General features: G+C 39.4%; 4 protein-coding genes across 4 annotated transcripts; 2 read left to right on the forward strand and 2 right to left on the reverse strand.

Annotated features, from left to right (window-relative positions):
- Positions 1-22,054: 22,054 nt before the first annotated feature.
- Positions 22,055-93,140, reverse strand: LOC124789316. Its single transcript, XM_047256630.1, has 6 exons — positions 92,519-93,140; positions 53,065-53,222; positions 52,798-52,979; positions 46,445-46,574; positions 46,221-46,350; positions 22,055-22,352 (listed from the first exon to the last, which is right to left on the reverse strand). The coding sequence occupies exons 1-6, from the start codon at positions 92,982-92,984 to the stop codon at positions 22,264-22,266; spliced, it is 1,155 nt and encodes a 384-aa protein (XP_047112586.1). The 5' UTR covers positions 92,985-93,140; the 3' UTR covers positions 22,055-22,263.
- On the forward strand, positions 71,089-73,439 carry LOC124789314. Its single transcript, XM_047256628.1, has 2 exons — positions 71,089-73,146; positions 73,379-73,439. Exon 1 carries the CDS (start codon positions 71,378-71,380, stop codon positions 73,130-73,132), a length of 1,755 nt encoding a protein of 584 aa, XP_047112584.1. The 5' UTR covers positions 71,089-71,377; the 3' UTR covers positions 73,133-73,146; positions 73,379-73,439.
- LOC124789315 (zinc finger protein sdz-12-like) lies at positions 92,999-166,440 on the forward strand. Its single transcript, XM_047256629.1, has 5 exons — positions 92,999-93,238; positions 93,696-94,384; positions 119,773-120,013; positions 141,231-141,539; positions 165,988-166,440. The coding sequence occupies exons 2-5, from the start codon at positions 93,717-93,719 to the stop codon at positions 166,438-166,440; spliced, it is 1,671 nt and encodes a 556-aa protein (XP_047112585.1). The 5' UTR covers positions 92,999-93,238; positions 93,696-93,716.
- Positions 166,441-267,935: 101,495 nt separating this feature from the next.
- LOC124788527 lies at positions 267,936-268,619 on the reverse strand. The gene is made up of 2 exons (XM_047255798.1): positions 268,595-268,619; positions 267,936-268,471 (listed from the first exon to the last, which is right to left on the reverse strand). The coding sequence occupies exons 1-2, from the start codon at positions 268,617-268,619 to the stop codon at positions 267,936-267,938; spliced, it is 561 nt and encodes a 186-aa protein (XP_047111754.1).
- Positions 268,620-283,040: the final 14,421 nt, after the last annotated feature.

The raw sequence follows: 283,040 nt of genomic DNA on the forward strand, positions 1-283,040 counted from the left end.
TGTGCCTTTGGCTGCTGAGCTTGTACCTCCATGGATGTCTCTTCAGTCACAGTGTCATGAACAGCAACGCCTGTCTTTCCCCTTGCAAGGAAGGAGTAGTTCAGTACCCACTTTTTACTACATCTACTGTCCACAAATGGATGTAAGTCAGGCCACTACAACGAGCATAGTGCAAACTGACAATGTAATGGGATGCCTGCAGCTAACCGAGGCAACAGCCCAGTCTCCAAGTCCATTATGCATGCACAGCACTACACCAGTAACACATGACATGGATAGCATCTTTACAGCTCCCTAGTTGTTAAATTTGTTTGAGGCATGTAAGCTACTTTCATTGTATTCTTGTAGATGCCACTTCATAACCCAATTAATTGTATCTCTTCTATGGCTGTGTATTTTCTTGTGTTCCTAGTTAGAACATTTACAACACAGAGTGTGTCTGAACAAGTGAGCTCAGCACTAAACTGGAGAGATTTTTCCAAGGAATCTTTGCAAGAAAACGATGTTTTGAACCAAAGAGTTGTGTTACATGCAGATGTAGTAATAAGTGGATGACACAAAGCGGTGTTCAGTCCCACAATTTAGTTACACACTCTTTACAATCACAAGAAAATTACAGGAGAATGATATATAGCTCACACAAGATACCATGGCTGATGCACAATGACCAGTTTTCACCCAAAGCGCTGCATGAGTTCATTTGTTTGTTCGGAAGTGGAAGCCGGTAAGTGTTTCTCATCTTCTGGCTGGTCAGCGATGACAACCAAGATGCACTCCCTGCAACCTTTCTCAGATGAGTTTACAGAAACTATTTGGTAAAATATTTCATTTTTGCTGTGCTTATAGCTTTATATGTCAGCTTCATGATGATGTGCCCACTATTTCGTTAATGGTCATAGTTATTGTTATATTTACATGAAAGTATGACTGTGCAAGATTCAGAGAAGTGTCCAATTAAAAATAGAGGTTGCTTTGATTTTGTGTTTGGTGCATGTTACATAATATGTTGTTGCACATGAAATTTAGCTAACACACTGAATTTTTCTTTAGACTTGGGTGGAGGTGTACCTGTCACCAATCTCAAGAAAATTGATCTGACGTAGCACACTCACTTGCAATTGTGCTGCACCAGCGCTAAAGCCAGAATGAAATATCTACAACATTTTTCATGTTTCATAAACAGTTTCAGATATCCAAATGAGATTTTGGCAAATGGTAGCACACAAAGTATTTTACCATATCATTAATATGTAAAACTTCATTATCAACTGTGTTATTCCAATAAATACAGATTTTTTGGTGAAAGGATTTAATTTTGAAGGCCACTGATAGCTGGTGAAAAGAGAAATGCTATGGGTTTTGGAACAACATAAGTGAAGATATTACACTTTCTTGTACTGAGGATGTGCTTTTCCATAAGCTACTGACTTTACTTTTCCTCATTTCTTCACTTAATGAACTTAATAAACCACTGTTTCAGAATTCTCTCGCAATTGTGTCTGCACAACATGTTAGTGAGGTGAGACAGTGTAAACTCCTCTGTGTTTTGGCAAAAGAAGCAAATTTTGACATGGCAACCAGAGAAATGTGTAGTTTTTACTCAAAATTCACCACTCATGATACTTCTGCGAAAGTTACAAATGGTTAACAAGCCAGGCAAAAATAAATCCATTTTTGGCAGAATTCCTTTTAGATACTAACGAGGTGACATTTTCAGTGGTCAGCATGCAGGTGTGGGCGTGGAGGAGCCCTGGTTAATATTTGCAAAAAATAGCATAGGCTTCAGTTTAGACGGCACTTCCACTCCAGCACTGAGCATTTCCCCTACAGTGCTCTGAGCAATACCCCACCACTGCTGCTCTCCCCACACCCCACACTTCCCCAGCCAACTGTGCATCTAGCAGCCATGGCATTTTGTGTGCACAATTCTTACGTCTTCTTACCTATGATGCTTGCAACAAGAAAAATGAAATATGTGTATGGCATTGGTGCCACATTGGTGATTTGTACGCCGATGATCATGAGTACAGCGCAACACCCATATTGAGCACAGAAAATCTTTGAACTGGTCATGAATCTAGCCCGGGGCCCCGTAGTTGAGAGTCAATGAGACCACAAGCCTCTGACATTTGCAGCAAGAGTAATTTATATAGTAAGAAAATAACAATGTAAAATATTATGTTTAATATAGATATTCAGATACTCTGTGTAGGTTTTATTTGTGGGTTGACATGCACCTTGTAACGGTACAAACCCCCATTACTAGATGAATATTTCCAGTATACAAGGATTGCTTTGTGGAGAGCGAGCACGCTACATGGTGTGCGAAGCGCGGGGCGCGCCCGCACGAGATTTGCAACGGTTGGTGGGATGGTGTCCAGCAGCCACGTGGCCCGCTGTTTGGGTCATTGTTTGGTTTTTCGTGCATTACACGAAAACTGTGTAACTTACGGTGAAGAGTGGTGCGGCACTGAATTGTGGTCAGCAATATGCGCCTTCTGAAAGATCAATCTTTATTTCAAGTCACGAGATGCAAAAGTTATAGTAACCACAAAATCGGTTAATATCACGAATACTGAAAGATTAATAAAAATAGTAAATAACAACTTGCAGGGATGAGCGAGCACTCATTAAAAACGTTTCATCATAACGGATCGAGTGCCATAATCATATGTTAAGATTCATATATAACTAAGCCCATAAAGAGCAATATACAAAGTTTGAGGGAAAATCATTTATAAAATTCAATAGAAAATTCATGACGTAAAGAATGGCACTATATAATATTTTGGGTGGCATCACATGTATTTTAAATTAGTGAAGTTATACTATACACTTAACTTGCAATAGTTTTCATTGTTTGCAAATTATTATTAACATTTATTGCCCTTAATTAATTAATTATTATAGATATGAAGATTTTGAGCAGCGCAATGTGTAGATCGCTATAGATTACGTCTAAAAATGGTGCTATATGCAGTTCTATGTCAAAACTTTGCAGTACAGATGTAAACAAACAAATTTGCACTAAGTGGCTGTACTTATTTCTGTTGAGGGATGTATGTATCAAAATTTGTAGCCTTAACTGGTGAGATTCGTACTTGCATAACAGGGTGGGTGGCCGATGTGGTCGTTTGAGAATTCTTTTTCACGCCGATTTCTTTCGACAAAGAGTACTGTTTAGTAGCGCAAGTGTGCAAGCATATATTTGGTGAACTGGAAGTGCTACGATTATTTGTGTGAGTGCAATTTACGAGGTATACATCGTCGTAAGTGAACATGTGGCGAACTGTGATTTCGCGCCAAAACTGTTAGAACAAAGAGGACAGTGGGACTTATGGTTCTGTTCCAATTGATTGAGTAATTTTCGTTTATAACAGCCTACATTACTGCTATTGGGGGCTCAAGGTCAAATTATTATTAAAGTAAAAGTGTAAACCATCTCACCAGTGCTAATTTCATTGTGTGAAAGAAAAGGACAACACCAATAAATAGTAATTGAACTGTGTCATGAAAAACTGATTTTGCTATAATAATCGCCTAATTTTTGTTCCCTAGCATAAACTGTACTCATGTCTGAGTGAATAATTAATTTAAAAACTATAACAAATGCGCGGGTGTGGAACAGTGTAAAAATGCACCAAGTGTGGAAATCATCCCCTGAGACTTACGCAAGAGTAAAAATTTGCAATAACATTTTTAACCAACATTTGTATATACACATACATTCATGTGAACACTGCAACCGCACTTCTCATTATTTACTGCCTCATCACAACCCTCAGTAGGCGAAGATCGTTGCAGCGACTATGCAACAGGAAATACCTGCTCGGATATGACAATAAGTGTTCCGTGGCTCATCATCCTGCGCACAAGATGTGTTGACTTCCCAAGAACTGTTACAACAATAAATTTGTTGTAAAAGAAGCTAAATGAACTTTCAAGAAAGAGAATGATCTCGTAATCTGAAGCATTAACACACAAAAATTAAGAGTTGTCAATGTATTGAAGGATAGGAAAATATATCAAACGTTAATTTACAACTTATGTGTAATGTTAATTCCAGAAATGTGCTATAGAAGAAAAGGCATTTTTTTTTAAATTTAAAGTACTAAATACAGCTATGGTTACAGAAGTCCAGAAGATCAGTGTGGGAAGCACGTAGTCAAACTACTGTTACACATAACAACCCACATTTGAAGCAACAGCTATGTGTTGCTTCACGCAGTGGAGGATGGCAAAACAGAGGCAGCCGGCGATTGAGGCATTGCGACGTAAGCGCAGCACCGATAGCCTTGTTCACAGTTGCAGTCTACCAACAAGCTGACGCAAGGACGCACACAATTCGTGCAATATAAATAGTGGAGCGCAGGCAGCAACGGACAGAAGCCATTAGGAAGCAGTTCAGATCTGAGGATGGATGTGGTCCGTGTCTGAATGTTCAATCTTCGTAGGTGACGATTCCGGAAGTCTGTTCCAGCCTGCAGGAGTCATCCATTCACCACCAGATGTCAACTTCAGCTCTGGAGGTCGGCCTGTGTTTGGTCGGCACCATGGCTGACTAACTACAGCGAGAACTTCCAGCAGGATCGGCCGCAGCGTGGTCTTGGTCACAGGCGCCGCCGGGGACTGATGCCCGGACTTCATGGCAACCTGGCCCCACGGCGCGTGGTCCGTCCATGACGTGCCCCAGCTGCCAGTGCAGCAGGCGTCGGCAGCTGACCTCACGGCGATGCGGCTGCCGAGTGACAATGAGTTCATCTCAACCACAGGGCATCCTGACTTCAGCAGAGCAGTGGTAGCCTGAGGCTACCGAGAGTGATCAGTGACACACGTTGCACGCATTGTTGGAGAATCTACACAGCAGCAGCCAGGCGGAGGGATCCGCAGGGCTGGGCAGCGACGACGAGGGAGAAATTGTAAATAAATTTCAATAAATAATTTTAAAACTCCACGCCGTCTCAGCCTTTGGTGCAGCCACTGTGTCTGCTGCTAACAAGTAGGTGCAGAGGTGCAGAAGTGATAACAAGTGGCCATCTGTTGTAACATGGTCATTAAAATTGCTACACCAAGAAGAAATGCAGATGATAAACGGGTATTCATTGGACAAATATATTATACTATAACTGACATGTGATTACATTTTCACGCAATTTGGGTGCATAGATCCTGAGAAATCAGTACCCAGAACAACCACCTCTGACCATAATAACGGCCTTGATACGCCTGGGCATTGAGTCAAACAGAGCTTGGATGGCGTGTACAGGTACAGCTGCCCATGCAGCTTCAACACGATACCACAGTTGATCAAGTGTAGTGACTGGCGCGTGTGTGTGTGTGTGTGTGTGTGTGTGTGTGTGTGTGTGTGTGTGTGTGTGTTTTAGAGATGGGCAGTCTACCCCTGAATTGATTCAAACATCCAGATCCTTCTAAGGAGTGGGTAATGGGTGATTCAGAAAAAATGAATGGTAGCTCATATGATTTGAAAATGTGTTTCTGGTGGCTGTAATAAGCAGAATGAAAATTCTGGGGTTGACTGCTGCAATGGCTCCCAGAGACACTTCCTTAAGAAAACTTTTCCCAAGCTACAAAAAATGTGTTATACTGTGCACATGTGGTTTTGCTACCTTGTTAATATGTAAAGCTTTTCTCATCCATGAAAACAACAGAAAATAAAGAAAGCTCCATCCTTTTTTGTCCAATTTATTAGCTGTCAGGCTGTACTCCTTCAGCTTCCTCAATAGTAATCCTAATCATGATGGTATGAAAATAAGCGGAAACCCAGTAACTGAGTGGGAAAAAAAACTTTGACCTGGCTAAGAAACCCAGCTCCCTTCACTTGGCAAGCTGCCACATTGACCACGCAGCTACCGAAGCTTATGTTTAACTGCCACTTTATAATTATACATTAACGGTGAAAACACTTCCAGCATCATGTTTCCAAGCTTCATTTGCAAAGAAAACCTCAAATTTCAGAAGCTCAGTGAGTGTTTACATATCGTTGAGTGAGTTGTTATTTCTTCTCTTTTGCCCTAGCATAACACTCAGAATATGTTGTCAGCAATCATATAAGCTTCAGTCTTCAGCCACCGTGCAGTAGGAGCATATTGCAAGGCAAGCCAGGCTTCACTCCCTTCCAAATAGCTCGGTACTCCTACCACTCTCAGCAGTTGGACTGTAGGCTGTCCACTGCTCCCCACCACTCTCTGGGATTGGGTCATAAGATAGCTCACTAGCTCACTGCTCCCCACCATTCTCAGGGATTGGATCACAACGTAGGTCACTAGCTCACATCTACCCTCTACTTCTACAGATTGGATTGCAAGATAGCTCGCTGCTCACCACCACTCTCACAGATGAGATTGCACAGTGCAGATCACACGGCGACTTGAGGCATTACTTTGTTCTCTGCACTCTTGGCACAATGATACAGGTTGCAACACACTTTCCTGAATGAACACCTCTTCATCCATGTTCAGCTTTTTCTAAAAATAATTATATGTGTAACATATAATTATTTTAACATATATGATAGTCCATGTATACAGGTTGTTTCAGAAGGAATGGTCAACATTCAGAGAAGAATTATCATTTGAAGCAAAAAACTAAATATGGACATATGCCCAATTCCAAAGTGTTTCTGACATGGAACACATTTAAATCGAACAATGGAAAATCCAGAATGGAATGTAACAATATTATGAAAAGGAAAGTTTCCACTCACCATATAGTGGAGATGACAACACACACACACACACACACACACACACACACACACGTGCAAATGCATCTCATACACATGACTGTAGTCTCAGGCAACTGTAGCCACACCACAGTTAAGTACTGGTTTATTTCTGTGGCTGGGACAAAGGGATCAGCTGCAGCTTCTACTTTGCCTCTACTTATCTAGATCACACAAGCTTTTCCATAGAGCATCTGGTCTTTATGATTTAATGTATTGGCATGCCTTAGTTATTGTTTCTATCAGATTGATCCACTCTGTTTGCTTTTTGCTTGTAATTAACTTTGCTTTCAATGGTAGGAGGTCTTTTGTAAGGTCCAATGTGCAGTGTCTTCGAGATTCGTGAACTACTTTTGCTCTTCCGCTAGCCAAATTTCTCTCTTCAGGTTTCTGGTCTTGGGGGGAGCATATTTATTGTGTAATTAAATTAGTTTGGTAACAAATCCATGGAGTTTGTCTTTTAAGTCCAGAAATGGAATGGAAGTTGTCTCCCAAATTATCTCTTGCACCTCCATTGCAAGTTCAGGTACACTGATACACTAAAAGTCTCTGTATGTTATCAGCTACAGTTTATTCCTTGAATATTTTAGAGATTAAATCATGTATATGATGTTGTGAGCTGATTCCAAGCATGAATTTCTTTGCTTGAGGTTTTTGTGGCTAATGTATGTATGAGAGTGTGACTACAGGCTGCATTATGGGTAGGTCCAAGCTGAAATACTGTTACATTTGAAGAAGAAACTACACATGAGAATATCAAAGCAAAGGGGCAGAATATTTGGTGTGTTACTAACATTATTCGTATGCTCCTACACCGAATAGAATTTTGAAATGTCAGTTTTGAAACAGGCTATCCTGTCTACCTTCGCAGGTCTGCAGAGGACATAGATCAGGCAAATTTTGTTACGGGATTTGATATTTATGAACATATATTCGACTTCTTTTTCTTCATTACTATTGTATGTGAGTAGCATGGGCAGTAATAAGTTAAAATGTTTGTATGCCGCTACTCATCTGTTACTTCTGTGGTGTCTTAGGACAATGGAGTCTATATTTACAGAACTGGACAGCATGCTTAGCTGACCCAAGTGTCCACGTTCATTAGAAGAAAGACATAGATTTCAACATTCTGCAATATATGGTGGAAGTCACTGACATGAGTTGAAATTGATGGACAGCTATGTTCTAAAATAACGATACAGACACACTGGTAGAACCTGTGGCTGCATAGTAGATAAGGTCGTAGCTCATAAGGCACAACATGCTTTATAGCTCATTTGCACAGCTTTCTTCCAGCCTTTATCCATACAATTAAGCTGCCATCTCTTATTCACATGCTATGTAGCCCAAGTTTGGATATAACATTATTCAAAATTTATCCTCACATATTGTCAGACTGTCTTCGTGAGTTCCTTAATCATTATTACTGTTTCAGACCTTTTCGTATATGATACAAACTTCACAATTGTAGGTCTAGGTTTTGTACACCATTATGTACTACATCTGACTCTATAACTTTTGATTATAGAATGTGCTGCACGTATATTTGGTTTCACTTTAAGCTAATACAATTTAAAATGTCTATGTTAATACTAAATATTTTAATTTTTCCAGCATACTTTTCACTGCCGCACGGCAATATGTCAACCACACTGCCTACGATTAGAAGAATGAAAATGCTGCTACTGTCAGGAGATAATTTCCATGGCTTCTGGCTCAATATCAAACTTGAAGGGACACCTAAAACTGAAGCATCCTACAATACCTCTGGAACAATGTGGGCCAGGAAGCTGATCAAGATCGCCATCAATCAATGCAGAAATTTGAGAAATAAATTCTCCTGAACTATTCTCACTGATGTCTGCTTCCACCTTGGGTGAAGGTATCCTCTCAGACAGGCAAATTAAAGGCTGTATTCAGGCCATAAGTGTTATCAGGTTCTGGACCAAGTCCTGATTTATTTCCTTTTGTGATGCCCTTATCTCAGCTGCTTTTAATTTGCAACAACCAATACGTAAATATTTTAATACTATATTGCCACTCACATTTAATAAAAGTATGGCATTGGATGTACAGCTTTTAAAAATGACTTGCAGAGAATACAATCCTTCTATATGCCCAAGTCTTGATTTACCAAGTCGAAAAATGTTGTTAAACACTCTAATTCCTATTTCCTTCTCATCCCATACAGTAAGTCTCTCCTGACACGCAGTTCTGGGTGACTTTCCCAAAACCTACCCCTTTCCTAGACCTCTCCAGTCCTTTTCCTTCACCCTTCTTCCTTCCCCTTCAACCCTTCTGCCTGACGAAGGAGCCATTGGCTCTGAAAGCTTGCCAATTACAACAGTATTTTAGGTGTGTGTTCTGCCGCCGCTTGGTGAGTAGATTTTTTATCTATCCAGTTAACTAATTCCAAGTTTGTATCATGAGTTATTCGATAAAATTAAAAATGATTAGGCCACCTCAAAGGCATTTCACGTTATGGTTGATGCTTTGATGAGTGTATTAATAACATTAATTCCTATGCTCTCCCCGCACATTTCGTAGATGAGAAGACTGAACTGAAGTTATAACTTTTACAATGCTCACAAATGGCTCTGAGCACTATGGGACTTAACTTCTGAGGTCATCAGTACCCTAGAACTTAGAACTACTTAAACCTAACTAACCTAAGGACATCACACACATCCATGCCCGAGGCAGGATTCGAACCTGTGACCGTAGCGGTCGCGTACAGTGCTCACAATTTGAAGACATGCACACTGCAGAAAACATCTCAAACTGGGTAAAGTCTGTTATTGCCAAATACAATATCAATTTTAAAATCATTTCCATAATAACAGACAATGTCTCAAATATTAAATTAACTGCCATGCTTCTCAAACTTCCACATAACTCATGCTTTGTGCATTCTATAAACCTCACTCTGCAACAAGAATTTCAGAAATCCATACGTAAAACAAATGACGAGGTGAAAAGAGTTATATTTTTTAGGGGAGGCCATTTGTTTTAAGCAAACTTACTTATATTCAGAAAAATTTAAAAAATGACCTACTGAAACTGAAACAAGATGTCCTAACCACATGAAACACTACTTATGAAATGTTGCAAAGATTTACTTTAAATAAGGATCCCATAACTTCTTGTTTTGTTATTTTAGGTGGAAAATCGATCACCTTAAATGTAAAAGACACAGATTGGGATGTAATACAACAGGCTTTACAGATTTTGTAAGTTTTCGATGAGGTAACGAAACAGGAGTCATCAGAGAAAACAGTCTCACATTCAGAAATGAAAATCTTGCCTAAATTAATGGAACACCAGCTGAAATCTGTTAAAGACAAAACTAAAAACTATGCTCAAGAAATAGTCATTGCTTTGTAACTTCCATAAATATTTATCAGAGCGCTTTCAGGTTACCTCCAGGAATGAATTGATTGGTCAGGCAGTGTTACTGGCTCCCCAATTTAAAAGGCAAGGATTCTCAGCAGACAAAACATTTCAGGATTGCTATATGAAGGCTGCTGCTGAAATTAAAGCATTTGTTGTTATACAAGAAAACACACAGCTCATTTCTCAACCAGTTACCACTGTAATGCACAAGACTTCTTCAACCTGAGAGGAGTTTGATGGATCTATTGGTTAGCTTCAAGCAAGTCACGACCCAGAAAGAGCGTCAGTTGTCGACATGGACAAACATTTAGTGGAGGGATATTTGCTAAAAAGCATTGATCACTTAAACTGGTGGGAAACGAGAAAATTGCTGTGGCCAATGCTCGATCAATTGGTTCTAAAAGTGTTACATATCACAGCAACATCAGTGCCTTATGAATGAATATTTTCAAAAACAAGACAAATAAGCAGTGAGAAGAGAAACAGACTCACAATGACTAAAATGGACCACATTTTATTTATAAATGACAATGCTGATTAATTTTTCCTTTCTGGGTTCATATATGGTAATACTGACTGTAAATGACGACTGCAGAAACACTTTAATGACTGTTATGTTACAATTCTCATATTGTACTTTTTCCGATGAAAATATCAAAATATAAAAGGAATCAGTTTCTGTCTTAAAATTTTTCCACTAGATAAAAATATTTATGGTTTTGTTGTGCTATTTGTAATTTTGTATTTAAAACTTTTATATCTCAAAATTAGTAGGGACATGACACAAATTTATTACCCCTCTTTATATGTTCTTTCAGTATAGGACCAAATCAGTTAAAAATACAGGTTTAGTGACCTGAATTAAAAAGGCAATGTTCCTTCCCTTTACTTATTTTCTGAGTGAGTGGAGAGTCATGAAATAGAATCATTTCATTCCAGTGAGTGACCAGTTTTTATCCAATCTCTCAAAAGAACAGTTTTGCCCATCTCTAGTGTGTGTGTGTGTGTGTGTGTGTGTGTGTGTGTGTGTGTGTGTGTGCGTGTGTGGGTGTGCGCGCACGCATGCGCACATATGTGCATGTTTTCAGAATTCATGGGAGTTCAATGGCAAGGTTACAAGCATCCTTACAAATATTTAAAAATACGAATGTGGATAAAATGGCTGAAGATGTTATCACACAGTGAGGAGTAAAGCTACAAAACGACACTCACTCCAGTCTCAACCACCAAACTCATATTGTCCCACACAATCACACTCACATGCTGTAAGACAATGGTGAAAGGGTCAAATGTGCAATACATCTAATTAAAACATAAGTAAAACAATACTGATGGAAAATGAATGAGAAAATATTTTACAAAGCATTGTTAACACAAGTTTTTATGTCAAGGTATTAGGTTATCATACCACACCCAACAAATATTGTCATTGAAACATGGAACAAATTTTCAAGAATGAAACAAATTTTAAGCACTTATATCTTGTGCTTCAAACTGATTGTGAAAATACCTCTCTTCGCAAGTTTCAGAGATTTTATTTTGGCAACAATGTCTTCCCATTTATAGAACAAAATATCTTTTGATGTTGGCCATTTCCAGGTTTTATTGGTACGCTCCATGTATTTGATTAGAGCACCATCATCTACTATTTGGAAGCTTTGGAAGACATGTTATGGGTAAATGTTGTCATTTCTTTTTACACACAGGTTCCTACAGCTAGTCTCGCATAGTGTAGATGGTTGTCTTTTTAGTTGATGTGGCTTTTATATGGCTGATGAAGTCTTTTTGCTATGGATTTTTATTTCTGGTACATTTTCAAGAAATAGTGATACTCTCCATGGCTGTTACATTCTTTATCAGGATTGTATTGGGTGAGTAGCTAAGCACCCACTGCTTTCACTTGTGTAGACTGCAAGGCCAGCATAGATTTTTTTTATTTAAATGAATTTTTATGTTTTTCACAAAGTGCAGCACCTTCTAAACTTTTCATGCTAATTAAGGCCATAGGAGCATTCTCCTTTCCAAATTTACTTCTCACCAAAAAGCAATTCTTGTAGCTGGAGTCCAAGGCTTCTGTTAATCATATTTTGATAGAAACTTTCATCCCCTAACATATATTTGTTTATATCTAACAGAGGAGTGAAATACCAATTTTCATATATTTAGCTTCTTTTAATATAGTGAAATATCTTCTTAAAAATTTCGATCCCCTATTTCACCCTCTTGAGTGTTAAATTTCCAGAAACAGTGAAAATTTTCTTTTTCTTTTTTTTTTTTAAATTTCTAACAGAGAAGCCAAATACAAATTTTTACAAATTTACCTTTGACAATGCTTTCATAATGAAAATATTTCATAAAACTTTTCATCCCCTATTTCCCCCCTTTAGGAGTGGAATTTCAAACAATGCCTTCTTAAGCGATGCATCCACTACGAGATCAACATCGTCTCCAAATTTTTTAAGTTTCTATCCTTAGTATTTTGGATGGGTGATGATGGCCCTATTTTATCCCCTTCAGGGTTGAATTTCTAAAAACAGTGAAATGCATATTTTTTTTTTTTACTTCTAACCTGGAAACCAATACTAATTTTCATAGATTTAGCTTAAAAATGCTTGCGTAATGAAATATTTCCATAAAATCTTTCATCCCCTTTGGGGTTGAATTTCCAAAACCAGTGAAATACCTTTTTTTAATTTTAACTGAGAATCCAAATACAGATTTTGACAGATATAGGTTTAAAAATGCTTTCATAATAAGTATTTTCATAAAACATTTCACCCACTTTTTTATGCCCTTAAGGCTTGAATTTCCAAAAAACAGTGAAATGCATATTTTTTTGTTATTTCTAACTAAGAAATCAAATTCAAATTTTAATAAAATTAGCTTTAACAATGCTTTCATAATGAAATATTTCATAAAACATTTCATACCTTATTTCACTCACTTACAGGTTGAATTTTCCAAAAATATAGAACTACTTTTTTTTTAATGGAACTAAGAAGTCAAATACCAATTTCATACATGTAGCTTTAAAAATACCTTAGTAGTTCTTTATTTTCAAAAAGAAATTTCACACACTATTTCACCACATAGGAGTTAAATTCCAAAAATGTTGAAACACTTATTTCTTTATTTTTGGCCAAGAAACCAAATATCAATTTTCATAGATCTAGCCTCAAAATTACCTTAATAGTGACATATTTTTTAAAAAATCTTTCATCCCCTATGTCGCCCCCTTAGGGATGTAATTTCAGTAAATCCCTTCTTAAACAATGCTTATAGTATAACATCAACATCATCTGCAAATTACAGGTTTCTACCTTTAGTGGCTTGGGCTGGGTGATGACGAGTCAGCGACTAAGTCAATCAGTTGTTTTATGTACAGAGATAGCATTATTTGCATCCTAGTTCAGCCTTTCCATCTGGCTTTTGAACTTCAGAACATTTATTTTGGTTCTCATTTTCAGATCTTGATGGCTTAGGCCCAGGGCAATAGTCAGAAGAATCTTCAGTATTACTCTCAGACCTTGTAGATTTGCCACACAAATACTCTTCCCAGCAGGAACTTGCAATTTTTTGCTTCTGGTGGAGTGAGACTTGACAAACTCAATGTAATTTTTCCAAGAAAGCTTCTGCTATTGTGTCTAAGTTCAAATGTGTATCTTATTTAGTTAACCTCTTGAGAATTTCAATTGTGTCAACAGGGCATATGCATGCTTTTTTGAAACCTGATTTCAAAGTCTAGCAATATTTGGATCCATTCCTTCTAAAACAATGTTTAACATGATCAGGAACTGATTTTTGGATAGCAAAATTGGTCGTTTGTCTTCATTACACTCTTTCCATCCACTAATAACATCTCACCATTTCATTTTTATATAACTGAAGTAAGTGACATCGGACTGGGTCAAGTGGAACGAGCTTGGAACCAAGCAGACAAAATTTTGTTACACTGAGATATAAATGAGCACCGAGATTATGAATCAAAAACTTCTTCTCATCTCTTTTTATTGTGAAAAGTAGCAGTTGACACATAAACCACTCCTCAAAAACAACTAGGCTAACCCACTCATAATTGTATTTTGCTCCACTTTCTGTCCAGGTGTTACTGATGTTCCCAGCAAGAAACCAAATATCAATTTTCATATATCTAGCCTCAAAATTACCTTAATAGTGACATATTTTTTGAAAAATATTTCATCCCCTATGTCACACCCTTTAGGGATGGAATTTCAGTAAATCCCTTCTTAAACAATGCTTATAGTATAACATCAACATTCTCTGCAAATTTTAAGTTTCTACCTTTGGTGGCTTGGGCTATGACAAGTCAGTGACTAAGTCAATCAGTTGGAGTACTGCCTTTTATGTACAGAGATAGCATTATTTCCATCTAGCTTTTGAACTTCAGAACATTTATTTTGGTTCTTATTTTCAGATCTTGATGGCTTAGGCCCAGGGCAAGAGTCAGAATAAATCTTCAGTATAACTCTCAGACCTTGTAGATTTGCCACACAAATACTCTTCGCAGTAGGAACTTGCAATTTTTTGCTTCTGGAGTGAGACTCGACAAACTCACTGTAATTTCTCCATGAAAGCTTCTGGTATTGTGTCTAAGTTCAAATGTCTATTTTATTTAGTTAACCTCTTGAGAATTTCAGTTGTGTCAACAGGGCATATGCATGCTTTATTGAAACCAGATTTCAAAGTCTAGCAATTTTTGGATCCATTCCTTCTAAAACAATGTTTAACATGATCAGGGACTGATTTTTGGGTAGCAAAATTTGACGTTTGTCTTCATCACACTCTTTTCGTCCAGTAATAACATCTCATCATTTCATTTTTATGTATCTGAAGTAAGTGGCGTTGGGCTGGGTCAAGTGGATCAGGCTTGGAACTAAGCAGCCAAAATTTTGTTACACTGAGGTATAAATGAGCACCCAGATTATGAATCAAAAACTTCTTCTCATCTCTTTTTATTGTGAAAAGTAGCAGTTGACACGTAAACCACTTCTCAAAAAGAACTAGGCTAACCCACTCATAATTGTATTTTGCTCCACTTTCTATCCAGGTGTTACAGATGTTTCCAGTCTTATAAATAGTATATGAGGAAGTGCAGTTCTGGCTGTATTTAAGCAAAACATGATACTTATGCTACATTTTGTGAAATTTATGACCCTTTCTGGATATTTACAGCCTCTCTCCATGTGATTGTTTCCTTCCCAGGGTCATTACACAGATTCATTTCATTGTAATTAAAGATGTTTTGTGCAGAATGTCTTTAAGTACATTTCAAGGTTTTTGGTAGAGACAATTATGAGTTTTTAATCTACAGCAGTACGATAACCCACTGGGCTACCACCACAACATAGAGAACCAGCCGACTTTTCTGAGGTCAGCCGTTGGTGCACAACTGGCACACATGATGAGACAGTCACTCCACATCCACTATTGCAAAGCATGGTCACCAGGGATAAGAAACTGCAGCCAAGCAACTGTGCACAATGGCTGCACAGGGGCTTCCCAGTGCCAACTGTGACACACCATCTACATGCATGATTACCGCCCGCCGACTGTTCTTAGTCTGCTCTCACTCTTATGTTGTTAGCTGCAACATAATCGGTGACAATGGTGGGAATTTTTCATGTTTGTTACTTATCCATGGACTTTGTGCAACAGACTGCTTTATCAGGTGTGTCGATGGAAGTTGTGCTACAGCAATTTCTGCAGCAGCAGTTAGAGGGACATAAACATCAAGAAGCCTCATTGTACGCATCATTCTCCTGGCCGTCAGCTGCAAATGTGCCATCATTCCCACATTATAACTAGATGGTGGAATAGTGGAAAGCATACGAGAAGCACCTCTAACTGCACTTTGCCGCATTCCATGTAGCGGGTGCAGTAGCGGTAAAATCACTGTTCCTGTTGCAGAGCTCACCCAGTAGGCACCAACTTTTATGCTAACTTAGCCCCTTCATGGAACTGGTACACCTGTCCTTTGACAAAATTAACTACCTAGTTCTATCAACACTGCCATGTCATTTCATCCCATGTGGAATTTTATCAGTGTTGCATACAGCCAAATCAGTCACATGGCTGAACTGCAGGGACACAGCAGAAAATCTCATTTTGTGACTCTAGTAAAGATGGTATTGTATACAGGGGTGATGATTAGGATGCAATCATTTGGATGGCTCTGGATAAGGTGCATTAGAAAGCTCTACAATTCAAGGACCCTGCTTTGGAGGGCATTTTAAAATGGATCAAATCCTCTGAAGTTTCCCAGGCTGTCGGCCATCAATTAGAATTTGAGGGCAAGGTTGTAGCCTTTGTGTGAGACCTGAGAGACACAGCAAATGTGGCAACAGTAAAGCACAAACACCACCACACTCTGGCTCCGTCTTGCAAACAGGGTGAGACGTCTTGAAGCCCCACCCCTCTTCCCTCTCCCCAACAGGAGCTTGTTTCCATCATATCTTGACTGTTTTTGAACATGTCAGAGAAGGCTATCCCAACAGGTGGCCACAGTGCAATTCACACCAGAAAGAAGGATACCTTGTGTGCTCTGAACAAAAGAAAAAGACTTGCCTTGACAGGAACTAACGGATATTAATGTAATTTCATTGGAGTCTCACTCCACAGTGGTGTCACCTAAGAAACTGTTCACCATGCTCACTTTGCACAATAAACAAATTGAGTTACAAGTTGACACCAGTGCCTCTGCAGCTCTGTTAAACTCTCAAATGCATCTCCAGCTGGGAGTACCAGCCCTTCAATCACTTGCCGCTTGGTTATATACAAACAAACAACACATTCCACTCAGAGGACAACACACAAAAAGTTGTCAATCACCTCACCTTCCTTGTGGTTCACAGCATGGATACAAAGACTCTATTTAGCCTTGATGTTTTTTCCACTTTTGGATTTGTGATTCATGACTCAGTCCACCTGGTCTCAGAAGAAATACTGTTTAAGGATTTGGAAATCCTTATGAGTACCTTGACATTTTCTCTAGGCTTCAGGACAAGCAGTTACATTAAAGAAATCAGTGCACCCTCACTTCTTCTATGCAAGAGCTGTGTCGCTCGCACTGTGGGATGCCATGAAGAATGAGCTAGATAGACAGCCTGGGACATCATTGAACCTGTGCCTGCAAGTGAGTGGGCAACACCTTTGATTACTGTGAAAAAACCATCAGGGAAACTGCCCTTTATGGAGACTTTAAGATTATGGTCAATTACCAGTAAGAAATCAATACATATGCCATTCAAAACCAGATGAGCTTTTCTCTGCACTCATGGGAGGCCAGTATTTTTCGAAGGCCAATTTCTCTGAAGCTTGCTTACAACAACCCCTGGATAAGGAATGTCCTGGTAGTAGACTCACTGCATGGATTATATAATTTCAAATGCTTAGTTTTTGGGGTGGCCAGTGTCCCAGTGATCTTTCAAAGGTTTCTCAAACAGCTACTGCATGATGTTATGGGCTGATGACAGTGCCAAAGTTAAAGAACACCAAGGAAACTTGTGGCAGCTATTCCATACCCTCCAGTCTCCAGACATCAAATACAATGTCAAAAAACATCTCTATTTTTCAACTGTTGGTGGAGTATCTAAGACATATCATCTCTCGCAAAGGTATTAAGCCGACGCAGAAGCTGGTTGAAGGTGTCATCATGCTTCCTCGCCCCACATATTTAAAGGAGCTCCAGTCCTTCTTGGCAAACATAAAGTATTATGGAATATTTATTCATAACCTGGTACTGATTGCGCACATGTTCAACAACCTGCAGAACAAAGGTGTTCCTTTTGTACTGTTGAAAGCACACAAACTGGCATTCAACACCCTGAAGCAGGCCGTCCTATTGCCACCAAGTCTCACCACATATCCACTGCGCAAAACCTAGTGGTGGAATCAAATGCCTCTAAACTGGGCCTTGGTGTCATCTTGGCACACAGAGATACAGAGGGCTCTGAATATCCAATTGCATTTGTTCAATGCCACACAGAACAGGTATCCGCGAATAAAAAGGAGAGGCCACATGCTGAAGAAATTCTATGTATGTATTCTTATATAGGACAAAGTTTCACCATATTATGGATCAAAAGCTATTGATCTCCCTCTTCAGTTCTGCAGTAAAGCTACGTGATAGGACTGGTCACTGACTCCAGCAAAGCGTACTCTTTCTCAGCAGGTACAAGTATGAAATCACTTTCACAATACCATTCCACATACCAACATGGGTCATCCTGTCCTGTTGCCTGATGGGCCACGACCCCGAGTTTGACAAGACGAGATCTTGTGTTTCCAGGTGGACAAAGAATCTAAACAGACATGGACATTTTGCCATCATGTGGGTCCATGTAGTTGTGGCCATGGACAAGGACACCATCTTACAACAGGTACAGTGGTACATACAACAGGGCTGGCAGGATTGCATTTGCGATCAGGACTCCAACCCATTGTGACATTAATTCAACCTCTGCCACTGGATAATCCTGGTGGACACGGTTATCCTAGCTACAGATCAATGGTCCCTCCAGTTAGTACCACCAGAACTTCTGCACCCAACAATCTTATGACTTTTGCCCCGAGATCAATGAAGTGTCTCACAAACTAAACTGCTCACTGTGTACTGGCTGGGCATAGACCAGCAGGTCAGACATATTGTCCACAGCTTTAATAAATGTCAACAACAGCAAGAATCCCACCCTGGCCAATGCCCTCACTCCCGGGCCTCTTTGTGGGAACTACTTGGCTGATTATCCTCGATGCATATGCCAATTTTCCGTACATGATCAACTGTTGGCCCATGAGTGTGAAGGATATGGCTGCAGCGCTCAGCAGAATTATATTTGTGAAGGAGTTCCTCTCACGCTGGTGTTGGACAATGGACCATAATTTTGTTCCAGGTTTCCAGTGAATTCTCCCACAGAAACGGCATTCAACACATGCTGTCTCTGCCTTTCTACCCTCAATCAAACGGTGAGGCTGAAAGACTCATCTGTAGTTTCAAAACACAAATGAAGAAATATGTGGCTGATGCTCCTACAGATGCGATGCCAACAACCTTTTTTTTTTTTTTTTTTTTTTTAATTCCTTCAGGTCGATGTCAGTACGGGAGAAGAATCCAGCGGCTCTCTTCCATGGCAGCCAGCCTTGTTTTCTCTTCCACCTTATGCATCCAGCACCTGTGAAGTCATCTGCAGGACTATTTCCAGGCATCTGGCCATGCACCCACATGTAGATGCCGAGTTCCATATGCCAGGACAAGGGGTTTGCAGTGGTCAGCCGATAGCAGTGGGGTGCTGTGAGTTCACTCTGACCGTAGGGGACCAGATGATTTCTTGCCAATTAAATCAGGTTCATCTGTGGTGGGAGGCTCAGCCACCATTGCCTCTGGGCTCTCCAGTGGACTCACATTGCAGCAACACCACCTTTTGTTTCTCTTCTGCCAGACCTCCCAATATCTCCCCTCCTGAGCTGTTCTTGCCCTTTGGTTCTCAGCACTGTTCGACAATCCTGGTCATGTCCTCATCTCCCTTTGATTATAGGCTGCCTGAGATAGAAGAAGATGAGGCTGCAGTACCCATCCCCACCCCCAACTTCTATGTCAGAACCCAATGGGGACATTGACATTGGGGGAGGGGAGGGGGGGTGAGGGAGTGGGGGGAGACCTCCGCTACCAGTGGTGGGGGCACCAATACTCTGACAGTGCCACTTGGTAGGGACATTCTGGTCATATGCTCCTGTCCATGCCAACTGGGAGCTGGTAAAACCGGAGTGCCACATGATGCCTCTGATATCAGCCTGGTTCAAAGCAGTGTCCAGGTGCCCAGCCAAGTTGGGGTCATCTCACCAAGATGCAGTTTGCCACTCCCCTTGGAAGAAGGGGTGTGATAGCCCACTGAGTTACCACCTAGATATCAAGCACCAGCCAATGTTTCCATCATCAGCTGTTGCATGACTAGCACACATGATATGACAGTCACTCCATGTCCATAACTGCAAAGCATGGCCACCAGGGGGAGACACCATGGCCGAGTGGGTGCTCATGATGTCTGTGCAGACATCTCCCAACATCACCTTGACACATTGTCAACATGTGCGATCACTGCACGGCCATCGTCCTTAGTCTTCTCTCACTCATTGTGCTATCTACTATGCTAGATGGAACTGTACTGTATCAGTCTTGCCATGAGGTTATGCCATACATTGTGTCTGTACTTATTCTGGAAGTGCTATCTTATGTTTTTCTTATATTGTGAATTACAACAAGTAGCTGTTTTCATATTGCTTGATAGGCTAACAGACAACTGTGGATATCTTTTCAAAAAAGATTTCATCAAATTTCTTCCTGGCAGATTGTTTTTGAAACACTTCACAGTTCTTCCTTGCCTTCCTAAATAAGATTTTATTATGAACCCTAAGTCCAGTTCACTACATGGAAACCCACGATCATATATTTTTATAAGATGACTTTCAAAACATGGTTCTTCTTCCAATGAAAAGCACTTTTTACCCTTCATCTTTTACTTCTTATGCTATCTTTTGATTGTACCTCATCTAATCTTGTAATGAATCTTAGCTTGTTCTTGGATCATTGGCTCATCTGTTTAGTTTTTACACTGACAAATTTGCAATTTTTCAGCAGAGCAGTTAGCATACTTCCTGCTGCCAGGTAGTCTTTTGTAATTGGTAGGCACCTTCTTTTCATATCCGAAGAAAACACACATATACTTTGTTGTAATTAATATAGAAGCCTTTAATAAACTATATTTTGCAGATAGCAATGTAGTTTTGCATTGAGCCCAACTTATATGAGAAAAACAATGGGCTCAAGTAGCCCACTTTTACAGATTATGTTGACAAATTTTTAAATCAGCCTGCTTATATGGTTTACTTTATAAAGGAACATTAAATTTGCTATGGATAAAGTTTTCAAGGGTATGAAATTTGGAAAAAATACCTACCAGGAACCTGTATCCTGTGTACAGGTGATAGCTTAAGAAGTAAATGAAAGTTTTTTTCCTATGATAAACGAGCCAAGACAGAGCCTCTGGTGGCCAGTATATGAATTAACAAATCTGTGCCACACGGGGTAGCTGTGCAGTCTAGGGCACCTTGTCACGGTCTGTGCAGTAAAAATGATTTTTCGTCTGACACTTCACTATCCATATGGTGATATAATCACATAAAGAAAAATTCTCAAGTCAATACTTTGCTTATTTTGTGTCAGTATGTTGTCTCGTCATTTAGTTAGACACTGGAAGTGGAACCAAAACTTCCAGTAAAACTTTCAAGAATTTTAATTAGAGAAGACTTTTGGCAAGCAGTAATATAAAAATTAAAAAAATCATGCATGTAAACAGAGCAGAACAGCAGCAAAACTGAACTTGCAGTTAGTGTTAGCTGTGACCTCCAAACAAAAATGATCCAACATCGTACAATATCAGTAAACTAAAACAACAATTTTATAGCTTACCCTGATCTATTAGGGCACTGTGATGGCATGCATCACAACTTCGCTTCACAGAGTTTCTCACTCTGAACCAACACACAACTATACCACGTCATGTGCAGAACTTGTACGGTGCTGTAGCTCTCGACAAACTATTTGGTGATGCTGTGTTCAGTTTCCCCTCTGTATCTCAATAGCATTTACCTTATGTTCTATTTCAAATACATTGTCTTTTGTTTGTCATATTACATTCAACATCAAAAAGTATTTATCACAATAGCATCTTTATTGCCTATCAGATGGTAAGTGGGTAAAAACTGAAACTTGAGTATTCCCCATATAGCACTCAGTTTTTAATTGTTTACTGAGTTCTTGTTTTGTGCAGCTGAATTTATTGCAAATCAAACTGACTGATACAAATAATAATAAAATATATTGTATATAAATAATTACAATTTATTTTTTAAATCCTGTTTTTTTATTTGTAACACAATGAAATCAGTCATAGTTATTATAAAAAGTTAAAAAATGACAAAAATCATATAAATATTCCTTACTTGAACAAACTATTAGCTGCTATAAAAATAGTTTCTTTGGTATTCGTTGGTGCAGATCCATCATACAAAACATGACATTTTCCTTTATGCTAAGTAAAGTTCATCACATAATATTAGTAGGAACCAACATACGTTATACTAATGCTAGAGGTGTTGGTGACCGGCATGCTCTTGGCTCTGTAAAACCAACTGTTGTAATACACTGTAAAAAGAAGCACATATAAAAATCAGATGAAAGTTTTGTGTTTCAGACACACACTAATATAAAGAAAACTTGCATCCATTACTATTAACAGATTATTAGCACTCAATCACTTTTTACAATTTTTGTAAGTGGGAATTGGTACAAGAAGCATGCTGCTCTGATATGAAATACTATAATGAGAGAACAGAATACAGTCAGAACACAGTACACCTCACAAAGGTCTACTATGATGAAAGCACACTACTGTTATTTCTGTTTCCTTGAAACTTCCTCTCTGTTATCTCCAGTTACTGTTCTCTTTTTATATATAGACTGATCTTATCAAAATGGCTGTACAAACAATATGCATCAGTTGGAAGATGTTAGAAATGGATAACAAATTTAGAAAATTCAGCATGTAATGTAACAATACCAGAGAAGGAAAGTTACTACTCACCATATAGTGGAGATGCTGAATCATGATAGTCACAATAAAAAGATTCACACAATTAAAGCTTTCAGCCATTAAGGCCTTTGTCAGCAGTAGACACACACACACACACACACACACACACACACACACACACACAAACGCAAATTGCACACACGTCTGCAGTCTCAGAGAGCTGAGACTGAGTGTGGTTGTGTGTGTGTGTGTGTGTGTGTGTGTGTGTGTGTGTGTCTGCTGACAAAGGCCTTAATGGCCAAAAGCTTTAATTGTGTGAATCTTTTTATTGTGCCTATCGCGACTCAGCATCTCCGCTATATGGTGAGTAGCAACTTTCCTTCTCTGGTATTATAACAAATTTAGAAGTCATTGAAAACTTCAATTCTGCCGAACACATTTACACTCTGAACATCTTGCCTCTAAAAAAATTGTAAAAGTTTCTGCCTTTCACAAAAGATGATAGCAGCTACCTTGCTCACCATGTTCAAACCTATTTTGCTCCCAACAATTCTGCACAAATGTCTTTAACATACATTCTGCTAAGTGATTTATTTGAATCATGCCACCTGACTGAACTGACAAATATAAAAGACTGAATTATTAGACAAATATTAAAGCATTAATACTCGGTCAAATTTAGATTCAACGGTCAAATTTCGATTCAACGTCAGGTTTCGATCAGTTTCCAGTTGCACCTGAGTCCAGTAAATACACTGCTTTTCTTTAAGGAAGTAGGCATTATTAATATTGTGTGGTACCATCTGGTTTGAACTCATCAATAGCAGAATTTATTAGAGCATTAGATCATGTTCTTGGACAGGAACTCATATCTGAATGACAGTGTACATAAATGATATTCTGATTAACAGACAAATTTGGGAAGAACATATTGAACTTTTGACACAGGTGTGTGGAAAACAAGGTAGAATTACACTGAAGCTGGAGAAGTGGAAAATGCAGCAACTGTACAAAAATTTTATGGCATTTAATTACTAAAAAAAGAAGGAATTTTGGTGGATTCAGAAAGAATAAAATCTACTAAAGAGTTTACAGCCCCCAGAAATGGAAAGCAGTTAAAATCTTTCTTTGGATTATGCGTTCCTCAAAGAAATTTTATAAATGGACAAAGTTTAGATGCACCATGCCTCAGTAATATTAAAAAAGAACACTGTTTTGCTACAGAATAAGGTGTGTCAAGAAGCTTTTGAAAAAAAAGAAAGAAAAGAAAAGAAAAGCAAGAACGAATTAAATGACCAGAATTTATGGACTTGATTTTACTTTACCATTTTGTTTACACAGTGACCACAGTAATTTTGGGGTGGGATCAGGAAAAGCAAGTAGATGGAAAAATTATACTTTGTACAACTACATTTGCAGGCAAGATGCTTTTAAAACATGAAAAATCTTACACAGTTACTGAAAAAGAATTGTTGGTGAAGCATTCATCCAACTCAAAAACTAAATCGTTAGATACAAGGTAATAGTCTACTCAGACCATAAGGCTTTAAGTTATCTTCAAGTTCAGTTATCATAAAAGATTAACTAGATGGATGAAGTACTTGCAATGGTTTGAATATGAAATCAAATATATTAAGGGATCTGACAACATTGTTGCAAATGCTTATCTGGGCTACTATGAGGAGGAATTCTTGAAACTTTCAACAAAGATCAAGAAAAGGGACTTAAAATGGGGTATATTAAAATGTACAAAATGAAATAAATTTTTGATGTATGTGCAACAAAATTAGGAGTAGCTCAAATCATTATTCACACTGAAAGATTACAACTGGAAAGTTTATTGCCAGAGGATGGAGGAGAAATATTGATTAAATATGTACATGAGAGTTCACTCAGTGTGATGTTTACAATGACATATTAAAGTTATAAGAAAACATCAATTTTTATAATGTCGCTAACAAAATAAAGAAAGAGTTACCAACCCGCAACAAGTATCAGAGGGTTAAAGTAAATAATATGACATGCGAATGACAAATACAAAACATTATTCTTTATAAACCATTAGATTCAGTTGCCACTGTTTTCTATGGAACATTTCTAAAAAGCAAAGGACGCCAGTGTTATATTTTTGCTACAGTAGATGTATTCTCTAAATTTATTAATTTATATCATTAGAAAAGCTATGAGCAAAAATGTACTCTCAGAAACTGAAGAGGATTCCTTTATGTACTCTCAGAAACTGAAGAGGATTCCTTTAAACATGCCTACAAGCTAAAAGTTATCTTAACAGACAATCAGTCACACTTTTTGTCTAAGAATTGGAAATCTCTTGTAGAAAAGTCAGGTATTAGAAATTTTCTAATTTCTAATACTCATTATCCAATCCAGCAGAGGCGTATATGTGTGAGATTGGTCACTAGTGTCATACTTACTATAACAATGAGCATCCCATATGGTATGAGGCATACCCACAAAGTAAGGATCATTTTGGAAAAAGCCCATATAAACATTTTTTCAAACCAAAATTTTATTATACAAGAAAGAGCATTTCTTAAACAATTTTTCTACAAGTGTTCCGACATTTGTCATAGAGGGAAACCAACTTTTCTATGCTCTCTTCATAGAAATCTCAAGCAAAACAGTTTTTTAAATTTGCGGAAACTCATCACAAACCATTCTTATTGTGAGCCATATGTTTTCATGAATTTTATCATCACTTTCTCAACCGAACCATTATTGACAATTGAACGTGTGAAAGATTCCAAAAACATTACGAATAGTCTACAGCATACTTCTATCAGACTTTCACCTGCTGAAATTGTTGAACTGAAGGTTATGGACATACACTCCTGGAAATGGAAAAAAGAACACATTGACACCGGTGTGTCAGACCCACCATACTTGCTCCGGACACTGGGAGAGGGCTGTACAAGCAATGATCACACGCACGGCACAGCGGACACACCAGGAACCGCGGTGTTGGCCGTCGAATGGCGCTAGCTGCGCAGCATTTGTGCACCGCCGCCGTCAGTGTCAGCCAGTTTGCCATGGCATACGGAGCTCCATCGCAGTCTTTAACACTGGTAGCATGCCGCGACAGTGTGGACGTGAACCGTATGTGCAGTTGACGGACTTTGAGCGATGGCGTATAGTGGGCATGTGGGAGGCCGGGTGGACGTACCGCCGAATTGCTCAACACGTGGGGCGTGAGGTCTCCACAGTACATCGATGTTGTCGCCAGTGATCGGCGGAAGGTGCACGTGCCCGTCGACGTGGGACCGGACCGCAGCGACGCACGGATGCACGCCAAGACCGTAGGATCCTACGCAGTGCCGTAGGGGACCGCACCGCCACTTCCCAGCAAATTAGGGACACTGTTGCTCCTGGGGTATCGGCGAGGACCATTCGCAACCGTCTCCATGAAGCTGGGCTACGGTCCCGCACACCGTTAGGCCGTCTTCCGCTCACGCCCCAACATCGTGCAGCCTGCCTCCAGTGGTTTCGCGACAGGGGTGAATGGAGGGACGAATGGAGACGTGTCGTCTTCAGCGATGAGAGTCGCTTCTGCCTTGGTGCCAATGATGGTCGTATGCGTGTTTGGCGCTGTGCAGGTGAGTGCCACAATCAGGACTGCATACGACCGAGGCACACAGGGCCAACACCCGGCATCATGGTGTGGGGAGCGATCTCCTACACTGGCCGTACACCACTGGTGATCGTCGAGGGGACACTGAATAGTGCACGGTACATCCAAACCGTCATCGAACCCATCATTCTACCATTCCTAGACCGGCAAGGGAACTTGCTGTTCCAACAGGACAATGCACGTCCGCATGTATCCCGTGCCACCCAACGTGCTCTAGAAGGTGTAAGTCAACTACCCTGGCCAGCAAGATCTCCGGATCTGTCCCCCATTGAGCATGTTTGGGACTGGATGAAGCGTCGTCTCACGCGGTCTGCACGTCCAGCACGAACGCTGGTCCAACTGAGGCGCCAGGTGGAAATGGCATGGCAAGCCGTTCCACAGGACTACATCCAGCATCTCTACGATCGTCTCCATGGGAGTACAGCAGCCTGCATTGCTGCGAAAGGTGGATATACACTGTACTAGTGCCGACATTGTGCATGCTCTGTTGCCTGTGTCTATGTGCCTGTGGTTCTGTCAGTGTGATCATGTGATGTATCTGACCCCAGGAATGTGTCAATAAAGTTTCCCCTTCCTGGGACAATGAATTCACGGTGTTCTTATTTCAATTTCCAGGAGTGTATGTGTTGGTCGTTTTGAAATTCTATAAAATCCACATCCCAATGCATACTGGATAATTTATCCAAAATTCAGAAAACTTTTTGGGCTTGTAAATATCACTTCATACAAGCAGAAAAATAAAAATAATTCATAAAGCCCTGAGTCAAGGAAAAAGTTCTTTACTGGAAAATGTTAGCTATTCACAAAATAATAAAAAACAGAAAAATGTAAATCCTATTGCAACTACAACTACGTGACTACTCTGCAATTCACATCTAAGTGCCTGGCAGTGTGTTCATTTAACCACTTTCACACTATTTCTCTACCATTCCACACTCTAGCAGTGCACAGGAAAAGTGACTACTTAAATCTTTTTGTGTAAGATCTTATTTCTCTCTCTCTCTCTCTCTCTCTCTCTCTCTCTCTCTCTCTCTCTTTTTTACAATGATCATTTCTCCATATGTACGTGGGTGTCAAAAAAATATTTTTGCATTTGGAGAAGAATATCGGAGATTGAAATTTTTTGAAAAGTTCTTGCTGCAACAAAAAAAGCCTTTGTTTTAATGATTGCCACCCCAACTCATATATTGTATCCATGATACACTCTTCCCTATTTTGTGATAATACATAATGAGCTGCTGTTCTTTGTACTTTTCTGCTGTCCTCCATCAATCCAATCTGGTAAGAATCCATATTGGACAATAATACTCTAGCAGAGGATGGACAAGCATAGTGCAAGTAGTCTCTTTAATAGTAGACCTGTTGCATCTTTTAAGTGTTCTGCCATTAAAATGCAGTCTTTGGTTTGCCTTCCCCACAACATTATCTACATGACTGTTATAGTTTAAGTTGTTCATAATTGTGATTCCGAGGTACTTAGTTGAATTTACAGCCTTTAAATATATGTGACTTATTACATAACCGAAATCTAAATAATTCCTTTTAGTATTCATACGGATGACCTCACACTTTTCGATATTTAGAGTCAATTGCGACTTTTTGCACCATACAGATATCTTGTCTAAATCATTTGAATTGGGTTTGCTCTTCTGATGACTTTACTAGACAGTGCATAACAGCACCATCTGCAAACCAATCTAAGAAGCCTACTCAGATTGACTCCTAAATCATTTACATATATTAGAAACAGCAGAGAGTCTATAATACTTCCTTGGCAAATGCTAGATATTATTACTGTTTTACTGGATGAGTTTCCATCAATTACTACGAACTGTAGTCTTTCCAACAGGAAATCACATATGCATTAAGATGAGTTGGCTTTATCACTGAAATGTAGCAGTGTTTTGTCTGGAATATAGTAAATGTTAACAAATATAGTAAATGTTACCCAAGTTGGGTAGTTCTATTTTCCTTTTCTGAGCAGCCAATTTTCTATTATCTACCCTATCCATCTGTTACAATTATCTTATTCTACTAATGCCATCCTTCTTTTCATCTTATTATTTGAGTGAAATGGTGTTACATTATCATCCACAGAACAAAACTGTCACTATAGCCAGTCAAAGTTAATTACTATTTCATTTGCATATTACTATATTCTGCAACTCAAAGTTTATGTTACAATATACACGTTTTTATGCCACTACAGAGGAGAAAATTCTCATTATACAAATTTACACATATATGTCACGCTGTGCAAAATATTTAATAGTAGTTGTTTGTAAAGATGTGGATCTCTGCATCTCACTTACTATAGAATGCAGTTGTTACCATTTTTGATTCTTCATTGTTAATATTAGTTAAAATCTTTATTAATGTCAAGCATATCATTGAATTGTACTGTACTTTAAACATGAATATTGTGTTTTGTTCCCTATGAATCACCGTATCTCGATTTTTACATCTACTGCTTGGTTTGAGTTTTCATCAGGATCTTTACGTATGAATACTTCTCTTACAAATATATACCAATATGTTTGTATGAGAATATATGTACAAATACAATCAACTTGTTTTCTATGGGGAATATCTGGAAACTAAGGTTATGAACCCTGCAGCTATGCCAGGGAATTGAGTTTTTCACAGTTGGTACCACTGTTGTGTATTTTAGCAAAACAAATGAATGAGTTGTAATGGTCATCAGTAGCATCCTGACTCTTGATGTGGAAACGGTTGAAGATGAGTGTTCTCATTCCATCTCCTGCCAAGTGCGAAGTGTGCACTGTGATATGCTACCTAAATGGCAAGAACATGAGTGGCATCGCAATTCATTGCAAAATCGTGTCAGTGTATGGGAAGGAAATTATGTCATAACAATGTGTGACAGAATTAGTACAGAATTTCACTTGTGTAAGAAATTTGTGATGAAGAGATAAGTGGCTGCCCTTCCATGGTTACTGATGAACCAGTGCAAAAACTAAAAGAGTATATTTGCTCTGATTGCTGTATGATCATTGATGAGCTGCACAAACTGAGTCCTAAAATTTCTCAAAACATTGTTCATGAAACTGTGAGTGATCAACTAGGATGAAGTAGCAAGTTGTGTACATGACAGGTTCCAAAGATGCTTACTGCAGAACACAAACTCAACAGGGTCAAGGTTGCACAATAGTTTCTTGATCATTTTGTGAGTGACAGAGAGACTTCCCTTGACTCCACTGTGACAGGGGATGATGTGGGTTTACCACCATACCTCAAAGAACGAGTGACAATAAATGCAGTGACACCACACTCATTCCCCTTCAACAACAAAATTCAAAACTCAGAAATCAGCTCAAAAAGTCGATGCAATCATTTTATGGGACACAAAAGGGGTTCTGCTTGTCAAATTCATGCCAAGAAAGGAAACACTCTTCTCTGCACAATACTGTTAGAACTGCAAGAAGCTGTGCAGAGCCATACAGAAAGAACACCCTGGAATGCTGAAGAAGGGAGTCTGCATTCTGGGCCACACTTAACTTGAGCAACACAAGTGTTGTTAACCTTATTCGTTGGAATCTTTTATCACTCTTCTCACAGTCTCAATCTTGTGCCTATCAAGCATCACTTATTTCCTACATGGAAGGAATATGTGGGTGGAATACCCTTTTCTGGTCACAAGGAGGTGAAAATCAAAGTGGAGATGTGGTTACAGAGTTGACAGGAGACATATACGACACAGTTATTAGAAAACTCATCCCACAGTTGACAAAACACATTGCAGTAAATACTCATTATGTGGAAAAATGATGTAATACCTATGCTACTGTTCCTGTATGCTTCACTGAAAGCTATGTATTTGTGCTCATGTAAAAAATCTTGTAAACCTACTTTCTGGATATCACTCGTATGTGTTCACAAAATGGACATTAGTGGTCTTTGCAGTCTATTATAGTGAGCTTGGTTCTTCATGCTATGATAGCTGTGTGGGACAGTCTCTCAAAATTCTGGTGCTTACTCCATTGGTCGACTATGAAACAATACACTAGTTTATTTTTGTTTGGGGGTCTTTCATTTTACTCAATCATCCAGTTTCCTTGGTTCTCCTTTATTTCTCTCTTTGGCCAGTGTACCAGTTCTGCGTTTCCACTTGTTCATATTCTTATGAAGTACTGCACTTTCTTTTTCATTCAGGTGAAATGGACTGTCATTCTTGGCAAACTTTTTTGTTACCATAATGTACCAACTGTTTTTATACTAAGCCACAACAATAACAAATAGACAAATTATTTAATTAAAAGAATTTGACTGATGTGTATTTTACAAATAAATATTAATGAGATATTTACGTGATGAATACAAGGTCCTATTTTTACATTTTTTGTCAGCTTGTATCTGATATTACCTAGGTTTGTGTATCATTAGATGTGGTTAGATACAAGTTTAATTCATTTTAAGTCTGATACTAAGGTTTACGTTTCTACCATGGCAAGTTGCATCACTGATGAATTATGTTTCTTATTATTATTATTTGTATTTAATGCTGTTACTGATTGCACATTATGATTTGTCTGACATTTGATTATGCTTGGTCCACTTTGGAAACCCATGGACAAGAATTACTTCATGTACTTAAAAACAATTACAACAGTATCAGGGATTTATGGACTATTTGTTTTATCTAGGAGTAACAAGTGAATTTTTCTTGAAAATGTTAACAAACTGCCTCAAGAGGGCATATGGTGGTTGTTTGCTCTTACATTATTGATTACAGTATAAACTCTCACATAAATGTGGGTATGTTGATTTTAAGATGTGTAATGTAGCTGGCTTTAAAAACAGTTGTGCTTGTAAAGCACAATAGTACAGCTGAAAAAACCTGAAAATATATACATTATATGTACTCGTCGTAACACGTAATGATGTAGTCAGCAAACAGAATGACCTCCTCTATGCTAATCAGCACGGATCCCAAAAGCATTGATCATGTGAAACCCAGCCTGCATTTTCCTTACATGACATCCTGAAAGCTGTTGATCAAAAAAATCTGATGGATGTAGTATTTCTTGACTTTCAAGAAGCATTTGACTCAGTACTGTACCAACAATTATTAATAAAAGTATGATTGTATGGCGTACAAAACAAAATTTGTGACTGGAATGAGGATTTTATCTTGGCTGAAGAGTCACCAATAGAATTAGAAGTAACTTCAGGTGTGCTCCAGGGAAGTATGTTGGGAGCCTTATTGTTCTTATTGTACACTAAGGTGACAAAAGTCATAGGAGGGTGACGTGCACATATGCACTGATCAGTCAGAACATTATGACCACCTATCTAATAGCCACTGTGTTTGCCTTTGGCACAGATAACAGTGGCAACGCATCATGACATGAAAGCAATGGGCCTTTGTAGGATGCTGGTCAGAGTTGGCACCACATCTGCACAGACAAGGCACCTAAATCCCATAAATTCTGGGGAGGGGTTGACGAGCTCTGATGCCACAGTCAATCACATCCCATATCTGTTCAATCGCGTTCAGATATGGAGTGTTGGAGGGAGTGGGAGAAGGGAGGGGGGGGGGGGGGGGGGGAGGCAGCACATCAATAGGAACTTGCCACAGTGTTTCTCAAACCACTCCATCACACTCCTGGCCTTGTGACATGGTGCATTACCTTGTTGAAAAATGCCACTGCAGTCAGGAAACATGATCATTATGAAAGGGTGTAAATGGTCTGAAACCAGTGTACAATACTCCTCGGCCATCATGGTGCCTTGCATGAGCACCAATGGACCAAAGGACACCCACGTAAATGTTCCACAGAACATAATGGAGCTGCAGCCAGCTTGTCTTCATCCCACAGTACAGGTGTCAAGGAGCTGTTCCCCTGTAAGACAATGATTCATGCCCTCCCACTGGCATGATGAAGAAGGTATCAGGATTCATTAGACCATGCAACGCTCTGCCACTATGCCACCATCCGGTGCCATTGATCATGTGCTCGATTCAGTCATTGTTGCCAATGTCATGGCGTTAACATTGGCACATGCGTGAGTTGTTGGCTGCGGAGGCCCAACATTAGGAGTGTTTCGTGTGCACTGTGTATTCAAATACACTTGTACTCTGTCCAGCATTAACGTCTGATGTTAGTTCCACAACAGTTCACCATCTGTTCTGTTTTACCATTCTGCCCAGCCTACAGTGTCTGACATCTGTAATGAGGGGTAGCTGCCCAACCCCATGGCGTCTGGAGGTGATTTTACCTTGGTTTTGCCACTTACTGAAGACACCACAGCACTCCTCAAACACCCAAAAAGTCGTGCAGTTTCGGGAATGCTGATGCCAAACCTCTGGGTCATCACAATCTGCCCTCGGTCAAACTCAGATAGATCGGGCACCTTCGCCATTCTACACACGGACAGCATGCTTGCTGATACTACATGCACCATGTGTGTGTCTGACTAGCAGTCATTCCTTGCCAGATGACACTGCAATCACCTGAATGGGTTTATATCGACAGCAAGCAGTGGTTAAATATTCTGGCTGATCAGTGTACAGATGACAGTAATGTTGTGTGCCCAAGATATGAAAAGGGCAGTGAATTTGTAATGGTGCTTCCCTGCTTTGTTTAACTTCACTTGTTGTCCTTGGTGTTGACGTACTGCGTTACTATGCTGGCTGAAAAATGTGGTTTGTAATTCCGACACTGAATACTGTAAATAATGTAGCCAGCAGGTGAACAGTTGCGTTTCACAGTACTTTAATTTCACTGTTTACACCACCCCATATACACATTTAATATGGCCAGCGCACTATTGTTTAACTTTCGATAAGCCTCATTAATAGTTTGCAAGTGAAAATCCACATACTGCTACAATAGTTTCCTGTTGAACATCTACGAGCAGTAAAAACCTAACCACAAAGTTCACAGTTCTTGAAGAATAGAAAGGTATGTATGGAGCGGACACCGCCATTGTTGCAACACACGGCCTATTTGTGTAACACTTATTTCACAGTTAAGTTGAAGCATTGTTATTGTTCTAACTGACACAGGTTTCTCGTCTGAAAATCGGCCGTGGACTGACTGTCTCAGGACCAAAAATCAGGCCCTTACATACCCTCACAATAATAGGTAAGAGGGCTAAGGTGAATTATTTGTTTAAATTGTGAAATTAACAAATACTGTTATGTAAACAATACTTTTGATAAAACTGTTAATTACTTTGGAATTAATTAAATGCTGGCTTTGCTAACATGTTTTCGAATAGAGGCAAATAAATATTTTAAGATTACTAGTAGTTGTTCCTCCAAATGTCTCTAATTAGTACAGAATTTATATTTGTTTATACATCAACAATAGAATTTAAGTTATGAAACAATTACTAATTTCACCCTATAATGAAAGATACTAAATAGTAGTAGTCAAAATAAATTACAGAATCAATTACATACATAACTAAGCACAAAATTAGATCTGGTGTTATATTCTTTAAAACTAAGGGCCAACCTTTCTCTTTTATGAAAATACAGATTCTATAAATGTAAGTTAATGGTAATTAGTTAAAAATGAAAAAATGGATTTTAAGGAAGCAGATGGCAAAACAAGGGGGAGGGTAAAAGTTATCCCAGCTTGCTTCATCACAAATTGGTGAAGCTGTCATTTGTAATCAGGTGATTTATGTGAAAAGGTTTCCGGTGTGATTATGGCCGCACGAGGGGAATTAACAGACTCTGAATGTGGAATGGTAGTTGGAGATAGACACAAAGGGGATTCCTCTTCAGAAATCATTATGGGATTCAATATTCTGCAATCACAGTGTCAAGAGTATGCCGAGACTACCACATTTCAGGCATTACCTCTCACCATAGACAATGCAGTGGTCAATGGACTTCACTTAATGACTGAGAACAACGGCATTTGCATAGGGTTGTCAGTGGTAAAAGACAATGAACACTGCATGAAATAACCATAGAAATCAATGTGGAACGTGTGACGAACATGTCCATTAGGACAGTTTGACATTAATGGACTATGGCAGCAGATGATTGACGTGAGTGACTTTGCTAACACCATGTCATTGTCTGCAGCACTTCTCCTGTGCTCGTGATCACATCGATTACACCCTAGATGACTGGAAAATGCTGGCCTGGCCAGATGACTCTCGATTTCTGTTGGTAAGAGCTGATGGTAGGGTTCGAGTGTGGCACAGACCTCATGAAGCGATGTATCCAAGTTGTCAGTGAGGCATTGTGCAAGCTGGTGGTGGCTCCATAATGGTGTGCGCTGTGTTTACATGGAATGGGCTGGGTTCTCTGAATGTTCAGCTACTTAGAGATCATTTGCCGCCATTCATGGACTTCATGTTCCCAAACAACAATGGAATTTTTGTGGCTGACATTGCACCATATCACTGGGCTACAATTATTGGTTTGAAGAACATTCTGAACAGTTCGAGCAAAAGATTTGGCCACCCAGGTTGCCCGACATGAATCCCATATAACATTTATGTGACATAATCAAGAGGTCAGTTCACTGCACAAAATCCTGTCTTGGTAACGCTTTCAAAATTATGGACAGCTATAGAGGCTGCAGTGCTCAATATTTCTGCAGGCACTTCCAACGACTCGTTGAGTCCACACCACATTGAGTTGTTGTACTATGCCTGGCAAAAGGAGGTCTGACATGATATTAGGAGGTGTCCCATGACTTTTATCATGCCAGTTATATTAATGACCTATGAAGACAATATTAATGGTAATCTCATACTTTTTGCAGATAAATATCCAATCAGATCTTATTAAGATTTCAAAGTGGCAACTCATTTTAAATGTTTAGAAATGTAAAATTGTGTATTTCACAAAATGCAGAATAGAAATATCCTTGACTGTAACATCAGTGAACCACAACCGGACCGAGCGAGGTGGCGCAGTGGTTAGCACACTGGACTCGCATTCGAGAGGACGACGGTTCAATCCCGTCTCCGGCCATCCTGATTTAGGTTTTCCGTGATTTCCCTAAATCGCTTCAGGCAAATGCCGGGATGGTTCCTTTGAAAGGGCACGGCCGATTTCCTTCCCCATCCTTCCCTCACCCGAGCTTGCGCTCCGTCTCTAATGACCTCGTTGTCGACGGGACGTTAAACACTAATATCCTCCTCCTCCTCCTCCACAACCGGAATCAGTTGATTCATACAAATGCCTGTATGTAATAATTTGCATGCTCAGTTGTTGGTAAAAGCAGATGGCTGTTTGGTTCGCTTGCAGGATACTGGAAAAGTGTAATCAGTCTACAAAAGAGACTGCTAAAAAAAAAACTTGTGCAGTCCATGTTAGAACATCATTCAAATGTGTGGGACACATGCCAAATCTGACTAACAGTTGACATTGAACTTATACAAAGAAGGGTGACACAAATGGTGAGAGATTTATTTGACTCACAAGAGAGTGTAATGGCAATCTTGATACACCTGAATTGGCAGATGCTTGAAGATAGATGCCAATTATGCCATGAAAGCCAACTTAAAAATTTTTGAGGCCAGTATTAAGTGTAGTACCTAGAGAAAGTCTTCATTCCCCTATGTATCTCTCCTGCATGGACCGTGAATACAAAATTAGTCTAATTACAACATGCGCAGAGGCATTTAAGCAGTCGACCTGCCTGCACTTCATACATATTTGGAATAGTAAGAAACCCTAACATGTGGTACCATGCTTAGTACACTCTACCATACACTTCACAGTGGTTTGCAGGGTATGTGCATAGGTATACATGTAGATGTAGAACCATTTCAAAGAGCTCATTTTTTCTACAAGGATTGGTAATTTGTTTCATGAGGATGCTGGGGGTAGTCTTTAAACGACAAAGAATAATGCCTACCAAAGTGCTTTCAAGAGTTCGAGATTTAAGTCATTGTATGGATGGAAAATAAACTTGTGTTCTCCACAGGGGATGTGCCACTGCTAGGTTTTGAAGCTTGACATCCCCATCACCAAGGAGCCATACCTGATGGTCAAATAAGTGGAGATATGTGTGGGTCACTTTGTTCTAATTCCCAAACCTGCAACAAGTGTCTTAACTGCAAATCCCAAGCCTATGGTTAATATCCCCCCCCATGAACCATGGACCTTGCCGTTGGTGGGGAGGCTTGCGTGCCTCAGCGATACAGATAGCCGTACCGTAGGTGCAACCACAACGGAGGGGTATCTGTTGAGAGGCCAGACAAACGTGTGGTTCCTGAAGAGGGGCAGCAGCCTTTTCAGTAGTTACAAGGGCAACAGTCTGGATGATTGACTGATCTGGCCTTGTAACAATAACCAAAACGGCCTTGCTGTGCTGGTACTGCGAACGGCTGAAAGCAAGGGGAAACTACAGCCGTAATTTTTCCCGAGGGCATGCAGCTTTACTGTATGATTACATGATGATGGCGTCCTCTTGGGTAAAATATTCCGGAGGTAAAATAGTCCCCCATTCGGATCTCCGGGCGGGGACTACTCAAGAGGATGTCGTTATCAGGAGAAAGAAAACTGGCGTTCTACGGATCGGAGCGTGGAATGTCAGATCCCTTAATCGGGCAGGTAGGTTAGAGAATTTAAAAAGGGAAATGGATAGGTTGAAGTTAGATATAGTGGGAATTAGTGAAGTTCGGTGGCAGGAGGAACAAGACTTCTGGTCAGGTGACCACAGGGTTATAAACACAAAATCAAATAGGGGTAATGCAGGAGTAGGTTTAATAATGAATAGGAAAATAGGAATGCGGGTAAGCTACTACAAACAGCATAGTGAACGCATTATTGTGGCCAAGATAGATACGAAGCCCACACCTACTACAGTAGTACAAGTTTATATGCCAACTAGTTCTGCAGATGACGAAGAAATTGAAGAAATGTATGATGAAATAAAAGAAATTATTCAGTTTGTGAAGGGAGACGAAAATTTAATAGTCATGGGTGACTGGAATTCGAGTGTAGGAAAAGGGAGAGAAGGAAACATAGTAGGTGAATATGGATTGGGGGACAGAAATGAAAGAGGAAGCCGCCTGGTAGAATTTTGCACAGAGCACAACATAATCATAACTAACACTTGGTTTAAGAATCATGAAAGAAGGTTGTATACATGGAAGAACCCTGGAGATACTAAAAGGTATCAGATAGATTATATAATGGTAAGACAGAGATTTAGGAACCAGGTTTTAAATTGTAAGACATTTCCAGGGGCAGATGTGGACTCTGACCACAATCTATTGGTTATGACCTGTAGATTAAAACTGAAGAAACTGCAAAAAGGTGGGAATTTAAGGAGATGGGACCTGGATAACCTAAAAGAACCGGAGGTTGTACAGAGATTCAGGGAGAGCATAAGGGAGCAATTGACAGGAATGGGGGAAATAAATACAGTAGAAGAAGAATGGGTAGCTTTGAGGGATGAAGTAGTGAAGGCAGCAGAGGATCAAGTAGGTAAAAAGACGAGGGCTAGTAGAAATCCTTGGGTAACAGAAGAAATATTGAATTTAATTGATGAAAGGAGAAAATATAAAAATGCAGTAAGTGAAACAGGCAAAAAGGAATACAAACATCTCAAAAATGAGATCGACAGGAAGTGCAAAATGGCTAAGCAGGGATGGCTAGAGGACAAATGTAAGGATGTAGAGGCCTATCTCACTAGGGGTAAGATAGATACCGCCTACAGGAAAATTAAAGAGACCTTTGGAGATAAGAGAATGACTTGTATGAATATCAAGAGCTCAGATGGAAACCCAGTTCTAAGCAAAGAAGGGAAAGCAGAAAGGTGGAAGGAGTATATAGAGGGTCTATACAAGGCGATGTACTTGAGGACAATATTATGGAAATGGAAGACGATGTAGATGAAGATGAAATGGGAGATATGATACTGCGTGAAGAGTTTGACAGAGCACTGAAAGACCTGAGTCGAAACAAGGCCCCCGGAGTAGACAATATTCCATTGGAACTACTGACGGCCGTGGGAGAGCCAGTCCTGACAAAACTCTACCATCTGGTGAGCAAGATGTATGAAACAGGCGAAATACCCTCAGACTTCAAGAAGAATATAATAATTCCAATCCCAAAGAAAGCAGGTGTTGACAGGTGTGAAAGTTACCGAACTATCAGCTTAATAAGTCACAGCTGCAAAATACTAACACGAATTCTTTACAGACGAATGGAAAAACTAGTAGAAGCCAACCTCGGGGAAGATCAGTTTGGATTCCGTAGAAACACTGGAACACGTGAGGAAATACTGACCTTACGACTTATCTTAGAAGAAAGATTAAGGAAAGGCAAACCTACGTTTCTAGCATTTGTAGACTTAGAGAAAGCTTTTGACAATGTTGACTGGAATACTCTCTTTCAAATTCTAAAGGTGGCAGGGGTAAAATACAGGGAGCGAAAGGCTATTTACAATTTGTACAGAAACCAGATGGCAGTTATAAGAGTTGAGGGGCATGAAAGGGAAGCAGTGGTTGGGAAGGGAGTGAGACAGGGTTGTAGCCTCTCTCCGATGTTATTCAATCTGTATATTGAGCAAGCAGTAAAGGAAACAAAAGAAAAATTCGGAGTAGGTATTAAAATTCATGGAGAAGAAATAAAAACTTTGAGGTTCGCCGATGACATTGTAATTCTGTCAGAGACAGCCAAGGACTTGGAAGAGCAGTTGAATGGAATGGACAGTGTCTTGAAAGGAGGATATAAGATGAACATCAACAAAAGCAAAACAATGATAATGGAATGTAGTCTAATTAAGTCGGGTGATGCTGAGGGAATTAGATTAGGAAATGAGGCACTTAAAGTAGTAAAGGAGTTTTGCTATTTGGGGAGCAAAATAACTGATGATGGTCGAAGTAGAGAGGATATAAAATGTAGGCTGGCAATGGCAAGGAAAGCGTTTCTGAAGAAGAGAAATTTGTTAACATCCAGTATTGATTTAAGTGTCAGGAAGTCATTTCTGAAAGTATTCGTATGGAGTGTAGCCATGTATGGAAGTGAAACATGGACGATAAATAGTTTGGACAAGAAGAGAATAGAAGCTTTCGAAATGTGGTGCTACAGAAGAATGCTGAAGATGAGATGGGTAGATCACATAACTAATGAGGAAGTATTGAATAGGATTGGGGAGAAGAGAAGTTTGTGGCACAACTTGACCAGAAGAAGGGATCGGTTGGTAGGACATGTTCTGAGGCATCAAGGGATCACCAATTTAGTATTGGAGGGCAGCGTGGAGGGTAAAAATCGTAGAGGGAGACCAAGAGATGAATACCATAAGCAGATTCAGAAGGATGTAGGTTGCAGTAGGTACTGGGAGATGAAAAAGCTTGCACAGGATAGAGTAGCATGGAGAGCTGCATCAAACCAGTCTCAGGACTGAAGACCACAACAACAACAACATGGTTAATATTTTATTGATTCCATAGCCTTCCCAACTACAATATAAAAAGCAACTGTGTAGTGCAGATTACTGTGCTAGGTGCAGTACAGCATTGCCTTGTGTGTTCAAATTGGGCATGGAATTAAAAGGGGAAGGGGGCGAATCTCAGAAATGGCACATAACACTCTTCTCCACCAAGAGCACCAAAGAAGAGTTATGGTGGGGTGAGGTGGGGGCACTTAGCTTAACATTTCAGTCTACTTGTCAGAACAGCATCAACGATGTCAAATGCCTTCAATCCAGCCACTTCAGAGAGGTTCGCAAATTAAACCTAGACATTCAAAATTTGCTGAGTAATTAAAAACTTTACATCACCACCTCCCTTGCCCCTTCTTGGCCAAAGACTAGTGATGAAAATTTATTTCATTACTAGGATTCTAACTGGCTACCTCTGGTCTGAGTGCCTGTATGTTGCCCCTGGTTACAAAGGTGAGTGTAGTTGCTTCTATTACCACAATCAAGTTTTGAATATAACTGAGTGGTCATGTACTTGCCTATTCACAGCTAGCATGTACCTGTGTTACAATCATAATAGAATGTTTATAACAGACAACTATAATTACAGTAACACATTCTGTATTATAATGTTTCTTGTGCATGTAATTTATGAAACATCTAATTAGCTATATTGTTGCCACCCTCCACTTCTTGGGTTTTCGCACTAGACCACAGTTTCAAATACTGTGTGCACAGCTTCAGAAATAAATGAATATTAGTGTATAAAATCTCACTGACAATGAAATCACTGGATGGCACTGAAGCTAGAATAGGAAAGGATGGGGAAGAAAATAAGATGTGTCCTTTCTGAAGGATCTATTCCAGCATTTATCTTCATTAAGTGAGAGAAAACTAAACCTAGATGACCAGAAGATGGGTATTTGAACCAAACTACAGAAAAAGATTGAGAGAGAGAGAGAGAGAGAGAGAGAGAGAGAGAGAAGCCTCTGCTATTTGGATGTGCATGTGCTGGCTTTTCCTTTGCATAACTGCTAAGTATCCATGCCACCCCATTAAACTGACTTCCCATTCTGAAAATTATTTCTTGTTCCCTAAGAACAAAGAAAATACTTTTCTGTGGCTTCTTTTGTCAAATGAAAGGGTTGCTACATCCCACTTCAGTGTGTTGAGCAGCATTCTTCAAGAACAGTAGGCTAATTCCATTTCCTGCCAATTATTACCATTTTGAAACTAATGTATTCTAACAAATACGTCTGAAAGGTCACACGCAAGCGGGAGGGGGGGGGCGTAGTGCATTTTTGTATTTGAGCTAGGAACATGAGGTAAAAAGTATCTGGTTTAGTCTCAACCAGTGGCCATTTGTATATCCATTCTAGTCATTAGGTACCTTTCACTGCTCAAACAATATACGATAAATTACTTCTAGAAGAGGAGCAAGTTCTTTCACATAACCTTTATAGAATCATATAGGTATTTCATCTGGTCCTGACGCCTTTCCACTACTAAGTAATTGTAGCTGCTTTTAACTTCTGTGATCAGTTATCTCAATATCTGCCATTTCAACATTCGTACAATGATTGAAAGGAGGGACAGTGTTACGATCTTCCACCTTGAAACAACATTGGAAGACCAAATTCAGTATTTCGGCCTTCTCTCAGTTACCTTCCATTTCAGTGCCGGTGTGGTCACTGAGAGAATGAATAGATGATTTTGACCCACTTGCTGATTTTACATATGACTAAAATCTCTTAGGGTTTTTACTCAGGTCAGTTGACAACATCTTACTTTCAAAATCATTGAACGCTGCTCTCATTGCCCTCCTTATGCTCATTTTTGCTTCGTTCAGCTTTTGTTTGTCAATTAGGTTTTTATTTCTCTAGAATCTGAGATGAAGTGCTCTTTGTTTACATAGAGCTTTTTAACACAGCTATTAAACCATGGTGGATTGTTCCCAACCCTTAAGATATTACTTGGAACATACTTGTCTAGGGCACATTGACTGATGCCTTTGAATTTTTTCCATTTGTTTTCCACATCTTCGTCCTCATCACTGAATATCTTAATGCTGATTGCTGAGACATTCTGAAATTTGTATCCTGTCACCCTTACAGAACCCGTCATCACAGAAGCTGTCACAGTCTTATGATCACTGATACCTTCCTCTACATTAATTGATTTGATAAGTTCAGGTCTGTTTGTTGTCAGGATGTCTAAGAATTTACCCTCATGAGTTGGTTGTCTACCTATCTGCACAAGGTAATTTTCGGACAAGACATCCAGAACAACGTCACACGAATCCCTATATCTGGCACCAGTTTTGATGGTGTAACACTCCCAATGTATACCTGGTAAGTAGAAGTCGCCCCTATTACAATGCCATGATCAGGAGAATTATTGATGATATTCTGCAAGTTCAGTATGAAGCGCTCTACAACTACTGATACTGACCCAGGTGGCCTATAAAAGCATCCGATCACCATTTTTGATCGTTCTTTGATACTCAATTTCACCCAGATTAATTCACATTCAGAATCCATGATAACCTCGCTAGATTTTATTGACTTTTTTACTGCAATAAACATGCTGCCACCATTGGCGACTAACCTATCCTTACGATAAACATTCCAATCTGAACTTAGGATTTCATTGTCATTGACATCTGGTTTCAACCAGCTTTCTGTTCCCAATACTATCTGTGCATTATAACCTTCAGCAAGCAATACTAATTCTGGGACCATCTAAAACCATATTAATCTTTGCTATCTCTGATTGGTGAAGACCAAGTTTCCCTGAGATCACTGTGGCTGATTTGACAGGCAAATTTTCTTTGATCCCAAGGGACGGGTTCTCTATCCTACAAAAGCCCCATGTGCATGCCACACGTACTCCACTACCCTAGTAGCTGCTGCTTCCTCCATGTAGTGCACACCTGACCTATTAAGGGGAACACTGCAATTCTGCACCTGATAGCAGAGGTCAAGAAATTCGCATCCGATATCGTCGCAGAGTTGTCTGAGCTTCTGGTTTAGATCTTCCACTCTGCTCCAAACCAGTGGACTGCTATCAACCCTGGGTTATGATGCTACAACTAGACAGCTTAGCCTGCGCCCCACATGCATTCTAGTTGCCTTCACCAAATCAGCCAGCCCCCAAAAGGAGCTGAGGGTGGTCTCAGAACCCAAGCAGTAGGCACCATTTGTGCCGACATGTGCCACTACAAGCAGCTAGTTGCATTTAGTGTGCTTGATAGTCACTGGCAGGGCCTCCTCCACTTCATGGATGAAACCTCCCAGCAAACAAACTGACTGCACACTGGAATTCTCTCCCACCTTGCCTGTTATCTCCTTGAGGGGCTCCATCACCCGCCTAACAATGGAGCTCCCAATGACAAGCATGCCCACCCTCTGAACTTGTCTGGACTGGGCAGGAAAATTGACCACTGGCCTAACAGGAGAGGCATCCCATGCTGGCTATGAGTTATCATCAACACTGAGTAGCCTCTTTTACCTGTTGCTAAGACATAGGGAGCCAGCTGCACAGCCTGCTCCCTCTTTCGCCTTCCTCCCAGTGACACGTGAACCCACCACTGTTTGACACCTACTCTGGAGTGAGGGTGGACTGGCCAGATGTTGCATATCTTCTGATATGCAACATCTGACCAGTCCATCCTCACTCCAGAGTAGGTGTAAAACAGCTTGCAGAGTCTAAGTCCATTATCAGCGGCGTTACGTAACCAAGGTCGTTCTCTCTCTATATAAGCGGGCAGTGCATGCCAGCGGAATCATTTCACTGTGAGCTCTATCTGCAACAGACGTATGTATCGTCAACACCGCCACTGCATGCCTGTCTACAAACTCGTGACTGTTTGAGGGGACTCCAGTGGCACCAAAGGTGTCCTAGGTCTTATCACTGGTGCCCCGATGTCACAGCAACTTTGAGCACTAGCTACAAGCTTGTCGACGGTAGCCAATGCAGCTTCCAGCTGTTCACGTACAGCAGCCAACTCTCCTTGTGTCTGCTCACAACAAGCACAGTCCCTAGCAATATTGTACTGTGTATAAAATAGATATAAGGTTTCAAATGGTGCTACTGAATTTGAAATATATACAGAATATACCCAAGGAGAATAAAGTAACATTAAAAGGAGAATAAAGTAACACTTGGAGTTTCTGTGCAGATTTCTCACTGTACTCTGAGACCGCAAGCTATTAAACAGAAACGAATTTCTCTACTGGAGCTGATGTATTTACAGATACCTATTTTTGGAAATCCTGTTTACTTAAAAGTTACTTCACAAGATAAATATTCAAATTGAAATGCACTGATCTAAACTATATGCTGTCTACTAGCATAAAATTATGACTTTGTGGCGTGACGGAGTTTCTGGCGATGGGAAAATTTACACTAGGAAGCCACCCTACACCAGGATATTCACAAGACTTCTACAAAAACAAAAACTACGATCAATTTTCTAACCTCTTGTCTTACACACATATAGTTTACTTCTTTGCAGAAGCACATGAAAAAAAAAGACTAATTTAATTTACTGCTTATCAGACAAGTGCTGCTGCTGGTGCGCTTCCTCTCGACTCGGCTGCTGCCACTACTTCGAACATCTATCTTACAGTAGCCATTTTACAGTACATTAACCAAGATTTAAATGACAAACCAGAGCTACGCTCAAAAAAATGTGCAAATTGATTAATTTCCTTTGCAAAAGATTTTAATTGGACTGAAATTAAAGCTCAGCTAATGGCACCATCTATATGTGCACCATTTGGATGTTATGTGCAAAAAGTCATCCTCACATAGCTCTGGACTGGAATGAGACTGATGGTTCAACTTTGGTCCACGAGTGTATCGGACCTTGGTCTAAGATAATTTTCAACCATTAGAAAAAACCTTGCTTCATTTGGAGTTTACGTGTAAAAAAACACCATGCTCTTCTGGGTAGTTTATGAAACCTGTATTTCTATACTTTAAACTTTACAACTCAGTTCAAACTTTGCACAAAGGTAGATAAATGGAGAGAGTTAACATGAATCTTATTTTTATATGATAATCTTTATCTATTGCTGAGATACAGTGGTTTAAACTCAAGTTAAATGTTATATGTAAAAGTCATTCTTAGGTCAAATGAATGGATGTAAAGAGTCCAATCAAATAAATAAAAAAACACACTTTCAAAAATTTAGACTCATTCAGAATTTACAAGCAAAAAACATAGCTTTTGTGGCTTTTTTCAATGCAAGCCACTTCTTTTTTCAAAATTGTGTGAATCGGTTCAAATTTTTTGAGAAGGTGAACAAATGCAAGTAATTAATGGTCATATTGTTTTGTGAAAACTTCATCTGTTGCCACAATAGAAACAATGTAGTTCAAAAGACAACAGTCATCTAATGTCAAAATTATGATACAATAAAAGTGGAAACCAGAGTGAAAAATGCTCATATTGTAGCAGAAAAAAGACAAATGTGTCCTGAATAGAGTTAGGGACATACAATAAGGGAACTTGCTTTTTGACTTATGTGGCAGCTTCAGAGACATTTAAGCTAAAACATCTTGACAATTTCGCTCTTTTTTATGAGTTAACCCCACTTTCCCAGCACCAAGAGCTCTCTTGGATCCACCCACTTTTACATGTATGGTGAGACGTATAAGAACGTATAGACACAAATTTATGTGCTTCTAGAGAGTTGGATGTGTCTACAATAGAATGTATCCCAGAGTGGGGATGCAAGCATCCTGAACTTAAATGACACACTGTATCACATTGCATGACATGACAAATGCCATCTTAGGTGACATGATGCCACATGTCATGTTACATGTCATGTTATATGACATGACATCATGTATCATATTACTTTACCTGACACGACGTATTTTATTATATGACATGGGTACTAATAGTAACAAGTAAAAAATTGTGAACATGTCAAAAAGCTAGTTTCATTCTTTATATCCCTAACTCTGCTCAGAACAGATTTGCCCTTTTTTTGTGCATTTTTCATTCTGGTTATATTATAATGAACTTTACTAATTAATGCAGTGATGTGTTCCATGCTCATGTAAAAATGTTACAGAGAATAAAAAAATTTACAGTTTAGTAGCTAGTATGTTGCAAAAAATATGATGTACCTAACTGTTGAATAGATTCATAATAATTAATTGGGATCGAAATTTTTGGCATCACTCTTGTACTTGGATTTTATATAACCAAATAAGAAATACCAATAGTAACTTTCTACAACAAACAATTTCTCTATACTTTTTTTTTTTTTTTTTTGGGGGGGGGGGGGGGGGATAAGTTCTGAAAGTCCAAGAGCTGGCCAGTACACTAACAACAGTATTTTAAAAATGCTATGACACAAAATAAAATAATGGTTTTCCAAAAAGAATTGCAATGTAAACATGAATCAGTAAGAATGCCCTACAAATAAATTCATGAAAGTACTTACAAATGTCAGATGATTGCAGTAAGACTGAGACACGAGAACAGTTGTTGTTGCAGCCTGGAACTGGCTCCAGAATGATTAATCTTTCTCCACAGGTTTGCATCAGAAACACTCTGTAACCTTCGGGCAGTGGCTAAATGTGCAGAGAATAACTTGAATGATAGTATTTCAAACCTATGTGTTAATGAACCAAAAACATGTTTTGGCTTAAAATATTTTTATTGTACCTGATAATATGGTGGAGAATTAGCTTCATCAATCAGAATGAACCTTTCAACATTAACAGTATTTGGAAAGAAATATGGTCTCTGGAACAGGCTTCTAACTATTCTGGCAGGTTCAAGACGGTTAATTCTCCTGAAATGATTTTTTGAAAAGTTATGTAAAATAAATTACAACCATCAGTTTTGATATACCAGCCTGGAACATTAAACCAAACTTTTAAGTAAAGTATAAGTTTTGAAGTGGTTAAAATGAAGCAGTGGATTGGCATTCCAACAATCTACAGAAACTGAGAATGCACAAACATTATTCATTTGACAGTGCTCCGAGCAGAGAGTGGTATGTGTATATTTCAGCGACTAATTAAGAATAAAGTAAAAGACACCTACCAAATGGATATGTCACTGTCACACAGCACAAGTAATGACAATACATTGACCAATCCAAAGTACCCAGATAATGTGGAATTGAGCACTAGGTGTCACCAGATGCAGACCTGGCAATGCAAAAGAAGCTGCAGAGTATTGTGTTGACAGTAGAAAACCAGTATCAACAAAATGGGTTGGTTAGGAGAACATAATTATTTTGAAAATGGACTAGTCATTGGATGTCACCTGAATAAGTCCATCAAGAACATTTCAACCCTTCTAAAGCTGCCTAAGTCAACTGTTGGCGATCTGAACGTGAAGTGGAAATGCGAAGGAACAATCAGAGCTGAACCGCGACTAGGCAGACCTCATTCACTGAGAGACAGGGACAGTAGAACATTGTGGTGAGTAGTTCTAAAAAAATTTCATGAAATCAGGAAAAAGGGAATCACTACCGTGTTCCAAAATGCTGTCAGCAATGCAGACAGCTACAATGGTCAAGCAGTTCCTCATATGCCCTTGCATTTCCATAGACAATGCAAAGTAATACTTGAGGTGATGTAAAGAGTGACACGACAGGACAGTGGATGACTGGAAAGAAGTGAGAGTAGCGGGTCACGCTATACCCATTGGTGACCCAATTTAAGGGTTTGGGTGATGTGGATGCCTGGAAAATGTTACCTGCCATCATGTGTAGGTTCAAATGGCTCTGAGCACTATGGGACTTAACTTCTGAGGTCATCAGTCATCATGTGTAGGGTTGACAGTGAAGTACGGATGAGGTTGTGTTACGGCATGGGAGTGCTTTTGTGGTTAGGGTGTGGCCCACTTAAGAAAATGCTAAATACAGAAGGATGTGAACACATTTTGTAACACTGTGTACAGCATACCGTAGAGGACAGTTCAGAGATAATGATTGTATCAGTATGGCAATGCAACCTGTCATAAAGCAGCATATGTGAGGCAATACTTTGTGGACAATAGCATTCCTGAAATGTTTGTTAAAGGACATCTTGTAAACACCAGAGCAGCATTTAAAGTGTCTAGTAGCAAAACCGGTATTTAATGTAGAACCCCCCGACAGTGGCATCCGATACAGAGGACAACAAACAATTGTATGCATATCAATGTCTAAACCAAACAACTCCACACATAATGGTAAAAAACATTAGTTTACTTACATATTAATAACTATGTGTATGTCAATATGCTAGTTTAAGAAATCTGTCCTACCTTACAGTATGTAGGTTATAGTGTATGTTACTGCTATCAAATCTTAACAGTTACATTTCTTGGACACAACTGTTATATAAACTGTTATGTAAACATGGAACTGACACACAGGCCAAAGAGTTAAAATCACACGCCTCCCACTTTTCTGTCAAAATCTTTTAAAGAGGGGCATATTCTTTTTTTGTGCTCCTACAGGAGCATTTTTCAACTGGTATTAAAAAGTTTCACCATGGGCATGATACTAAGGACACCCTATATCAAAGGTTGTGGAAATTCGTGATGCCATTGTTTCAAGTGTGCACTGTAAATATATTGCAGTGGGGAAACTGCCAGCACCAGAGTCAACTGCCATGGCTCACAATATGTTGATGACAGCAGCCAGTCAACAGATACCAGGGCCACAGTACAACAAATCAGTCAACAATTCAATGCTGGATGACAACACTTGGGTACTGACTATACCATCTGAACTATCTCCTTGCTATGAGGTATACAAGCTTGTAGCCCACATGGGTAGCTCTGTTCATTGCATGTAAAGGGGCACAGAGTTAGCATGAGAGCAGGACACAGCCATTGGATGTTTTAGTATGGAGAAAGGACATCTGGACTAATGAGTTATGGCACACATAGGTCCACACCAACAGAAGGCAGAAGTATGTGAAATATCAATTGAGTAAATGCAACTTGCTTGGAAACTGACACCTTTAAGGCAGATGGTGGAAGCATTTTGTTTAGAGGATATTTTCGTTCGATGAAACATGCATCCTGATATTTCTCCTGTCATCTGTAACTGGCAAACAGTAGAGAAACCTACTGAACAATCACGTATGTGGCAGTTCCAACAAGCAAGTAATGTTTCAGAAACAAAACACACAAAAACATTTTTTTTTTACACCAATATTTATTTTTACAAGAAAGAGCATTTCTTAAACTATTTTTCTACATAGTTGCCACCAATGTTGAGATATTTGTCATAGCAGGAAACCAGCTTTTCTATGCCCTCTTCATGCAAAGATGCTGCTAGTGAAGACAGCCATTGCTGAACACTGTTTCTTGTGCCATCATCACTGCCAACGCACCTTCCTCCAAAATCACACTTCAAGTTCAAGAACAAATGGTTGTCACATGGTGCAAGATCAGCGCTGTATCGATGGGAAATCAAACTGCTCCCAAATGAGTTGCTGAATAAGGTTTTGAATAACACCACAGGATGGGGATGTGTGTTGTCATGAAACAACACAAAGCCTTCACTGAGCATTTCACACCTTTTGTTTTGAATTGCACCCCAAAGTGTTCTCAATATTTCAGAGTATCATACTGCACTGACAGTTTCACCTCTGGAAAGGACCTCAACAAGCGGAATCTCCTGGCTGTCCAAGAATCAGTGCACATCACTTTTTGTGCTGTGAACATTGTTTTGAATTTTTGTTTCTTGGGGCATCATGAGTGCCATCACTCCATCGACAGTCGTTTTGGTGGAGTGATGTGACGAATCCAAGTTTCATCACTGGTCACAATTCTGTTTAAGAATTCATCCCTGTCATCATTGTATAGGGTAATAAATGTCAAAGCACTGCCAAGTCATTTCATTTTGTGGACATCTGAAACCATTTTCGGAACCCAACGGGAACACAATTTGTGAAAATTTAAGTGATTTGTGACAATCTCATGCAAAACAATTTTTGACATTGGCAAAAACTCATCACAAAGCATTATTATTGTGAACCATATGTTTTCACCAATTTTCTCATTCACTTACTCAATAAACGATCATTGGCAACAGAAGGCTGCCCACTCCATGCTTAATCATGACCATTGGTCCATCCAGCACTGAACTTTCTCACCTACTTTTTTGCCATTTTCACCATAAATCTCCATAAGTTGATGATGACTTTCAGCTGGCTTGATTTTCTTTGTGTTCAGAAACTGTTTTACAGAATGCTATTCACAGTAGGGAGGCTCAGAGATTGTCTTCAACATTTTGAATGATCACTAACAAATGTAAATACACTACAATCTGGCTTTAATGGCATCAGTGAAAAGACAATGAAACAGAGCCAAATGTGAATGTGCAGAACTGCGACACTAGTGCTCCAGTGGCAGTAGAACGAAATGGTACTTACTTTCCAAACATGTCTTGGAGATCCATCTGTTTGCCTCCAGCAGCCCACATGCTACCTGTTGCTATAGCAAGACAATGCATCAGCCTTTCATTCCTTAGTCATGTTACCTGTTGCTATAGCAAGACAATGCATCAGCCTTTCATTCCTTAGTAGAGTTGGAATGGTTTGAGGAACATTCCACATACGTGATGGTGTGTCTGTTGTCTCCCAAGTCGTCTAACATCAATCCAAATGAGCACATCTAGGATACCATCATGATATGCACACTTTGGGGCATTGGTTGAGAAATTATTAATCAGGGTAGCTTTCCAATTCTAAGTCTCATAGAGTCTATTCCATAAAGTGTCTGGTACCGCGTGCCACGGAATTTGAATCTGCACCAGACGTCGAAGACCCATAGAGGTCTCCTGCACCATCACGCTATAATCTGTGGCAGCGTGTGCCTCCTGACGCGCTTTTAGTGTGAGGGCACAACAGTGGAACACGGGGTCCCAGCGGTCAATAGCGGCGCCCCCGATAGCATACTTAAGCGCCTGCCTCGTGCTCAGCCAGCAGTCTGACATCGCGTTGCATCTCAGGACATATCGTCTCAGACAGCATATTGACTTCGGGTTTCTATTCCAGTGGACATGGTTGTCTTGTTTGGTTCATTATTCTGTTGTCTGTTCTTGTTGTGTTGTAAGGTCCTACATTGGTCGTGTCCGTCCTCTCCCGTTGTGTTGTTGTTCACGCGCCGCTCCGCGGGTCCCGCCGTGTTTCCGTCACTACTACCCCGCGACCATTCTGGTCGCCGTTACAACAAAAATGTTGGTGCAGAATGCTAAGGAAAGGAGAAGAGCACATCTGAAAGGAAATCAGGAATAGGGTAACTGTCATAAATTAAGACCAGGCGTGTGGGGGTATCTGGTTGGCCCGTGTTCCTGCCATTACATCCGACAACATGATCTGCAACATAATACTGGTTACTTCCAGCATATAAAGTCATTCTGGGGCCATTCTTTCTGACTGACTAACTGACACACCTAAAAATAAAACTTATAGCACAACATATATGCTCAGGGAGATCATATATGTGGTTACAGCTTGCCCTACCATTGATAATGGATTATTTGCCAGTACTGATGTTGGGATAGGAATTTCTAGCAGAGTGTATATAGGCTAGCTGTGAAAAATGCTCACTTACATGAATAAAATCCGGGGAAAGGAAAAAAAGGGATGGAAGGATTCAAGGTGACACAGTTATGGGTGTCACAGGTTGCATGGGTGAAAAGGGTGTGAAAAGTTACAGGGAGGATTTTAGTGTTGATCTCATTTTGGGGAATGATTTAAGGAAGTATCAATGAATTTACGTAATTTAATCATACTCATAACACACGAAGCTCCAGCATGGCAGATGTTAATAGACTGTCTGATCTTGGAAGATATTTCATGACAGGTAGGCATTATGTGATTCACCAGTGTGAACCACAACAAGTCAAGAGATATGCTTATACACAAGATCATAGGTGTAGCCCTGAGATGCACAATCATTTATAAGACCAAGGACTATAATTACTGAAACGGTGTGTGTCAGAACAGACTGATGGTAAAGGAAGTCAAAGGATAATGTTGATTTTGAAGTGAAGGTATTGTTGCTTATTTGGTGCAGTTAATTTAAACAGAAGTGTATACGTCACCAGCATGTAGATGAATGTGATGGTCAAGAAAAACAGCAGATATTTTGGAAAAACACTAAATTAATTTTTAAAAGTTTAGCTACTTTGAAAAATTAACAAATTACACTTGATGTAGCTCTAAAATGCAAACATCATATACTGTCAGTCTACAAACATTCAAAAATTATGTGCTAATTTTTTTATATCTATTTGTATGAAGAAATGGAGAACTAATAAACCATCATCTTTACAATTAAGATGCCTATTTGTCACTTGAATCTATCTTAAACATGACTAGTAATTGGTCCTTTCAAAACACACACACACACACACACACACACACACACACACACACACACTAGTGTGAAACACATCTCTTCTACTGAACAAGTGTTCACAGCTCTTAACCCTTTAACTGCTCTGGACGTGTTAACACGCGTGCCTTTGTACCTGTCCCTGTGTGGTCTGAACGTGTTTACGCATACCACCAGTCTTCTACCTGGTGCTCTGAACGTGTCTACGCATAGACATGTTCTGAGTACCAGGTAGAAGGACTGGTGGCACGCGTAAACACGTTCAGACCACACACGGACAGGTACAAAGGCGCGCGCTTTAACACATCCAGAGCAGTTAAAGGGTTAAGATATGTATTTAAGAGCCAGTAATTACCAGACTTTTTTCTTGTTTTGGTCCGTACTACCTCCTTCCAAAATATGAAAAGCAAAGAGCTTGCAGTAGAAGAGATGTGTTTCATAGTATCAAAGACAAACAAGTTCTCATATCTTTTAAGGCATGCACTTTAGAGCTCTTGTTTACTATACATACTAGACTTTTTTTTCTTTTTTTGGTGTAAATAATCTGTCCCTATGCTCTTTATATATTTTGTTAGGAACTTTCAATCCTCAAAACAAAACTGTTTGGATAATTGGAATGATAATGAATTAGAGAACCACTCACTAAAATAATCTAGTGCTGTTACCATTTAATATGTCCATCTCTTAAATATGTTGGATTTCCTGAGAGATTGTGATGTACTAGTTCTTCTATTGTATTCCATGACTTGTCACTGCTTATAACCCTTGAAGCGTCTCTATCAAAAATATGCTTGTTGAAAAAATACATTATCTGGACATCTGAAAGGGTTACGTTTGGTGACTTTCCCTGTGAAGAAATATGGTGAACCTGCATTACACATTTAAAATCATTGCTCATTTCAAACATATACCTAACATAATGTGTTTAATACCTTAACAATAAATGGGAATCCTGCATGTGGAAGTTGTTTCACTGGCTCAGCTGTTTCTGAAAGATCCAGAACACTTCTAACTTCTTCACATGGCCAACAGTACATGTCTGATGCTTGGAAATATGGATTTTCAATCAAGCAAATTTCATCATACCAAGCTGAAAAGAAGTGTTGAATGGTGTAAATTATTAATATGTTGGTAGTAGGCAATTAATAGCTCATAACTCCACCTATCTGTGAAAACTAAAACTTGTAATTCCAGTAACCAGTAATGCTATGATCAAAGAAATCTTTGAAAGTGCATGGATAAAAGATTTGAAACTGCACGGATTTCTCTAATCTATCAATAATTACACTTCTGTTATACAGTTACACATGTAGCAACTTCCTGTATCACGTTATATTACTTTTTAAGAAACCATTTTTGCTTCAATTGCAAAATTAAACAAAATGGAGTTACGAGGTTTTCATTGCTTACTATCAAAATGTATATATACACTTTTTTCCTTGAGAAAAATGCAGTCTTTGACAAATAAACTTAATGATCTCAAACTGGTAGTAATCTGAACAAAAGTTTTATGAGGACTACAGATTCAATTTTATTTTCAAAAGAACATGAAACTAATTTGCTGTAGTTATGGAATAATAGAATGTACGAACACATTCTTTTCTGCTTGCACAGAAAGCGAAGAAAGAGCAGGAACATCATAATTTACTGTTTCTACATCTACATTACATCTATACTCTGCAAACTATAATGAAGTGCATGGAAGACAGTATGTCCCATTGTACCAGTTATTAGGGTTTTTCCCTGTTCCATTCACATATGGTGCGTGGGAAGAATGACTGTTTGAATGGCTCTGCGCATACTGTAATTATTCTAAATTTATGCTCACGATCCCTATGTCAGCGACACATAGGGGGTTGCAGGATATTCCTAGAGTCCTAATTTAAAGCCAGTTCTTGAAACTTCGTTAGTAGACTATCTCAAGATGGTTTACATTTATCTTCGAGAATCTGCCCATTCAATTTCTTCAGTATCTCTGTGACACTCTTCCATGGATCACACAAACTGGTCACCATTTGTACTGCCCTTCTCTGTATACATTCAGTATCTCCTGTTACTCATATTTGGTACAGGTCCCACACACTTGAGCAATATTCTAGAACTGAACACACGAGTAATTTGTAAGCAATCTCCTTTGTAAACTGATTGCATTTCCCCAGTATTCCACCAATAAACCAAAGTCTACCACCTGCTTAACTCACAACTGAGCCTATGTGATCATTCCATTTCATATCCCTACACAGTACCATGTATTTGTATGAGTTGGCCGATTCCAACAATGACTCATGGATATTACAGTTGTAGGATACTCTATTTTTTCATTTTGTGAAATGCACACTTTTACATTTTTGAACATTTAAAACAAACTGCCAATCTTTGCACCACTTTGAAGTCTTATCAAAATCTGAATATTTATGCAGCTCCTTTCAGACAGTACTTCATTACAGATAACTGCATCATCTGCAAAAGTCTGAGGTTGCTGTTAATATTGCCTGCAATGTCATTAATATACAACATGAACAGCAAGGGTCCCAACACACTTCCCTCAGGCACACCCAAAGTTACTTCCACATCTGGTGATGACTCCCCATCTGAGGTAACATGCTGTGTCCTCCCTATCAAAAAGTTCTCAGTCCAGTCACAAATTTTGTTTGGTACCCCATATGATCATACTTTTGACAATAAGCATAGGTGTGGTACTGAGTCAAATGCTTTTTGCAAATCAAGAAATACTCATCTACCTGACGGCCTTGATCAAAAACTTTCAATACATCATGTGAGAAAAGTGCGAGTTGGGTTTCACATGATTGATGTTTTTAGGATATATGCTGATTGGCATGAATGAGTTCATTGTATTTCAGGTAACTCATTATGTTTGAGCTAAGAATATGTTCTAAGATTCTACAACAAATAAATGTCATGGATATTGAACAGTACTTTTGTGGGTCACTTCTATTACCCTCCCTGTAGACGGGTGTGACTTGGGCTTTTCTCCAAGAACAGGGCACAGTTATCTACAACAGATTATAGTTAGTAGAAGTGCTAACTCCGTCGCAAATTCAGTATAGAATCTGATAGGAACTCCATCGGGCCCTGGAGCTTTGTTCAATTTTAACAATTTTGACTGTTTCTCAATATCTCTGACGCTAATACTTATTTCACTCATCTTTTCAGTGGTACGAGGATTAAAATTTGTCACTTCTCTTGGGTTTTCCTTTGTAAAGGAACATTTGAAAATGGAGTTAAGCATTTCACTTTTTGCTTCTCTACCCTCAATTTCAGTTCTTGTCTCATTCACTAGGTACTGGACACTACTTTGGCACCATTAACAGCCTTCACATATGACCAGAATTTCTTTGGTTTTTGTGAAAAATCATTTGACAGTAGTCTGCTATGGTATCACTGAAGGCTTCACACATTGTTCTCTTGATAGCCAAACATGTTATTTTCAGCATTTCTCTATCTAATAGCCATATGACTTGTTTTACACCTATGATGCAGTAATCTCTGTTTCTTTAGAAGTTTATTTACAATGACTGTATACCATGGAGGGTCCCTCCCATTATGAACTATTCTACTGGGTGCATATCTATCCAGTGATGATCAATTATTCTCGTCCCTCATTTAATGATTTTCTTCATGAGGACAGATAACAATTTAAATAAAAAGCTTTTTACTAGAACACATTTTGAAAAGTGACTCAAAAGTATAAAATAATTTTTCCTAGCCTCATGCAGATTCCTAACACATACAGATAGTCCTTAAAATTTGTGTTTGTGAATTTTTAATAGCTATGACAATACTTGTAAAATTTAAAATGAAAAACATGGGATAAATATGATAGATATTGATTAGATGAAAAGTTCGTAGGTCACCTAAGGTACTAATTTTTTTTCTCAATGACAGCTATTCTCTATACTCTTTACTGTTATCTACTGCATGCACTTTACATTTCCCATTTTAAATTTTACAATATTCACAAGCACAAATTTTCAGGACTACATATATGGAGTTAGGAATCTGTATGGGGGCTAGGAAAAATTATGTTATACATTTTAGTCTGCTTGAAAAATATTATAGTAAAAAGTTTTTATTTAAATAATTATTTCCTACTTTTTCGTTTTGTGTATGTGATATTTTTCAATCAATTTCAAAAATTTTAATGAGATTAGAACAAAGACATGTGGTAAATTTCAGGTTTATTTCAGTTTCTCTTCATCTGAGTCAACCAATTTATTGCTTCCTCCTATGTATAAAGGGCATTCAAAAAGAAACGAGCCAGAGGCATAATTACAAAAACCAGTACCAGTATGTTAGAAGTATTGACCCTGGCTGTTGACACACTTGTCCCACTGTGACACAAGGCAGTGAATGGCTGTCTCGTAAAATTCCCAGGCTGCGATGTTAACCAGTTCCGCACGTATAGCTGGACGTCGTCTGAGGTGAATTGTTTGCCCCTCAGAGCCTTTTTAAGGGGATCAAAAATGGCGTAATCACAGGTGAGGTCCAGACTGTATGGAGGGTGGCTGAGAACCTCCCATTTGAATTTCTGCAGGAGTGCCGTGACAATGTTGCTCATATGAGGCTTTGCATTGTCGTGGAGCAGAATGACCCCACAGGTGAGATTGCCTAGTCGCTTGGAAAAGGGTGGTCAAGGTTTGTGAGTAATGCTGGGCATTCACTGTTGTCCCGTGCTGCAGGAAGTAAATCAGAAGGGGGCCACCTTGGCCAAAGAAGAATGCCAGCATAGGGGCAAACAATTCACCTCAGACAACGACATCCAGCTGTACATGCAGAACTGGTTAACATCGCAGCCCCAGGAATTTTATGAGACAGCCACCTTGTGTCACAGTGGGACAAGGGTCTTAACAACCAGGGTCAATACAGGTACTGGTTTCTGTAATTTTGACTCCGGCTCGTTTCTTTTTGAACGTCCCTTATATATTTCACAAAAAGACCTTGAAAGTAAAAGTCAGAGAGATTTAATCTTACACGGAGGCTTACCAGCAATTTTTCTTACTATGGAACATTCATGAATGGAACAGGAAAAGGGGGAAACAGCAGTGGTACAAGAAGTACTCTGCACAACACATCAGGCAATAAAGCAAGTTAATATACCATTGCCATCCAGTTCCGTAGCTCATGAGGAAGTTAGTGTGAAATCAATTGCAAAATCTGTACCAGACAGACAGAAAAATAGTGTACCCTCTGCCACACATCAGTCAACAAAGCGAGTTAACATTGCATTGTCAACCACTTCTGAGTTTCAAGTCTCTAGCTCATCAAGAAGTGATTTTAAACTCAGTTCCAAATTTTGTACCAAACGAACAAACAGACAGACAGACAGAAAAACGAAGTACGCTCTGCTACATATCAGACACAAAAGCAAGTTAATATTGCATTGTCATCCAGTTCTGACATATGTTAAAAGTTTCAAGTTTATAGCTCATCAGAAAATTAGTTTTAAAATCAATCGCAAAATTTGTTCTGAACAGACAAGAAAGCAACCTAATAAAAACATTTTTAAAAGAAAGATATCCAGTCTGTAAGAATACAGAACAAAAGGAAGCTATGAGGTATTCTAGCTGAAACAGCCACTGAAGTTCTAGACACTTTGAAAGGACAAGGCTGGAACATTGTGCCTAAAACAGTCACTTCAAGAATGAGAATGAAAAATGCCAGCACTTCCGAATCAAGTGACGACAATGAGGAGTTCTCACAGCAAGATTCTGATTCAATACTAATTGTGAGTGATTCTCCTATTGCTGACTTTAATATACAAACTAAGTGAGAAGAAATTCCTGTTGTGCCAAAGGAAACAAAAGTGCAAACAAATGATCTTAAGTCTTGTGACTGTGTTATGGTTCACACTTACCTTTGATGAAAAGACAGAAGTATCAAAAATGTAATAGGCTATTGCAATAACATAAATAAACCTTAGGAAGACAGTATAGGCATGAATTTTTTTGTGGAAAAGCACCAAATCATTGGAAAACAATTGTGTGTTCCCAATTGTGGATACTGAGATGGATGTCCACATCTCAAATATTATAAACGTTGTGCAGTCTATAAAAAGTTCATACGGGGTGTTATACATTCCCTTCTGCACTTAAAGAATGAACTTTGAAAAGCCAACATTGCAATGAAAGTCTTGCGACTTCTTTATAATAAACCTGATATGAAAAGTATAAAACTGTAATTGTTTTAAATTTTTTACCGTAATGTGTATTTCAAGCAATTGGTATGTCTAATTTAGCATAGTGCATGGACTTTGTCACCATAATCCCAACTAACTTGGATTGAAGATTGATTTCTAACTAATGGCCTTTGTTACCCCACATCACAAGGTAACTATAGCTGTCATGTTTTCGTTTACAGTTTCTGATGAACATGTTTCAGAACATTTTTATTACATGTAAATACAGAGTAATAGATCCAAATTTTGACTCAATCAGTTGCTCTCTAAAGTAAATACTTTTTGTTTAAAAGTTGAAAAGTAGCTCAAGTAGCCACATTTTATGGTACTGCCGATAAAAGTATAGAAATACACAACACTATCCTAGCTTCTGGAAGTATTACCCCCTTCCTCGGGGAAGCAAGAGGGATAGGTTGCAGAAGGGTAAACAGAAAGCGCAGGTCACTCAGCCTCCAGAATAAGTGTTGTGACAGTGTCACGACATTTAAGAGTGCCGCCACGTCAGTACGCGCAAACGGCAATAGAGGCGCTCCGTAACTCGGCTGAGCGCGGGAGCGCCACCTAGCTACGAACGGCGCCGGCCGCATGTCACGGCATGGCAGTCGAATGACCCATACGGAATTGGTAGCATGTAACCAGCTATTCTTTCTATGTTTATATATCCACGCAATTTATTAGTGATTAAAGGTTATAACACTTTTTGGCGACGAGGTCGAATATTTTTGTTCCTGCGTTGTGGATTTGTGTGTTTGTGTTGGGGCAGACATGGAACAGCTTATGCAAGCGCTCATTGAACAGCAAACACAGCTGACAGCTGCTATTCAGGCGTTGTCGACGTCGCTTACTCATCGTCTGTCTTCCTCTTCTCCGCCTCCGTTCCCTCCTTACGACAAGGCCGCTGAAGACTGGGAGAATTATGAGAAGCGTTTGCGGCAACACTTCTTGGCTTTCGGCGTTGTCGACGCTCCTATGTGTAAATCGTTATTTCTATCTTGGATTTCCCCACGGATCTATCAGCTGCTATCTCAGTTAGCCCTGCTGCGGGAACCTGCCTCTCTGTCCTTCCAAGAAATGTGTGACTTATTGTCTAACTATTACCAAAAAAATACCCACGTCGTTGCCGCCCGCGTGGCATTCTACTGGTGTCGTAAACAGCCTCATCAATCTTACCGGGCTTGGGCGGCGGAACTACACGGTCTGAGTAGGAAATGTCAGTTTGTCACGGACACTCGTCATGAGTCTTATGCTGATTCAATGGTTAGGGATGCTATTCTACGGCTTGCTCCTGATGAAGAAGTTCAGCAACGTGTCTTACAACTGCCAAACCCGTCGTTGTCGGAAGTTCTAAGCATCGCTCAATCTTTTGAAGTGTCTCACGCTGCTGGTGTGCAAATAGACGCGTGGTGTGATGTAGGCGCTATACAGACCACTTTCGACACGGCAATTTGCCTGTTTCCCAGGGGACCGACAATGTGGCGGCGGTTCACTCGCGTCAACAACGTCGCGTTGGGCTGCCACACTCGCAGCGAAAACAGCAACCACAGAAGCAGGTTCGTTCCGCACTTCCTTCTTGTCCACGTTGTTTCGTACAGCATGACAGGGCCGTGTGTCCAAAACGTTGGGCCATGTGTAATTCATGTAGGAAAAAAGGCCACATTGCTTCTGTGTGTCAGTCCCCTAAAGTTCCTGTCAACGAGGACGAGGCATCGGACATAGATGTTAACTGTGTGCTTTCTCAAACAAATAAGTTGTTTGTTACTGTTCGTGTTCTGGATAAAGACATTCACATGCAAGTGGACACTGGCTCTGCAGTAACTCTCATTAATTCTCGCACGTATTTGGAGTTGGGCTCCCCTCCCTTGTCTCCAGTTACGCGAAATCTGAGAACTTATAATAAACAGAAAATTCCTATCGTTGGCCAGTTTGATGCTTCCACTGCCTACAAGTCTGTTGTTCGGCCCCTCACGTTTTATGTGGTGGATCATGCGGGCACTGAAAACCTGTTCGGTTATGATGCTTTCCAGTTGTTCGGGTTCTCCATTGATGATGATGTGCACCTCATATCTGAGGATATTCCGTATCAACAGCTGTATGGATTGTGTTCTGAATTCTTGTCCATGTTCTCTGCTGGTCTGGGTCGTGCCAAGGATTTTGAAGCCCACATTACTCTTAAACCTACAGCTCGCTCTAAGTTTATCCGGGCATGCCCTATTCCGGTGGCGTTGCGTGCACCTGTCAAGGCTGGGATAGACAGGTTAACAGCTTCAGGGATTCTCCTTCCTGTTACCTCCAGCGAATGGGCATCGCCAATCGTGGTGGTTTCTAAACCAAACGGGAGTCTGCGAATGTGTGGTGATTTTAAAGCCACTGTCAACGCTCAGAGCCTCATTGACACTTGTCCTCTTTCCCGTCCTGAGGAGTTATTTGCCAAGCTCGCTGGGGGCCAGTTCTTTTCCAAACTTGACTTATCGGAGGCATACCATCAGTTGCCATTGGATGCATCTTCCAAGGAATTTCTCGTCATCAACACTCCTTGTGGGTTGTATCAGTACCAGCGGTTACCGTTTGGCGTCGCTAGCGCGCCGATCATTTTTCAGCAGTTTTTGGAACAGCTCACGGCTTCTGTTCCTGGCTGCATAAACTATCTGGATGACACTGTTGTCACGGGGCCCTCCACTGAGGAGCACCTTTGCAATTTGCGTTCACTGTTTCGGGTTCTGCATTTGGCTGGGTTGAAGTCCAATCTGGACAAGTCACAGTTCTTCCAACCCTCCATCGTGTATCTTGGTTTCCACTTGTCCCGTGAGGGTATATGTCCTCTACGTCAGCATGTTGCGGCCATTACCGCTCTACCCCGGCCGTCTACGGTAAAAGAACTTCAGGCGTTTCTAGGCAAGATTGCTTATTATCACAAATTCATTCCATCCGCGGCGGTGGTAGCTCATCCTCTGCATCAGCTGTTACGCAAAAACGTTCCTTTCTGTTGGTCCGACGAGTGAGAGCAGGCTTTTGTCTGCCTGAAGGCTCATTTGCAGTCGGCGCCTTGTCTTGCCACATTCCGTCCGGGTCAGCACTTGGCTCTGGCGACTGACGCGTCCCAGTATGACCTAGGGGCTGTTCTCACCCATCGGTATGAGGATGGGTCGGAACGACCCATCGCCTATGCTTCCAAGACCCTCAACAATGCGCAACGGCATTATTCTCAAATCGAAAAGGAGGCGCTCGCTATCATTTATGCTCTAAAAAAGTTCAGCATTTTTTGGTATGGTTCTAAGTTTCACCTCATCACCGACCACAAGCCGCTGGTCTCTTTGTTCAGCCCATCGGCGTCGCTTCCGGATAAGGCAGCTCACCGCCTGCAACGTTGGGCCTTATACTTGTCTCGTTTTCATTATGAGATTCACTATCGCCCCACGGCCCAGCACGCCAACGCTGATGCATTGTCGCATTTGCTGTTGGCCCCGACCCGGTTTTCGATCGAGATGAACTACTCTGTTTCCACATTGATGAGGCGGAACGTCGTGCGGTCGAGGGTTTTCCGCTTACAGGTTCGCAGGTCATGTCGGCTACTGCGCGGGACCCGGTCCTGCGTCAGGTGATCGGTTTTATTCAACGGGGTTGGCCAGACAGGACCAAGGGCCAGGCATCGGATCCCCTTCGCAACTACCATGCCTTGCACCTTCGTCTGTCTGTTTGTGATGGTGTTGTTCTTCTGGCCACGGATGGCGGATATCTCCACGGGTCGTGGTGCCAGCCTCTCTTTGCAAAGATGTTCTCAAACTGTTGCATGAGGGCCATTGGGGGATTTCTCGGACTAAGTCCCTGGCCCGCAGGCACGTTTATTGGCCCGGTATTGATTCGGACATCGCCCACATGGTCGCTGCGTGTGGTCAGTGTGCTCAACAACTGGCTGCACCCCGTACAATGCCCTCTCCGTGGCCTGACCCGGTGCAGCCATGGGAACAGGTGCACGCTGACTTTGCCGGTCTCTTCCTCGGCACTTATTGGCTGCTACTGATTGACGCCTTCTCGAAGTTTCCATTTGTTGTTCGATGTCCGTTGCCCACCACTGCGGCGACGACGCTGGCTTTGTCCAAAATCTTTGCGCTAGAAGGTCTTCCATCCACGATCGTCACGGACAATGGCCCTCAGTTCTCTTCACAGGCCTTCCGTGACTTTTGTACTGGACACGGGATTCATCATGTTACAGCACCGCCCTTCCATCTGCAATCGAATGGGGAGGTCGAGCGCCTTGTCCGCACTTTCAAAAGCCAGATGAAAAACTTCCTTAGTGATTTTTCCACAGATGACGCTCTGTTGCATTTTCTGAGTTCTTATTGCTTCACGCCTCTGGGTGATCGCAGCCCTGCTGAACTCTTGCATGGCCGCCAACCGCGCACTCTACTGCACCTGCTTCACCCTGTCAGGCCTTGTACTGTGTCCCCTCGTGCGGGAAAATACTCGGTGGGTGCCGACGTGTGGGCACGAGGGTATGGATCTCGCCCTAAATGGATTCCAGGGGTGGTCAAGGCTCTTCGCGGCCGCCGGCTTTGTGAAATACGTACGGACGACGGCATGGTTGTTCGCCATTACGACCAGATGCGCCCACGAGTGGTGGCCACGCCGGTGCCACCGCCCCTTCCTTCGCCTCCACCAGCCTGAGAAGCCAGTCCTGTCGCTGCTGCCGATCTCTTGTGCGTGTTGCTGCAGCCGACGTCGCTACCGCTTCTGAGTCCGCCGGAACCGGCCCAGTCGCGACGCTGCCTTCTCCGGGACCCATCTCGCTGGAGCACACCCCCAGGTCCACGACACCTATGGATGCTGCTCCGGAGTTTTCACCCATCATCTTGTCCAGGAGGCACGTTCCACGCACGGGCTTCCGTCTTGGACATTTTCGACCGTATTCTCGTGTTTCTCTGCGTGATCTTCTCTGGGCCTCCCAAGAGGCCATGGATGTCTCCACGCTGTCCGTATCTCCCAGGAAGTGAGTGTTTTTTTTTCAAGGGGGGAAAAGTGTTGTGACAGTGCTACGACATGTAAGAGTGCTGCCACGTCAGTACGCGCAAACAGCGATAGAGGCGCTCCACAACTCGGCTGAGCGCGGGAGCGCCACCTAGCTACGAACGGCGCCGGCCGCATGTCACGGCACGGCAGTCGAATGACCGATACGGAATTGGTAGCATGTAACCAGCTATTGTTTCTACGTTTGTATATCCACACAATTTATTAGTGATTAAAGGTTATAACAATAAGAGGGGCCCATTTTTTGTGAGGTTAACATATTATAGATAGATTGTCATAAGTTATGGTAACAGGCACAATACAAACACAAATTATGCACATAGAAAAGACCAGACTTAAATGGAAACATTAACAGAGCTTTGAAAATAGTGTTTCACTGAGTAAGAGCTGAAGACAAGATGGAAAAATATATGCAGACAAATAGACAAAATGAGAAGGTATTATAGTCAATAATACAAGTTAATGTCAGACAGCAAAAGAAAATTACAGCATATAGGCCTACATGTGGAGATCTATTAATTCTTGAATAAAAAACAGAGTGCTAAAATTTTCAAATTAGTTTAAGTCTTCAGTTATCTTTCTGCTTTACTCCATATGAATACCACAATAGTTCTTCATATAACGTATTGACCAACTACTTTCTCAATGTGGCTCTTGATAATTTTTCCATCGTTACTGCCTCCGAATCCCTGTCGGCCAGCCAACTGACTGGAAGTAATTGACACAACATACTGTTTTGATCATTTTCGAGCAATACAATGGAAGAAGTAAAAAACAGAAACACAGTCTGCCTATTTGAAACAATGATTAATCAAATTATTTATTTCAATCATATATTGTGTGCCTTCCCATAGTACTTCAAATGTATAATTAACAGTGTCACATCCTGTATCTATTAGCCCCAGCCTCTGACAGTTGAAGAGAAAAATGAACTGGAATGAGGTAAAGGCCACAAAATGTGCATTTGGGTATCTGTGTGGTTGCATTTGGGTCTGAGTGTTTGTGTTTTTGCTAAAAATAGAGCTGGTACTCAAAAGCTAGTGTGAATGCTGTTATCTGTTATGTGTTTCTGTGCTCAGAGCATTGATTCACTATGTGTGAGTGGGTCGCTTTCCCTTATTCTATGTATTAACTCAGCGTTTACAATTCGTGGGTATACAACAATCTGCCACTGCAATAAACCTGTACGACATGCACAAATTACAGCTCTGAGCCATTTACTAGCTAAGCTTCATCTCCCTTCCGTGACACATCACTATCATGGTGGTGTCTCACTTCTCTGAGTTGGGACATTGTTTCACTGAATAACTGCCCAACAGGTGCTGCAAACAAGTTGCATAACTGCCATTGTCCCACCTTGGGAAAAGATGTGGCGTTCATCAGGGGCCATGTACGTGCACAAATGACACAACTTCCAAACAGTTTACAATTCTAAACAAATTAACTAGTAAGAAAACCCTTCACTGATGCGATCATAAGACGATGGGTAACACATCACTTTACCAAAGTTATATGTTACATCACATATCATGTTGCAGTGTACTTATACCAAGCATAATAAACAACTGCTGTCACAGAAGAATGAGTCACAACTGTATTTTTTTTTTTATGTATTGCTCAAATATTGCAGGCACTGGAGTCTGGCACTGCTACTAAGGACAATGTCTCACCATCTTTGGACAAAGATGGGGAAAATATAGTCTTTGGATTTATGTTACTATCCAAGCATTAACACAAATAATTTAATGAAACCATGCAAAAGCCTATATTTGTATGACCAGACATGGATCTGAACCCAGCTTCTATCTTATACAGGATCATCACATATACAAGAAGACACTGAAAGATCACATGGGGATGCTGAGTAGTAACTGACCCACTATCATGGTAATTTCATTAAAAGGGACAGCTTGTGGAGTTGGCTTGTCCAAGAATTATAGTACAGATGACAATTACTGTCAACCTGTAGTAAATGAATTTAAGATGTTAAGTCTAGATCTGCTATTAGTTTTCAGTTTGCATTCATTAGTAGTCAGATAGCAGACTACTTGAGGTGAAATTCCAGTTTCTTTTGCGAAAATACCTGTACCTACTTGGTTTTATGTATTTTGCTGTATATAATCCCTCATAAATATCTGATAACCTGTAGTTCCTTTTAGTTCTTAGTACTCAATAGAGTATGAAGATACAGATAGATTAGCTTATACTCTTTTTCTTACTTTCCTAAACGTTACTGAATCAGTCTTACACAAGCTCCTAATGATTCTCTTTCACACTTAGTGGGTCTTCTTTAAATTAGATGCATAAGATAGAAAATGTTATAATTTTACCACAATACCATTCAAAACTACAAAAGATGTGACACTGGTCATATTGTTATGAACTCTTGTCATCAGTTTCAAAAATTGCTGACATTTTGCTAATGTACAAATAAATTTAAGATGAACTGTAAATTACACAATTATACAAGGGGCATTGCTTATAAATGGCAACAAGGCCCACATAGTACTAGGGGCAGAAAGCTGGCTCAAATCATAAATGAACAGCAACGAAAATCTAAATTCTGACTGGAATGTACCTTGCAAAGAAAGGTTGAACGTTGTTGGTGGACGCGTTTCTACAGCCATAAGAAATACAATAATATCTAGTAAGATTAGTACAGATTCCGAATGTAAAATAATATGGGTGAAGACAAGTGTTAAAGGTGGACCAAACATGTTCACTGAATGCTTTTATATACCCCCTGCATCAGCAGCAGTAGCGGTGAAACAGTTGAGGGGGAACTTGGAGAATATTTTGCATAAATTTACTGGTCCTGTTATAGTTTTAGGCAGAGATTTTAACTTACCAGCAATAGCCTGGGAGACTCAACTGATTAAAATGGGTAGTAGGAATAGGGAAGCATGTAAAATTGTTCTAAGTATTTTATATTCAGTAATTAATCAAAGACCCAACTCATGAAGATAACATCTGAGACCCGCTGGAGACAAGCAAACATAAACTATTCAACTCTGCATAGAACAGAGAATCATTGATCATAAGGTTGTTACAGCATCACTGAATACGGCTGTGAATAAGAATACAAAGAAATGCAGGAAGATCTTTCTGCTTAGCAAAAGTGACAAGAAACAAATTTCAGATTACGTGAGCAGTCAGCATGAAAATAACATTTCCACTACTAACAATGTTGAGTATCAATGAACAAAGTGCAAGAGCAATGTACAATACACTTTAGACAGGTATGTGTGGGGAAAAGGTGTGAGTGATGGAAAAGACCAGCTGTGTTAGAAAACTGCTACGAAAGCAAAGAGTGCTTCATTGCAAATTTAAATTAGCCGAAGCCTTACAGAGAAACAAAAATCAAACAAAGCCAAAATTAGCCATGTGTGTAGTGCTCAATGTATTTAAAAGTTTTGTTCTTTCTACAAACTTGACAGAAAATCCTAAGAAATTTTCATTTTATGTTAAATCCACAAACAGATCAAAGCTGTCTTGCCAGACACTCTGTGAACTGTGATGGCACTGAAATGGAGATTGACACAGAAAAGGCCAAAAATACTAAATGCATTTTCCAAAACTGTTTCACAGAGGAAGATCACATTGTAGTGACTCCTTTAAATCATAACAAACAAAAAGGCCAATATGGAAATAAGTGACCACGAGACAGAAAAGCAACTGAAATCACTCAACAGAGGGCCATTGAATCTGACAAGATACAGTATGATTCTGCATAGAGTATGTGAAAGAACTTGCCCCTCTTCTACCAGCAGTGTACCGTAGATCTCTGGAGGAGCCAAGTGTTCCTGATGATTGGAAAAAAGCAAAGGTCATTCCCGTTTTCAAGAAGGATCATCAAACAGACCAACAAAGCTATAGGCTTATATCTCTGATGTCGGTCAGTTGCAGAATTTTGAAACATGCTTTATGCTCATATATTATGATGCTTCTGGAGGCCAAAAATCTCCCCTGTAGGAAACAACATGGGTTCCAAAAACAAGTCATGTGAAACCCAGCCCGCTCTGTTTGTCCACAAGGTCCAGAAAGCTGGTAGATGCTGCATTCCATAACTTTCAGAAGACATTTAGTACTGTTCCATACTGCTGCCTAATGAACAAAATATGAGTGTTCAGAATATCAGATCAACTGTGTGATTGGGTTGAAGAGTTTCTAGCAAACAGAACATAGCATGCCATTCTGTATGGAGAGAAGTATTCATGCATAAAAATAACTTTGGGTGTGCCGCAGGGGAGTGTTATAGGATTATTAATTTTCACAATATATATAAATGGGCTAGCATATAACATCAGAAGTTCAATGAGTCTTTTCGCGGATGGTGCTGTCATATACAGAGAAGCTGCAATGTTAGAAAATTTTAGAGAAATGCAGAAAGACTTGCAACGGACTCACACATGGTGCAGGGAGTGACAATTGACAAACAACATAAACAAATCTAATGTATTGTGAATACTCAGACAGAAGGACCCTTTATTGCATGATTACACACTTGCAGAAAAATAACTGGAAGCAGTTACTTCCACAATATATCTAGGACTACGCATAAGGGGCGATTTGAAGTGTAGCAACCACATAAAATTAATTGTGAGTAAGGCAGATATCAGACTGAGATTCACTGGAAGAAACCTCAAAAAATGTAGTTCATCAACAAAGGAAGTAGATTAAAAAAAAAACTCATTTGAGGAATACTTGAATATTGCTTGTCAGTATGGGAGCTGTACCAAATAGGAATGATGGAGGAAATAGAGAAGATCAAAAGATGAGCAGCATGTTTTGTTATAGGTTCATTTAGTAAGCATAAAAAGAGTCACAAGATGATCAACCAAATTCACTGATAGGTGCTGCAAGAAATGTGTCCTGGATCACAGTGTGCTTTACTGTTAACATTTCAGAGAGTGTATGTTCCTAGAAAAGTCAGTAAATATAATGCTTCCTTCTACACACACCTTCTGAAAAGACCATAAAGATAAAATTACAGAGATTTGATCCCATATGGAGGCTTCCTGGCAATTGTTCTTCCTGCAAATTCTTTGTCACCAGAACAGGAAAGGGGGAAAGTAACAGTAGCACATAACACACTCTCTGCCATACACAGCAAGGTGGCTTGCACAGTATACATGTAGATGTAGGTGTGATACAGCAAAATAATTATATGTGTATTTTGCTTCCATTTTTAATGTCAGAGTGGGGTTTTGCATTCAGATACAAAGATATTTATTCATTCGTCATAATTCCACCAACAAGTAGAGCCTATAAGTGGCACAGCTAAAGAATGGTTCCTGTCGTACCTAGAAAAGAGGTAAACACAAGCCACGCTTCAGCCACCAGTGAGCTTGTTAGGGCTACAGATGGGAAGATGTGTGAAACACACAATGGTGTGGAGTGGATTGGGTGAGGCAAATAGACCAGAGAAAGAGGAAGAGGAGGATTTGAGAGAAGAGGGTATGGGTGCAGGATGAGTTAAATTAGAGTCATGAGGCTGGGATGGAGATAGGGGTAGGGCAGGGGTTGGCTGGAACTAAGGCCAAGAGGATTTCACGAGCTAAGGATGTGTTGCAAGGACAACTCCCACCTATATAATTCAGAGAAGCTGGTGTTATTGGGAAGCATCCATATGGCATTGAAGTTAAGTATATTAGGCTCAGCAGCACGTTCTGATATGGGATGGGCTTCTATGTTCTTGTCCACACTGTGGCAATGGCCATTCATTTGAGTGTATAGCTGATTGGTGGTCATCCCCACTAAAATGCTATGCATAAATTAGAACTCAGCTGGTATATGACATGATTCATTTCACAAGTAGCCCTTTCTCTGATGGGATAGGATAAGCCTGTGATGGGACTGGAGTATGTTGTACTGGTGCGTGAATTGGACAGGTCTTGCACCTAGATCTTCTACAAGCATATCATCCATGTGCCAAGGGGTTGATTGTAGATGTGTGATAAAGACTGACTAATATAAAGCATCCTTTATCTACTCTTAACCCAACGCACACCGTTAACACCTCATTCCCTACTCACCATTGTTGACACCACCTCCCTGGACATCAACATATCCCATGTGCATGGTCTCATCAAACACTACCCCTCCCACTGCCCTTCTGATCCCAAACCCACCACTTCAGTTACTATATTCTGAACCAACTACATCCTCATACATAATTACTTCTCCTTTGAGGAAAAGAAATACAAACAAATCCTTTTCATGACGCTGTGCACCAGCACTGTACCCTCCTATGCCTACTTGTTTATAGGCCACTCAGAGGACACTTTTATAGCCATTCAAAACATCAAAACCCTTGTCTGGTCCAGGTTCATGATATCCTCATAACCTGGACCCAGGGACAAGATGTTCTTATCCACATACTACCGCATCCTCAATGCCTTCTTTGCCCATTCGCTCCACTTGGTCTTCCTTACCCCAGCATGTCACCTTTCCAAACTTTGTCCTCCATCTCTCTGATGGCTGCATTATCCATCACATGTACCTGAATTTTGATAGCTGCCACCCATTCGCACACAAAGTTACTCTCATACAGTCTGGTCACCTGCGGATGAGAAATCTCCAGTAATGAGCAAACCATTTCCCAGCAAGCTGAAAGTCTCACTAAGCCCTCTGCAGACAAGCATTATCCCTGCACACCTAATGTGCAAACAGATTTCTGGTGCTATAAATATCTACATATATCCTCAATTGTCTGTTGTCTATTCACCCCCAGGAACCAACTGCAAAGGAGTCTACCACTCATCACCCAGTATCATCCTGGACTGGAACAAATTAACCATCTCCTTTATCAGGAGTTCGACTACTTATCATTGTCTCCAGAGATGAGTAACATTCTATCCACAATCCTTCCCACTCCTCCCAAAGTGGCATTCTGCTGGCCACTAAATCTACATAATATCCTAGTCCACCCTTATGCTGTAACTACTCCCAACCCTTTCTCGTATGAATCATTCCCATGTGGAGGGCCCAGGTGCAAAATCTGTCTATTACATTTAGCCAGAACATCCTACTCAAGTCCATTCACAGGCTCACCCAATCCCATAAGAGGCAGAGGAGTGGTCCCTGCAACATAGACTGGAGTTTCTCATCTCACCTTTGTCTCCAAGAGCCCCTTCTCCAAACCCAATTCATCTGCCAGATGACCAGCAACCATACCATCATCTCCACGGTCTCTTTTCTTCATCTCTTCTGTCAGTCTCTTCAATCATTTCATCCGTATCACTGGAAACTGCACACAACTCCATCTGTCTGTCACTAGAATGAACTCACATGTGCCACAGTCACAGTCCTATCATATGCACCTGCTGCCCCTCTTCCCAGCCGTCGGTCACTCTTCTCCAACCCTTCAACCTGCTCCCCACATCCTTTCTCCTGTCACCCACTCCACCACCCAATACAATGCCCCATCTGAGAGTTAAGCTGCAATGTAATCAGCTGCAACAACATAGCTGGACAGGTGTTTATTTTTTTGTGTGTGTGTGTGTGTGTGTGTGTGTGTGTGTGTGTGTGTGTGTGTGTGTGTGTACAGTATTTTCTCACCTTTACCACTTAAATTATTTAGACCAGAGACATTAACAGAGGCTTGAGGAAATATATTAGGAACAATTCTGCTCTTAAGGGGGGACGTACATGAAAATGACCAAATTTGTGAAAAAAATTTTATTGGCTCTTCATTTACTACATGGTATTGAAATTTCAATTACCAAATATTACGTTCCAATTCCGCTTCTAAGGGGGAAAAAAATAATAATTTGTAATAGCTTGCACAGGGCGACGCCCCCCCATCTTGGTCTTCATCCTCTCGTATATCTATTTATACTGCGTTTTTTTCCAGTTTTGTGCAGTCACAATGCAGGGAACGTTTGTGTACTACATCAAGAAGGCTGTGGAATAATATCTCTGCCGCTGGTTTTATATTCTTTGATTTATAGCGTTTGTTTACGAGTGTTTGTTTGGAATACATTTTTACGAAAGTTGTAAGTAGACTTGTTATTATATTTTGCAGCATGCCGCGTTCTAGTAAGGTGTTTAAAAAGGTTAGAAAGTGTCAAGCTTCTCGATGTAGTAAAGACAACTTGAAAACCAGCCCCATAATAACAAATGGAAACGATACTTCAACCAAGAAAGCGAGTGCTTCGAGAAGGAAAATTGACAGCTGTCAATCACTTGATGATTGTGGCTCAGACACTCAAGCTACTAGTGGTTTTAGGCTTATTGATTTGAAAATACTATCTGATATTATATCATCTGCTTGTGTATGTGCTGACTGTGGTGCAAAAAGTTTGAGATTATATGACGAAGAAAACAGAATTGGAATAGTGTGTATGTTGCATCTTACTTGTGAAAGCTGTCATTCAGACACTGCTTTTAGAACTTCGGCATCAAGTAACCGGATATATGAAGCAAATATGCGTTTAATATATGGCATGAGATGTTTGGGCATAGGCAGGGAAGGTACCAGACTGTTTTGTGGGATCATGAACATGCCACAACCAAGTGCTAGGTACACCACTGGAAATAAAACACTGCTAAGTGCTCTTCAAGAGGAAGTGGAAGAAAACTTGAAGTCCTCTGCAAAGGAAGCTGTGAAGATGAATAGTGAACTAAAGACAGAAGCAGATAACACGCCAGACACCGATTTGTGTGTGTCATGTGATGGAACGTGGATGAAGCGTGGACATACATCACTGTATGGAGTATCATCTGTCATTAGTGTTGATACTGGAAAAATTCTTGACGTTCAGGTAATGAGCAAATATTGCTATAGCTGTGTACTCGGAAAGAGAGCTGGTGAAGTGGAAGAAAATAAGTGGCAGGTTGAACACAAGAAAGTGTGCTGTAGAAATTATTCTGGTTCTAGTGGTGGAATGGAACCTGCAGCTATGAAACTTATGTTCCATCGAAGTGTGGAAAAGTACGGTGTTAGATACACAAAATACCTTGGTGATGGTGACTCCAGCTCCTTCAAAACTGTTTTGGAAAGTGAACCTTATGGTCCCCATTGTGCTATAGAAAAGTTGGAATGTGTTGGACATGTGCAAAAACGAATGGGAGGCAGACTTTTAAAATTGAAACGTGAATTGAAGGGCAGGAAACTTGAGGATGGAAAACTTTTAGGTGGTCCCAACAGACTCACAGACAAAGAAATTCATTCTTTACAAGTGTACTATGGCAAGGCAATAAGGGACAACAGTGGAAATTTGAATAACATGCAGAAGGCTGTGTGGTCTATTTATTTTCATAAACTATCCACAGATGACAAACCTGTACATAATTTGTGTGACATATCGTGGTGCAAATTCAAGCAGGCTGAGCGTGATGGCATGAACTATTCACACAAGCACAGTTTACCTGTGGCTGTTTTAAGTGCTATAAAACCAACATTTAGGTGTTTAGCAGAGCCAGACCTCCTACGAAAGTGTGTGCATGGAAAGACACAAAACCCTAATGAAAGTTACAACTCACTGATTTGGAAACGTTGCCCAAAAACAACATTTGTTTCAACAATTATTGTTGAAATTGCTGCATATGATGCTTGTTTAGTTTTTAACAATGGTAATCTTGGAAGAATAAAAACTCTACAGAGGCTAGGATTTCATCCAGGAGCTTTCACCTATTCAATATTGAAGGACATCGATGACAAAAGAGTTGCTGCGGCTGATATTACAGCCAATAAAATTGAACAGCAGGTTAACCAAAGAAGACAAGCAAAGAAGAGACTGCTTGCAGATGAAGAGGAGTATGCATATGGCTTGCACTAGTTCACACAGAGACGGTAAGACCTAATACAAACACTATCAAATCATTGATTCAGTTTTCCCGTAACTTACATTTTTATAACTTTATGTACCTTTTTCTCAAAAACCACAAAAGGTAGAGAAGTGAAATTTGGTATATGACTAGTCAGTACTATAGTGAAAAATTCTGTGGAAGGAATTTTCATTTAATAAAATAGTAAGGTATTTATGGTAGAAAATATTCCTTAAATTTGATATATTATTTTTCAGGGAAATTGGGAGACCCGTAAAAACTGAACAAAAGAAGATATAAAAATTCTGCTCCACAGAGTTTTGTAATTATTTGGTATGAAAGTGTGTACAAAAATTCATTAACATTGCTCTCACAGTTTTCTCAAAAAAGGAACATTTGTAATTACATTGTTGAAAAAAAATTAATTGTTAATAATTAAAGATGTAAAAGGTCAATAAAAATGAAAATTTAGGTTCATATGCGCATAACATTTCTTAATAACTGTACCAAATTTGGATTGATTATCTTAAAAAATTAGAGTTTTATAAAATACTTTTAAAATTACTGCAGTTTCGTGTACGTCCCCCCTTAACATAATATATAAATGATTTTCCACACACTACAATATGTGGAGAAAAAATTCTCTTCACTGATGACTGCAACATTATATTCACTGATAAAACAACAGAGCTCTTAGCTGAGAAGGTAAATGAAGCCCTGAAATATGAGTGCAGTTCAGCAGCATGCAAGAAGTTACCATTGAATATAAAGAAAACAAATACCATAGCATGAAATTCGGCTTAAAGAGGAAGAATAATGCTTCACTGTACACATAAAATAAATACAGAAACTGTGTGCCAAACACAAAAGTTTTAGAAATTAACATCGATTTTCAACTGACATATAATGAACACACAAAAACACTGGGAAACAGAATCTTATCAGCATGTTATATACTTTTGTTCTATCATCGTGTGCAACAGCCAGTAACTTGCGGTGACATATTATTCCTATATATGCTCAGTTCTTAGATATGGGAGTCTTTTCTGAGAACCAAATGCACAATGCATAGGCATGATTTTCAAAATGCAGGAAATGATCATAATAATAATAATAATAATAATAATAATAATAATAACAATAATTAAAAGTAGCAGTCCGGCTCACTGTAAGGAAATATTTAAAAAAAAACTGGACACTAATGATTTGGCAAGAGAGTTCAGCTGCCAGTCTATTTACATATCAGGAAGAACATTAGCAAGTATATCACAAATAATTATATACAGTATCATGAAACAAGAGTTAGTTGGACTTACATTTACCAAGGAAAAACATGTGAAAAACTTGTAAAAGCATTTTCTATCAGGCAATAAAGTTATGCAATAACTCGCACAAGGAGTTGAAAGAGATAACCAAAATACATTCACTTCAAAAGGCAGTCAAGGCTTACATCTTGGCTAATGCATTCCACAGAGTATTACTTAGGAAACGCAGAGTAGGATGACAAGTAAAATGCTTCTGTCATATTATGAAATGCATCCACAGTGTAATGTTTTTACATGTACTGATGCTTCATTATGTTTCTGTGCTCAATATTTGAGTCACCATAGGGGGATGCTGATTCAGTATTTCAGATAAGCAAACAAGAAAAGACAAAGATGTAAAATAGCCATGTAAACATCATTGTGGGCATAAAACCACTTGCACAGATGTATACTGATGAATTCTTCTTGGGTTATAAGCCGAGTGGTGGCGTTGTCTTGTCACAACGTTTCAATGAGTTTCGTACCCACCATCTTCTGGCGAGATGAACACAGCATCCCGACACTTCGCTAGAAGATGATGGGTATGAAACTCATTGAAACGTTGCGATAAGGCAACGCCACCACTCGGCTGATAACCCATGAAGAATTCATCAGTGGAATATGCCGAGAAAGACTGCAAGCACACAGATGTAAACTGTGTACAGTGATAAGTGTCAGAGACTAAATGAACAGTGTATCGTTATTGTTCATGTTATTAACCTAACTTGATTCAAGTATGTACAAACATAAGAGCATTGCACATTGGGAATAACCAAATGGAGTAGTGCACTTGTTAAGGTACTTGATTAAGGAGGATGGAGGTTTATGCTCTTGTCCACCCATTCTGATTTGGGTTTACTCTGGATTTCCTAATCCACTTTGGGCCAATTCTAGAATGGGCTCTTCACCAAGGGCATAGCTCGTGATCTGTCCTATCCTCATATCGTTAATAACATGGGTGTAGTACATTCACACACACGTCGGCTATTCAGGTGAATCACATTTTTGCTATACTAAGTTGATGGTTGTCTCCACAAACATCATCACCGAGATGAATGCTGGCTCAAAACAGGCAGTGTGCCATGGACACAGGCTGGTGGGAGAAGTATTGTGCTGTGGGAGACATTCTCCTGCACTTGCATGGGGCCTGTGGTAGCAGTCGAAGACACGCTGATTGCTGCGAACGACTTGCATCCCTTCATGCTTGATGTCTTCCCCGATGGCAATGTCATCTTTCAGCGGAATAATTGTCTGATTCTCTGAGCCACAACCATGCTACAGTGGTTTGAAGAGCATTATAGTGTACTCATGGTGATGTCTCAGAGACCAAATTTGCCTGATGTACATCCTATGAAACCCATCTGGGTTGCTATCAGGCGCCATAACCACGTGCGCTAATCAGTAGCCCATTACAGTATAACCCTGATTTTGCATGACCTCATTTTAGTGTAAACCCGCATTTAATGGAAGAAATTTCAGGTCTCGAAAATTATTCCGTAACTGCAGTGCAATTGTATATTCGATTTAACGTAACTCACATTACAACAAAACCTGCATTTAGCATTAGGAATATTAAATATTGAAAACAATACAATAGTGGCTTTTGTAGCCCGAAAGCAAGCCACACTTTTTTTCTGGTTTTTGGAATCCAAAAAATCGCCTGCAGTTTCAGGTGCAAAGCCTAAGAAGTTCCAAAAAATGCTGCTAGTTGCCACCATAAGTGCTTGCAGCCTTTATTGCTACTTTCTGCCACTAGAAGTCGCCACAGAAGCCGTTGTGTTATTCGAGTAATGAATGTTAAGGTATTTTTTATCATAGGCGAATTTAGCAATTTTTCAAATATTCATAGCAATTAAAAAAACTCTTTACATATACACCATCAAAATGGACGTTTTGAAGAAACTTGACAAGCATGGCTTTACATTTTGACAACGCCAGCTAAGGAGAGCAGTGCTTGCAAAAACATTTGTTTCAGTCTGCTTTTGAACTTCAGTAAGACATGGAGACAGCAAAAGTAACAACTTTCAGCTTAATCCAGCAACAGAAAAGCATTTTCTGGACCAAAATGTGGCCGCCACTATGAGCTGGAAGTCATAGAGAATGATTTTGTGGGGAAGCAGCGACAGTGCTAACCTGTAACTGCAGAAATAATTCAAGTAAAAGCACGTCAGAAAATCCAAGATTTTAAAGGGAGCCACAATTGGGCCTGAAAAATACGGGGAAAAACTTGTCGCATTCAGTGCTACATCATCAAGCTGCGCACCGGAAATTCATGCTGGCTTGTACAGCCAATGGCCATAAACTGACACCATTCATTTCACATGGAAGACTTAACCAAATTCCGAAGTGTTTCGTAAAGATTTTATTGTACGTGCTAACGAAATTGGCTGGTTCACGGAGGACATGGTTTTAGAGTGGATCAGACCTGTCTGGCAATGTCGTCCTGGTACCTTGCTAGGTTTGACACGTATGCTTGTGTTAGATTCGTACGCAGGTTACTGTACACCAGCTGTGAAAAAAAATTAGAGAGGGTAAAACGGACTTAGTTGTAATTCCAGAATGGATGATGTCCATTCTGCATCCATTAGATGTTTGTTTAAACAAACCTTTTATGGACAAGCAAAAAAATATGTATGCACAGTGCCTAACGAACGAAGATAGGCAATTAACGCCTACAGGACATGTTAAGTGTGCAAGCTTGTCTCAAGTGTGCGTGTGCATTAGTCAATCTTGGAAATGTCTCCCAAGTGAAACTGTTTGTCACGCATTTAAAAAAATACTGTATTTCTAATGTGTTTGATGGCACAGAGAATGATGCTTTGAACGAAAGTAGCGACAAGGAGTCGCTAGTGTTAATAATGAAACATGAAAAATCACAACTGTGTCCGGTATGTAGTGCAGTGAGCTCGCCTGCAACGTCACTGCTCACGTGCATGTAGATCCGGAATACTGTATTTCGATAGATATCGTGAATTTTCACTGTTGTCAGTGATTTGCAATGGTGAGCCATATCTTTCACTTTCAAGTGTGGCTTGAAATCGAGGTAAAATTTGTGATTCTTCAGTTTCTCCCGGCGTATTTGTTGCTCGAACAGTCCACGTGTATACTGCCGGTTCATAGTGTCCAACGGGCACAATATTTCGGCAATCAGACATGTCGCCATCGTCAGGTGCGCTGATGAACTGAGCTACTGAGGGCGGACGGCGCCGGTGCGCGGGCGCAGACGGTGAAGACAGCGGCCCGCGGGGGGAGGGGATTTAATTTGGCTGCCCACCCTCAGGAGCTCAGTTCGTCAGTGCACCTGACGATGGCAACAAGTCTGATCGCCAAAATATTTTGCCCGTTGGACACTATGAACCGGCAGTATACCTGTGAACTATTCAAGCGAGGTAAAATTTATTTATTTATTTTTTTCCGAGTCTCATTTCCTGGGTGCGGCTTGCATTCGAGGTCAGTTTGCAATTGGGTAAATACAATAACTACAGTACTTGCGGCAGCTTCTAGCAGGATTTTTCAGAACTTCCATAGGGTTTGCCTCCAAATGCAAGCATCGTGTAATACGGGCTTTAAGAACCTATGAAGTCCAGCATTTATATTGGATACAATCAATCATCTTCCATATCGATTCCTCGCCACATGCATGAGCAAGCTCGAACTTAGCCGACCGCGGCTGAAGACTAACAATGTACAGCGTGCTAACACACACATCACTTTGCACGCTTGCACGCAGCCGAACTCTGTCCGAGTCCGTACGTTCGTAGTAGCATTAGAGTATAGCGTCAGTTTACACAAGTTTGCATCAGTTCATGTATTGTTGTGTGTTGCGTGGAGAATCCAGCTGTATATCAGTTTGCTCACCCACATTCATTGTTGTAGTGAAGTTGACTACGGCAGCAAGAAGAAAAACTCTATTTGTTGCGGAGGAAGTGAACTTGATTCGGGAAGTGGAGAGAAACGCAAATGTGCCCGTAAGTGAAATGGCTCGATGCCTGGGACTTAACCAGTTTTCATTGTCAGGAATATATAAGAATAAGGAGAAGCTTCTGGATCAAGAAACAGTGCAGTTCAAACGCAAAGCAGGGAAAAAATGTTAAAAAGTGGCCATTAGAAGAAAGGGAATTGGAGCTAATGGAGTGGTTCAATGCAGCACATGCTGAAAATTTACCAATCGATGGGGTATTGACAAAAATGAAAGCATCTATGATATCTGGGAAACTTGGGCTAACAGAATTCAAAGCTTCAAATGGTTGGCTGGATAGGTTCAAAAAACACTATGGGGTAACTTGCAGGGTAGTATGTGGAGAGAGTGCTGCAGTTAGTGTTGAACACTGGAAAGAAGAGGTGCTGCCAGCCCTCTTGGAAGGTTTCGAATCACGGGATGTGTACAATGTGGATGAAACAGGCCTGTTTTACCAACTCATGCTCTCTAAAGCCTTAAGTGTTACGGGAAAATCATGTCATGGAGGAAGAATGAGCAAGCAGAGAATTACTATTCTCTTATGCAGCATCGCAGATGGCAGCGACATGCTGGATCCCATAGTGATTGGAAAGTTCCATAAACCACGTTGCTTTAAGAACAGTGCTACACTGCCATGTGAGTATTATAGCAACAAAAGTGCTAGGATGACTGCGGACTTGTTCAAAAAGTTCTTGCAAGCTTTTGATGCACGAATGGATGCTAGAAACAGGAAGGTTGTTCTGTTTATGGACAAGTGCCCTGATCATCCAACAGACTTAGGATTTCTGTGGAATGTGAAAGTGCATTTCTTTCCTGCAAATTGCACTAGCATACTCCAGCCCATGGATCTAGGGATTATTCATAGCCTGAAAAGCAAGTATCGGAAAGCTCTTGTCCTTAAGGCACTTGCCTTTATTGATAGGAATGAAGTGCTTAAATTGAACATCCTGCAAGCAATGCATATGCTCACAGGAGCGTGGAAAATGGTAACTAAGGAAACTATCTCAAATTGCTTTCATAAGGCTGGATTTAACGAAATGAGCACTCACGACAAAGATGGTGTCGAAGCAGTAGTGGACATGCATGATTGGGTGCAGGTATCTAAAGAGTTACCCATAACATTTGATGAATTTGTAGCTTGTGATGATGATGCCATCACTACATGCATCCGAGATGTTGAGTAAATCTGCAAAAATGAAGTAAAGCAGAATGATGAAGATATCAAAGAAGATGATGATGTTAGGGATGAAGAAATGCAAACACCATCATTCAGTGAAGCTATTGCCAGCATAGACATTGTCCAGAGATTTGTCACAGCATTTAAAGTGGACAACCCTGTTATAGACAAATCAATTGTAGATGGACATTACGAACTTAAAATCCAACAGCGCTAAAAAACAGAGTACCATTTTTGATTACAAGTAGGCACAGTGAAAGTCGTGTAAATATGTGTTGTATATAGGGAAAGTCAGACTACCATTTTTGATTACAAGTAGGCGCAGTGAGAGTTGTGTAAATATGTGTTGTATATAGGAAAAGTAACTTGATTTATTGTATTACTGTAATTGTGTACGTATTTTGTGGATGTTTTAATTTTGTAGTGTGCTGGGAAACTACCATCTTTGACTACTGTATTAGTGTTACAAAAAAAGTTGTAATTACAGTATACTGTGTAGGGTAGGTATCTCCTTGTTTTATTGTTGTTATTGAGTAAATTATGTGTGTTGTTACAATTCGTGTCAATACAAGCAAAGAGTTCTGGAAAATGTTTGCTTTCTATCAAAACCTCGATTTAAGGTAAACCCCCATTTAAGGTTAAAAAATTCTGGTCCCTAGAAAAACGTTAAATAGGGGTTCTACTGTATTTACATGAATTACATTACCTTTGTGTTCCCTGATTTGCAGAATGAGTCATGTATTTCATTCCAAAGCTGGACAAACAGGTTATTATGTACATCTGCAAAAGTGCGCCATGAAAGAGCAATGCTTGAGTGCCTATTTAAACCCTGCTGCACTTTGCTTGTGCTCAGCTATCATGTTATTACTGCTTGCATACATTTGCCCTAACTTATTGTGTGTCAGTGTATGTTATGGTGGTTGGCATATATGCCACAGTCTAACAAAGTTGTACTAACATTCTTGGTTGTGTTGTGTGTCCATATTACAACACAAGTGACAACGAGTGTGGAATTGTTCTCCACATGGTTCTCAGTCTCTGGTTTGTCCTCCATTGTGTCTACAATGTCTGATGGTGCTACCAGTGAGCTTTTACATCATCAGCTGGTTAATCAACAAGGGGTTCTTATGGTGGCGCTGCAGCATCTCAGTCAACAGCAGGAAGCATTTGCCACAGCGCAACACAATCAAACACAAGTATTGCAAATGCTTGCCTCAGTTTTGGCTTTTCAAGTCCATCTCAATCTACATCGCCTGCTATGTCACCCCTAGTACCTCCTGTTTTGTCTGTCGCTACCTCTGTCATTTACCCCAGCCATTTCCAGCTTACGATGAGTCTGTTGGAGAATGGGAAACCTACAAAAAACAGTTGCAGCAGCATTTTCATGTGTTTGGATTGACTGACATTACCGTATGCTGTGTTTTCTTTTTGTCTTCGTTATCACCTCACATGCATCAACTTCTTTGCCAACTGGCCCTCCCTAAAGCATCCATCTTCACTCTCTTTTGATACCATGTGCAACCTTCTTTCAAAATACCACTTTAAATGGACACACATCATTGCCACTCGAGTTGAGTTCTATTGGTGCTGCAAGAAACCAGAACATTTCTATAGACTTAGGCAGCAGAGCTTCACGGGTTAAGCTGTCATTGTCACTTTGTCAATTATGTACATAAGGAGTTGTATGCTGGTCAAATGGTTTGTGGTGCAATCATTTGGTTGGCCCCAAATGTAAGGTCCGTGAGCAGGCTCTTCAATGTGAACCCCCCCTCTTCAATGTTCTGACTATATGACTATAGCCCAATCGTTTCAGGTTTTGAGGGCTGCGGGTACTCTAACTGAATCATGGCATGAGGTTGCAGAAGTTCAACACGCTTTCCCCCGCTGTTTGGCGGATGGTTCACAGGGGGATGATACGGTGGTGGCAGTCCATGCATGAGGTAAACTTCACGACATCTGGCCCACCTCACTGAGGAAGTCACAGTTGCAGCAGCAGCACAGCTAGCCTGGTAATGAAAGACAACATAAGTGCTCCACGTTTCCCACTAATCTGTCGTGTTTTGTCACTCATGATAGGATGGATCGTCCTATTTCCAACAGCCTATTGCAGATGCTGACATGGATATCAATTGTGTATCAGCAATCTCTGTTGCACCCAATAAGCTTTTTGTTGGTGTCAAGGTTTATCAGAAGGTTTTGCACATGCAAGTTGACACTTGTGCTGCCGTGTAATTATTCAACTTGCAAACGTACGCGGACTTGAGTTCTCCCCCTTAAGCACCAGTGTCACGTACATTAGTCACCTACAACAAACAAAGCATTCTGATATTAGGTAACTTCTCAGCCTCAGTCACATATAAATCTGTGGTTCATCTGCTGACTTTTCTGGTGGTGAACAAAGCACCCACTGAAAATTTGTTTGGTTTGGATACCTTTAACCTTTTCGGGTTTACTATTTCCGATGAAGTTAATCTTGTCTCTGATCAAGTGCCTTATCCACAACTCGACTCTTTATGCTCTGAATTTTCTGCCCTGTTTTCTGCAGATTTGGGTTGTGCTTATAATTTCCAAGCCAACATCACCATGAAACCTTCAGCAAGACCTCCTTTCTTTTGGGCTTGTCCAGTACCTATGGCACTCTGTGAACAAGTTAAGGCGGAGCTCAACCGCCTCATGGCCTCCAGGTTTGTCCAACCAATCGTATCCAGTGAACGGGCTACCCCCTAAGTCATTGTCAAGAAGCCATTCGGTCTAACTTTTGCGGTGATTTCAAAGTTTCTGTCAAAGCTCAGTCTATCATTGACACATATCCCTTGCCATGCCCGGGTGAACGTTTTGTTAAACTTACTGGTGGTCAGTATTTTTACAAGAATGACCTTTCCCGTGCATATTTGCAGCTTGCTGTTGATTCTGACTCTCAATGATTCTTGGTCGTTAACATGCCTTTTGGCTTGCATCAATACCATTTGGCGTGGCTAGTGCCCTGGCGGTTTTTCAATGGTTTCTCGAACAACTCACGAAGTCTGTAACTGGCTGTGCCACCTATCCTGATGATATTGTGGCCTCTACCTCCTCCACTGCTGAACATCTCAACAACTTTCATATGCTCTTTTCATTGTTACAGTTCGCTGGGTTAAAATGCAATTTGGAAAAGTGCTTCTTCTTTCAGCCTATTATTGTTTATCTTGGTTTCAAGATCTCTAGTGCTGGTATCAAACCCCTTCATCAGACTGTCTCTGCCATTGTGGCTTTTCCATGTTCTAAGTCAGTCAAGGAACTGCAGGTTCTTTTTATGTAAGATTGCTTATTATCATGTTTTTTCCGGGAGCGGCATCAGTTGCACAACCATTACATGCCTTGCTGCATAAGGGGACATCTTTCCACTGGTCACAGGGATGTGAAATGGTGTTCTCTCAACTGAAATTCAGCTAGCTAGACCCCATTTCTTTTGAGCCTGCCTGGTACCTATGGCACTTTGTGAACAAGTTAAGGTGGAGCATGACCGCCTCACAGCTTCCGGGTTTGTCCAACCAATTGTATCCAGTGAATGGCTTACTCCCTTAGTTATTGTCAACAAGTCATCAGAACAGTTACGCTTTTGTGGAGATTTGAAAGTTTCTGTCAATGCTCAAACTACACCTTGCCTCATAACATACCGACAGGGTCACCATTTAGTGTTAGCAACAGATGCATCCAGCATGGGCTGGGGGCGGTGTTAGCTCACAAATATTCTTATGGCTCTGAACGGCATACTGCATGTGCATCAAAAACACTTAATTTGGTTCAGCCTAGATATTCACAAATACAGAAAGAAGCCCTCGCTACTGTTTATGCCATAAAGAAGTTACATGTTTTTCTTTATCATGTAAAATTACTTCTCCTCACAAATCACAAGCCGTTAGTTTCACTGTTTAACCCCTCAGTGTCATTTCCAGACATAGAAACACATCACCTTCAAAGTTGGGCACTATTCCTCTCTTGATACAACTATGAGATTCACTTCCACCCCATGGCTAAACATGTGAATGCTGAAGCGCTCTCCCATCTTCCAGTCAGTATGGACCCAGTTTTTTATCAGGAGCAGTTACTCCATTTCCATGTTAATGAATGCGTTCAACAAACTGTCGATGGTTTTCCAATCACTAGTGCTTGGATCGTGCAGGCTTGTGCTATCAATATGATTTTACAGAAAGTGATACACTGCGTACAACATGGCTGGCCTGAGGCACCTCCATCACAGGCATTCAACCCCTCCATAAATACACTCCTGGAAATTGAAATAAGAACACCGTGAATTCATTGTCCCAGGAAGGGGAAACTTTATTGACACATTCCTGGGGTCAGATACATCACATGATCACACTGACAGAACCACAGGCACATAGACACAGGCAACAGAGCATGCACAATGTCGGCACTAGTACAGTGTATATCCACCTTTCGCAGCAATGCAGGCTGCTATTCTCCCATGGAAACGATCGTAGAGATGCTGGATGTAGTCCTGTGGAACGGCTTGTCATGCCATTTCCACCTGGCGCCTCAGTTGGACCAGCGTTCGTGCTGGACGTGCAGACCGCGTGAGACGACGCTTCATCCAGTCCCAAACATGCTCAATGGGGGACAGATCCGGAGATCTTGCTGGCCAGGGTAGTTGACTTACACCTTCTAGAGCACGTTGGGTGGCACGGGATACATGCGGACGTGCATTGTCCTGTTGGAACAGCAAGTTCCCTTGCCGGTCTAGGAATGGTAGAACGATGGGTTCGATGACGGTTTGGATGTACCGTGCACTATTCAGTGTCCCCTCGACGATCACCAGTGGTGTACGGCCAGTGTAGGAGATCGCTCCCCACACCATGATGCCGGGTGTTGGCCCTGTGTGCCCCGGTCGTATGCAGTCCTGATTGTGGCCCTCACCTGCACGGCGCCAAACACGCATACGACCTTCATTGGCACCAAGGCAGAAGCGACTCGCATCGCTGAAGACGACACGTCTCCATTCGTCCCTCCATTCACGCCTGTCGCGACACCACTGGAGGCGGGCTGCACGATGTTGGGGCGTGAGCGGAAAACGGCCTAACGGTGTGCGGGACCGTAGCCCAGCTTCATGGAGACGGTTGCGAATGGTCCTCGCCGATACCCCAGGAGCAACAGTGTCCCTAATTTGCTGGGAAGTGGCGGTGCGGTCCCCTACGGCACTGCGTAGGCTCCTACGGTCTTGGCGTGCATCCGTGCGTCGCTGCGGTCCGGTCCCAGGTCGACGGGCACGTGCACCTTCCGCCGACCACTGGCGACAACATCGATGTACTGTGGAGACCTCACGCCCCACGTGTTGAGCAATTCGGCGGTACGTCCACCCGGCCTCCCGCATACCCACTATACGCCCTCGCTCAAAGTCCGTCAACTGCACATACGGTTCACGTCCACGCTGTCGCGGCATGCTACCAGTGTTATAGACTGCGATGGAGCTCCGTATGCCACGGCAAACTGGCTGACACTGACGGCGGCGGTGCACAAATAATGCGCAGCTAGCGCCATTCGACGGCCAACACCGCGGTTCCTGGTGTGTCCGCTGTGCCGTGCGTGTGATCATTGCTTGTACAGCCCTCTCGCAGTGTCCGGAGCAAGTATGGTGGGTCTGACACACCGGTGTCAATGTGTTCTTTTTTCCATTTCCAGGAGTGTATGTTTCAGCATTGTTTCTCTGTCATTGATGGTATTCTACTCTTTGACATGGACTATTCAGCTCCTAGGTAGTGGTTTCCTTGGCTCTCCATTTGGAGATCTTGTCATTACGAACAGTTACACCTGTGTGTGGATGACCAGACAACCCCGGCTGAGACACTGACATTACCACGCCCATCTGTGTCACTTGACAGATCACCTGATGCGGCTTTGTTCCTGCCACGACTTATGAGGAGTCCCCATCACCTGTGGATGAACTTGGTGCAGCTTCTCCAATAATGGTACCAATACCGATGCAGCTGCCATTCACACCAGAGCTGTCTCCTCCACCTCACCCACCAATTGCAGGGGCACCACCACCACCTCCACCACCACCACCATCAGGCCCTGGACCTGATGTGGACATGGAGCTCACACTGACGTCACCCATCCTACCATATGGGTTGACACGAGAAGATAGGCTACGACGCGGCCCATGCCCCAAGCACTTCCGCCCATATGCTCCAGTATCAGCACGTCATCTCAGTCACAGCCTCATGGAGGAAGATGCCATGGACATCTCACGAATCTAAGCTGTTCCGCAAGGAAAGAGGAATGAAGTAATGTGCACAGACTTGAAAGCTATGTGCATTAGCAGTGTGTTGTCATCTGCAAGAGTGCACTGCGAAAGAGCAGTACTGTCAATATCCGATATTGCCCGCCATGGACGAGTGCCTATTTAAACCCTGCTGCAGTACACTCGCACTCAGTTGTCATGTTATTACTGCTTGTGTATATTTGCGTTATTTTATTGTGTTCAGTGTATGTTACGGTGATTGGTGTGCATGCCACAGTCTAATACAGTTGAACTAACATTCTTGGTTGGGTTGTGTGTCCAAGTTACAACATACATTTACTTGTATTAAGTTGATAAACCCTGTAGCATTGCAAAATGACCCTTGGGCAAATAAATAACTACAACTACCCTCACTAGGGATGCTGAACGAGTCACAGTATACATTTTTAAAAAAAATAAGAAACTTGTAAGAATTTAATCGGTACACTGCATCAACTATAAACAATCACTAGACTTCTTAATACTATTTGTCCTTATGGCAGCAAAATGTAACCTAGTAAATTACGAAAACTGCCACTACTTTGAAAAACACTGCTGCTTCCTCTGTTACATTAAATAGTTTCTGTTTATCTTCTATTGGCAGCTTAGTATTTACTTCATTACGCTGGAAGTATACCAAGAAAATAGTTGCCTATCCCTTTAACAGCAAAGGTCCATTTATGATACACTACATCATATTATGTACCTTTACAAAGAACACTGTTACTTGCCCCATAGCTAACAGGAATTTTCAAACCCTGAATCTAGATAATCAGATAATTTGCAGATGATATGGGTGTGAGGTATTTATTTTTAATTTTCTTTTGGAATGGCTGGGAGTCCCAGTTTCTTGCTTTACATAAGAGGAGAGCTTTTGTGTGTATGTTTGCAGCAAAGTACATAACTCCTATGAGAAAACTAAAGAAGAGCACACATGAAAATTATTTAGGAGGCCTTTATTGTGATTGTTCAAATCACAGAATAATTGAAACATGATGTGTTCTATCAGCAACAGAAATCATTAAGGAGTAAGCAACCTACCTTTAAAATAAAAGGCACAAAACTGAGAACTCCAACAAATTAAAGAAGCTTAAAAGCATGTATAAGGATTACTCCTCCTACAAATTTTCTGATTACCCTCATCGGAGAATTTAAAATGCATATGGATGGAAATCAACTGTGCCCCTTCAAAAGGGGCCATTTGCCTTAAGCTATGTAGGAAAATCACAGGGATTAATGCCTTGTTGATAATATGACTGACTAAACTAGTGTCTGATGTGTTAATTTACACTGTGACCCATTCCAAAATCCTGAAGGTTCTTTTTCAGTAATGGAATGTACAAATACAATGTAAATATGAATGAATCAATAAGTCATTAATGCATTTTTACATTAGTTTGAAGGAAAAATGATTTAGCCTACAGCTTTCAAATAATTTTCAAATGTCATGTTTCGGCACAAAAGATTTATGCCACTTCTTCCTGGAAACACTATCAACAACAGACAGCTCTCAGGAATTAAGAACGACATTAATTAGGATAATGAGGAATATTCAATAATATTTACCAGTTTACACCTGTGACATAGGAAACATGTGGCAAATATTGTTAACAACATGACGACTACACTGTCATATCTGTGGCAACTTTTTTCGAATGGGTTAAGCTACAAGTTTTTGCTTTCACATTTGTAGGCTTTGCAAACTCACAACCAAAGAGTCATCCCATACACTAACACAGACCTTGAGCTAAGGTGCAGGTATGTCTAACACCACATCCAGTTGTCCCCCCCCCCCCCCCCCCCCTTCAAATTCATGGGCATTGCCAACTCACAACCAAATTGCCACCTTCTAACCTAACCTAGACCCTGCACTAAGCACAGATCAATCACTCACAACAGACATTTTTATTACTTTTACATTAGTTGGCTTCGCCAGCTAACCACCAAACTGAAAATATGCACCAAAAGGCAATGTCACAGCAACCATTGACATTACATCACTGGTCAAAGCTGACAGTTAGTACAGAATATTCTTCTTGAACCATCAATTACAGGTTATGGATCCCAATTTGATCATTTGCATCAAATTCACTGTTACTGCTATATCAAAATTTGAAAAAGCAGGAAAACAACAGACAACAATATGGAAATGACAGATTGCTACTCCCCGCACAGAGGAGGGAGTCGAGTCGCAGACAGCCACAATAAAAAAGAATGCTACAATATTTCAGTTTTCAAACAAAATCCTTTTTCTGAAGCAGAAAACTTACATACATTCACACAAAAACAACTCGCACAACCATGGATACAGTCTCCGTGTGCTAAGGACTGACTGCGACTGTGTCTGATGTGAGATGCAATCTGGCTGAGTTGGGTAGCCGGGATACAGAAGAGGCATAGAGCATGGAGGGGGAAGGGGATAGCCCGGTACAAGTGAGGGAAGATGCTGTGTTGCCTGTAGGAGCATCCAAGTGGCACATGATGGGGTCATGGAAGGGCTGCAAAGTGCAGCATCTGAAGGCAGTGGTGTAGGTGGGGGTAGTGGTGGGAGGGATAGGAGAGAAGTAGAGAAGGGTAAAGGATTATGTGGGTAGACTGGAAGGATAGAAGGCACGTGTAGTATTGGAGTGGGATCATGGAAGTGGACAGACAGGTGGAGGTCAGGGACTAGTGAAAAGTTTGAGGAGAGGGCAGGAGAGGGAGGTGGGGTCACAGGAATAATGGATACTTTGCAAGGAGAGTTCTAACTTGTGCAGTTCAGAACAGCTGGTGTCAGGGGGAAGAAATCAGATGCCTCAGGCTGTGAAGCAATCATTAAAGTGATGGCATGTTCAGCAAGTGGATTGTCCACTTATGCGTACAGACAACTTACTAGTTGTCATGCCCCCATAGAGTTTGGCACAAAGTTTGCAGCTAAGTTGGTAGATCATATGGCTGCTTTCACAGGAGGCCCTGTCTTTAACAGCATACGAAATGCCATTGACAGGTCTGGAGTAGATGGTAGTGGGACAATGTATAGGGCAGGTCTTACATCTGGGTCTATTGTAGGCATATGAGCCACGAGGCAATGGGTTGGGAGAAGGGATGGAGTAGGGATGGGCAAGGACGTTGCATAGTGTGGGTGGACAGGAACAAATGGCCTTGCCACGGTGAATCCACCTGTTCTCTTCAACTGACTGAAGTTAAGCACCATCGGATGTGATTAGCACTTCAATGGGTGACCATCTGGGTCTGCCATGCTCCGTTGGCAAGTGGAATGCACTAGCCCTTGTGATGCCAACTGAGGAACTACTTGATTAAGAAGTAGTGGCTCCAGGTCCTGGAAACTGATAACGGCCACGACAGCAGTATGCTAACCTCATGCCCCGCCAAACCAGCATCTGATGACACCTTTTGGGCAAAGGATGACAATATGGTAGTTGATATCACTAGGCCTTCTGAGGCCTGTTTGGGAGAAGTTTTGGGTGAGCGATGAAATACCACTGTAGGAGGGGTGGGGAGGATATTTCTCATTTCAGGGCAGGATGAGAGGGAGCTGAAGCCTTTGCAGAGCATGTGATTCAGTTGCTCCAGCCCTAGGTGGTACTGAATTATGAGAAGAGTGCTTCTTTGCAGTCGGGCAGGGCATGGTAAGTGACTGGTAAACAAGGTGAAAGGTATGATTCTGGACAATGCTAATTTCGGTCTATGAAGGCCTCAGTAAGATGCTTGGCATATTTTGAGAGGGGCTCCTCATCACTACTGATGCAATGACCAAGGGTGTACGGCTCTATGGAAGAAGCTTCTTGGTGTGGAATCTGTGGTAGCTGTCGAAGTGGAGGTACTGTTGGTGATTGATAGGTTTGATGTGAATGGAGGTACTGGTATAGCAATCCTTGAGGTGATGCTCGACATTGTTGAAGGTGGCTTGTTGGGCTGAAAAGGACCAGGTGGAATGAATGGGGGAGAAGATATTGAGGTTCTGGAGCAATGTGGATAGGGCATCCTCACCCTCAGACCAAGTAATGAAGATACCGACAATGAATCTGAAGTAGGTGAGGGGTTTGGGATTCTGGTTGACTGGAAGGGTTCCTCTAAATGGCCCATCAATAGGTTAGCAGAGGATGATGACTTGTGATGCCCATTGATCTACCATGGATTGGTTTGTAGGTGATACCTTCAAACAAGAAGTAATTATAGGTGAGCATATAGTTGATCATGGTGACCAGGAAGGAGGTCACAAGTGTGAAATCTGTTGGGTGTTCAATAGTGGCAAGGCAATGGGCATTGGGGATGTTAATGTAGAGACAAGGGGCAGCAGCAGTGATGTATAGGCCACTGAGTGGCACAGGAACAGAAATAGTGGAGAGCTGGTGGAAGATATGGTTTATTTCTTTTTTGACTGGAACAATCCTTTGAAGCAAAAAAACTGTAATGTGGGCATATGCCCTATTTCAAACAGTTTCCGAGAAAGAACACGTTTACTGTACATTCTTATTTATTTCCTGTATTATTTAATACACAAAAAACATTTTTGAAGTGGAATTTTACTTGCCCATTTGAAAGAGTAGTCCCACATTAGTGTAGTGTGACATTTGTTTTATCAGTATGTATTAGCAGGGACAGTAAAACATAAAGAATAACCAGTACTCCAGCAGCAGCAGTAACACCCTGCCCTGTGCTGACTACTACTACTACTACTGCTACTACTGTGCAGCAGATGGTTATTCTCTGTGTTTTACTGTCCCAACATATAGATAAAAAATATTGCATTACACTCATTTGGGATTTCTCTATGAAATGGGCATGTAAAATTACGCTTTAAAATCATTTCTCTGTATTGAATAATACAGAAAATAAATAACAATGTGCATTAAATGTGTTCTACCTCAAAAACCAGTCAGAATAGGGAAAAATGAAGTATTTTGCTTCAGATGATTGTTGCTGGCATATTCCTGAATATTGACCATTGCACCTGAGACACCCTGTATAGGAGATTATGTCATGAGTAATAGCCTGAAGGTGTTGGTTCACAAGGGCGGAGGTTCTCTCTGTGAGGAGCACAATCACCATCCACAATGGGCATCTTGGGTGGTTGGGTTTATAAACTTTAGGAAGCATATAAAAGGTAGGGGTGCAGAGAGTGATGAGGGAGAGGGAGATGGAGAGGGTAGGGGTGGGGAGGAGGGGGGAGAGGGGGGGGGGGGGAAGGGAAAGAGAGAGAGAGAGAGAGAGAGAGAGAAAGAGAGAGAGAGAGAGAGGTTCTGGGATGGGCCTAAGAATTTGAAGAGGAACTGGAGATCCTGCTGTGTTTGTAGAATGGATCACTAGGCAGGGCTTGTATGTGAACTTTTCTAACATCTGGCAGAGTCTTTCCACCAGGCAGTCCCTGTGGGTCATAACCACAGTTGTGGAGCCTTTGTTGGCAGGTAGGATTATAAGATTGGCATTAACTTTCAGGAGGTGGATTGTGGTTCTTCCTATAGGTGTGAGGTTGGCTCCCATATTGATGGATTTGGGGAATGGTGGTGAGGTGCCTCACCTTGGAAACACGTTGCCTCATGAATAACTCTGTTGTTTTGCTACATTTTATAATTCAGATACAGCATGTGGATAATCGTGATTTCAAAGCAAATTATCATTTTAGACACATAGACATGTGGCCTGTGATTAATGTCATTCTTAATGCCTGGGAACGATCTGTTGTTTGACCAAAACATATAACTTAATTATTCATTACAGAAGTAGTGTACAGTTATTACGCCAAATTATGACTTATGAAAAAAATTATATAATACCCTTTCATCACAAAATTGTTGAGCTAAAGTCAAAATAATTATACTCAGTTTTTAATGAATAAAAATAATAAAAATAATAAAGCACTAATTTCTAAGCAAAGTCCCAACTGTCTCAGATGAGAGATGAATTTAAATGGGCACCGACGTCTACTTCGTGCTGTGATGCAGAATTCAGACGATAGGGAGTGAGTGTTCCATTGCAACCTCTGAAGCGGAATGGCTATACATCACTCCAAAACTAGGTTTCATTTAGACCAGTGGTAGTCAACCTCATCCCTACCACCCACTAGTGGGTATTCCAGTTTGCATGGTGGGTGGAACAGGTTTTAAAAACATTTTCATTAGATTTTCATAAAATTTTTACTTAAAGCATTTGGTAAGTAATTATTATTATATGCTTAACCTGCTGTAATCTGCTTCATACATTTTATAATTTTATGTTACTTCCCTATTTTATAAATCATCATTACTGTGGAACTGGTGGGCGATTAGAAAATTTTACTAGTAACAGTGATACAAAAGTGGGCAGTAGGTAAAAAGAGGTTGACTCCCCCTGATACACACCACTGAGGCAGGAAATCAGACATGAAGTTTTTGAACAATGCAACCTGGCATTCCATTTAAATTATTATAAAGTAGATCGCAGAAAATTCTACATTAAGATGTCAGAGGACTCCACAAAACGGAAAACGATTTGGGAAGCAAATTCGTAATGTATCACAATAGAGATATAGTCAATTTCTGGATGAATAATTGCACGAAAAACCCTCAAAATGGCTAATGCAAGGAGAAGTCTAGAGAAGACTGCCAAAAATAGGTGTCAAAAACCAGAAGATGGTTGTAATAACACCCAGTGCTTAAGCGTCGAATAAAGTAACAGTTTTCATTCTAATGTTCTTACCGGATATTGATGGGAAGTTTGTCACCAAAGGAAGGCTTACGAAACGAAGAACTTTCATTGCAGGATATATAAGCTCTTGAACATTTCGGATAATGAAATTGACAGCAGATTTTTGATAAAGCTGGGCGATAAATACACCAGTTACTATAAACACTAGTACAAATAAAAGTTTTAATAATGACAGAAGAGCAGAATACTTTCTAATAAAAGTATTTAACAAGGACTGTTTTTCACTACAATCGACGTTCTTGTAAACATAACCATGTAGTGATTTATGGACGATTTTATTTATGTTCCCGTCATCTAATCCGCGGTCTCTTGCAAACACTCGTAGCTTTTCCGATTCTTCCTCATAATAAGTTAGCAGTTCGGAATTCGACAAATTATTTCTCATTTTACCGCACCTCACGCGATGCGTGCCTAACCTGTCACGCATGAAATTCTTATCCTGACGTTCAACTGTCATTTTAAGATGAGACTATGACCGAAATTAGTAACTTCGCCACTTCGTGCAAAATGATGTTGTTTGCAAACATTGGAAGTGAACAGCATCATTAGAAACACAGTAACTTAAAATGTGGAGCGGAAATGCACGACCAATAACTCTTCCTAATTCCGGTAGGTCAATGTATTTATTTGGACAGCAAAGCTGCTGGATTCTAAGGAGACATACGTCGAAATAAATGACTGGGCTGAAGACTTCCAATCTTGAGCGGATATGTAAGTATTACAATTCAACACGGATTGCTAAATGTCGTTTCGAGTGGCATTGCATAACCTTGTTGTGAGTACATTGACTTGTAGTTGAGGCAACCAATTCCCCACCTGTTTGTAATCTGGAAGGGGAATCCGTACCTTATGTGACCTTATTTCTCCGAAAAGAACGAATTCAGAATTGAAATCTCGCGAAATTCGTATTTGACATGCTGTAACTAACAATTCAGATTGTGAAAATAGCCCTTGAGTCAAATGACAATTGAACTAGATGTGCTATATATTTTAAAGTGCACAGTGATGAAATTAGGTTATTATTCAGGTACAGTTCTGTTTAGATTACTCTTATGATTAAGAACATGTAACATTTTCGAATATTTTTTGTCATATGTGGTTTCCTGTTTTTTTATATTAGTGAAAATTTGTTGTCATAGGTAACTAATTGTAGAAATTCAATTCACAGGGTGCGGTGAGGAGTTGGAGGATGGCAGAGCCAGATCGCAGCTCAACCGATGGCACTCCTGAAAATGAAGTAGATTCAGGTACACAGCCTGAAAGTGCACATAGCAATGAAGATGGATGTGATCAAGAGAATGAAGCAGATCAGTCTGGAGGTCAAGGAAGCCCTGTAGCATCAGGTGGCAATGAAGGAGCCCTTAACACCAACTATGACTCTAGTGATGGAGCCATTCCAATACACAGGTGTGACCGTTGTGATAACTATGAAACACTTAGTCGCTCTGCATTTTTAACTCATTTGTCCAGCTGCTCTGTAAATGAGGGTGAGTCATCAGCAGCAGACAGGAGTCATGACCGAAAATTGTTTCAGTGTGATGTGTGCAATATGAAGTTTTCTAATGGTGCAAACATGAGACGGCATAAAATGCGACACACAGGAGTAAAGCCTTATGAATGTCGTGTCTGCCAAAAGAGATTTTTCCGCAAGGACCACCTGGCAGAGCATTTTACAACCCATACAAAAACATTACCTTATCATTGCCCCATTTGCAACAGAGGTTTCCAGCGTCAGATTGCAATGCGAGCACATTTTCAAAATGAACATGTTGGACAGCATGACATGATCAAGTCCTGTCCACTCTGCAGTTATCGAGCTGGCTCAATGAAGAGTTTACGTGTTCATTTCTTCAACAGGTAGTGATTTTACTGTCAATTATTATTTTGCTTCCAGTGTGTCAGGTTTATTATAAATGCAACAATAGCTCACTTTTTTTTACATGGTGCTACTAATGAGTAAGAAGATTATATATTGACCTTAGATATTAGTTTGATGATAAGAAGCCATGAATGGGAGATAGAGAAAAAGTGTGGAGATGAACCATAACTCACTATGAAATGGAAGCATTAAATGGTTTTTTTTTTTTTTTTTTTCTTTCATTTTTGACTGGTTATGTTTTGTTGACAATGTTCCACTGAAATCTTGGTTGTGCTGACAGGTTGACCTGTATTGATCTGTAATTTAGCCCACAGTCTCATAAGTTGGATTTAAAAGTGACAACCTGGATTTGAGTAGGTAAATCCAATGCAAGTGAATGCAAAATAAATGATGTAGTAACATATCGATCTGTAGCATAGCGTAAGGTCTATTTTGTGCCAAATTTAACACTCTTTCCAAAATTTAATGTGCTTTTCATTATAAATAATAAAAGTGTGGTAAATTCAAAAACCTACCTTAAATACATAACAGAGGCTATATGTCTTCAATGAGTATTTTGGTATATGTTATGTTAGTGGAAATATATGTGTGTCTTAGATCTTAATAATGGTTACAATTTAAGTGGTCTCAGTTACAGATAAATATACTCATTCATTTTTATTAAAAAGGCTTACTGAAGGTGCAATGATATTTTAAACAGCTGGCATTCGTTAGTCAATACAATACATGTAATTCTTCGTGGTTGTAACTGTAGCTTCATAGTTCAATTCTCGGTAAAAGTTATCTATTGGACTCCCCTTGCATTTTTCATTATGGCATGGATGTAAACATTAGTTTTGCTCTCAGTCAATTTTTTTATCACAATCAGATTTTCTGCTTTGACATTTGTTGACTTCGCCAACTCGCAACCAAATTGTCACCTTCCTACCCAATCTAGACCTCACCTTCCTACCCAATCTAGACCTCAGGCTGTACTATAGATCAATCTGTCACTCTGTTACAACAACCAAGCTTTCGGGTCGTGTCGTGGATGAGGGGGGGGGGGGGGGGGTGAGGGGGTTAAACATAATTTTAGCCCTGTCCTCAACTTAGAATTAATTTCTGTTTTGCTTGTGTCAAATGAGAGTATTTTAAGCTAGTATACTGTACTGATGTGTGAAAAATGATGCAGCTGTTTTAGACTTTGGTCACCACAGTTTACATTTTTGAAATTTTTCTACATAAGTGTCATAAAATGTCCTAGAACTTTGTTACTTGCTTCCTTGATAGCAAATTAAATTGCAGGTGTAATATTCCTCCAGAAACATTAACAACTACTTTACATATACCAGTACAAATGAAATATGGAAACATTCAATAGTGGCCTTTGTGTTTGACTTGTGACATTACCAATTGGCACATACAAACATCTTATTTACATGCAGTATGGCGATCATTATGTCATTCAAACAACCATAAGAGAAGCATAATAGAAAATATATTCAAAATAATCTTAAAACAAATATCCAACTAACAGGATACTCATGGGAAACTGGGGGTTTTGCGTAGGGACATACCATACAAATGTTGCCACTCCCCTCACACAGGAACTGAAGTCAAAAACCAAACAAAATTCCATGATCGTCTCAATACAGAAAGATCAAAAAATTGGTATGATCGTCTTCACTTAATGTCTATAGGTAAACTGAATTTCGCGATACCAGCTAATGATGAAACAGCAACATAACTGTTGGTACTAATAAATTCACTTGACCTATATAGCTAAAACAAACTCCATGCTACTTACCTGTGAGAATCACAGTGATATTTGCAGAGAGAACACTGCAAATGCTAGTACCAATAATTTCACTTAACCTATACAGCTAACAGATCTCTGACAGCAAAACAAAAAAGTAAGTATATAATACTTGTGGTATCAGTCAGTTTGCTTGACCTACATAGCTGAAATGAAGTCTGCCATAACGACCAAAGACACATGATTGATGCCTGAGAAGTAACAATTTGTTTACAAAATAGGGCAGATATAATTAGCTACACATTACCTACACTGATAAAATCGACTCCACAGTGCCAAATAACTAGGAATAGACAGTATTCACAAACAAACCAAATAATATAATTTTATTTATGTTGTCTTGTATCATTAATTTCAGTCAACCTAAACAACAAAAATAAAACTACAATTCCATTAAACATATGTCACTATGATCATAATTAAAAAAAAAAGTGTTTTAACAACGTACTTACGAAAAAAATGCCAAATAAAAAGATTTAAAAAAAGAAAACATCATTAAACAATCCAAATAACACAAAAAGAACACAGCCAAATAAGGAAATCCACCCTATTTGTTTTCCCTGATACAGTCATCTTCACCATCTGCTAGACTTTGCCTCCCCCCATTTCTCCACACTAAACACCAATAAAACAAAAATCAAATGATGAATCAATTTTAGCAAACACCTCAGCTCTTTCTATCAGCCTGCATGATGGAGCAGCTTTCAGAATTTTCATTCCCTTCTCGCAATGCTGCCAGTTAATGTAGCCTGCCAAAACATCATATTTTTGCAGAAGAATGGCCATACTTGGAACACCAACAATCACCTGACTATGGCCTTCTAAAGTCAGAACTGTAGTATCTTATCCTACAGAACAACATAAACTAACAAATATACTATTTTCCTGATATTGAAGTTCAGCACTAAAGAGCACCACCACAACCTACACACCTGCTACAGAATGCCCCCTTCTCACATGTCAAACTTCAAATAATACCCCCCCCCCCCCCCCCCACACACACACACACCACAAAATCATTATGTCATGGATCAAAGCAGATGCCTGGTGCGAAACATTTCACACATACTTCTTGCAGAAGACACAAATGGATCAGAATTTCACAAGCATTCAGAAATTGCACTTTTTGGCTTGAGAACTTTAGAATAGGAGGTACTAAGGAGTTCTATTCACACAAGGACCACAGAAATAGTAATTAAAGGTGTGCTTCATAATGTACAATCATTTCTTTATGATCTTACTCTGTGTGAAGAGAAAAGAAATACTCTGCTGTACTCATTTTTTAACTCTTAGTAATGCAGGATTCTTAAGTTCATTTGTTGGTTAGGCTTTTGTAAAGGCAGACTTTTCATTTGATGTGTGTATGATGTGCCTGTTCTGTAACATGCTGCATGAACTGCTGTGATGCGTACATGCGTTTTTATGGTTGTGTGTGAAATGAAACATGTTTCATTGTTGTGTACTATGTGCTAACTCTGTAACATGCTACATGGATGGCCGTGATGAGTACTTATGTTTTTGTGGTTGTGTGTGAAATGAAACATGTTGCGTTGTCTCCTAGCTTACTGTGCTTGAAAAGTGTCAAGGAGTTTGCTTAAATTAATGCAATATGTAGTTTAAAATCTGAAATATCTTATGCATTTTTACAGGAACCACTGTATAGCTTTTCATAAGGCACTTACGGGAAGCTTACTATTTGACTCACAATGGTGCCATACAGTCAAGTGATTGATAACTCAATACTTTCTCCCCTTATTGGCAAAATTTTGGCGACAAAAATATCGTCCATCACCAGGATTAGAACAAGCAACTACAGCATTTGGCAGTACTGCATTATGATTTAATGATGTTTTCTTGGGGGGGGGGGGGGGGGGGATGACTGCAACAGACTTAGGTTCATTGCCAAGATAGTGGGAAAATTCTGTTGGTGTAAAAAGGAGACAGCTTACAAATCACTTGTATGTGTCATCTTAGGATATTGCTCAAGTGTGTGAGACCTGTACCAAACAGGACTAGAGGATGATGAATGTATACAAAGAAAGACATCACAAATAGTCACAGGAGAGTGTCACAGAAATGCTGGAAAAGTTTCAAGAACCCATATTATGTGAAGAACCTAGGAATATAATATAGCTCAAAACAAATAACTCTCTTGGGTGCTGCAAAGATGAGATTAGACTAATTACAGTATGCAAGGAGACATGTAAGTACTAATTCTTCCTGGATTCCATATGCAAATCGAAGAGGAAGAGGCCGTAATATGTGATTCCGGAGGAAGTACTCTCGTGCACACCCTTCACAGTGGTTTACAAAGTATGTCTATCAATACAGGATATGAAATGGAAATTCTGTGGTTAAATATAAGCATGCCTTGTGCTTCCACCACTGACTATCGTGCCTGGGAATGAGGAACGTCCTCCCTATAATCATTCTCACCCTACCAGCAGGTATCTTGCCTTCCACCCATCTGCACAAAATCCTAGTCCATCCATATGTCACACATACTCCCAACCCATTGCCACAAGGGTTATAGACCTGCGGAAACACAGGTGCAAGACCTGTTCGATCACCCAACCAGCACATCATACTGCAGCACCTCCACAGGCTTCCCTATCCTATTGGAGACAGGCAGTTGTATTACATACCAGCTATGCTGTATTTCTGCACAAAATTGTATGTGAGCATGACCACCAACCAGCTGTCCACTTAAATGTATGGCCACTACTGAACTTTGGCCAAGAGCAGAGTTAGCAGCTTAACATGCTGCTGAGCATAACTTGCTTGATTTCAATGGCTGCTTCAAAACCTGTTTCATCTGGATCCTTCTTCCCAAAACCAGCTTATCTTATTTACACGAGAGCTGTCCTTGTAATGCATTCTTCAGTCCCATAGTTTCCCTGACCTCAGTCTCCACTAGCCCCTGAACCGACACATCCCCCACACTCCTGAGCTCCTTCCCCGTAGCACTAACTTCTCTCTCCCTGCACTCATATCTCTTCCCCACCATGTCTCTCTGTCTCTGTTCTATCTCCCCCTCTTAATCCACCCCTCTACATCATTGTGTACTGGGCACAGCTTCCCCTGCCTGTGATAAGAATGTGATTCCAGGTGTCACATTCCTATCCTGTGCATCTGCTGCCTCTCCTTTATAACCGTCAGCCACCCTTTCCCAACCAAACTTATTAATTCTCCTCATCCACACCAACCGAGCACAACCCATCAACCCAATCAAACTGCAGTGGCAGTCCAGTGCAGTCAGCCAGGGCAATGTAGCTGAACAGGTGTACATGTGCACGCGTATGTGTACTCTTTAGCTCCAAAAGAGAGTTCATCTTAAAGCTAGCGGTGTTCTCAGTATTGTTTATGTGCCTATTGACAACTCGTTATCTCAACTATCCAGTGAGTTGTTATGTTTACTCTTTTTAAATTCTTTAGATATAGCATATAAGTGTAGAAAATGCCCCAGCTATTAATTACAATTTTGTTGTTCACCATTCTCAAAACTTTCTGGAAGACTAAATTTGTGTGCCAAACCAGGACCAAGACCCTAACATTTCATCAGCAATGCATTTTCCAGCTGAGCCCAATGCACAGTTCAACTCTGTCAGTGTGCTTCGGTACAGAATATGCTCTGCTGTAGAATGAGACATTTATTGTGAGGACATTCCACTGGTTGTGATAAACAGTTGTCCATCATATATATTATCTTAAAGTACTTATCCTACAAGACAGGAGGGAGGTATTGACATATTGTAGCTTTCATGTGTATGTAGATAGCTAAGTTAGTAAGAGAGTTATTCTTTAATGCCTGGGTTTGGATTTGATCTGCAGTCAGACATACAGTTTTAGTCTCTCAGAAATTTTCTATATAGTGAACTCTGTACTGCAAAGTGGACATTCATTTTAGACATCAGGTAGTGTTAAGGTGATATGATATTGAAGTTTTTCATGGCAGAATCCATGTATAAAATTTTCGCAGTGTTCAGACCCCATCATATTTAAGTTAAAACATGACCTTCTGAAGGTAATCACCATCTTGTACATCAGGAGATGACTGACTGCCAGCAGTAAGTCTGCCTCCTTTTTATGGGTGTTCAAGCTTGATGTTGGTCACTTGACATCATTAGGTGTTTTGACTACTATTGATGGAGGCATGTCACCTGGAGGACGGGATTCACATGCACAAATGAGGTAACTCAGCAGTGAGGCAGTAATGGACCCTTTCTCCAACTGGTTTGTGACAGAGGGGTGGAAGGGGAATGGAAATCATCCCCAGCATCACCTATATCCATAAGAATTAATTTTTTTGGCTTTATTTCTTTGAAGAGATTCTGTCTCAAGTGTTCATTTCCAGGCACCACTCAGATTGCAACCTCTGCTTGTTTTAAAATTATTGGTGCACACGTGAATTTCTACCTCTTCTGTGTTACAGAGTCTCTGTAAGTCAAAGCATGGAAGAGAATTGTCTGTAAGGCTGTCTTCCATTATCACTGATTTTTCAAAATTTGTGTATTTGGTGTTCTGTCTGTGATTCGTGCAGATTAATCTGACCACATGAATTCCACACATTCAAAAATTAGGTTTACTATGGAGATGTAAATGAAAAGCAAGTGCTTGGTCATGTTTGTTCAGTGGAAATTGGGTGGACAATTAGGTCAGTCCCTGTACAGAAATTTGACATATACAGATATTTATTTAAATAAGCAGACTTTTCATCATCCAGCTCAAAAATTCTGTTCTGAGCGTCTTATTACACAGACCACAGCTATTTCCAGATCATGATCACCCGGGATCTGAATTAAAACATCATAAGAGTTTTATGATCTTAAGAATGTGTTCAGGAAAACCTATAAAAAGCACATCAAACTATTGGTGCATTCCCTGGTAAATGTTGGTGCAAACACATTCAGAAGACAAACCTGTAATACTCATTCCATTCTGTGGAGTGAGCTCTAGCAAGACTGGGTGCATGGTAGGTAAATATGGTATTAGACCATTATTCCAATCTACTTGGGAAATTTATAGTCTTGTTGTACCCAGTGAAAGACAGCCCGATCTGAGATTATTTGGTGTCTACAATAAGCTATGTGAATGTGGGGCAGGCAGTGTGTATCATTGCTCTGCATTGCACTGAACATAGATGGTACATCAAGTATAGAAATCCTGAAAAATCAGCAATAATGAAACACAGCCTTATGGAAGTGTGTAAGGTTAACTTGGAGAATATGAAGATCCTCTCTCATGCATAGACATATTAGGATGTTAAATTAAAGAAGTGGTAGAAATTAATCATTGCTTGGTGGCACTTAACTGCCTCATTGGCGATTCCCATATTTGCGCATGCAAATCTCGCCATCCAGGTGACATCACTTTGCCAACAGAAGTTAGAAAAGCAAGCGGATGTCAACCAACCAATGGCAGTCTTGAACACCAGTATAAAAGAGTCAGTCAGTCTTCTTCTGGTGTAAAAGTTGAGTCTTATCTCAGGTTTGTCCCGGTTTGAACAATGAAAAAAATATATATACAGTTAAGGTGTTATGCTTTGCATGTGGCATGTAATTTTTGGATATGTTGATCTAATGCACTCTGGCTCAACTTATATGGTCACATTGTTTTGAATAAAGTTTTATTCCTACTCTGGAGTATTTGAGTGATAGAATATAGATTCTTATCACAGTTAACTGTGTTATATTGTCATTTAAATGAAATAAAACCATTTGCCTTTAATGTCGAGTCTTTAATCTTAAATGTGAGCTATAATCTGTCTGCCCAGTCTGAATTTATATTCGCCTTAGGTTTTGTAATAATGTTGTATATATTATGTAGTAATTCCCCCCTCCCCACCCCCCCCCCCCCCTCCCCCCCAGTACAAACATATTCTAGAAACTGTACTCTAATAAATATTAGGTTGCTGCATAAGTTTGTAGTATTTTTCCATAAGTTTAATAAACACAACAGATACACATAACAGAGAATTTACTCATCAATAGTGTAGTCTCCTTCACTACTCACAACAGTCTGCCGACACTGGGGTAACTTTTCGATTCCGAAACTGTAGAAATCATTTAGTTTTGAGGTAAAGAACTCATGTTCGGAGTGCATTTTCATCTGGAGTGGAAATTCCTTGAAGGTTGTTCAATAGAGAGCAGAAAAGTTGAAAATCTGAGGGTGCAAGATCAGGTGAATAAGGAGGGTGCAGAATGACTTCCCATCCCAACTGTTTGGTGTTTTTTGTCAGTCTAGCTGAATGCAGGCGAGCGTTTTTGTGGAGTAGCATCACTTCATGCTGTCTTCCTGGTCTTTGTTCTTGGATTGCAGCTGCAAGACTTCTCAGTTGTTGACAGTAAATGTCAGCAGTGATGGTTACCCATTGGGAAGCAAGTGATGGTTGCACATTGGGAAGCAATTTGTAGTACTACACCATACAATTTCTGTCCCACCAGATACATAATGTTGTCTTTTGTGGATGCATTAGGTCTTCCACCAGATACATAACATTATCTATTGTGGATGTGCAGTGGTCTTTATATGGGGAGTTGCTGCTTTGTTTGAGCTTAACTGTTCCTTTTTTTGCCTTACATTAGCATAAAGACACTGTTTTTCATCACCACTAAAAATACAGGATGGAAATGGTCGATGCTGTTCATGAGCCAATTAATGACAAGCAAGCACAGATGCATATAGCCTATATGGTCATCCGCTGATTTTTGTGATTTTGTCATGTAGCGTGTTGTATCCATGCACCCTATGGTGGAATGATCATAGTTCATCACATTTGCCAATTCAAGTACACTGATGTGGAGCATTGTGAATTAATGTGTTTAAACCATCTTTATCAAACCCCAAAGGTCTTTCTGAATGTGGAGAGTCACGAAGGTCAAAAAGGTCCTCCGTAAAACAGAAAACCATTTTCTTGCTGTGCTCTATCCATTGGCATTATCATCATACTTGGCACAAATGTTTCTGACTGCCTCCATTGCTGTCACCCCTCTATTGAACTGAAACAGAAGAATATGTCGGAAATGTTCTGATATCTCCACTTGGCACTTCATTTTCTAGTTTCCACAACTCCATTCACTTACCTCCAAATGACAAAATGACAATATGTAAAGTGAAACAGCAACAGTAAACTAGAAATAAAAAAATTACAATCGATAAATAAATTCATAGTAATAGGAATACCAACATGTTGAACAAAAACACAATGAACTTATGCACCAACCTAATATGTCAGATGATTTGGAAAGTTTCTTTTGGAGAAAGATGTATTGAACATGAAAATAAAATTTGAAATATGATCAGTCTCCTCAGCAGCATGTTTATTGTACTTTGTGTGGAATGCAGAGGGATAATCAGCTAATTCCCCTTTATTCCATTTCTGGACATATCTTCCACATTATAGCGCTAATAAAACTGTAAAAATCAATTTATGTGTTCCCAGAGCTTAGTATAAAAAGAAACTGCATAATCTAAAAGCAAGTGCAAGCATCAATTTGTATGACCCCACCTGATTTACTTAATGCTATATATAATATTTAAGCACTCATTTTTTCTATTTAGTTTTCCATTTTCTATGTCTTCATTGACAGCAGGCTGCAACCAGCAGATTTTATAGTAGTTTGGTCCCCAAAGTTACAGAACATCATAACAGCAAAATGTAGTGTTGTAGTGCCATTTTGACAATATTTGGCAGGGCAGCATATCTCCTGGTATCAAAAGTTGCAACATAGTCGTGGAGTAGACACAGTGATCTAGGAATATAAATCATATTGTCTTTTTATTTGCAGTTACTCATAAAAAAGGCAATTTCTTTGGTCCATAATGACCATCCAAACCTAAAATAATATAGAGAGACATAATAGAAAAGAACACAATCTTTTATATTGTGCATCAAATGGCGAAATAAGAAACTTAACATTGGCAGAAAAACTCAAATGATAGCTGAACATGCATATAATTGGTCCACAGCTAATAGTTTAAGTCTTATTCTCACAAAGACTTGTACTGTGCATCTTCAGACCCGCACTAATTTTTTGACAGAGTAGCCATTAATGATAATACATTAACCCTGCAGTGGTCATGCTCTAAAAAGAAACATCAGTGATCACATGGGCTACGTGAGTATGCCACTTTCTCATCTAAAACATTACATAATCACTTTTTGAAAAAGTTTTTCTCTGAGTCACATTTTTGAAAAATCAGCAAAATTATTATAGTTCTAATTTTAACTAAACTCACACCTTTTTCTGTGACTGAGATAAAAAGAAAGATAGTGTGAAATATATTAATCTAATCATGATTCCCTGTACAAGACATATGGAGGAATTTAAAATATTGGGGCAAATGGTTTTCTGACACGAATTGCACATCTTTCAAGTACTTCTATGCGTGCTGTTTCACAGACATAGCAACATTCCACAGAGATCTTCTGTCTCATTCTAGAGGTCAATGGCTGGCTTCCTACCAGAGAAATGGAAAGAAAATCTTATTTTTGACAACAGTAAGTGTTTTGTCCCCAAAGATAAAAGATAAATCTTGCCAACATTTTATATTCCAATCTTCCATGGGCAAGTGTTTTCACCCCACCAGAGACAGGTCGATAAGCTGGCCTCGGCATTCAACAGCAATGTAGTTTTTGTTCACTGTTTTCAGATGCCACCCTGGGACTTCTTTTTATTGTTCAGACTCGCAATGATGGTTCTGATCTTCAAGAACATCCTCTTCATCTTTAGAACTTGGAGCAGTTTCCTCCAGTCATGCTAGGATTGGAACTTGTTCTCTTACATCCTCATATTTTTTGAAAATTTTAAGAAATGATATGATTATTTTACATTTATATACATTCTAGAACAATAATAAGTCAATATCATATATACATATATTTCTACCAAAGATAGTGTAATAAGGCACACAGAAGAAATGCTGTGTGTCAGAAATACATAAAAGGTTATGTGGGTTATAGTGGTAGATCATTGACTTCACTGAACTCACACGACACAATCACATGAAGGGTGCTTGTACTAATCTGAGGGCATTCGCCAGCTACTCATCTTAAACTGCACTAAGGCTCAAAACATCAGCATCACCTGATTTTCATTGTATTAAATCTATATAAGTGGATTAGATATGTTGTGACTCACCGATCTTTCAAAGTGCCGCCGCGCAGTTACGCGCGTCCTCTACGTGGGGTGCTGTCTGCCAGCCATGCAGCAGCTGCACCACCTAAGCGGCCAGCCAGCCAGCGGAAGCTAGACTTGGACTCGGTTATGATTTGACTTTTAAAGTGTACACACGTCTTACTCTGTTTACTTGATCTGTGACTTTCATGTATTGCGTCTTCCTTGAAATATATTTGTTCAACTTGAAGTTATCACAAGACATGTAATTCTTGTGATTACTGTAGGGTAAAGTGAAATACAATGTGCAAAAGCTTAGCATCCAGTTAGATAACAAGTTACAATGGAGTCAACACGTATATAAACTAATCAAGAAGCTGTTTTCAGAGTATTGTATTCTCAGAAGCATCTCTAATTGTGTTGATGTAAAGACAAGAGTGTTGCTTATTTTGCATCTTTTCACTTTCTGTTGTAGCACTGAATTATCTTCTCAGGCAATACACCTAAAGCAAGTGAAGTGTTTATTCAGAAGAAGCAAGCACTATTAATATTGTGTACAATAGATAAATGTATTCTCTTGCAGAAGCCTTTTACACTCACTTCCAAATTTTTTTCCCCCTTGATGATAAAAATCAGTCTAACTTGAACTGTGATTTACGCATTCACAATACAGGACACAAAAATAATTTTGATGTAGACTTTGCCTCATTGTCCAAGATTCAGAGTGGAGTTATGTACTCTGTTGGAGAAATATTCAACAAGCTCCCATCTAACACAAAGCAAGAAATTAGGAGTTCTTACCAATTAAAAACAAGGTTAAAAACATACCTTATTAGCTGATCTTTCTACGAGTTATCTGAATATATAGATCAGGGATTGGAAAGTTCTGTTAGCTGCATGGCAAGTAGTTATGTTTGTTATAAAGCTGCATGACAAGCAGTAATGTTCTGTAAATAGCACTCACTATATGTAGATGTGGAAAAACATTTTCTTTGAAAAATACCATTGTAATCTGTATGTATAAAAGGCAGTGTTCCGACCGACTGACTGACTGATTCGCTATTAAGGCAGTTTTGAAGCTAGAACTACGAAAATTGGTGTTTGCTTTCTCAGTCAGAAATTTTTTAAAAAAAATGTGTTTCAGCATTTTTGGAAATTCTATCCCTAAAGGGTATAAGATTTTTTTGAAAATAAATCATTAATAAAGAACTACCAAAGCATTTTTAAAGCTACTTCTATGGAAATTAGTATTTGACTTCTCAGTTAGAAATTGGAAAAATACTTTTTTCAATGTTTTTGGGAATTCAACACCTAAGGGAGTTAAATAGGGGATTAAAATTTTATGAACTTACTAGCTGTCATCTGCTGCTTTGTTCCCTTATCACTAGCTTTGTTATAATGAGTGATGATGAGAAAGTAAGCTAGTCATTTTACAAGATGTCTGTGTATATAGTGGTTTGGAGACATATTTTTTAAAAAAATGTATGCAGTGCTGGTGTGTAGATTCATACTGAGTGTGTTTCTATTATTTTGCCGCGTGGTGGATCTGAAAGCATGCATTATATTTTCTAATTATATTTTAAAAATCCCTTTATTTATTACGTCTGTGCAGAAGTAAAGCTTTTAGGGGTTTCTCTGGCTCGCCTTGTAGTAGATGTGAGAGTTCGCCACCAGAGCAACACATACCAACCTTATCTCCCTTCCATTTTAATGCATTATGGTGCCTACATCTTTTATCCACCCACTACGATGACTTATGTATGATTAATATAGTCAGTTAATAAATCATAATCATGTGCTGCCTCAACAAAAGCCTCCCACGTACCACATGTAAAGGTACGACTCTCTGTTTGTCGTACAAACTTTAAATGATCCATCATGTGAGTCTTTGAGCATCTTGGAACCTTAAGAGACCGATGATGTTCAGCATCTAAAATGCAGTGGGCTTGTAAGTGTTGTAATATCTCTGTAGCACTTAAGGTCATCTGACGCTCTGCATTGAAGTTCCGGTGGACATGAGAATGCTTTGAGGTTTGTTGGATTTGAGTAACTTTCGCAGCTTGCACTCTCTTAAAACTATGTACTAAATCCGACTTACATTTACAATGCTTGTAGTAATAGTTTTAAATATGGTTCCTGGGCTTACCATCTGACTTTATTGTCATATCTCCACCAAAATTCTCAACCTATGCCAGGTGGTGTAGAAAGTCAGTACCATAAACCACGTGCACAATAACATTGGATTTGCACTGTCATGGAATAAGCTATAGACACAAAGAGTCGTCGTCCATTGCGTCAGCATCATTTGCATGCCATTCTCCTACGCCACATTGAAAAATATTAATAATACTGAAAAAGATACAACCTCTAAAGTAGCCTGTGCTCTTCCTCAGGGTTTAGGCTATCTCCATACCAAATACCATCAGACTCGGTTCAGCAGTAGTGTCATGAAATGAGTTACTTTCACAATTAATAACACTGGTATTAGTTTCCAAGTATGGATTAAACATGTTGAGAATTGAATAAACATTGTATTGATTACACTGAATCATACTACGTAGCACAAGAGTACATAGCTTTTTCAAAGAGTAAATATTTTTCCTTAATTCGTGTAATATTTTTCAAATCTATAAAGATCTTGTACTGCACATTTTTTAAACTAGCCTATCTTCTTCATCATTGTTCATGCTGTCTCACACAATATTTCATGGATATCGGTTCGGTGGTTTAGTTGTGGAAACATAGCAGAGTTAGTTTTGAATTTATAATATTTGTGTGGAAGTACAGATTGACACGGATTAAAAATGTTGAGGATTATACAAGCATTGTATTCCAGTTGTTACCCATGGCTGCTGTTGTGCATTATTAAAATGAAATGAAATGTGCATATGGCTTTATTGGAAAGAGATCCCAGTAGAGATGTTCAGGAGCTAGGTGCAAGTCTTTTTATTTGACGCTACTTCAGAGACTCACACATTGATGATGCTAAAATGACGACAATGCCCACATCGAGATGTGAGCAGGGAGGGGCGGGGGGGGGGGGGGGGGGGGGAATGCATGTGGTAATTGAACCTGGGAACACTTCATTGAGAAACAGCAACACTAACTACATGACCGTGAGCTATTCATACAAATTTGAATGCAACAAAGAAGTTATAAGAAATGCGTATCACTCGGCAGCTAAAATGTGATGAGTTTGTCACTGATATTAGTAGGGAGATATGGACTAAACACATAGAGGTTTTGCACATTGTATTCATTACGTTGAGTCCTATCATGTAGAATATATCAAACAATAAAAATGTTTTCACAAATATGATAAAGTTCAAAAGCCAAAGAGTAATTGTTGTTCCATATTTTGTGTTATATTTTTCAAATCAATAAATACTTTGTGTTACACTGTTATTCCTCAGCATTCAAGCTACCTCCATACCAAATTTTATCAAAATCGGTTTAGCAGTGTAATTGTGAAAATGTAACAGACAGTTACATTCACATTTATAATATTGGTATGGATTTGATTATAAAAGCATTTTGAAAGCTAAAGCTATGAAAATTTATATTTCACCTCTCTGTTAGAAATAAAATAATACATGTTTCACTGTTTTTGGGAATTTGACGCCTAAGGGGGTGAAATAGGGGATGAAAATTTTTAAGAAAATTTTTTATTATATTAAAAAATTTTTAAAGCTATGAAAGTTGGCATTCGACTTCTCGACAGTATAGGTAAAGGTAGATTTCTACTTACTGTAAAGGTGACATGTTAAATTGCAGAAAGTCACAATTAAAAGACACATACACATAAGCTTTCAGCCACAGCCTTCATCAGAAAAAGACACACACACACCATTCATTTACACAAGCAAGCACTTTTCATTCACACAGGATCGCCAACTCGGCGGCTTGGACCAGAATTGGCAGAGTGGCAGTCATGTGTATGTGAAGTGTGCTTCCTTGTGTGAGTGAGTGGTGTGTGTTTCTTTTTCTGAAGAAGGCTGTTGCCAAAAGCTTTTGTGTAAGGTCTTTGTAATTGTGCCTGTCTACAGCTTAATGTGTCATCTTTACAACAAGAACAATCTGTTTTTTCCTACATTGTTGTTATTCCAACCTTGAGTTTCTATTGTTTTACTTCATCTCTTGGTCAGCTATAAAGAAATGTATGTTAGGGGATGAAAGTTTCTATCGAAATATTACCAAAAGAATGCAAAAGACGTAATTAGCAAAAGCCTTGAACTCCAGCTACCAGAATCGCTTTTTGGTCAGAAGTACATTTGGAAAAGACCATGCTTCCATGCCCTTTATTAGTGTGAAGAGGTTAGTTGGTGTTCCAATTTGTGAACAATGTAAACCTTCGAATGAAGGAAAACTAAAAAGAAAAATGTGTGCAGACTATACAGTCTACACAAGTGAAGCAGTAAGTGCTAAGCCAGTTAAGTAAATATGAAGGTACTAATGGCAAATGTCAGCAGCTTTATAGTAAAACTGGGGAGGCAGCAGCTTTTTTCAAAGTAGCAGTGTTCTTACTAATTTAGTCGGTTAATTTTAGATGATGTATATTTGAATAGCATTAAGTTTCCATAATATTGCTGTCCCTTGTTAATGTCTACCTTGACTCATTCCGTACCTCTGAAGGTTCTTCTTCTTGTTGTTACCTATGGAACAAATGGATGAAATGAATAAAGTATGTAAGTGAAACTGTCATATGTGAGTAAAAGAAAGAGTGTTAACACGTCATAATAATATATAAGAGTATATTACAGTTCAAATATAGAAATAAGCCTAAAAGGCTACACTGTTTTGTGATAAAAGCAGACTTCCACATACAACCCAGTATAACTGGAGACACTTTACAATCGTACGATATTATGTTACGGACTGAGGTACAGCAATCACAAGCATGCATACAACCAGACATGCCAGGTTTGCTACTGCACGTGGGATAGTCATATACATCATTTATTGAATAAAACAAAAGAACCTATTTCACATTAAAGCAAGACTTATACTCAGCAGACAAATAAAGAGAACCAACAGAGTTTTCAGAACAGACTCAGAATATTGACAATTAACAAGAAAGAAATAACAGAAACATTAAAATATCAATAGTAATGACTGGACAGAACTGCCAGAAAAAAGAAATAATTGATAAAACTGGGACAAATGAACACAGATCGTGGAATATGACATGCTGTAGAGCCATAGAAGACAGAATACAAATCTAGAAAAAATTTACAACCATAAAAACAACCAAAAAACGGGAAAAAATTAACAAGATATCAAAGACCTCTTCAAAAATAAGCCATAGAGGAAAAATAGAGGTTACAAAAATAAGAAAATAGATGAGGACTGAAACAGAAGCAACACACACATTTTTTACAGAACATTCAGAGAAAATATGATGGGATATCAATCATTGAGTTTATGCATCAAGAGACAAGATGGAACAATGGGGATAAACTTGAAAAGAACTGTGTGATATTGGCTCAGTACTTTGAAACACTACTCAACTGTGATGAACTAACACAGAGACTAACGTTCGAAAAGCAAGAATCTAACCTATATTCCAAATCTCCAATGTATGAAGGAACTGTGCACATAATAAAATTATTGCAAAATAATAGAGCACCTGGAGCCGATAGATATATTCCAGAAATCTGAAAATTAGACCATGAAAACATTACACCCAAAATACACAGAACCATTGAAAACATGTAGGGAACAGGAAAAGTACTAGAAAATGGAAGACAGCCCTCGTACACACCTTCCACAAGAAAGAAGACAAAATGGACCACAATAACTACAGAGGAATTCCACAACTAAATTTTATATACAAAATTATGTTAAGATCCGTTAAATTGGCTATCGCATGAGGTGGATCCACAGATAGGAGAATACCAAGAAGGGTTCAGAAAGGGAAGATAATGCAGTGAACAGATGTGATGCCCGAGAACAGTATTAACACCACAGTAATGGTCGTTGACTTCAAAAAGGCCTATAGCTCCATAGCTCTTCAACACACAGGAACAAATGAAGTTGGAAACCAAGACAGAAAGCTAATCCAAGAAACCTTAATGTATTCAACATCCAAAGTGAAATTCATAGAACAGATCTCGGAGTCATTCTGAATCAAGACAGAAGTGAGACTGGGCAATGGCCTGTCACCCATTCTGTGTAACTCAGTTTTAGAGAAAATAATCAAGACATGGGGTGAAAGAGTCAATGAGGTAAAAACTGGGAGACACAAGGAAAGAACCATCAACTTCACTGATGATATAGTTGTCATAACAAATAACAGAAAAGAAACCAAATAAGCTCTTGAGACACCCACTGCAAATTAAGCACAGAAAGATAATGCAAGTTGGAAGTTTCAAATGCCTGGCAGAGATTATACAAAAAACAGGACTGAAGTCAACATCCAATGAAGACAGAATCACAAAGCTACAGAAGGCAAATTAAGTATCTCTGTCAATGCCAAATTAAGACATTATAATAAAGTAGTCTTTCAAAGGCTATGTATGCCTGAGAAATAACAGCAATCAAGAGAAGAATGAAAATCAAGAAGATAGAAAAACAAAAGAGGAAAATACTGAGAAAGATCCATGTGCTAGTTCAGAAACAGGGGATCTGAATAAAGAGATCAACAACAGAACAGTACAAACAGACAGAGATGATTACAAGCAACATCAGCAAAGTTCTGCAGACACATACATAGGATGACTGAAGAAGACTGACCAAAAAAATTTTAACGTAGTGATGACTAATACACTGAAAACCAACTGGGTAAATGAAACCATGATAGACTTTGGGAAACTAACATCTTCACGTAAGACATGTTGGACAGGCAAAAATACAGGGAAAAAAAATCAGAAACCAAAAATTTGACCCGGTGACCAATGAGGGGGAGGAAAAGAAGCTACAAAGAAACGGGAAAGAAGTGGACTGAAGAGATGAATAGCAGTTAATATATGAGAAGTTTTTGGGGAAAAAGAAGAAAGAGACAGAAAAAAAGGTCATGAAAATTCATCATATTTTTGCACTCTCCTTAAGCAGGAATTATTGATAATAATAAATAATAATAATAACTACATGTATCTCAACGAATGCCATATTGCACATGTAATTTTTTTAATACATAGGGACTTCAGGAAGTAAATCACACATACCATCCCACACTGAGACCCTTTGTGGAAGAAGAGTGCTGCTTTGTTGTGGAGTTCCTGCTGACACAGTTCTGCAGCAATCCAGATAATAGGTGCATCACAGTGTTGGAGCGAAATGGTGTGGCAACTGAAAACATACTCCAAAGCTAAAATTTGTGAGACAGTATGATACTTTTGGGCAAAACATATAAATTGCACACAGAGTCACAGTGAAATTCTGACTGTATATAGATCAAATGCAGTGCTGTATCCAGCTGTAGTGAAATTGTGCCAAGAATTTCACTGAGGCTGTAGGGACGTGGGTGACACTAATCTGCATGCAGTCCAGATCGTGTTCCCTGCAGTTTTCATATTTCAGCATCTGTAAGAACATCCACAGTGGTTCTTGAATGGCTTCATGACCAAGGAGTGGATTTCTATTGCCAATGAACTGAATGATTGATAGAATGTTCTCACTGTTGTTTACAGAGACTTGACAACTATGTTAAAAATAGTGTCATGTATCTGTGACTCTTTGAAATATAGGGCAGCATTCAATAAGAGCTATTTGGCCTGCCATAATAATGTGTAGCTTATTTTCCTAGGTCCCTTCGTATTTGTGGCGAAGAAGTGTATAAAGGTAAAATAACTAATGGTGGTTGAAGTAGAGAGGATATAAAATGTAGACTGGCAATGGTGTGAAAAGCTTTTCTGAAGAAGAGAAATTTAATTTACGTTGAATATAGATTTAAGTGTTAGGAAAGTTTTTCTGAAGGTATTTGTCTGGAGTGTAGCCATGTATGGAAGTGAACATGGACAATAAACAGTTTAGACAAGAAGAGAATGGAAGCTCTTGAAACGTGATGCTGCAGAATGCTGAAGATCACTGGTTAGGTTAACCCCTTTCAATCCTAAGCCTTCTACTGGACACTGTGAAACTTTGCCTGTATAAATATCAAATATCAAATGTATGATGATTCGTCCCATAACTTCCACACTCTGTATCCTCTGTTTATAGGGTTGTGTCTGATGTACTGTTCGAGAGATGATCTGCCTTTGAATTTAGCCATTGCATCATCAAGTGGTGTACAGCAGTGTTGAAATTTCTGTTCAAATTATCTAGCGACAGATATAGTTTGTCGTGATTCTAACTGTTTCTGTCGGGAGCCACAGAATTATCATTGAGGTACTCAGTAAGCAATTAAATCCTTTTGCTGGCATTAGGTTCAACGTATGACTTTCATGAAAGTGTGAATCAGTGCTCCAGTAATCTCTGTAGCTCTGTTTCTTAGTGAGTCCCATGTAAAGATTTGTTCCGATAAAAGTTATTTCATGTTCATTGGTGGGGATGAAAGATATGCTTGTCTGCGTTGCATGCAAAATTGGTTTGAAATACTAGTGTTTCATCAAAAAACTCACAATATAAGTCAACTGGCTTTATGTTCAGTTTGTTCTTTATTTCTGCAACCACACCAGCTTGTCCAATACATAAAGACACTTTGTCAACACTGGTTTCTTGGCTCCAGTTTATCATGACTGTTGATGGAATAGTGAGCAGCACCACATTGTTTTCAGTTTTCTCATCACTTTCACTGTTATCCTCAAAATCACTGCTGCTCAACACATGGCTGTAAACAAGACTAGAACTTACACAATCTGTAATGAATGTCAGAACATTGTCATCACTTTCATCACTGTCGTCACCAGCAGGAATTTCATCAAATAATATTCGGTAACATCCTTCCTCCATTATTCTTTTTGGCAAGTCAAACTGGATGGTGAAGGGCAGTGGTTAAGCAACTAACCACACAGAAATCCACTTTTGAAGTGTAGAAAATTTGATTTGAATAAAAAGTAATATACTTGTAGATTTATGGAAAGTCATCACATGAATATAAACAATTACTTACCAAAAATAGCCTGATAAAGAAGAGAGACAGAGAGAAATGCACAACACTTCCATTACAAACACCAACAATGCATGAAGTATCAGTTCATGTCATAAATACATGGCAGAAATACTGCACTGTGGTTCTCTTGCTGTCTAGTGAAACATAGTCATCAATTAAGTGGTTAGTTGAGAGAACTACCACCCTTGAGTGGTAAAACAGTGACCATAGTCCTTTCAAAGTGTCTACTTATGTGGTAGGTTACGATGATGCTCACCCTTCAAAGAGATATCAGTTTTAATGTGATACTAACTGTTCTTCACATAAATCACTTAGTAAGGGGACTAACAGTATTATGTAAAGGACAAATTGCTATTCATCACACAGCGGAGATGTTGAGTTGCAGATAGGCACATCAAAAACACAGTCAAATGGCCAAAAGCTTACTTATTTGACAGTGTTCTTGTTGAGCCTAACTGCAAATCAACATCTCTACAATATACTGAGTAACAATCTATCCTTTCCATAATGTTGCCAGTATTCCATCTTGGATTTTCCATAGTTTAGTAAGAGGATAGTACCTGTAAAGACACTTATTTATTATCTACATAAAGATTTAGTAAAATGGTTCTTCCACATACTGCCAAATTGTGCCATATGTTTGTAACTAGTGCTATCAACCAGTATTTAGATGAAATGCATGAGAAAAGCTTGCAAAATATTACTCAGACAGAGAGATTCAATATCACGAAAACTATTCTTAACAGCCATGGAGGAAGTTTCCAGAACATGAAGTGTGGAAAAGAAGACATACTTACCTGAGTCAGCTTCAGTATTCTGATGACTTGTTTTGTTTTATTCCAGTGTATATATCCTTCAACAAGTATTGTCATAACTTAATAGAGAAAGTTTGAAAATAGATTTGTAAATGAGTTATAATAAGACTGAAATAATGTGTAATTAACGTAGTGAAAAGAAAATAGTACAGATTAACAGCAAAGTTGTAGAAATAATCCATGAGTTTTAATTTTTAGTGCAGTTAAAAAGAGTGACTGGAAAGACAGAAAAAGAATTTCAACAGATGAATAAAAATAGACTGGAAGTGCTTTTGATAAATTCGATAGTTTTCATAAATAAGGTTGTGGAATGCCTGAAATGAAAATTTTGTCAGTTTATATAACCAGTTTTGATTTAAGGTCATGAGACATAGATTTTGAATGGCAAAACCACTCAAAAACTGAGGATTTCTCACCAAGCAGTGAAGACATACATGATAGTTGTCAGAAGAGACAGGAACTCCAGTAGTATAACCAAGGAGCACAGTGGAGTAGAACATGTAATTATCACTGATGAAAATGAAACAGATGTGGGTGGCATATGTAGATAGCAGAATGAATGATAGGTGGGCTAAAATAGTTCTTTGCTTGATTTCAAGCGATAGGAAGAGCAAGATGGTGATCTAATCAAAGGTGTAAATGATGTTAGAAAACACGAAGATACAACACGGATGCATGTAAACAAGATTTCAATCCATGAGAAAGCTTCAGAGATGTCCCTGTCCAGCAGTGTATGCTAAAAGGCTGGTGAAGATCTTAGAGAAAAATATTTTTATTTTTCAAAAGGCATTGGAAAATAGTGTTCCTTTTTCTTAAAAAATGAGAATTACTGACTTTATACAAGTATAATCCTGAAATAGTTTCGCCTTGTGTCAAGTGAACAGAAGTAACTTTTCTCACAAATTTTGGTTCAAAATTATATGCAGGTTTATACTTATCTTTGTGTTCACTCGAAAGAAGGTGCCTATTTCTGTATTTGTATATGAAGTTAAAAAATATGCAAAAAAAATCTAGAGATAAAGGTTTAAAAAATGTAGAAGTAGATGGGTACATTTCAGAATCAAGGTTTATTTTCTGGAAAAATATGCTGATTGAACTGTCTTTCCTCAGACTGCTGAGGAACAGAACTAAAATGAAGCTACCAGAATTCCAAAGTCATTAAAATAGCTAATGGAAATACTGTCAGTGCCCAAGGTTTTCCCATCTTTTATTAATATTCATTCTTACAATAAGTTTGCAAGATTTCTTTATTGGCAGACACACTGAAAAACAAATCAAAATTCTGAATATCATATAATAGTGCAATAAAGCATTAATACACTTTGTTTGGCTTTGCATACTGACCAAGGTGACACGGTGATTAGCGCACTGGACTCGTATTCAGGAGGATGATGGTTCTAATCAATACCATTCTGATTTAGGTTTTCTATGATTTTTCTAACTTGCTCAAGGCAAATCCCACAATGGTTCCTTTGAAAGGGCACAGCCGTTTTCCTTCACAAACACTGAAACTGTCAAAGATTGTGCTCCTTGTCTAGTGACATCATTGTCAGCAGGAAGTCAAGCCACAATCTTCCTTTCTTCTTCCTTCTACCATTGTATGCTGAGTGGCTACCAACCGACATCCTCCAATTTACACAGACCTCAATGCAGAAGTTGTTATAATTTATTGTGCTGTTTCATTTATTATTCTGTGCATTTCTGTATTTTCTTTTTTCCCATGTCGGGTTGGATATTTTCTGAGTAATCCACAGCTTTTACATATCTGATTTTATATATAATGGTGTTGAGCAGCAAATAGGCTCATAAAATTGAACTTTGTAGCACTTTTTGAAGTTACATTCTTCAGAGCATATGAAGCTTACCCTGAACACACACAAAAATGTGCCCTTGGCAGTGCACTCTTTATTGTTGGTGAGAAATATATGAATGGAAGTTTTTGTGGGGCCATCAGAGATGTTCAGCTCAACATCAAGTGAAAGATTGTTCACTGATTCAAAGAGTATCAAGTAAAATGGATAGCAGAATAGGCTTCGGGGCTGTGGGGAAATGGATTTTGACCCTGAATCCATATTATGAAAGTGTCATCAATGAATCTCAACCAGATCAGGGCCTGAGATTGTGGATGAGTGGAAATGAGTGTTCCTTGAACAGGCTGGCTGAAGGTGCATAGTGAGGCATGTTATGGCAGGACTGTGACTGCCATATTATTTGTTTGTATATCTTACACTCAGAAGTAGTAGTAGTGAATGGCAGGACTGTGACTGCCATATTATTTGTTTGTATATCTTACACTCACAAGTAGTAGTAGTAGTAGTAGTAAATGAAAATGTTTCAGTCACATGTAATAATAATGAGACAACAAGTTTGGAGTGACATTGACAGTGGAAAAGGTACTGTTTGACTGTGACATGAGCACATGCATAGTGTATATTAGAAGTTCTGTTGACAAAGACAAACAAGGAAATAGGTAGTAATGTGATAAGAACTGTGGAAAGATGATAGAGGAAGTGGTTTGTGTCTTTGTTGTTTATAGTATCAACGTATTCACAAAGTACCATCTCTTTGTGTTTCCTACAGCAGATACATTAACAACACCACAAATCACACAAACAATTTAAGATCGCAGGACAACACACAAATAAAAGGTATTACAGTTTGCTAGCTTTCAGAGCCAGTGGCTGTCTGCAGATGGGTTGAAGGGGAAGGAAGAGGGATGAAGGAAAAGGACGGGTAAAGTTCGGAAAAATCACCCAGAACCCCCAGGGGGGACTTACCAGTTGGGATGAGAAGAAAAGGCTCATTGTTGAGGATCACACCAGACGAGATTTGAGAACCTGAGAGCTTAAAGGTGGAAGGTAGGGTAATTTGCAAGACAGAGATTACTGCCAAAACCTTGTGCAAGAGTTAATTACAAAGAAAAGTGAAGTGCATTGTATGTGATAGAGGTTGGAGGGGGACAGCAAAATATAGACAGGTCAGAAAATGAAAGACATAAAAAACTAAAATGGAATGAAGAAAGGAATAACTGCTGTGAAGAAATGCTGAGACCAAAGAAATTAACATAATTAAGGCCAAGTGGATTGTGAGAACCAAGAACATGTTGTAGTGCCAGTGCCAGTTCCCACCTGTGGAGTTCTGTGAAACTGATGTCGGGGGGGGGGGGATCCAGATGGCACGTGTAGTGTAACAGGCACTGTGGTCAAGACTGTTATGTTGTAGAGCATGGTCTTCTGTCACAGCGTATTGTATGTTGCCAGTATACACTCTCTGCCTGTGCCTGTTCATCCCAACTGATAACTTGGTGGTAGTCATGCCGATATAAAGGGCCAAACATTGTTTACATAACAGATGGTATATGACGTGTCGTTTCACAGGTGGCTCTCCCTTTGATAGTATATAAACGACACATGTTATATACCACCTTTTATGTAAACACTGTTCAGCTTTTTACGTTGGCATGACTGCCTCAAGTTGTCAGTTAGGATGAACAGGCATAGGCAGAGGGTCAATACTGGCAACACACAATATCCTATTGCAGAGCACGCTCTACAACATGACAGTCAAGACCTCAGTGCCTGTTTCACTACACATGCCATCTGGATTCTTCCCCCAGGCACCAGTTCCTCAGAGCTCTGTAGATGAGAACTGGCACTACAACATGTCCTTGGTTCTCGCCACCCACCTGCCATTAATTTGTGTTAATTTCTGTGCTCTCAGAATTTCTTCACAGCAATTATTCCTTTCTTCACTCCATTTTAGTTTCCTACATAATTCATTTTCAATTTTTCACTGTTCCCCTCCCACTTCTATCACATACATACATAGCTTTTTGTTCTTATTAGCTCGTGCACAATGTTTTAGCAGCAATGTCTGTATTGCATATTACTCTGTTTTCCTCCTTTAAGGTCTCAGGTTTTCAAATCTCTTCTGGTGCAGTACCAAACAATAAGTCTTTCCTTCTCATCCCTTCCAGCAAGTCTCCCCTGACAAGAGGTTCTGGGCGACTTTTCCTAACTCTGCCCTATTTCCTAAACATCACCAGTCCTTGTCCTTCACCTCTATTCTTTCCCCTTTAATCCTTCTGCCAGAAGAAGAAGCCACTGGCTCCAAAAGCTAGCAAACTGTGATAAATTTTATTTGTGGGTTTCCGTGCCACTGTGTGGTGAGTAGATTTTCTGACTATCCAATTACTTATATTTTCAAAAAAAAATTTTTTTTGTTGCTGAAGAATTTAAGATGTTACAATGGAAGAAAACTAATTTTAAATTAGCTGAACTCTATATTACCACTATCTTTCACAGTTTTTAGTTGCATGCTTTATGTCTGAAAATATTAACATAATATTAACACAGGTCGCTCACATTTCAGGAACAGAAACCTAAGATTTGCAAAGTTTAAACTTTTCTTTCAATTATTATCCTGTTTTTGTCCATGGGATCCTATATTTCATGTTTAAGATGAATAAGCAGTAAGAAACTGTGTTTTTTGGGCCCAGTGCATCCTTAATTCTGTGTACATCATGGAACACATGTACTGCTCTTTCAGTAGATTTTCTACTTTTCAATTTCTTGGAATAATTTTGTTTCAGGCATGGTATAGATCTCGACAACCCAGGGCCAGGAACGGCAGGTGCTTCATCTGTCATGCAAGCTGGCCACTGCTCTCCTATGGAGATGACATGTGGCGTTAGTGTGGCTGCTACTTACAGTGACAGTGGAGATTCAGTTGGTGCCAGATCCATTGACAATGCTACTCCACCAATGCATTTTCTGACACCACATGTTGAGATATCAATGGCTGATGCACCAACTCCATTTTCACCTAGCCAAGTACGTATGAAAAATTTCAATGCAAATTATTAAGCTCAATCAGAAATACTATGAAATACAGGGTGATTCAAAAAGAATACCACAACTTTAAAAATGTGTATTTAATGAAAGAAACATAATATAATGTTCTGTTATACATCATTACAAAGAGTATTTAAAAAGGTTTTTTTTCACTCAAAAACAAGTTCAGAGATGTTCAATATGCCCCCCTCCAGACACTCGAGCAATATCAACCCGATACTCCAACTCGTTCCACACTCTCTGTAGCATATCAGGCGTAACAGTTTGGATAGCTGCTGTTATTTCTCGTTTCAAATCATCAATGGTGGCTGGGAGAGGTGGCCGAAACACCATATCCTTAACATACCCCCATAAGAAAAAATCGCAGGGGTTAAGATCAGGGCTTCTTGGAGGCCAGTGATGAAGTGCTCTGTCACAGGCTGCCTGGCAGCCGATCCATCGCCTCGGGATAAGGTTTCATAACTAACCTTTTTCGTAGGACTCTCCATACAGTTGATTGTGGAATTTGCAGCTCTCTGCTAGCTCTGCGAGTCGATTTTCCTGGGCTGCGAACAAATGCTTGCTGGATGTGTGCTACATTTTCATCACTCGTTCTCGGCCGTCCAGAACTTTTCCCTTTGCACAAACACCTATTCTCTGTAAACTGTTTATACCAACATTTAATACACCACCTATCAGGAGGTTTAACACCATACTTCGTTTGAAATGCACGCTGAACAACTGTTGTCGATTCACTTCTGCCGTACTCAATAACACAAAAAGCTTTCTGTTGAGCGGTCGCCATCTTAGCATCAACTGACGCTGACGCCTAGTCAACAGCGCCTCAAGCGAACAAATGTACAACTAAATGAAACTTTATAGCTCCCTTAATTCGCCGACAGATAGTGCTTAGCTCTGCCTTTTGTCGTTGCAGAGTTTTAAATTCCTAAAGTTGTGGTACTCTTTTTGAATCACCCTGTATAACATTTCGTAGCACTTTGATGTGAAATTGCTTATTTATGCTGTTTTGGTGTTGTTTTCTTCTATTTTCTGCACCACTTTACTGGGAGAATCATTATTATCAAACTTTTGCAATGTTTCCATATTAGGCAAAATATATAGCTGATGTAAGTAGTGTAGCTGCAGCTTTCTTTGATTTTTTTTTTCTTTTTTTTTATATTCTTTAAAGTAACATTTGACTGCAAGCAGTGTGTCCTTCTTCAACAATTTTAACTTCTTTCTTTTTTTCAATTTGTGTTTCATGGAATAGACACCACAGTATCTAATGGTAAGATATTTATATTTACTGCCTGAGTTTCACAAATCTTTAAAATTTTTATTCCCACTTTGTAACACGTGTTATTATTTCTAGAGGGAAAAACAGAACTTCTCAGAGCCTGGAAATAACCTGAAATCTTATTCCTTCCAACTGTGTATTATCTTCAAACAAATAAAAATGTTTTTGAAACCATGAGGAGGAATAACTGTGAATGATGAAGCTGTGAGACAGAATGAAGACATTTTTATGCATCTTCACTTACATTTATATAGTATGAACATTGCTATTGATATTTCATGACATTTTGAAAATGGATGCACTATCAAACACTTAAATTTTTTGATTTAAAACATTTCAGTTATCTTGTGACATATGAATATTTCCACAATTATGTTGTACGAGGGTGGTTTGAAAAGTTCTTGGAATGAAATAGAAAGAAAGTACCTACATCACTGAAACCTTTTTTATTTTTCAATGAGACTCCTTGTAGATTAATGCACTTGGTCCAACGATGTTCCAGTGCCTTGATCCCATCTCAAAAATGAATTTCCTCCAGGCCTGCAAAATAGGTGCTAACTCCAGCTATCAGTTCTTCGTTTTAAGTGCATCTTTGTCCACCAAGAAACATTTTCAGTTTTGGAAAGAGATGTAAGTCTGACAAAGCCATATCAGGTGAATAAGGTGAATTTGACAACAGTTCATACCTTAGTTCATGTAATTTTGCCATGGCGATGGCACATGTGTGTGGATGCACATTGTCTTTATGGAAGATTACTTTCTTCCTTGCTAAACCTGGCCTTTTTTCATATATTTTTTATTGCAATTTGTCCAGCAGGTTAGCATAGTATTCTCCAGTAATTGTTTGCTCAGTGGGGAGATAATCTACAAACAGAATCCTCTTCACATTCCAGAACGCTGATGCCTTGCCTTTCCCGCTGAAGGAATTGTCTTTGCTTTATTTTGTGTCGGAGAATCAGCATGTTTTCACTGCTTTGACTCTTATTTTGTCTCTTGGGTATAGTAGTGCACCCAGGTTTCGTCTGTGGTCACAAACTGGCACAAAAAATCTTGTTCGTTTCTCCTAAAATGGGCCAAACATTGTTCTGATATGTCCATTCTCATGCATTTTTGATTCAGCATCAAGAGTCGTGGTACCCATCTTGCAGATAATTTTTTCATTTCTAATTCTTCAGTTAAAATATATCTAAAAACAAAGATGATGTGACTTACCAAACGAAAGCGCTGGGAGGTTGATAGACACACAAACAAACACAAACATACACACAAAATTCAAGCTTTCGCAACCAACGGTTGCTTCATCAGGAAAGAGGGAAGGGGAGGGGTTTTAAGGGAGAGGGTAAGGAGTCATTCCAATCCCGGGAGCGGGAATGTTTCCCTCTATTATATTCATATCATTGAATGTTTCCCTCTATTATATTCTCTTCAGTTAAAATGTTATATACCCTTTCAGATGACTTCTGGCAAGCATGAGCAATTTCATGCACTTTCAATCAACGATCCTCCATTATCATTTTGTGCACTTTTGCAATGATTTCCAGAGTAGCGATACATCTTGGCTGACCACTGTGCAGATCATCATCTAAGCTCTCCAGGCCAAATTTAAATTCATTTGTTCACTTAGAAACAGTTGAATATGAAGGAGAAGAGTCCCCCAGTGTATCCTGGAAATTGGCATGAATGTCCTTTGCACTCATACCTTTCTTTATGAAGTACTTAATCACTGCTCTAATCTTGAATTTTTTCACCTTCACAAATCACTACGCTGGAACAACAACAGAGCAACGTCACCGCCACAGCTCTCTTCCAAGAACACTGACATGGCACTTGTTTACAGGCAGCAGTTCAATAAATATCATGTGAACAGCTACTTGCACTAGTGCTGACCTCTCACGGCAATTCTGAGAACTTTTCAAACCACCCTTAATTCTTCTTTCTTAAGGCAGTTTCTTCAAATTCTGAAGGTGGCAGGGGTAAAACATAGGGAGCGAAAGGCTATTTACAATTTGTACAGAAACCAGATGGCGGTTATAAGAGTTGAGGTGTATGAAAGGGAAGCAGTGGTTGGGAAGGGAGTGAGACAGGGTTGTAGCCTATCCCCGATTTTATTCAATCTATATATTGAGCAAGCAGGAAAGGAAATAAAAGAAAAGTTTGGAGTAGGAATTAAAATCCATGGAGAAGAAATAAAAACTTGGAGGTTTGCCGATGACATTGTAATTCTGTCAGAGACAGCAAAGGATCTGGAAGAGTAGTTGCATGGAATGGACAGTGTCTTGAAAGGAGGATATAAGATGAAAATCAACAAAAGCAAAACAAGGATAATGGAATGTAGTTGAATTAAATTAGGTGATACTGAGGGAATTAGATTGGTAAATGAGACACTTAAAGTAGTAAATGAGTTTTGTTGTTTGGGGAGCAAAATAACTGATGATGGTCAAAGTAGAGAGGATATAAAATGTAGACTGGTAATGGCAAGGAAAGCTTTTCTGACGAAGAGAAGTTTGTTAACATCGAGAAGAGATTTAAGTGTCAGGAAGTCTTTTCTGAAAGTATTTGTATGGAATGTAGCCATGTATGGAAGTGAAACATGTACGATGAATAGTTTAGACAAGAAGAGAATAGAAGCTTTTGAAATGTGGTGCTACAGAAAAATGCTGAAGATTAGATGGGTGGATCCTGTAACTAATGAGGAAGTACTGAATAGAATTGGGGAAAAGAAGAATTTGTGGCACAACTTGATTAGAAGAAGGGATCGATTGGTAGGACATGTTCTGAGGCATCAAGGGATCACCAATTTAGTATTGGAGGGCATCATGGAGGGTAAAAATTGTAGAGGGAGACCAAGAGATGAATACACTAAGCAGATTGAGAAGGATGTAGGTTGCGGTAGGTACTGGGAGATGAAGAAGCTTGCACAGGATAAAGTAGCATGGAGAGCTGCATCAAACCAGTCTCTGGACTGAAGACCACAACAACAACAACAACAACAACAACAACAACAAGGCAGTTTCAGTTAATATTCTGCAATAAAACTTCAGAATTTTTAGTAGTGGTTAGAAAATATGATTACAACTACATTTTCATCTCCATTGACTTCTTTTTACTTTTGTGTAGTACGCCATATGTCCATATAATTATCTCATTCTCATCACTCTCTCTGACTCTGTAATTCTGGAGACTTTCTGGGCAATCTGTTAACATCTTGAGGTGTTGGGTATTCTGCTGGACATCAGCGTAATTCTTGCGTGATATTTCGATAACATGATTCCTTACCTTCATCAGGTGCTGCTTCAGATTGTTCATCAAGTGAAACAGTAGTTGTACCTTCACTCTTCCCCTTCCATTGTCAGTTCCAGGTGTTCTGTCTGCAGTCTGTTCCCAGTAGCAGCATTCTCAGGTGTTTACTCTTCAGACCAAAGTGCCTGTCTGTGGACTGGTGCTCCATTTTCAGTCCGCTACAGTTCTAGCTGTTCCCACTGCTGTCCACTCCTGCTAGAAATGTTCTAAGGTTTTTCCTCTTTGGTTTGGTGTGCCACACTGAACGCTGGTGTTTCATCTTCGATCCTGTGCTTCTGTCTGCACAATGGCATTCTATTTTTGGTTCAGTGCAGTTCTAAGTGTTTCCTTTGCAGTCTGCTCTCACTAGTAGCACCGTGCAACGTTCCATCTTTGGTCTGATTTTCCTGGTTCTCTATCTGGGCTCATTTCCCAAGGCCACATCTTCAGTTCTTCTTTTGGTGGAGTTCTGCTACTGCTGTGCCATTTTAGTTTCAGCAACTCCAGTGCAGGATCCCATGCTCTACTGATTTGGGATCCAGTGTCCGAATTCAATAGGTTTTCTGTCGACTTTATCTCTATAGGCTCTGTTATAACACTGACCCAGTATCTGCCAGAATGCTCATTTCATCACAATTCATGGAATAATTGAGTTCTAGACAGCAATGGCAATGGCTGGTTTTTTTGTCTGTGTTAGTCTGATTTTCTTTCATCTGATGTCCACTGTCCTAGTTGTTTAACCAATGTATCACATGCTACTGGTAAGGTATATTATAAATTTCTGGTTTTCATTGTTGCAGGTCATTTTTCACATCACTCAGTAGTCCTCTTATTTTGGTAGGTGAACAGAACAGACACTTGATGTTGTGATGTCTGAGAATCCTGCTGATTTTGGCAGAAATAGATTCTGCATAGAGCAGGTACATCACGGTCTTTTTCACATCTTGCTATTGTTCCAGATCATGTGGCAGAGGGGCTGGTTGGAAGGTCTTCTGAATTTGTTTGGCTGTGTATCCATTCTTACAGAACACTAATCACTGCCAAACTGTCAGGGTCTGACAAGGTGTGTGCTCTGTGGACCAATGTCTTCAGAAACCTGAACTTCTGCACTTGGTGATGACAGCTGCTGGTTTGCAGGCATAAATCGGTGTATGTAGGTTTGTCATACACAATGTGGTCAGCTGAGCCATCTGCCTTCCTTCTGACAAATATGTTCAGGAATGGCAACAGGCCATCCATTCGCATATGGTGAACTTAACATTTGGTTGGCATGAGTTCTGATGTTCCAGAAACTCATTGATCCTATGCCCACCATGAGGTCAGATCACAAAGATATCATCCACATACCCAAAGGAGCGTATGGGTTTTATCTAGCTATTTCTAATGCTGCCTTTTTAGATCTCTCCATGAACATACTGGCAACCACTGGAAACAGAGAGATGCCCATGGCTACACCTTCTGTTTGCTCGTAATATTTGCCTCCCATAAGAAAATAAATTGATTTCACTGTACGTCTGAAGAGATCCAACAAAGCATCACCAAATTTCTCTGCAGTCACTTAAAATGAGTCTTTCTGTGGCATCCTAGTGAACAGGGATACCACATCAGTGCTGACTACTATATCAGATTTTGTGATATGTAGTTGCTTGAGATATTCCAAGGAGTCTGCCAAGTTGTGGATGTGGTGAATACTCTTCTCTACATGCGGGAATACAGTTTCTTCAAAAACTTGGCTGTTGGATACATTGATGCACCAATGTTGCTGGCATTTGGGTGTGTTGGCATGCTTTCTTTGTGTACTTTCAGCTGCCATTATAGTCTAGGTGGAACTGAGAATCCCATTCATAATTGTTTAGTCACCTTGTCAGGCACACTGATTTCCTTCAAGAGAGCTCTGGTCTTCTTGTCCACTCTGTCCATTGGGTCACATGACAAAAGTCTGTAAGCAGGGTCATCCAGAAGTTGATGCATTTTCTCATCATAATGAGCCTGCTGCAAAATGACTGTAGAGTTCCCTTTGTGTGCTGGCAACATTATGATGCCGCTGTCTTCCCAGAGCCTCTTCAGTGCCATCACTCTTCACTTGAGATGTATTTTCTGGGGGCTTTGTCCTAGTAAGTACCTGCAGGTTTCCCAGCAAATTTTTTTCTGCCATATTTGGTGGAAATATGTTGGCTACTTGCTCCAATGAACTGATGTAACCCGAAATGGGTACGTTTGGAGTCATTGCAAAGTTGAGATCCCTGCAGAGTATCTTTGTAGTGGTGTACTCAAACTGCTTGCCACTTTGATTAATCACAATGTGAGTATCCTCCATCTACTGGACAGCTAGACAGTGAAGTTATCTCGTTGCATGTAACAGGTGTAGGTGTTGGATGTTTTTACTGGTCACCTAATTCTGCTGTGTGACAGTTGTAGAGTCATTCAAAGAGTCTAGGATCAGTAGCGCATAAATACCCAGATCATGTGCAATACTAGTTAGAGGTGCCTTTAACATACTGAGTATAGACTAGGATGTCTATGGATTCATTGCGAGGGATACAGACAGACAGTCATGCGAAATACTTTTGAATGTGTTTTCTGATAACTGTCTTGCGCAGCTAGCTAGGCAGCCCACACACAGTGGAAATATCTCAGACCTTGTAGCTACAAATGGGCTGGACCTTATTGACAGTGTCAGTATAGAAACGGTGATTAGTGATCATGATGTCATTATAGCAACTATGATTACAAAAGTTAATAAATCAGTCAAGAAGGCTAGCAGAGTGTTTTGCTAGATAGAGCAGATAAGCAGTTATTAGTATCTCACTTAGACAGGGAACTGGCATCACTTAGTTACAGTAAGATGGACAAAGTTTAAGCAGATTGTAAATCGTGGTCTGAAGAGTTATGAGCCTAGTAAGTGGATAAAGGAAATTGTGGTCTGAAGAATTATGAGCCTAGTAAGTGGATAAAGGTTGGAAAAGACCCACCATGGTTTAATAACAAAATTTGGAGGATCCTGAGTAAGCAGAGGCTGTTGCACTCTTGGTTCAAAAGGGAATGCAGAAATGACAACAAGTAAAGGGTAGCAGAAATTCAGACATCTATGAAAAGAGCTGTGCCCAAAACATACAATATCTACCACTGTCACACCTTAGCAAAAGATCTGGCAGAGAATCCAAGGAAATTGTGGTATTATGTAAAATCGCTAAGCAGATCTAAGGTTTCCATTCAGTCCCTTGTTGACCAGTCTGGTGTGGCAGTTGAAGATAGCAAAATGAAAGCCAAAGTTTTAAATTTTACATTCAAGAAATTGTTCACACTGGAGAATCGTACAAACATACCATCACTTGACCATCGGACAAACTCCCATGTGGATGACATAGTAATAAGAAACAACTGAAAGATTTGAAAGTAAATAAATTACCAGGTCTGAATGAAATCCCAATTCAATTTTACAAAGAGTACTTTATGGCATTGGCCCTTACCTAACTTGCATTTATTGTGAATCTCTCACCCACTACAATGTCCCAAGCAACTGGAAAAAGACACAGGTGACTCCAGTATATGAGAAGAGTAAAAGAACGGACCCACATAATTACAGACCAATATCCCTAGCTTCTGCTTGAACATATTCTCAATTCAAATATAGTACATTTTATTGAGATGGAGAATCTTATGCTCACGAATCAGCCCGGTTTTAGAAAGCATCGCTCATGCAAAACTCAGCTTGCCCTTTCCTCGCTTGATATATTGCACACTGTGGATGAAGGGCAACAGGCAGACTCTTTATTTCTAGATTTCTGGAAAGCATTTGACACATTGCCTAAGTCAGCAGATGATAGTTAAAGCAATCACTTTAGCAAGTATCTACTAATACCAGTATCGCTGGTGCCTGTTTTGATCACAACTGAGGTAGATTCTTCCTACACATTGGTCAGGGGCCTGAAAATGGCATAGTAAAACACTGAAACTGGTTGCCAAATACAATAAGGTTGGAAATTTGATGGCTGAAAGGTGCTCTGTTTGACATCCTCTATTGAACAGCCAAGTCATGCAACCATCTCTAAAAAGGTGGACTTACCGAGAAGTTCACAGATATGTGAGTGGCTCAATGACTTCTTAAATAATAGAACCCAGTATGTTGTCCTTGAAGGCAAGTGTTCATCAGAGGCAAGGGTATCATCATGTGTGCCCCAGGGAAGCGTAATAGGATTGCTGCTGTTCTCTATACACATAAATGATTTGGCGGACAGGATAGGCAGCAATCTGTCTATGGCTGTTTGCTGATGATGTGTGGCGCACAGTAAGATGTACATGAAAGTAAGATATGAGAAATTAGGGCTCATTCTGAGGCATATGTGCATTAATTTTTCCCTCCCACTATTTGTGAGTGGAACAGGAAAGAGTGACTGTAAGAAGATACAAGACAGCTTAGACAAAATTTCTAATTGGTGTGATGAATGGCAGCTAGCCCTAAATGTGTAAACATGAGTAGGAAGATCAAACCTGTAATGTTCGGATATGGTATTACTAGTGTCCTGCTTGACACAGTCAAGTCTTTTAAATATAATGTTGCAGAGCGATATGAGATGAAACAAGCATGTGAGAACTGTGGTAGGGGAGGTGAATGGTTGACTTTGGTTTATTGGGAGAATTTTAGGAAAGAGTGGTTCACCTATAAAGGAGATGGCATATAGGGCACTGGTGTGACCTGCTCTTGAGTACTGCTCAAGTGTTTGGGATCCGTACCAGGTCAGATTGAAGGAAGACATTGAACAGCTTGAGAGGCGGGCTGCCATATTTGTTACTGGTAGGTTCGAGCAACACGTGTAAGTGTTATGGAATGCTTCAGGAACTCAAATGGAAATCCGTGGAGGGAAGGCGAGGTTCTTTTTGAGAAACACAATTGGGAAAATTTAGAGAACCAGTATTTGAAGCTGACTCCCGAACAAATCTACTGCCGCCAACATACATTGTGTATAAGGACCATGAAAGTAAGATATGAGAAATTAGGGCTCATTGTGAGGCATATGGGCATTAATTTTTCCCTCCCACTATTTGCGAGTGGAACAGGAAAGAAAATGAATAGTAGTGGTATAGAGTACCTTCTGCTGCACACCCTATGGTGGCTTGCAGAGTATCTTGCAGATCTAGATGTAGATGCTATGTTTTCTTACTTCACTTACTCCACTAGAGACCAGGAGGACACTGTCTACCCAGTCCCAGTCTTCAACTTAGGAGGTCTCCACGTACAGGTGAAGGTATAAAAGCTCACTTTGGTCTAGGTTGTGGCACGAATCCCAGATCCCCTCTCTCACAAGTGCCGTACGCGCCTGACATTTTATCTTGTTTGTTGCTCTTGAGTTGATGTGATGGTAGCAGAAATGGACCGCAGATGGAAAGCCTGGAACCGATAATGGAGAAGGTGGAAGAGCATGGGTCTAAATGCTGGAGCTGTTCCAATCGACGAGCAGTCTAGGGTAGCATCTGATGAAGATGTGACTAGTCATGGTGTTGAAATATAGAGGAATGATGCTGAAATCCAAGAGCATACCTGAGACTTGAGATGTCATTGATCATTGGGAAAGTCTGATGAATTACATCAAGAGTTTCTACAGGCACAAGATGTACCAAAATACCGAGAAGCTGGACAAGCTTTAACAGAGGAAAGGGAGGATGCTGAGTTCTCTCACTTTACTGTTGAGATGTCAAGATGGTGATGTAGCACCAGTTTTCACCAGAATTAAGCATCTCATCTACTCCAGAATGGTGAACGAGATAAAATGTCAGGCAAACGTGGCACTTGTGAGGTATGCACCACAGGGTAGACGTGGTAGCTAGGGAGTTTTTACACCTTTACCTTTATATGGCAGCCACCTTAGCAGCTCAAGATTGAGACTGGGTAGACAGTGCCTCCTGGTCTCTCTTGGTGTCTACCAAGAAGAATGTCACAGCATGCCAGTCTGCAATGTTTGACTGCATGAGTGAAAAAACACAGCAGATGAAGAACACTCACACTGTGATTAACATAAGTGGCAATAAGTTTGCTGACACTACTCTAGAGGTACACAGCAGGGGTCTCAGCTTCTTAGTGGCCCCTAGAAATGTGCCCATTTCAGGTTTCATTCAGTGCGGTGGAGCAAGTAGTCAATGCCCTTCTACCAAATGTGGCAGAAGAAACTCACCGGAGATCTGCTGGGTGCTCCTCATGGTGGAGATAAGATCAGCGACTTCCTGGAACATGTGCATTCATGTCAACCAATTATTAAGTTCAGCACATAACTGGAAAAGGATGGGCAGTTGCCATTTATGTATACACTTGTTAAAAGGGGGGCAAATGCTCAGATGACCACAGTGTGTATTGCAAACCTACACACACTGATTTATGCCTGCAAGCCAGCAGCTGGCATCACCCAGTGCGGAAGTTCACCTTCATGAAGACATTGGTCCACAGGGCACACACCTTGTCAGACTCAGATAGTTTGGCAGTAGAAAAAGAGCATCTGTGATCAGTGTTCCGTAAGAATGGATACACAGCCACCCTGCTGCACGACCTAGAAGAATAGCAAGGTGTGACAAAGACCGTGGTGTACCTGCCCTATGAGGAATCTGTTTCTCCCAAAATCAGCAGGATTCTCTGGAAGTACATCATCCAGTGTATGTTCTGTTTACCTACCAAAAGAGAACTAATGGGAACCATGAAAAATGACCTGTGACAATGAAAACCAGGAATTTGTAATATACCTTGCCAGTGTCGCATGTTTTACATTGACCAAACAACTAGGACAGTGGACATCAGATGCAAAGAACTTAAGAGGCACACCCGACTAAGACAGGTAACTAAATCAGCCATTGCTGAGCACTGCCTGCAGGTCTGGGGGTTAGAATAGGCCCGAGGTATTCCTGCCTGTCGTAAGAGATGACTAAAAGGAGTCTCTCACTTTTCAAACCTATGAGTTCAGGTCCTATTCTATGGTTTGACCTGCCACTTTCAAAATTCTAGAGAAGTGTGGGCCATATGGAGAAGGACGCCTTACATCGTGCACAAATTATCCATAGTGCTGTTAGGTTTGATCTCCTGAATCTCTTGTCATGGCTTTGCATTTCCACCTGCGATTCAACTATTTGGGCGAGGACACTGTTCGGGATATGTCATCTTCTTCCGTTGTCTCCTGTCCTCTTTCACCCCCATGACAGTATTGGATTTCTCTGCACCCAATATCCATCACGGCAGCCAGTCCGTTGTGGTGGGGCCATCATGTACCCATTTGGTGGTTGCCCCCGGACAACACAGGGTTCACACTGCTGATGCTGTGGCTGGGTAGCACCCATGGGGAGAGCCCCTGATCGGAGTGAGTGGCATCAGAGCGAATGACCCACAATGAAGCGAACTAAGTCGTCTCTTACTGGTGCCATACGGTCACCAGCAAGTCTCTAAGAAGGGCAAGACCGAATACAATGCCAACAGGTGTGACCCTAAATTGTTTCCCTCCCTCGCTACAGCATGAGAGAAACGTAGGGCTACAGAATGGAGAGAGCCATATTCGCCTCTGTTTTTAGTCTGTAGCAGAACTGATGGGGACTCCTTTCTACCTATGAAGCCTCAATTTTGCCCGCATCTCGTGGTCGTGTGGTAGCGTTCTCGCTTCCCACGCCCGGGTTCCCGGGTTCGATTCCCGGCGGGGTCAGGGATTTTCTCTGCCTCGTGATGGCTGGGTGTTGTGTGCTGTCCTTAGGTTAGTTAGGTTTAAGTAGTTCTAAGTTCTAGGGGACTGGTGACCATAGATGTTAAGTCCCATAGTGCTCAGAGCCATTTGAACCATTTTTTGAAGCCTCAATTTTTTGCTGAACACCTTGAGGATAAGTTTGGAGAAGTGACAGCGCTGTCCAAAATGCGAAACAGTGCCGTCTTGATTCAGACAGCATCCCCAGCCCAATCCTGAGAATTACGTAGCTGTGACAAGCTAGGTGATATTCCTGTTTCCATCAATCCCCATAAAAGCCTCAACATGATCCAAGGGATCATTTTCCATCACGATCTCCTCTTGCAGTCTGACGACAAGCCCCGTGCCACTTTAGAATGGCGGGGTGTTCATTTCATCTGGTGCTTTTACAGGGGACCCAAAGACAACAGGGTTGCTACCAGTGCCTTCATCTTGGCCTTTGAGGGTGATTCATTGCCTGAAAAGTTCAAGGTGATGGTTTACCACTGTGGCATTAAACCATATGTCCCTCCCCCTATGCTGTGCTTCAAGTGCTGGAAGTTTGGGCACTTCCAGCACCACATGTTGAGACTGCGGACATTCACTGCATCCAGATACTCCATGTGCACCTCCTCCCACTTGCATCAACTGTGGAGAGCACCACTCCCCCTGCTTGCCAGACTGCCTAGTATTCCAAAAGGAGCAGAAAATCATGGAGTGCAAGAACCTGGACTGGTTGACTTACACAGAGGCTGAACATAAATTTGAAAGATCACACCCCATTTGGTTGACATCGACGTATGCTGCAGCTATGTCACCATCACTGTCCCAAGTGCCAATGGTTCCTCATTCTGTGGCACGAACAGTGGGCCCTCCGTGCCACCAGAATACATACACCACCTTGATGGTAGGGAGCAAATCTTCCTCCATTGTTCCCAAAGCACCTACTTTTGGAGCAAGCCCCCCCCCCCCCCCCCCCCAAACACAGGGGACATTGGTCCACTCCCCCCTGCCAGTGGAGCAACAGCTTCCTCCGGCTCCTCTCGTGTGGAAGGGGTCCCCTGGGGCCCTCTCTTCCAAGGTCTCCACTAATGCCACGGCGGACACTCGCCTATGGCTCAAGGAGCCAAAAGCTGCTGGATGAAGAGCTTCACGGTCTTCCTCTGTGCCTGAAGCTGCTTCAGAGAAATCTTCCGAGCAAGCCCCTAAAGAGAAGCCAGAGAGCAAGCAAACTAAGGAGAAGTCTGTTAAGAAACAGGACCCTGTGGTTGCCCCAACACCACCACTCCCTATCAGTTCTGCATCTGAGGATGTGATGGAGATCTTAGTGTCCCCTGCGGACCTGGATCTCACTGATGCCTCATCCACCATAGAAATGGCTACAAATACTCAGTCGGAGGCACCAAGTGACCCTGAGGCCTAACCTGCCTCCTTGCGCACTTCATGCCTTCCCATCCTCACGATAACGTCATCCTCCATTGGAACTGTGGCGGTTTTTTCCACCACCTGACTGAGCTATGGCGACTCTTAAGCTTTATACCTGCTTTCTGCATTGCTCTTCAGGAAACCAGTTCCCAGAAATGCAGACCGCTGCCCTTCATGGCTGTAGGGGATACTAAAAGAACCATAGTGACTATAATGGAGTGTCAGGTGGAGTTTGTGTCAATGTCCTGAACTCAGTATGCAGTGAACCGGTACCCCTTCAAACCCCTCTGGGAGCTGTGGCTGTCAGGATAAGAATGACACAGGAAATAATTGTCTGCAAAGTATATCTTCTTCCAGATGGTGCAGTACCCCTGAACGCAATGGCTGCACTGATTGATCAACTCCTTAAACCTTTCCTACTTTTGGGAGATTTTAACGCTCATAACTCCTTGTGGGGTGGCACCGTGCTTACTGGCTGAGGCAGAGATGTCAGCAATTTACTGTCGCAAGTTGACCTCTGACTCTTGAATACAGGTGCCCACACACATTTCAGTGTCGCACATGGCACATTGTTGGCCATTGATCTCTTGGTTTGCAGTCCTGGCCTTCTCCTATCTATCCACTGGAGAGCACATGAAGACCTGTGTGGTAGTGACCACTTCCCCATCTTCCTGTCACTGCCCCGGCGTCAGGCCCACAGACACCTCAGTATGCAGATGGGCTTTAAACAAGGCAGACTGGGACACTTTCACCTCTGCTGCCACCGTTGAATCTCCCCCACATGATAACATCGATGTGGTGGTTGTGCAGGTAACTACAACGATCATTTTGGTGGCAGAAAACGTGATCTATCGTTCTTTAGGGTGCTCTGGCGAAAGACAGTGCCTTGGTGGTCGCCAGAAGTCCCTGAGGCAGTTAAGGAGCGTCAGCGAGCTCTGCAGCAGCATAAGCGGCACTCTTCCCTGGAGTGCCTCATAGCCTTATATGGCTCTGTGCCCGCATTCACCAGCTTATCAAAAGATGGAAACAGGAGTGTTGGGAGAGATATGTCACGACCATTGAGTGCCATACGTCACCTTCCAAATCTGGGCGAAGATCAAATGAGTTTTTGGGTACCAGACCCCAACAGGTGTTCCCGGTGTTAACATAAATGACGTGTTATCTACCGACACAAAGGTGATTGCTGAGCACTTTGCTGAGCACTATGCTCGCGCCTCTGCGTCGGAGTATTACCCCACCTTTTGCACTCTCAAGCAGCGTGTGGAAAGGAAAGTTCTCTCGTTCGGTACACGCCACAGTGAACCCTACAATGCCCCATTTACAGATTGGGAGCTCGTCAGTGCTCTTTCACATTGCCACGACACAGCTCCTGGGCCAGATCATATCCACAGTCAGATGATTAAACATCTCTCGTCTGACTATATGCGAAATGTCCTCGTGATCTTCAACTGGATCTGGTGCGATGGCATCTCTCCATCACACAGGTGGGAGAGCACTATCATACCAGTGCGCAAACCTGTCAGAAACCCGCTTGATGTGGATAGCTATCAGCCTCACCAACTTTCTTTGTAAGCTGCTGGAACATATAGTGTACCGGCGGTTGGGTTGGGTCCTGGAGTCATGTGGCCTACTGGCTCCATGCCAGGGCAGTTTCCATGTGGGTCACTCTACCACTGATAATCTTGTGTCCCTCGAGTCTGCCAACCAAATAGCCTTTTCCAGATGCCAACATCTTGTTGCCATCTTTTTGATTTATGAAAAGCGTATGCATTCGGGAGGACGACGGTTCAATCCCGCGTCCGGCCATTCTGATTTAGGTTTTCCGTGATTTCCCTAAATCACTTCAGGCAAATGCCGGGATGGTTCCTCTTAAAGGGCACGGCCAAATTCCTTCCCCATCCTTCCCTAATCTGATGAGACCGATGACCACGCTGTCTGGTCTCCTTCCCCAAACCAACCAAAAGCGTATGACACCACCTGGCGACATCATATCCTTGCCACATTATATGAGTGGGGTCTCAGAGGCCCACTCCCGATTTTTATCCAGAATTTCCTGTTGCTTCATACTTTCCATGTCCAAGTTGGTGCCTCCCATAGTTCCTCTCATATTCAGGAGAATGGGGTCCCGCAGGGCTCTGTATTGAGTGTCTAGCAGCAACTGTAGGTCCCTCTGTCTCATCTTCTATGTATGCAGATGACTTCTGCATTTTGTACTGCTCCACCAGTACTGGTGTTACTGAGCAGTGCCTACAGGGAACCATCCACAAGGTGCAGTCATGGGCTCTAGCCCACGGCTTCCAGTTTTCGGCCCCAGAGTCGTGTGTTATGCACTTCTGTCGGCATCTTACCGTTCATCCGGAACCAGAACTTTACCTTACTGACGATCCCCTCACTATAGTGGAGACATATCAATTTTTAGGACTGGTTTTCGATGCCCGATTGACTTGGCTTTCTCACCTTCATCAGCTTAAGCGGAAGTGCTGGCAGCACCTCAATGCCCTCCGCTGCCTGAGCAACACCAACTGGGGTGCAGATCACTCTACGCTGCTGCAGCTCTTCAGAGCCCTTGTTGAATCCTATCTTGACTATGGGAGTCTGGTTTGTGGTTCAGCAGCGCCCCCAGCATTGCGTTTATTCAACCCAGTGCACCACTGTGGCATTTGACTAGGAACGGGAGCTTTTAGCACGAGTCCGGTGACCAGCGTCCTGACAGAGGCTGGAGTCCCTCCATTGCAGGTCAGGCATGTGCAACTGCTCGCCAGTTACATTTCATTCTTTCATAGTTCTCCTGTGCTTCTAAATTACCATCTCCTTTTCCCACCCATGGCAGTTCATCTCCCACATCGGTAATCCAGGTCAGGGCTTCCAATTGCAGTTTGCGTCCAATCCCTTCTATCTGAACTGGAGTCCTTGCCTTTACCACCTATACTCAAGGTCCATTCACATACACCTCCATAATGTACACCTAGGCCGCAGCTTTGCCTGGACCTTTCACATGGCCCAAAGAGCTGAGTTCACCCCGCGGCTCTTTGCTGTCACTTCCTCTCAATTCTTGACATGTACAGAGGCCATGAAGTGGTTTACACCGATGGCTCAATGGCTGGTGGTCATGTCAGCTTCGCGTATGTCCTTAGAGAACATAGTGAACAGCATTCCTTGCCCAATGGCTGCAGTGTTTTCATTGCACAGATAGTGGCTATATCTCGTGCTCTTGAGCACATCCGTTCATGGAGTCCTTCTATGCCCTGGAATGGTCCAGTCATTCAGTGGTGTTTGTGTGGCCCCCAGAACACGTCAGAATTCCAGGCAACTAACTTGCTGACAGGCTTGCCAAACAGGCTACACAGAAACCACTTATAGAGATCGGCATTCCAATAACTGATCTGCATTCGTTTTTATGCCGCCATGCTTTTCGGCTTTGGGAGACGGAATGGCATACTCTCAGTACGCACAACAAACTGTGTGCCATTAGGGAGACTATGAATGTGTGGCAGTCCTCCATGCGTACCTCTCGCAGTGACTCTGTGATTCTCTGTCGGCCACACTTTGGCGACCCATGGCTACCTCCTGCGCCGTGAAGACCCACCTCAGTGTTGATTCTGCGCCCAGTTGACAGTGTCCCATATTCTGGTGCACTATCCAACTTTGACTGCCCTGCAATGGAATCTTCGGTTACTGGACTCGTTGCCACTAATTTTATCTGACAACACCTCAACGGCTGATTTAGTTGTATGTTTTATTCATGAGGGTTGGTTTTATCATTTGATCTAAGTTTTAGCACATGTCCTTTCTCCCTCTGTGTCCTCCATCATAGTGTTTTTAGTGTGGAGGTTTTAATGTGTTACAGAGTGGGCTGGCTTCTCCTTTTTATTCTCACGGTCAGTCAGCCATGGTAATCTGTTTTCTCATTTTAATCTCTTCTACCTGCACTGGGTATCGACTCAGTAGAGCCTGGAATCCTGCACTGGAGTTTCTGAAAATGCAATGGGACACCAGTAGCAGCAGCAGAACTCCACAAAATGGAGAATAAGGATGTGGACATGGGAAGTAAACTCCAGATAAGCAGCAGGCATATTGGACCAAAGATGGAATGTTGCAGGATGCTTCTAGTGGAAGTGGATTGCAAAGGGAACACATAGAATTACACCAGATCAAAAATGGAAAGCCATTGTACAGATGTGTGCAGGCTACTGAAGATGAAATACCAGCACTTGGCCTTGCACATCAAACTACAGAGGGAATGCCTAAAAATGTTTCTAGTGGTAGCAGACTGCAGAGAGAACACCTGGAACTAGCTGCAAACTGAAAACGAGAGTGCCAGCCCACAGACAGGCACTCTGGACCAAAGAGGGAATACCTGGAACAAAGGATGGAAGGAGGAAGAGCGTAGGTACAAACACTGGATCTATTCCACTCAACTAGCAGTCTTAGGTAGCACCTGTTGAAGATAACGAGTCAAGTTTTTGAAATATCATGCAATAACAATGCTGATATCCATCAGAATAGGGATTTCTCTTACAGTGTTTTAGTGTGTTGTTGTCAGTGGTTGTAGTAATGCACCTGACTTCCTGACTAGATGTGAAGGGATGTAACTCCAGGGGAATAAACCACACCTTAAATAAATTGGTGGCTGGAAAGGTCATGTGCAGAAGGTGTCTGTGGCAGATGTGTAACTAATTGATTGTGCTTACAGCAGTATGTTTAGATGTTCCTGGACATTCGTATATCAGTGTAATGGGTCACCTTTTTTTTGGAAAATGAACTCTTGTCCTACTCTAGCATTGGTTGTGGATTTAACCAGTATCCAAGTACATGTGTTCCATAATAGTTCTTTCTTTGAAGAAAATTGGGTCATATACCTGACTTTTGGAAAAAGCAGTCACAATCTCATTAACAATCACTTTTCTCAGACCATTGTAGCTACTTTTTTTCAGATCACCATTCATAAGATTTGATGTGACGTGCTTGTAAAATGTCAGTAGCTGCCTGTTTCTGTATGGGATTATTAGGCTGCATTTTTTGTGGAATTGAACCTATAGAATCGTCATCAATGTTGGAAGTAGTGACCACAATTATTGTCAGATTCTTGGGTCTGATTTACCAGGCTTCATTCAAAAGTTAAACACATTTAATGATTAGTATCCAGGTGTGCTATTTTCCTTGATGTCAAATGCATCTTGTGGTATAAAATTTAATGGCCTGCCTTTGAACTGTGTGCAAATTTACATCCACGTCCCACTGTGAAGTGCATGGCAGAGGGTACTAACAATTGCTCCACATATAAAGGTTTCTTCCTGTTCCATTTACACATGGAGTGCAGGAAGAATAAGTGTTTAAATGCCTCTGTGTGCTCTGTACTTAGTCTAGTCTTGTCTTTGTAGTATCTTTCAGAGGGATATGTAGGGGACTGTAGTATATTTCTAGATTCCTTAATGAATATTCGTTCTTGAAACTTTGTAAGTAGAATTTTGGAGGATAGTCAACATCTGTCTTCTAGTGTTTCCTAGTTCAGTCTTTTATCAATTCCATTATACTCTTCTTTGTATACATTCAGTATCCTGTGTTTGTCATATTTGTTGTGGTCCCTCTCACATTTGAGCAATATTCTAAGGTGGGTTGCACATGTGTTTTGTAAGCAATCTGCTTTGTAGAATAACTACAGTTTTCCAGTATCCTACCAATGAACCAGAATTTGCCACATACTTCACTTGCTATTGAGCCTATGTGAACATTCCATTTTATATCAGCACAAATTGTTATTCCCAGACATTTGCATGAGTTGACTGATTCCAGTTGTGACTCAGTGATACTGTTGTTATACTATGTTTTTCTGTTTTGTGAAGTGTCCACTTTTACATTTCTGAATATTTAAAGCATGTTGCCAATCTGTGTAATATTTTGTACTTCTTTATGGATAACTGCATTATCTGCAACAAGTCTAAGTATACTGTTAATATTGTCTGCCATGCTGATTTACAACATGAACAGTGAGGGTCCATCACACTTTCCAGTGGCACTCCAGAAGTTACTTCTACTAAAGGAACAAGACTGATCGCTGTTTAAAAGTATGTACAATCACAACACTACTGTTTCTTCACACACATGGAAACACAAACCAACTACAGTTGGTCAGTAATGCTGGCACATTCAACATCATCATTAACATTTTCAGATGAAATTTGAAAACAAATGCCAAGGGTGAAATTGCAAGCTTTTCTTATCGTGTCTTGGCAAATTTGGCAACTTATATTGATTATTGGACAAAAATATATTCTTCTGTATTTGTTTAATAATATGTAATTATCTTGCAGTCTTCACATTTATTTATATCTGAAATAGCTGCAAATCAGCATCTGACATTGAATACTGTTCAAGTGTTTGGGAGCTGCATCGGGTAGGATTAAAGAAAGGCATTGAAATAATTCAGAGGCAGGCTGCTAGATTTTTTTACCAATAGGTTTGAACAACAGTAAGTATCACAGAGATGTTTCGGGAACACAGATGGAAATATCTGGAGGGAAGGCGATGTTCTTTTCAAGGAGCACTATTGAGAAAATTTAGAGAGCTGGCATTTGAGGCTAACTGCAGAACAGTTTTACTGCCACCAGTGTTCATTCCACATAAAGACAGCGAAGATAAGATTAGAGAGACTAGGGCTAGTATGGAGGCATATAGATGGTCATATTTCCATTGCTTTGTTTATGGCTGGGACAGAAAAGAAAATGAATAGTTGTGCCAGGCACCATATAGTGGCTTGAAGAGTATGTATGTAGATGCAGATGTAGATGTATTACAATCTTAACAATTACTTTGTGAATAGGTCTGCATCATATACTGCTGAAATGTATCATTTATTGTCTATTGTGTGAGTGGAGGTTAGTCCCCAATGAATATTGTTTCCTGAAATGTTAATGTGGTTTTGCAGATATTCATAATGTGTAGAAGAGATGTCTAATAAGTATACAGTTATATTTTATTTTGGAGTTTTTGCAGTTTCATAATTCATGGTGTATGCATGTGGGCAGCTTATTGAAAATTTATGTGCCAAGTTAAGGAATTTGTTTTGTAACATAGACTGTGATTCAAAGATCAGATGGAAATCATGTATATCACATTTTAGTGGAAACTAACATTTATCATTAGCCACAACTGACGTTGAAATAGAGCATGTGCTGATTTGTAAATGTGAGCATTCCAGGATATTTTGTGACAAGTCTACATAATATTTTTATTGATTAAACTGGAAAGCAATTCTAATTATATATCAAGTGCAGAATTATTTGCTTAAGTGTGTTGATTGTAATTATTTTCAGAATGTGTTCCCCTTTTTGATAATATAGCTATAATGGAAAAGATGGCCTTAGTTATTTTTGTTGTGGCAATAATAAATTCAAAAGATATTAATGTGATTTATGATTTCTTTGTCTGATTTGTTCAGTACTTTTTATGTTGTGAGAGTATATGACTTTCTGTCCTATTTTCACCTCAAATAATAATAACATATCAAAAACTGAATTTATTCTTGCAGTGTGAGCAGCCTTTGTCTCAGTCAGTCTCTGAAAGTCAATCATCATCCCAGCATCTTAATGGAGACTGCCCATGTCCTGGATCACCACATTCAGCAGACTCTAACTCCAATGCACCATCCAGTAGTCATAATGGAAAAGATGCAGAAAGTGTGGCTGTGGCACCTTCCATTTCACTTATTCCCATCAAGCAAGAGCCAGTGTCAGCTGCTGATCCTGGGCCACTGCCTGTCAATCTAAGCACAACAACACCTGATGGGCAGGTGCACTTCCAGTCTGCATCTTCAACTGGCATTCCAAGTCTTGTAAAGGTAAGCTCCAATGCTTTCAGTTCTAGCATTTAAACATTTCAGTCACATGCATGCTATATGTTATGTAAATCACTTAATTGGTTTGCACAATGATTCTTCATTCAAAGTTAAAGAAAATATTTTTTAATTTTATTTATTTATTTATTTATTTTATTTTTTATTTTATTTTATTTTATTTTATTTTATTTTATTTTGCACAATGTTCAGGAAAACCTATTGTATGTGCTCTGTCGTGAAGTGGAAATCATACTTTGGGTAGTTTCTTGCACTACTCCTGATGACTGTACACAGTGCTCTCGATAATTTCCCACCACTGATTTCTTTGTAGCCTTCCTGTTAACCTTATTTATCACACAACTTTTGAACTTTGTAGCTTGCACCATTTCGAACAGCCGTATTGATAGACATGTGGATGTCTTGTATAACCTGGTTTGTGTATGTGTGTGACTTTGAGATGGAAAAGGAAGACAAACATTAGATTTAGCAATAGACTGTTGCTGCAAAGTTGAGCTTTCAACAACAAGAAGAGTTGAACTGATTCAGACAGTGTTCAGTGTGTTGGTACTACATGGGATAACTGTTACTAAATGGCACAAATGTTTTGTGACAGTCAGAAGACAGTGAGGGATGATGAACAAAGTGGTCAGCCAATGAGAACTTGGATCAGGAAAATCAGAGGTAAGAGAAATGCTAAACATCCCCAACCCAGTGGTTTTGTGGATCTTATAAGAAGACAATAAGAAACTGACTGCAAGCCATGTTCCAAATGCCCTAATACAGGAGCAAATGAACAGTTGAGTCTCATAATCAGTACTTGTTATTCATGATTGACTATGATGAGAAATTCTTGGACACAATTATTACTTGTGACTAGACTTCGTATTTTATCTATGGTCCTCATGTAAAATGTCAGAGTTATGAATAGGCTAATGTAGCAACTTCATGACTGGAAAAGCTGCAATTTCAAAAATGGAGCTGAAGGGGTGTCCAGGTAGAACAGTAATAATAAATTCTATCAGGAAGTATTAAAATACTTGTTAAACAATGGAAAGTTCATTCTAAACTTCCCATTGTTTGATTTTGCCTAACAGTTTGCCTTCTATCCTGAACCCAGTGCTGTTCTCTTTGTTACTGTTCTGTATCACATCACATTACTCTGTACCTGTCCTTTTCTCTCCCTATTTTCCTGTGCTTTATTGCCATCTTTCAAACTGAACATGCTATCCACTGCTTAAAACACTGCCTGTGAAGCTCTGACTTTCAAGTACAACTCTCTCGCGGATTGTAAAATTGTTGTTCTTTGGTTTATTTATTCTCTTTGTAACAACACATTTACGAAAAGAGTTACGTGAAATACTTTTAGCAATGCTGTGCTTTGCTTTTCTTTATCATCATTACCTTTTAGCGGAATAAAATGTATATATGGAAGTCTTATTGTTCTGTATCTGGCCTACAATTTAAGGAACGATTTTTCGTAACTGCAACTCATGCTAAGAATCAATATATCTTCCCTACTTCATAGTGATTAAAAGTTGAAATTACTTTGTTATGAACACTGATGTTACAGTTCGTGTGATCGTTCAAAAACACAAGTTCGCAGTGGATTTTATTTCTCGTTAAAATGCTATTTCATACCACGACTAGCCCAAGAACATGAGACTCTCATTAAAAAATACGTTGTCACTATAAAGTTTGCCAGATCAGAACGGAGCACAGCAAAATTCCTATCAGATTCTGAAGGTACATTAAATTATTTGCACTGTAAATTATATCCTATCAGCAGCCCGCGTCAATCTGCAACACATCATAAAATCTGCTGATCTTCACTGCCAGTCTGGGAGCTAAAAGAAATAATATTGTTTTACTATTATTTTACCGCTTCCTTGCGGTATGCTCGACTATATTGTAAGTCGTTTAAATACGCCGCGGCAGCGGCTCTTCGTTCTCCACGCAGCTCAGCACCACAGATAATATTTATATAACTGAAAAATGTCTCAACAGGATGGGATAATATGCAAGCAAGCTTAACAATAAATAATACAAGTTTTCATTTAAACAACTCTATTAAAACCTTTAAATATCTCAGTGATTACAGACCTTTGTGAATTCACACGTAATGGCGTACATTGCTTCGTCTCGACAAAAGAATGCTACATTGGCGTTCTCTACGACAACAACAGGAGATCTTACTCGCACAACTTCCAAATTAAGACGACAAAGACATTCATATTCAACACGTATTATATACTAGTTCCTTTTTTAATCTCTGTTTAACATTTATCTTCTGTGTCGGTTTTATTACTCGCCGACGCAGACGTTTTCAGAAATAAATAATAAAAAAAAAATACATAACTTTATACAATGACACAATATGATACATCTAATTCTCTAATTACTACATAATATATTGTTTTTGTTTCTCTAGACGTTACAATGCCCCCTGGCAGCAATTGACTAACGTTGGAAATGTTCGGCAATATGCTGCCACTAACGTCTGTTTGGTTATTGTCTGTTACCTTGGTTGGATCATTCACTTTACACTTCTTAGTTCTTTTACACTGTAGGTTTAATTACACTTTTTATACTGTTCTTTCACTTTGCGAGGTGACCGTCAACCTAGTCCCAGGGTCATTACATTTATTTGGCTCCCCCATTCGGGCTACGTGCGATCAGAAAACCTGGGAAAACTGCGCCGGAGCCACGGTCATCTCGTCTGGTTTGTTTTACTACCCAGTTTGATCCCAAAAAGTTCAGATTCTATCCAATGTTCACATATAACAAAGGCTATTTGTGAGAGCATGTTAAACCTTCAGTCTCTTTGTTACCCATATAATATTTGTGTTTTGGATTGTAATGAAAGTCACTTATTACACATTTTTACAGTAGTATCATGAATCGTCCTTGCATTTACTCGTGACAATTGGTTTAAAATGTCTAGCCTTCATGCGAGTATACTTCATTAACATGACGAAAACATATTATATCTATATATCACTGAACCAATGAATATTTTGAGTCCGTATTGAATAACTCAAGAAAAAAAAAAACAAATGTTTGTCACGTCATTTCGTGTCCACTAAACCCTATTCATGTTAGTGCATTAAACACATATTTGATAGTTCATTTGAATGACAACAATGTTGTACGGAGCTGGCGGCGCGAAGCAATTGTTGAGTAGCGTCGTCTGGAACGCCGCGTGCCGACGGCCGCTGGGTTCGACGACCGGCTCTCAGTAACAGCGACGTCATGCTGACATGGCGCCCAAGCAGTCGCGAACCACGGCGAACCAATCGCCGATGTCGGCGAGTGGCAGTGGTTTACTGCGACCGGCTGGCTGGCGGCACGGCACTCGTCTCGGCTTCTCCGCATGGCTCCCCGTTGTAGCGCATGAAACAAACATTCCACAACGGTGTACTGTCTTTAAGGACACAGATTACTAGCTGTGGAAGAAGATGCAACTTGTTAAAAGCGTTTATTGTTCAGTAAGCTGTCGCTTCACTAGTATGCACAGGATGGTTTGGCGTGATAACAGGTTTCTTGTGGCATTGTGACACTGGTATTCAAGGTTCGTCACACGCACATTGTACTACACATTTTCACTCACTCCACGGTTGGTACACTGCCAGAGCGTCTTTCAACACGTGAAAATGTTTCGTAACACACATACTAAATGTCCCCGTCGAGCGATGTTCGTTTAACTCGACTCCGAACGGATCAATAACTACTGTTTTCATACACTGTCTATTGTTCGTTGAGCACTGCACTAGGACAGTCTGTCACTCAACACTAGACTTATCGACGTATATATTGGTGCAGATACAACAGTCATTTTCTGTCCCTGCTACACACAATATTCCATCCTTTCCTCCATTGTTTATGCACACAGTTTATTTTTTAATACCTTTTAACTGTTCTTCGCATACTCACTCTCATCTACATGGCGTCTATTTGTTTTTACCTTATCACAACACACTTTTCATATTGTTACTAGGCGTATACAGCCCTTTTGTAAATTTTTTTTTTTTCTTATCAGTGTAGCTTGCCTGGTTATCACCCATCTATCAAACAGATTTTACCATGTGCATGACAGCTTGACTTGGGCATATTGATCAATAAATACTTCATTTAGCACTAGCATTATTTTTAATGATTTTTCCTATATGACTACAGTGTAGGTTCCATATTGGTTGACTTAATTCGCGTATCGCGTAATGAGTATTCAAGGGCGTGTACCAAGTACACAGGCTTCAATTGAAGCATTGTTATATACAAAGCGGATTTTCCACGGAACGGGCTTGTTTTTTGATTAGCTTATGCTCCAGTGTCGTTCTCATATCACTACTGGCAGCAAACATCACATAATTGTTGCATATTAAAGAGTCCATGTTTGGCTAGTCAAGACTCTCTCTCTCAGGGTTCCTTATCCTAATACAATTACAACAGTTACCTTACTATATTAGATTGCATCATTAATTGCACTTACATACTACACATAGAAAATGGTTCAAGAAATTACTCCTTTGTATAATGATTCAAGAAATTAATCCTCACTTTATCAACAAGAAGATTGTTCGTTGCTTAATGAGCCTATAATTTTTAAATGGCTCTAATTGTCTGTAAACAAAATCTTTCCTGTGTAAGCTATTGCCTACTTTCTGAATCCACTTCCTCCAAGTTTCATTACACACAAATTTCTTTCTTAATACTAACATACTTATATTCTAAAACACAATTAAAATCTTCTTACAACTATTACTCTTTATATGTGATACGTCACTGAATAAATAACTTCACATCTTTACGTGGATACAATCCTTTGATCTTCCCCGTATGGGGATGTGCTAACAAATAGCTACATTCGTGTGGCACGCTTATTACTGCAAAAGGCCCTGAATATAGCAATTGCCACTTACTATTCTGTTTTAAGGTGGCTGAGGATTTAGCGTGGTTACGAATAAGTACTAGATCTCCTACATTATATTTCTGTTCGTTAGTTACACCTCGGTCGTACTTCCTTTTCCTCTTTGCCGCACAGCTGGTTAGTCTGTTCCATATCTTTTTCATCTTTTCCTCCCTTGTTTCTGCCTTGACTGGTAGTCTCGGCAAAGGCGTGAGCCATTCATTCGGTGTCTCATTAAATCCATTCAATATCTCTACCGGTGGATAGCCTGTACTTGAATGGGGTGTTAAATTGTGTATTTCTACAAATTTCGGTACTAGCCCTGGCCATTTTGTATGTCGGTTCCCTATGTAGATTCTAAGGAACTTATTCAATTCTCTGAATATTCTTTCAACTAGACTGGCTTCGGGATGGAACCGGGATACCAGAATATGCTGTATATTTTGTTCCCGTAGGTAATTTTTCCAAGTTCGACCCGTGAAATAAGAAGCATTATCAGTCGTAGCTACTAATTCCCTCCTCGACCAAGGGATGGAGTAAGTTGCGCGACAGTATGTTTTGTGGGGCATCACCTCTATGTGATAGTGGTACCCTTTGACTATTCCTGGTCGGTCGGTAAATACCATAGTGTATTCCGATAGCAGCTGCGTCAACTGTTGCTTTTGTTTTCCGCTTAACCCTTCAGATTCCTGCACTTTGGTTTGAAATGCCTGAACATTTGTTTCAAAATTTCGATCCTCTAAATTCGGGTAATAGAGGTCTGCTGCATGTGACAAATCATCAAGGTGTAGTACCCAAGGGTTCCTACCCTTGATATTGATTCGATTACAACACGGCACAAGTACCTCCTTCGATTTCATCATAGATAACTCAATCCTCCTACCCCTATTAACTATGCTTAATTTCCCCAAGGAGAGGTCGATCAATGCGTCCCTCTCACGGAGAAAATCTACTCCCAGAATGCAGGCCACCTTCAATCCTTTAACAACGAGGAACGAGCTCACTATGGCTTCGCCCTCCTTACAAATCTCCACCTGCACCTGGTACTTAACTGATTGGCTCTGTGCACTAATGGCTCCAGACACCTTACAATTATTAACCGGGAAAGTCGGAATGCTATGTCCTTTTCCCAGTGCCTTAAATAACTCCATACTCATTACACTTACTGAGGCACCTGTGTCGATGATTATATTCACTGCAACATCATTGATTTTCGCTTCTATAATAGCTTGCACATTTTCGTTATTATCTTTCTTACATTCGTGCGGTTCGTTCAGTAGATCTTTATCCATACTGACACCATCGTTGTATCGCAGCATACGTATCCCAGGTATATTATTATCACTCGTGTTGCTCTCACTCCATCCCTCGGCCATCGATGGAGAGCATATCGAGGCCGATTCTAGTTTGTTGAATTAGTTACTTGTGAAGTACTTGGACGGCTATTGTCCGCGACCTCCACTATATGTACACTCTGATTTGTCGGCCGCCACGGCTGCGCAATAGGCGCGTTTTGCGGCGGTGGTCTATTGTTGTCATACCGGTCATTACCCTGTCGCTCTGGGCTTCTTCGCTGATTTTGCTGCCAATTTCGATTACTATCACTATAATTGCTCTGCCACTGACCTCGCGCATTTTTCCTGCGGTTGGTCCCTGACATTCCAGATTCGTACCGGTCGTCAAATCGACGCTTTTTGTTATAAGTTGTTTGTCCATACCCGTTCTGGCCTCTACCATTACTACCATTTTGCGAATGTTCTTGCCGCTTGTTACCACCCCCACCATTTCCATGGTTGTGGTTTTGTGCACTACTATTTCTGTCATGTTTACATCCTGACCCATTATTCCGCGAGTGATCACACGCTGGTTTTGCGTCTTCCTGTATCAAGTCTATAGAATCTAGAACAGACAGGAAGTTTTCCATATCGCTTTCTGGTACGTGTATTAATTTCTCTTTGATATGAATGGGTAAATGTGATTTTAGTAGTCTTATTATGTCTCTTGGTGATATAGGCTCGTCCCAGTAGCGTGTTTTGTTTATGTATTTTTCAAAATACCGTCTCAAATTCCCCAGACGAGGTGAGTACGGTTCGGGATTATATACTTCTTTTCTTAGCCGCTCTTGTATACAAGGCGACCAATATTTCGATAGAAATGCCCTTTCGAACTGTTCATATGTCATGCAGCTGTCTGCTACTTCTGTAGCCCACAACGCTGCATCACCTTGAATGTACGACATTACGTATTGAATTTTCTGTGTTTCGTTCCACACACTGGGCAAGATATTTTTAAAGCTTTTTATGAATACTACTGGGTGTACTGATTTCCGTTCAGTAGTAAACGTTTGAAATTGTCTATTTTTGATTAAACTTTCTTCCACTAATATTTTTGAACTACATGGTTTTGCTCCTTGGACATATGCTGTGTGCTCCGAACCGAAGCTACAGCTCTTCGCATTATCGACTACAGATTCCCCATTGTTGTATCGCGTATAAGTTTGTGCGTTGCCAAAACCATGGGCTGTTGGCGACAGAGGTTCCTGTTCCAAATGTTTTCTGCTTTGTGCTAAACCCTTCTCCAGGTCGGATATCCGTTTGTTCATATTCACTTGCCACTGCGGAATATCCTCACTGAGTATTTGTTTGATGGTTTGCACGTCGTTCTGTACCTGACTATTCACTGCGGTACTGAACGATTCGGAGCCTCTATTTGCTATGGCTGCTTGTACTTTGGAATTAATGTTCTTGTCAATCTCACACTCCTTCACTTCTAGCCATGAGTTGAATTCTGTTTCAATTTTAGTTGCTTGTTCGTTCCACTTCTGCTCTACAAGCTGCGTGGAATCTATTTCTAGCTTTTCTACTCGATTGGCTAATACACCTATTTCGTCTACCCTGTTAGTGTTTGCTACTTGCAGGTTGTTGACCTGTTCAGTCAGCTCCTGCACGGCCTTAGGTATCGACTCATAATTCTGTTTCATATCTGCAATCTCTTTTTTCATGTTTTCTAACGATTGCACAAGTTGCTGGTCCCACTCAGCTTGCCGGCGATCTCGCTCAGCTTGCTGGGCAAGGAACCTTTCTGTTAACTGGCGATCTCGCTCAGCTTGCTGGGCAAGTAAATTTTCTGCTAGCCTACGATCTCGCTCAGCTTGCTGGCGGTCTCGCTCGACTTGCTGTTGCGCAAATTCTGCCTGGTAATTCAGCACGCGCTCTAATATAGCCTGAAGCGAATACCCACCAGGCAGATTACCACTCTCTGGTTCCTGCTTTTCTGGTGGTGGTACAACTTCTTTCTCTACATCCCCTTGAGGACTAGTGGGCGGTGGCACCACTTCCTGTGCCCCTGCCCCCACATTCTCACATGTTATATCCTCAAAGAGAGTACTAGTACTACTTGAGGTACCCGGTTCCACATTTCCTGCACTAACTAATTGTTGTTCCTCAGTATCCATATTGCTCGGACGTTGACTACGCAACTTAACCATATTCATAAATTGCTTACTAAACCACAAAGTCTGACAGTTTTGCCCCTTGCACACAAAATACGTTAATTTATCTACACTAACTGCACACTAAAAATTACTATCTACCATCAACTTTGTCCTGTCACAAACACTAACATCAAACTACGCACAATATGCACACCACTAGCGAAATGAGATCACTTCACTGGAGCTCGACTTCTACAAACAGGACAACTACACTGTAGTCTTACCTTTAGTTTATCTTATCTCGGGGTTCGGCTGCCCCCGGATTACGTAGTCGTTACAGCTTCTCAGTACTATCAGGATCGTCTTCTCAGACTCGTTTGCAGTAGTACGTTTTGTCATGAAAGAGTGTTTACACATGCATTAATACATAGCATTGATCATGATATACATACATACATTTATCACTAAATACATATATATATCTACACATACATAACAATCCACACTGAAAGAAAAATACATAAAATTTTATATTTGTGGCCACTGCAAATTCGGGCCCCGCGTTTTTGGGCAACAGTTTCACGTACAACTCTCTCGCGGATTGTAAAATTGTTGCTCTTTGGTTTATTTATTCTCTTTGTAACAACACATTTACGAAAAGAGTTACGTGAAATACTTTTAGCAATGCTGTGCTTTGCTTTTCTTTATCATCATTACCTTTTAGCGGAATAAAATGTATATATGGAAGTCTTATTGTTCTGTATCTGGCCTACAATTTAAGGAACGATTTTTCGTAACTGCAACTCATGCTAAGAATCAATATATCTTCCCTACTTCATAGTGATTAAAAGTTGAAATTACTTTGTTATGAACACTGATGTTACAGTTCGTGTGATCGTTCAAAAACACAAGTTCGCAGTGGATTTTATTTCTCGTTAAAATGCTATTTCATACCACGACTAGCCCAAGAACATGAGACTCTCATTAAAAAATACATTGTCACTATAAAGTTTGCCAGATCCGAACGGAGCACAGCAAAATTCCTATCAGATTTTGAAGGTACATTAAATTATTTGCACTGTAAATTATATCCTATCAGCAGCCCGCGTCAATCTGCAACACATCATAAAATCTGCTGATCTTCACTGCCAGTCTGGGAGCTAAAAGAAATAATATTATTTTACTATCATTTTACCGCTTCCTTGCGGTATGCTCGACTATATTGTAAGTCGTTTAAATACGCCGCGGCAGCGGCTCTTCGTTCTCCACGCAGCTCAGCACCACAGATAATATTTATATAACTGAAAAATGTCTCAACAGGATGGGATAATATGCAAGCAAGCTTAACAATAAATAATACAAGTTTTCATTTAAACAACTCTATTAAAACCTTTAAATATCTCAGTGATTACAGACCTTTGTGAATTCACACGTAATGGCGTACATTGCTTCGTCTCGACAAAAGAATGCTACATTGGCGTTCTCTACGACAACAACAGGAGATCTTACTCGCACAACTTCCAAATTAAGACGACAAAGACATTCATATTCAACACGTATTATATACTAGTTCCTTTTTTAATCTCTGTTTAACATTTATCTTCTGTGTCGGTTTTATTACTCGCCGACGCAGACGTTTTCAGAAATAAATAATAAAAAAAAATACATAATTTTATACAATGACACAATATGATACATCTAATTCTCTAATTACTACATAATATATTGTTTTTGTTTCTCTAGACGTTACACTGGAAAAGCTGCAATTTCAAAAATGGAGCTGAAGGGGTGTCCAGGTAGAACAGTAATAATAAATTCTATCAGGAAGTATTAAAATACTTGTTAAACAATGGAAAGTTCATTCTAAACTTCCCATTGTTTGATTTTGCCTAACAGTTTGCCTTCTATCCTGAACCCAGTGCTGTTCTCTTTGTTACTGTTCTGTATCACATCACATTACTCTGTACCTGTCCTTTTCTCTCCCTATTTTCCTGTGCTTTATTGCCATCTTTCAAACTGAACATGCTATCCACTGCTTAAAACACTGCCTGTGAAGCTCTGACTTTCAAGTCATCCTGTATCAACTGTCTTGAGGATGCACAACACAGGGCTACATGCCCCATAGATTGTAGATACTACCCATTGTGTTCCACATTCTTCCTGCCAGTGTAATTATCCTTGGCCCCACAAATTAATCCCACTACCTCCATTCACCCTCAGGTATTTTCATGTTTTTTCCTGTACTGCCTAATCCAGTTATCCAATTATACCAGCTGCCCCCTGTCTTCACATATATCCACCCACTAACCTGCACCCCATTAAATTACCAACTTTTTATTTATTGTTTCACTTTTGGTTTTCACTGAAGGTCCTACTTAATCAGGTTTCATCTTCTTTCACTATAGTTCATCCATTTTGTCCTTTTTGTGACTTTCCCACGTGTTTGAGGTGATGTTATATATTTTTTACTTTTTTTCTCATTATGTGTCCTTTCACCTTCCATCTGCACCAATACAGAAATGTCTTCCTACCCCTAACCAGAACCCAGTCCCATATACTGTTCCGGCATTTTGTAGCTCATGGAATGCCTTCAAATGGCCTTACCACCAGCTGCATCCCCTCCCTCTACAAGTGACCTCTATTTGAATTTCACCAGTCCATAGCCCTCATTAAACTTGTCTCGCAAAACCATATCAGCCCTACACTACCTCCTTTCTGTTCATAAAATTCTCATACTCCGTAATCCCAAATTCCTGCATCCTGTCTCCCCGATTGAAACCCTTGCATTCCAAGAACTAGAGCAACATGCACAATGCTACCTCATAGAACTATCCAATCTGTTCATCTCATACTCAAACCTTTTACTACTATCCACTGTCACTACAAGAACCCATCAGACCTCTCCCATAATCCTTCATAGCTGGCAAACCCTGCCTCGCAGACATATTACATCTACCACACACTCAGAAACTCCCTCCCTCCCTCCCTCCCACTACCCTGCAGAATCCAGAACCTAAGCAGACTTGCAGCAGTCATGAACCTGGCGCCAAAACCCTGTGTAGGCCTACCACAGAAAAATCAGTCCTCATGCTGGGCTTGTTAAAGACCTTCTCTCCTTCTTGTGGTCCCCACAGTGGAAATGCTTTCTCACCACGAGCCCTACCCATTATACTCAATCCAAAATCAATATTTTGCCCTGCCTGACTCAATTTAGTCTTCAATTTAACTGTGATCCACCTCCCTGCCCCCACTGCCCCTATACCATCCCCTGTTAACTTTCCACAATTTCCTAACCTCAACACTGAACTCCTCTTCATCCCCCAAATCCCTCAGTATGGAATCCAACCCAACATCCATAGAAATAACTGTAACCCACCACCTAAAAACTGATCCTGAACTTATAATCCTGTCTGCCGACAAAGGCTCCACAACTGTGGTTATGAACCACAAGGATTACCTAGCAGAGGGACTCTGCCACCTGTCAGATTTGTCCATATACAAGCCCTACCATAGTGACCCCATCTCAGGAATCCAGCACAATCTCCAGTCCCTCCTCAAATCCTTAGACTCATCTCAAGATCTCATCCCAGAACCTCCCTCATCACCCTCCACCACTCACCGCACTCCCATCTTCTACATGCTTCTCAAAATACATAAATCCAAACACCCTGGACACCCTATTGTGGCTAATTACAGTGCTCGCATAGAGAGAATCTCTGCCCTGGCAGAAAATCACCTTCATCCTCTTGCCTGTAACCTACCCTCCTATGTAAAGGACACCAACCATTTCCTTCACCAACTCTTCACAGTTCGTGTTCCTTCACCATCCAGCACCCTGCTCACCTTTGTTGATAGCACCTTCCTCTACACTAACATCGCCTGTGCCGATAGTCTTGTTGTTACTGAAAACTACCTTTTTCATTGCCTGATTGACCACAAACATACAACCTCTTTCTTGGTCACCTTGACCAACTATATCCCCACACACAATTACTTCTCCTTTGAAGTCTCACCTACAAAAAAATCCATGGTACAGCAGTGGGCGCCTACATTGCACCAGCCTATAATAACTTATTCATGAGCCATCTAGAGGAATCCTTCCTAACCATCCAGAATGCTAAACCTCTCACCTAGTTCAGATTCATTGATGACACCTTCATGATCTGTACTAAGGGTGATGACACCCTATCCACATTCCCACAGAGCCTAAACACTGTCTTCCCAATGTCAACCTACACCTTAAGGATGGCTACATCGGTACGCCCATCCACATAAAACCTCCAACCACCAACAATATCTCCACTTTGACAGCTGCCACCCATTTCACACCAAGTAGCCCCTTCCACACAGCCTTGCCACCCAAGGTCATTCCACCAGCTGCTATGAGTAGCCCCTCTCCAAATATGCCAAGGGTCTCATTGGGCCTTCATAGATTGAAATTATCCTCCCAGCCTTGCCCAGAAGCTGATCTCCTGTGCCTTGTCTTCCAAGTCAAAGTCACCTACCATCCTGCACATAGCCACAAAGCAGCACTCCTCTTGCAACCTAGTACCACCAGGGAATGGAGGAACTGTATCACTTTCTCCTCCGGGGTTTCGACTCCCTGTCATCTTTCCCTGCAATGAAAAATATCTTCCCCACTATCCTACCCACCCCTCTCTGAGTCGTATTCCACTGCCCCCTCAACCTATGCATTATCCTTGTCCAACTCTACTCCACCCCTTCTTCCAAGCCCGTGCCTCTTGGCTTACACCCCTGCAATAAACGTAGATGCAAGGCCCGTCCTTTACATCCTCCCACTACCATGTACTCCACTACTGTTAACAGGCATCTCCTTCTATGGAAATGGCAGGGCCACGTGTGAAAGCAGCAGTGTGATGTACAATGTGCCACAGCCTATGAGCGCATGACTGTTAACAAGCTGTCTGTCCACAAAAATTTCCACTGCCAAACTATGGCCAAAGGACATCTCATCCTTCCAATTGCTGAGCATGCCACCCAACACAACGAGCTTCATTTTAACAACTGCTTCACCTCCCGTACCAACTGCATTGTATCCAGCTTTTGTGAATTGTGCAGTGGCAACTGTCCCTGCAACATATCCTTCATTCCCATAGCCCTGGCCTCAAACTTTACTAGTCCCTGTCCTCTGCTTGCCTATCCTCTTCCATGTTCCTACTCTAGCACTATACATACACTACACATATCTTCTATCTCAACACATGTGCTTAGTCATTTCCCCCTCTCTACTGCTCCACTCTCCCAGCCTCCCAATATCCATGGCACAGCCTCCTGATACTGCATCTAGCAGCCCTATCTTGTCCTCACCATATTCCTGCACACTCTCACATGCAGCACTAACACCTTCTGCCTCTTCCCTGCTATCCATCCCACTCCCTGTCCCACACCTCATCCATACCTTTACTACCTACCCCAGCTAGATTGATGCTCACCACAGACACAGTTGCAGAGACGCTTTACAGCCTGGGTACAACACTGGCAGTGTGTGTTTTTATTTCTACATCTGATAAAGGACAAAGTCTGAAAGCTGAGCATTTCTAGCACTATTTTTTATTGTACCAATCTGCGGCTCAGTGCCTCCTCTATGTGATGAGTAGCAATCTATCCTTTCTGTAAAATACTTGTTAATTTGATTCCACTGAGGGAAAGGTTTCATGCCTGGTTCTTTTGTTGAATCAGTAGGTAATTCCTTGCTGAAAATCAACATTACACCGTTCACCTTCTCCACTACTTTTTGTCACATATGGACTATTTCCTGTTGCCAAAAATGATGCAAGCCAAAGTGTTCAAGACTTGATTTGATCGGGTACACTCACATGACTATGACTTACAAACCCGAGACAGTTCCAAAAGAATACTTTTCTGGTGCCATGAAGAGATTGAAAATTCATGTTAAACAATTTGTTGCATAATTGTTAATTTGGTGTTTCCTCAGGCCAAGCATTAGCTGATAATTCATACATTTCATTCATTTGAATATTCAACCTTAATTGAATGCTTCTAAAATAATTAGCTTGTAGGTAGTTTCTTTTATCATGCTGTTTTAACTAATTCTCCAAATAGTGGGAGCATTGAGTAGTTGACGGGCACACAAAGAAGAATGCAAACTTTGCTAGCTTTTGGACGAATCCTATAGTGTGATTTGAGCACACAAGCGCGCGCGTGCGCCCGCTCACACACACACACACACACACACACACACACACACACACACACACACACACACACCTGTGCAGCTACATTGCACTGATTGTGCTGGGACTGCAGTTTGGCTGGTGGACTGGGGTAAGGGGTTATGTCAAACAGGGCAGACAGAGAGAGAGAAGGCAGTGGGAAGAGGGTTTAGGCAGGGGAAGCTAGTGGTTCAGAAGGAGGCAGCAAGTGTGCAGGATAGCAATGTGGCAGGGAGAGGCAGCAGGTGCATGTGCACCGAGGCTGATGATTTTTGTGCACTCCATGAAAATGATGACGTAAATTCGGAGGTGATGACACAACAGAGGAGTCAGAAACTGTTGGGTAGAGGGTGCGGGTCCAGGGGGTTAGTGAAGATTGAAGACAGAAGGATTACGGGAGCAAGGAATATGTTTCAAGGATAACTCCCATCTGCGGAGTTCAGAAACCTGGTGCCGGGGAGTAGGAAACAGATGGCACAGGTTGTGAAGCAGCCATTGAGTTCTAGCATGTTGTGCTCAGCAGTGTGTTCCACCACTGGTTGGTCAACTCTGCTCTTGGCCACAGTGTAGTGGTGGACAGCTAGTTGGTGGTCATGCTCACACAAAATGCTGTACAGAAATTGCAGGAGAGCTGGTATATGATATGGCTGCTCCCACAGATTTCCTTGCCTCTGATGAGACAGGATAAACTTGTGGCAGAACTGAAGTAGGATGTGGGGGGCAGAACTGAAGTAGGATTGGGGGGAGGGGGGGGGATGAATTGGGGAAGTCTTGCACCTGTTCTTCCACATGTACTTTACTCCTTTGGCAATGCATTGGGAGTGAGAGTGGGATAGGGATGTTGTTTGGGTTGTAGAATACCAGTTTACGAGGAGTGGTAAGAGTCATGGACAGGATGTTCTTGATTTCTGGGCATGATAATAGATAGTCGAAACACTGGAGAAGGACTTGTTCAGTTGCTTCAGTCTGGGATGATGAGGGAGGTACTCCCTTGCAACTGGTTCTTGAGGGTTGTGGGAGCGTTAGGGGTGTATGAGGATATGGCATCAGAAAAGTTTGCTGATTAGGCTTGGGGGGTAGCGCCTGTCTGTGAAAGTTTTTGTGAGACATTCAGCCTGTTGGGCAAGCAATTCTCATCACTCCACAGGTGGTCAGGGGTAGCATTTTGTGGTGGAGAAAGGGGACAGCTGTCAAAATGCAGATGACAGTTAATGGACTTAATATGGACAGAGGTACAGATGGAGCCGTCAAAGAGGTGAAGGTCAATGCCAGGAAGATGGTATGCTGGGCTGAAGCCAGGTGAAATGGATGGGGAAGAAGATGCTGAGGCTATGGAGGAATGAGGATAGGGTGACTTGGCCTTGAGGCCACTTCATGAAGATATCAATAAAACTGAACCGCACAAGAAGTCTAGGGTTTTGTGAGGTGTAGCCACCGATGATCTGAATCATTGAATACTTTTCATTGTTAATTATTGTGTTGTTTCCTATTAATTGGAAAAATGTGGCGTTTAGTCAACATAAGTTCCTGTTTTATCCTCTGTACAAATATGCCATTGTTAGTTCCACCTCCGTTGAATCTGACTGAAAAATGGATGTTGAAAGTAGGCTGTTGTTAGTGATGTAGTCTACAGTTCAAACACTTTACATGCACTTAGATGTTGGATAACCTATTGTTTATGGCCTAATTGAGTTTCTTCTATTTAAATTATGCACGGATAAACAGATAGCCACTGACTACACTTGGTTGGTGCTCTATAATGTGGTTGTTCGCATGCAGTAATGTAACACTGAAGTAACTATTCACAAAAGTTCAAGTGTGGTGAACAAATCACTAATCGAAATTCTTACATCACTGCCCTTAGATCCAACCTTCAAATAAGTATGAACACGATGTGGGCAGTAATTAATGCTGGTCATAGCCTGGTCCTATTGTCACAGTTTGTATTAATTATTTTTGGATGATTAACATAGTCCATGAAATTAATTACACATTCACTGATCAATTAATCATTTGAAATGTCAGCAAACACAGGTATTACTGCTTCTAAACTCAACACAGATTGACTAAAAATGGCTTCCAACATATGCTTTTTATAAATTTACAATAATTAAAACTGGAGTTAGCTGTTGTTGTTTACAGGATTTTTGTATGCTACAATTAAAGATTTGCATTTCTGAGTAACTGAATAGTAGAGGGGGATTCTTTTTCAGAAGGACTTTTGGATAATACAATAATATCTGTTGAATTACATTGGTTAGTTTGCCTAAATATGGGATTCTATTTCACTAACGATGTGTTAACTAGGGATCTCACTTACTGTGAAATATGTTGCTAACATATTTTCATGACTGATTGTATGAATGCTTTAGTTATTTATGTAGCTTTTTCATATATTTTATCAAGAAGTTAGTAATTGTGTACATGTTTGCAGAAAAACAGTGACAATGAGATTTGAAATTACTGACTTTTGTAAATAACACAGTTGTTGTGGCAGACTAACTAGCTCATTAACTTCTGAAAATCAAAAGAATGTAATAAACAATAAAGTTATGTTGGACAAACCCTGAGACAATCTTCAAAATCTTTAGATACTGGGAACATGCCATATAAATGACAGAATTGAAAATATCATGAAATTAAAAAAAAATAATATTTACTTCGACGGGGCTGGGGGGGGGGAGGAAGAAAGACGTAACAACTGGAAGGAATCCACCAGCTTCGTTACAGTTTTTAGTTGTTTTGATAGACCAATTTTCATTGCTAACAAGGTATCTTTAATTCAGCATATTCTAGTATGATCCCTTTACCCTTTGCCTGAAACTGTCACCTTCTTTCTTTCTAATAACTGTCTTGTCCCAGTTTACATTTTCTATTTTTTTGTTCTTTGCTGTTTGCAGTATCTTTGTTAAATATTTCCCCTTTCATTCATATCTGTAGGCAGAAAGACCCAATGTCATTTGAATACACAGTCAGCAATGAGTTACTAGAATCAGCCACAACTGTCAATCATCTAGCAGTAACTGTCAGGATCAATTTAAAATGGAATGACCACACTGATGTAGCTCTGGGGAAGGCATTAAAGAATCCTCTAAATAACTGAGGTGCCTACTATGGAAGCCATGGAGGTCACTCTAAATCAGCATGTTAATGAGTATTATTTTCAACAGCTCCCTAAATGCTGCCACAATAGTAATACTCAAATTTTAATAGCTGCCAACAGGAAATACTTTGTTTGTAAAGCAGCTAGAGACTGTTAAAATGAGCTCAGGCACACTGAGCTGGAGAATCATTGTTGGGGAGACTTTAATATTGATCTTGTCAGATAGTTCTGAGCAAGGCTGACTGGACTTATTGAGATCCAGCTATGGATTATGTACCACAGCAAAGTTCCCTACAATGACTTAAGGATGTAGTGCAGCAGCCATTGTCATTTTCTTTTTATGTACTGCACCACAATTTGGATATAAAAGCAGTAGTCCATGGTTTATCTGACCATGTTGGTCAAATGTTGACAGTAAAATATACTGATCTGTTACATCCTGATCATAGAATCACAAATGATAACTCAATCACAATATTTAGACAGAAAATATGGGAAGAACATTTGGAAGGGATTTATAAAACAGACATTATAGATGGAAAATTTAACTCTAAAACTTAATTTAATTCTAAAACTAACCCCAGAAATGAGGACAGGATATGAACACCTCCTGGGATTAAAGTATCGTGTGTTGAGAAAAGGGAGCTGTTCCTAATACAAAGGATAAGCTGTAGTCAAGAATTGAAATACACAACTACCTCAGGTATTGCCAAATCCTCCAGTGTGTTATTGAAAAATTGACATACATGCACTATACTCAAAAAATGAGACACTCCAAAAATAAAACAAAAAGTAATTTGGGATATTATTAAACCAAAATAGTGATGCAAATGAAACTGAGTCCTCAGAAAACAGCTGTGACAGAACCGATGACACAGTAAAACCTTTGGTTACCAAATACAATACAGCAAACATTCTCCCCACTAAGAAATATTCAAATACATATTCATTAGATTTACTTCAGTTGACACTGCATGCACCACCTACAGACATACATTTCAAAAACGCAACCACTAAGGACATCACAAAATTCATCAGATCAGAGAAAAGAAACAGCTCTGCTGGTTGTGGCGGTATTTCTAGCAGGGTCCAAGATCTTGTGCTGACTTATAGGACTGCCTGAAGGCTGTATTTATAAAAGACCAATGTCTTAGGATATAATTCGAAACAAACTTAAATACGCTGTGTTGACAATACCTGTCAAACTGAAGATAAACAAATCACTTTAGTTGGCGGTCCACTTTGGTTTTTCCGGTCTTTTCCAAAGTATTAGAGAAGGAGGCTTTTGCTAGAATACTGCTACTGTCTATATTTTGAACAATTTATAAAAGACTTTCTGATTTTTAAAAAAGTATAAAATAAAAGAGAATCACAATATGGTTTTAGGACAAAAAAAAACCAGTTTACCAAAACAGAGATCTTTTCTTTTCTAAATGAAATGCTCGAGGGCCTAGATAGGCAGGAACGTCCCTTGAGCACAGTACTAGCAATAATGATAAATTTCTTAGTAAGATTCTGAATTGTGGTATTAGGGGAGCAGCACGTAACTGGATTAAATCATACCTCCATGAAATAAAAAAGCTCATAAAGGTAACACATTAAATAAATGGCACAGTCAGTACCCAAGACTGAAATCATTTAGATTATAGAAAATGATTATTAGATTAACGGAATGAGTAGACTAAAGATCATCATGCAGGCAGCTATTTCAAAAAATTAAATACTACCACTTCTGTGTAATTATGTACTGGAAAATGTAATTATTATGAAAGAAAAATTTAACAGTAACAGTCCACATGCCACATGTAATTAATCTGTACATAGCTAACATACAAGTCACGTAAATTATGTACATGAACAACAGCCAAATAGAGCACTATTACAAAAAGGCATACTCCATCCTGACATCAAACTCCATAATGCATTACCCAAATCCACAAAAATAATAACTGACAGAAGCAATTTCACATCAACCATGAAGGATTTTGTGGTCAACCACCTCTATACAGTAAAGGAGTATATTAACCAGAGCGACTTCCTTCATGCCTTCCAACATGGATTTTTAAAATCTCAATTGTGGGAAACCCAAGTCATATTTTTCTCACGTGATATACTGAAAGCCATGGATCAAGGCAGTCAAGTAGATGCAGTATTTCTCAATTTCTGAAAAGCATTTATTATCAACAGTGTGATTATATAGGGTAGATAAATTTGTGACTGAATTGAAGATATTTTGGTTGGGAGGGCGCAGTAAGTTATCTGGGGTGGAGAGTCATCAAAAGATGAAGAAGCAACTTCAGGTGTGCCCCAGGGAAATGTGTTGGAACTCTTGCTATTCTGTAGTGTATTAATTATCTTGTGGACAATATTGGCATTAACCTCAGACTTTTCACAAATGATGCAGTTATCTGTGAAGAAGTACAGTCTGAAACAAGCTGCACAAATGTTCAGTAAGATTTTGATAAGGTTTCTGATTGGTGCAAATATTTTCAACTTGCTTTAAATGTTTGGACATGTAAAAATTTGCACTTCATAAAAAAACACATGCTATCCTATGACTATAATATCAGTTAGTCAGAGGTGGAATTGGTCAACTTATACAAGTACGTGGATGTAACAATTTGTAGGGATATGAATGGAATGATCACTTAATGTCAATCATGGGTAAAGCAGATGGAAACTGCACTTCATTGGTAGAGTTCTAGGAAAGTTCAGTCAAACTACAAAGGAAACTGCGTACCAAATACTTGTACAACCAAACCTGGAATATTGTGGGATCTGTATTAAATAGGACTAACAGGGGATACAGAATGGATACAAAGAAAGGCAGCCTGAATGGTCACAGGTCTGTTCAACCCATGGGAGAGTGCCAGAAGATGCTGAAAGAACTGAACTGGCTGATGGTTGTAGGTAGATGCAAACTTTCCCACGAAAACCTACTTGGAAAGTTTCTAGAAGAAACTTTAAGTGATGAATTTAGTAATATATATAAGTATCACTCCCTTATAGAATGCATAGACAGGATTAGACTAGCATATAAATTTGAATAATCTGCACTTTTTTCTGCCGAATTCAAGGATGAAAACTGGGGTGTGCAGATTAATTATAATAAGGATGTTACTGCTCCACCTCCAATAACAAATCCCATTATACGATAGTGATGTCGTGGCCCCAGTTCTGTGATGTGTCAGTAGCACATTAGAAGTAAAGTATTAACAGTATGTAAAGTTGTTATTATGGCTACAAGCTCTCATTATTGCTCATACACAGCTAAACTTAAAATTATTGAAGAAGCAGAGAATATTGGAGACTGTGCAGCAGGAAGAATGTACAATGTGAGTGAGGATTGGCAAAAAACAAAATGCAGTTTCCAGAAATGAGTGGTAATTGCCAGGAAATTCCTTTTGCTTCACCCCTCTTCTTTCCCTTTCAATCTTTCTGCCTGAAGGAGGAGCCACTGTCTCTGAAAGCTTGCCTAATTATAACCTTTTATGTGTGTGTTCTGCCGCCACGTGGTGATTAGATTTTTTATCTGTGTCTGGTATTAGTTATAGAACATCTGGCAGAACATCTACAATACATATAATTTTGTATGAAAGTTCTAATAGAATGTAAATACTTTGGGAGTAAAATTCTGTTCCTCTTTCCTCAAAAAATAGTGTGAAGAGTGAAGTATGAATATAATATTGGGACCAATAACAACAACCTACAAAGACTTCTAGACTTTAAAGTTAATACAGAAAGGAGTCAGACATAAGGATACACACACACATTCAACAACCTACAGGGGGATAATAAATCTCTTAAGTGTAATGGTGGTTAAGGTGGAATCAAAATACTTTCTGTTGAGCAGTTACTCCTGCTTCAGTGAAGAGTATCTCCACTGAAATTTCCAGAATTATTAGTTTAGGTTATTGATATTATCACTAATTCATAATTTTAAATCATCTCATTTTATTACACTTAAATAAAATGTACATTTTAACTTGTTTCTGCATCCCAGAAATCTGTCCGTATTGTATTGCACTTAAATAAAATGTATGTACATGACTTCTTTTCATACCCCAGATCCATGGAATACAACAAATGTTATATAAATCTTACCCCCATCTTTGAGTAGCAGTAGCTCCCGAAGAACCACCACTCCCATCAAAGCCTTCCACCAATCCTAGCTCCTAGACCCTGCCTTACCCATCTGCTCTTATCCCACATCCACAGGAACTTCCTTCTTGCTCCATAAACACACTGCTCTGGAACACCTGCTTCTGGCTCACAGCAACATTGTCAACCTTCCCCTTAAATGCTTGACCCCTGCAGAAGTCTCATTCCTCTCAAAAGGAAGGCCCAACTGTCAGCTATGATCCCAGGTCTGTCTATGCTGAACTTGTCACGGACTTGTGTACCTTTACTTGTTTGCTAGTTTACTGCACTAGCCAGAGGACACATTGAAACTTGTATTTATCAATTCTCCCTCCAGCCATGATCCTCCTCCATCATTCGTCCTTGTGCACCCCCACCCACCCCCCTACCCTTCTCACAAGACACACATACAAATCCGGTAACCTTCCAGGAATTCCTCTCCCATTCATTTTCTTTTCCAAAATCCCTTCTCAAGGAGTCCAGTATCACATCCATGAAATAGAAAATTAAATATGACCTAAAACCCAATTCTGTCTTTGTTACTCTTTCCACTGACAAAGGTCTCAATCTCTATAACCATGAAATACTGTGTGATTATGTGGTTGTGTCTCACAAATTTTCTAAAGTCATAAGCAGCAGTTATCCAAATATGCTGATAACCTTGCCAGAGTCTTTATAGACAAATGATATTATGACCATCCAGCTTACCAACAAACCTGTCATTATTGTCGATCACTCACCAACCATTACTCCCAGTACCAGCCGGGCCCTGAAAAACAGAACTGCAGGTGCAACACATGTCTTTTCCATTACTTCCTACTACATTCGAGGAATATGTATTTCCTCTCCAGTTGATGTAGGTGCTGTGTCTCCCATGGAGAGATGCTTAATAAGAAATAATAAGGTACAGGAAAACAAGAACAAGGGTTTATTAAAACCACAGTAGAGATATTTAATAACAAAGGAAAACCCCTCTAAATTAAAAAATAATATATTTTCCTGTACACTAACAGGTATATGGCTGGAACACACAGTGAATAAACATAGTGGGGTGTGAACACGATGCCATGGATAACCCCTAATGATGGTGGTTTAGCATTCGGCATAGTTGGCTGACAGGTACATCTCAAGATATCACTGGAAAAACAAGGCCCCACTGTGGTGGTTTCTGATCAGGCTCTGATTTATGGGCTACTAAGAGCCAGCACATGAATTGGCCCAGAGCTCCAGTAAAGTGAACTGTCAACATGTTGTCTTGCGTCGTCCTATGTAGTTGGTATGCAAAGAACTTAGTTCCGTGGCACAGTGGACCTCTGGTGTCACTTGTCCTGCTGTCTGTGGTTCTTTTTGTGATCAACACAGTCCAGGGAGGCAATGCCTTGTACATATGCAAACCCATGATGCGTCAGTGTCTGAGGGGTTGCCGATCCCTTTAGGTGAATGACAGATATGTAGCAGTAGGGACATTTGTGAAAGAAATTATGTCACATACCAATTTTGCTGCAATACCAGGAAACATCTGAGCAAATGTAATAATTAACTGGCTGGAATATGCTGTACATGTTGAAATTCAATCACTTCAACAACTGGTTCAGTATCCTTATCCCTTCTCCTTCTGCATTAACTCCTTTTAAATGTGCAGGTGGAAACTATCTCCTTCCAGAACATCCTTCATTCTGGCAATCCCCCTGGTCTTCAGTACCACTAATTCCCATCTTAGTTATCTCCTTTCCAAGCCATTGCCCTCACACTTTCCACTCCTGCCATATTCTGTTCCATTCCTCTCTGTCCTGGTCTTGCACTCTCCTCTCCCTAGTCTCCCTCTCTCTCTCTCTCTCTCTCTCTCTCTCTCTCTCTCTCTCTCTCACGCTCCATATCCTCAGTGTTGAGTTCATAATTTATCCTCATTATACCCTGCCACTTCTGGCCTCCTTAGTCCCTCTCACTTACCTCTAAAATCTTGTATACCCCTTTCTTGACTCTACCAGGTCTTTGACTACGTTTTTTATGCTGTGAGATGAGGGATATTCTTACCCAAAATATTACCCCCATCCTCAAAGTGGTATTCTGTCACTCACTCACCCTATACAATATTCTAGTCTATTACCATGCCACCACTGCTCACAGTTCTGCACCATATGTCATGCTTCTTTGGATTATCCAGGTACAATACCAGTCTTATAAATTAACCTTCTACTTATTGCAGCCAATACATCAAGTGTAATGAAAGCTCCATGGTAAAGGATTAACTCAATTGGCTCTCACAATAGCGCAGAGGTAGACGACTTGAAATGACTATAAAAGGTGTTTGGTTGATTAGATACTCAGGAATACTCCAGGATTAGTTACTCTTGTGCCTAAGTATTGAGGGAAAAAAATTCAAAATTGTAATAAAGGAGGGAAAAATGCCTTAACTATAGTTTTGTCCATTTGCTGTACTATGTTACACATCGTTTGAAAATGGCTATACAGCCAGAGGGTGTGTCGCCGTGATGAATGCAAAGTAAAAGGATATTTTAATTTTGCTAATGATGTCTAATGCAGCAGATTATTATCATTCAGAAATTTTTTTTCATCTTTGGTCTCTGTTTCATCCAACAATGTTTCATTATTAGTAATTCACTTTTATTTATTGTAGGCCATCATTTACTTATTCTCTTTGTATTCTTTTATAACAGGTATCTCCACTTAAATCACTGTTGCGAGATGATCTCAAGCGGAAAATAACAGTAACAACAGCACGGCCAGGAAGCCAACCTCGCTGTAGTCGGCCTCTTGCACCTTCTCCACATCCTGAGAGCACAGCTTCATTGCCGTTTGGGCTTCGACAGGGGTCTGGGTTGGGAACAGTGAATGGTACAATTACATCGACTGGTACAGATCAACCACCAGACTCTGCAGCATCAACAGTATGGCGCCCAGCACCTCTTCGGCGCGGCACGGGAATTGGCACTCCGTCATCGGCCCTTCAGTGTGTATTTTGTGGCATTGCTTTTCCTGATCAGACATTATATTTCCTTCATAAAGGCTGTCATTCTGACAGCAATCCATGGAAATGTAATATCTGTGGGGAACAGTGTTCAAATGTTTATGAATTTAATTCTCATTTACTCAGTAAGACACATCAATGAGGTCAACCACATATGTATCCGATACATAGAGAGTGGCATATTTTGTCTTGTTGTTAATGTGAAAGTTATAGTTGTTATTGATTTTACTTGAATCATACATTTGCTCCTCATACTCTGAAGTCCTGCTGTTAACATTTTCAGGAGAGGGAGAGGGCAAACATTGACTCTTAATAAATGATGAATATGGTATTGTAATGACTGAGTGGTAGGATGATTGAATATTCCACATCTTTTACCGTCCATAAACTTATCATCCTTTATTAAATGAATTTCTCTACCTCCTCCCCCATAATCCCTCCTCTCAAAAATTCCTTTTCTGATTACCAGTCATTGCAAAGCCTTACTTCCTGTGGCTTTTTCATCTACAAGTAAATTTTTTAATAAAAGTTTTAGGCTTATACATATACATCAGTTTAGTACTGTGTAATCTTCATTCATGTTATTCAGTTAGATAACCCCTAAGCAATGTTTAATTCTTCAGCTCTTATGCAAATATACTCTGCATACTTCATTACACCGAAGTTGTTGATTGTCTGTATAAAAAAAATGTGCCACCCTCTACAGTACATATTCATACCCACAGTTTAATATTAAAACTGTTGGTTGCTTTTTGGGAACACAGTGCATTATTGTTAAGATTCATTTAATAATTCAATTGTAGTTCATTTCCCACTTTATTCATCTGAGCTTAACATTCCACATATAGTAGAAATATTTATAGTGCATTATTTACATAAATGTATATTCTATATCTATACAACCCTTTGCACAATAAAGTTTAATATATTACTCCTCAATTGTATTTATATGGCATATGTACAGTAAGGGTTTAAAAGAAAGTATGTGGTTGTGACAAAATGCAAGGCTAGTACACATATATACATATATATTTCTATATTTGGGGAATTTGAGAAGTACAAAGTCTTATGTTACAATTGAGGCTGTGCTGAACTATTTATATTTAAGAAATGTGAGTCATTTATTTGGAAATACTATGTTGTACCTTTTATGTTTTTAATATTTATTGATTTATTTATTTATTTATTTATTCATGACACTCTGGGAGATGCACCAAGTGTGGTAATGCTATTAATTTTATAAAACACATTTTATTTGTAGCAAAGCTACAAGGAATTGCACATTTAAGAAATACAGGACCATTTGGAAATATGTGCCTTTGATTTTTTTTAAGAACAAGAGATAGAAATGAAGTGAAATTACATTTAAATGTCATGTGTTTTGTGACAACATCCGTCCCCTTCAAAACAAGTCCAAATATTACGCTTCTTTGCTATGAGCAAAGATTACTACATATTCTATATTCTACTTCACAGGAAACATTCCTCTGCTTTGAAAATGTAATAAAATATATTTGTTATACTCTTATACATTCCAAGTAATTAACTTGATAAACTATCATATCATTTCTGAATTTCCCTTGTGAACTTCTATTAACATTACTACTGCACACAGTTTTATAGAATTCTTATAATGTAGGGTACAGCTACTGAGTGTCGGAAATGTCATGGTTACTATGCTGAAGTTAACTGCAACTTTTTGCTTTAGATACATCCAGTGAAAACTGCAGAATAGACTGTAATGAGGGTAATTAACTTCTGTCCAGTCAGAATCATTACTCAATCAAGTGACAGTTGAATTCCATTATTATGTATGCCTCGACCACTCTGAAACTGATGAATTGTCAGAAAACTTTACTAATATCTCTTTAATCTGTATTGAAAATTGTCATTATCATTTAATTATTTTTGTCGTGTTCTACACTAATACTGATTTTTCAGTAGTTTCACTGTCTCTCATGTCATATATTAAATGAAAATTTGCAGTAAAAGGTCCCATGAAATGTTTTTTTTGAAAGAATAAACTGCCATTAGACTGTATAGCACTGTATTTTTCTTCTGTACTATCTAGATTTTGTCTTTTGTGCTGTTATTGATTACTATACTAATAATTCTTGGATGAGTAACATGTCATATCCAGTAAAGTCAGTCCACAACAGGCAAACAAGACTAGGCTAGTAGTTTTTATATGCTTTGGATTGGCTTTACCAGGTATGATATGTTAATGGTCTAAGAACTTTTAGTATTGTACTCAGTAATGCAAAAGAAGTCAAGCTCTAGAAAGTAAAGAAGAACAATACAGTGCTATACAGTCAAATGGTGGTTTATTCCTTCCAAAAATACTGCATGACTGTGGCTCAGCACCATCAAAAACATTTTATCCATGAAATGATTGAGTTTGGTCCCTGTATTACTCATGTCCTCTTTCCATATAAAATAGATAGTGGGATAAATATCTGTGCTCCATTATTCCACTTTCAATATAATAAATATAAAAAACCAAATTTCATGGCCATTTGGAGTGTGCTGCTGTGTACCTTATAGTGAATATATGAAAGAAAGTTATTTTCATAAGCCATAAAGCTAATGTTAAAATATAATATTTGTTGTTAAATTCTTAAAATTACTCTTACTTGTAACCAGATGGAAGAAACAGGTGCACATATGATCTTACCCTAAGTGAAATTTACCTAGTGCCTGCTAGAGTATGGTTTTACATGACTTCAGATGTAGCCCAATGGCTACAAGTGGCTCTTCTAAATCATATTTTTGACCTAAAAATAATTTAGAACCAAGTTTCCACTGCACAGATTTTTTTTAGCAGAAACAATGTACCTTTCCTCTTGTAACAATACAACTTGTAGTGTAAGAGCAGGTTGACTACAGGGGGCCATGAATGTGATAGTGATCATAACAGTTGTGATTATAATTGTATTCTGTAGTGAGTTCTGTAGAGCTACTGTGCTCTTGTTCGTCCCTGAACTGTTCGGTCCAGTTAATTTGTGTGTTAGTATTAACTGGGTATCTAGTAGTGGGCATTGGACGCATTTTAAATCTGTTATTGATTAATATTCTTTATAGTTGACTGCTTAATCCCTCTCACCCTCCTCCTCCCTCCCTCCCCCCCCCCCCCCCGCCTCCTCTCTCTCTCTCTCTCTCTCTCTCTCTCTCTCTCTCTCTCTCTCTCTCTCACACACACACACACACACACACACACACACACACAACCCAAAATTTAATGCCTGTTTTGGTATATTTATCGTATTTTACACACGTTTCATTTGATATTTATATCTGTTACTTCTGTGCTTGCTGTAATATTTTTGTGTGTTACTCTATTCTTTTAAAAAATTATAGTGTTATTCTTTTCCTTAAAAATATAATATTTGTCTTACTTACTGAGAACTATTAATTTTCAAAGAGATAAATGAAATATTGAGAAAAAATTTGAGAAAGAAGCGGCTGATTGAGAAATGGAATGTACTGTAGTTCTGTTCAGTATGGTAGTACTCATTCTGTTCGGCTGCATATTTAAAGTAAGTTACCTGATATTCTCAGAGTTGTGTCCATATTTCCCATAATTTGTGTAATGTGTAGATCATATAATGATCTACACATGTTATATTAAGTGGCATAAATAGTTTAGAATGGTTTCCTTAGGTCTTCGTTTCAAAGATTTTAGTCAACCAAATCAGTTAATCTCTACATGTGTGACGATAGAAAGAAATATGTGGTCCTAATTGTCTAAACATGAACAGTAAAGAAGCACACTAGTAGCATTATGATTATTATCATGTTTCCCAACACACTGGAAGCAGACGGATTGCTCACTACATTTATTATCAGAGAAATGTCATTACATCCACATTTATGTTTGTTCTCAGTCACACTTGGTGTTGAAAATTATAATTCACATCATAGTTCCCATCTACCTACATATACTATTGATATGTGTGTTTTTTCAGTTAGCATATCACATGTTCGTATAATTCCAGGACGGCTTATTACATCTGTCCCAAAACAAAATATAAGGCTCATTCAATAAGTAGTTCAATAACACCTTTTTTCTGAAAGCAGGTTGGTTTTATTCAGGATTCCAATAAATCCTATTATTCCCTACTCCTTTAGCTACAAAACCCCATTTTTCAACATAATCTCTGTTCAATGTGATATCATTATGCCACCTTACCAGTACGGCCTGTATGCCTTTTATGCCTGCATGGCATCACTCTACTGGTGGACATCTCCCCATCATCCACATACTGCTACCTATGGAGTGCATCCTTCATTGGGCCAAACAGATGGAAGTCGGAAAGTGCGAGATCCAAGCTGTGGGGTGGATTAGGAAGAGCAGTCCAGTGAAGTTTCGTGAGCTCTTCTTGGATGTGCAGACTTGTGTGAGACCTTGTGTTGTTATAGAGAAGGAGAAGGTGGTTTGCATTTTTGTGCTGATGAACGCACTAAAGTTGTTTCTTCAGTTTTGTGAGGGTAGTACAGTACAATTCAGAGCTGATTGTTACACCGTTAGGGAGGTCATCAAACAGAATAACCCCTGCACAGTCCCAGTAGATTGTTGCTGTGGCTTTACCAGCTGAGGGTGAAGTTTTGAACTTCTTCTTCAGAGGAAAATGGTGTGGTGCCATTCTGTGGAATGCCATTTTATTTCTGGTGTGAAGTGATGAACCCATGTTTCATCGCATGTGAAAAATGTCATGATCAGCTTCATAACATGCAAGCAATTCCCCACAGTTGGTCCTCTTTTGCTCTTTTCTGTTAGGCAATGATGAACCCAGTGGGTGCACTCACCTTCGAGTACCCCCGCTGGTGGATGAGTGAGTCGGCATCACCAGCAAAGATGTCCACTTGAGCGATGAGGTATTTGATTGTGATCTGTTGACAATCTCGAATGAGACTGTTCGCACGTTCCAACATTGCAGCAGTCACAGCTGTGTGCTGTCAGACAGCGCAGGAGATCGTACACATTTGTGTGACCTTGTTACAATGATTACAGATGCTTCACCTAATAACTTATCATGCTTTCATTCACTCCTGAGTCTCAGTAGACATTCTCTAAGTGCCTGTGATTATCTGTGATGCTCTGATTTCCCACCAAAATAAATTCAATGACAGCTCTCTGCTGGGAATACACCTCCATACGGATGCCATTCTGAAGGCTGCATGTAGTTCTGCCAACTGTCAGAAATTCATGAAACAATAGGGGCTTAACCAGGAATTTCCACAGTGCACTGCAACAAGTTGCACATTTTTTCAACCAAAACTGGCCAAGAAAAAATGTGTTGTTGTACTTATTGAATGTCCCATGTATGTTAAAATCTCAAACTGTACATTTACTACTCCTTGTCTTATTATATTAAATGAAAATAAAATTTCAAGTTTATGACATGATTTGGACCACTGATTGCTATTCCAGTCCTAACTTTATGACCACTGTTTATACAGCTGAAGATTTGCTCTACTTCTTGTTAAAATGTTCCTACTTTTTGTTGTTTTTACCCTACATACTTGTTTTCATTCTCCATGTAAATAATTTTTTCTTTTATGTAATATGAAGTCACTTTTTTAACATAATGACTTGCCAGAACTAATCAAACCTTACAAGGAGAGAGATCATATTGATTTGCAAAAAATGTATAATGGAAATTGTAATATTGATTTGTACAGAGAAAAATACCCACATTAAAACATTATAGTTTCTTCATTATTCCATGCTTTGTGTGGCTAGTCTACCTTCTGTGCTTTCCAGTGTCAGGTCTGCTGCTTTTCTAATACTATTGAAACTTTTTTATACTTGTGCCCAGCATGGAAAATACCTAGTCCACAACAGAAAGTTTTCATGTTGCTGTAATATCCAAGAGTGATTACAGTGTCATCTTAGTTTCTTGTTTTCCTAGTTGATTTAGTTGGTTTCTGTGTGAAGCTAAGATAGTGGCAGCTAATATTATCGTTCTGTTGTATAATTAATGCATTTGTGAAATGATTAGGACTCTTCTTTTACATCATTTTAGAAATGTGGTGGCTTCTTATTGACGTCTTTTTTTAAAATTTCTTTTTGTATTCTTTTTCCATTGATGGGCATGTTTCTCATTAAAACAGTCAGCACATGTAATACTGTTAATGTGTACATAAGTATAAAAGTTACAGTGTCATATATATTTTGAAATTATTCCAACCTCTGAATATGAAAATGTGATTGAAATATTTTTCTCTGTTTGTTGTTGACACCAAATAAGTACATTCCTGTACGTTTATTCGATGTATATATGGTGTGTGAGAGGGAGAGACAGTCACAGAATCTTGTTTAAGTGTTTCTGAAGTAATGATATGCAGGTACAGGAACTAAGTCTATTTATTCTGTTCAGCAACATCGAAGGAGCTTCAGAATATTAATTTTGATGGAAACAGTAGTGAAATTGACAGTGGAGAAGCTATATGTGATAAACTTTTACTAAAAAAATGTGGCAAAGCTGGTAAATGAATTTTATTTTTATATTTGTTTTTATATAATGTTCACAGTATTTTGTGTCTCATACCATCTATCATTTGTGATTTGGTTCAGTCACTTGTACTATTCTTGTTCAATGGCAATTAAGGATCACCACTTTGCGATAGCAACTGTGAACAGTTTTTCTTTATGGTATTGCACATTAAAGTGTTTATTAGAAAATGTTTACTGTTGGGGATAAATTTAAACTTAGTTGTGGATTGAGCTTAACACTATCCATTATTGATAATGTTCTGTGCTCAATACTCTTTGTACTAACTGTTATATGCGTTGAACACACATCTGGAGTACAGAACACTTGTTAATAATATAACAGTGTTGTCAAGGTACTTTTGTTACAACATTGTCTCTAAGACAGAACAGTTGTAATCTTATTATTCAGAGGTAACAATAGAAGGGCACCATTACTCATTAATGTATCGTAGATGGAACATTATGGATTTTGCATTATGTAGAAAATGTTATATTATTCTTACAGTCTGTAATGTACAGTGTACAGTCTGTCAACATCATTCCCATTTCCCCCCCCCCCCCCCCCACACACACACACACTCACACACATATGGCCACTGCTGTCATCACCATCACCACACCTCTCCTGTACAAAACTGTATCTTCTCTTTTTCCATAACTGTTATTGTATTGCCTCAAAATATTTTATTCTGAATTTTTTACACACTGTATAATGTAGTAAAATTGGTACATGTCAATGTTTGCAGTGTTGTTACATTACTTGCACAGAAACTTGCTGTGAAAGAAACATCTCAATTAGATGAATCATGCTGTAAATATCAAGATTCAAATTCTTTCCTGACAACTCTTTTAGAAAATGTAAAAATTCTTGTTATTTCAGAATTGAGGGAATGGGAAACAGCTAATAAAACAGTTGATTGGAATTATGTGGTATCAAAACTGACTGCATGGTCATATTATTTATGTCTTATTTGTAGGCAGTCACATGAAATGCATGCATACTAGAGTGATTATGTATTCCTGATGTGTGGTCACTTTGTGGTTTTAATAAGGAAAAAAATTATTTTATGTGTGAAGAAATATTCACAGTGTATAATTTACTCTTTTTAAAAAAATGAATTATATAAAGAATAAACAACTCCTTTAAGGGGGAAAGCAATGAAAATCTTCAGTTCCATTCTTTGCTATGAAGATTTACAATTAATATTTGTTAACAAGCTGATAATGTTACTTTTTATGTAAAGTACTCTTGAAAATTCTGTTATTGTCATTTGATTTTGTCTTTTGTACTTGTTTTCTAGTCACATGCAAAATAAAACCTAATTCATATGTGCATATTTTTCTTGTTTCAATTTTACCAAATGCATAATAATGTATGTGATTCAGATACAATACCTGTCTCATTCAGTTAACAACAATCACACAATATTAATGTATCAAGACCTAATTTTTTTTTTAATCATGGGGTATTGGACAGGGGAAACTTATATCTTGTTCAGAAGTATATGTATGTATCAAGCTGCCAGTGACACAGTCTGAGAGTAATGAAATTGGATTCTGTTTAAGGAAATCCCCATTGGGAGGTTTAATAACATTCATATGAATTTAGTGTAAGAAGCCAACTCAACTTAGTCTACTGTACAGAATCTACCAGAAACATTAACTCATTTAGACTGAATACACAAATCACATGAGCTACAGTGAAATTTAAATCTTGTAAAATTATTTAAAAAACAAAATAATAAAAAAAGTGTCACTCACATGGTGCCTAGATACATCCAGTTAATGTCCATTTGTAACTGTCATCAGAATCTGCTTAGCACAGAGGTGTAACTAGTATCGTAAATAAACCTGTAAAAGAAAGAAAGGCAAATAAATAAGAAAGAAGCTGAGCAAGCTGGTACCTGGACAACTTAGTGACAATAAGTGCCCTTACCTTCCTCAAAAATTAAACAGTGTCTGGCAAACCAGGAAGTCTCAAAAACTTTCAATGACCTTCACAGTACATTACTTACGTCCACATATAAGACAGTTATATGGCCATACAATTACTGGAAATATAGGCCTATGCTATTTTCATTAATCAAATCAAAGATTCTTTATCATATAGATACTGTGTACTCAGAGATTGTTGACTAATACCTACTAACTTGTACGAATTTTTTGAAAATTCCTTGCATGTCTGCCTGAGGGCATAATCTGTAGGATGTTTTCCAAATATTGTTTCCTCATTTCAAGTTGTCAAGCCAAGAATTGCAGACACTGAATAAGCACACAACTCTACCACCAGTTGTTTGATAACATGAACCACTATTGCAGACTGTGGAGTCCTACAAAGTTATTGTATCACAATCATGTAGAATTTAAAAAGCTTGTATTGTTTCTTTAAATGAGTGCAGCAGTTGTTAGTAAAATTACCATGATTACTTATACTGTGTTCCATAAAGTTATCATGTTTTCTTAATTTCAGTTCAGTATTAACCCTTTTTTCTTGCACTCATACATGAAGCACAATTCAATATCAAAAGTTCCCTGACTGCCTGCATTATATTTTGTCCATATGGAATGAAGAAACACCATAATGTAGCTCTTCTACACTAAATTCATTAAGACTACTTGGTAAAATAAAATACTTTTTTATGTAGCTTCATATTACTAGCAAAATATCAAAGATAGAGTATATTCCCAGTAGACAAATTATTTCCTAGAGCATTATTCTACATCTCCCCAAGTAAATGTTTCCTGCTCACAGTTATATTATAAACTCAGATTGTAATCTACGAGTACAATGATTTTCACTAATTTTCATGCAAATTTCTGTTCACTTTAGCTTGCTTGCAGCTGACTGACAATTACTTTCAGATTTGGATTGCTAGTAAACAACATTCTCTTAAAATAACAATGATCAACTTCCAGTTATGTTCTTTTCAGTTGATTCTTCTTGACCGTAGTTAATGAAGTTCTGATACAGAGAGTGACTGTTCTTCATTAAAATATCCTACAATGAACTCTGAAATAAGACAAATATAAGCTGTTTCTTTATATTTTCACATAGTTTGAGTTCAATGGCCGTTGTTTCAGTTATTTTTTAATGTTAAATAACAGAGATCGTCTTCACAATCTGGTTGCCATCTTTTTGTGGTCACTGACTGTATATAAATCATGATGACTGGCACTGTGATGGCCCATGTATAATGGGGGAGTTGATACCATGTTGTCACTATTACCATTGGCTCCACATGAAACAAAAAAAGAAACATGTTTCTGTGAACATGACAAAGTAAAATTACCATAAACACATTGAAATAACACACACACACCTGTTGTTACTTGTACAATGTTAGTAGTATTTGAAACACTGCATATCACTCCCCTAGCTGAGCAAAGCAGGTATTTGAGATAACTATTCCAAATTCTCTTAGATACCAATTTCAGCAAACTACTACACATCATTCAAATTTTTTCATCTCATGTGCCAAGTTTTATTTATCTTATTGACAATTAGCACAAAAATGCTAGTCACAGCCGTTTTACTCCTTGTCATCCAAATGTACCTACTTTATATGCTAAGTTCTTTTAATCTCTTAATGATTACAATAGGAATCTGACTTACAGTTACCTTATAACACATTATTCAAATCTATGCACATTATTTGTCAAGTCTGTAAATATCATGATTTACACAGGAAAGGAAACATCAAGGAATAAACTTCGGAAAAGATAGAAAATTTCTCAAAATTTTATTATTGTGTATCAGACACAATTAGGAATTGGAAAATTCCTGCCAAAGCAAAGATTGTGATGTACGAATTATTACAAATCATATCAGCTACTAATTTTGATTTACAGACCAGAATTTTTGACCTGGACAAAGGAACATCCAAGTAAAATACAAGTGACATAGATGCACTTCCTATGAGGGATCCTGGGTAAGACAAGAAGGGACAGAATAAGAAATGAAATGGGGCTCAGATCAGTTCTAACTATGGAGAGAAATAGGCTGAAATGATTTGGCCATGTTAAAAGAATGGGAAGAGAAAGACTATCAAGAGAAGCTCTAGAATGGGCAGAATCTGGAAGAAGACCAATTACAAGATAGAGGGACCAGGCAAAGAATTATGTAAATTGAAGAGGACTGCAATGGGAGGAAATGCTGAGTGATAGACTGTGACGGAAAGAGGCATTGTGAATGACCTGCATAAATAGCAACATTTCAGGAAAAATCAGAAGACACACGTACTTTCACCATTCTGCAATTGCAAAATTAGAAGACACACGTACTTTTACCATTCTGCAATTGCTTCCCATTTCAAAGACTGATGTTTGAGTTGGTGTTTAGCTTATCGGTGACAATCATGAACAGATACAGTATTCTGTCTTTATTTCAGGAAAAACTTGAGCACAAGGACTAATATTGTTCTTTGTAATATAAACTCAATGGTCAAAATCTTATCACTATTTTAAAAGGGTGCACTGGCTGCTTTGATTCTTGTAGATGGTGCCCCAAGGCAGTGATGTGACACTCTACATCTGGTGTAAGTCATGACAATGAACTGATTTGTGTGTGTGTCAGTTGGTTGTACTACATCAGCACAGTAAGAGTCTGCCCCCGCTAGCTGAGTGGTCAGTGCATCAGAACGTCAATCCTAAGTGTCCGGGTTCGATTCCTGGCTGGGTCAGAGATTTTCTCTGGTCAGGGACTGGGTGTTGTGTTGTCCTAATCATCATCATTTCATCCCCATCAATGCGCAAGTCACTGAAGTAGCATGAAATCGAAAGACTTGCACCCGGCGAACGGTCTGCCCAACAGGAGACCCTAGCCACACAACAGAGAGAGAGAGAGAGAGCACAGTAAAATTGGTCAATGTGGAGATATGACAGAATAGTAGAAAGGTGCTATCTTGTTTGGACATGCTGTGACTCTACCCAGATTTTTACAGTCCTCCAGCTGATGGGACAATGCATGGTCAAATGTGGCTCACCAGCTTTGGCTGCTAAACCGAATCAGCTATTATGGACACACACTATGGCAGTTAGGTGGCAATTCCAAAGGCTTCTTGTAGGACTTACTCACCTCTTCGCAGCAATTAGCTGCTTGGCCTCTATGACCACTCTGTCACCAGCTTCCTGTGGGACTTGCACTCTTATGCAGGACCACCAAGTGTACCCAGTATTTTTTAAACTCACAATACCCCACTTTTCTTCTCTTGTAACACTGTAAAATGGCAAGGAAATTAGCACCACTAAATCTCTGCTAGCATCAGATCAGAATCATCATATACAGGCTTATACTCTGTAATATTTCTATAGTGTGTGTGTTATAACTGCATTAGAAACCAACTGCATGTCTCCTATATTCATAATATATACAAACTACTATAATCTTATTGCATCAACCATAAATCTATGTAAAATAACATCTAGAATAGCAAACACCTGACACTACCTCTACCCATTTCCTCAGTTGGCTACTTCAACTAAGACTTATTGTTCACCAACATCAAGTCGAATAACAACAAAAATAGTGTACAATCAAACAAGACAGAAATAAATAAATACACAGTAACAATTTTGATATAATCAGTTGTCTTTTATTCATTTCCTACATCTAGAATGTGTGGACACCAACCTGAAATTAGGCATCAACATGAATAATACCAAAACATTCACAGAAATGTGACTGTGTCATTAAGTGATGTCCACATGCTCTTTCATCAGAGACATTACCCTTAATATACAGGCTGGACATAAACTATCAAGCAATAATGTCAGTTCAAGGTAGCAGACATCATCAAGCAAAATTTTCCCAATACCCATAGGTTAAAAATCCAGCATTGTGGAGCTACAGGCATAAAACGAAAGTAACAGCTGTGTGGAAGTTTGTCCAGTGAGCGAAGGTGTGTCTAGCAGTACAATTTTGTCCAACTAAGCTGCTGCTGTGATTGTGGTTCCTCTGCTGCACCTGTTGCTGTGTGCCAAACAGTGCTGGAGTCACCACAAACAGATACCCAAACAATGACCTAGCTAACATTCACATATCTTACAGAGCAGTGGTATGCAGTATTGTGAGTGCAACAAGATGGTATGCTGAACATTTCAACACAAGGCTTGATGGAAATGGTCATTGTTGCACCCAAAAAGGCTGACACAGGATTCTGGAACATTATGAAGAGATATTCCAGTGTTGTGAAGCAATATCTTCAGACAGCACCAGAGCAATAGCTCACAAAATCAATGTCGCTCATCAACTTGTTTGGAATGTTGCAGAGGAAAACAGTTTACATCATTACAATGCAAAAAAGATCCAAGCTTTGAATATAGAACATTACCAAGGTGAGCAAACTTTTGTGTCTGGGGATTAAGACTGCACACACCTCAACAAAGTGAATTTCCCCTACTGTTTATGAATGAGGCTATTTTTACTAAGCCAGTGGTATTTAAGGTCCACATCTGTCACACATGGGCAACAAAATCACCAATTAATTCAAAATTAAACATTGGAAAATCCAGGATGGAATGTAACAATATTATGAGAAGGAAAGTTGCTACTCAGCATATAGCGGAGATACTGAGTCGCAGATAGGCACAACAAAAAGACTTGTGAAAGTCTTTTTGTTGTGCCTATCTGTGACTCAGCATCTCCACTATATGGTAAGTAGCAACTTTCTTTCAATTAATTCAAAACCTTTCACATACTCCTCCTTTCATCCAAATATAAATGCCTTCTCAAGAAGACACCTTCCTTCTGCTTCTCGTATGCAAAGACGTTGCCTTATTTGATAAATAAGCAGGTCTTCCAAAGCTGTTGTTGCCCAGTTGAGCAATATGCCTTGTCTTATAACATCTCTCCCATCAAATGGCTCAAGGCTTGGCTTTTTCGGGTCAGATGTTCTCACCAGTGCAACAGTAATCTGACCACTGCCATGCAAGACTGAACCAGCATTGTTGATACTGAAATTCAATTTAATGCCAACAAAAATAAAGGGACCCAACATCATGTCCATCTGGGAAGTTCTTTTTACTTCTTTTAACTTCTCCTTGATCAAACTACTGATCACTCCACATTTCAAGTCAACATCTTTGATTACTTTGTTCACAGTTATCCTGGAACAATGTAAATGACACCTCCTATAATGCAGTTTGGTGTCCATTCAATGTCATTGCCTGTGTGGAGGCTCAAGCCAGAATGAGCTTGCACAATAAGCACTCTTGAAACCCCTGCATCTGCACTGGAAGTATGGCTCCCACTTCTACGCCAGCCAGGAAGTTGCACCTTATTGGCAGGATATTGCAAAATAATTACAATTCAGAAGTGGAGCCAACAGTTCTGTCAAATAAAACTAGTGACAACACTGGGTGGATGTTTTCTCTACATTACATTCAAGAACATGGACATCAAGAAAGATTTCAATGAAATGTGGGCAGGAATTGTTAATGACAACTTGACTGGATCTTTCACACTATCTACCCATTTAAATGGAAACAATTATTTACAATTTTTGCAAGAGGATTGCCCATACTGTTGGAAGATGTTCCTCTCTGCATATGCCGAAGGATTTCATTCCAGCAGGATGGTGCTCTGATGCATTCCACTCACACGGTCATGAAACATTTGAATAAAATGTTCAGACACAGTTGGATTGGATGTAATGGTTCCCAAGAGTAGTCTCCAACATTGCCCAGTTTAGCGCCACTGGTCTTTTTATATAGGGGTCTATCGAGTACCATATCTATTAGACACCAATCAACAATCAACACCTGTGAAGATCCAGTTGGAAGAATTTTTGAGGCCATAGCAACACTTGACTAGAAGAAGGGATCAGTTGGTAGAACATGTTATGAGGCATCAAGGGATCACCAACTCTGTATTGGAGGGTAAAAATCATAGAGGGAGACCAAGAGATGAATACACTAAGCAGATTCAGAAGGATGTAGGCTGCAGTACGTACTGGGAGATGAAGCAGCTTGCACAGAATAGAGTAGCATGGAGAGCTGCATCAACCCAGTCTCAGGACTGAAGACCACAACAACAACAAAGCAATCATTTGCAACATGCCTGGAATTTATAGGAAGGTGCACCAATAATTTCTCCAATAATGTCAACTTTCTGGAGACGTTGGGGTCAGGAATTTTGAGATTTTTTTTTTTTTTTTTTTTTTTGTAAACAAATGATTTGAGAAAAAATAGAGCTTTTAACATTTAATTTCTGTGTTCACCATTGCCTTAGTTCACACTCACTGGTCTATTGTACTTGCCAGAATAAAAGTTCATTCATGCTCTTTGTTCATAAATAAAAATTAGGAAATGTGCTCTCTAGATTTCACTATTAACAATGTTGCACCTTGCAGTACCACACATCAGCTGTCTTACTACAATGCTGTTTCTCCAATATAGCTTATCATCTTCACAAAATAATGGCATTACAGCATCATTAATGTAGCTGATTTAATAATGAAAATCACAGCAAATCCTTGTCCAGTGTAACCAACTGTTGACAGGAACTTAAAGTTTGCCTAGATGTGAGTGCTCAGCTGAAGTTATTATCTTCAGCTAATGTAATCATTAACTGCAACCTTCAGTGTAACAGGTATTGGCTGGGGCAAGATAGTTTAATTCACAAACTTTCATCCGTTGTTTAAGGCCATAGCTCCACAATGGCGCACTATCAACCTATAGTCTTTTTAAAAATTTTGGTCAATTTGACACCCTTCCTCCCATCCCCCAACTCCTCTGGCCTTATTATCTGGTTTCCTCCACACATCATATGTTTGCTTTTGGAAAATGAAATATCCTCGACGAGAAAAGAAAAGTAATAAATTGTAGCACTCATTTGTTATTGCACTAAATCTCTATCTTATGAACCTATCTCTCTCTCCTAGAGAGACACTCACACTCCATTGTGTTGTTACTCTCTTCTCTTGTACCTTGTTCCTTGCATATGACTCTTCTGCAATTTAACAATCACAGCCAATACTGCTATGTACTGTCATCCTTTCTACAAGCCAAGGCTCTGAACACTACCAAATACAGAAAGGAAAACTGCTCCTGAATGACTATTGATGCCATCACCCAGTCTTGCAAGAGGACCAGGCTATAGAAACCATTCAACAACTTACCAAGCTTCCACCACAGAAAATCACTTAGTTAAACTAACTGACACACATCACCATCCTACTCACCACATCTTGTGCAGCAAATATACAACGCACTGTACCAATTGCAGCGCTACTTGCACTTATCTTTCATGTTATGACTGCCATCCTTCACAAATCCATAGTTGCCCACTGCAGCTGAAGTCATGCTGTTCCGCCACTGTTGGCTGAAATGCAGTGATGAATGCACGACTGCCATTGTAAGTTTGCTGTTCACAGATGTTGTAATTGCACCAACTGCTGCACATACTATTCATGTCCACTGCACAACACACATGACTTAAGAGTTCCCAGCTTCATATCTACATATATACTAGAGAGAATCTCAGACATGAGCCCAAGATAGCTTTGCTATCGCAGTCTTTACAGTACTAATGTTCTCCAGGTGGGGAGACAATCTGTGATCAAATGTGGCTTATCATCCATCTGAGGTGGTGAGCACACACTGCCGTGGTATGTCTCTGAAAGTACTATCTGCCTGCGGAGCAAGCTGTTTGAGATCTGGACCATTATACTCTCTTGGTTCTTTACAGCCAAATCGCTGGCAACCTGGTAGTGGGACTGAGAGGTTCCCAATTGGGAATAAATTGAAGAGGGCTACCAGCTCTTGAATTGCCTCACAATGAAGGGAAACTTTGTGGAAACCTTGCATGAATCAAAATTTTTCTGTCTGTATGTTAGGGGGAGAGGGTTGGAGAAGAGAGAGAGAGAGAGAGAGAGAGAGAGAGAGAGGGAGATGTATGCCATGAATTTATGTGTGAACTGTGTGTGTTAGTGTGTCTTTGTTTGTTTTCTGCATTTTTTTATTCCTATGTATGATTAATTACAGTTCACACAGAGGCACGCAAACAGTTATCTTTCCTGGCCTCTATATGTGACTGAAATGGGAAGAGGCATAATAACTGGTATAAAGGGAAGTATCCTCTGCCACACCCTTCTTCCTGTTATCTGAAATGCTGGCTATAGGGCTATGTAGTTGTATTTTTAAATGATGTTTATTTATTTGTAATGCAGGTTCAGATTACCATTTCTCAGTATCTTTTACTCTATGGACAAGGGTCATGTGGCACTAAGTTTGAAGGAAACATAAGCAAGTATGATTTAAATCATTACACCATAACTCAAAAGTATTCAAAATTCTAAATTTGAATTATGTTAATTGAAATTCAGCAATCTTGCCTTAAAGTTCTCAACTTCTGAATAATTTACAAAGTTACCTCAAATCCCCATCATAATAATATCCAGTAGTTAATGAAGTTAAAGTTCAATGTTTCAAATATTTGCAGAATATTTCCAAGTTCCTGTTTCACTGTACAGTGAACTGACATCCACTCAAAAATTGAAAAATTAAATGGCCTCAGGGCTGTCCAAAAACAGTGTCTAAAAACAACCACACAGGGACACATCCCAAACCATCACAGGTTTAAACAAGAAAGTAAAGAAAAAATAATTTGTCTCTATAATAGTCAGTTCACGAATATGGAGTCCATGCCCATCCAGAAAAAATAATAGCCGTAAGTAATTTTCCAGGCATCTTCATCAGGTGAGAGGCTCCCTTGGAAAGTCCTCCTACTACAGAAGCTCCATAAAAGATTACAATTAAAAGGCATAACCACATCAAGAACTTCAAGCCCAGAATTACATAATGCCACCCCTTACACACTTCTGAGACACTGCTTCTTAACAACCTAAACTTAATGTAAAATAGCTACAAACTAATTTTTTTGGCTTACAGTATTCATTCATATATCATGCTGCAAACCTTAACAACATGCTTTGACCTTATTTGTGTAATACGAGGGTCGGTCAAAAAGTAATGCCTCCCATTTTTTTTCTACTTAAAGAAATTAAGTTAAGTGAAAAATTTGAATTTGGCGCCATTCCTCAAACCTTCTTCTGCAATCCACTGCAGTAGTAACTTTCTGTGTCAACAGGTGGCAGCACAGCAGAAGTTTGTAAGATGGCCGACATCGATGTTCGTTTGAGACAGCGTTGTGTGATTGAATTCTTGAATGCAGAAGGTGAAACGCCCATACGCATTCATGAAAGACTGAAGAAGGTGTATGGTGTTGTGACAGTGGATGTCAGCACTGTTAGACGATGGGTTCGTCGTTGTAAGGAAGCTGAAGGGCAAACACCGTTGACTGACGAAAAGCGGAGCGGCAGGCCGGTGAGTGCAGTGACTCCACACAACATTCAGCAAGTTGATGACATCATTCGTGGTGACCGTCGGGTGACTGCAGATGAAGTGTGTCACATTATTTCTCTTAGTAAAGGCAGTGTGATCACGATTATTAAACAATTGGGGTACTCAAAAGTTTGTGCACGGTGGGTTCCAAGAATGTTAACCGATCAGAATAAAGAGGCAAGGAAAACAATAGCCTCCCAACACTTGCAGCGCTTCCGTTTGGAGGGAGATGAGTTTCTGAAAAAAATTGTGACCGGGGACGAAACATGGGTGCATTTTTTTGAACCCGAATCAAAGAGGCAGTCAATGGAGTGGCGTCACACAAGCTCGCCGAGGAAGAAAAAATTCAAAACTGTGCGATCGGCAGGGAAAGTTATGGCAACAGTTTTCTGGGATACAGAGGGTGTGATTCTGGTTGATTTTTTGGAGCAGGGATGCACAATAAATTCTGTTCAATACGTCACAACCCTCAACAAACTTAAAGCACGTCTTCAGCGAGTTCGCCCAACAAAATCAATGGCAGATGTTCTTCTTTTGCATGATAATGCAAGACCACACACCAGTCGTCACACCTCTGACGAGATTGTCAAAATTGGATGGGAAGTTTTGCCTCATCCCCCATACAGCCCTGACCTGGCACCATCAGACTTGCATCTGTTCGGGCCACTAAAAGAAGCTCATCGTGGGATTCGTTTTGAAGATGAGGAGGCCGTCAAAACATCCGTGCGTCAATGGCTTAGGAAGCATAGCTGTGACTTTTACCGTGCTGGGATACATGCCCTTGTTCAAAGATGGACCAAAACTGTAGAGATGGGCGGAGATTACATTGAAAAATGACAAAATGATCCTCAATGTTGTGGTTTTCAACCTATGTAATTGCATTTAAATTTCCTGACAATTAAACGTAGAAAAAAAAAAAATAGGAGGCATTACTTTTTGACTGACCCTCGTACTATGAGAAGTATCTTAATGACTTTGTGATCCATGTAAGCACAAAGAAAAATTCCTAATTCTAATGGTTAGCAGGCATGTACGGTATGTACCTTATAGGATGTTTCCTGCTCTTGCCACTAATGTACTTAAAACTATGGTGTTCTACACAGTTTACTTTTAATTAAATGTACTACACATCTAATCTAGCCAGGTTAATTAATTGGGCCTTACCTAAGGATTGTCTACTTCTAAACCTATAACTAAATTAATTCTGTCATCCTATAGCATAGTTATTTTTGATGATTAATGAAGCGATTAAATTCTTAAGTGAGCTAAATTAATATGTGCACAAAAACAGTCCTGAAGTCTTCACATAGCTAATGCAGTGAGCTACCCAGAGTCACCTGTGAAGTGTGGTATCTGTTTTCGTATGGCAGTTATTACTTTTCCTGACATTATCAAATTTATATAATTTACCCTACTATAATAACAAGAGCTCCATGTTGGAATATCAACAATCTAAGGAAAAAATAGATTGCATCTCACTGTAAAGAGGACACACTGAGTTGCAGACAGGCACAATGAAAAGACAGTTACACATTTACTTTCTGACCAAAACTTTCTTCAGAAAAGGAGACATGCACATTCGTTCACACAAGCAAGCACACCTCATGCACACATGAGCTGCCTGAGATAGCAGTCATGTGTCTGTGAGCTGTTCTTGGTTGTGTGGATGAATGTGTGTGTTTCCTTTTCTCTAACTGTGTAGCTAAATTTGTAGCTTAGACATGGAAGCACACATACCTACAAGCATTATGATTTGCAAACATGCGTGCATTTCATATTATGTAAAGGCAGTGTCCAATCATCACTACAATCTCCGTACACAGGCCTACATCAAGTTGTAAAAAAGAGGAGCATGTACTCTGAATATACTATTAAATGGTAAAGCTGCTACTGTCTCAGTCCACAGAGTTAAACCTGCATACATGTTTCCAGAAGAGCCACCTACACCAACCATCCGAAGCAGACTTACAACCTGAATGATACACTTGCACCAAAACATCGAGTACATTTTTCTGCATTTTTGGCCAATGTTCCACTTCTCATGAGATGGCTCATGTAGCAATCATGATGCTCAACTACTGAGTTCACATCTAACAACTGTCAAAGAGTTTGCATTCCAGCTGCCAAAGGCACTCTTGTTCATCATTGGTAATTGATTATTTTCTCCTTGTTGCTTTTTTTTTTTTTAACTTTCTGTGAAAGAACAATGTAAGAACTTCCTTGAAAATGGAGACAGACCTTGATTAGCACTATTCTAGCTCTTAACTACTCTTAAGGGCTTACAGAGTAACTTCTTCTGTGCTCTGGATTTTTTAATAAATGTTTAATGTTCATGATACACAGGTGTTTATATTTCACGTACTATTTTGGCTCACTTGCTCCAAAACTTGCAAACGTAATTTGTTCAGAAAGATATTGCCATAGCCATGCTGATATACTTTTTGAAATTCTGAAGATAACAGAGAGAAAATGTGTGGAACAAATCACTGTTGTCTACAGCTTGCTTAGAATCTAGACTGCAGTTAAGGAGTTAAAGGGCATGAATGGGAGGCAGTAGGAGAGAGGAGAGTGAGATAGGGTTACATCTATTTGCTATTTGGCAGGTAAATAAATGATAGTGACAGAAGTAAAGGTGATATGAAATGGAGACTGACAATAGCCTCAAAAGCATTTATATAAAAGAGAAATTTGTTAACACTGCATATAAATTTAAGGTTCAGATAATGATTTGTTTTATCAATATCACCACACATTACTATAAACATTCATATTACTGGTTTCAGCATGTTAACTGCCATCTTCATACGTGAAAATTATTCATAAATAATTTCATCATAATCTGTAACAAGTTACATGCATACTACACATAAAGAAAACTCATGTAAAATGTCTCAACAAACGAAAGTTTTGGCATATTTCATACCATTTTTCATGGTAATCAGAATGCATGTAACTAGTATTTGTAGATTATGATGAAACTACTTGCATATAATTGTCACATCTAAAGATGAAATTAGTAATGGGCACAAGTGTGTGCTGGCAAAAATTGTACGTATCAAGGATCAGTGAAAGTAAACTGGTTCATTTATCAGTAGCTATGTGAGATAAGAGCCTTGTACAATGGGTCTCTTGAAACACCAGTTTTTATCATTTCTGGGATTTATTACACTCAGTTTGGTTGATTCTCCCTCAAAGTGACTGATAACATATTTTATTCTAAATTTTTATGTCTCCAAGAGACAAGGTATGCAGTGTCATATGTTCTTATCTCAGCTGCTTTTCTACTGTTCTCTGGATTCATTTCACCATTATATTCTCAAAAATCTTTGCACAGTGGCATCCAAATTATTGGTGCTATAGTTTTAAAATCATTTCAGCTTCCTTTCTTGAAAATGGATACAGTTATTCCCTTCTTCCAATCTTCTGGAGCTGTTGTTTCCTTCCATACACCTCTCATAAATCTAAACAGCTGTAGCTTGCTTATTCTTGGTTTTTGAGGATTTGAATTGGAAGACATAAAGGAGTTCTGACTGTCAGAGTCTTTCCTACTGTCACAGTAGAAGGACCTCACCTGATGGTCTCTGCTCTCTGGACAGTTGATGGCATTGGGTTCTTCTTCTCGTACTGCAGGGATTTTGGTTGCTGATTGAGATTAATTTAGTAGTCAAGGGAACAGAGGGAGACTATAGACCAATAACAGACAGCCAAAGGAAAAGTAGATATATTATTGTAAACAAACGGAAATGAGAAGCAGTCTCAATTCAAATACATGGTAATTAGCCAGTCCATAAATCTGGATTACACATGTGATCTGCAGGCTAGATGTGGACCAAGCCACAAGCACATGAAAATACATAAAATTCGAAAAAGATAATGATAACTATACCAGCCCCTACAGAAAGACTTTGTGCAGATTAATAAAGATGAACTCTGGGTTTCAAATCAGAAATTAAGGCAATAACCTGAGTAGAAACATGTTGCAAGCACACAGATAGGGCCAGCACAACAATGACTACTGATTTAACATTGATAAAACCATGAGGCTGATCTCTTATGGTTTAAACTGAATATCTATATCTTAAACATGACCAGCTTTCTTATCAGTGTTCTACTGCATACTAATAAAATCTGAACATAACTGTACATGGGTGCTTCTATGTTGGTGGAAACGAACACATGAATTGCAAAATAGCAGTTACTGCTGTGAAACCTATCAAATAGTGCTATGAACTGAGACCAAGAGGGCATCTCTTAGTAATTTTGTAACCTCAGATCCTCACTGTATGCTTCCTATGACAGCAAAAGGTCCCTGCTGCCAAATTGAATACGGGCGGGAGTTCTGACAGTCACTTGGGCTCTCAACTGACAGGCTGTCAGGCCTGCCCAAGCACAGCTTGGTGTTACTGGGGTGGCATCAGGCATCTCGATGCTGGGAAGACTAGTGACTGTACCTTCTCTTGGATTTTTTAAACACACAAGTGCTGGAACTTGGGCAGCTGTACGCCACTTTGAGGAATTTATAAAATAATTGATTGGTGATACCAGAAATTTATCCATCCCCTTCATTTGATACTCCTCTGCCAAGGAAAGCTATCTGTTATTACAAAAGTCTTGAGAAAATTACTTTCAAGGTATAGTTAAGTGAATTAAATTCATTGTCTTTTTAAGAATAGTGTTTGCAACCCCAAACTTACTACCACTGAACTCACAGTTATATAATCAATCCGAGTCTGTGATTGGAGCTGCAGTTTTAACTTTATTTTACTCTCTGTCTTTGTAAAAGAACAGGGCTGGACAGCTATGGAGACTTTGACACATGCGTCAAACATGTTGGGAAGATCTCTGTGCTACATCCTGTCCCCTCTAAAGGTTCCGAGGAGATGGACAGCTATCCTGGGGGGAAATAAAATTTCCTCGTACCCATCAACCAAATTTGGAAACAACTAATGAACATATCTACACTTAATATACACAGTCAAGAAACAACAATTATACAGAAACATTTTAATGATATTAGAACAGAATTTCAGTCTGATATTGCCTCAGTGCGAAGGGTTCTTACATAAAAAGGAAAAACGACAAATATGTCTTTGGAATGCTGACTGCTTGGCATTTCTTTCAGTAAAAAATAAAAAAATACAAGCAATTCAGTCAATCATGAAAATAATATGACAAAATATTTAATAAAAAACATCAAGAAAAGGCCAAGTGTTATTCCCACTGAACATCGATAAGACAGAATGTATGTTCATGTGCAACCCTTATGTGCTTCATAGTACAAATTGATTTGTAACATAACAATTAAAAATAAAAGAAATGGAGACAAAATCTCTGTAATTTTTTAGCAACAGGAAAGGATTTATTAGTCACCTATACCACTGATGTAAACACTGTTTCCCTTTCACTCCATTTGTCAGTGGTAGACATTGGAGCCTGTAGTCTCAGCTAGAGCAAGGGGGGAGGGGAGACGTAGGGTTATGTAAGTGGGGGAGGGGGGGCATGTGTATGTGTGTGTGTGGGGGAGGGGGGGCTGGGAAGGATGTCAGGCAGTAGCTGCATCAACAGTCAGCTGGCTACGGCGGGCCTTGCCTTTCAGTCTTGTTCACACCCTTGTACACTGCAACAATGCTCCAGTACCTCTGATACCAGTCTAGAGACTACCAGGCTCTATCTGCCTCATGCTCAGCTGTTGCCACTCTAAACTGTTGTTAGCAGTCCACCACCTCTATCACTATAGTTGAGTCTCCTCGATGCAGACTGCTAGCAGCATACAGGCTGTGACAGCTCAGTTGTAAACAGATTTCCTCAAGCTCCAGGTTTTTAATTGATCAAACAATGGAAAATTCAGGATGGAATGTGACAATTATGAGAATGAAAGTTACTACTCACCATATAGCAGAGATGCTGAGTCGCAAATAGACACAACCAGAAGACTCTCACAATTAGAGCTTTTGGTCATTAAGACCTTCGTCAACACTAGACACACAAACACACACACACACACACACACACACACACACACACACACACACACACACACACACACACACAAATGCATCTCACACACACACCTGCAGTCTCAGGCAACTGAAACCTGAGACTGCAGGTGTGTGTGTGTGTGTGTGTGTGTGTGTGTGTGTGTGTGTGTGTGTGTGTGTGTGGTGTTGACGAAGGACTTAATGGCTGAAAGCTTGAATTGTGAGAGTTGTTTGGTTGTGCCTATCTGCGACTCAGGTTTTTAATTTACATACATTCAAAACAATTGACATAACAATAATTGCAGTACAATTAACAAACTCTCCTTGGCATTCCAAATTTCATGGCTGCCTTTCTTCCTCAGTGGTGCTGTTCAGAAAAACTCAAACTTCTTGCTCTCTTTCCATTTGGTGTCATATATACAGATAATTTTAGCTTCCTGAGACTACCACTTTAAATTTAATACTTTCAGTATTTATACTACTTTTCAGGGTTTTTTTTTTCTTCTTGAAAACCAACATTCAGTTTTCTTTCTACTGTTGCTCCATTCTGTCTTCCTCATGTTTACAGATGAATGTTACTTTTTAAAACTATGCTATTTAAGTGGTAGCTAGCAGACAGAATGCCTTTTGGAGAATAATTGTTTGCCTTTCCTTTCTCCCCAAGTTATTCTCTCCTGTCAGTCTGAGGTTTGCTGACTGAAGTGGAAGAGAGGAATGGACACCATCTACAGGGCTGTTGTAGATCTCTGATTTAATCATTACTACATTTTACACTGATGACCTAGCTGCTTAGTGCTCTCCACCATAAATCATCATCACTACATTTTAATAACTGATGTTTAATCTTGTTTCTCCTCTTAACATCTGGTCATATCTTTCTGCAAACCATGATGGCTTCTGGTTTCCCCATTACCATCTCTTAAGCCTCTTCTTTCTACCCTTTTCTTCACCCATTCTGGTTCACTTTCATGCCCTTACCAGTGACTGTAGTTCATCCTCCTTCAGTTTGTTGTTTCAAGGGCCTTCTCTGCTCTGTTCCAAGGATGAGGGTAATCCCAAAAGTAAGGTCTCCTATTTTTTTATAAGTACGCAGACCCGTTTATTTCTACAATGGTTTACATCAGTTTACAGCTTGAACATTTAGATATTTTTCAACATAATCACCATTTCTGTCGATGCATTTTTGTAGAAGCTGAGGTAGTTTTTGTATGCTCGTGTCATACCAGCTCACCGACATGCTGTTCAGAAAGTTATGAACCACTTCTTTCACTTCGTCGTCGGAGCTGAATTGCTTTCCGGCCAAATGTTCTTTTAACCTAGGGAACAGGTGATAATCACTGGGCACCAAGTCAGGACTATAGGGTGGGTGGGTGATTATGTTCCACTGAAACTGTTGCAGGAGAGCACCAGTTTGCCGAGCAATGTGTGGGCGAGCGTTGTCATGGAGAATGTGTATGCCCTTGCTCAACATTCCTCTTCACCGGTTCTGAATTGCCCGTTTGAGTTTCTCCAGAGTCTCACAGTACCTGTCAGCATTAATTGTGGTCCCAGCGATTCAGCTCTGATGATTAGATGAAAGAAGAGGTTCATAACTTTCTGAACAGCATGGCGGCGAGCTGGTATGACATGGGCATACAAAAACTGCCACAGCGTCTACAAAAATGCATTGACAGAAATGGTGATTATGTCAAAAAAATAGCTAAATGTTCAAGCTGTAGACTGATGTAAACCATTGTAGAAATAAACTTGGGATTACCCTCGTATGTAACTGATGTTATTCGGTGCACAACTCTTCCTTACTCAGTTGTTCTCTCAGTGTGAGTCAGAAAACTGTGTTTAATTGTGTGTTTGCAGTCCACTGGTTAACTGAATCAAGCAGAGTTAGTGTACTTGACAGAGGATGATAGAATCATAGATCTCATCTTGATCCCATCTACTGTTGGCAAGAAATTAAGCTGGGGGGGGGGGGGGGGGGGGAAGGGGGAGGGGGTGTTCATCAGTGCACTGGTTACACCAGGTCAAATACAGCAGCTACCTGTTGGGTGTGTTCTGCCACGTGAGGAGCAGCTCTCTCTTGTTATTTCCACCCTGCCAGTAGCCACATCCATTCAGAAACACACATCGATTCTTCCGGTACAGTCTCTTTTTCTCTGACACATGTCCTACTCATCTCTTTTGACCCCTCATTGTTTAAGAGGTATTCTCTTAATTCTTCTCTCTTGCTTCACCTAATGGAACCACCAGTGAACTAGTGACTGCACAACAGTTTACTGACTTACATCTTAAATAAACACAATATTCATACTGAAATGATGAGAAAACTTAAGTTGACAGCTTATACTGGTAATCATGCTATGGTGCAGGATCAGCTGGTCTTATTAGTTACCTTGCAACAACTTGTAATTATTCACATCTGTTATTTAAAGACAGCAGAATGTAGGTGTGTATGTCTGGGATCTCCTTCCAAACCCCTGGACTGCTTTCAACCAAACTTGGCAAAGAAACACCAGGCCTCACAAGTATCAGCACTATGGGGTTTGTAACTTCCTAGCTCCACTGGGAACAGAGATATGGGAAGAATATGGATGACAAGTATGTTGTACAGAAACAGTATCAGCTTGTCAAATCAACCTGCTTTGCAGGGCAGCCTACAAATCAGGCGCAACAACCGGTTCTCCAGGCCCCAACATGTAGGCTTCTCTGTGTGACAGGAATGTTGTAGGAGTAGTATTGGCCTGCTTTACTGAACTGTATTGCAGGGGCTACATGTGCTGATGAGCACTGCTGAGAACAGACTGAGGTGGATAGGGGAGGAGATGGAGAAAGTGAGGGGGAGGAGGAAATGGATAGACAGAGAGGGGAGGAGGGGGAGATACATAAGGCAGTTGGAATGTGTGGAAGGGTAGTAGGCAAGTGGAAAAGAAAGAGAGGTAGGTAGAAATGGAGAAAGAGAGTGGAAGGAAGATATGCTCAGAGGGAGGGGAAAGAAGGTATGGTCAGAGAGAGGAGGTGGAGGAAATGGACAGGGAGAGTGGGAGGAAGAGATGAAGAGACAGGGAGAGTGACGAGGAGGATATAGACAGAGAAATGTGGTAGAATTAGGTGGACAGACAGAGGGAGGAAGAGGTGGACACAAAGAGAGGTTGGAGGAGGTATGTTCAATATATGTGTTGAATCCATACACAGGCAAAGCCATGGGGAAAGGCTAGTATTTCAGTATACACAACGGGAAGAACTTAACTACTAAACAGCTTGAAATTTCCAATGGTTTGTGTCCCATCTCAATGCAATTATTGAAGTCTACAGCTATATATGAGTGATCGCCTAAGACCTCTGCCACTTAGTATTGTTAGTTTTGTTTCCAAGTAAGTAGTAGGGGAAGACTGTAATCTCAACCTGCTTCTTACTGGCATGATTATGGATTTGTTTAGTCTTAGCTTGGCCAGGGAATCACAAGTATGTTCACGATTCTTCAAACTGTGGAATATACCCTACCCCTTTACAGTGTTTCATGTGGCAGAATTCCTGATCAGCTTCTCTGTTTCTCTAAGAAATCTTTCATCTGCCGCTGCTTAGTCTTCTAAATCCTTTGCCACTGGCTACTCAGTTTCTTCTGGTTTATATGGCAAGGTGTGTGTCCAATCATACCACTTTTGTTTCCCTGCCCTGGGATTCCCAACTTGCGTCACCATAACACTTACCTTGTAATGGCCAGGCAGTCAATTTTCATTGATGAATCTTTCCTAGTGAGAGGGAAGAGCAGACAAGACTGGGGGCCAAAGTAGAAAATTGTTCATGACACTGATGGAATATTGACTATTCATGTAGAATGGAACAGTTGCAACCTGCTCTGTCGGTGCGCCATCATCATCATCATCATCATCATCATCATCATCAGTGTTCTGCCAAAAGGCAGGTTTTCATATGGTAGTTCTTCAGGCTGTCAGGTCTTCTGCCATCCTCTTCAGGTCTGCATAATTTCCTCTTCCTTTTATGTCATCTATCATCTTGTATCTCCATCTTCCTCTCAGTCGTCTCCCAGAAACCAGTACTTCTAAAGCATCTGCTAGCAAGCACTCCCTTCTGAATGAATGTCCATACCAGTTCTTTTTCCTTTCTCTTATAATCTTCAGCAGACATATTCTCTCACCATCCCTTCCTAATACTCTTTCATTACTCACTCTTTCCATCCAACTTATCCTCTCCATTCTCCTCCACACCCACATCTCAAATGCTTCTAACCTTTTTTCATCCTCTCGTCTCAGTATCCATGTTTCTGCACCATCCCAGATAGCACAGTAAGCCGGTTTCAAACTTGTTTCCAGATGTAAAGTTCAAGTATATAAGCTTGATCAAAGCTGGAATATTCAGGCCTGTTAGTTGGATTCAAGCTTGAAACAAACATCAAAGTTGGCAGAGTTCAAGCTATATTTCAAGCTTGACTTATCAAGTTTGGCTCCAGCTGTATCTACACACGTGGAATACAGCCTGGTATTTACAGCTTGTTTTAAGCTATATAATTATTAATCTGAATTTATTGAACCTAATTAATTAAATCAATATCAGAATGGAAATGGTGTGAAAAAATTATCAAGACATTTATGTTTAAAAAATTTTATTTTCAAAGTGTTTAAAATTGTTTTATTTCAAAATTTAATTATTCTGACGCCTCTCCGACCCCAGCACACAGACCAGAGCAGGATCGAATTTCGCTGACTTCTGCTGGTATAATGATCCTGTAACGGGTAAAAGAAAATATTAGCCACACCTAAACATAACAAATGTAAAAATCAAAATATGCACGGGTGTACTGCCAGTCTACAGTGTCCAACGGACACCCGTGGATATTTTGATTATCAAATACGCCGGGAGAAACTCAAGAATCACATAACAAATGTAAAAAGTTGAAACTGATCAACCTAAATATGAAAAGTAATGTTACGCTTATTATGAATATGCTTAACTTTTGCCAAGCATGAGTCACAAGAAATTTTGTGTCCATCACCACAGAAAGAATTAACAGCTTCAACAAAATCTCTCAAGACTGATGGCATAATAACAGACTGCAACTCTGATTTTACTGTTGCCCCAACTTTAAGACTTCTTTGACTTGAATTTTTTGAGCATGTTTACTTTGTGCACGAGTGTCATACTAACGGAAGAAATTTCATATTACCGCAATTGAAGAGCAGTCAAAGCTATGTAAATATAAAAGACTGACACCTATGTAGTGACTGGTTCTTGATGTACTTTTTCCCGTTCACCATGTCATTACTATTTGTATTCACAAAGAAACTTTTTGCACTTCACGATTATTCATTCATGGTGTGACACATGCGAGTACTTACAAGTAAACAAATGTAATAGGGCGATATATATAAGAAGGCGAGATTTTAAAAATAACATTAAGTTTTAATTTATTGGTGCCACATACTAGAGAGCTAGTTTAAAATGATCTCTTTTTGCTGAACAACTTGTAATATGTATTCTTAGCTGGTAATCCATTTCACTTTCATCCAGGCTCAATTTTTCTACGTAAAAGAATATGATATTTCTTTATGTTATGTAATAGTATTTAACATTTGTAATATTAACATACCACTAGAGAAAAATGCACCAACATACCTGTAATACACTATATATCCTCTTCAGACCCGGTGTAGCAGTAAGGCACGAGACGCCACACAATTACCGAACTATTTTCCAGTATAAAACAAACTTCACAACAGTCAACAATCATTAATGCATGTCACAAAGGTAAACTGGCCGTAAACCTAGCAGAGTCAGTGCAAGGCTTATAAACGCTTGTGGCACTTCCTGTGGACATCTACGGAAGCTATGCTGTACAGCCTTCCAGGGAAATTACAGTTTATTTCAAGCTTGGGAAAATTATTTTAATTCAAGCTAAATTTTTACAGCTTGATGTAAACTGTGTAACAGGTTGATTTTTCAATCTTGAATTTTCAACTGAACCTAAACTCAATATCCACCCCGAAATAAGCTGTGTAACAGGTTGATTTTTCAATCTCGAATTTTCAACTGAACCTAAACTCAATATCCACCTTGAAATAAGCTTGAGTGCTAGCTGGGATATAGTGTCACACTCCAGACAAAGCATTTGCCAATCCTTTACCTTAGACCTTTATCCAGTTTGCCACATAATAGTCTCTTCTTTCTGTTGAATGCCTCCTTCACTATGGCAATTCGAGTTTTCACCTCCTGGTGACATCTCAAGTCTTCAGTTATTGTGCTTCCAAGATATTTAAATGCACTTACTTGGCTAATGGTAGCTGGTCGTATTTTAATATTGGACAGTCTGTGTCTTGTACAGATGACCATACTCTTTGTTTTTGCTGTGTTTATTTGCATCCCTTATTCCGCACAAGCTTCATTCAGATCCCTCAGCATGTTATTCACTGTACGCTCACTTTCTGCCACTAATACCATGTCATCAGCAAATCTGATACATTCTACTCTCTATCCACCTATACATATTCCTCTTTTCCCATCTAAGCCTTTCACAATAATCTCTTCAAGGTATGCATTAAACAACAGTGGGGTTGTGGTTGATTTGGGGGGGAGACCAAACTGCAAGGTCATCGGTCTCATCAGATTAGGGAAGGATGGAGAAGGAAGTCAGCTGTGACCTTTCAAAAGAACCATCCCAGTATTTGCCTGAAGTGATTTAGGAAAATCACAGAAAACCTAAATCAGGATGGCCAGACACGGGATTGAACCGTCGTCCTCCCGAATGCGAGTCCAGTGGGCTAACAACTGTGCCACCTCGTTCGGTAAACAACAGTGGGGAAAGGCAACAACCTTGTCCAATGTTGCTTCCTTGTGACATTTCATTTCCAATCCTTGTCCTTACTTTCTGGTGTAAATATACATTCTGCATCAGTTGTCTCTCTTTCCAATCTACTCCTGTCCTCTTCAAAATATCCATCAGCTTGTTCCACTGAACTCTGTCAAAAGCCTTTTATAAATTTATAAAAACAGCAAAGATTTCTCTATCTTTTTCCATATACCTTTCCCCTGTAGTTCTTAACAGGCTAATAGCATCTCTTGTTTCTTTTTCTCTTCTAAATCTGATCCTGTGCAATATCTCTATGCAGCTTGCCATATAGCCTGCTATTCAACACTCAGCAACACTTTAGCTGCATGAGAAATTAGACTGATGGTCCTAGGCTCTTCATGTTTTCTAGTGTTCCTCTTTTTCTCTATTGGTATCATAACTGTTGCAGGGAAGTCCTCAGACCATTCTCCTTTGTCATATATCTCATTACAGAGGTAGATTACTTCTTTTCTTGCCTTGTTCCCCAGTCTCTTCAACAGCTCTGCTGGCAAATCATCAATTCCACATGCCTTCCTATTCTTCACCTCCTTCAGCACCTTTTCTACTTCTGCTTCAAGATGATGAATCCCTTTCCATCTCCTGGCACACATTGCTCCTCTTCAACCTTAATTTCGATTTGTATTTCATCCCCCTTATACAGACATTCAATATATTCTTGCCATCTGTTCAAAACCTCCTGTGGTTCTTCTGCTAGAGTACCATCCATTCTTTCTATTTCCATGTTATTCCTCTTTCTTTTACATTCAAAAACTATCTCACTAGCCAGACTATACAACATTTCATACTTTCCCTCTTTCTCCTTTTTTTCTAGTTTGTCACATTTCTGTTTCACCCATTTTTCTCTTGCTTCTTCAGTTTCTCTTCTTAATTCATTATTCAGTTTCCTGTACCTCTTTTTCCCTTCTTCAGTTTCTACATTTTTCCACTTTCTCCGCTCTTCCGTTTTTTTTTTTTTAACATGTTTTCTGTTATCCATTCTTTTCCCATTTTTCCATAAATCTGTTTTCCAAATCTGATGCCTTTGAGTCTTTCTATGTTTAGTCTTTCCTTTGCTTTACCTCTCCTGTTGGTGCAAAAGACTCTGTTTTTGCTATGCCTCTGAGACTACAACATAAGGGGAGGCCAGGTTCAAAGATACCACAGGCAGCACAGGCCACAGAGACTTGGACCACAAAGCAGTTGCTCCTACAGTGAGTGAGTGAGGACCCACTACTTGAGACAAGCCACTCCCACCAATGGAGAGCCTTCCTGAGCAATGGAAACTGCAAGTGGCTTCAGTAACAGTGGCAATACTTCACCAATCAGCGGTGACATTTGAAATTTTAGAACTTAACGTGCTTTTTAGGTTTTCACCTAATCCTAACCACTGCATGGCCAACTTGTTATCTATACCCACTCTAGATTCCTATACTGTTCTGACAGCACACAACAGCTCAGTAGGGCTGGAAATTCCATTGTTTGTCTCCCTGGCATGTTTGTTCAGTGATTGTGGGATGGTTACCTGGCCATCAAGCTGAATGGTGAGAGTTACTATCTGCTCATCCACCATACTCAATTTAGCATTAAGGTTAGTTAAGACCTCATCATTCTCTGAATGAACCCTGAAATCAGCCTCTCCTTAGTGCATAGAATCTATAGCCTGAACTTCTATGTGGGTTGAGGTTTTGTCATGGTGAGCTTGAAATGCATTAGAATGTGAGTTGCAAATTGCCTACAATTTCTGCTCAGTCTTTGTCATTAAGTCAGCACACAATTTTACACTTAAATCATCCACATCTTTTGATAAGTTAAGACAAATGTATCGTTCCTGAAGGGGGGCAGCAACCTTTTCAGTAGTCACAAGGGGAACAGTCTTGCTGATTGACCAATCTGGCATTCTAACATAAACCAAAATGGCCTTGCTATGCTGGTACTGTGAATAGTTGAAAACAAGGGAAACTACAGCCATCATTTTTCCTGAGGGCAAGCAGCTCTACTGTATGGTTAAATGATAATGGCATCCTCTAGGGTAAAATAATCGACAGGTGAAATATTCTCCTATTCGGATCTCTAGGTGGGGATTACTCAGGAGGATATTGTTATCAGGAGAAACAAAACTGGCATTCTGTGGATTGAAGCATGGAATGCCAGATCCCTTAAACAGGCAGGAAGATTAAATGGGACATCCTCCTCCAGCATTACTTTTCCTCGACAGTGGTTGTCAATATCAGCATTATTTTTCAAATTTTGGACAGATCAGAATTATCTCAGTTGCGTTTCTGAAAACTTTCAGATAATTTCATACATAGTATGTTATATTTCAAGTGAAAATTTATGAAAAGGAACTACTTTATAAAATACTTTAGTTTCAATGCTATAATCAATAAGTCCTAATTCTGAATGTACAGCTAAATTTCTTTTTAGAAACATTTGAAATTATAAATTATTTGCACACTTAAAATTTCTGTTGTTAATTACACAATCCTATACTGTTTACTATGTTTATTTCTGAATTCATTTATGAAATAATAATCGAAATTAATAATGTAATGAAAATGAGTAAGAATTCATTTGTCAATAAAAATTGTAAATCCTTTGGAATATTGTTATTTCTGCAGAGTGTGGGAGTTGTAAGCTTTCTTCTGATGTGATCAGATATATTTGTGTATAATAGGTGTGAACAATGTATTTTGGCTTTGTTAATGTGAAAAATCAAAATACGGTGCTGTATGATAAACAAGGTCTACAACTTTGCTTCCGCCATTTTTTACCTAACATTTGAGGCTTTAATGAAACAAATTGGTTACACATGTATCATTCAAATTATTTTCCATCACTGGCCACTACTTTATCCCATCTTTCAGGCAGTACAAATCACACATCGAAAAAATTGCTCATCTTTTGAAGCGATCCACGAATTGATCCAATTTGTGACTTCTTCGTGAGACTGGAAGTGCTGGTCAACCAGGCCATGCACCATTGATCTAAACAGGTGATAGTAAGAGGGAGCAATGTCTGGAGAATATGGCGGGTGGGGTAGGACTTCCCATTTTAACATTTCCAAGTACGTTTTGACCTCTTTTGCAACGTGGGGTCGAGCGTTGTTGTGCTGCAAAATCACTTTATTAAGCCTCTTGCCGTATTGCGGCCATTTGTCTTTTAATGCTCTGCTCAAACACATTAATTGCATTCAATAATGAGCACCTGTGATTGTTTCACTTGGTTTTAACACCTCATAGTACACGACGCCGAGCTGGTCCCATCAAATGCACAGCATGATCTTGGAAACATGAATATTTGATTTGGCTGTTGACATGGAAGCATGGCCAGGATATCCCCAAGATTTTTTGCATTTAGGGTTATCATAATGAACCCATTTTTCGTCCTGGGTCACAAAGCAATGCAGATACCCCTTCCATTTTTGCCTCTGAAGCAACTGTTCACAAACACACAAACATTGTTCAATATCTTTTGGTTTCAGCTCACACGGGACCCAAGTTCCTTCTTTCTGAATCATGCCCATAGCCTTGAGACATTTTGAAACGGCTTGCCATGTCAATCCTACTAACTGTGCAAATTCTTCTTGAGTTTGACGTGAGTCTTCACTCAGAAATGTTTCCTATTCTGCATCTTCGAAAACATTCTCTCTTGCTGGTCTACAACATTAAAATCACCGTTCTTGAAGCATTGAAACCGCTCACAACATGTTCTTTCATTAATAGCATCCTTACCTTATGTACTTGAGAGCATTCAATGAGACTCATCCACTGCTTTCTTCATATTGAAACAAAGCAGTAACACCTCCTGCAAATGACAAGAATTAGGCTTGTGAACTGACAATTTCAATCAAGAACAACTTTATGATGCAGACACAAGTCGACTAATATTTGAATGAGGTTATGTTGACCAGGTCCACGCTAACTGCCTGATGTCTGTGATCTGTTTCTTTTGATCACTACTTACCGTTGTCGTCACCTATCGGCAAACGGTGGAAGCAAAGTTTACACCTTGTACTAAAATGTGAGAAAATCAGTGGAAAATGTATTTACATAAAAAAATTCTGCAACAACAATCTTCAAATTTATTTATTTCAGATCAGCTGGGAGGACCTGATGTTAGATTTGCAGCTTCAAGAATCAGACCCCTAGACAAGAAGAACAGCATTCATCTCAACATGACAAGCTAAGTAAACTTGAAAGTTCATTATAATCTTCGCTCCCCTCAAATCTTCACAAAAGACTTTGCTCATTAATTACTTGGACTGCACGTTTCTTAATGTGAACAATAGATGGAAGAAGGAAGGAGGAGGGAGATTACAAGTGTGTACATCATCCGGGATTAATTGACTCATAATGAAGTTTTTTTTGTTGCAGAAATTATTTTATTTCATTGAGTTTTGAAATTTATGTATGAATAAATTTTCGATCACATGAAGAAAAATTGTGGGCTGCCCAGCAAAGGATCTTTATACCAACAGCAACAATGCACTACCAATAGTGATGGATTTGATCTAATGAAAGTGAGGAGGACTTTACAACTACAACCAGGGACATCAAAAAGGAAAGATAAGTACACACTATTTGTGGAGTTAATTTGTTTGAGGATCATGTGCTTGTTAACAAAATGAATAGGAGCGAAATCAAAAGTGAGGTAGAAATGAAAGCTGCACGATCCAGTCATCACATGTTTGAGCCAAGTGAAATTGTAGACTGATGTTTTGCAGTTAATTTTGGCAAAACTAGAAGAAATTAAGACAGATAACAATAGCAAATTTAGTGCAGTTAATGATCAGTTAACTGAAATAAGAACAGATAATGAAAGCAAATTTACTTCGCTACAAGGACAATTAAATGACTTGAAAACTGAAAACAATAGTAAAATGGACAGAATATAAGATCAAATAAGTCAAATTAGTAATCAAGTTTCAGAGTTAAAAAATGGGTTGTCAGAGGGTTTAAAAAGTGTGAATGAAAAAGTTGATGTTTTAGAAAATAAATTTATTGTTTTAGAAAATGAGTTTGCAGCTGAGTCAGTGAAACAATTAAAGAATGTTGATGATGTCAGAGTTGAACAGAAGGCTGTAGCAGAAAAACTGTGTGAGTTGGGAGCTACCACCCAACAAAATGTTGCCAAATTGTACAAAAAAATTTTAAATATAGAAAACAATATGCAAACTAATGTAACCATTTTAGATCAAAAACTTTGTGTTCCTTCTGTAACAAGTGATGTTAGTTGTGCCATGGAATCTATTCACTGTGTTCAACCTTTACCCGACAACATGAGTAATCAAAGTAATATTATGACACCTGTTTAGTTGTTAAAACCTTGTGAAGACAGTGAGGATGGAGCATTTGATGAAATTGAAAGTGATCTTTTGCATGAAGTGTCTGACAACAGAGAGGATGATTCAGATTTTTTGTGTCCTCACATTAAAATTTAAGATTTATCAGTGGGAAGGCAACTATTTGATTGATACAGGTAGCTAAATTTGTGGTATACCTGAACAATTTAGACATAAGGTCAAGTATAGTAAGAATTTTGTGGAAATGCCCATTGTAGGTGTAAAGACAAGAGGAGCAAATTGGCAAATTGGTAAAATCGCAGGTACTTTTAGTATAGAAGACACGACCTTTGAACATGGATGCTTAGTGCCTAGTCTGGGAGAAAATATAATTCTCAGTATGGACTGGATAGTGAAAGTTGAGGCTTGTTTTGGGTGGAATGCTAAAGAATTGTTTATTTGGGAATCTAAAAGTAGTACTTATGTGAAACCTAATTTCTATATTTTAAACTGAGGGAAAAGTTGAAACTATTTGCAAAACGTTGTGAACCAACATGAGTACCAGATGTTTTATGATGATATAATTTTTTATGAGACTGAGGATCAGGATTTTGGAAGTGTAGTAGATTCTAAGGAGAAGAAAGCTAAAACTCTTAATGACCAACAAAAGGAACAACTTAGGAATTCGTTATTGGAGTTTAAAATGTGTTCAGTGAAAGACCAGGGAAAGTGAAAGGCTATCAGTGGATGCTTTACCTTAGAAATCAACAACCTTTCTCTCTCAAGCCATATAGTATACCATTTTCAAAAAGGAAAGATGTAGAGAAAGAAATTCAGAAAATAGAAACATGGGGAGTAACTCAGAGAAGTAGGAGTGCTTACAATAATCCTTTGGTTGTGGTGAATAAAAGAAGTGGTGGAGTTATAATTGTTTTTTACTCTAGACATACTAATAAGTTTCTTATCAGACAGAATGACCATCCTGAGAACATGGACAGCTGTTACACAAATTTGATTATGTAAAATTCATGAATAGTTTGGACTTGACTCCTGGATTTCACCAGATTCCAACTGAAATTAATTCTAGAAAGTATACTACATTTTTGTATGGAGGGAAGTGTTTTCAGTACTGTATGGTGCCATTTTGGCTAAATGTATGTGTACCTGAATTCATGAGAGCTCTGGATTCTGTCTCTGGAAGTGAAGTGAGTTCAAAATTAATTGTGTATGTCAATGATTTTTTGGTTACTGAAAAGACTTGGGAACAACATTTGCATCTGTTAAGAGATGTGTTTTCAAAACTGGAATCAGGAGGTATGAGTATGAAAATAGGTAAGTGTAAATTTGGTGTGGAAGAAGTACCATTTTTAGGACATGTTATATCCGAGAAAGGAATTGCACCTGATAAAGAAAAATTTGATGCTACTGCCAATTTTCCTGCTCTTTGCAACAAAAAACAGCTTAAATTATTTTTTGGTTTAACTGGATTCTATAGAAAATTTTGTAGCAGCCAAGCTTTGAATGCTTCATACTTGTGTGAACTTTTGGAGAAGAATACTGTTTGGGATTGGAATCTGGAATGTCCTGTGCTTTTGATGGGATCAAAGGAGATTTGTGTCAAAGCCAGCTGTTGTTCAGACTGGATTTACTCTTCCTTTTTGTGTTATGACAGACAGTAGTGATGTTGGTTTGGGTGCTCATTTATTCCAGGAGGTTGAAGCTGAAAGTGTTATTGAACATATATCACTTGCATTTGCTAGAAGAGTATTGCAGAAGCATGAAAAGACATACACAGTAACTGAGAAAGAACTTTTGGCTGTCCATTGGACATTCAACAAGTTTAAAAATTATATACTAGTACAAAAAGTCATCATCTATACTAATCACAAAGCATTATGTTATATCCAGGAGTGAAAGCTTTACCATAACAGAATTACCCATCAGGCCTTGTTTTTACAACAGTTCAATTATGAAATCAGATACATTTAGGGTATCAAAATTGAAAATTGGTTAAGAGCATGCTGGGTAAGAAAGGAGGAGAAAAGACTGAACAATATTATAAGGTACACAATGGTGTTTTATTCAGGAGACATAAGACTGACTCAGATGATTGGAAACTATGTTGTCCAGAACAATATATTTATACTCTAATTACTTTTACACATGAGAGTTTTGGTCCTTGTGGATCAATCAAACGTACACAGAAGATTCAGGGAAACATCTATTTTTATAAAACAGGAAGGAGAGCCAAGGGGAAGAATGCCAGATGTGAAAGATGTCAAAGAGTGAAGGTAAGCAACCAAACAAGTAGAGTTCAAATGCAAAATGTACTGCCTAATAGTAACCTAGACCTCATTTCTGTGCACGTCTACGGACCTTTGCCTAAGTCTAAGGATGGATTTTGTTATGTTTTTGTGGTGGTTGATGTATTTTTGAAGTTCATAAGTCTGTTTACTCTTAAGAATGCCATGAGTAAGCAAATTATTTCTAAGTTTGAAAACACATATTTTCATCAAGTGGGTATTCCTAAAACAATTTTATCTGACAGTGGTTCTCAGTTTACATCACAAGCTTGAAAAGACTTTATTTGATCATTCAAAAATAAGGCATATTCTACCTTCTGTGTACCATCTGTCGAGTAATCCTGCAGAAAGATATATGAGAGAAATTGGAAGACTATTTAGAACACATTGCAGTAAGAATCATACCAGTTGGATACATTATGTCACTGATTTTGAGGATATTATGAACAGCATACAACACTCTTCAATGGGTTTTCCATGATTTGAAGTCATATTTAATTGCAGACCAGCCAATTTTATTTCTGAGAATGTGGAGTTTCCACCACGTAAAATTCTATCACTGCAAGATTGTTTGTGAAAGCCAAAGAGAAATCTATAGTGGTGACATGTGAGATAAAGAAATTCTTTAATATTTGTATGGGACCATTCGAAATTCTTGAAAATACGCATCCTAATGCATACAGACTTGTGTGTCTTAACTCTAAGAAGTTGTTGGGATTATGCAATATCACTGAACTGAAAGCATATAGACATGATCCATAAGTATAAATTTTTTTTTTTTTTTTTTTTTTTTTTTTTTTTTTTTTTTTAAATGGAAAGATGCCACTCACACAAGTGTGTGTGTCTGTCGTCTATTGTTGATGAAGGCCTTAATGGCCACAAGATTTATCTGTGACAGTCTTTTTGTTGTGCCTACCTGCGTCTCAGCATCTCCGCTATATGGTGAGTGGCTTTCTTTTTTGTAATATTGTTACATTCCATCCTGCATTTTCCATGGTTTAATTATTTTTCTTTCTCCTTTTTCAGGAATGTAGTATGTAAGATGATGTGATTTCTAAAGTTCTGTCTTATCTATTGACTGAGTCTAGGTCTATGCCACACTATATTTGCAGGTTCATACACCTACATAACTCAGTTATGTAATAGATTTTTGCTTTAGATTTTGAAACATATATGCCATGTCACTAAATGGGTAGACCCTTTTACAGTATTGAAATGTGACATGTCGCTTTCTGCAGAAAGTGATTTGATTTAATTGTGAGGAACTCTTTTGAGTAAGGTCATGTATGTTGTGATAAATTGAGTGAAGACTCATTTTATTCATGTGTACTGTAAATATTAGGAATAGTATCTTGATATTTCATATGTGCAGGCCAAACATATGTGTATGTTAAACACAGAATTCTTATGTCAGTACACTGTGGACTATGGTCCTCACCTCATTTTGTAGACATTTATAGATGCTGCATCAGTGCAGTTCAACTTGTCTTGTTTGTGTACATAATTTCTTTTAATGTTCTAATTTCCAAGTGAATGTTACTTTGAGAGATCTTTAGTATATATGTGTATATTACCTTACTAGTTCATCTTTTTTCATTGCATTTAGCGCTGCTTATTAATGTACCATATGTGTGAACCCTTTTTAATCTGTTCTGGTGTAAGCCCTGAATACTTATTTTTTTCGATACAGATAGGCAAAGCATATACTATGTGATGTGTGGGAGGTATCAAACAGCATACTTAGTACATAAAATAATGTTTCAATATTTGATGTAAAGGCCAGACAGGAAGTTACCTATCCACTGGAGTGTGTGATGAGAAATATAGGGAGGAAACTGAAGATGTGGGTGAATCCATTCCCACACTACTGCATGGCTGCACCCTTGTTGGTCCAGTCAACTTTCAAAAGATCATAGGTGCTGGGTAATGTACTCAAGAAACTGTCAAGTACATCAGTCTTATGACTGAAATTTATAAATTGTTAGCCAAGAAATTATATGCAAAATTATTGTATTTATATAAATTTCAAGGAACTATTTGTTTATAAAAGAAGTCATTGCTATGGACAATGTTATTCCACATAAATGTATGTTTTCTCAAGTAGAGGAATTAACTTCCCCGTACATTATGTAACTTTAAATCTTGTTTGACTTGGGTATAGTGCTGTGGAATGTTGATGTTTGGCTGATGGTTTATTACATTTAACACAGAAATGTGAAATCTTAAAAAGTTCAGGAGTATTTCCTATAAACCATGTTGTAAATAAATATCAGAGTCTGATAAAGTTAAGCACTGTTAGGTTAGTAGTCATACATTTCAATGAATTTTCATATCTCAACACTCAGTATGTATTTTTTTATCAATTGTAAATGAATCTTCTAGGTTTCTATGTACACAGGTTAGTTTGAACAATTAGCAAATGAGCAACCAGCAAATAGTGTGAAAGACATTTATGTTTGTAATCATAAATTGTGTATAGACTGTATAACAAGATGTATACATTTCTGATTTCACACACTGATTTTCGTCCTTGTGCTACGTGATTATGTCATCATTCCAAGCTATTAATGACTCTGGTAATCTGTATTTATCCTGAGTACTGCGTTATTGTATCCCATTGGAACTTGAATTGTGTGCAAACTCATGCTTAATTCTGTTTTGGGTACCCCTAGTCATTGTGACTGTGTGTGTGTCATTGCCTATACCCTCTGAGCAGACTTCATCATCCCGGTTGTTGGAGAACAGCTCCTGCAGGTGAAGGTTAGATTATATTAGATTAGTAATTGTTCCATAGATCATAAATACGACACTTCGTAATGATGTGGAACGTGACAGGTTAATAAAAGGTGTCTATACAAGATGTTACATTAGACAAAATATTACATGACACTCAATATTTTTTTACATCTATTACTGCCTTGTAAAAATAGTGGTAATTATTGACTCCTGATAATCTGAGGAAAGGTATATAGCAACTATGTTATTGTCCTACAGAGACCAGAATAAATCTAAGAGAAGCTTATCATAATAATAGTAACCTTAAATTGTTATATAAAGAGGTGGGGACATAATGGCTGTGTAACAGACTTTCAGAAGATGTTTAGAGCACATGTCAAAGTCTCCATAGCTTCCAGCCAGCCCCTTTACCAGGAGAGAGAGTAAAATAAAATTAACACTGCTGCTCCAATCACCGATTGGGATTGCTTATACAATTATGAGATCAATAGTAGTAGGCTCAGGGCTGCACACATTTTTGTTGAAGAGATGATGAATTTAATTCACTTAGTTATCCATTAAAAGTAATTTTCCCAAGCCTTTTGTAACCACAGATAGCTAGCATGGGCAGAGGATTATCAAAAGATGTGGATAGAGAAATTTCTGAGATCACCGGTCAGTTATTTCCACGATATATATTAGTGTAACATACAGTACTTTGATTTTTCACATTAACAAAGCCAAAATTACATTGTTCACACCTACTATATGCAAATACGTCCTATCACATATCACATCGGATGCAAGCTTACAACTCCCACACTCTACAGAAATATCAATATTCCAAAGGATTTACAATTTTTCTTAACAAATGATTTCTTACTCATTTTCATTACATTATTAATTTCGATTATTATTTCATAAATGAATCCAGAAATAAACATAATAAACAGTACAGGACTGTGTAATTAATAACAGAAATTTTAATTGTGCAAATAATTTGTAATTTCAAATGTTCAATTGTGTCCGCACTGTTACTTTGTGCCAGGAAGGGCTCTCAACAATGGAACTGCCCAGGTGTCTTGGAGGGAACCAAAGTGATGTTGTTCAGACATGGAGGAGATACAGAGAGACAGGAACTGTCGATGACATGCCTCACTCAAGGGCTACTACTGCAGTGGATGACCACTTCCTGCAGACTGTGGCTTGGAGGAACCCTTATAGCAATGCCTCTATGTTGAGTAATGTTTTTTGTGCAGCCATAGGACGTCGTGTTACGACTCAAACTGTGTGCAACAGGCTGCGTGACGTGCAACTTCACTCCCTACGTCCATGGCGAGGTCCATCTTTGCAACCACGACACCATGCAGCTTGGTACAGATGGGCCCAACAACATTCCTAATGGACTGCTCAGGATTGGCATCATGCTATCTTCACTGACGGGTGTTGCATATGCCTTCAACCAGAAAATCATTGGAGAAATATTTGGAGGCAATCTGGTCAGGCTGAACATCTTAGACCCACTGTCCAGTGAGTGCAGCAAAGTGGAGGTTTGCTGCTGTTTTGGGGTGGCATTATGTGGGGCTGATGTACACTGATGGTGGTCATGGAAAGTGCTGTAATGGCTTTATGATATGTGAATGCCATACCCCGACCGATAGTGCAACCATATCGGCTGCATATTGGCGAGGCATTCATCTTCACAGACGCCAATTTGTGCCCCCCATCATGCAAATCTTGTGAATGACTTCCTTCAGGATAATGACATTGCTCAACTAGAGGAGCCAGCATGTTCTCCAGACATGAACCCTATCAAACATGTCTGGGATTGATTGAAAATGGCTGTTTATGGACAATGTGACCCACCAGCTACTCTGAGAGATCTACACTGAATTCCTGTTGAGGAGTGGGATAATCTGGACCATCAGTGCCTTGATGAACTTGTGGATAGTATACCATGATGAATACAGGCATTCATCAATGCAAGAGGACGTGCTACTCAGTATTAGAGGTACCGGTGTGTACAGCAGTCTGGACCACCACCTCTGAAGGTCTCAATGTGGGATGGTAAAACACGCAATGTGTGGCTTTCAAGAGCAATAAAAAGAGTGGAAATGATGTTTATGTTGATCTCTGTTCCAATTTTCTGTACAGGTTCTGGAACTTTTGGAACCGAGGTGATGCAAAACTTTTTTTGATGTGTGTAGTTGCACACTCTCCTTGATACTAATGATGGTGCAGTATCTGGATCAGCAGCTTCTAGTTGCTCATTGGCAAATTTGTGCCTGTACAATAAAATAAAATTTACATGAATATGATATTTTTGTTACATGAACTGTAAACAGTGTTGCTTGGTCTTTCCCTCATGCATTACTATATTTACTTTCTTATCTCTCCTTAGACAATCTCTTTCTACAATCAAGATTAGCATACCATTTTTGTCTTCAGTTTTCTTTAGTGTAATCCTTCACCAGCTAAACAACTCATTGTGTTCCCTTAGTTTGAATTTAATATTGTTCCTTTTGTTTTGGATTATAATCTTACACGTAACCCAATATCAGAAGACTCGATGACCATGAACACATTGGAGTTCGTAGATACGTAAGAAAGAAAAACAGAATGCCTGTTCCAGATTAAATTTGTTAACACTCTTTGGTAACATAAACTACTTCTCTTTTTCTTTTAACAGGTTCATATTACTACTACAGCATAAAAATATAAGACCTTACAATAGACTAAAAATCTCCCAAAAATTGTTCTATGACTCTTCAGGCAAACAACTGATGACTGAAAACATCAAAGATATCCTCTCCACAGGGGGCTCAGCCTCTATCAAAGAGCCTTATTATCTCACACTTGCATTATCAATCGTGAGGTCCTCACACACTGTAAGTAAAAACACACAACTTCTAATGAACACCCACTCAGATAGCCATGTTGTTAAAGTGCCACTTCCAGAGGGGAGGAATGCTGGCACCAGATCAAATCCAGCCACTGGATTAACAACAAAGGTTGGTGTGCTGGCCAAGATGGATTGATTTTTGGCTGGCTGCTGTGACTGAACGGTTCTAGGCTCTTCAGTCCAGAACCATGCTGCTACTACAGTCGCAAGTTCGAATCCTGCCTCAGGCATGGTTGTGTGTGATGTTCTTAGGTTAGTTAGGTTTAAGTAGTTCTAAGTCTAGGGGACTGATGACCTCAGATGTTAAGTCCCATAGTGCTTAGAGCCATTTGAACAATTTGATTGGTTTTTAGACAGTTTCCCAAATTCCACTAGGTGAATACCAGGCTGGTACTCAAGTCCTGCTCCACTTACACTAATCACAATCATTTTTAAAACTTCTGCTTGCTTTAACACAAATAACACTACGTGCAGACAATTGGGATTATGGGGTGGTGACAGGAAGAACATCTCGCCACCACCTTAAACTGACCATGCGAAATCTGTTAATAACAATGTCGACTCTTTACTGATGCAGGACAAAGGCAAGGGAATGAAGAAGACTTAACTTCCAATGAATATCTTTTCAGTGAATTCATCTTGAGTCACAGTTTAATAAAATTCTGATACAGACATAGACAGATCATTAGTCAGCACAAACACACTACACTGCTCACGTTGGGTTGCTGTAAATGTTATGGAACTGATACCAGGTGGTCATGAAATGCAAGTTACGGTCATGAAATGGTTTGTATGTGCCAGCTGTTTGTATAGAATCAGCACATTATGATAGTTTGAATGTCAGAAAGAAGCTGTCATGTTTTGAAGTGCCCATAAGCACACCATGAATGGAGTTAGCCAATTTGTTGGCGTATCAGCATGAACTGTTGAGTGTGTCTACAAGGAATGGGGTACCACTTGCAGCCATGTAACATGGTGTAAGAACAGTGTTCATAAAAAGTTCTTAATCAGCATGGGTTGGTGACAACTATAACACTTTGTCAGTGACGATGGGCTTCAGGCCCAACAGGCTTGTTGCTGTCAATGATGGCAGGTCATTGTCAACCACTGCTGACAGAACATTGTGCAGGAAACTGCATGCAATGGTTACTGGGGCTCCAGTACCTCACAAAAGGCCAATGCTCACTGTGCCACATAAAGCTCCATTTCTTCAGTGGGTTCAACAACACAGACCCTAAACAGTAACTAATTGGAGGCATGTAATGTGAGCTGACAAGTACACCTTTTCTAATGACAGAAGGCATCGAGTACCCTGACAGACCAATGAGATATGAGATATGATGCCAGTGACTTAACAGCTACAGTGCCCCATTTGGTTGGTCCCCTTTGTGCAATGATACTTAATTTACACACAGTCTTTCAGGTAACTCATAATATAAAACACAGTTGTGTTCTTCATTGCCAAACATGCTGAGGACACCTGCTGGAGACTCCTGGACTGTGCAGATGTTGCTGTGCCCATTGCACCAATTCCAATCAGTACAGAAACAGATTCTGTGCCCGCACATAGCTATGCTTCTCAGTCTACTTGAAAAACTGAGTCAGTATGTCCCCATGATGAATGAGATTCTGAACCCAGGAGAATGACATGACATCACTATTGTGAATTTTACATCTCGACACATGATTTCCTTGTGAAATCAGTAAACTGTGATCATATATTGAAATGTGACAGGATATTGTAGTAATCACCTTTCTTTAGTACTCACTAGTCTGAGCCCTGTGAGTAATCTTTAATTGTGCAGTATGCATTACTTATGAAGAATATTTTAACTGACTTTTCAAACAGATGTATTTTAGTAATCTACATGAAATGTCCTTGTTCTGAGGAGTGATTGAAGACACTTTAAAAGAATAACTTTATTAACAAAATGGAACTCAATTATAATGTCCTTAGATGAATATCTGCAAAAATATGTACAACAGAAATATCTCTCCTGTGACATTGTCTGCGATGGCTACATGACAAATCTCAGAGTTGTAGTAGGTGACAGCATAAAAACCTGGGATGTTACTGAGACGATACTGCCAATTTGTGGCAGTTGACATGCTGCTGGTGCAAACCAGTACAAACTGGGCTGGATCTGCAGACTTGGAGCACTGAGATGGAAATGGCGGTACTGTCAGCATATAACACTGGGACTGGACTGCTGATGCAGCCAGACGGAACTGCTGGTACTGCTGACTTGAGGTGTGGGGTGTAACTGATTTTGCATAATCTGCCAGTGACCTAAAAAGTCAGTGTGGATGGATGTCCACATGGTATTGTGAAGGCAAGTGACCTGGCACAGAAAAATAGTGTCCTGTTGATAGCACTCTCTGTGTGTACCTACACACCTGTCAGTGAGGTCTGCACCCCCAGATACCGCAAAGGCATGTGTAGCTGCGTGACAAACAGCACAGACCATGCAAGAAAATATCTCCATAAATATCACCATGTTTATGATAACCATTTTCACACGTCTTCCTGGTGGTTCGGATGCCCACACAGACTCTCTGGTAGATGGAAAAAATGACTACCAGACAGATACAACATCCCTCCCCCCTTAAAAAGAGATGGTCTGTTATCTCAGAGACATACAGGGGGAGGGGGTGAGGCCACCCATCTCCAGTACTGACTGTCCAGGGAATTGGAATGATCAACAATACAGTTAGCAATAGGAAAACATGTGCCTGGGAACTGGAGCCCTTAGCTAATCTTCATGTGTGTCACGTCACTTGATCTTCCCTATTAAAGTCTGATGTTTACGTTTAAGGTTTGTTGGCAAATATAAACATGTGATTTGTCTGTGTGTGGGAAGTCCCTAGATTGTGCAACTGTGGCTGATGTGTAAGTGATTGATTTTAAGAAAGAGCTTCTTGCTTCTTTCCAGGCATGTTCTTTCACTGTATTCATGGCTTCCATGCATGCCTCATATCTTTTCCCGGGGTCTGCCAGGGAGGAAGGGGGGCTGAGAATCTACATCTACATCTACATGATTACTCTGCAATTCACATTTAAGTGCTTAGTAGAGGGTTCATCGAACCACAATCGTACTATCTCCCTCCCATTCCACTCCCGAACAGCGCGCGGGAAATACGAACACCTAAACCTTTCTGTTCGAGCTCTGATTTCTCTTATCTTATTTTGATGGTCATTCCTACCTATGTAGGTTGGGCTCAATAAAATATTTTCGCATTCGGAAGAGAAAGTTGGTGACTGAAATTTCGTAAATAGATCTCGGAGCGACAAAAAGCGTCTTTGCTTTAATGACTTCCATCCCAACTCGCGTATCATATCTGCCACACTCTCTCCACTATTACGTGATAATACAAAACGAGCTGCTCTTTTTTGCACCCTTTCGATGTCCTCTGTCAATCCCACCTGGTAAGGATCCCACACCGTGCAGCAATATTCTAACAGAGGACGAACAAGTGTAGTGTAAGCTTTCTCTTTAGTGGACTTGTTGCATCTTCTAAGTGTCTTGCCAATGAAACGCAACCTTTGGCTCGCCTTCCCCACAATATTATCGATGTGGTCTTTCCAACTGAAGTTGTTCGTAATTTTTACACCCAGGTACTTAGTTGAATTGACAGCCTTGAGAATTGTACTATTTATCGAGTAATCAAATTCCAACAGATTTCTTTTGGAACTCATGTGGATCATCTCACACTTTTCGTTATTTAGCGTCAACTGCCACCTGCCACACTATACAGCGATCTTTTCTAAATCGCTTTGCAACTGATACTGGTCTTCGGGTGACCTTATTAGATGGTAAATTACAGCATCATCTGCGAACAACCTAAGAGAACTGCTCAGATTGTCACCCAGGTCATTTATATAGATCAGGAACAGCAGAGGTCCCAGGACGCTTCCCTGAGGAACACCTGATATCACTTCAGTTTTACTCGATGATTTGCCGTCTATTACTATTAGAATCCAGCAGAGAAGCCTGTTCTGAATAATCTGCAACGCTTTAAGTTATGAGGCTGAGCCGATTCTCTACGTGATGCTGCCATAGGAGAGGTCCAGGATGACTGTTGTCTCCTAGAGTTGTAGCTTTGCTCGTAGGTGCAAGTTCTGGTTAAGGAAAAAGTGTTGCCTGTTGGTTGTGAAAAATGGAGGGGTCATCCACACATTATATGAGGCGCATTCCTCTCTGCAAGTGAAGGTCGCTGATGTAAATATTAAACAGCATTGGCACAAAACTGATGTTTGTGGGAGGCTCCCGGATAAGATCTTAAGACTCAAATGTTTCTCTTTGATAGTAATATAGATCGTTCGATCTTGGAGGAAGACACTGATGAGATGGATGTAATAATCTGGTATTGTAGTCTAATTAGGTACCTTCTGGATGAGTTTAGTATGCCAGATCTTATCTATGCCTTCTCCCAGTTAAGGAAGACAGCAGCAGCCAATCTCGAGGTGTTGAAGTGGAAGGTGATGTGTTCAACCACATGGAGCACCTGCATCTCAGCTGAAAGCTTCTTTTGGAAACCTAACTGCACCTGCTTTATGGTTCCATCAACAGTAATGGTTCTAAGTTTCTTTTGTGAAGTACTGTTTTGAGTGTCTTGCTCATGGTACATAAAAGACTAATTGGCCTGTAGTTTTCTGTACATTGGTTGTTATTGGCCAATTGTGGTTCACCTTCTTCCATTGTGATGGGAAGAAATGATGTTGAAGGTATCCTCTGGTAATGAGCACAAGAAGCACTAGTGGCTTCTGAAGTTATGATCTTGAGATGGTCATTCATTATTTTGTAAACACCAGGTGCCGATAACCTTTCAGGTTTTTGATAATCTTTCTAAATTCCGTTGGCATGGCGAGCGGTAGCTGATTGATGACTAGTCATTGCTGGAAATCCTACGGTGCCATGTCACTTTCTACGAGCCACTCATCTACATCCAGGTCATGCTCTGCCAGTGTATTCTGCCTCTCAATTATGTCCACAAACATTTTTGCCAATTGCAAAGGATCGTACTGTGGACAGTATACCAAAGTCAGAGCTCGTTTAGGTTGCCTGTGTGACCTAACAGCTTTGACTAGTAGCCACTCCTAGTTATTGCATACGTGGTAAACATCCATCTTGTCTTCCCATTGTTTCCTCTTCTGTTCAGCGAGTCGAGTTCTCAGTTCTCACTTGAGGTGAAGCATTCATCGTCTGTCATTCGGGCTTTGATGCATTTTCTATCGTCCCCTGTATCGATTTTTCTTGTGTTGTAGTTCCTGGAGGAGAGGTAGCAGATCCTTCCTCAGGTGGGTGGGGAATATAGTTTTAATAATTGCTTTTTCTCTAGCTGATTGCAGTTTCCATGCCAGATAGTCGATTGCAGTGGTGATGTCTTCTGCTATTCGAAGGTGCAAGATGCAATTAACTGTATTAGTGAGGTTTCTGAAGTATTCATCCCAGCCCATCACTTTAGTGACTTTGGCGATTATTGGGATGCCGACTCATGGAATTGGACCAAGACAGGGTGACTGTCCAAGGTTAAACCATTGGCAGTGGTCAGATCAAAGTGCACTGAAACATTTCTGGAAAGGGGTGTGAATTCCAAAACTCAGTTCGTCAGCCAGATCCAGTAGAATGTACACTTTGGATTTCGTCTTGTGGGAGTGCCAGAGAGGATGTCTGATATTGAATCATTGCTGCTGATGAATATGGTGTCCAATGGTAGACTGCAATGAACTTTATTGAGCCCACATTGGTCGAGGTGGTCGCCACAGTGGCTTCAATACTGATTAGCTGAGAAAGATTATCGTGATGGTGGGAGAGAGAGTTGCGAATGAAGACTGTGGTGCCACCTCCTCATCTGAGTGACCGTGTTACATAGACAGAAGTGTTCACCATCCCACAGGTGTGTTTCACTGACCAGTAAGATGTCAATACAATATCATGACAATAAAATGTTATATTTCCATCTTTTCGCCCTTGGTGCTGTTAGCATTGTAAAGTGTTGTGATGATGTCTCGAGCTGACGTACAGCAATGAGCTATCAATTTGAAGATAGTCACTATACCCTCCAAGAGGGCCTAATTTTACCATTGGTGTCTAGCGTTTTGGATTTTCGCGGAAGTTGCTTTAAATTTGGAAGTAGTGTCCTTATTTATTATTGTTGGCGCCCCCAAACTCTATGGAGGCGACGCTTAACTCCATGGTAAACAGCCCGGGCTGTACAAGGAAGTGTCATGGTGTTTATGACAGCCAATTACCCATGTCCTCCAGGCAAGGCGGCTGCCTGCACGTCCTGCCTGGAGTGCAGAGGAAACGACTAGCAGGCAGATAAGACAACATCTCATTTCCTTTGGAAATACACTGACGCACCAAAGAAACTGGTATAGGTAGGCGTCTTCAAATACAGAGGTATGCAAACTGGTAGAATACATTGCTGCGGTTGGCAACGCCTTTATAAGACAACAAGTGTCTGGCATAGTTGTCAGATCGGATACTGCTGCTACAACGACAGTTTATCAAGATTTAAGTGAGTTTCAATGTGCTTCTGTAGTCAGCACATGAGCAATGGGACACAGCATCTCTAAAGCAGTGGTGAAGTGGGGATTAACCCATACAACCATTTCACGAGTGTATTATGTATATCAGGAATCCGGTAAAACATCAAATCTCCGACATCATTGTGACTGGAAAAAGATCCTGCAAGAACGGAACCAACGACGACTGAAGAGAATCATTCAATGTGACAGAAATGCAACTCTTTTGCAAATTGCTGCAGATTTAAATGCTGGGCCATCAACATCAACCATTCAACGAAATATCTTGATACGAGCTTTCGGAGCTGAAGGCCCATTCATGTACCCTTGATGACTGCACAACACAAAGCATTATGCCTTTCCTGGGTCCGTCAGTGCCAACATAGGACTGTCAATGACTGGAAACATGTTGCCTCGTCAGTCGAATCTCATTTCAAGTTGTATCGAGCAGATGGACGTGTATGGGTATGGTGACAACCTCATGAATCCATGGACCCTGCATGACAGCGGGGGACTATTCAAGCTGGTGGAAGCTCTGTAATGGTGTGGGGCATGTGCAGTCTGAGTGATATGGGACACCTGATATGCCTAGATATGACTCTGACTGGTGACATGTACGTAAGCATCCTGTGTGATCCCCTGCATCCATTCATGCCCACTGTGCATTTCGACAGACTTGGACAATTTCAGCAGGACAATGCGACACCCCACATATCCAGAGTTGTTACAGAGTGGCTCCAGGAACACACTTCTGAGTTAAATGCTTCTGCTGGCCACCAAACTCCCCAGACATGTAAATTGTTGAGTTTATCTGGGATGCCTTGCAATGTGCTGTTCAGAAGAGTTCTCAACTCCCTCATACTCTTATGGATTTATGGACAGCTCTGCAGGATTCATGGTGTCAATTCCCTCCAGCACTACTTCAGACATTATTCGAGTTCATGCCATGTTGTGTTGCGGCAGTTCTGTATACTTGCAGAGGTCCTATACAATATTGGGTAGGTGTTCCGATTTCGTTGGCTCGTGAGTGTATATTATACAATTTTATTCCCTGATAGAAAATGCTGGTTTGGATTTTTTTGTTTTTCCTTGATAAAAATTCATACTGACTGTTCCATGCTTATCCATAGAATTGTTAGTGAAATACCTAGTAATGTTTTCCATAATATGCATGGCATATTGGCAGTTATACTCAACTGGTATAGTAAGGATGTGCAGTTGTCTCAAATAGCTCGCAACAATGAGTCCAACTACCACAATTAGCTATTTTCCTATGGCCATACTCTGCAGTTAAAAAACTGTGTCCATATTTTATGCCCTCTGTTGTGACAGTGCCATGACATTTAAGAGTGCCGCCACGTCAGTACGCGCAAATGGCGATAGAGGCGCTCCGCAACTCGGCTGAGCGCGGGAGCGCCACCTAGCTACGAACGGTGCCGGCCGCATGTCACGGCATGGCAGTCGAATGACCGATACGGAATTGGTAGCATGTAACCAGCTATTGTTTCTACGTTTGTATAGCCACGCAATTTATTAGTGATTAAAGGTTATAACACCCTGAAACCCAGAAAAGATTTCCATAGTTAAGGACTGAGTGCGCATATGCATAGTATGTCAGCTCAAGACTCTGGCTGTTACAAACTGCTGCTAAAACCTTATGAACATAACATGGTGAAGACACTCTCTTTGCCAGTATCTTTGTGTCTGTTACACAATCTATAGATTTATCAACTATGCTTAATGTGACAGAGCTGTTTCCACTCTTTTTGCTGAAGTGCAAACTGTGTTTTTTGAATCTTCAATGTTAATTTATTAGATACTTCCCAGTCATAAACATCCTTAAGGGTTTCATTTGTTTCCTCAAATAGGAGTTCTTGTATTTCATCAGTGACTATAATGTTGCTGTCAGCTGCAAAGAGAACTTTTTCCTCATGTCTTATTCTCTCTGGAAGACTACTGATATATGTTAAGAACTGAATTGGACCCAATATGCTATCCTGAGGAATAATTATATTTGTATTTTTCTTGTCTAACAATTGTTTTACTAAAAATTTATCATTGTGAGATGTGTGAACTATCTCTATCTTTTGCACTCTATTTCTCACATAAGACTGGAACCACTTGTTCACTGTTATTCTTCTGTCTAGTGCTTCTAGCTTAGTTAGTAGTATTTCATGATGAACAGTGCCAAAAGCCACGGACAAATCTAAGAAAAGACCTATCCTGTAACATATGTATGTGCAATGTGACTGTATTATACTGTATATATAAAATGATGGACCCATAGCATAGAATTATTGTAATTAAATGTTCTGTAATTTAGGTACATAGCTTATGTATGCCTCATAAAATCTCTTCAGTTTACAGTATCTAAAATTTTGTAACTATGATGTTAATTTTCAGAAATGTTGTGGCTAAAATTTGTTAGTTATCTTAGCAACACTATAGTTAGAATCAGTAAAAGTAATGTATTTTATTGGAAAACTGAAAATGCAAATATGTACTTGGACTTACTCCATTGATGTACATCATAAACAGCTAAATAAATAAATACTCATCCATGTCAAGAGATTCAAGTGAACACTGTAATGGCTGATATTGTACTTCGCTGGCTTTGGAAACCAAATTGTGCTTCATTTTAAAAAGATTGTATTTATACCTCCAGCTTGACTGATTTGATCATTTTTTTAGAATAAAGACAGTATTGAAAAAGGTTTGCTGTTTTCATTACTTTCTGAATTACCACTCTTAACAAGGGTAGAATTACTGCATAGTTTAGGTACTCTGGAAAAATAGCTGAACTAGATTAGAGATTAGATTAGTACTTGTTCCATAGATCATGAATACGGCACTTCGTAATGATGTGGAACGTGTCAGGTTAATAAAAGGTGTCTATACAAGATATTAAATTAGACAATATATTACATGACACTCAATATTTATTTTTTATTTTTATTTTTTATTTTTTTTTTTTTTGGGGGGGGGGGGGGGGACGTTGGGAAATTACCCACTTACTATATCCAAAAATTCATATAATGAGTAGAAGGAGTTGCCATCAAGAAATTCTTTTAATTTCCTTTTAAATGCTATATGGCTATCTGTCAGACTTTTGATGCTATTAGGTAAGTGACCAAAGACTTTTGTGGCAGCATAATTTACCACCTTCTGAGCCAAAGTTAGATTTAACCTTGAGTAGTGAAGATCATCCTTTCTCCTAGTGTTGTAGTCATGTACACTGCTATTACTTTTGAATTTGTTCGGATTGTTAATAACAAATTACATAAGTGAATATGTATATTGTGAGGCTACAGTGAAGATTTCTAGCTCTTTAAATAAGTGTCTGCAGAATGATCTTGGATGAGCTCCAGCAATTATTCTGATTACACGCTTTTGTGCAATGAACACTCTTTTCCTCAATGATGAGTTACCCCAGAATATGATGGCATACGAAAGTAGAGAATGAAAATAGGTGTGGCAAGCTAATTTATTCAGATGTATATCGCCAAAATTTGCAATAACCCTAATAGCATAAGTAGCTGAACTCAAACGTTTCAGCAGATCTTCACTGTGTTTTTTCCAGTTCAACCCCTCATCAATGCATACACCTAGAAATTTTGAATATTCTACCTTAGCTACCGATTTCTGATCGAAGTCTATATTTATTAATGGGGTCATTCCATTTACTGTGTGGAACTGTATATACTGTGTTTTGTCAAAGTTTAATGCAAGCCCATTTGCAGAGAACCACTTAACGATTTTCTGAAAAACATCGTTTACAATTTCACCAATTAATTCTTGTCTGTCAGGTGTGATAGCTATACTTGTATCATCAGCAAAAAGTACCAGCTTTGGATCTTTGTGAATATAGAATGGCAAGTCATTACTATAAATTAAGAACAGCAGAGGACCCAAGACCGAACCTTGCGGCACCCCATTCTTGGTTGTTCCCCAGTTTGAGAAATCACCAGTTTTTTGCATATTATGTGAGCTGTTTATTTCAACTTTCTGCACTCTTCCAGTTAGGTATGATTTAAACCATTTGAGCACTGTCCCATTCATACCACAGTACTTGAGCTTATCTAGAAGTATTCCATGATTTACACAATCAAAAGTCTTTGATAGATCACAAAAAATCCCAATGGGTGACTTCAGGTGACTCAGAGCATTTAATATTTCATTAGTGAGAGTATATATAGCATTTTCCGTTGAATAATCCTTCTGGAAACCAAACTGACATTTTGTTAAAACTTGATTTTTACAAAGGTGTGAAGCTACTCTACAATACATTACTTTTTCAAGAATTTTGGATAAGGCAGTCAGAAGAGAGATTGGGCGGTAGTTGTTGACATCAGACATATCCCCTTTTTATGCAGTGGTATAACAATGGCATACTTCAGTCTATCTGGGACAATACCCTGCTTCAGAAAGCTATTACATATGTGGCTAAGAATCCCACTTATTTCTTGGGAACAAGCTTTTATTATCCTGCTGGAAATGCTATCAATCCCATGTGAGCTTTTATTCTTGAGAGAGTTTTATGATCCTCCTAATTTCAGATGGAGAGGTGGGTGGAATTTCAATTGTATCAAATGGTGTGGGTAAGATCTCTTCCATTAACTGCCTTGCTTCTTCTAATGAACATTTAGATCCTATTTTCTCTACAACATTTAAAAAATGATTATTCAAAATGTTTTCCACTTCCAGCTTGTTGTTTATCAAGTTTCCATTCGCTTTGATGGTGATGCCATCATCCTGTACTCTTGGTTGTCCTGTCTCCCTTGTAGTAATATTCCAAATTGTTTTGATTTTGTTATCAGACGTTTTAATCTCAGACATGATGCACATGCTTCTGGACTTTTTAATAACCTTTCTTAATGAAGCACAGTAGTTTTTATAATATTTGGGTGTTTCTGGGTCATTACTCTTTCTTGTTGGTAGATACAGTTCCTTTTTGTGGTTACAAGATATTTTTATTCCTTTAGTAAGCCAAGGTTTTTTTCATAGTTTCTTATAATCAGATTTAGCTACTTTCTTGGGGAAACAGTTTTCAAATTCTCTTACAAGTGTATCATGAAATAAGTTATATTTTAAATTAGCATCGGGTTCCTTGTACACCTCATCCCAGTCTAATTGCTGAAGATTTTCTCTGAAATTTCTAATTGTTGAGTCATTAATTGAACGCACAACTTTGGAGGGTAGTTTTGAATTATTGAATGGAGCTATGTCATATACTGTAACTAGCTGAGCAACATGATCAGAAAGACCATTCTCAACAGGACAAGAATTTATGTTTTTAAACCTATCTTGGTCTATAAAAGTGTTATCTATCAATGTGCTGCTGTCCTTTACTACCCGAGATGGAAAATTAATGACAGATGTCAAATTGAAAGAACCGAGCAAGACTTCCAGGTCATTCTTCCTATTACACTCTTTCAATGAGTCAACATTGAATTCCCCACAAATAATAGTTTGCTTTCCCCTATTTGACAGATAGCACAACAAGGCATCCAAGTTTTCCAGGAATAAATGAAAGTTTCCTGAAGGGGCCTATATACTGTTACAGTTATAAATAGCCATCCTTCAGTTTAAGTTGACAGACACATGCTTCTGTATGTTGCTCTAGACAAAACTTTTTTGTATCTACTCTTTCTACACAGTGATAACTTTTGACATATGTGGCAACTCCTCCTCCCACCTTATTCTCTCTACTCATATGTGCCGCTAGTTTTCCATATCAGACACAATGTGATGCTCAGACAGGCATAGTATATCTATTACATTATTAGATTCAATGTCACCTAAACAAACCAGGAACTTATCTACTTTACTCTTCAATCCCGAAATATTTTGGTGAAAAATGGTAACTTTATTTTTTATTTTACTTTTCTGAGAATCTACTTTTTTCTTTAATCCACCAATATTTTGGTTAAATATGGTAACATTATTATTTACTTTCCTGTTGTGAGAATTTTGTGAGTTTTGGATCTCTTAAGCACCTGCCTGCCTGAACTTCTCATTGGACACTGATACTAGCCTAAAAAAGAGGTACATCCATGAGTACTAGTGCCCCCTCTTATGGATTTCGCTAACAACCCTGCCAGTTTACCCTTCCCTTTCCTATTGAGATGAAGGCCATGTCTTATGAAATCCCCCCTATCAATAGCCTTGACAGGAACCAATCCAATGTCTGACAGAGTGGCCACCCTACACAACTGATCCAACTCCATATTTACCCTCCTGACAGAGCGGTTCAACTGGGGCTGATCATGCCGCACTAAAGCAGGCACCAGCCCAACATTGGTATGGGTCGTTGCTGAGGCTATTTTCACCAGGTCACACTCAATGCTGTAGTCCTGATCCCTATCAATACTGTTTCCCACTCCACCCACTACCATCACATGATCCTGCTTTGTGAATCCCTTGCACAAGGAACCTATACAAGAATGATTTATTATATCTATTAACGAGGCTTCTATGCTGTGTGTGAAAGCCTTCAGAACTGACAGAAACATGATGTGATAAAGGAAACTCATCTACATATTACTAGTGCTACGCAGAAACAAAGTGTCTGATCGCTCATTTTTTTGTTGATAGGAACTTTTCTGTACCAGAGTTGAGTTATTATTACTATCATTGGAGGACTGTATTGACATTTCGTTACAGCAAAATGTGAATGAATCACACATTACAAATCTCATGATCTGATGATTTTCAGTTTGAAATTCTGCAATTTTAGTCGTTTGACCCGTGACGTAAGCGTGTTGTGGTGTGTGACGTCATTACGGCGCGGAGTTTAGTCTTGTTTTTGTTTGTGGTGCTCTCTGGTGGTGTGTTCATGGTTTTCGTTTGTTTTAATTTAATGCTCATTGCTGTATGTCGGGTGAGTTTGTTATTGAGTGTATTTGGTTGTGGTTTTTTGTTTAGGAATGGATATGAAAGACCGCTTTAATAGTGTTCGGTTGAGGGCGATGATGGGCGAGACAGCGTTAGAACTTATCAAGTTCTTACAACTATTCGGTTTAATCGCCGAAGTTGTTAAGTGTTCTCTTTGCCTTGAGGCGATGAAATTGGTTAAAGTTCCGGCCTCTCGGACCAGCGACGGATACATGTGGTGTTGCCGGAAAGATGGCGTATGGCGTTCTATAAGGCGTGGTACCTGGTTCGAGAAGTCTAGATTGGGCATGCATGAGATTGTGCTTATTACATATTATTTTTGTTATAGATGCCCACAGAGTTTTTGCGCGTTTGAGACTGGTGTGAGTGAGAGGACTGTTTTAGACTGGTATTCCTTTTGTCGTGAAGTGTGTTCGGAATTTATTAAGTACAGGGGTAAGTTGGGTGGGCATGGGGTGCTTGTGGAGGTGGACGAGTCGCAGTTTGGTAAAAGGAAGTATGGGAGGGGGAAGTCTGTGGCTGGTCTTTGGGTGTGGGGGGCTGTTGCTCACGGGGGTGAGGGTACTGAATGTGTTTTTAGGGTTGTGGAGGGGAGGTCGAAGGCTGAATTAGTGGGGTTAATTGAGGAGTATGTAGAGCCCGGGTCCACAATAGTTTCTGATGCTTTTTCTTCTTATAGGGGGTTGGGTGACAGGGGATTTAATCATTTATTAGTGAACCACAGTCTAGAATTTAAGAATTATGATACTGGGGCTTGCACTAACACAATTGAGGGGATGTGGGGGGCGGTTAAGTCAGTTCTTGGGAGGGGGAAGAGGCGCTCTTCCAACCTTCAGTCTCATTTAGATGAGTACTGTTGGCGGAAGAGTGTCCCAGAGGCCTATTGCATTTTTCGGGTTTTTTTAAGGGCTGTGGGTAAAATGTATAGGCCGAAAGTGGTTAGTTAGGGTGCATTTGTGTGTGATTGTGGTGGCCAATCTAGTTTGTGGGGCTGGAACTTTTTTGAGGTAAGTTCCGTTTTCTTTTGTTTTTGATGTGTGTTTTGTGTCAACAGAAACATCCGATCTCACGCGTCGGCTTTGACCCGTGACGTTAGGGACCTACACATTGATCTGTAGCGTAGCCCTGAATACGAGGTTAGGTTGGGTTTATTATTATCTTTGTTCGATCGTAATTTATGTGATTGGGAGCTGTTGTAGATGTATGTAGGTGTAAGGGAAGTGTTGGTTTTTTAGGTTGGTGTTGGGGGATGTGATCGGTAGGTTCTGTTGAGCTATATAGGTCAACGGAAGTGTTCGATCGTAATTTATGTGATTGGGAGCTGTTGTAGATGTATGTAGGTGTAAGGGAAGTGTTCGTTTTTTTTTGTATTGGAGGATGTGATCGGTAGGTTCTGTTCAGCTACATAGGTCAAGGGAAGTGTCCGATTCTGGATAGGAATGTGTTTTTTGGTATTTGGTCAGTTTTGTGATGTTGATTTATTTCGTTGTTTTGCGTGGTTTTGTATGGCGGTCGGTGGCTACATTTGTGTATATTTAGTTTGTCCCCACCCAAAAACCCCCAATTTCCCACGCTTGTCCCGTTAGAGTCATTAGGCTTTTTGTGAAACTTGTGTATTTCAGTGTTTATAATACGTATGCGATGTTTTTATATCCGCCATATTGGATAATACGTATGCGATGTTTTTATATCCGCCATATTGGAATTGTCGTTTCCGCTACATTTGTGACGTCATGGGTCAAAGCCGACGGGTAAGATCGGACGCTTCTGTATTTCCCTTATGTCATCATATCTGCTGGTTTCTGGCAACAAATCTGAAACGTCTTTATATCATATATTGTGTTTGCCCTTAATATAACACTAATCCAAATGACTACATTTTCATTTTTCGGTTACACAATTTGTGACAGTGTTTATTTTGTAAGTAGTTGCTCTATTTCTGACATCAACGCAAATTTTGCTGTAGTAAAACAGACTTCAGCAGACTTCATTCACATTCACAGACCGATTCCACACCAACCGCTATTTTATCGAGAATTCGATTAAACATTCGATTCACTGAAAATTTTTTTAGTCAGAAAACCGTACTTTTGTGCAAATTACAAGATCTGTATATTTAAGAATCTCATATTTTTCAGCATTCCATTATTTCGAATAAAACTGAAGGAATAACAATATTAACTTAATCTTGCGCTTCAAACAATTTCAGTTGTATATCTGCTATACATAGAAGTTTGTGACCATCACATTAGAATATAAAGTCACTTTGCAATATATTTCCAGAGTCTTTCTTAAACAGAGTTGAAGTTATCTCTATTTTCAGCATTTGTTTTGTTATACACAGTTCGATAACAAATTTCTGTGTCTCGGTCTCGGACATGATTCAATTGAATCAGTGACCAATAAAAGTTTTCTCTTCATACTGGAAAAGATATTCTGTAGATATCATCGGCTGCACAGCGAGAATAATATAATGTTTCTGCATTGTGATGGCTTTGGGTTTGACAATGTCTACGAAAAATGAACTCCGGACTGAATAATGCCAATTTCACTACTATAAGAGGTAAACAATATGTTCTTATTTTGAGGAACTAAGATTAGTGTCTTACGATTACTATTACTTTAATATGTGCAGAGTGGCATTTTAGCACAATTGCGAGTTGAAATAAATTTAATTATCTGGTATTGATTAAGAGCTACCCAAGTTTTTTAAAAATTCTTTTTATTCGTTGTGTCACACCATTGGTCAAAAAGAGCGAAGCATTATTAAAATGCTGCACGTCTACTAACGACGTAGTTTTCTGTAAGCTTTCTCTGACGATGGCCCTTATCACTTTTGTTTTCAGTAACTACAAAAAATTACGTGCTTCATAATCTGAGATACAGACCTGGTTTACGTAGAACTAACTTGTCCTTAATCACAAACTTTAAAAAAATGCAATAAAAATCAGCGTACATAATTTCTGTCATAACCATATCACATTACATCAATGCAAAACTGAAATAAAAATTAATATATGGAGCTTCAGTCAGAAACGCCTTTATACCGTATGATTCAAGTGTTATACACTGAAATGGACATTCTGTACATCATAGGAGGGCTTCAAAGTAAAATATATTATGATCTAATCTAAGAAAAATGGCATTCACATAACTGTTCTTGTCCAGTGGAATTGTAACATGTTTAATGGTCGAAATGTTATACCATTTTGGAGTAAAGACGTCTTTGATATGCACTGAAGTGAATAATATCCCGTCGAAATACAATTCCAGAAAGATGTTAAAGGAAACATATCTTCTGTAGCTCTGCCATTTTCATTGTTAACAATACCTTCAGTTTGTAGTTAATGTTAATTGGAAACGTTTATCTAAAGCCCTTTAGCGATTTTCTGCATTGACAAAGGCCAATATACCCGGTGATGTCTGTAGCTAGTACACAGTCTAATGCCCAGGAGACGGCAAGATAACGTTGTTGTATAGCAAAAATAATGTTCAATGTGTTTTACTTTACTGTTTATTTCACAGCCGCCTCCCCTTTTGGTGATTGTCGACTCCAAAGCACTAACAGGAAGCTACACCTTCAAGGGCAAACAATGGCTGCTCTGGCACTACTTTTTCTACAGTATGTGGTTGTCCTCACTAAGCTCAGCTCGCGCCCACAGCTAAAATGGAAGGAACAATAAGGTTTTAGAGAAAGAGCCCAACCTTGCATTGGGGAAGGTTGGGGAACGAAATCAACCATATCCTTTGCAGAGGAACCATCTCAGGATTTGCATTAAGTGGGTTAAGTAAATAACAGAAAACATTTGTCTTGGTGGCCATACCAGGATCTGAACTTCCTCCCATAAGTGAGTCCAGCATCTCACTGCTACCTCCCTGGATTTACTCAGTAATTCAAATGGCTGTGACATTAGTAAGTGCCAGACCAGGACATCAATCAGATCTTAATTGGACGAAGAATTCAAGATGAATGTTTAGAGGCAACATGAGCGAAGAGTCGTGCTTCCATGTAAAAAGTGATTCTGTAGTTCGTTGGTGAATGGAAACATGAAGAATAAACTATTTTTTCGTTGTTAAATTATTTATAGATGTAACCAAGTGTTCCCCAAATTAGGTTTGACTAACACACTTCATAATATCTAGGGTGTGAGTTTTCTGAAGATAGCTCCCCCAGATTACAGATACTCACAATTTTTTCTGTCACAAACAGATAATTTAGATTTAAATTGTTCTTTAGCAGAGAGTCTGTTAAGTAAAGTGTTCGAAAACGAGTATTATAAAGGTCAACTAATTACTACATCTTCAAAAGACATTGCAAATACTATCATCTCTCTGAAAAACAAATCTTATTCCTTAAACGAAATCACTAGCGAAATAATGAAATACTGTTAACTTGAATTTTGTATTGCTCTATGTTACTTATGAAACGAATTTCTTTGCAGTCATGTTTTCCCATAAGGACTTAAGCATTTCCTGCTGTCAAGCAAAATGAAGATAAGATAGTAGCGAAGAATTATTAACCCATGTCATTGCTGTCAGCATTTTCCAACGTTTTCGAGAAGCTAATGCACAATAGCACAGTTAGTACAGATAAACATTTTCAGTTATTAAATGTTTGGATTTGAAAAACCATTGTCAACTCGACAAGATATAATTGCCTTGTCGGTTAACGCATTAGAGTCAATTACTCAGACATTATTAGCATAAGAAACGTATCTTGACTTACTTAAGGCTTTTGATTGTGTAATATATTTATACAAAGAGGAATTACTACCCGAATAGCAGATACAGAACGTCTATGCATGTTATCTTTTTGACTGAAAGCAGATTGTATCAGTTCTATATTTTTCACAAAGTAGTAGCACTTTGAGTGTGAAGCAGTGTGGCATAATGCACCATAGAGTTGTATTTTATATCGTTTCTTGTTATTGGTAAACTACTGTGAATTGTGTGGTGGATGATACTTAGCATACTACCACATGCTAGGGTTCCCTTTCATTCAAATCATGTCTGGAGCACAGGAAAAATGACAGCTTTAATACCTCTGTAGATGCTTTAATTATTCTATCTTTGGAGTCCTTCTGGGAATTATTCCTTTTACTGAAAAGTCATGTACAAAAATATTTGACAATATGAACTGGTGGATCAAAATAAATCGACTGTGATTAAATTTTGTTGATACTTAAGCAGATAATGTCCAGTACTTCCCATTGAGCTATAGAAACTGTAACTACAGATCAGTCAAATGATGATGTACAAAAGTAGACTGACTTCTGTATTTAGGACTACAGATAAATCACTTCCTGGTATTGTGATAGCTTCGGTTTAGTTTTACAACATAATGTTTGATGTGGTTTAACCCTATTACCGGAAGTGTTCCTTGATTCTAAGTCTTTTCTTTGCTTTACCTTGTATTTTGATGCATTTTACAGCCCAGGTTTAGGAATATTTAATCTGCTGAGATGGGTTCATATTTTGGCTGAAGAGTTTTCGAACTGTCTTATCAGTTTGTTATAGAGTATTTTATATTTCTTGTTACTACCAAATATATTATGCACTATTTTCCAGTGTGTGTTTTGTGAATAGTTATTGGATTCCCCTGTTTCTACATTTAAAGCCCTTATGGTTTAAAAGTCATGTACCATGATATTAAATGCCGATAGCCGAGTACCATGGTAATGAATATCAGCAGTAGAGCATCATAATATGAGATTCCATTAACTATATGAACAACATTATGGCTTTGTAGTGTTACCTGCAGGAAGTCCAAGAAGGCCCCACATCCCTCTTGACTTTGCACAATAGCGGAAACAAATTGTTGTTTTATTGGTATCCTTCTTTGAAACTGACAAAAGTAATTGTTGCAAATATCGTATTGTTTTGTTTCTGTATTTCATTGTTTCAGCTGACAGGCCATAGCTGATGTGAGCAAAAACAGTAACACAGTTGAGGAGCAACCAATGACGTGTGTGTGTGTGGAGGGGGGTGGGAAGTTCATGAACGCATACACACAGAAAGAAAAAGAGTCTTTGACAACTATTGTGCCACAAGATGTCAAATAACGGGGCATTTCTATGAGCGCCAGGCAACAGCAGATGACCAAAGCATACTTGATTAATGTGCTCATCATGATCGACGTGGCTTTCTGATACACTGCAGACTTTCCTTGCCGCCACATAGAGTTCCAGATGCTTACATCAGGAACGCAAAACAAGTCGATCTATGAAAGTAAGGCAGCTACAGATAAAAATTTTCCATGGTCGATAGTTGCCAAGATGTTAGGTAATCAGCCGACTTCGGTGGTCCGGCGGTTCTAGGCGCTCAGTCCGGAACCACGCGACTTCTACCGTCGCAGGTTCGAATCCTGCCTCGGGCATGGATGTGTGTGATGTCCTTAGGTTAGTTAGGTTTTAGTAGTTCTAAGTTCTAGGGGACTGATGACCACAGATGTTAAGTCCCATAGTGCTCAGATCCATTTGAACCATTTTGTTAGATAATCTCTTCGATTTCTACATCAACAATCAACCCTTCCAGGTACTAGTCGATCCTGGGGCGTCATTTTCTGTGACGCTGGATACTTATTTCCTTGTTACAGTTATACACACTGGCTACTGGAAAGTCGAGTCTGACGAGACTGATACGGAAAAGATTGCTTTCATATCACCTGATGGCCTCAATGATTTCAAAGTTATGCCAGTTGATTATGTGCGCACCCTAGAATGCTTGATGGATAACCTGCTTTGACATCTTAAATGGACAATGTGTCTTTTCTTCCTGGAGAATATTGTTCTTCTCACAAAGAAATTTGAAGAGCAAACAAGCTGTTTGACAAATGCTCTGAAGTGTGTCCCTGACACAGGTCTTCGCCTGAATCTACGGAAGTGCCTCGCTGCAGACCAAAAAATAGAAATCTTAGAACATTTTGACACTATAAGTGAGTTAAATTGACGAGGAACTGGAAATCTTTAAATTAATACGAAATATTATACATTTCTGGAATAACTTACTCGGTGTCTTTTTTTCATGAGCGTATCAGCTTTGAATATCTCAAGTGCATCAATACTGTTTGCACTAGCAAAGCGGACTTTGTAAATTAAATAACAAGCAGATATCTCATTAAGATGGCGTAAAGATGGCTAAGCAAACTTCGTCCGAGCACGCTATTACCGTTAATACAGCAATACTCACTCACATTTCACTACAAAATATGTTAATTAAATATAAAGGGTGACATTAATGCAATTGAAGTACCGTAAGACAATGTTTGGACAAAAAAATGAGTGGTTATTTTCACTTAAAGGAACTTGAATTAATATGTGCTCCTAACAGGATATCAGACAAAAGGCGAAGGCGAATATTAATTCTACAAAGATCATCCTTCACTCACTCTAGTCCTCTGAAGTTTAACTGAAGCTTTTTTGTGATTGTACTTATTAAACCCCTAAGTTCTTTTCTTATTATTGACTACATATTCACTAGTCATACAATTATTTATGCACTAAAAATAAAAAATCACTTAAGCAAGAAAGTAAAGAAAAAATTTTTTCTGTATAATAGTCAGTTAATGAATATGGAGTCCATCCCGATCCAGAAAAAATAATAGCCATAAGTGATTTTCCAGGCATCTTCATGATGTGAGAGGCTTCCTTGGGAGTCCTCCTACTACAGATGCTCCATAAAAGATTACAATTAAAAGTCATAACCACATCAAGAACTTCTGCAGGGAGGCACCAAATTTTCTTGGAGAGATGAGCAAGAAAGATAGTTTCTATATCATTAAGAAGTCGCTGACATCTTTGCCATCCTGGCATTTCTTAATGAAAATGCTGAGATGGACCTACAAACTGATGCTAGTGACTACAGTATAGGTGCATTTCTATTGTAAATCCAGAAAATCATGAAAGAGTGATTGGTTGCTCACGCCTCCAAAGTACTCTCCAAGTTCAAGAAGAACTACTCCATGACTGAGAAAGAGTGCCTTGTATTTGTGCTCATTTACAACCAACCACACTGAAATATTTTTTTACTCCCCTATGATTTCAGGTCTTCCGGGATATGGAGCACTTACTTTCAATTTCCTCAATTATTTGTTGGTCATATTCAAATTTCTGCCTTTCTCTGCAGTTTTTGGCACAAAATATCAAATGTTCCAGTTCTCTTCATTCCTGCTTTTCCAGCAGTCCATGATCACTTCCATACGGTGCTGTGCTCCAGGTGTACATTCTTAGAAATTCCTCCCTCAAATTTAGGCGAACATTTTATATTAGTATATTTGTCTTTGCTAGGAATCCCCTATTTGCCTTTGCTAGTCTGCTTTTTATGTCCATTTTGCTTTGTACTTCCAAGGTACCAGAATTCCTACACTTTGTCTGCTTCATGGTCCTTAATTTTGAGATTAACCTTAACGCTAATTGCATTTTCAGTTCTCCTCATCACTTTCATTTTTTATTTGTTTACTCCATTTCCAGTCTTGTTGTCACTATTAAATCCATTCAACTGGCCCTGTAATTCCTCCTATCTTCCATACAGGATAGCAATGTCATTTGCAAATCTCTTTATAGATATATTTCCACAGTGAACTCTAATACCCCAATTGACTCTTTGTTTTGTTTCATTTATTACTTTTTCAGTGTATATGTTGAGCAGCAGGGGAGAAAGATTGCATTCCTGTCTTACATCCAGGGGCGGTTCTAGAAGTTGGTCAAGGGGGGGGACCTAGTGGCGTGGGGGGGTTGGGGCAATGGAATATCACTTAACAAAAGGGGAGGAGAGTGGGGGGTCCTCCACCTACAAATTGATAAAATTTGGTGTTGCTTAAAGTAGTTTGTGGTAACTGTTTTGGAGTTCAGGGTAAAAATGTGTCAACAGAATGTGTGTGCCCTGGAAATAATACGATTTGACTCAAATGTCCAGTGATTTCCAAGGTTTGGTCTGGGGTCAGTAATTTAAGTGTTGGTAGGCATACCCGGCGTATTTAGCTTTCCTGATTATTGTAAGTGGTACTTGTACATTACTATACATCCAGTGTATATTCATAAATAATAAGACTCCAATTTTAAGTTAAAGACATTAATTGATTTAGATAGTAAGCAATTTGCCACTCGTATTCTTTTGTTAAAATGTGTTTGAAATACGTTGTAACCTACACTGCTACATAATTATAAAAAAATGATTGAATCTGTTAAAGTAATATATTCACTGATTTCTGAAGTCTATCCAGTGTCATATGATACTCCATTTGAGGGGTATAGCCCCCATAGCCTCCCCCCTTGCCACTGCCCCTGCTTACACCAATTTCAATACAAGCACATTTTCCTTGGTCTTCTGTTCTTATTGTTGCTTCTTGGTTCTTGGACATTCTGTATATTACTAATCTTGCCCTAAAGATTATATCTCATTTACTAAGAATTTCAAACATCTTGCACAATATCATGTTGTGAAATCCTTTTCACAGATCAGCATATCATATTAAACTATTTGAAGTTGACTCCTGCTTCTGTTATCATGCGTACTGTCAAAACTGCCTCTCTCATACCCTTACCTTTTCTAGAGCCCAACTGATCATCATCCAACAAATCCTCAGTTTCATGTTCTATTCTTCTGTATACTACCCTTATTAGCAGTTTGGATGTGTTAACAGTTGAACTGTTTGTGGAATAGCAATCACATCTATTTGCCCATCCTATCTCTGTGATGATTTTGTTCTAAAAGTCTGTGGTTTGTTTGCAGTTCCATAGATTCTACACAATAACTTGAATAATCATCTTCCCCAAATATTTTTAGAAATTCTGAAAATATATTAGCTATCCCTTTTGCCTTGTCTGATCAATACTATTCCATAGCTTTGTGAGATTCTAGTACAGCATCCCCTATGCCTTCCAAATTGCAATCATTTCTTTCTTTCTTTTTCATTTTTTGTGTAACATCAACTGCCATTTCAGATCCGTCATCAAGAGATTCAACAAAGCATTCAACAGTGAAATTTCTTTTGCATTTTTATTGTGGACACCTTTGCTTTTAATTTTACTGAAAGTCATTTGATTTGATTTTTCTGTATACTGAGTCCATCCTTCTTACAACCAATTCCTTTTAGATTTCTTCACATATTTCTACATATATTTGGCTTTAGTTTCCATGCTATTGATTCCCAAGTCATTTATAATTTTGTATTTCTTTATTTTCCTGAACATTTTTGTATTTCCTGCTTTTGCCAATCAACTGAAGTATGGTATTTCTTATGTAATCCTAAGTCTTTTCCTTGTATATGCAGCTGTGTGTCCAATTTATATAACTACTTTTTTTTAACTGTCCATTCCTTTTTCAGCTGAAATACCTACTGAAGTATTCGTTATCACAACATCTACAGCCTCAAAAATTTCAAACCGCCTATCATCATTTCTCACTACTTTAGTTACATATTGATACTCACTGTCAACTCTCTTCAATTTCAGCCTACTCTTTATTATTACTAAATTATGGTTTGAGTCTATATCTGCTCCTAGGTATATCTTAAAATCTGTGCGATCAGGATGTATTCTAGCTGGTATCTTCTTGAGTCACCAAGACTTTTCCAAGAACGAAATTTGAAAAGTTTGCAAAGAAAAATAGGAGCACTGCAGTTCTGCATTTGGAACATTTTACATCATACATTGCTGCTTGTGGAATTTAGCTAATATATTGAATTTTCCTTTAGACTTGGGAGGCTTTGGCTATCTATCTGCAATCTCAAGTAAATCGATTTTATGCAGTGCACTAAGTACTGATTGTGTGGGCCAGTGATAATGCCAGAATGAGATGTTTATATCATCCCTCATACCTCATAAACCATTTGAGATGTCGAAATGGTATTTTGGCAAATGACACCATGCAATAACATAGTGTTTTACCATATGGTTAACATGTGGAAGTTTCTTATCTATGGTGTCAGTGTAGAACTTATAGATTTTATTTTTATTTTTTTTCAGTGCAGTATTGTAATTTTATAAGTCATCAATAGCTAGTGAAAAGAGAATTTGATAGTATGAAAATAAACATTACAGTTACATCTTTTCTGGTATTGCAAACCAATGCTATGAGGTTTTCTGCAAGTTGTTGACCTCGTGGCAGTCAATTGCTTGTTTAATAATACACTCTGTTTTTAGGATTTTATCGCAATAGCTACTGCATGTTTTCTTCGTAAGGTGAATTTGTACAAATTATGGAGCGTTTTGGCAAAAGAAATGAAATTAAACCTATCAACAAGAGGAGTGTAGACGTTTCTCATAATTGATGATCTTCATCAAATGAGAAAAGGTTATCAATTCAGGAAAAAATAAATCGTTAATTCTATTGCAGTTTTGATGGAATCCCAAAACCCTTCATATTTTAACAGCGAACGACTGGAATGGAATCTTACCAAAGTATTTTCGTTGTGCACTTCTAAGTTCTGAGAAATATGAAAATAAATGACAGCAAATCGTCTACCGTCTTTATATTCATATCCCCATTCAGAGTGAAGTGGTGAACTTCACCTTAATTATCTTTTCATATGAGTATTCTCAATCAGTTCATAACGTACTATTACGTTTTTGTATTCATATCATCTACAAAGAGATCGGTATCAAATTTGTTATTTCTAACAGAACAACACTGCATTTATGCTGTAGAGTAGAACAGACGCAACAAAATGCTTTCATAACTTTGAAACTGTGGACACATTGATGGCATGAAGTAAAAGATATTTGTAGTTTAAAGATTTGCTTCGTCACTCTCTACAGGGGTAGGAATGTGCACTTTGTCGTGCCAGTGTGGTGGTGCTCCATCTTGCTGATAGAGGAAATTGTCAGAGTCAAGTTGTGGGAATGACCAGTCCCGTAGCATTGCAAAACATGATTGTCCTGTTATGGTTTCTTGCTTAAAAAAGTAGGGTCCATAAAACTTGCTATGTGAAAGACCACAAAAAACATTCACTTTTGGTGAATCACGTTCATGTTCAATTCTTTTATGAGGATTTTCGAGCCCACATATACGCACATTATGATGGTGAACCTTACCACTAATATGGAAAGTTGCCTCATCGCTGAATATCAACGGTTATATAAAAGTGTCATCTTCCATGTTCTCTAGAATAGCATTGCTAAAGTCTACTCACTTCACATTGCCAGTATCTTAAAGAGCTTGTACCATTGTAATCGGTATTGCCGATTACATCTAGCGCTGTTTCAGTTACCTAGTGACACTTGTCTCAGTATTATTACAAGTTAAAATCAGGTCATTCTTTTTGGGTCACCTTGTATACACGTTCCACATCATCAGCTGTCGACAAGTTTGCTACAAAGACAGAGTTCCAACTGATTTGTCACTGTCATAAATATTGTCCAATAATACTGTACACTTTCGTATAGTATATTTGACACAATATTATTGTGCAGCTAATATTGAACACATGAGGTACCCTTTGCGAGTGGCAATGAATGATCAGAAATAGCTGCAGTGAAAAACAATATGGTAAAGAACAAACTGAAACTCTGACGTTAAAATTAAGAACCTAGTCTTATGTGTCAATAAAGGAGACTACAATAGGCGGGACAATACATTGTTGAATGGCTAGTAGAAAACAACCAATCTGAGGTATTCAACAAATGGTGAAGCGGAAAAGGGAATAAATTTTCATTTTGAACAACCTAGACATCACAAGAAGACCATGGAGCAGTTTTCAACACTGCAGAGCACTCTATGCTATGTGGCCATAGAAGTTCAATGCAACAAGAAGTATGCACATGTTGCAAGAAGCAACACTGTAGTTTTCCTTACCATTGCTACAAAAAAATTTTAAGTTGTATTTTGAGCTAACTGTACATTACATTTTTTGTAAAGTTGAGTGATGACTGTTAAGCTACTACTGCTTCAAATTATCGTCATGCCTGTAACATGAGAACTATTTAGTGGTATAAATAAGAATCAGGATGACAACAAAATGGCACAGGAGGATGAATTTAAGGATTCAGGATTTTTGGACAGTACTGTAATTGGAGTGGGGCAAAACCTTATATATAACAGTATGTCTTGTCCAAGGACACATAATAATCAACAGAAGAAGGATGCGACTAGCAGTGAACTAGGTGTCCAAAACCAACACAATGTGTTAATGAGTTTAATAATGCAGGAGAAGGAAGTGTGCTGGTGTAAGCTGTCGCCAGCGCACTGGTCGGCAGAGATGAGGCACGAAGATCGATTTGTAGGCGCTGGATCAAGCGTGCCTATCATGAGAGAGGCCAGAGACATGCCTACAAGCAACATGCCGCCAACGCCCTCTCGACAGAATGTATTTAGGCCGTCGCTGCTGACCAGAGGGCCTCATCCTCTCACTCACTTATCCAGTTTGGCGTCTGTCAGTTTACTCGCAGAGTGGGTTTAGTTCATCATAGGTTAGAACAGTACATAGTGACCAGATTAGTGTGTTTAGTGGGACTAATTTATCTCAGCCAGAATTGTACCTTACTAGCAGTGAATATTGTACTTTACATCAGTCTGCAGGAGGACAATTACTGATGAGCATGTACCACAACACATGGACTCTATTCAAAATAACTTAAGTTTCCAGTTCATGTAAATAAAGAACCATATCCATCCATGTGTGCTTTTGTGTTGTGGAAAGAGGATATTGGCCACCAATAACAACATCCTCATCCCTTGCTTCCTTGCAGTACAAGACACTACAGTGGTAACCGAGGATAATTTAGCTTCCAGGGATGATCGTGTTCAAACGTTTTTATTTGCTAATTTGTTGCTGTGTTCTGGCACGTATTCCACAAGGGAAGCAGCAGAACTAATCAAATTTGTCTTTTCAGAGGCTTTACTTGATTTTTGATGTCAGGTATTTGTGTAAACTATGAATTCCCCAGACCCTCTACCCTGTGCTCCCGCGCCTCAGCCGCAGACGGCCAATGTGATGGATTTAACAAAAGTTTTTCAGTTTCAGAACCAACAAATCGCTGCCTTATTGACGACTGTACAACAACAACTGGCTGCACAAGCTGCGTCGGTCACACAACCACATCCGACCAACCAACCAGCCCAACGAGTGCCGCCGACCAGTATACCTCCGTTCCGGCAATTTGCGGACACAAAGGAGGAATGGATTGAATACCTGACTCAACTCCAAGCACACTGTCAAGTTCATCTTGTTCAAGGCACCATAAAGTTATAATACTTCCTTTCGATTGCGGGGTCTCCAGTATTTTGGTTAATAAAAAAACTATTCCTAACCGCGTCTCCTGACAAACTCGTCTATGACTATGTAATGGCTGCATTAACTCAGTACTTCGACCAGCAAGTCCAGGCAGCTGCACCTAGACATCAGTTCTTTCGCTTGCAGAAAAAGCCAATAACAGACGTACAGCCAGTGGTGCACAGATTTAAAAGGCATGACTAGAACTGTAAATTTAACTGAGGCAACTTTTACAGTGATTTAATGATACGTGATGCAATAACATTCAATGTCCCAGATAGTAGAATACGGGAACAGATCTTAAAGTACTCTGATCCATCACTTCCCGAAGCATTGAAGATCTTAGAGCAATATGATTCGCGTGTCATAGCGGCCGATAAGTTTGACCAGGCCTCGATTTTTCCGCTCGAGTCGCTTCTTATTTGCGACCGCCCCAAGCAGCCACAACAACGAGCGCTTACACAGCCATGCGGACAGCAGCGTAGACATATGTAAACAGACCTGAGAGCATAGTGAAGTGTCGCCCTAGATGTTCTGCTCGCCATAAAAGACAGGACTGCCCATCACGTAACACAACGTGTTATTCATGTGGGAAAAAAGGCAATGTCCAAGCAGTTTGTTAGCAACGGCACAAAAACGCCAATTTTGCTACTCCCAGAAAAAAAACAGGCTCATGCAATTGCAGTGAATGCGTTTTCAAATCCTACAATAGGTTCTGACAAAAGTAAGATTACGATTGTGCCTCCTCCTCGCCCTAGTGCTGTGCACCGGCGATCTAACGAAATATTTGTTACGAATTGCTGGCCGTCGTTTGAACTTTCAGTTAGACAAAGGTGCCTCAGTAAATTTGCTTAATCGTGCCATGTTCGATCAGTTAGGCTCACCACACCTCTTTAAATCTAGCAAGCACTTCACGGCTTACAACGGACATGAAATTCCAGTGCTTGGAGAGCGTAGTTTGCCTGCTGCTTACAAATCTCACACCAGGACAGTGAATTTTACTGTGTTGAAATCAAGAGACAGTGAGAACATATTCGGCTTAGATGCCTTTGGTTTGTTTGGTCTTAGCATCCTTTCAGTGTCTGCTTTTGAACCAAATGACAGTGTAGCAAGTTTGCTTAAAGAATTTCCTGAACTATCAGAAGGAATGGGAAAAGTCAATAATTTTGTAGCGCATGTTACACTGAAAGACAATGCATAGCAGCCGGCCGAGATGACCGAGCGTTTCTAGGCGCTTCAGTCTGGAACCGCGCGACCGCTACAGTCGTACGTTCGAATCCTGACTCGGGCATGGATGTGTGTGATGTCCTTAGATTAGTTAGGATTAAGCAGTTCTAAGTTCTAGGGGACTGATGACCTCAAATGTTAAGTCCCATAGTGCTCAGAGCCATTTGAACCAATGCACAGCCTAAGTTTTTCCGGGCCCGCCCTGTTCCAGTTGCTTTAAGAGACAAAGTAGCCAGTGAATTGAAAGAATTTCAAGCTAGTGGTGTAATAGTTCCCATTCAAGCTTGTCAATGGGCAAGTCCACTCGTTGCCCTGAGGGACTCATGGACAGGCTTGGTGCAGGACGTTACTTTTCTAAGATAAAACTGCGTGATGCCTACTTGCTTTAAGAGACAAAGTAGCCAGTGAATTGAAAGAATTTCAAGCTAGTGGTGTAATAGTTCCCATTCAAGCTTGTCAATGGGCAAGTCCACTCGTTTTGTAGCATACGCATTCTGGTCTCATTCGCATCTGTGTTGACTTAAAGTCTCCAGTCAACCCACAGACAGTAGTTGATACTTATACGCTACCTCGCCCTGAGGGACTCATGGACAGGCTTGGTGCAGGACGTTACTTTTCTAAGATAAAACTGCGTGATGCCTACTTGCAAATTCCATTGGATGAAGAATCACGGAAAGTGTTTGTTGTAAATACAAATACACACACACTTAGGACTGTTCAAATATTTGCGTTTCCCCTTCGGCAGAGCTTGTGCACCCGCCATTTTTCAACGTTACTTGGAGCAGCTGACTGCAAAAGTCCCATTTTTTTTTTCAAATTTCCTTGACGATATTGTCGTTTAAAGTCGTACACCAGATGAACATATTGCCGACTTGCGTACTCTTTTTCGAGTGTTGTCAGGTGCAGGACTCAAGTGTCGTCTCGAAAAGTGTGACTTTTTTTCGGGCAGAACTACAGTAATTAGGTAATGTGATAAACAGTCAGGGTCTGCACCCCTTCCAATCTCATTCTCTTGCAATTCGTGACCTGCCAGTTCCTAGCAATGTGTGTGAACTACAGTCAGTACTAGGCAAGATGAACACACTACATTCAGTTCATACCGAGTGCCGCTCAGATCGCGGCTCCATTGCATCGCTTGCGTTGCAGAAGTGTACCATATGTGTGGACTAACGACTGTCAAAACGCATTTCATAATCTCAGAAATGCCTTAGTCAGTGACAGATGTTTAGTGCATTTTGATCCTGCCAAACCAGTAGTTTTGCAAGTCGACGCTTCTTCCTACGGAATTGGTGCTGTGCTTTCGCACAGAATTGGTGCTCATGACAGACCTATTGCTTTTGCCTCGAAGCTGTTAAACTCAGTGCAATTATTCTCAAATAGAAAAAGAGGCTATTGTGTACGGTGACCAAACTCCATCTCTATTTGTATGGTCGCAAGTTCTTTTTAGTGACCGATCACAAGCCTTTGCAGTCCTTGTTTCATCCATCAAAGCCGGTTCCTATATGCACTGCTCAAAAATTGCAATGTTGGGCTTTGTTGCTTTCTCAGTATCAGTGTGAAATTGTATACAGACCTACGGCAAAGCATGGCAGTGCAGACTCCCTATCTTGCCTTCCAATTAGCCCACACACTGATTTTGATGCATCTGCTGCATCTTGTTGCCATATTGATGCACAGGACTCTGAATTGATGGAATCTTTTCCCTTGCACTACAGAAAAATTGCACAAGCCACGGAAGCAGACCCAGATTTCAAGATTTTATTGTATTCGTTCGATGTCTTGGCCTCGTTCACTGAACAGTATCCACAACTCAGTTGTGGGGCTTTATTTTGTACGTCGGCATAACCTTTCAGTTTAGCAGGGTGTGATTCTAGTTCAAAATGACAGTGAACAGTCCTGTGTGCTTAATCCCAAAGTATTGCAAACGGATGTGCTGCGATTGCTCCACCAAGGACATTGGGGAACTGATAGCACCAGTTCATGTAAAAAAGTTCATGTAAAAAAAGAACCACATTAATCCAAGTGTGCATTGTGTTGTAGAAAGAGGATACCAGTCATCTGTAACAACATCCCCTCCCTTCTTCCCTGCGGTACAAGACTCAACAGGAAGAACTAAAAAATTGTAAGCCAGAAGAACATACAGCAAAATGGGAGGAATTAGCAACAAACAATCATGTAAGAATCTCTGAATTGAAAGTAGGATCACAAAATCAATCTGAAACAGTCACAGCTATGGGGGAGAAAATCGAAACAAATATGGATGCATGTAAGAAAGTAAATGTACAGGTAGAACATCGCATACAAGTGGTGGTAAAATCAAGAAGACTGAAACACGAATACGTGACAGATACGAGTATGATCGACTCTGATGCAGCCTCACACTGCAGCACAATTGCAGACGACACAATGTTTCCTAGCCAACATCTGTACACTACATCTGCAGCCACTCATCGCTAAATACATTTCCCGCTCAGCGCCGCCGAGTACTGCTGTTTCAGCGCGCCACACCCTAAGAGCATCTCGTGACGTCACACACCACCGCCTTCGCTCTCGCGCTGACGTCACGCACCACCGAGCTCGCGCTGACGTCAGCACAAGCGTGCGAAGCACAAACATATGCTGGCCACAGACAGATCATTTTCGCCTCTCGCGCCTACCGAGATCCGCTCCTCAGGTGGGGGGGGATCTGTGTGACAGCAGCACAGCAACTGCAGACGATACATTCAACGGGCCGAAATTCGTCCGCGTGCGCACCCGCGCAAAAGTACCATTAGGCCAAAGCACGGCAACGATGAGGTGCCGACGGGCCCGCATGAAACAGACACCAGTGCGAGCTAGCCTCATAGAGATGGGCCAAACGGTTATTCTGGAGTAACCGTTGTCACGGTTCGAGCTATTTTTTTATAACCGTTATTTTTAACGGTTATAAATAACTGTCCAGTTATTTTTCACTACCGAATACCAAATATTCCGACGGGGTTACAGTTAAATAACGAAGTAGGTGGAATCCATCGTTTAGTTGTGAGTATAACTGCGATTAGTGTGAAATAACAGGAATGTCGTATGAAACGTCTCATAACCTTAGCTAATTAATTGCGGGTACATTTCAGTTCATGTTTGAACGATTATTAGTGTTTCATATTATTTGTATGTAAGTTATCGGTTGCTATTTGAACTATTATCCTCGTAGATGCAACAGAAAGTATGTGGAACTTAGGCACAGCACTGTTTAAGTAAAATGTTAACGATATGCGTTTTTAGGTATGAAGATATATATAAACTGAATACTGTAGGTTAAATTCGAAGCTTAATTTCTTGTGCTGTTCACTTAAGAGAATAAGTGTAAGGACTTGTAATACAACACAAAAATATACGTAACGTGACAGATTCGTTTACTCCTGTACAAGATAGTCCTATTGGGGAAAATATGAGTACATTAATCCAAGTTTTATGTGAGATTTGGAAAATTGCTCGATTTCTCTAGCTACAACATGCGTATAACATATGAAGACGTGCAGATCGAAAAGGTTGACAGTGTTAAATTTCTGGGATTAGAACTCGATAATAAATTCAGTTGGGAAGGGCATACCACAGAATTTCTGAAGCGCCTAGACAAGTCTGTATTTGCAGTGAGAATGATGTCAGATGTAGGAGACATAAATATAAAAAAGCTTACATACTTTAGTTCTATTATGTCATAAGGGATCGTATTCTGGGACAACTCATCAAACCGAGCAAACACACATTTTCAATAAATTGCCAGCAAGTTAGCAACGATTAAAAACTTGGTTTCAGATAAAGCACGGTTTACAGAGAGTTTGAAAGGATTTTTGATAGGCAACTCCTTCTCATCTATAGACGAATGTCTTAACAGGATCTGTTAGACCAGCTTAAGTAAAAATACTGCTAATTTCAGTTTTGACAGCACTTGGTCACGACAGTCAAGATCAGGTATTCTGTGAATGATAAATTTATTGAAAGTGCAGAACTATGTTTTATTCTGTCAGTGTATTAATTCTGTAAATATTAGCGGCTCCAGTTTACTGTAATAAATTCACATATTTTGACAATCCCCTGACAAATAATGAGGATAATAAATATAATATTCAAATAATTTATGTTATACTTTCCGACATATTTTTTGCCATTCCCTTCCCCGATGGCCAGCGGGTATTACCGTAGCAGTACGAAAATATTTTTTCACTCCAGTAACTATTTTCTCTGGAAATATCACTGGGGTCTACGACCTTTAACCGAAACACAGTTACTCAGCTACCATCTTCCAGATTACCTGTAGTGGTACCCTGTTAACTTCCAGATAACGAGAACTGTGGGCTAATAACGATAACTGCCAGCGAAAAATACCGACCTCGGACAGTTATTTCCATAGTCGCTCGAATTCCTTATGGTAACTCAATTTGTTCTACCAGCCCAAACTAAATTGACAAATAAGGCGGTGGCTCAAGGGAACGACTCTACGTGTCAATGCCTGTACTGCAGCTCCTATCAGCCACAGCTCTGACATTAACTATATTTAATTGTTTGTACTAAAAGTAGCGAAGGCGCACGAAACGGTACACAGTTCTTTCAACAGATGGCTCGCAGTCACACAGTTATTTCCACGACCTATAGAACGCCCTCCAAAGGTCTATCCCTCTGCTTCATAGCCAGATTTCTGATGAGTTGACTAGAAAGCGTAGTAGGATCTTCGATCAACAGATGGCGCGAGGCGATGTTGGTAGTTATTGAAATAACTGCCAGTATTAGATGAGCAGTTGTCACAGTAACCATTACTTCTCACTAACCGGTTATTTCTATCAGTTACGTTATTTTTTACCATCTCTATAACCGTCGTTACTCAATGGACGTCTGCATCTTCCTGTGACCTCGCCAGCTGCGATCCACATGGTCCGAGCACAACGCGCTCTCCCCACCATCGCGAACGCAATTTGGACAGCCGCCACTCGTTCGCTACGTTTAAACGGTATCCGCGAGACGAGAGAACATTCGCGCGCTCAGCCGGACATGCGTCCACAATCCTCCGAGGCCACGAGGCCTGTATTGAGCGCTCGATCAGTGAGGAGTATATACCGTGCGGGATCAGTGATCGAACCGTTCAACGCGATCGCCCACACGGACATTTCCAGTGTAGTTATTGTCACTCTTTGGTGTATGTATATTACTGTGAATATATGTGTTGTGCATAACCACGTATATTGAATTGCCTTCACCCGTGCCTACAGATTGGACTTAGTGTGTGGGCACAGCAGTAAGTCGGCCCAACGTGAGACAGGTTTGAAAGCGGCAAAGATCTACACGTTGCTCGCTTCAACTCTATAACCAAATGGAAACAGAGAGGAAGCAAATTGCCAAGAACAATAACAAGATGAAAGAAGCTGTACAGAACTGCATCAGGAAGGAATTAAAGGCAGAGTTGCGTTTTATACATAATGGAATTATAGTCAAAAGATGTCAGGACATTTGATTAAGTGACGTCTTTTCTGCAATCTGCAAAAGAGGCTGCCCTACAGGTCAGACAGAAGAAATATAAGTTGGGTATCAAGGAAGCTAATGGACGATGCAGTTCAATGGTGCAAGTACACAGGAATAACAATAAAAAGCTATGCAGATTTTGAGGTAGCTTTTCAGTGAGAATACTGGCTGGAAGAAAAACGTACTAACATAAAGCCACAGATAATATGAGCCAGAGAGAGAACGTAAGTAGATGGAACTCACAGTGATAAATAAAGAGAAATGCTAGATCATGATAAACAAGTATGACAAAACAAACGACTTGTGACCATCTGAAGAACATCAAATGTGCACCGAAGAAAAGAAGTCATAACATATTTTTTGTTGTGAAATGAAATGGAAGTTAGAAGAAACAGTTGCAAGTCTCATGACGCAATAGTGACAACAAGAACATAGTCACGTTTGATAAAAAGCTTTATAGGTCTAAGTGTGTTTATTAAACATTGAACTGATTTTTGCAACGAAAAAAATCAGGAATGCAGCAGTGCTAGGTGAAAAGGGATTGTGTGTGAGGAAATTAATGCAGAGAAAGCTGCTATGAACAACAGTCTATGTAGGCATGAAGTGCAGCTGTCTCCTTCTCTAACACAATGAGTTGCACCAGGTCATATGCCAACCCTGGGCTGAAGCGAGGTGGTTCTGCTGACTCCTACCTTTGTGATGGGCTAAGCTGCACCTCCAGGCAAAACCCTGCATATCTGTGGTCTGAAGTCACTGACCTGTGCTGCAACACTGACCCTGCTCCGCTCTTGAAGAATGAGCTGATTAACAAACACCACCCTCAAGCAGAGTGGGCACAAATGTACACCCACTCCACCACAGTGGACAACGGGACATTAAGGAAGAACAACTGGCATCAATATGAAGATTTGTATGGACACCACAGTGCTTCAAAAGGCAAGATCCTGTTGGAGGTAGTAAGCCATTGCCTTCCTCTAACCTTTGAAGTGACTGACCCAGCCAGTTATAAGGGGACATAACAGTTCAATGTGCATTCTGAACCACATTGTAACTCGGCATTTTTCACATCAAAAAACATTGCCAGATGTGAAATAAGTGATAAGTGACAGATAAAAGTCTTAGGATTGACTGGGGATCAGATCTGAAACGTTGGGTTTTATCACCATGCAAATAAGTGAGTGATAGTGGGGTTTAAAGCGTTTGTTTTAGCATTAATTTTAAAGTTCTTTGTGTCACAGCAGCTATTAAAGTTGTAGTTGTTGTGGTCTTCAGTCTTGAGACTGGTTTGATGCAGCTCTCCATGCTACTCTATCCTGTGCAAGCTTCTTCATCTCCCAGTAACTACTGCAACCTACATCCTTCTGAATCTGCTTAGTGTATTCATCTCTTGGTCTCCCTCTACGATTTTTACCTAAATTGGTGATCCCTTGATGCCTCAGAACATGTCCTACCAACCGATCCCTTCTTCTAGTCAACAAACGTCTCTTCTCCCCAATCCTACTCAATACCTCCTCATTAGTTATGTGATCTACCCATCTAATCTTCAGCATTCTTCTGTAGCACCACATTTCAAAAGCTTCTATTCTCTTCTTGTTCAAACTATTTATCGTCCATGTTTCACTTCCTTACATAGCTACACTCCATACAAATACTTTCAGAACTGACTTCCAGACACTTAAATCTACACTCGATGTTAACAAATTTCTCTTCTTCAAAAACGCTTTCCTTGCCATTGCCAGTCTACATTTTATATCCTCTCTACTTCGACCATCATCAGTTATTTTGCTCGCCAAATAGCAAAACTCCTTTACTACTTTAAGTGTCTTATTTCCTAATCTAATTCCCTCAGCATCACCCGATTTAATTCGACTACATTCCATTATCCTCGTTTTGCTTTTGTTGATGTTCATCTTATATCCTCCTTTCAAGACACTGTCCATTCCGCTCAACTTCTTTTCGAAGTCCTTTGCTGTCTCTGACAGAATTACAATGTCATCGGCGAACCTCAAAGTTTTTATTTCTTCTCCATGGATTTTAATACCTACTCCAAATTTTTCTTTTGTTTCCTTCACTGCTTGCTCAATATACAGATTGAATAACATCGGGGAGAGGCTACAACCCTGTCTCACTCCCTTCCCAACCACTGCTTCCCTTTCATGTCCCTCGACTCTTATAACTGCCATTTGGTTTCTGTACAGTTTGTAAATAGCCTTTCGCCCCCTGTATTTTACCCCTGCCACCTTCAGAATTTGAAAGAGAGTATTCCAGTCAACATTGTCAAAAGTTTTCTCTAAGTCTACAAATGCTAGAAACGTAGGTTTGCATTTCCTTAATCTAACATCTAAGATAAGTCGTAGGGTCAGTATTGCCTCACGTGTTCCAATAATTCTATGGAATCCAAACTGATCTTCCCCGAGGTCGGATTCTGCTAGTTTTTCCATTCGTCTGTAAAGAATTCGCATTAGTATTTTGCAGCCATGAGTTATTAAACTGATAGTTCGGTAATTTTCGCATCTGTCAACACCTGATTTCTTTGGGATTGGAATTATTTTATTCTTCTTGAAGTCTGAGGGTATTTCACCTGTCTCATACATCTTGCTCGCCAGATGGTACAGTTTTGTCAGGACTGGCTCTCCCAAGGCCGTCAGTAGTTCTAATGGAATGTTGTCTACTCCCGGGGCCTTGTTTCGACTCAGTTCTTTCAGTGCACTGTCGAACTCTTCACGCAGTATCATATCTCCCATTTCATCTTCATCTAAATCCTCTTCCATTTTCATAATATTGTCCTCAAGTACGTCGCCCTTGTATAGACCCTCTATATACTCCTTACACCTTTCTGCTTTCCCTTCTTTGCTTAGAACTGGGTTTCCATCTGAGCTCTTGATATTCATGCAAGTGCTTCTCTTTTCTCCAAAGGTCTCTTTAATTTTGCTGTAGGCAGTATCTATATTACCCCTCGTGAAATAAGTCTCTACATCCTTACATTTGTCCTCTAGCCATCCCTGCTTAGCCATTTTGCACTTCCTGTTGATCTCATTTTTGAGATGTTTGTATTCCTTTTTGCCTACTTCATTTACTGCATTTTTATATTTTCTCCTTTCATCAATTAAATTCAATATTTCTTCTGTTACCCAAGGATTTCTAGTAGCCCTCGTCTTTTTACTTACTTGATCCTCTGCTGCCTTCACTACTTCATCCCTCAAAACTACCCATTCTTCTTCTACTGTATTTCTTTCCCCCATTCCTGTCAATTGTTTCCTTATGCTCTACCTGAAACTCTGTACAACCTCTGGTTTAGTCAGTTTATCCAGGTCCCATCTCCTTAAATTCCCACCTTTTCGCAGTTTCTTCAGTTTTAATCTACAGTTCATAACCAATAGATTGTCCTCAGAGTCCTCATCTGCCCCTGGAAATGTCTTACAATTTAAAACCTGGTTCCTAAATCTCTGTCTTACCATTATATAATCTATCTGAAACTGTCAGTGTCTCCAGGCTTCTTCCATGTATACAACCTTCTTTTATGATTCTTGAACCAAGTGTTAGCTGTGATTAAGTTGTGGTCTGTGCAAAATTCTACCAGGCGGCTTCCTCTTTCATTTCTTACCCCCAATCCATATTCACCTACTATGTTTCCTTCTCTCCCTTTTCCTACTACCGAATTCCAGTCACCCATGACTATTAAATTTTCGTCTCCCTCCACTATCTGAATAATTTCTTTATTTCATCATACATTTCTTCAATTTCTAAATCATTTGCAGAGCTAGTCGGCATATCAACTTGTACTAATATAGTAGGCGTGGGTTTCGTGTCTATCTTGGCCACAGTAATGCGTTCACTATGCTGTTTGTAGTAGCTTACCCCCACTCCTATTTTTTTATTCATTATTCATCCTACTCCTGCATTAACCCTATTTGATTTTGTATTTATAAACCTGTATTTGGCTGACCAAAAGTCTTGTACCTCCTGGCACCAAACATCACTAATTCCCACTATATCTAATTTTAACCTATCCATTTCCCTTTTTAAATTTTCTAACCTACCTGCCTGATTAAGGGATCTGACATTCCACGCTCCGATCCGTAGAACGCCAGTTTTCTTTCTCCTGACAATGACGTCTTGTTGAGTAGTCCCCACCCGGAGATCTGAATGGGGGACTATTTTACCTCCGGAATAGTTTACCCAAGAGGACGCCATCATCATTTAACCATACAGTAAAGCTGCATGCCCTCGGGAAAAGTTACGGCTGCAGTTTCCCCTTGCTTTCGGCTGTTCGCAGTACAAGCACAGCAAGGCCGTTTTGGTTAGTGTTACATGGCCAGATCAGTCAATCATCCAGACTGTTGCCCCTGCAAGTACTGAAAAGGCTGCTGCCCCTCTTCAGGAACGACATGTTTGTCTGGCCTCTTAACAGATACCCCTCCATTGTGGTTGCACCTTTGTTACGGCTATCTGTATCGCTGAGGCACACAAGCCTCACTTCTCCATTCTGCTGACCATTGTAGCCGATGTATTCCTCTGAAATATTCAGCAGACAAATACGTCAAAAATTAAAAATTTGTAAAACACAATCCAAGCAAGACATTATCATGTTTTAACTTCACTGTCCTTCCGTCCAAGTTAAATATAGTAAAAATCCTTGATAGTGCAAAAAGTAAAATTCTCCAAATTAACAGCAACAATGGAAACATACAAAAGCAACATCTATACACTGATAGAACTAAATGGAATGGAAGAAAAAAAATCGATAATGGAGATAAGGAACACAAGCAAAATAGAGGATTTCAAAAAAATGGTTCAAATGGCTCTGAGCACTATGGGACTTAACATCTATGGTCAGCAGTCCCCTAGAACTTAGACCTACTTAAACCTAAATAACCTAAGGACATCACACACAGCCATGCCCGAGGCAGGATTCGAACCTGCAACCGTAGCAGTCGTGCAGTTCCGGACTGAGCACCTAGGAGATTTCTACGATCCTTTCATATTACATTAATTGAGATGTAACAGACGATTTACACCATAAACACTGATTATTTTTGCACAATTGACAGCCTACAATGGCAATTAATCTTGCAATGTTTTTACAGCCTGAAATAAGTCAATTTTTAAATTTAACAGTCCAGTAATCTTCCATTTCATACCACTGATGTTATCCAAGAAAAATAATCAATAATTGCATCTTTTAACTCCTGCTGAATGTCTGGTGACTTTAGTTTTGAAAGGTGGTATTTTGTTAAGCTTGACCATATCCAGTGAACAAGAAGAGTTGTTGACTCACACACTGTGTTTATGAGTACCTTGTAACCATCCTTTAAATTTTATATACGAAAATTGTTAGAGGATTTAAGGAATATTTTGAAAAAAATAATGCATTCTTAAGTCTGGGAAGAAATAATTTTCTTAAACTCTGCATTTATGCAAAACTATGTGAAACTTGTGCACTTGTGCAAAACCATGTGAAATTTACATCATGAATTAACATTTGTTATGAATAGAAACATAGTTTTAATCACCAAATGAACAGCAGTTATGATACAATTAATGGTATTATCAGAAATGGATGGATGGCATGTTTCAAGATACTATGGAATGTGAGAAGCCAGTTTTTGATTTCTCACACATGACAAAGGTATAGCCTTTGCAGTTAGGGCATTTGAATGTTGTTCTCTTCTAATTCTACACTGACCAGTGATTAAAGGGGTCCTCCCCACCAACGGCAAGGTCCATGGTTCATGAGGGGGGGGGGGGGGCTATTAATGTATTAAAGTAACAGTGTTAATACATACTGTGGAAAAACGAGAGTTCAAGAAGATGAGAAAGGGATGAAACTATAAGGTGAAAAACATTGGGACCACACTTATTGATCACTTAGTTTCAATATGATCAGTTTCTGAAGCTGCAGCAGCTTACTACTTTCATACTGTAAATAAAATATTCATACAATGGACTCATCATAAAAGAAGGGACTCTGACTTCAGGTATAATGTTTCTTTATTTGATGCTATATATTAAGGTGCTACCTAAAAAATAGCAATATGTGAGTGATCAAAGGTTGTCAGAACGATATTGATTGTAATATTGGGGTATGAATTGGGTGTAAGTCATTAACATCATGAAACTTCCTGGCAGATTAAAACTGTGTGCCTGACCGAGACTCGAACTCAGAACCTTTGCCTTTCGCGGGCAAGTGATCTACCAACTGAGCTACTGAAGCACGACTCATGCCCGGTCCTCACAGCTTTACTTCTGCCAGTATCTCGTCTCCTACCTTCCAAACTTTACAGAAGCTCTCCTGCGAACTTTCCCCCAGGCTGTGGCTAAGCCATGTCTCCGCAGTATCTTTTCTTTCAGGAGTGCTAGTTCTTCAAGGTTCGCAGGAGGGCTTCTGTAAAGTTTGGAAGGTAGAAGACGAGATACTGGCAGAAGTAAAACTGTGAGGACCGGCCCTGAGTCGTGCTTCAGTAGCTCAGTTGGGAGAGCACTTGCCCGCGAAAGGCAAAGGTCCCGAGTTCCAGTCTCGGTCGGGCACACAGTGTTAATCTGCCAGGAAGTTTCATATCACCGAACACTCTGCTGCAGAGTGAAAATCTCATTCCATTAACCTCATGTTTCACACTTGTGTGATTTATATTTTCTGAACTTCAGGACTTTCCTTATTTTCTCTTCGTTTTCCACGATCGATATAAATAAAAATCAGTTGTCATATGTATGAAAGGTCATCACTTGAGAATGGCACGACTGATTTGGCTGCTTTTCTTTGGTTCTGTTCGTAGTTGTCAGGAAAAGTTTTTTACTAAAGAAAATTTTTGGAAAATCTACTGGAAAAGTCGGTAATTTCGATGATATTTTTGTATGAAAATCTCGATGAAAGAAATGTGACGTTCGGTTTGACAGTTCTGTCGTCGCATGTTTTCGTAAAAATAGTGTGACATTCAGTTTGACAGGTCTGCTGTCACATGTTTTCATTGAATACGAATTTTGCGAAGAAAATACAATTGAAAGCTATATGATCATATCTTTAACGTGTTGTAAAAATTGAATTGATGTCAGTTAATGGTAATTTGGTGTGTTGTATACACTCAACTGACTTCAGCTCGTTGTTTATTTCTTTGGAAAAAAGGTCACCAGTGAGGTTGGCATACAAGCAATGCAAACCAACACAGTGGTTGAGTCAATGAGACTGATAAAGAGAAAATCGAATAAGAATTATACAATAAACACCTTCTATTAAACCCAAAGATCATGCTAAGCTGTGCTGTGAAAATGTATGTCTTTATTTTCGTTTCAGCAGTCATTTTTAAGAGAAAAGAGCAAAGTTGTGTTTGCAGCCAATTTTATAGTCCTACCCATTCATAGATCAAAGTCATGGGATATACTATTATTCTTAGAGATCCAGCAGCTGGAAGGGTCTCACTCATACCCCATATACTAATTATTCCAACTGATTTACCCATTCATTAAGGAGAAATTGTCAGAGAGGTGAGGGAGGAGGAAATGGATAGAGAGAATATGGGATAAGAGATGTACTGATAGCGGAAGGAAGGTGATAAGCAGAGACAGAGGGAGGAGGAAGAGATGGACAGAGCTACTAAGCTTACTGTTTCCTTGAAGCTATTTCAGTTGTTTATTGCTGGTGATGAGAGTATGACGAGTGGTGTAATGTGTGATTATTTGAAATTAGAAAAGTACCCAGAGTGCAAAGTAAACGATAAGGAGTGTATTAATCATTTGTCATCACAAATAAGTGTTCAGTGAAACAAAACATCTTGATTTAAATTTTGTGAGTTAAAAGTTTTTTTGAATTTTGATTTATAAAGTATTAATGAGTGATGTAGTGCATTCCAGTTCAATTTCTGCTCCCTTGCACTGATACCCTACAATACTGGGCTACCATTCAATGCCCTCATATTCCTTCCCTGTCTCTTCATATTCTACTTGTTAAGTTGCGTGTGTTCCTGACCTATTGTTATTAGTGCTTGTTTGCTGTAGATGGTGATGTTGAGAATATTCGTGTTACTGAACTGTTCACAGTTGCCCTATCTTCCTATTGTTATAATATCTCGAGCACAGGGGTTGTAGTATGTCAGCACGACTGAGAGGTATGGCTTGGGAGAGAGGGGTGACTCACGCCAAAGTGTGCAGAGGAACACCAGCAAGTATGTCACGACTTCATTGTACCGAAGGTAAACAGTGGATCTTTCACTGATCCCAGTGACGGCGCCACACAAGGTGCATGTGTGGGCCGGCGCCATTGCGAATCCTGGAATCTGCTGTGTTGCCATCCAACTGTCCAGCCTTGCAGAAGTAGCGCTCCTACTCACCCTATGGCTAAGTGGCCACTGAGCACATTGGCTGCACTAGTGGCCCACGACACAACTGGCTGCCCCTTCAAGTGCAGCTCATGGACCCCAGGTAGCGCGCCAAAGGAAAACAGCCGACTGCTGTCATTATAGTGAGCCGTAACAGCTCCGGTCTTCCACCCAGAGCAACTCGGTTGGTGACCACAGACAACTCTGCACCTGGGACACTGCAGATTGCAGTTCTCCAGATGATGTCACCCAGAGAGCAGAGGCTAGCAGCCCTCTCCCTCTTGGCACCAGTGCAGCTCCATGGAGCGGCCTGCCCCACCACAGCTGTGGTACATCAGTGCACAAGTGGTTGGTGATAGTTTCATCATCCATCACCAGAAGATGGTCGTGGTTGGCCTGCAACTTAAACAATCATCATTCTCTCTGGTTCTAGACAGAGACAGAATGGTGACACAACTACCCCATTTGAGCCTCCAGACTCACTTGTTTATACATCTTTTCGTATGCCTCTGACGTAGTTTCTCTGGAGGGGAAGAGTGGAGTGCTCTTTCCTAATTACAATGTCAGCTTTCCTCAGCCCACTTTGGCCCCTACATACAGGTCACTAGGCGCTGTTGAAACTGCAACGAATTGGTTCTTCACAGCATACCTGTGTGCTGTGCTGAGCTGATGACTTCACTCTTACAGTGCCCTCTGGGCAATGCCTCCTCGCCTTGGTGCGATGTCATTTGCCTCACAAAATCGTTTGATAAATATGAAGATTGCTCGCACCTGTCATCTTATGTGACAATAAGTCCCTTAACTACTACCTTCCAACCAGAGTCGTGCGAAATAATACAAGAATTCCCCAAATCCACACCATTACGTGCCACAGCATTCTTCATTGTGAATCCTACTCCCATTACATCATTTACTGTTGCTGTTGAAACTATCCTATATTTATATGGCGATGAATGAATATCTTGCCACGTGCGGTAGCCATGTGGTCTGAGGCGTCTTGCCATGGTTCGCCTGGCACCCACCACCAGAGGTTCGAGTCCTCCCTTGGGCATGGGTGTGCGTGTTGTCCTTGGCATAAGTTAGTTTACGTTAGGTTACGTAGTATGTAAGCCTAGAGACCGATGATCTCAGCAGTTTGGTCCCATAGGGACTTACCACAAATTTTCAAAAATAAATATCTTCTATGCATCTCACATTTTTGATTCCTACTATATCCAGATTGCACTTCCATATTTCCCTTTTCAGGTTTTAAAGTGTCTCTATTACATTTCCCTTTGTCTCATTATCACCTCTCCATTGGCAGTCTCCTCCCGGATATCTGAATAAAGGCTAATCTGGAGTCCTTTTATAATCTAGAGATAGTAAAGTAAGGTAAAGTCATATGGAATGAGTGGCTGGGAAACCTCAAAAGGCAGGTTCAGCTGCCTAATTGGAAAGATTCTCTCTATCCTTCGCGCCTGCAGGCACCTTTTCTTCGCAAAGTACAAGATCTGTGTGCATACGTGTATTTGTTTAGTGTAGTTGATTATAGGTTGTGTGTGTGTTTGTGTGTACAGTATCATGTTCTTGATCGAGAGGATGAGTGAAGGGAGAGGGTGAAAACTGGTGACAGCACACAGACTACTCCTCTCGAAGAGCACCAAGGTGGCTGCTGAGCTTAGTGTCCCCATCTGACGGATGGATCACCATCAACAGTGCCACATGTCCTCACTTCATGAGACACTGCAGAAAGATTTGGTATTTAAACCAGGACATAGACAAAAAGTCTGGTGATCACAAACCTTATGGCACCACCTCTTCTCCAGCTACTCAGCTGATGGATGTGTGAGCATATATGAGATATAGTTGAAAGGTGATAAAAGCAAAAGTAGGCGACAGGGTGTTGGATGTTTACGTTCCATTTGAGAAGTTTCCAAATAAAAAGAGAGCTGTTCTTCAACAGGGACCAAATACTTAAACTGTGTTCTCAGCTTTGAAGACTTGATCTTCCTGCAGTTGCTATAGAAAACAAGTATAAATCGACGTCCTAGAGGTACAAATACTGACCAAGTGGAGTGTAATACTCTCATTAATTCGTGCCATACACTGTTTTGAGCCTCAATTTTGTTTATTTCAGTATACAAATGTACAAAGCTGCTGTTTAGTATCGATTACATGTTAACTAACTGGCACTGGTATCCCACTGATACTTCAAGCAAAGCTGGGCCTACAACTGTGGCTCTGTGTGAGAATTATAAAGATTTTCTTACAATGATATAATTGTTAAAAATATAAATTTAAAGGATTAAATGTATTTTGACAGATAACAGCATGTTAAATAACGTTGAATAAACCATAAAATATAAATTATATTATATAACACAAGAAATTCATTATAAAGCAGTCTTATTCAGAATTAAAATACTTAGATAAGTAACTGTAACAACACATGTTTTAGTGGATTATTCGTAAAATACAGCACATAAATTCTTCATAGCATGTTTCCTAGCTTTAATAAAAATGTACTTCATTTTAGTAAAACAATTTTTAAAAGGTAAACAGGATATGTTTTGTAATAGTTACACTTGTATTTTAATGGGATTCTCTTCTTTGTTTTTTAATTTCACTAGTCTTAAACTATATATAGTCAATACTGATTATGACTGAAGTTTTTCTTATTTTAATTACTTTCAAATTACTTCTGTATTAAACATGTTATCGACAATGGTGATAGCAGAACTATATAAATCTTAAGGGAATAGAATGGTTTTAAAAATTGCATCCAATGGCAATGTATACTTGAGGCATAAGGAAAATGTTTTGCAAGTTTATTTCATGATAACAGTTCCCAGAGTATAGTATTACTAATATTGCTCATTTTTGGCTGTTGACATGTTATTAGCTTCTCAGTCAGTTAATGTGAGTGTAAAACTGCTGGCAAGAAACTTCAAAAGGAGGGGAAAGGCCCTAGCTGCGACTTTTCACATAGCAAAATGGGGACATTGAAGGCTTGCCTGCTGTAAGGCAGTGAAAGTGGCGGTCTCCATAGGTCTGATGACAGTATGGTTATAGTGCAGGCACAAGTGCTCCACAGCACACCATTCAGCACACATAGGAATTCATGCCTGACGACCATTACGTGTTACCTTGTTGACCCAACGACATTGTCGTTACTACAATCGCTGTGCTCATGGTGTCATTGAAGTGAAATGTGGATCAACAGAAATGTGTCACCTGCTTGGGTGAATCACGTTTCTTGTTATGCTAGGTGGATGGTTGTGACTGGACACGCTGTGATCCACGTGATCAGCTTCTTGAAGTATGCACTGTGTCATTGAAACAGTCTGGTGGGGGCTGTATTATGTTATGGGGGGAGATGTTCACTAGGGATTCAGTGATAACTGTGATACCAATCATGGCACTGTAACAGTTTTGAGCTATGTGAACATTATTGGGGATCTGTTCAGTCCATAAGTGCTTAGTGTCTTCCTTGATGGCATCTTGTAGCATTGTCACATATCACATGTCACATGGGCCGAATTGTGCTACCTTGGTTTGAGAATCATGATGCTGAACTCAACTTGATGTCCTGTCCACCAAATTCACTTTATCTGAATCCAATGGAACGCATCTGGCATGCTATCAGGCAACAGTTCTGGATCACAAACCACAGCCCATAATTTATAAGAACTGTGTGACCTGTGCATAGGTATCTAGTACCACATACCTCCAGAAACCTATCAAGAAATCCAAGCCAAGCAGAATCACTGCTGTAATGCATCCAAATGTTGACCAACACGCTTTTAGACAGATGCTAGTAATGTTTTGGCTCTTGAGTGCAAATTTTTCTTTTTGACAGGTTTACTGGTGTATCAAAATGATAGCTCAGAGCTCTAGTTGAATTGTTATTTTCTTTGGAAAAGGAAAGCTTTCTCTCTATTTTGTGTAGCTCTCTTTAGTGATAATTGAAAAACGAATTTTGATGAAAGGAAATTAACTGGAGCACTGTTAATTAAAAGAAGCAGCCAAGTAAAAAAAAATATAGATTTAAATTATCACATGGCACAGATAAATTTACCACTAAGAGAGAGAAAATTAATAATTCAAGATTTTGACTACCGCTGGAGTGGATTAACCATGCACATCGTTTGTTGGCTGTATGCCGATTATTAATGTTATGCGCTATGCACAGAAGTGCTGCCCGGAAACTGCATTTACAGATTGGTCTAACAGATCTCAGGGACGCACGAGTGGCTGCTACAAGTTCGAACATCAATGATGTTCAGCAGCAGCCAGCAAACGATATGTCAGTAGTCCTGTAGTTCTCCTAGCTGAAACATAGAAAGGTTGGCAGGCAAGGTTAACGTTCTTGAAACGTTGATGAGCAATAACAATTATTCATATACTGACGATTCTTTTACATAGATGAATACTTTACACACCTAAAAAATATCTTTCAAGTAAAGCTGCCTGATTCGAGAGAGCAAAAAGAGAGGATAGATCAATAGAGAGTGGGTCTCGGGGGAGAGAAGATATTTCGAGAGGGAGCGAGCCAGATGCCGCTCATGTTTATATGCAAGCAGACAACTAAAGGCAAATTTACTGCCATTTTTTCTCAGTCTCCTGCTGTTCTAGAAGCCTCTTGTGTGGAAAAATGTTCGAGAGACTTAGCTGCACTCCTTTTCAGTATGGCTGATTGCATAAAATTTGATTGTTGTCGCCACTTGCACTGTGTCTGATACATTATTTCCCAATTAAAAAATAAAATTGCTCTCTTTTGCTTGTATTAAAATCTGTATGCTCTGTCACATTAAAGAAAAATTAATTACAAGTTTACATTATAAGACAACTTAAAGACAATACACGGAATTAATACAAAAATACAGTGTTTCTTACGTAGGCTTACATAAATTATTGTAGTTTTTGGGTCTTAAATTAATTCACACATAAAAATAAACATTTCACAGTGGTTGTTAACAGAAGAACTTGTGGGCTTCTTATTTCATAGCTCGATTAAATAACGCTTCCCCAATCTGAGACAGATTTAATTTTACATTCAGACTGCTATTCATGTATTAAAAAATTTTGTTCTCTGCTTTTCAATGGCTTCTAGTTAATGATGTTTCAGGGACACTTCAAAATAATTTCAACTCTTTTCAGTGAATAAAGGTAACCTGTCAGTAGAAACCATCGTGCATTGTATATAGCTTTAGCACTTGCAGGACATACTCATAGTGTTACAATATCATGACATAAGCACTGGTGGATAATGATAATCTACATGCATAATAAACATTAAATTAGTTGCTTTTTCCAATTACATTAGTGAAAATAACCTACACTGAGCATTGTAACAAATGGCTTCCATCTTCTCTCAGACAAAGACACTGACTCTCAGCAAGCAGTGGCCACCACGGTTTAAACTGATATCCATACAAAGGTACTACACTCTCACATTATTTGCATGGTCCACGTGAAATACATATATTATAACAGTGTATTCATTATGACTATAATTTGACAAATTAATTCACCTGTTGTTGCTCAGGCAGTAGAAATAGCAATGTGATGTAACTTAAATGAAAGTGCTAATGTGTATTCTTATGATTAGACAAATATTTTCATCATATATATCTGTGAAAATGTTTGTTACAAATTTGTTTCTCATGTAAATATTTACTACATTTGAAAAGAAATATGTATCTAGATTGTATTTTATTGTATGTTTATATGGTCTTACATGTACAACACAGCACATTAGATAATTGACAAATCATTAATTACCATACAAAATTTAAATAGACAGTTACAAATAAATATCTGTTACTTGCACATGAATGAGTAAATGTTATTGTTTACAGAATATTTATATGATAATAATATTCTTGAACAGATGTAGAGTATATGTATGCTTTAGTATTGATTATCTTACTGTCTCATATACAGGCTCAAGGATAATAACAACTGAATCATATTACACATAATACTGATTGTTGAAGGCTCAACTGTTCTGGAACAACTTGTCTAGACTGTAGAAACTACTCATAAGTAAATATCCTTTCCAGGCTCCCTTGAATTAGTGAAGTCATTTGTTTTGTTAATGACTTTTGATGGCTATTGTAGATAATTTTATGGTGGTGTGATGTTCCTTTTCTTGCTAAGATTTATTTATCCTTGGTGCATGTGGAAGTTAGTATTCTGTCGTGTATTGCGATTATGAACGTTTTCATTTTTAAGGAAGGAACTTGAACTTCTTATCGCATGTTTCTCAATAAACACTGATCTTTTATGAAATCAAGTACATGAAAGAGGAAGATTTCCCATTATTTTAAGAACAGCCTGCAGGATTTGATCTTTTTGATTCCTGCCATGATTCTTACTATACTTTTTTGCATCACAAAGAATTTTAGGCAGGTTGGTGAGTTGCCCCAGAGCATGTTACCATACTTTAAGGTGCAATGTATACGCTATTGTACATAATCATTAGATAGTCTTTATAGCAATAGATCTCCAGCATTCTCATAATGCAGCACCGGCTACTCAACCATTTAAATATCCTTTCAGTACATGCATCTCATCTGAAGTTTTCTTGGAGATCTCCTCAGAAATTTAGTACTGGTCACAATTACAGTATCTTTGTTGGACTTCTGAATTTTATGTCCTCTTCACTATTTCTCTTGATGTTATGCATATTAGTTTTTTTGGTTTTTATTATGTTTACAATACTACAGAGTGTCACTGATAGTTTTTTCTGAAACCTTTCTTGTGTCTTATCACTGATTACAATGCTTGCGTCATTTGCAGACTGAATAGTGGTACAGCAGTTTTTGATTAATGTTGGTTATAAACGTATCTTGGCCTTCCTGTTAATGGACATTTTATGATATCTACACTCATGACTAAAACATTACGACCACCCACTTAATAGTTTGTTTGTTCGTCTTTGGAACAAAATACATAACTCATTCTGTGTATGATGAATCTGAATATTTGTTGGTACGTTTGTGGAGGTATGTGGTATTAGAAGTCTAAACAAACGTCATGTAATATGCGAAAATAACAGGCAGTTGATTTGCGTACACGGTGATGGCGCCTGATAGCGAACCAAACGGGTTCCATTGAATTTACAACAGACCAACTTGGCGAGATATCAGCGTGAGTTAATTATAATGCTCCTGAAACCACTGAAGCACGGTTCTGGCTCTGAGACATTGACAATTATAATGCTGAAAGATGACATCACCATCGAGGAAAACATGAAACATGAATGGATGCAGGTGGTTTGCAGCTGATGGTGTATCTTTGATTACTACCATAGGTCCCACTCAAGTACAGGAGAATGTTCTCCCACAACATCCTACTGCTCTCAACAGCCTGCATCTGTGGCCTGCACATTTCAAGTCGCTGTTCACCTCGATGACGGCGTTTGTGGAGACGACCGTCGATCTAATGTTTCCGTAGGTCACAGCATTGTGCTCATTCGGCAGCGATGCCACAGACTACCATTTATTCTACTTTAGAGAACAGAGAAGTCTTCAAACCCCACATCTGTGAAGAGTTGTGGACTTCTAACCATTTAGTAGCTAGTGGCAGTTTCACTGTCCTTTTACCGCTTTCCATAGATCCTTCTGACAGTAGCATGTGAACGTTCGACCAGCTCTGCCGTTTTCGAGACACTCGTTCACAGGCTCTGCATAATAATAATCTACCCTTTGTCAAAGCCGCATATCTCAATGGTTTTCCCCATTTGCAGCCCATATATCCGCTAGGGTGATCTCTGGCTGTGTCTGCTCCACTTACATAATTTTATTACTGCATCATCTGTCCACAGAGCATGTGGTAAGGGAAATAGTATCTTTGCACGTGGATTTAGGAAAGGAGGATCACATTACGATAGGGACAGGGGATAATATGAGCAGAGATCAGCACAATAGCATCAGAGTGATCTGGTAATTACAACTTTGTAAACTAACTACAAAAAAGCTGAATTTGTTCCTGCAAACTCTGCTAATTGGGTCAACATAGAGTTCAAAAGACTGCTTGTGTTACTTATGAAGCCAAACGTGAGTCTGGTTTTATTTTATGCAATAGACAGTTGGCATTCTATGTTACATTGTCTACACCTCAATAAAAAAGGGTAATTAGCTCTGATGCTAACAGAATCTTTAAGGGGAGACAAAAAGGAAGTTAAACTTACTGCTCAAAATATTAAAGGATTAAAAAATAAAATCAGTGATATGATTTGTTTGGATCAACTTTAGCTAACGATTCATTTAGATGTTGTACTTAATTCTGTACATCATTTGACCACTAACAAAGGAGTGCTGAATACATATGCATATAGTTTATCTAATTAGGACAGACCAGGTATGGAGAAAGGAGGAACTGCCACATAGGAATGAAAAAAATTAAAAGCATTGATACTCTTACTGTGTTATAGAAATAGAATTTCATGAAAACTAACATTCAGTATACAATGCCCCATTTTGGTAAATTTGAGTTATTTATGAGACAACTTAATGCAATATTTAACTACTTATGTTGCAACAAGAATAAGGTAATTTACTAAATGGAGATTTCTGTTTAACATTTTTGGGGTGTATCTGTTCAAGAGCTGCGACTGAATTTCCTACCATTTCATGTAATGTAACTCACTTCATAAATCAGCAATACAAGCTATAGTAATCAGCAGTACTGTTATTGCCAAGATTTTTATAGACACATTGAAATTGCAGAGTCATAGTTTATTTCCTACAGTTAATGGCTTCTCAGATCATAATTGTGTACTACTTAAGTTTAATATAAAAAAATGGGAAAACTAATTTTTTTTAGATAATGAAAAAGGAATTGAGGAATTCAAGATGTATTTTCGAAATGACAGTGCTCTTTTAATGTTGTAAGCATATTTTAGACATTCCTTTATTATTTTTAATATCCACATGATGTGGTGACACTTTACTTTGAATGTTAGCATGTAGGTTGCATGTGATGATGTAGCTTTAGGCTGGGAAACCGGTTGTTAAAATAAACAATAATTTAACTCAACACATTTGTGATATTAATATTTTGTGAGATGGGTCCACAGTCTGCATAAATTGTTTAATTGACGTCATTTGGCACTTATGACTGCAGAAGTTTTTATTTTGCTATTGTAGTCTAGGTATTTCCCATTATCAAGCATTTATTGTACTCAGTGGCTTCTTATGGGACAGATGTAAATTAGTAATGGAGACAGCAGGTATGATCATAACTAATGTCTCCATTGCTATAATGTGACACATAAGTTCTATTTAAACCATGACCTGGTATCAAATAATTGCAAATGCTTGACAATGATGCAATGCCATAATTGTGATATCAGAATAGAAACTTCTACAGCCATCAACAGAAGATGACATCCCTTAACCACTTGTCATCAATGAAAAAATACTGTGTTCTTTAACGTAGTTATAAGTTACTTTGAAAACTGTTGTCCTAAGAAGTTGTCATAAGTTGAATAAATGCTGCTATACCCTAGGTTACAAATGGATTTAGAATACCATGAAAACCTGAGAGATGACACTACTCACCATCAAGAAGCACAGATGATAGAGGGTTAATCACATTCCCATGGCGTGAGCTGTTAAATTCAAAGCAATGTAATGAAAGCATTAAAATCCATTTTTTAAAAATAAAGTTTCTCTAACAACAAAATAAGAACTATTTAGAACATAGTAAAAAATGGGTTAGGAAACATTCATAGGGATATGAGGAAATTTTCTGTAAATGTAGATAATAAACTGATCAAAGGCAGACTGAAAATCGTTGAAATTTAATGACCTTTCTCCTGTTTGTAGCAGTTAACTTAGATTTGAACACTTCCTTAGCAGATAACATAGAGTTTCTTAGAAAAGTCAGTTACCACCAAAAGAAGTATTCGTTGTTATCTACTCTCTCAAAAGTAAATGATCATGTGGTTGTAATGGAATCACTACTAAAATTATTCAAATTGTTGACTTATATTTTTTAGTGTATTAAGTTAGTTACGTATTAATATTCTCATGGCGGTATAATCCCATACTCAACTGAATATGCTGTTCCCAGATACATGTGCCTGAAGAACTGCAAATCTCGTATGTCAGTGTGACCCATTTCAGTTTGTGGCTAGTCTGCTCTATATCTACTCCGCAGCTCGTGGTCTTGCAGTAGCATTCTCGCTTCCCGGGTTCGATTCCCAGCAGGGTCAGGGATTTTCTCTGCCTCATGATGACTGGGTGTTGTGTGTCTTTCATCATCATTTCATCATCATTGACTAGCAAGTCACCAAAGTGGCATCAGCTAAAGAGGACTTGCAATACAGCAGTCCAACGTCTCCGCATGGGGCCTCCCGGCCAACAATGCCATACGATCATTTCATTTCATTTCATCTGTCTAATAAAGAACTTTCAGTGGGATACTATTAATGCAGGAAATGTTACTGCAAAGTGGCGCAGTGGTTAGCACACCGGACTCACATTCAGGAGGACGATGGTTCAAATCCGCGTCCGGCCATCCTGATTTCCTTAAATCGCTTCAGGCAAATGCCGGGATGGTTCAGGCAAATGCCGGGACAGTTCAGGCAAATGCCAGGACGGTTTCTTTGAATGAGCACGGTGGATTTCCTTCTCCATCCTTCTGTAATCCGAGCTTGTGCTCCATCTCGAAGAGACATTAAACACCAATCTCCTCCGCCTCCTCCTCCTCCTCCTCCTCTCTGTAGACATTTAAAAATGTTAACCAAGTGTCAGAGGCAGAAAGAACGATCTAAGTGGCCTATACAATGACTCCTTAAGTGACAGCAGTGTTCAAATATTAACTTACTTCACTATGAACCCGAAAACTGGCGAAATATCTAATTGTACTTGTGGATCCTCATTTAACATAGAAAAAGTGTAAGGAAAGCGATTTCACCACATGAATTGCTGATACAATCATCACGGTTCCTGGCAACAGGAAGAAGTTACAGATTTAGAATTTCCGACAGCAATGTCCAAACAAGCACTGAGCAAAACAATACCTGATGCATATGTAGTGAAATGTAATAGATAATACTTTTTCATTTTAGACTCATCCTAATAAAGTATATAAGTGACCAGTTAGATATCTTTATACTTTGTATAGGAGTATATGAGTAATTTCAGTCTACCAGCAACCTGTTACTAACTTTTGCACCATAATACAAAATTCCATTCTGAATTCTAGGCAGGAATCCATAGTCTATTGATAGTTTTATTAACATAGCACAATATTACAGCCACTCTATTCTGTACAATAAATATTTTTATTTTATCTGTATTGCCGCAGAAGATTGTGGAATATCACTCTATTAAGTGAATAATAATTTTGTTTTAGTCTGCAACTTTTTTTTAATTTATGGTTTCCCTGTTTGTCATAGAGTCAACTGCTCAAGCACACTCTACTAAACAATAATCAACTCGATCACTGTAATCCTTATTCTTAACTTTCAACAAACATGTGTGACTCTTACAGATTTAAATAATTTCAGCAATGACCTCAATAAAATACTGACACATATCAATAATTTCATATTTTGCTGTATACGCAAAGACGATAAACACTAGACTGAACAAACAACTGACTCAAACATTTTGTGTTCGCCAAATCTTGCAGTGATCTCCCGTCCACAGATGTGATTAGCGCCCACAGATTTGAGCAGTTTTCCTCAAACCTCCAACGCCAGCTTCTAGGTTTGCACACACCTCATATCTTGCAGATCTTCTCGCCATATCCTATTATCTATCTGTGCGGATTTGCTGTGCACAGACATTTGCTCAGACAGATCTTTAGGCGTGGACTGTGGACTGGCCTTTTAGCTGTGCAGGTGGCTTCGAAGGAAATAATAAGTGGTGGTAAGGGCGACGACGATAGAAGACCTCTTATTGTGGTTATGCTCCTCAGAAAATAGCACAGTGTTACGAAACACTACAAACTGATGCACAACATGTTACAGAAATATACTATCTAGCTTAGGTCTGAATAACTTTTCATTTGCACTAATTTGTTGCTTCTGTTTTCATTGTCACGTATACCAGTCACGCACTGTTCCACATAGTTAGAGATTGCTGATTTCGTGTTATGTGAAGCTAATAAAATACTACCACCATAAACAAGTGCCTTAGCACTACCCATTGGAATTACATTGAACCAGTTATTTAACCAATACTCTTAACACAAAAGACACACCACGAAGGAATTGTCTGAATGGGATGGAAACTGGTAGATGCGATGTACATGTGCAGACAAACAAATGATTACAATTTCAGAAAAATTGGATGGTTTATTCAAGAGCTTCACAAATTGAGCAAATTAATAATGTGGTAGTCCATCTGTGGCCCTTATGCAGTCAGTTTTTCGGCTTGGCATTGATTGATAGAGTTGTTGGATGTCTTCTTGACGGAATTCTCTTCAACTTGTCCATTAGATCGACAAAATCCTGAGCTGGGTGAAGGGTCCTGGCGATCTTGGCTGGCCAAGTTAGGCTTTGAGAAACACGGAGACAAGTGGAAGAAACGCTCGAAATATCCAGGGGGGGGGGGGGTATAATTGTGCTGAAATGTAAGACCAGAATGGCTTGCCATGAAGAGGAAAAAACAGTAATTGGCACTTATTTCTGAAATTGTACTCGTTTCAAGTTGATGCATCATCTTGATTTGTTAACTTCTTGTGTCATTGGTGATATACTGTGGTGTTATTCACAAGATGCAGTGCATAACGTTTTCTAGAATTAATATAAATTCTATAGACAATAATGTAGATTCTACGGTCGATATGCTGCATTCTAAATCGCTTGAGATGACATTCATAAAATTTGTGAATGTGGTCATTGACTTATAATGATTTTGCGTGTGATTTTACTAATACCCAGTATTCGAAATGTTGCCCAACTGGTTTTATTACTATATCATGGGTTTTTTCTTCTCTTTGGCCTTTCTTGAGGTTATTTCAGTGAACAGAGATACTCGGGCATTTTAAAAAATTCAGCTATTAAATGGTGTAACGAAATTCACTCTTTGGCTTCTTAACTTAGAAAATGGTTTCTACTTTAATTGTGGATCTTGCCATTATCCTCAACATCTGGTTTTTCTATGATACCGTTCTAAACGAGAACTTTACCACAGTTCCAGCTATTAAACGCTTTACCCACTTGTGTCTGCATATATGAGGATCAATATACGGCATCCAAATGCTTTGACATTGGAACAGAAGATGAACCCACCTCATTTTAATCGTTACCGCCACAAATAATGGTAGTTTATTGGATGCTACCATGGAAAATCTCTCCAGATCTTTTTTATGTACCTCTCTTGACTTATTGTCACTCTATCTTCATGTTACTTTATTTTTACCCGAATAAACTGCCAAAGATGTCTGTTGTTATATTAAATTCACATTCTACTGCGTTCAAATAACAGCAGTTTCTTCCTAGCAACAACCTACTATTGCACCATTAGCCAAGTAAATTGCTAATCTAGTATATTGTCATTGTGTTTGCAATGAAAGAGGCAAGAGCCTGTTTGACTTTTAAAGTCCATTTTCTCCATAACTTTCAAAAAGTACTTGTTCCAGTAATGCTGTGACTCATTTTCAGGAGACAAGTTCGATCAGTGTTTATTTTAATTGTTGCAAATGTACTTCACTCTTAAGTATTCCACCTAAAGAACCTGTCTGAACATAAAATTCCTTCTTTGAAGCTGCAACAAATAGTAAAATTCGGATAGTACTGTAATATTCAACAGGACTATCTTTGTAGTCATTCCTGCTGCCTCCTGCAGCCCACTGAGCTTTGAAGTCACTTCTATCATTATCTTTCACTTTTTATCTTAGAAACCAGTGATTATACAATGTTATGTCGTCCTTAGGGAGCTCAACTGACACCTTAGAAATGTATTTTTTTAGGACTCAGTTTGCTCACTAATAGATTGCAAGCATGTGTCCTTATTGTTGGACCAGAAGACTTCCACAAAGCAGTTTGGATGTAAATATTATCAGCACCAGGTTCTGTTAGCATCAAGGATTTATCACTTTCTATCCACATTGTATTTTTTAGTGTTTTCGTTCTTTTATTTATCATTAGACAATTGAAAAACATACTGCCCATTGCATTTGCCACCCTCTATTTCCAATACTGTGTTCAGCTGATACAGATCTTGAAATTATTGCCAGAAAATGTCAAATTTAACAAGATCATAAAAAGAACTACAAACTCCTTCAAGTGTGATTTGACTGAATACTACACATCCTCTGGCCCGTTAGAAGGAATCTTATTTCTAGATACATCTTTTTCTTTGACATACAAGTTATCATTATCATCGAACTTAAGGGAATAGTTTGCTTATATGAATATTACTACCTGTGCCAAAAATACTGAGGTAGTAGTAGTAGCAGTAGCAGTTTATTCATCCAATGACAATTTACACTGTATGAATTTCGTCAGAAAATACATAGCATATAGAAATAAATACACACACACACACACACACACACATACATATGTATATAAGGATGTACAGTATCCTACAAATACAAGGGTGCACAGAATTCTACACAATCTTACATTGAAACCTGTACACACAACTTTTTTTAATTACATAGAAGATATTCTTCATGGGTTACTTAAATAAAAACATTTTAGTAATAATACTACTGTTCAAAATAGTAATTCAGATCATAACAAACATTTGACCAAAAATGTTATTGATGCTGATTATGGCATAGAGTATAAACATAGTACATGAATATAATTACTTGCTACTAGATTGTTAAAGGCATTTGTTTACACTGCAGTAGCAGTTGGTCATTAACAACTTGAATTTTGCTTCCTTAAATGTAGAGTTTTTCATTTCTTTTATTTACACTGGATGTTTGTTATTCTATATTGTATCTTGAATGTTTGTTTGTTTCCATTTAATAGCCCTGTTTACTCTTTTTATGTGGATACCATTGCACGTTTTTGTATTATATGAATGCAGATCTGATTTGGTTTTGAAATTTTCAGTGCACCTTTTTATGTAAGTTACACTTTTTGTATGTAGAGGTATAGTAAAGCTGTTCAAATAGCTGTGTGGAGGGTGTTAGCCTTGAACTGTCGGTAATTATTCTAATAGCTCGTTAATGTAGGGTGAAGATGGTTTCTAAATTTGTCATATTATTACCCCAGAAACTGAGACCATAGGTAATAGCTGTGTGAATGTACACAAAGTAGACGGTTCTGCTACACTGTTTACTAGACACATTACTAATTACACATACTGCAAAACAAGCAGAACTTAACTTACTAGCGAGATAGTGGTTATAGGTTTTCAAATACAAATTTTCATCTATTTGACACCTTAAAATTATGTGACCGATATTCTCTTCTCTATTTTGTATTCTCCAGGTCATTTGTGACTTAGTTTTACTGGAATGGATATAATTAGTTTTTAAAATATTTAAAGTTAACTTGTTCATTTCAAACCAATGTTTTAAATATTCCAAAACTGTAGTTGTTGATGTTGGTAATACATGGTTTACATCAGTTACAACAATATTTGCATCATCAACAAACAGGAACGTATGAGTACCATTGACTGGAATTTTGATATCATTTGCATAAATTTGAAATAAGAGGGGTTCTAGAACACTTTCGTGTGGTACACCCGAAGGTACTGTCCGAAAATCAGATCAGTAGGTAATACTTAGGTCATTAATGTTGCCTGAGGTAATTTCTACTACCTGTCTTCTATTGTGGAGCTATAACTGGAAATATTTTTTCGCAATTCCTCATATACCAATAGCTTCTACTTTTTCTAGCATGATATCATGTTGGACAGCATCAAATACTTTCGAAGTCCAGATTTATTCCTATTGTACTCTATGTCTTTCTAGCCTCATTACGATATTTTCAATGAAATGGAAAATAGATGATTCTGTTCTCAATCCTTGGCAAAAAACATGCTGGTTTACAGACAAGAGATAGAATATTTCAAGGAAATTTGTAATTCTGTTTCATGACTATCTCTATTAACTTTGAAGTTACAGCTAACAAAGCTGTTGGTCTACAATTTCTCTCTTCATATGTATTCCTTTTTTTATACAGTGGTTTTATTTTTGAAATTTTTAATCTTTGAGGAAACACTCCTTCCGATAATGATATATTTATGTTGTGTGAGAGTGTTTCTGATTTGACACTAGCACATTTTATTATGACTGAATCAGATACTTCATCAGTCTCTGAAGACATTTTATTCCTCATTGTTTTTATAATTCATAGAACTCCTGGTTTATTTGTGGGGCATAGCAATATTGTACAGACACTTTGTTCTTGAAGAATAGAGGTTCCACTATTCCTAAGACAATTTTTATTCAGGTTGTCTGGAGTATTTAGAAGTATTCATTTATGTAATTTAAAGGGTAAGATTTCTGAGTAACATATCATGATCATCTTTTAAAACAATGTCCTCTTGATTTTTAACACTTTTGTTCATTTCTTTTTTTAAGTGCATTCCATTTTGCTTTTAATGTGTTTGCTGACCCTATAATTGCTTTGTACTTGCGCATTGTTTTAGCTTTTTTAATCATCTTTCTATGAATGTTTTTATATGACTTAAAATAGTCTGCAAAGTGTTTTTCATTGTTGTAGTTTTTTATTTCATTTACATGTTTTAGGGTTTGACTAGATATTCTGATAGCAGGTGATATCCACTGACTGTTGTTCCTTGGCATGACACTGACTTTTGAAAGCTTTTTGTAAAACATGTCTCAAATAGGGTCATGAAAGTACTAGAAAAAGGACTGTTCATTTGAGAAAATACATATTCCCAGGATTCTTTTGCTAATATCTGAATAAAAGTATTTTCTTTTTCTGTGCAGAAGTGTGTTTTACATTCTCACTTACGTTTTATTACCTTGGGTATAGAAGACTTTATACATGTGATGAGTATTTTGTGATCTGAGAGACCTAAGTTTCCATTTTGTGCCTTAGTGACAACATTTTTCCTGTTTGTGAAGATATTACCTAATCTGGAAATCAAATCTATATTAATCTACTGGGGTTCATAAAGAGTGGTTTCATGTGGAAGCTGTTTAGGATATTCTGAAACTGTCTTTTTTCTTCACTTTCAGTCAATCTGTTAATGTTCAACTTCCTACAGGTGACCAATGTTGTCTTGCAATCTTCTATTTTAATGTTCAGTTTCTTCAAAAAATTCTTTAAAAAAGGAAGGGAAATGTAAATTAACACTAGCCTGTGTTGTAATAACAATAAGATAATTTATGGAATACACAAAGATGGTGGAGAACAAATGCAGCATTATGAAATCTAATAGAGCAAATTACGCTTCCTGGGTCATAGCAAATTGATTTCTTTATCGTATTATTTGCATGGAGCCACCAGTGATAACTTCTGCAAATGTAATAGCAACTGTTTACAAGTTTTATACAAAAAGAGAGCAGATACACTTATACATGCATCAGTGATTACATGTCCATGATGAAGGCATCACTGCACTTAACGTGGCCACATTGGGTGAAATATCGTAATTACTGCATACATTCAGATTTTACATAGCAAAATATACATACATATATGTGTATATATATATATATATATATATATATATATATATATATATATATATATACAGGGCTATTACAAATGATTGAAGCGATTTCATAAATTCACTGTAGCTCCATTCATTGACATATGGTCACGACACACTACAGATACGTAGAAAAACTCATAAAGTTTTGATCGGCTGAAGCCGCACTTCAGGTTTCTGCCGCCAGAGCGCAGTGAGACAAAATGGCGACAGGAGCCGAGAAAGCGTATGTCGTGCTTGAACTGCACTCACATCAGTCAGTCATAACAGTGCAACGACACTTCAGGACGAAGTTCAGCAATGATCCACCAACTGCTAACTCCATTCGGCGATGGTATGCGCAGTTTAAAGCTTCTGGATGCCCCTGTAAGGGGAAATCAATGGGTCGGCCTGCAGTGAGCGAAGAAACGGTTGAATGCGTGCGGGCAAGTTTCACGCATAGTGATGTGAAAGATTCAGTGTTTAAACCACCTCTATGAAGAAACGTGCCAGAACTGCGAGCTCGCATCAGCAATGCTTTCGAACTCATTGATGGGGACATGCTGCGCCGAGTGTGGAGGAACTTGATTATCGGCTTGATGTCTGCCGAATCACTAAAGGGGCACATATCGAACATTTGTGAATGCCTAAAAAAACTTTTTGAGTATTTGTATGTGTGTGCAAAGCATTGTGAAAATATCTCAAATAATAAAGTTATTGTAGAGCTGTGAAATCGCTTCAATCATTTGTAATAATCCTGTATGTATATATATATATATATATATATATATATATACACACACACACACACACACACACACACAGGGTGTTACAAAAGGTACGGCCAAACTTTCAGGAAACATTCCTCACACACAAAGAAAGAAAATATGTTATGTGGAGATTTGTCCAGAAACATTTGCTTTCCATGTTAGAGCTCATTTTATTACTTCTCTTCAAATCACATTAATCATGGAATGGAAACACACATCAACAGAACGTACCAGCGTGACTTCAAACACTTTGTTGCAGGAAATGTTCAAAATGTCCTCCGTTAGCGAGGATACATGCATCCATCCTCCGTCGCATAGAATCCCTGGTGCACTGATGCAGCCCTGGACAATGGCGTATTGTATCACAGCCATCCACAATACGAGGACGAAGAGTCTCTACATTTGGTACCTGGGTTGCGTAGACAAGAGCTTTAAAATGCCCCCGTAAATGAAAGTCAAGAGGGTTGATGTCAGGAGAGCGCGGAGGCCATGGAATTGGTCCACCTCTACCAATCCATCGGTCACCGAATCTGTTGTTGAGAAGCATTCGAACACTTCGAATGAAATGTGCAGGAGCTCCATCGTGCATGAACCACATGTTGTGTCGTACTTGTAAAGGCACATGTTCTAGCAGCACAGGTAGAGTATCTCGTATGAAATCATGATAACGTGCTCCATTGAGCGTAGGTGGAAGAACATGGGGCCCAATCAAGACATCACCAACAATGCCTGCCCAAACGTTCACAGAGAATCTGTGTTGATGACGTGATTGCACAGTTGCGTGCGGATTCTCGTCAGCCCACACATGTTGATTGTGAAAATTTACAATTTGATCACGTTGGAATGTAGCCTCATCCGTAAACAGGACATTTGCACTGGAATGAGGATTGGCACATTGTTGGATGAACCATTCGCAGAAGTGTACCCGTGGAGGCCAATCAGCTGCTGATAGTGCCTGCACACGCTGTACATGGTATGGAAACAACTGGTTCTCCCGTAGCACTCACCATACAGTGACGTGGTCAACGTTACCTTGTACAGCAGCAACTTCTCTGACGCTGACATTAGGGTTATTGTCAACTGCACGAAGAATTGCCTCGTCCAATGCAGGTGTCCCTGTCGTTCTAGGTCTTCCCCAGTCGCGAGTCATAGGCTGGAATGTTCCGTGCTCCCTAAGATGCCGATCAATTGCTTCGAATGTCTTACCGTCGGGAAACCTTCGTTCTGGAAATCTGTCTCGATACAAACGTACCGCGTCATGGCTAGTGCCCTGTGCTAATCCATACATCAAATGGGCATCTGCCAACTCCACATTTGTAAACATTGCACTGACTGAAAAACCACGTTCGTGATGCTAGTACTGTAGAGCAATGAGTCGCATGTCAACACAAGCACCGAAGTCAACATTACCTTCCTTCAATTGGGCCAACTGGCGGTGAATCGAGGAAGTACAGTACATACTGACGAAACTAAAATGAGCTCTAACATGTCCACATAACATATTTTCTTTATTTGTGTGTGAGGAATGTTTCCTGAAAGTTTGGCCGTATCTTTTTGTAACACCCTGTATATATAGCCTTTGTCCATCTAAATGTATATTATTACAATATGCAAAAATTTGAATTAAATCAGTCAAAATTTTTTGTAATGTTTGCTAATGTTTCTTCTTTATATATTATATACATATATATTTAGATACCCTATTTATCAAAAATATGTAGCCTATGTCAGTCTAAACATTTGTTGTATTATTGTGTAAAAGTTTTAAATAAATTGGTCAAGACATTTTCGTATTTTTGCTAGCAACATTTCACATTTGTATAGCATTTACATATTTATATAGGATTTATATTATAAAATTTACATCCTATGTGTGTCCAAGTGTGTATTAGAGGATTGTGTAAAACTTTGAAGTTAATTAGTCAAGAACTTTTCGAGATTTTTGATAACAATTTTGTCACTTTATATATTACTTATACATTTATGTACTGTATATATTAAAACATATAAGACTTACATCTGCTGTAGTGTGCATTGGAGCGTAGTGTAAATATTTGAAGTAAGTTGGTCAAGAATTTTTTGCGACCTTTACTAACAACTTTCTTTTGTTATATGGTTATGCTATATTTCTGAATTATATTTATTGCAAATGCATAGCCTATGTCTGTTCAAATATTTAATAGAGTACCATGTAAAAATTTGAAGTAAATCGATGAAGAACTTTTCGAGATATTTGCTAACAACATTTGCTCTTTATGCAGCATTTAAAAAATGTAGCTTATATTGATCCAAATATTTATTAGAGTACCGTTTGAAAATCTGAAGTATAATATTCAACAACTTTCAGATATTTTTTGAAACAACATTAAGCTATTACTTGTCATTATAGAGTATTATTATTACTGGTAACACCCATGGTAGAAATTCGACGAATTTTTTCTAGGGACCTGATCTGTGATATAAACGCCTTGCACCTGAAGGTGATTTTGTGTTAATGGCAACAAATTAAGTTTTCCCTTATGGCAATACATTGTGAATGCTACAGTATCATGGAAAGTAACCTCAGATGCGAAATTATTTGCTTCACGAAATCTGTACTGTAAATTCATCAAATAGCAATTATAACTCTCAGAATTATTTGGAATAATATACAATGCAAATTTCAATTTATCTTTCAATATAACAATAGAATTATCATTATCAACATCCACATTATTCCTATTACTTTGTGTGCACAAAAATTGTTTTTCTTTAGCTCCTTATCTTTCAGTCTGGCCCATTAGTGTTCTTCTTTGTGGTACAGCCTAAAATAAATGTAGTTTCTGTGTAACAAGGGAAGTCATAGCTATTCAAAAGGAAGAAACTAAAAACAAGGAACAATTCATATTTTGTGGTAACTGCAGCAAAGGAACACAAGGTTAGTTCCGTTTACTCTTAGACGAAAGAAAGTGAAAAAAATGACGCTTATAGAGAGCATGTTTGCTGCCCACGAAAATTTTGTTACTGCGTTTTATTTTCCAATGCTGACAGCATCAGTGACGTAGTAGTTGTGACATTTTAGGTACCCAGTATACCTGAGTTGCTGCAAATGAACGATCTGGAACATTTAAAAATAAATGCCCCTACAATGTGATTTTACATGTTGTTACTTTTGTGTCTGATTTCTACTATAGAACCTGATCGGTGTTGGTACCAATGTTCGCAGTGTGAGAGACAGAGGAAAACATTTCTCATATGTATAGATATTTACCTCTCTGTATTTCTACCTACACACAATATTTTTGCACACATCTATGGCAAAGTGCGTTTTCAACTATATAAATTCCACTAGCCTCCTTGTATAATTAATTTTAAAAATCGGTACTTCAATTTTCGATTTTCAAGCATAAATATTATGATCGTTCAATAAAACAGTTGCATTATGATTATGAATGTCCACATTCCTATTACATTCTTTACTCAAAAATTGTCTGTCTAGTTCTGCATCTTTCACACTGACCTATTAGTGTTCTCCTTCTATGCCTAGTGTAAAGCAAACATTGTTTTATTTTAATAAGAGAAGTTGGAATTCACAGATATTCAAAATGAAGAAATCAGAAATTAGGAACTTACTTTAAATTTTCTGGTAAAGACAGTAAATGACCACAAAGCTACTCTTACAGATGAGTAAGCGAAATTGCGACGTCAGCATACACTGTTACTAACAGACTTCACTGCTATGGTATTTTGATTTCTATTGCTGAAAATTCGTGACCTAGCAGATTTGCACAGAAGCTGCCAAGTATACATGTGTTACTGCAAATGAACCAAGTAAACATGAATGCTCTAACATCACAATAACACAAAACATTGCTACTTTTGTGTGTCATTTCTACCATAGCACCTGTTCGATTTGCAGGGCAGATATTGGTAGCACTTCAATTTCCGATGTTAACATATTGCAGATTTTAATGTGTGATAGGGAAGGTATGATCATAATTATGAATATGAAGCCATCTACTTCCTTTTACCACTCTTAACAGAGATGTACACACATAATTTTTTTCTCTACACACATCTATGGCAAAGTATCTTTCGAGTTACATATGGTCATTGGCTTCCTTATATAACTAATATTAAAAATCGATATTTCAATTTTCGTATTCATGTTGTAATATTATGATTATTATTATATAAATATTTATATTAATATATATCAAAGAGATATTTTGCCTATGTCTGTCCAAATGCTTATTAACTATTGTGTAAAAATTTGTAGTAAACTGATTAAGAACTTTTCGAGAATTTTAGTAAGTTTTCCCATTATATCCACTGCTCAGCCAGAACATCCTGACCACCAACCTAATAGCTAGTATGTTCACCTTTCGCACGGATAACAGTGGCGACCCATCGTGGAATGGAAGCAATGAGGCCTTTGTATTTCGCTGAAGGGAACTGGCACCACATCTGCACACACAAGTTACCTAATTCCCGTAAATTCCAGGGAGGGTAGCGATGAGCTCTGATGCCAGGTTCAGAGCTGGTGAGTTATTCGAAATTATATAAATCCATGTCTACACAAGTTCCATGCGAATGAAAGAAAAGCTATTCTGTCAGTATACATGGATAACACACTTACATTTGCAAAGAATGAAGAAATGATCCAAAGGTGAAAACCCTAGTGCTAAGTTATTTTGAAATAAAGTATGTGGGCATGGTATCACACATGTTAGGATTGAAATTTAAAAACAGCAAAGATGGTATAGCAAGTCTTCCTCAGAGGGAGAATATTAATCAAGTACTTGACAGATTTGGACTTCAGAATGCTAAGGGTGCTGATATTCCAATGAAATGGAACCAAATTTCCTTGATGAGAAATGTGATGATGAAGGTAAAAGCCTTCCACGTCGTAAGTTTACTGATGATGTCTTTCACAACAGATTCAAATGGGTGCAGCTTTCTTGGTGGTAAAGTTGTTACAATATTGTTCATAAGTTAATCTGGGATGCAGCAAAAAGGGTACTACCACATATAAAGGATGCAGCACATCACGAACTTAAATATTATCCCACTGATCTAATACTTGAAGCATTTCCTGGGGCTTATTGGGCTACTTGTACAGATGATCATAAAAACATTTTCAAATGTGATATAATACTGGCAGGATCTCTAGCTTACAGGAAGAAAATGAAAAAAAACGGCAATTCCATTGACCCCAATTTGTGTCAGTGGCAGACTGTGCAAGATATAGGTTATATGAAGTGAGTTATTGAAGAGTCTTGACTTGAAAGAAATAATCATAGGGAAATTATATGCTCAAAGAGTCGTATGCTGGTAGTTAAATCAAGAACAAAACGTATTGCCATAAAACACCATTTAACCAGGGAGTAAGTATACATACAAATCAAGCAGACTTGTTAACAAAGACACAGATTCAGAATAGTCGTAAATATCATTTAAGAAAATGTTTGCATTCGAAATGATACACATGATTTGAGTTAACTTTTAGCTTACAGTTCGAGAGGTGGAGGGAAGGAAGTGTTAAGAGTAAGACAAGAGGACAAGAGCACCTTAGTTTGTTCTTTTTTTGTGACTAGATTATCTGACATTGCCGTTATTTAATAAGACAGTGAAAAATCAATAAGTCTTTGTTCTGCTAAAAGGAAGTATCGTTTGCCTTCTTTAACAGTGCACACAGTTGTTCTTTCAGTAAATAATAATGTGTACAATATGACTGTTTATCCCACTCCAACACAAGTGACCACCTTCATGCACGTTAGTGCCTTAAGCCACGTTTTCGAAGGCATAAATTACTTACATTTGCATTCTTCCCCCACCATTTGCGTAAAGGCCAGTTCACACTAGCCATGACGTCATGTCACATCAAGCCATGGAATCACCATGTCACGGTGTATGCACGCTGTTATCACATCCCATCATGTCACATCACATCATGTCATGGGCATTGTCGCAGTGGGGTGTATTCGTACTGTCTGTAACATCCCGTCACATCAGTTCGCTTACCCCGGTACCAATGGTGAAAGTAACCTTATGAGAGCATACACCGATGTGCCAAAACATTATGACCACCTGCTTAATAGTTTGTTTGTCCGTATTTGGAACGAATTCTGCATATCAGTGATCCGACAATTTGTTGATAGGTTTGTGGAGGTATGTGGCATTAAATGTCTATGCACAGGTCATGTGATTCTCATAAATAATGGACGGCTGATATGTGTATGGAGTCATGGCGGCCGATAATGACCCAGATGTGTTCCATAGGATTTACATGACACGAATTTGATCAACAGCACATAAAGGTCAGTTCATTACAATGATCCCCAAACCACTGTAGCATAGTTCTGGCTCTGAGACATGGGCTGCTATACTGCTGAAAGATAACGTCACCATCGGAAAGACATCAAGAATGAAGGGATGCAGCTGATTTGCAGCTGTCAGCATGTCTTCAATTAATACCACAAGTCCCATGCAAGTACATGACAATGTCTCCCATAGCAAAATAATGCTCCGACCAGTCTGTATCCATGGCATACTGCACTTTTTGAGCCACTATTCACCTCTACGATGGTGTTTATGGAGACGATCAGTGACCTGGTGTAGCAAAAATGTGATTCACCCAAAGAGCTGACACGTTTCCATTGATCGATAGTCGAATTCCAATGGCCCCGTGTGCACTGCACTCATGATTGACAATCTCGTTGGATCAATTTGTGAACACATTGGGATGGTCTCCTCTGAAGCATTATGTTCAACAACAGACAGTGTTCTCCAGATCAATTACGCATGCAGCAGCATTTTTCTCTTTTGGCACAAATGCCACAGATTACCATCTATCCTACTTTACAGGGCAGACAAGCCTCTGAACACTACGTTCTGTGCAGAGTCGTGGATGTCCAACCATTTAGTGCCTAGTGGTAATTTCATTGTCCTTCTACATCTTTCTGTAGATGCTCACGACAGTAGCATGTGAGCATTTGACAAGCTTCCTCGTATTCGAGGCACTGATTCACAGGCTCTGTGCAATAATGATCTGTCCTTTGTCAAAGTCCCTTATCTTAACGGTTTTCCGCATTTGCAGTCCATATATTTGCTAGAGTGATCGTCTGCTTGAGTGTGATCTGCTTAGACACTTTTGTTACCACATCAGTTGCCCACAACGCCGTAGGCAGCATCCAACTTCATGATGGACAGTGGTCATAATGTTATGGCTTATCAGTGGACATTAATCCAACTTCACGATGGACAGTGGTCATAATGTTATATCTTATCAGTCGACATTAATGGCGTTGTGGGCACATGACTCGGTAACAGAAGTATGTCATCGGATCGGAAACGAATGGGGGGTCACTCTAGCGAACATATGGGCTGCAAATGTAGAAATCCATTGACAAAATCGACTTTGACAAAGGGCAGATTATTATTATGTAGAACCTGTAAACGCGTATCTCGAAAACGGCAAAGTTGGTCGAATGTTCACATGCTATTATCTTGAGCATCTATGGAAACAGGCAGAAGGACAGAGAAACTGCCACTAGTCGCTAAATGGCTGTAAGTCAACGGCTCTTTACGGAAAGTGGGGTTCGAAGGCTTGTCTGCTCTGTAAAGTAGGATGATGGTAATCTGTGGCATCTCTTCCAAAAGAGCACAATGCTGGTGCCTACACAAGTGGTACAGAGCACACCATTCATTCTACATTGCCGAACATCGGGCTCTGCACCAGACTACCCCTACATGTTCTCATGTTAACACAACGACATCGTCAATTACGACTGCAGCGGGCATGGGACTATCGCAATACGACTGTCAATGGAAACGTGTGGAGTCTTCAGTGAATCACATTTTTGCTGCACTAGGTCGCTGGTCGTCTCCACCAAAGCCATCATCAAGGTGAATGGTGACTCGAAAAGTGCAGTGCACCATGGATGCAGGCTGTGGGGATCACTATTATGCTGTGGGAGATATCATCCTGGCCTTACATGGAACCTGTGATGGTCATGACAGGCATGCTGAAAGCTGTGAACCACTTGTATCCTTTCATGCTTCTGTCTTCCCCAGTGCCGATGTCATGTTTCAGCGATATAATTGTCTTTGTATTAGGGCCAGAACCGTGCTATAGTGGTTTGAGAAGCATTATAGTGAACTAACGTTGATATCTCGCCGACAAAGATCGCCTGATGTAAACGCTATGGAACCCTCCTGGGTTATTATCGGATGCTATCACCACATACGGATATCATTGGTCCGTTATTTACGTGAGTTACATGACCTGTGCGTAGACCACATACCTCCACAAACCTACCAACAAACATTCGGGTGTCTGATACGCAGATGAGTTATTATTTTGTTCAAAAGACGAACAGACAAGCGATTAAGCAGGTGGTCGTAATATTCGCTCATCAGTGTATATCAATTAGGCACATAAACTATTACACCATACTCGTGCTATCATCGTTAAATGTCAGTCAACGATGCATCACAAATATAAGCCTTCAAGAGATACTATGATAACCAAGACAGAACACCAAAGTTCCATGATTTCACCGTAGCGCAATGGATAAATTCAAGAATTACAGAGTCAAACGATGTAGGTTCATGTCTGCTACATTCTGATTTTTTCATCTTTTCATTAACAGATCCCCAGACTTTCTTATGAATGTAACAACATATGTGCTGCAATATTCGATGTTATTTGCGCTTCCTTCTGATTAGGAAATGAAAGATAAAATAAAGATTTGGCTGTGTATTTCCAAGTATGTCGTTATTTCCGAGTGTGTGATTAGGCTGGAACCTAACAGTAGAACAGTTTAAATTGCTACAAATGGACTAAGGAGTAATAAAATTCATATTCTTCCTTGAAACAAATATTTCGCTGTTTCTTCCCGAATATGTGGCGATTTCCGAGCGTGTGGTTTGGGAGAAAACTAAATGGATAGCTTCAGTTGCTGCAAGTGGTCCGAGGAGCAATAAAATCCATATTCTTTCATTTTTAAAAATATCTGGCTGTTTGTTGCCGAATATGTGACGATTTCCATGTGTATCGTTAGGTGGGAAGGTGAGAGGACAGCTTAAATAGCTGTGGCTGAAACGAGGAGCAATAACAGTGATATTCTTCCTTGTCACAAACATATGTCTTTTTATTTCATAGTGTACTATGACACAAAGAACATGAAGAGGCAGATACTTCTAATGTTACAACCAGCAGCACTTCTGGGTTGTATTTTTCTGCTTCTAATGATATGTGGTTACGAGTTATCATCTGTGATGCCCATAAGTCATAGTATAGTATCAGAAACTGAAGAACTAACAAGGACAAAGTTTATTAATGGCCAAAGCAAATTTCATTACATATGTTCTTGATCAATTTTTTGTGGTGAAATGTTGAGAAGTGAAACAACATTCCAAAACATCGACATTTGTCGGTAGCAGAAATACTTGGTGGTTATAATTAACTGACAATGTTTTGTGTGCTGCAGTGAGTGCTGTATACATCGCAGGACAATGAAACATAGTAGGTATGCTGATTAATCGGTGCGCCCACAGAGTATGTTGAAAAATAATAGTTCATTTTTTGCTACCAGGTGAAAAATGGCGTAAGTTATCTGTGCAGGAAACAGAGAGGAACGATCAAACATTAACGTGGCTTCTGGCACATTTATTACGATGTACTCACAAGTCAGAATTTGTCTTCGGAGTGGTCTCCAGCTCAGCAAGACGCTCTACTGTAACACTGCCTGGCGGGCAGTTGCCCACAGCGTATCCAGTGTAACCAGAGTGATATGTTGTTGTATGTTATCCTTCACATCAGGAAGAGTCTGGATACATCCCTGACAGCCATGATATTTCGGACATCTCCATAACCTGAAGTTACCTGGATTTAGGACAGGGGATCTGGAAGGCAATACGTCTTGAAACTAGCCAGAGATAATGAAGTCATTACCCAAAGGATTCTCGAAGCAAGCAACGTGTGGTGCCGCTCCATCTTGCATGAGAATAGTGATATAGATACAGTTGCGTACTTTCAAAGCTGCAGTCACATGTCACTGTACACTTAACAACTCAGTGAGGTGTCATCTCCTCAAAGAAGGGACCATTCCTATAGAGTACTCTTTGTAAAACCAAACTGGGATTCAGCATGGACCAGGTGACGTATTGCCTTTCAACTCTTTCAACTGTTACTCTATACCAGGCTTGTGTACCTTGTGGCCTGAATATGGACTGGTCTTAGTACTCTGTCATACATACGAGAGTCTGTCCGAAGGTCAAATAAGGTATGTTTGCACGATTCTTCTGCACGAACGATTTCTCGAACGCGAAATTTAATGCTTCGGCTTTCGTTTTGCTATCTTCAAGTGCCATGCCAGACTGGTCTACAGGGAACTGGGCGGAAGCCTTAGACACTCTTAGTAGTTTTACAAAGGTTTCTTGGGCCCTCTGCCAGATCTTTTTCTAAGATGTGACTGTGGTAGTAGTTGATACTTCGGGCAAAGACCTTTTCACAGATGAACGAATCCGTGCTAACCTTAGCTTGTCGTCATTTGTGTGTTCCCTTTTGAACCAAGAGGGTAACAACTTCTGCTTCCTTTTCGGTATTAATCCACGGTGGATCTTTTCCAAGCTTAATCCACTTACTAGGCACATAACTCTCCATACCACGATTTTCAGTCTGCCTCAAATTGGCCCATAATTCCTCTATGTCCATCTCACTGGAACTACATGACGCCAATTGACTGTCTAAGTAAGATGGTAACAACTGCACAACTGCTTGTCTATTCTATTTAGCAGAAACACTCTACTAACCTTCTTGACTGGTTTATTAACTTTCGTAAACATAGTTGCTATAATGACATCATGATCGCTAATCCCCATTTCTACACTGCCGTTGTCGATAAGGTCCAGCCTATTTGTAGCTACAAAGTCTAAAACAACTCCACTACATGTTAAGTTTCTGAACTAGGTACTCAAGACAGTTATCAGAAAACGCGTTCAAAAGCATTTCGCATAACTGTCTGTCTGTGCCCCCTGCAATGAAAACATAGACATCCCAATTTATACTCGTTTGATTAAAGTCGCCTCCAACTAGCCCTGCATGATCTGGTTATTTACACGCTACAGGCTGCAGATTTTCTTTGAATGACCTAGAACGGCCACAGCGGACTTGAATGACCAGATTGAGCGTGGTGAAATTAGGTTAACTTCTAATGTTAGAAAAATTTCTTCCGGAGAAATTTTGAAGTGACATGACGGTCCATTGATGGCCCGTGTGTAATTCGCCGTTTTATATGCATTGTGGTATGTTTTGACGTGATGTGACAGCCAGTGCCAATTGGCCTTAAGCCAGTTTACTTGTGGAAGCACCCTGCTTGCACACTGTCATATCAGCTTACGTGTAAATGAGAAAAGTTAAAAGCTGTTTAGCTGTTTTACACGATGTAGCATCCCTCAACATAACCTAAGAACTTCAGAAACTGCTGTTAGGTGGGTCTACTCTCACTCTGCTCTCTTTAATTAGACTGTACACGTCTTGAATCGTTTGTTAATGTATATGGCGAAATCAGCAACTGTGCAAACTGACAGAACCAGGGGATGGAGAAAGAATCTTTGGTTCAGCAAAGAGCATTTATCAGCAGTTTAGAATTTATACATTATTTCTTGGGTGTTGGGTTAGTTACGATTTAAGTTACAATAAAGATTTGTAGAATACTTTTGGAAGCGATTTGGTGGTAGTTATTTCATTTGCCTCATAATGACCCATACTGGTGAACCCGAAGTGATATGCTGAAGAAGAGATTTGGGACTGAAAATCTTTTTTTCGTACACGATAACGACAGACACAGCACCGCCTTCGACAGAAACGGAAGTTAAGGTCACCAACTGTGCAGCAACGAGCA

Source organism: Schistocerca piceifrons, chromosome 3, assembly GCF_021461385.2.
Source record: "Schistocerca piceifrons isolate TAMUIC-IGC-003096 chromosome 3, iqSchPice1.1, whole genome shotgun sequence".
In the NCBI taxonomy this organism is placed as follows: Eukaryota; Metazoa; Arthropoda; class Insecta; order Orthoptera; family Acrididae; genus Schistocerca; species Schistocerca piceifrons.

Coding starts and splice junctions, on each gene's coding strand:
- LOC124789314 (XM_047256628.1), top strand. CDS start 71,378: ATGCCGCGTTCTAGTAAGGTGTTTAAAAAGGTTAGAAAGTGTCAAGCT.
- LOC124789316 (XM_047256630.1), bottom strand. CDS start 92,984: ATGACAGTTGAACGTCAGGATAAGAATTTCATGCGTGACAGGTTAGGC. Junction 46,575..52,797: donor AGAGATGGACATATTAAATG/GTAACAGCACTA, acceptor AAATCATTTCAG/GAGAATTAACCGTCTTGAAC. Junction 46,351..46,444: donor ATTCTCCACCATATTATCAG/GTACAATAAAAA, acceptor CTGCACATTTAG/CCACTGCCCGAAGGTTACAG.
- LOC124789315 (XM_047256629.1), top strand. CDS start 93,717: ATGGCAGAGCCAGATCGCAGCTCAACCGATGGCACTCCTGAAAATGAA. Junction 94,385..119,772: donor CGTGTTCATTTCTTCAACAG/GTAGTGATTTTA, acceptor ATTTTGTTTCAG/GCATGGTATAGATCTCGACA. Junction 120,014..141,230: donor CTCCATTTTCACCTAGCCAA/GTACGTATGAAA, acceptor TTATTCTTGCAG/TGTGAGCAGCCTTTGTCTCA.
- LOC124788527 (XM_047255798.1), bottom strand. CDS start 268,619: ATGCTAGAAAAAGTAGAAGCTATTG. Junction 268,472..268,594: donor AGAAAAAGTAGAAGCTATTG/GTATATGAGGAA, acceptor ATTTTCGGACAG/TACCTTCGGGTGTACCACAC.